This window comes from Stenella coeruleoalba (genome assembly GCF_951394435.1).
Source record: "Stenella coeruleoalba genome assembly, chromosome: 1".
NCBI classification, from domain to species: domain Eukaryota; kingdom Metazoa; phylum Chordata; class Mammalia; order Artiodactyla; family Delphinidae; genus Stenella; species Stenella coeruleoalba.
In genome coordinates, this window is record NC_137169.1 from 39,013,590 (window position 1) to 39,299,708 (window position 286,119).

General features: G+C 52.3%; 1 protein-coding gene and 1 pseudogene across 2 annotated transcripts; one reads left to right on the forward strand and one right to left on the reverse strand.

Moving 5' to 3' along the window:
* Nucleotides 1-24,367: 24,367 nt before the first annotated feature.
* TRABD2B (TraB domain containing 2B) lies at nt 24,368-240,211 on the reverse strand. Its single transcript, XM_079931414.1, has 7 exons — nt 239,696-240,211; nt 237,128-237,688; nt 64,102-64,248; nt 57,434-57,608; nt 36,543-36,633; nt 33,058-33,327; nt 24,368-24,675 (listed from the first exon to the last, which is right to left on the reverse strand). The coding sequence occupies exons 1-7, from the start codon at nt 239,795-239,797 to the stop codon at nt 24,456-24,458; spliced, it is 1,566 nt and encodes a 521-aa protein (XP_079787540.1). The 5' UTR covers nt 239,798-240,211; the 3' UTR covers nt 24,368-24,455.
* A 35,553-nt stretch (nt 240,212-275,764) lies between these two features.
* LOC307181979 (putative nucleoside diphosphate kinase) lies at nt 275,765-279,220 on the forward strand (annotated as a pseudogene). Its single transcript has 2 exons — nt 275,765-275,818; nt 278,768-279,220. The product of its transcript is annotated as a putative nucleoside diphosphate kinase (transcript).
* The last annotated feature ends 6,899 nt before the right edge of the window (nt 279,221-286,119 follow it).

Consider the following 286,119-nt stretch of genomic DNA (forward strand, 5'->3'; position numbering starts at 1 on the left):
GGTCACCCCAAGGGCCAGAGTCAGGGTAAGTTTTAGGAAGCAGAGTTGTGGTTATGTATTCAAGCAGCATTTCCCATCTGGATTCACTAGCGCTAAAGCTGCCATTTTTATCTTCACCGACATGATTCCTATGTCTTTCTCTCAGTTGGTTTAGAGTTGAAGAGACAGGTGTGCCTTATTGCCTTAGAGACATCCACGTGCGGATGTCAAACAGGTCTGAAGCTGGGCCAGAGAGATAAATATGGTCACCAACGAAGAGGCAGAATGGAGGAGAGAAGAGGCCTTTAGACTGAGTCTTGAGGAGCTACAGCACTTAAAGGTTGGGTAGAGAGGGGTGATCTTGCAAAGCAAACAAAGCAGGAAGAGTAGAAGGAAAGTCAGGTGACACTGATGCTTGTTGAGAAGGAAAGAGTGGCCAACAAGGGACATGTCTGTTAGACTAAGTGACGGGGAGGCTACTGGTGACCTTAGTAATCCATGTTTGGGAGGGTGATGGGGGCCACATAAGCCAGATTGCAGTGGAGGGCGGAGCTGGGAGGTGGAAACCACTCTGGAGAAGTTTGTGGGAGCTGTAGGCGTTGACAATTGTCATTCCTTTTGGTCGTCCAGTAACCACCTCACTGCCCTGTGGGGAGCTCCCTACCTATGAATCTTGCTGAGAAGCAGAGCCTGCCTCCCACTGGATATGAGGAAGGTGCCAGATACTTGTCTTCCCAGCTGGCCTTGAGCTGGGATGAGCAAAGGACAGGGCTTGCCAACCAGAAGCATCACTTGGAATCAGGAGTTAGTGAAGCACAAGAGGAAGGACACAGAGGAATGTTTTCTGAGAGCAGCGGTGGTCATGAAAGGAAGAGCTCCTTGGCTAGTGGACCAGCAGGGCTTGTTGGTGAGAGTGGTGTGAGTGGGGCTCACCGTGGCACCAAAAGAAAGGGTCATGGTGGTGATGGTGGTTATAGAAGCAGACCCAAGCTGGTCTCTCTATCCTCCTGGCAATTCTCTAAACAAACCAAATATCTACCTGCCTATCTATCATCTATCTATCTATCTATCTATCTATATCATCTAGCCATATTTCTATAACTTTTAAAGTCAACTTTAGGTATGGTAGTTTATGTACTAAAAATGAGCTTGAAGTACAGTTCAATGAGTTTTAAAAAATGTATATGCCAGTGTATCCACGACTCTAATCAAGATTTAGAACACTTGCATCACCCCCCAAAATTTCCTTGTGCCCCTCCGTGGTCTTGTTTCCCCCCCACCCCTGGTCCCAGAGACATTTCTATATCTATAGATTAGTTTTACCTGTTTTAGAATTGTACACAAATTCCATCAGTATTCTGTGTCTGGCTTTTTTTCTTCAGCTTAATGCTTTTTAATATTTGTGCATGTTGGCATATGTTTACCAGTAGTTCATTCCTTTTTGTCGCTGACTAGTATTCTACTCATTAACATACCACACTCACCTGTTCATGCACTCACCTGTTGGTGACTATTGAAGTTGTGTCCAGTTTTGACTGTTATCAATAAGGCTGCTGTGAACATTTGTGTACTAGTCTTTTTGTGGACATGTGTCTCAATACCCACTTAATCAGTTCCATTTTTGTTTAAACCAGCCAAGGGCTGGCTTCTGTCACTTGTAGCCAAGAAATCTGACTGCAACAGAAGGGCAGAAGAGAAATGAGTTGGCAGCTGGAAGGGGATATTGGGTCAAGGAGAGGATTTTATTTTTAAGGTACAAAAGACTTAAACATGCCTGAATGTTGATGCTCATGATCTGGTTGAGAAGGAACTATTGAGAGAAAAGAAACTGATCACATGAATTTCTGTGAAGGTGGGAGGAGAGAGGCTCTGAAGTCCAGTAGCAGGAATGGCTTGAATGCAGGTGGGGCAGAGCCTCAGGTGGAGCAAGGGGTATACCCAGAGGACGGGGTAGGTGGGTATGTAGGTATGGTATTCAGAAGTTCAGGGAGATTTCATCTGAGAGCTTCAACTTTTACCATGAACTAGGAGTCAAGTTAGGAGGCTGTGCTGAAAATCCTTGCCCTACCCCCAGGATCTAACCCAGCGCCCTGCATGTGGCAAGTTAAATATTTTTTGAATGGGTGAATGAGTTTAGAGGTCAGGAGAAATTGGAGCTTAACACTGGTCTGGCCCAACTTCCTTATTATATAGAGGAAAAACCTGAAGTACAGAGAAGGGAAGGGACTTGGCCAAGGTCACGCAAGCCAGTGGCAGACGTGGGACTTTTCCTCAGGTCTGTCTGATCTCAAGTCCAGTGTTCTTTCCACTAGTGCTTCTGTCACTTTGATTGAGTAGACAGAGGTCTGCTTTCAGTTCTTGTCTCTGGCACTGGCTTGCTGTATGACTTTGGGTTAGTCACTAAAATTCTGGAAAGCTTTATTTCCTCCATTTTATAGATGTGGGTGCTGAGTCTAAGAGAGGTTAAACCATAAGTATGAGACCACACAGCCGGGGACAGGTAGAGCAGGAACTCCACACATTCTTTCACTTAGTCAATATTAACTGGGTATTGGGATGGATTAAGCTATTGGACCCAATTCTTCATTCCCTTGTAATAGGATTATGCATCCATGCTTTTTGATGTGCACTTTAAAATTTTATCTATTTTATTTATTTTTATTTTGGTTAAATATACATAATGTAAAATTTACCATCTTAACCATTTTTAAGTGTCCAGTTCAGTGGCACTAAGTACATTCACATTGTTATGTAGCCATCGCCACTCCCCAGCTCCAGAGCTCTTTTCATCTTGCAAAATTGAAACTCTGTGGTCACTAAATAATGACTCCCCAACCCCTCTTCCCCAGCCCTTAGAAACCATCATTCTACTTTGTCTCTAAGAACTTGACTACACTAGGTAACTTATAATATAGAATCATATAACATTTGTCCTTTTGTGACTGATTTATTTCACTTACCATATTGTTCTCAAGGTTCTTCCATGATGTTCCACATGTCAGGATTTCCTTCCTTTTTAAGGCTGAGTAATATTCCATTGTATATATGTACCACATTTGTTTATCCGTTCATCCACTGATGAACACTTGGGATGCTACCACCTTTTGGCTATTGTGAATGATGTACAAATATCTGTTTGAGCTGCTGCTTTCAATTCTTTTGAGTCCTTACCCGGAAGTGGAACCGCTGGATCATATGGTAGTTACTGTATAGAAATACAACTGACTTTTGTATATTGATTTTGTATCCTACAACTTTACTGAATTTGTTTATTAGTTCTAACAGGTTTTTTTTTGGTTGAGTTTTTAGGGTTTTCCATATGTTGAGTGTTTTATCACAAAAGGGTGTTGCATTTTGTTAAATGTTTTTCTGCATCAATCAAAATGCTGTGGATTTTTTTCCCTTCATTCTGTTAATGTGGTATATTACATTGATTACTTTTCATATGTTAAGCCATCCTTGCATTCCAGGAATACATCCCAGTTGGTCAAGCCACATAATCCTTTCAATGTGCTGTTGAACTCTGTTTGCTAGTTTTTTGTTTGTTTGTTTTGTTTTTTCTTGAGGATTTTTGCATCAACATTCATCAGGGATATTGGTCAATATTTTTTTTTTTCAGTGTCTTTGTCTGGCTTTGGTATCAGAGTAAAGCTGGCCTCACAGAATGAGTTTCGAAGTATTCCCTCCTCTTCAATTTTTGGCAAGATGAGGGAGATTGGTGTTAATTCTTCTTTATGCCATGCACTTATGCAGTGAGGGGACTTCCTCCTTTCATTGACACTGGGCATGGTATGTGACTTGATTTGGCCGATGGAAAGTTGGTGAATGTGATGCAGGCAACAGACTTAAAGGAACTTGATTTCTGGTGATTGCCACTAGAAGAACAGCTGTAGAAAACCACTGTACCTTCATCCTGCCACACATGGACCAGACCTGAACCCAACCTGCAGCCTGGAGCTCACCCAGATGACCCTCAGCCTGAGCAGATCTACCCACCTAAATCCGGACTAAACTGCCAAGCTGGAGTTGACCTGCAGTCTCATTAGCAGGGGAATAAATGCCTGCTATTTTAAACCACTAAGTTTTGGACAGCTTGTTTATAGTATTATTGTTGCAATTACTAACCGATACAGGACCAGATCCTGTGCTAAGTGCAGACTTGGGTTCCAGAAATGAATCAGATACTGTCTCAATTTTCTGGAGCTCACAATTTAGTGGGGGTGAGGATGGCATAACTCACATAATTTTAAAATTAAATTCTAACATCTAAAATTCATATCTAAATCAAAGAGGCAAATACAAATTTTTTCAATACTTCTTTTACGGCCAGCCTTAGAATATACTTGGAAGATAAAGTCAACAAACTAGAAGAGAACTTGCTGAGTGTATACAGTATACAAATGGCAGAATCTAATTTGTGATCACAAGAGGCATCCAAGCTGGCAAGGTGCCTTCCTTGAAAGACACCATCTAACAGCACATTTAATGAGCCTAAAGACAAACAACTGGTTTAATGAATTAAGTTAACCTGAATTTTTACCCTTGAGTTGTATGAAAACGTAAGTATTAATGATTTGGCCATTTTTATTTTTTTATTTATTTAGTTTTGGTTGTGGTTTTGCTCAATGTATGATGACATTCATGAAAACATATTATTTTGCAAAATACTTGAAGCAATTTTCAACAAAACATGAGTCTTTGGTGAAGGTTGAATCCACTGGATGAATACATGGCTGTGTGAACCGGGGTCGACAGGCAGGGAGTGCCTGCATCCAGGCCACTGCATGTGCTCATTCACTGAGAACACCTCCCCTCCGTGGGTCTGCCTCCTAATGTTAATGGTGTCTTTCAAAGGTAGCCCAGAGGATGGATTTTATTAAAATATACAAGTAGTGATTTTACTATTTACCCCATAGAGTAAATTGTAATGAAATTAGAATTGATTCGGAAAGCACAGATGCTCTTTGGAAAACCCATAAGAAGATGTATGTCAATGTTTTCAATCTTAGGGTCAAGTTGTTGTATTTGTTATTCCCTTGATGGCTTGAGTGATGTGCTAGGGTAGAAGGCACCTGAGCCTGATTTTACACTGAAGGAAGGAGGCAAAGAAGAGGGAGAGGCTGAGGATGGAGGAGAGGGGGAGCCTGATGGATCAAGGCCCTGAAGAATACGATGGGAGAGTGTTCAAGAGGAGGCACCAGCTTGGAAATGGAAAATTGATCCCCCATTAGTTGAGACTGGGGCTGACGATGTGGAAGTCAGTTTGGCGTATCTAGGCTGGGTTGGAGCAGGGCGGAAGGTTGAAGAATTTCAAACCAAAGGCCTCAGAGAAGTAGGAGGCAAAGATCTCCCCTTGTGAGTGAAGGCCATGGGAGCAGGAAAAAAACAATAAAGGAAGTGGTAGCAGAATGAGACGATTGTCCAGGGACCAGGAGCTGACAGAAGTGCAGGTGGAGTGGTGGGTATCCTGATGAGGCTGCCTGAATTTCTAAGCTCCTGTCTGTTCAGCTGTGTATCTTTGTCTTTCAGGAATTCTTATTCTTCATGATAGAGCTTCTACAGTGCCTCCTCCAGGAAACCTTCCATGATTTCATTCCCATACACACACACTCTGCTTCCACAGGCTGGGTGGGCTCCCTCTGGGATGCTCTGGAAGCCCCGAGGGTTTCTTTCTGCTAGTAGCCTTCCCAAGGTTTGCGGGCCCCCTTAAGCTTTGTGTTCCCAGCCTGTGCAGGACACAGATGTAAGCCAGTCCTGGGCCCTTGATAGTCTGGATGAGGAGGCCAATGCACTATGCTCCCCCTTCCCTCAGTCAGACTCAGGCTGAATGGCTGATGTAGGGCAAGTCTGCTTTTCCTGCCCGCTGCCCCTCCCCCCGCCTCTCTTACCTCTCCCGGGGGGGCTCTGTCTACTTTCTCTTCTTTTTGTCTTTTTAAAGGTTTTTTTTTTTTGATGTGGACCGTTTGAAAGTCTTTATTGAATTTGTTACAATATTGCTTCTGTTTTACATTGTTTTTGTTTTCTGTTTGTTTGGGGGTTTTTTTGGTCATAAGGCATGTGGGATCTTAACTCTCTGACCAGGGATTGAACCCATACCCCTGCACTGGAAGATGAAGTCTTAACCGCTGGACCATCAGGGAAATCCCTGCTTTCTCTTCTTACTTTGACTCTCCCTTGGCCCTCATATGAGGCAAGTTCCAGCATTCCTGGAAGGAGCCCAAGTTTTTGTCTTCAGGAACTCAGTTTTCCCATCTGTAAAAGGAGGGTAATCACGCCTCCTCTTTGGGGTTGTGGGGAGATGAAAATGAGCCTCCAAATGGAGCACAGAGCCTGGTGCTGCGAATGGGGGCCCCACGCCCCTCAGCTGCCTCTCATTCCTCTACCCCCTGCTCTCTGGCGACATCATTAATTTGCACGACGTTTCCCTCTCTGGGCCTCAGTTTTTCCACCTGTAAATCACCACCCTCAACGTAGTTATTTATGCTTCACCAGAGTGTGAACCCCTCGAGGGCAGGGCCTGTGCTTGATTCACCACCCACAGCATCACCAGCACTCAGCACAGGGCTGAGCCTATACATGGGCTCAATCAGGGCTAGTTTCCATGGCTGTTATTATTGTTTCTGTCACTCTAACCTGGAACTAGGCCTTCAATTGTGCGTGAGGTGGTAGCCCATGATTAAGGAACCCTGCTGTTAACTGGAGGTCCACTCACGTGGGGCCAGAAAGAAAATTCTTCACTTCTGAGTCCAGTCATATCCTGAGGAACATGTATTATTTATCTGTGAGTCCTAGGGGTCTGGCCAAGCACTGACACTGAGCATACATCTGACAGCTGGCCAATGGGTCAGTCCCTGAATTAGGGCCTGGCGGCCAGGCCTCCAAATTGCCTGTAATTATACACATCTCTTTAAAAATGTAACCCTAGTTTTACCACAAACAGAGGTTTCAACATTGACACCATAAACATTTTTTGAGAGTGAGCTCTGAGCCGGACAGTGGAGGCGGAGCCGAGAACGTGCAGAGAAGGCGTGAGACGTGGGGGACTGACGTTCTAGGCCTCCCGGCGCTGCTGAGTGGAGACCTCAGGCACAGGAAGAAATCTGTCACATAAAGTCTGAGAGTGAATATGATATGAAGAAAACCAATATAGGATAAGGGACAGAGAGAGTCCTGGGGCAATATTTTGCATGGATGACCTTCTCTCCAAGGTGACATTCAGGCAGAGACATGAAAGGAGTGATAGGAAGTCAGCAAAGACCTGGAGAAAGAGACTTCTGGGCAGAACAAATCCTAACAATTGAAAGATGCTGGGATGTTCCAGGACTGATAAGGAGACCAATGAGGCTGGTATAGAGTAAGCAAGGAAAGGAGGGTCAGGAATGACATCAGAGAGGCACCCGGGTCAGGGAGGGCCCGGTAGGCTGCGGTCAAAATGGGGATTTCATTCTAAGTCTGGTGGGAAAGCACTGCAGATTCTGAGCAGGGGACTGCCACAACCTAACTCACATGTGGAGTGTAGAGTCAGGCTGGGAACAACAGGGAAGCCAGCTGTGAGGCTGGAGAGATGAGGGTGGCTCAGCTCAGGGGGGTGGGAGGGGCCTGTCTCTGTATATATTCTGATTCTGTACATAGTCTGGAGTGACAGGATGGCAAAGATATGGGAGATGAGGGGAAGAGCCATCACGATGGACTCCACAGTGTCTCCTCTGAGGGACCAGGTGAGTGGCGGTACCATTTACTGAGGAGGGATGCTGGGGGAGAGCAGATTTCGGGGGCAGAAATCACAGGTTTGCTTTTGAATATGGTGACTTGGAGATGCCTTCTGACATCCAAGTGTAGAGGTCCTGGGAGTAGCTTGATTGGTGTGTGGCTTTGGGACTCATCACAGAGTATTTAAAGCCTTGGGACTGGCCGAGGTCACCAAGGGAGCGAGTGTGGACAGAGGGGAGGCCCTGGACACAGGGAGCCATTGAAATATATCCAGCTACCTATAAATGGGGTTCCATAGTACTGCCTGACATGAGTTGTAAGAGGGCAAGCAGTGTACAGTGATGGGGTCACGGGAGAAGGAAGATACCCCCAGCAATCCCGGAGGGTGGTCTGAGAGATGGAGTTGGGCTGGGGGCCAAGAGTGTATAGAGCTGGGCAGGGCAGAGTTCTGGGCTCCAAAAAGCAGGGGCTGGGGCTGGGGCAGCCTCTGGCTTAGGGTAGTTGAAAAAGCACAGATTAGAGTCTTATGGGCCTTCATTCTCATTTTTGCAGCTACTTCCTAGCTCTGAGGCCCCAGGAAAGATCCCTCATCTTTCCAAACCACAGTGGTCTTGGCTATGCAACGGGGTGGGTAGCACCGACTTCTCAGGGCCATTGGCCATGTGGATGAGAGAATGGTACCCAGCACCCTGCCCGGGAACTCCATGAGAACGAGGGCCCTAAGGGAGTGAGTGTCAATGGACGGTTGATACAGGGCCCTTCCGTGTGGGACATGAGCTTGAGTGCCAGGTTTTTAAATCAAGGTCTCCCTTTAAGACAAAGAGAAGTCTTTTTCAAGGGTTTCATATAGAGAGTCCTTTGACTAAATGTTTTACCGCGCCTGCTAGATGATGGCTTGGTTCTCTCTGGACTCTAATGGTCTACCCAGTTCAGACTGTCCACACAACAAAATCCACAGACTTTTTTTTTTTTAACTTGGACTTTCATTTTGGGAGTGTTTGAACCATCCCTTGGAATGAAAATTATACACAGCTTCCTATGTCGTTAACACGATCATAATTGGATTTAATGGTTCTGAAGTACCACATGAGTGACTTTTGCGATGGGTCTTCCATGCTCCCTTACAAGTGACCTGGTAAGAATACTTATCAGGGCAGCCGAGGGCAGAACCCCGTGACGGTCTGCTTTGGATTCTTTTTTGCCTTGTCCTGCCTGATGCTTCTCGTGTGGCTGACTCCACTGGCATGGTATCCTAATGTAACCTCTGACTGATCTGGTTGGACCCAGTGGGCTACAAAAAGGAAACGAATTTAATATTTTTCCCCAACCACTCCCCTCAACTGGCTCAGCGTTCCCTCCTCCTCCCTGGATGACCTCTTGTGCAGACCCATCCAATAGCTTTCCTGTCACTATCAGGTATTAGAAGAGTCTCCTTTTCACGTATTAAACACTCACACCTGGTTGAAATCAATCCAAATTTCCCATCAAACTCACGGTGGAGGCTCCTTCCCTTGCTGGAGGCAGCAATGGTTCCTGCAAGGCTGGGCAGGGAGGCGAGATGAAAGGAAGAGAGACACCAGTGCCCTCTGTGTAGCAGCTGTCCAAATGCTGGCTCTTTCTCTGGTTGGAGACATACGTGTGCATTTCTTCAGAGCTGCCGAGCTCCTCCCTGATGTGGGCCAAGCCTCGCCTGCTGGCATCTTCCAGCTCCCCTGTGGCTCCTGCTCTGAGAGGTCACTCCTCATTGCCGCCACACCCCCATCCCCACCCCGAGGGGCCTCTGGCCTCAGTCCTACGCATAGGTGCGTCGGTTGGGGAGGGGTGGTACATGGGTGCTGGGCCAGTTTTCTATCCCTCAGCAAGCCCTGCAGGGGTGGTCTGGCTTCCTTCCTCTGAATTGGGACACATTGTCTTTAGCTTTGGGGCCTCAGCTATGACTCCGTGGACACCAGGAAAATTTCCAAGTAACATTGTATCATACTTTATAGTTTCTTGGTCGCAAATGCTCAAAGAGTGGTTAAGTGTGTGGGTTCTGGAGTCTGACGTTGGCTAGGTGACCACGGGCAAATCATCTAACTTCTTGGAAACTCATCTGTGAAGGAGGGACAATGGTCTTTAGTCTCCAGGATGTTGTGAAGATTGAATTTTCTTTGTCTGTCAGGTGGCACATAGCAAGCCCTCAATAAGTAGGAGCAAATATCTGTGCATTTCTGAGGAGTCCTCACTTCCTCCAACCCAGACTGGGTGTCCGTTCTTGGTTCTTGCTAATGCAGAGGTGGCTCCCTCCCGCCATCTGCCTGGCCTGCACGGCTCTCTTTGATAAAGACACTTAGCATATCTTGAGCATCCTTATCTCATTTACATCTCATAACAAGCCTGCAGGATACATATTACCATCGTTCCCATCTACAGATAACAATACCGAGGCTCAGAGAGGTGGAGTCCCTTGCACAGGGTCAAATAGCTTGTAAACAGCAGAGCTGGGATTTCATCCCAGGCCTATTCGATTCCAAAGCCTGCATGTGTTCTACCACTCATTTTACCTCCCTAACCTCCTTGCTCTTTATCCTCTTTGTTCCCTCTGCCAAGAGCTCTCCTTCGCTCTGTGCATATAACAGGGCATCCCTCTGAGGGAGGACACTTCCTGCCTGGAGTGCACCCTGGAAATGGATCCCTCGCTGCTCAGTAGAATGACACTTCCTGTGTTGCATGGTAACAGATCCCCACGGCAGCTGCTTAGAGGTAATGTTGACAACACCCATTTCCTGTCTACTACTATTGAAGTTATATAAAGTTGCATTTTCATGAAAAGCATCTAGTTGGCATTGACTCAGCGTCAACCTTGTGTCCAACACTGGATTAGTCACAAAGGGGAAGGGGTTTTCTGATATTAAGTCTAGAATCTATTTTGAGAGATTAGATATGTAGGAAAGCCGTCAGCCATGCCAAGATGTATGTGGTAGACCCCCGTGAAGGGGTGGAGGGTGTCAGTACCCCAGGAGCTCAAAGGCAGAGCAGTCTGGTGGCTGGGTGGGTGGGGAGGTGTCAGGTCTGGGAGAGGAAGTCAAAGAAGGCTGCCTGGCACCTCTGGGGCTGGTCTGAGCCTTGAAATCAGTAGGATTTGTATGGGTGAGGGGAAGGAGACGTGTTTGGTCTGTTTGTGGCAAGGAGCGAGCAGGGGCTCAGGCAGGCAGGAACCCAGCATGGGTGCTGGTACAATTCTTACAAAGGAGCCTCTCTAGCTTCTCTTTTTTTTTAATTAAAATTTTTTTTTTTGTTTTTAGCTTTTCTTTTGTAACCGTGAGCCTCTTTGCTCCCTGCTTGGGGGATTTTTATGACCCCATCCATCTGTTTGCAGTCAGCCTCAGGTTTGCTTTGAAATTCAAAAGCTGAAAGGGAAGTGTTGTGCTGGAGCCAGAGCAGTGGGCTGGGCAAGCTGTCTGTGAGGAGGGAGCCTCAAGGAGCATAACCACAGCAGGCGAAGCACCTCTCCTGCTTGGCCTGAGTCCCTGGGAAGCATGGGACCAGGAGTGCTTGGAGCGATGCTGGACGATTGTCTCCTGGAGACACTTCTGCCGCGGGTCTGAGCTGGCACCCTGTGTGCCCACCAGCAGGCGGCCCCCGAGAGTGCTAAAGCTAAGCATGGACATTCTGGGGTCTTCCGGCAGGGACTTCACGCCTGATCGGGATCGGCTGGACTGTGTTTGTTTCTCTATCCTGCTCTGGCAGACGGGCCGGGGCCCGTTGTGAGAGCTGGCTCAGCGCTCTGTGCCTCCTGAATTCCCTGGCCCAGCTGCACCCCCTGCATTCCTCAGGAGCCTCAGTATCCCAAAGATACAAGGTTTTTTCCATCTTCTCAAATAAAAGACTTTTAGTGACAGTCACTGATTAAATCCAAAATCCACAGCAGGGATTTCCACGGCGCGCTCCAGACCCCTTACTCCCCTCAGTTCCACGTCCCCTAAGACTACCTCCTGGCGCACATCCTTTGCTGGGCCCCAGGCGCCCCCTCTAGCACGCCTCTCTGTGCCCTCCTTCCTTGTCATTTACACAGCCAGCCACCGGGGGTTCAGACCCACCTCTTGGGGAAAAGTCCTCCTGAGGGGTTCCCTCTTACCGGTCCAGTCCCCCGCCCACACCCCCATGGCTCTCCTCGCCTCCCGCTCCAAACACCCCCGTGTCTGTTCTCCATGCCACAACCAACCATGTCTGCTGGGTGTGCCTTTGGACCTGTTTAAAGATGGGCTCTGCTGGAATGTGGTTTGAATCCTTCTAACGTGGAGCCGGGGCTTCTCACCAAGCCCTGAAGAGGTCCAATGCCCCTTTAAAAGCCAGTCAGGCGGCTGGACTGGGAGCTGCTAAAGGCAGCAGCGAGGTCGTGGACTTTAGCATTTGATGCAAACCAACTTTTTAGAGGGGGGTGGTTTCAAAGCCCAAGAGCTGAGTGGAGAGGTTGGAGGGTGGAGAAAGATCCTGACGTTCCAGGCTTTCAAAGCTAGAAGGCTCTCTAAAGCTCATCTGCTCTAATTCCTGCCTTCCTCAAATGGGGAAACGGAACCTCAGAAACAGGGTGCCATTGGCCTGGTGTTATTTATGAAGTCAGTGGCAAGACAGGCCTGGAACCCAATTTGGGCTTGAGTTAAACATAATCTCCCATTTACACCGCTTGGGCTTCCTGAGTGAAGGATTGTGAAAATTCAGGGCACCTGCTTCTTTCCTCTTCCAACAACCACGATAACCTTCATTGATGTTGACTTTACATATGAAGCGCTTCTGATCTGTTGTCTCAGTTAATCACCATCCCAAGCAATGAAGTAAGTTATCTTTATCCCCATTTCCCAGATGAGGCAAATAAGACTGAGGGTTAAGTCACATGCCCAAGGCAAGATAACCAGTTAGTAGCAGAAGAGTCTTCAGCCCAGACCTGTTGCTCTTTGCGATTTATCACACTACCTCCCTATTCTTCGAAAGGTGCTAATCTCTTGGCAAATCATGCAGAAAAGGCGAGTGTAGAAAATAGGATAAAAGGTCATTAGCTCCAGATGCTAGGGACTGGTCCAACATCATAGGATTTTTCACTTCTCAGATTTGAAAGACACACGTAGAACAGGGGTTCTCAACCAATGTCCCCTTTTATTACAAGTACTTTATAATGCTCCTTCTATACTGAAATGAAATATCTGGATAATATAACACACCTACACATATGATTTTTAAGTTTAATTTAATGCCCTAATTGTAAGGAAAAAGAGAAATAAAAGGAAAATAGTTGATAATAAAATATTACGTCATTTGTTCTGTTAATGTTGGGTGTAAGAACACTAGCAGACATGATGCAGTAGTCAAAAGCTCTCACCTGTCGACTGGAAAAAAATGCACAACCTAAAAGTTGAGAATTATGTTTTATTCAGCAAACTGAGGACTTAAGCCCAGAGACAGCCTCTCAGCTCTGAGGGGCTGTTCTGAAAAGGTAAGTGGGGAGCCAGGATATAATAGGAGTTTTTGCAACAAAAACCAGGTCGTCAGAACATCAAAAGATTACTGTTAATTAAGGAAAAACCAGACATCTCCAGTTAATGAATTTAGCACTTCTCTCTGTATGGGAAGATGCAAGAGTCTGGGCTCATTCCTTTGATATGGCTGGAGAGATTGGCTGGGTGAACTGGGAAGTAGGATTAATAGGGAAGGAGAGGGGAAAGGAGGAATGGAAGGAGGAGGCCCTTGTGCTTCCAGATCCACTGTAAGTCCTGAGGATGGCCCCTGCCCTCAGGGTAACCATCACCTGTTGTACTGGTCCTCCTCCCACCCACCTCCCCTAAGCTGTAGGCGCTCGGAGAGCAGGTGGACCAGCTCTCTCGTTGGGAGCTCAATGCACAGCATGGTGTAGACGTTCAATAATTCTTCATTGGGTGAATGAATATTTTTGAACAAATCTACACATGCCCAGTTCTGAGCATAGGGCCTGGCCCCCTGCGGATTCAAGTTTGTAGGGGGGAAGGTTTTGGAGGCTGAGGTGAACCAGACCCTGGCCCATTGCCCTATATCCAGGTGAGCCACAGTGTGCCGAGGCCAGAAGTGCACATGGGAGCCTGGAAACTGAGCGTCTGCTTCCGCCTTCAGTCTGCCAGCAGGACTTGGGCGAGTCTGCCCTCGGTGGTCCCCTTATCTGTTCCCAAGCCCAAAGGTCCTCTCCAGCTCCCAAATGGAAGCCTGGCTTCTCCAGGTCACCTGTTCAGAGCCGGGGGTCCCAGCCCGAGTAGCACTGCCCCCTGGTGGCAGCTTCCAGATGGCAGGAGAGCCTTCAGCAACCGGCACCATCCAGGTCCCATCCCTGCTGAGGTTGGCCTCGGAGGCTCCCGGTTCTGTGCCTTTGGGTCTGGCTCAGGTGGGCTGCTCCAGAGAGGGTGGGGAGGGAGAGCTCCACAGCCAGTCGTTGTTAGGGCACTCACAGAGGAAAGTCCCTGGGCCCACGAGACTTCATGTGTCATTGTGTCACTGGGACCTGGCATAGCCTGAGGGTAGGCGGGGCTCAGTAAATAACCTCCTCCTTCATCACCTTCATCATCCTCATTCACCACCACCACAAAGCACTCAGAGCACTTAGGTTCTACGAGCACAGACACTTTATCTGAAGTCCTCATGGGAACTCTGTGGGGCTGGGGTTTTCTTCTCCCAGTTTGCTGATGGGAACACTGAGACTCAGTGGGAGGAAGCGATCAGGCCCAGGCCATCAGGCTTTTACACCACATCGAGGCACTTTGCCTTAAAGCTTCCCATGGCTTCTGCTGCCCACAGAGCAAAGTCCCAGTGCCTTGCAGGTTGCAGCCCCTCACACCCGACCCCAGGCCTCACCGGAGCCCAGTCTCCTGCTGCAACCTTCCCTGCATCCTCCAGGTCCGAAGGCAGTTAGGTCTCCTCAGTTGGGCCCCTGAGGCCACCGATCCCTGTGACAGTGGGCACATCTCCCCCTCCAGGTCTGAGAGCTTAGGGTCAGGATCAGTCTCGGGGTGAAAATAAACTCCCGAGGGCCAGACTTGCCCCTCCATCGACCTCCCCCTTCCTGCCCTAACCCAGGGCACACGCACCCTTAAGTCTCCTCCACAGGACAGCCAGGGTGATTTGCAAAATCACAGATCCACCAAATACCATAATGCCAGGGGAACAGAGAACTTAGGTGACGTGCTCAGGGCCACACAGCTAACCTCAGTGGCTCCCATTGCCTTCCTGATAAAGAACAAACTTCTAAGTGTGTGCAGCGAAGTGGCCCAGGCCTGTCCCTGCTCACCACTTGGGCAGGCAATCGCCATTGGCTGTGCCTGGAACCCGCCCTCTGGGGCTGAAATGCTTGCTTCCCCCTGCGGGGGCTGCTTCCCAACCCTCCACCTGGCTGCTGGTCTCTGCTGTCTGCAGGGGCAGAGATAACCTCTAACGTGTGTCGGGCCTTGGTTTCCAATGCATTTTTACATCCACTATCTCATTACAACCTTATTGCAACCTGTGCCAGGGCTATTTTTATAATCCCCATTATAGTGACGAGGCAAATGAGGCTGAGAGAGGCACAGGACTACTCGGGGGCAAAGCCAGGGCCAGGCCCCAGGACCCCTGACAACCAGCCCGTGACTTGGGCTGAGCCTGGAGAACCTTTGTTGGAGGATAAAGGGTAAGGGACTGTTCTAGTGAATACGGGTTAGCCAAGTAGGCAATTCGTGTTTTCAAGTTTCCCTGGGAGGGGGAGACTGCTTTCTCCCGGGTGTGCCCCTAGAGGTCCGATCAGCAGCCTGTGCTGGGAACCCACTCTGGGGCCGTCTCACTCTGGCCGAGACCCTGCTGTGTCCTGACTCCAGGGGGTCCTGTCCCTCCCCCTGGGCCCTCTCTCATCTGTGTTTTTCTTTCTCTCCACCCAAGCCCCTTCTGACTACTCTTTCATTCTCCTCTTCATCTCTCCCCAGCACGGTCTGTCTCTCCCTTTTGATCCCTCACTCCTTCTGGATCCTCTCTCCATCTTTCTGTACTGTTTTCTTTCTTGTTCACCTGTCTCCTCCTGCATTCCTCGGTCCCGTCCCGATTACCATCCTGCTCGGTCCCCTTTCCATGCTGCCCGAGTCTCAGGGAAGAGGAGATAACCGGGGAGGGATCGTCTGGGAAGGCTGTGAGTCTCCAATCTTTGTCTGGGGACTTGTGTCTTCAGGTTGGAAATTTTCCTTTTTTGTGGCTGACCAGGGAGGAAGAAATGGAAAATACAAATGGAGAAAGCACAGGATCTGTTTTGCAAGCCCAGAACTGACATAAGACAGGGTTTTATGAATATTTTCTGAAAATAATTTCTTTTTATAATGCCGTGTAACAGGGGCTGGCCCACTTGCCTGGCCTCCTGGCTGCAGCGAGCTGCAGTTGGAGGCCCCCAGCTCTCTCGCCCCTCCCAGGCCTATCCATCCAGGAATCATGCAGGCCAGGGTGTTTCCTCCACTGCGGCAGCCCTGGAAGGTAATGATGAGGTGGAGGTGGGGGGCGTGGGGGCGGGGGAGGTCCTCGACAGCTCAGGGAGCCCTGGAGCTCCCCAAACTCTCAGCTCATGGGCGTCCAAGGCTGGCAGGTCTAAGCTTGTGATTTCTGTCCACTTGCAACCCAGACATGGCCGGGACATTCTGGCTCCAACACCCCTTGTTAAGATGGTCCTGGACACCAGCTCTGTGGCTGGAGTCCAAGCCCTCCTAGAGTCGGTGGATTCCCTGGGGCTCACACTCAGGTGGTCTCCTTGGCCTCCAGCTCCCTGTCGTTGACCTTGCCACTTCCGCTTCACCCCCTGTCAACTTGGCAGTGAAAATCAGCCCCTTCCATGCCCCCCCCATCCCCAGTCTTCACAAGCAACGGAGAATGTCCTGGGGGTCAGCAGAGAAGATGGAGTTAGGGTTCTCACTGCAGCCAGGAAATGACTATTATCTGCAGGTTCTCTCCCCACCCAGGAGGCGCAGTTCCCACCTCCCTTAGTTTCTCTATCTTCCCAGCTCCTCCCTTCCCTTCCTTCCTTCTCTTGATTCCTTCTTTCTCTTGCCCTCCCTTTCAGAAGGAAAATGACAAAATGACAAAATTCCTCCCCCTGGTCATACAGACGATCTTCCCTCCACCTCCTTTGACGTGGGAGAGGGTGGTGATTTTCCTTCCTACCTCAGGCGCCCAGGAGGCAGCCCTCCAAACGGGTTGCTCTTTCTCAAGGAATTTTAGTGACTACAATTGACTCCACTTCCTTTCATGCAAAGAAGGAGACAGGTCCGGAGAGGGACAGAGCTTGCCAGAGGCCTCAGAGCCGGCAGGGGTCACAGGCCACAGCAGGAATCTTCACACTATTGATGTCAACCCTAAAGCCCATCACGGTGGGGTGGGAAGCAGGAGACTTCTTCTCTGGAGCCTCTTCCAGAGCTGCTGGGTGGGATAGAGGTCTGGGCCGGCTCCGGGACATGGAAGAGGCTCATCGCATTGGGCCTCGGATGGGACCTAACCTTACCCACCTGGCCTGTGAAATGGGGATGCAGAGGCCTCCTTGCCCACCTCACAGGCTGCAGTCCACACATGACAGCGCAGCATGGTTGAGTACAGGTTAAGAGAATAGTCCTGGAGCTTAACCACTTGGGTTCCAATCCTGGCTCCAGCATTTCCAAGCTGTGTGATTGTGTACTAGTTACTTAACCTCTCTGTGTCTCAGTTACTTCATCTGTAAAATAGAGTTAAGGAAGAATAGTTGTGAGAATAAAATAATTTAAGACACAAATGTGTAGAATGTTGTCTGATGCATAATAGATGCTCAACAAACGCTAGCTTCCAGTTGCATCATCACCTTTACCTGGTGGGGATGGCGCCCATGTGCAGTCCACGTTACTCTTTTTTTATTTTATTTTATTATTTTTCTTTTTTAAAATTTATTTATTTAGTTTTGGCCGTGTTGCGTTTTTGTTTCTGTGCGAGGGCTTTCTCTAGTTGCGGCAAGTGGGGGCCTCTTTTCATCGCGGTGCGCAGGCCTCTCACTATCGCGGCCTCTCTTGTTGTGGAGCATAGGCTCCAGACGCGCAGGCTCAGTAGTTGTGGCTCACGGGCCTAGTTGCTCCGCGGCATGTGGGATCTGCCCAGACCAGGGCTTGAACCTGTGTCCCCTACATTAGCAGGCAGATTCTCAACCACTGTGGCACCAGTGAAGCCCCCGCATTACTCTTGTAGGAGCCAGCAAGGACTCATTAACCACGGCCAATGAATTGCTTCTGGTGAAGGGTCCAGGGTTTCAGAACTAGAGACCTCGCCCACTCCAAACCTCTCAGTAACCTGTCCCCCTTCCCCCACCAAGTCCCAGGGGCTATGTTTTCTTCCCCGGTGGACCCTGCAGCACGGACCCCTTGTGCAGATCCCAGCCAGCTAATACTTGAAGTGTGATGTCTGATAATGATATAAAACTCATCTATATTTTACCTGAAGTCTTCCCTCCCATTCTTCTTCCTTTCCCTCTTCATTGACTCTGCCTTTCTTCCACGAGCACCCACTAGATGTCAGATCCTGTGCTTTGACAATACAGAGATGACCAACCACGGTGCTGGCCCCTGGAAGCCAAGGCGAAGGACAGGCACACGAAGGTCATTTCCGTACAACCCAGGTACACGGCGGATGGGGTGCTGTGGTGACGGAGGGGAGGAGGGGCTAACTTGGCTTGAGGAGTCGGGGAAGCTTCGCGGAGCAGATACCACTGGAGCTGGGTCACGCAGGGTGTGTACGAGTGATGAGCCAGGGGTAGAGATGCAGAAAGACAAGGGGCGCTGGGGGAACAGTGTGTGCAAAGGCAGAAGATGGGGACAAGCAGGACGAGTTCAGGAAACACCGAGGCAACCAGCAACTCTGGAGTGTTGAAAACCGGGAGAAGAATGGGTAAGATGGGAATTTCGTGCTGGGGACATGGGCAGGGCCTGGTCTCAGAGCACCTGGTGTGACCTTGACCTTTGTCCTGGGAACAGTGAGGAGACATGGATGAGTTTTAAAAAGCCAGGGAGGTTCGTGGTCATTGCTGTGGTTTACAGAGCTCACTTCAGCTGCAGGGGAGAGAGTGGGCCGAAGGGACACAGCTGTAGGTGGCAGGGGAGGGTGAGGAGACCTGGAGCAGGGTGGAGAGAGGTGGAGGGATTAATGAAGCTGAATCAGTAGGTGTTGATGGGTGAGGATTGAGAGAGAGAGGGGGCCCCGAGGGTGAAGCTAGGTTCTAGGTTGGTTGCTCAGGTGAACGTGGCTGGAGAGGGCTCTCCAGACCCCACTTGGCATGGAGCCCCTTGAGTCGCTGGACCCCTGCCCAAACTACCCTCCCAGAACCTGCCTGTGTTTTTGCGCGGAAAACGGGCCCATGCCAGTTCCTCTGCGTCACCGCCTCAGGTCCTGGCCCTCCCAGTAAAGGCAATTTCCCACACGTTCCCCGGCAGTAGGAGGGGAGACATCGGCACGCAGAGACACCATCACGTTAAAGTCATCATGTCTTTTATTAATATATTACGCTACAAAAATATTTTTGGCAAAATAACATTAATAGCATCTTTCTTTGTCTTCTATTATATTCTTAAAGAACTCTTCATGAGAATTCACAGAGGTGCGGGGAAGAGGTGATTGAAAGGACAACAGCACGAATACCTTTCCAATACATTAAGATTTGAAGCTTGTGTCACACAGTGAGAGTCAGGCCAGGACGTCCTGCAGTCTCTTTGAGGCCCAGGAATGGGGCAGGGGCTCTGGCTTCCCCTGCTCTGGCCTAGGACATCATTTGGCCAAGAATCAGTGGGGGCCCAATGGGGGCCCAAGATGTCTGAGAGCCCCGCTGGAAACTTCTTTGACTTGGGTCTTGTTGAAAGCCCACTTTCCTCGCAATGGGACTTGGGAGGCAGGGGCCCTTTGAGGCGTGCTACTCTTTACCTCCCTTGCCTGCCACACGCTCCCTATCCCGTGGCGGCCCACGGGTCCTGGGAGGACAGCCGAGCACTGGGCCTGGGGAGGGGCGGCACCTCACCTTAGCGGAGCCTCAAGACTGTGGAGCCCCGGTGCTCCCCCAGACCCCTAGAACAGTCCAAGCAGGAAACAAAGTCTCTGCTTGACAGATGAAGAGATAGAGGCTCAGAGAGGGGCAGGGACTTGCCCCAGGTCACTCAGCAAAGTGAAGGAGTATCTCGAATATCTCTGGCAAGGAAGAGCCCACGTCTGGAGACAGAGTAGGAAGAGCTGAGGGTGTGCTGATGCCCCTGGGAAAGGGCCAGGCAGGGCTCAGTCAGTTCTCATATCCCCCTTTTCTCTCCCCCAGGGTTGGGGGTGGGAGGCAGGGAGGGAAGGAGCTCTGGGCTGGGAACAGGGGCTTAGGTTCCGGTCCAGCCCTCCCCCACTGCCTAGAAGTCCCCCTGCCCCAGGGCAGCAGGCGAGCCTGCCAATTCTCGTCAGGCCCGGCTGGGCTGTTGAAGAAAGCGGGTGGGGGGGCGGGGAGGTGAGGCTGGACTGATTTCTGGAACGTACTGGCTTAGACAGCCAGGCCGGGTGATTTTTTTGGCTGCTTAGATGAATTTTTGGAAACATAACAATGTTCAAAGAACCTGAGCATTCAAGAGCCGGGAGGGACCGTACCCCACTCCCTTGCCGAGACTTCAGCTCTCCTAGCGCATCTCCAGCCAGTGTGCTTACTGCCCCCGTTCATACGCTGCTCCTGACGGGAAACTCAACACTTCTAGGGGCACCTGCCGTCTTCCGACAGCTTTGCCTTTGCGAAGACTATTCCACTAGCAGAGTTAAGGTCTGCCTCTCTTCTTCTTTCTTTCCTTCATTCCTTTCTTCCTCCGTCCCTCTCTACACATCTCTTGAGTGCCATCTTTATGTCTGATGAGGACACAAAGATGAATTCACACGATCCTTGCCATAGAGGAGCTCACGGTATGATAGGAGAACAGAGGCATAGACGGTCTCAACGCAGAAGGCTTCCTGTAGGAGGTGCTATCTGAGTTGATCTTCAAAGTACGAGCAATTAAGGGTAATAGAAGGGCGTTTCCAGGCCTAGGAAGCAGCATGTGTGAAACATCCTGTCTATTCTGGAAATGACAAATATGCTTCAGTCTGGCCAGGCACAGGGTGGGAGAGATGAGAAGCGAGGCTGGCATGGTCAGCAGGGTCTGATTGTGGAGGGTGTAGAAAGCCAGGCTGAGGAACACGTCACCAGCCCCAGTTCTGTTCTCTGCCACACAGAGTACCAGCAAAACTGCAATTCCCAGGTAGAACCTCTCTTGTCCTTCGTGGCATTTTCCTATACTTTCCCTTTGGTGGAGGACCTTTCTTTGGGACCCCTTGTGATCATGGCCCCAGGATGGAGACTGGGCAGGTGGGACAAGGATCCTGAGTCCCTAGGCTAGCCCCAATCCAGCTGAGGCCAGGAATTGGGTGACAGAGCATTTACTGTGAGGAAAATCCGGTCATGGTTTTTCTGTGCAAAGGCAAACTTGCCAGTCAGCACAAGCTTCCATGCTTCACAGACTCTAGATCTTTGACTGTCAGAGCTGGGGGGCCCTTGGCCCTCTGCAGCTCCCTGCAGCTTGACTTATACACCTTTACTGTCCCTGCCTTCACCGGGCTGCTGGTGCTCAGAACAGCCCAGAGGGAGATTAGGAGACAGGGCCATTCTGAGCTGACCCAGAAAACCCCTTGGTCATTTCGTCAGCCATCCTGAGAGACGGGACCCAGGGCCACCACTCACATGCTGGCTCTCAGTCCCTGATCTTCTCTGCCTGCCTCAAGGTCAAATGTAAAAGTCTTAAGACATGGACACGATGCTCTCAGAGCAACAGGGGCATTTTATGAGGCGAGGCACACAGAATGTGCTGGAAAAAATGTCAGCAGTGGTGGATAGATCATCCAGAGCACATGAGTGGCTGTGGCTGGGATGACGGTTCCCGGGCCCAGGAAGAGAGAATTCAAGGGCCCCAGCCATGCAGATTTCTGTACATGTGCCTCGGGTCTTCTGCAACATACGTCAGCAAGTTCAGTTCATTTCAAACCCTGGCCAGCGGCTGGTCCTCAGGGACCAGTGAACTTAGGCTGCAGATGTCTGTCTAACTCACACCGGCTCTGGCTGTCCCATCAGCACATGTCTACCTGATCAATTGGCCCATCCACCGGCTGCCCACGTGGTTTTCTTTAAACACTCGAGTGCTTGGTGGAGGGAGAGTTTGAGGTCTCCCAACCTGCCCAGAGGAGGGATCTGGGGGCTCTGCCTGTGATCATGGACCTGGACAGAATGACCTTTAAAGTTCCTTCTAAGAACCTGGGATTGGGCTGCTTGTTGCATCTCGATGAGTTCCTCTAGGCCAAGGAAGGTGGCTGTATTTGGCCCCAACGCAGAGCCTGGCACTGTGTGTGTTTGATAATCACACACTACATTAATTTACCTCTTTGGCCCCGTGCCTGGTACAGATCTGGGCATGCGGTCAGATGCGTGGACTGTTTACCAAATGCTTCATCTTTAATTAACCTCAAGCTCCATCTCAATACGTCTCATGCCACCCTCTGCCCTGAACAGTGGGGAATCTGGCCTGTGTGTTTCTAATTCCTTTACACTTATCTCATCCAAATAGCACTCTGCACGATGTATTTGATGTCCAGCAGGCCTTCTGAGTCTGCTTTGTAAGTCAGCTAAGCCCCTTCCTGCTCGGAAATAGGAAGTCACATTTCTGCCAAGGATAAACGGACTCCAGCCTTGGCTGGGGTCAAGTTCAGTTTACAGTGTGGTACCCATGGGGCTGGCTGGACCCTCTGAAGCAGAGCTCAGGGCTCCTGCCAGATCTCAAGTTCAAACACATCCATCTGGGTCAGAGCTAAAAAGAATTCAGCTGCCTGCCAAGATGCCTGTGGGACTTCTGACCATCCAACGAGCTGCCCAGAATTCTACTGTCTCAGAAGGGAGACCGCTGCCAAGCTGGGCACAATGGCCCTGATTCTAATCAGACGCTACCAGGCCTGCCAGGGAAGCCCATGGCGCAATCACGCCGGGGAGCACTGAGCTGGGAGTCAGCAGACCTGCTCAGCTGTGCAGCCTTGGGGAAATGCCTCACCTCTCTGGGCCTTATTTTTACTCTCACTGTTATTATTTGTCAAACAAGGGGCCCTTTCTGCTCTTGGGTTCCAGGACTCTGTAACTGATGAGCTGCCAGCCCAGTGAGGGTTCAGGGCTGGGAGGCAACCAACCTGGGTCCTGTGTCTTCTCAGCCACCACCTTGAGGACAGAGGAGCTGGTCAGTTTCTCTGAGTCTCCCTGGCCTTCTTGCCCCCCTTTGGCTGCTCTGCCTTACCAGGCCCATCACAGCTATCCTTCAGCCTCTCTGATTTGGCAAGAAAGCCTCTCATCGGCTTCAAGATAAGACAAGTTGGGACATGGGACACGTGGGAGAGCCCGTTGCCAGAGCCCGTTGGCTAGAGGGACCAACATGATCACTGTAGCCAAGTGGTCTCTTGGGCTGGAGTAAGAAGCGTGAGCTGGCCCATTTGGGTGAGACCTGCCTCCCTTGGAGATTCCCTGTGCAAAGAGACCACAACAGACTATGGTCTAGGAGACAAGCATTGCTTTTGAATCACACTGATCTAGGGCCACGTCCGGGCTGGGTGACGTTGAACAAGTCTCTTTGTCTCTTATGGGGGTTCAGTTTCCTCACCTGTGGAACGGGGCCAATTGTATCTCACAGAACTGGCGTGAGGATCTGTGATAAAGTGAAAGTGCAAAATGCCTGCCACACTGCAGGCTCCGGACAAATGGCAGCTCTCATTACAAGTATCATTACCGTGGGACTCCTAGAGGCCCTGTCTCTGAAACTGCCCTTCAGTGCCCACTCCTGCCCTTCGGTTCAGCTCACCCCACTTGGCCGTGACTTCAACAGCCTCTCCTGTAAGCCAAGCTGGATTAACGATACCAGAACAGGTTGGTCTGGACTCATGGCCCGGATCTCCCACTTGCTTTGTGACCTGGGGCAACAACCTTACTCTCTTTGGCGAGTTTAACCATCTGTCACGTGGGGCTGTGGGACCACTTCCTTCAGCACCAACATCCCTTCCCCCACCCAAGAGCTTTGGCTGGAACACATACCAAGAGGTCTGGAGGGCCAGTTCACAGACACTCAGGGTGTTCAAAATAGCAGCATTCTCTTTCCTAAAGTACCTTCCCAGCCCTAGGATGCATCCAGGGGAAGGAAGGACCGATAGCGTTCACATCTCTGGCTCCCAAATCCAGCTTCACAAAAGCTAAGCCTGTCTGCCTGCCCCTCCCTCTGAGGTCCCTACAGTGGGAGAAGCCAAACCCGGACGCTGGAGGCTTCTGCTGACCCAGAAGCAAGCCCGTTCAAAGCCACGGTCCCCATGAGGTGGCAGACGCCCTGGCAACGTGGGTTCACCTCCTGGGTTGGCGATGGGGCTAGTTAAAGTGTTATTAACATTGGCCACATAAAAATAGTTTTATCAGTAGAATAAATACATTTTCCTTTTTTAATATGGACACATATTTTACAAAACAGCCCCATAGCACTATGGGAAATTAAGATCCTTCTACAAAAAAGAAGATGTAACTCGGGTACAATAAAGCTCTAGTGTTCTAACAGATCCCGTCTGGACTACCCATGAGGTGTCCGGCACCCCTGGAGGTGGTGGCAGGGGCCGTGGGTGTGGCCGCAGACCCTCCCATCGGTTTCTCTGGCTTCTTTCTCTGCACCCGGCAGGGAGGTGGGCGGCCGAGGTCAGGAGAGCCCGAGGGTGTGCAGCAGGAAGGGGGCTGTGATGCCGGCAGCGATGGCGGGGAGGAGGCCCAGGGCGGGCTGTGAGCGGCTGGGCGCTGAGCTGCTGGCCAGCCCCGGCTCTTCCTGCTGCTGGCGCGGGTCAGAGAGCTGGAAGGGGGGCTTGGCTGTTCCGGAGCTGTGCGTGGTCTGGAAGGGCAGTGGTGGTGGCGAGGCGGTGGTGCTGGAGGGAGAAAAATACGTGGAACGTGGAACAGCCTGTCAGCAGCCTTGTCCTGGGCTGTGGTCTTAGGGTTCAGATCCAACTTTTTATTGAATCTGGTTTTTTCCGCATAAAATGGAGAAGGAAACAAAGGGCTCAGACAGGGAAAGTGAGCAGCCCAGAGCCACACAGTCGACCTCAAGGGTGACCACTCAAGAGCACTGGGTCCCAGGCAGAGAGAAGTGAAGTGTTTCAGAGGAGATCCATCTGGGGTCACGCTGCAGCAGGCAGCCCTCTCACCTCTGTATGCAGGTGCCCCTGGCCTCCTGCTGCCCTCCCCTCCCCAGTCTGAAATAAACAGAAAACAAAACGAAACACACAAACAACCGCCCCGTCTCACCCTCATTATCACGGCTATAGTTTACTGAGAGCCCACTGGGAATCCGCACTTTATAAGTAGCATCTCTGGTCCTCAAAACAAACGTTCAATGCGCACTAGCCCCTTTCACCGGATGAGAAAATGGAAGCTCAGCGAGGCTCCCTGGGCCAGGTCACAGAGGGGGTGGGGTGGCGCCTCGGGGGGCAGGCGTCTCGGGGGGCAGGCGCCCTGGTGGCCTCGCTCTGCCTAATCACAGGGAGTGTCAGTGAAGGTGGTCCCTCATGAACTTATAAAAATAGAAGCCAATTTGGAGGTCATGGGTGAGGTTCTTGGCTCAAGGAAGCCTACGTGAAAGAGAGGGAAGTACCGAGACAGAGAAATAAAAAGAGATGAAGTGCAGAAGGAATTGGCGGGTCAAGGCCAGCACTTGGTGGCATCGGGAAGTCGAGGGGAGGGCGGGGGCCAGGACCAGGTTACTGGCTCAGGTCCTGGACAGAGAGATAGGAAATGATGAACAAAGAGAGGGGCAGAGGGCAGGACAGGGACTGGGGAAGAGAGCTGACAATGACGGAGGCATAACAAAGAGAGACCAAGGGGGAGAAGGCTCTGGGCTGAAGGAAAGGGCTGGGTCCCAGAAGCGATGGGCTCATGCCTGCCCTGTGCAGCCCCGGGGGGCAGGAGGCAGAGGGAGATGCAGGGGGAGGACCCGACAAAGCCCATCACCCCAGAGGGTCAAAGATGGGAGGGGAAGGCCAGGGGCAGGGGGCGCACAGAGGGGCCCCAACCCAGTGTGGAGCCTGGATGGCCTCCAGGAAGAGGTGACACTGCAGTCAGCTGTGAAGGCCGCGAGTCCAGCTTGCACATGGCTGAGGGCGCTCCCGGCGGCGTCTGCGCCCGGCACGTAGGACCCATTAACATCTAATCCTCACGACAACACTACGAGGCAGGTAAGACTATTATCCCATTTTACTTGTGAAGAAACCAAGGCACAAAGAGGGTAAGTAACTTGCTCCAGGACACACGGCAGGGACAGGATCTGAACCGGGCACCCAGGGGGTGCTCACCAGCAGTTGATGGCGGGGCAGGAAGCTTGCCTCTCCCTGAGCATCTGCAGAGTGGGCAGCCTCCTCCACGTGGGACACTGCCTGCTCTGCAGTGCTTACCCTCCCTCCCTGATGGGCTGTTCACTCCCCAGGTCAGCTGGGATCCCCCCGTCCCCGGTCCCACACTGGCCACGTTTCCACATGCTGGGCATGAGGCCCCGACAACTGGCCGTATCACCGCGGTGAGCTCTGTAATCATCACCACTGCAGCCCAGCCCCACCTCTGTCCCGGCTGGACCCTCTCACACAGCCTGGTTCAGCCTCGGGCGGTGGTGGGCAGGGCAGCCCGGGGGTCACAAGCACATCCCTGCCTGCATGGGGTCTGGGACACCTGCTCTGGCATCCGTGTCCGTGTGCCCTCAGAGAAGGAGGGGCTTGTCACTCCCTGCCCTGTCCCTCCCCCTCTCCTCTAGTCCTGGTCACGCTGTGGCCACAGGAACCCACACAACCTTGTGTGAGGTCCTTCTCACCCTGGACTCTACAGTTGTGGTGTGTGTGTTCCTCTGTCTATAGAAACTCCCAGAGAACTAATCAGGAGAGGAGGGAGCGAATGCTTGTCACACACCATGGGTGGCAGGAAGGTGTTCCTGAACAGAGATTGTGTGGGAAGCACCGGAAAGGAGGGGGCAGACCAGGCAGCTTCGAACGCCCCTTATGACTCCCCCAAATCCGGCCCGTTGTACCTCCCACCCCACGCTGGCCTTCAGAGCACCCGAGACCTCTCACATGGCCTGCTGCGGGCTGACCTCACCTTTCTGGCCTCTCCCAGCACACACCACCATCCCCAGTCACACCTAATGTCCTGCTGCCATTTTCTGACTCACCTTTGAAGGCCTGATTCAACAGTCTCCTCACCTGGAGGCCTCTTTGATTTGTCCTCCTGCCCCTAAGGCCACCTGGGAGAGTTGAGTCTCCCATGAAGCCTTGCGCATTTCTCACTGATCACACTGTGTCACTGACACCTACTTATGCGCACGAGGTTTGAATGGGTTTCATATGTAAGGTGCAGAACATTGCCAGGCGCACCGGAAGTGCTGTATGGTGTTGGCTATTTTTAGCACTATTATTATGTGTGTGTCCTTGTCTCTCTCACTAAAAGAGAGCACTTTATGGAGCACTTCCTGTGTGCCGGCAGACACGTGTCATCTTATCATTATTCCCATTTTCAAGATGGGGAAACTGAGCCTGAAGACGTGCACCAGGCTGTCTGCCTCCCCGGCCCCAGCTGGGCTGTGGTACCATCCCTAACTGCGCAGACGGAGAGCACGGGAGTGAAGCATGGTTCTTCCCGCCGAGACCTCGCACACCCGTGGGTGGAGGCTTGCCCGGGTCAGAGAGGAGGCCCGCAGTGGCCTCAGTCCCTGGAGGGTATTGTGCCCACGCCCAGCAGGATCACTACCACAGTCCCTTCCCTCTCCTTCTTTTCTAATGAAGGGTTCCTCCCAGCTGCTGCCCCCATCTTTCCAGCCCGAGCAGCTGGGAGGCCAGGAAGGCTGGCCTCAGGAGAGGAGGCTGAGCTGCCACTTGGGGTGCCCAGAGAGGGGCCCAGCAGCCCCCGCCGTCAGAAGCAGGACCAAGTAGGAATCATGAAAACCATGTCTCACAAGGCGCCCAAAGGCATTTGCTTTCACACTTTGAAAACCAAAGATGCAAACTCCCCCTTGGAGCCCGAGTGGGGGAATTATTGCTTGGAAGGAGTCCCAGGAAAACGGGGTGAGGTTAGTGGGGTGTGGACAGAAAGCCCCCCCAAATGCCCCCACCTCTTGGGCCCACTCTGCTCGCAAAGCCCAGTCCAGATCCCAGCCCCACCCCCCAGGCCCTCGCTGGGGAACAGCGTCTCATGGCAAAGCGGCCTCGAAGCCAAACCAAACACTGAGTGTTCCCAGGCTCCGCAGACGGCTGGCACCAGGGGCCGAGTGCGCTCGCAGCCAACAGGGCCCCTTGGTGGGAAGGGGCCCTCTGCCTGGGCGGAAGGCGGAAGCCCGATGTCCCCGTCTGTTGCGTGACTTTGGGCAGGTCCTGCCCTCTAGGCCTCAGTTTCCCCGTGTGTACAACGAAGGAACAGCATCAGACCCTCGGACTTGAAAATGTTTTCTAGCAGCAGAAGCCAGAAGTGAGATCTTAGGCAGAAGCCCAGGTATAAAGCCCAGGAAAGCAGGGCTGGTGCCTGAGACGTGTCAGCTGGCTGCCCCAAGGCTCATCTGTAGGGCTTCCTGGAGTAGGGCTCCAATCCTGGCACTAGGGGGTCTCTAGGAGCCATCAGGGCTGGGGCTGGGGAGTCCTGGAGCTGTGGCTTTCTTGCGATACAAAGGTGGTGGGCTCCTCAGCGGAGTCCGAGGAGACAAAGTGGAGATGGAGCTGGGGGCACGAGGGCCTGGCTGACGGGTGGCCCTGCTGGCCGGGGTGGAGCTCGCGATATGACCCAGCTGGAACTGTCTGGGCAGACGGGTCAGACGCAGGCAGAGATCTAAAGTGACCGGCTTGCCCACAGCTCCCTGTCCTGGTACCTAAGGCCCACACCAGCCTCCAGGCCTTTGGCCACATGGTCTTCTCTGCTGGGAATGCCTTCACTCTCCCCTCACTGGGTCACTTCGACTCTCGGGGCCCCCAGCCCTCCAGCCCCCGCTGGCCGGCTTCCTCGCCAGGCAGAGGCAGAGTGGCCGTGACTCCAGGGCTCTTTCGGCTGCACCGCAGCAGGGAGCCGTCCCTGTCCAGCCATGACCCACGACTCTTGCTGCTCTATCCCCACCAGCACTGGACACGGGCTGGGCACCCGGCATGTAGCCAACTCGCTTCTGTTTAATGATGTGCTCACCCAGGGGCTCATTTAAGCCTAATATGCACTGAAGGCCCAGGAGCCGCTTTCTGCTGGGAGATGGGGCGTGTGGCATCCTAGACCAGACTCAGAGTCAGCCACCAACACTGGGGACAGCTGTTACTGAGCGTCACCGGTGGTCTGAGGCCAGCTCACCGCCTTACAAGCACCATCTTTTTATTCTAAGCCTCCGAGTGAGTACGAGGAGGAGCCGGGGATTCTGCCTGAATGCCTCTGTGCTTTTATCCACTGAGTGACCCTGTTCCCCATTTCTCCTGGGGGCATCGTCCTCTAATCAGACGAGGTCCTGGCCTCATGCAGAGATGCTGAGCACCCTGTATGGTACCAGCAGAAAGCCTGGCTGTGCTGGGGGAAAGGTGAGCTGGAGAAACTCAGGGCAGGATGGTAGGTCAGCGGGAGGCGGGCAGAGCCCTCCCAGGGGCCCAGGGGGAGGGGAAACGGTTCTCTTCCCCTCTGCGGGGGCTCGGGCCATCTGCTCAACCTCTGGAGAAACCAAGGCCCAGGAGGACAATGACCCCCTGTGCACGTGCGTCCTGAGCCCCCGTCCCTGCATGGTGGCATCTACAGGGCTCTGCAGCCCCCACATATAGATGCCCACCTCTGCACCTGGCTTCCGGCCATGCCCGGAGCCCGGGAAACGCTCTCTTCCCTGCACCTGCCCCCTCATGACTGTCCTTCCCGATGGCCCAGTGCTCTGCTCCCTTGTTTATCCAACCCACTGGGGGACTGGGGGAACAACAGAGCTGGCAGGACCCCCAGAGGCCAGTCAAGGCCCTAGCTGTGCAAAAGTACAAACCAAGGATTGTCACAGATCCGACTGATGGGGGCAGTGCCCTGCACACAGTTAGCGTGGCAATGGTCTCCTCCCTGGCGTGCCCCCTGGCCACAGCCCGGCTGCCTGCTCCTGGCTCTCAGATGTGGGGGTTCCCTGAGACCATTCTGCCGCTGCTGCATAGCCATCTGTGGACACATGCTGGGCCCCTTTCACAGGTCCCCATAAATCATCCTGCCACGGGCTGCTGCTTCTCTAAACTTCCTTCGCTGTGTTTACATCTGGAGTAATGAGGGGCGAGGCAAGGCCAGCCTGCTCCAGGTGGCATTTAGGCCCTCTCCCCACTCGCTCCCCCTCTTCTCTCACTCATGCATGCAGTCGACAAACCCTCAGCGAGGCCTCCGGTGACCCAGAGAAGTCCACCCCAGCTCTGGTCCCCAGGGCCTCCCGGCCTAGAAGCACAAGCAAGCGACTGCCATCTGTGGACCTGTGCCAGGACAGGGGCACCCACGGGATACCCACGGTCGGCGGGGGGGAGGCTATGGGATGCAGGGGAGAGGGGCACAGGGAACACGCTGTGGGGAGGATGGGGAGAAGGGAGGAGACGCTTGCCAGGCGAGGGCAGCAGGGGCGTCTGCGTGGTGCTGGACGAATGTGACCCTCGCATCAGACAGCCCTGATTCTGTAGGTTCTGACTCCATACCTGACTTGCTACAAGGTCTTGGGCAAGTTACCTGACCTCGCTGAGCCTCAGTTTCCTCCTTGGTCAAGCGAAGCCTACTTCCTGGACTCTTGAAAGGGCTGGGGGATGTGAGGGATGTCAGTGGCTGGCACAGCAGGAGCTCAGCAAGTGTCCACTCACATCCACCCCCCGCAGAGAGAGAAGCAAGGACAAAGGTGGGGGTGGGCCACTGCAGGGCAGCACACAGCTTGGCCAGGACGGGGCCCAGGTATCCCGCAGGAGGAGGGCCAGCAGGTGAGGCGGGAAGGAGGCAAAGGCTCTGCATCCAGGCTGAGCAGCAGGAAGTTTACCTGGTGGGGCGGGGCGAGGGAAAGCACTGGGAATCTCAGGCTGGGGAGGGTAATGTGCTGGGACACGGCTAGGAGCCAGAGACCCGTTAGGGCCCCGCCGTAAGATCACAGGTGGAAGATGAGCTGGGAGAGGGGATGGAGAGCAGGGGATGCATCCGGTGGGATTGAGGGGGAAGCAAATGAGAAAACTCTGAACGGAATTAAAGCTCCAAGGAAAACAATATTGTCAGAAGGGCTACAAATGGGCCCCAGGTCTCCCTCCAGAGAGCTCGCCTCTGCTCCCTCTCGGAGAACCGGAAACTTGGGATTGCTAGGAGGATGGGTGGGCTGAGACTCAGGAGTGACGGAAGCTGTGCCCTGCACCTGGGCCCCTCTGGGACCTCAGGGCCGGCTTCCCTGCGACGCAGAGAAACTTTCAACAAATAGGCTGCCGGTTGGTGGAAATTTCCTTCTCCAGCCCAACCAGACAGAAGAAAGTTATCCAGCCACAGTTTACCTGTTGGGACTGAAAAGGGGTTCCCTCTTGCCAAAGAAAAGCTGTTTTCTTCTCCTGAAACCAGGTTCTGTGTTCCAGAGAGACGTGTTGCGAAAAGGAAACCGTGTGGAGTCATTTGCCGAAATTTACCTTTCAGACGCGGTTAGGGGTTGGGGGTCCGTGGCTGGAGCTGGCAGCCCAGCCTCCTGTCACCCTGTGCGCTGGGCCCACTGCTGGCCGGGTCTGGTTGCCCGGCGGGTTGATCGGGGCCCTGGGGGAACGGTCTGACTGCAGTTCTTTATGGGCTGCCAGTGCCTCCCTGGCAGCCTGCGAGCCTCCCCAGGGCTGAGAAGTGGCTCTTGGTAACTCTGTGCCCTCACTCCCGGTGGGAAAGAAGCAGCCCATGCAGGCCACACGAGCCAACTGTGTCGAGGCCAGTATAGCCACAGCAGCGCCTCCACCTCGGGCAGGCTGGGCCACTGGGGCCTCTGCAGAAGCACGTGTCCTGGGAACCCAAGTTAGGCGCTTTGAAGCCAACACAGGCCCGAAGGAGGAATGGACTCTTACTTCACTTGCTGGAAGTCTTTTTAAGACAGCGCACACCCTGCACTTTAAGACAGTGGGTTGGACTCTGTCAACTTTTTGTCTATGACTCAGAGACCTGGCTGAGGGAAGGTCATGAAGGGGGTTCCTGTACGACCCTGGACAAGCCCCGATCCCGGGCCTTGGTTCACCATCTATAAATGCAGAGCTGGGTCCGCGTTTCCCCAAGCTGCTCGGAAGACTCCAGTGCACGTTCAGCACGTGGCTTTCCCCAGCCCTTGTGCCACACATTCCAATACACGAGGTCTGTGGGGGGGCCTGGGGTATTATTTAACAAGTACCCAAGGTGATTCTTTCTGGGGATGCTGAGGAAATCCCAGATGATGATTTTTAGGGTCCACATGGAGACTCTGAGTCTCCAAAGGCCCAGTGCTGGATCACAATATCCAGGGCAGGGCTACTGCAGTGGGCAGGACTCTGTCCTTCCCTGACGGTCACTCCCTGGGTGCTCTGGTGATGCTGTTCACCAGATGTGGAGATTTCTGCCCAAAAGTGGAATCAAGGGAGACTGCTCTGTGCTGAGCCTGCAGGTGGAGGTTGGAAGACGGCATCTGGGTTACAGCAGGGGCTTTGGTGACACACAGGCCAAGGGAGTGGTGCAGGCAGACACACAGGCAGAGGACAGACAGGTAGCAGTACGGTAGGATGATTTCTGCACCTGCCCGTCTCCAGCAAGGTTTTATCGCAAACCCCCCAGCCCCTCCCAAGACAGAGCCCACGCCATCATCTGCCACGTCCCTCTTGCACGCAGGATACCTCTTGCAGCCTCCCTGCCAGCGGGTCGGCTGCTCAGGCCGTCCAGGCCCAGAGAGCTCACAGCTTTCTGGCCGGCCTGTTCCATTTCCTCCTGCCTTCACCTTCTGGCCCATGGGACAAACGGGGTCCGCTTCGCACCCATCACGCATCCAAGAAAGCTAAGGGCAAAGCAGACTTTTGTCTACTGCACCTGAAGGAAGCTTCTATTCCTTCACCTTCAAATGGAGAAAACTGAAAAGTCAGGTGTAAGCGTGCTCTACAAACCCGAAGCATGAACAGAAGGGCCCTCTGGGAATGGGGACAAGCCAGTTTCCGACCGAGTACCCAGCTCCACGCGTCCTTAGAGCCAGGCTCGCGGATAACAGAGCGTGTCCGGCCCTGGGTGGGTCTCAGGTAGGCTGACCAGAGAGAGGCCAGCTCCCGGTAGACCTGCCCCTCCCAGCTCACCTGTCCTCGATGCGGACCCAGAGGTCATTGAACTGCCGCGGCCGCTGGGGTTTGTTCTGTCTCTTGTGCCATTTCTTCTGTCGCCCGAACTCCTCCAGCTGGCTGAGGCTGTCGGGTAGCAGGAGGTGCGGGGACAGGGCTGGGTCCTCCTCCTCAGGCGGGGCAGTGGGGGCTGCCGAGGGGACCGCAGGGATGGCAGCAGCTGGGGTCGCCTGGGCGGGGCTCGCCGAGGTCCCCTCGGGTGGAGGTGCCGGGCTCCGGGCAACAGGGCTGGAAAGGGGCGACCGCATGTGAGGCACGCGTGTTGGGGCGTGTCATTCAGGTGCGACGGGGCACGCAATTCAGTGGGAAAGTTGTCACGGCAGGAGAAGATGCCAGGGTGCCCGGCTGAGGGTCACCCAGGAAAAGCATCTCCTGGTGCTGCGAGATAGAGCTTTGGTTCGTCCTTTCATTTATTGATTCAATAGATATTTATGCAGCATCTACCTGGCACCAGGAACTTTTTAGGTAATGGGTGTTAATAGCGATCAAAATAGACAAAGCCCTTGTCCTCTTAGCGCTTACATTCCGAAGCGGGAGACAGAGGGTAAGGTGGGCCGGATGTCAGATGGTGATAACTGCTGAGGAGAAAAATAAAGCAGGGCAGGAGGGAGAGCGTGGGCCGTGGGGGGAGGGGGCGTCGTTGGCAGGGAGGACAGTCTGGTCCCTGTTGGTGACGTGAGCCCAGACTAGCAGGAGTGAGGGGGTGAGCCCTGGGCAGGTTTCTGGGAGCATATCTGATCTTGGTCAGGGCCTCGTTCATTCAACAAGCTCTGGCTGAGGGACTTGAGGCGAGTTACCCAGCTTCCCTGTGTTGTTCCTCAGTCTCCCGCTCTGGAAAATGGGGACATTACAGCTGGTACTTCCTAGCGGCATCACGGTGATTTTGTGAGTTAACACAGGCAAAGCACTCAGAACGGTGGCTGGCAAAGAGCAGCTGAAACATTTCAGTAATTAACTGGTTTAAATATGATATATTAACATTATTGCTGTGCCATGCGTCCAAGCGTCCACTCGTGCATTCAACGCTGGCCTCCTGAGCAGCTTTCCAGGGGAGGCAGGACTGTGTTGAGCAGCGTAGAACTCAAGGTGGAGGCAGACGGACACGGGTTCACATCCTGGCTCTGCACCTTCCAGGCTATGTGACTAAGGGCAGGGACACAAGTGTCCAAGAAACAGCTGGCTATAAACGGAGTTAATACTACTCACTTCATAGGGTTGTCACGAGGATGAAAGAGACGAGGTCTTAACATAGTGCCTGGCACAGAACCGGCCTCTCTTTAATGTCACCCTCGAGCAAACAGAGCTGTCTGCAGCAGGCACTGACGTGCGATTAAGTGTGTGGCGTGGACTCCACATGCCGCACGGTGGTGCGCAGACACCCCTCAGCCTGGGAACACCCTCTGCTCCTCTCCCTTTTATTCCTCCCTCTCTGTGGTCCAAACGGAATTCCTTCTGGGGACATCTGACCCTGGGGGAAGTTGGTTCTGGTCCCGAGAATTGTAAAGGCAAACCGGCACCCAAGGGAGGCTGTCCCCCAACTCCGCTCCCGCGTGCACGATGGGGTGAGGGGCTTCTCTCTCCTTGAAGGACAGAAGGCCATCAGCTCAGCCTGTCCTCCTCCAGCCCCCACGGCAACCCCAGATTCCCAGGGTCCAGGAGATGCCGCAGCTGCTGGGGAGATAATTCAAAACAGGCAGACAAAAAGACGGATCCAGGAAGCACCTGTGGCTGCTGATGGCTTTTATTGTTGGGGCCTCCTCGGCATCCCGCCCCCCTCACCCCACCCACAGGACTTCAGCCTGCACTCAGAGACTCAGGCTGAGAGCGGGGCCCGCGGGGAGTGGGGGGATACCTGTTCTAATGCCTGGGCTCTGAGATGAATAGGAGCGGAGGCAGCCCCGCCCGCCTGCCCCCCCCCCCCCCCCTCCGCAAGCAACCCGCGCTGTCCGGACCCACACAATGAGCTTTGAGGTGGAGGTCCTTGGGGCTGTGAGGAGGAGCTTGAGGAAGGCCTTGTCCCCGAGGCTACCTTGGGTCCCTCATCCCTCCAACTGACGCCTACCCTTGGCCCAGTACAAACTGATCTGTGCTGGGCTCCAGTGGTCAGGAAGGGCGGTCTGGTCAGGCTGACTCAGGAGATGAGAAGAGGGAGGAGTCCGAGGTGAGAGCGTTTAAGTTCCTCCAGAAGTGTCATAGAGACGGGGGAGGGCATCAGCCTGGAGCTGGGAGACCAGAGGCTCAAGGCCCCAGGCCTCATCTTTGCAGAGTGAATAGTAAGGCTGCAATCATTCCTGAGCGCTCCCACCCCTGAGCCTCGCCCCCAGCCCCTGAGGCAGTACAGGTTGTGGTGAGGACCTTAGGAAGGCCCTAGAGCTAGACTGCCATTAACATGAGCTGTGTGTCCTTCTCCAAGTGGCTTCGCCTCCCTGGGCCTCAGGTTCCTCAATTTTAAGGTGGGGCTACTCATAGTTCCTGCCTCACGGGGTTGTTGTGAGGATTTAACGTGTTAAAAGTGCTTAGAGCCCAACACACAGTGAATGGTCAATAAACATTAGCTAGGATTATTCAAGCTTCTTTTGGACGCTGGATTTTATAACGTCATGGACAGGGGCCGAAATCCCACTCTGGCCATCCCTGTGAGGAAGGTTCCTGCACAGGCTGGTGCACACGTTGCATGGAAGCCCCGGGTTTCAGGATCCTGTTGCTGTCTTCTAGGGCTGCCCAGCACGTGCCAACACCTCTCCGTGCCCGGCCTGGTGCTGGCACTGTGGACCACGGGTGAACCCAGCTGGCCTCTGCCCGCCTGAGGGGGACAGAAAGCCCACACAGGAAGCGAGGATGGCCACTGTATGCAGTCTGTGGCTCTTTGGGCGGAGCGAGTGTGCCCTGGCAAGAAAGTCAGGTGAGGGAATTGCTACCAGGAGGCAGCAGTGAGGAGGCGTGGCCAGAGGAAGGTGAGGACCAGGTGTGGGCAGGGCTGGGACACAGGGAAGAGGCCTGGCCAGGGCTCGTCCTAAATATGGCCCCATCTCGATTCAGGGCCTGGGCATCCACCAGGTCCTCTAGGCAGCAACCCGGGAGTCCTACAGAGTCCTTGCACCCCACCGATCGCCAGTCTCTAAATCTTGAACATCTCTCAAAACTTAACGCTCCTCCCACTCCCACCTTCACTGCTTTCCCACCGCCCTGACCTCCTGCCACTACTGCACACCAAGCTCCTTCCCGGTCTCCCCACCTCCAGCCTAGCCCCCACTCTTGGGTGCCTGGCGAAGGCCAGTCGCTAGGAGGCCCCATCTCACCAGAGGCTCCTTCAAGACTCTGCCCCGCAGGCCTGAGCGGGAAGGCGGGGTGCAGCCTGCCATACAGCACGTGGTCAGCAGGGCCCGTGGACCAGCGTCAGTGGGCCAGCAAGTCCCACGCCCCCAGGTGTCCCAGCTGCTTACCTGTGGATGGTCTGTCCTGCGGGCGTGTGCTCCACCTCCAGCCCTGCCTGCCGAAGGACGTCGATGACTGTGTTGTTCCCCAGAAAGTGACCTGGAACACAAGAGACAAAGTGGGCTCAGCCACATGGCAGGTCAGCAGCAACTGGGGACAGCCTCAGGCCAACGACCTACACCAAAGTCAAGGGCAGGCCTCCCTGAAAGGCAGTATGGTGTAGCTGGAAGATGGGCTGGTGCCACCCTGCCTGGGTCCAAATCCTGGCTCTGCTGCTCATTGGTTGTACCACCCTGTGCCTCAGTTTCCCCATCTGTAAAGTGGGAATGCCTGTATTAGCAGTCTCTAGGGCTGTTGTGAGGACTCCGGAAACAGTGGCTGGCATGCAGCAAAGGCTCACACTGTTTATTTACTGTTGCATCACTGTGCCCCACACCATCAGACTGACCCCAGCCCTGGACTGTCCAGGCAGGGACAACCTCCAGTAGTCAGACAAGGTCCAGCTCTGAGGTCTATGGCTCATCCTTGTCAGTTCCACCAGCAACTTGAGGCGCCCTGCCTTAGCATGGGAATGGGGTTCTGTGTGGGCACGTCTATCTCCTCACCAGGCTCCATGGGGCAGAGACCGCATGGCTACTGCCCCACACGTGCTCAGTATGTGTTGGCTGGATCTAAGACTTCAAAGATTCATTTGCTCACCATCTATCCAACATTTATGGATCACACACTTGACCCAGGCCCTGGGGCGGGCCCTGAGGACACAATGAGGTGTAAGATTCTGGGGAAGGAGTAATAGAACCCTGTGTGGGGCGCAGACGGGGCTGGTCTCCATTTCACTCTCCACCCTTAACCATTCATTCAACAGACATTTATGATGCCTTTGCTCTGCGGCCAGCCCTGGGCTAGACACTGAGAATATAGAAATGAATCATTTGGTCCACAGCCCCAGATGAGACCAGGCACGCCCTCTGGCTGGATGCAGGCTCGAGGTCTGAGAACACGGTGGAGGCTCTCCCAGGCTCCGGTTAGGGGAGGCCAGTCGCTGTTGGGAGTCAGCCCTGGGCAAGCCCCTCCTCCTCGCTGGGCCTGTCTCCCCACTCGTTCAATGCAGGCAGAGTGGTGGTGGCCCCTGCGCCCTCCCAGCCCGTGTCCTTCCCCCGAAGCCCCACTTCCACAGGCAGTTCACTCCCCTCCTGCTCACCATTCATCCCAGAACCTGGGGGGAAATTCCTGCACTATTATTCTAATTGCCTGTGACGGGTGGTGACAGGTGGGAAGCTGGAAGGTCAGCATGTTGACAACCCCAGGGAGGTGGACGAGCTTTTGGGGAGTGGAGAGGCTCCGGCGCAGGGGAAGTGAGGCTGGGAGTGCACAGTGGCTGGAACAGGGGGGTGAACCCCACAGCCCACTGCCGCCCAGCCCTGCACAGCTCTGGGCTGGTTTCAAGACTCCCCAACAAGTCCCCCACCCAACAGTCTCTCTCTCGGTGGCCTGCCACAGTCCCTGAAATCCCACCTGTGGATCACTGCAAAAAAAAAAATCACAGGTCTGGGAATGGGAGACTTGGACTAGAACCCACCACACTCGCTCTGAGACCTTGGGCAAACCCACCAAGAGCCTGTATGCTCTTGGTGTCTCTGTGTACAGGGAGGGATTGGGCTGTACCATGGGCTCTCCTCGCTCTCACATTCATGGGGAAGGCATTCGTTTGACTCCAGAGACCCTTATGAAATTGTACTCTCCCTCCCTCCCTCCCTCCTCCTCTCCCTCCCTCCCTCCCTCCCTCCTCCTCTCCCTCCTTTTCTCTACCTATTTATTGCATTTATCTGACGAACACTGATTGAGTGCATATCCAGTGCTGGATGGTGATGAACAGGTAGGGGCTTGTTCTAGGCACTCACGGTCTTGAGAATCAAGGTCTTTTGATCCAGGGTAAGTACTATGCCGAGGGAAGCACACAAGGTGGTGAGCGTGCACAGGAGGCCGCTAATCTAACCTGGGGGCAGGGTGGACTCCCTGGAGGAGGCATCCCTAGCTGAGGGATGGGATCAGAGTTAACTAGGTGAGGATGAGAGTGGGGTGGCACAGGGTGGGGCGGGGGAACAGCATGTGCAGAGACTATGAGGTCAGTGAGGCTCACCTGGGGAGCCAGCTGCAGAAGACACACGGACAACGCCCTCGCAGCTCTGGCCCTGACCCAGTGCTGGCTGTAGAGGACAGAAGACCTAGGCTTCTGCCAAGGCTCTGAGTCTCCCGTACGTGATCCTGAGCAATCAGCTGCCCTGCTGCCAGCCTCAGTTTCCCTGTGTGTCAGATGGGCCTGGATCCCTGTGGCTGCCTCCCTGGGGAGGCTGTAAGGTCCCAACGAGGCAGGAGGAGTGAACGTCCTTTGGAAAAGCCCAGCATGCACACTTGAGTGAGGGGCTGAGCCATCCCTGGCTGTGGCCACGGAGTCGACCCCACTCTTGCCTGCCCCCCGAACTGATCAGGCTGGAACTGGGCGTGGTGGCCTCCAGCGCACAGGCTGCAGGAACTCCCTGCCCACAGCTCTTGGAATGCACTCCTGGCAGCAAAGCAATTCCTTCCCTGCCTCCATGGAGACCCATTTAAAGACAGGGGCCTCCAGGCCCAGCAGTGGTCCGTGCAGATTTCAAGAGCCGTAGGGAAAACAGGCCACCTCAGGCTATACCGGAGTAGCACGAATGTTTACTGATGGCCGTGCGGCCGTTCTAAAAGGAGCATTCCTGGAGCTGGCAGAGGGGGCATTCGGAGGAGCCCAAGCCTTACAGGATGCTGGCCGGACCCTGAGCACTGCCTGGCAACGTTTCAGCGTCTGGTCTGCACCCTGCCCGTTCACTCAACCTCAGTGGTTCCAGGCCCTTACTGTGTATTTTAAGACCCTAAACAGAAGACTTCAGATACTTGGAGAAATGAGAAGCAATCAGCAATGATTTTTCCAAATTCCTATCCCCTCCTTCTCTAAGCCACACTGGCCTTCACCTCTTTCCTTCCAGGGTGGGGAGGTGTCCGCCCCCTGCCAGGGGCAGCTCCTGCAGGAGGCCCCTCCCACGGGGTTCCTGCCCCAGGACTGTCCAGAGCAAGCCCTCACTCCCGAGACCAGGTTCCCATCGCGACCCCCTCTTTGCCCTCTTTGGGGCTTGTTTTTCTCAGGACCCCACGACACCGTTCTGTCCTGTTTGCTTCGTACTCCTCTCGGCTCCCTCTCTGTCCTCCTCGTAGGTTCCCCTTTTCCTTGCCCGATGAATGTGGGTGTCCCTGGAAACCCTTTCCACAGCCTTCTTTTCTTCTCACTCTTCTCACAATCCGTGGAATGTGAATCCCTCCATTCATACGGCTTCAGTTACCACTCTGGACCTGCTGCCCCAGCCCAGACCCATTTGTCCAGCAGCCTCCTGGGCATCTCCACCCAACATCCTCCAGAGCCTCCCCCTCCCCTCCTGGATGTGTCTCAGCTGAGTTCCACCATCCAAGTCAGATGGGCGCGTCTTCACTCCTCCTTCCCTCTCCTCATCCTCATCCATTCGGTCACCAGAATACCCTGGATTTTGCCTTCTAACCATGCTTGACCCTGGCCCAGGTCACCATCACCTTCTGCCTGAATCACTGCAGACAGGAGCCTCCTTGCTCTCTCCAGTTCACCCTCTTCACCATGGCTGGAATGAGCTCCCCACACCCTGGAGCTGCCTCTGTCAGAATGTGTCCCCAGCAAGCCACTTGAGGAGAGACCAACAGCTTTTCGAGGGCGGGGGCCACGCCTGATCCAGCTTTGTCCCCAGGGCTAAGATCAAGGCTGGCACAGGGTGGTAGCTTCATGAATGTTTGTTGAATGAATGAATGACAGAATCCGTTACTCCCTGTCCTTTCCATGATCTCGTCTTATCCCCAGGAGACCTGAGCTTGAGGATCCCTTCCCCTCACAGCTGTGGCCCAGCCCCTTGGTGATCCTCCTACAGGTCCCACCAATCCCAGGAGCTTGGCTGTCAGAGCAGCCCCGCAGTCAGGGCCCAGTGCATGTCGTCCCCAGGGGCTGGCAGACAGGGCTTGGGCTTGCCTCCAAGGTCACAAATCCCGAAAAAGGCACCACATCCATCCTGGAACCTGCAGGGAAGGTGTGGAAAGTTTCCAAAGGGGCCCCTCGCTGTCACAGCTTAGCCTACATGGCTCGCCCAGGCTCCCGGCGTCTCCTGGCCACTGTTCAGCAGCTCCTTCCAGCATTGACGGCTGCCCTCTGGCCAGCTGTCTTCAGGAAGGAACATCCCATTTCATCTGCTGAGGCCGTGTGGACCAGGAGAGGAGGGAAGAGAGGGAGGACAGTGGGGGCGGGGCACACAGAGCCACAGAGTGGGAGAGAGGGACACACGGAGAGAGGCAGAGAAAGAAGAGACGCTCAGAGACAGACAGGGAGGAGGAGAGAGCTCCAGAACACAGGGAGACAGAGAGAAGAAAGAAGAGAGGAGGTGACAGGGGCTGGGAGACAGGCTGCAACAGACAGAGACACAGAGGCAACAGTAAGGAGAGAAGGAAAAGGAGAGATGTCGGGACAGAGAGAAAGAGATACAAGGAGACAGAGATAGAGAGGGAAGGAGAGGAGGGAGAAAGAGAACCCAGAAACAAAAACAAAGGGCACGGGGGCTTCCCTGGTGGCGCAGTGGGTGAGAGTCTGCCTACCGATGCAGGGGACATGGATTCGTGCCCCGGTCTGGGAACATCCCACATGGCGCGGAGCAGCTGAGCCCGTGAGCCATGGCCGCTGAGCCTGTGCTCCGCGACGGGAGAGGCCACAACAGTGAGAGGCCCGCGTACCGCTAAAAAAACCCAAAAAACAAAAAACAAAGGGCACGGAGGAGAGATCCATACACCAAAGACACCAAGGAAGGCTTCCTGGAAGAGGGGCCCAGAAAGGGTGGATTCAAGCAGATAGATTGGAGGGGGCGGAGTTGGGAAACAGGCAAGGGGAGGAGCAAGGGCCTGGAGGAGGATTATAGGTTTGACAAATTGCAAGGCTGGTTTGGTGACTGTGTCCCCTGACCACGCAAGCCAGAGTGCCACTTAAGGGACATCATATACAGGCAGGGAAGGTGTCCTGATCTGAGTGGGCGGAGCCCCATGATGTTGTAGTGCAGAGACAAAGGCTCCCCTTCTTCCAGGCACAAGCAGGCCTGTGCTAGGGCACAGGCTCATCGGCTGGGCGTAGCCCCACAGCCCCCATTTACCCTCCGACATGACAGGTGGGGTAGGACAGAGCTACGAATCCCGTCCTGAGGTTAGGATAGAAAACCTGGCTCGACAGCCAAGCAGCTGTGTGACCTCAGGCAGTCTCCTTCCCCTCTCTGTCCCAGTTTCCCTACAAAGGTCTCATGGGTCCTCCCACCTCTGTGATTCCATCATGTGATGACCTGAAGGCAAACTCCTCCTCAGTGAGTCTCCTGGGCACAAGATGCTTTTCAAATATTATTTCATCTCATCTTCACAGAAGCATTTCCAGGTACTGCCAGTTGACAGATGAGGGAACTGGAGCTCAGTGAGAGGACGGGACTTGCTGAAGGTCACACAGCCGGTAAAAGGCAAAGCTTGGGCTTCCATCCAGAGATGTCCTAGTTGGCTGCGTGGCCGGTACATCTGCTCTGAAGTACTGGCAGCTGCGAGTGATCCTGAGCTCACGTTCTGGGGGCAGCGAATCGTCAGAAACGTGTGTCCCCTCCAGCTTTCACCAGATCAGAGAGGAAAGCGTGTGAGTATTCAGCTCAAAGAGCATGCCAGTTAACAGGGCAATTTCAAGACAGTACTGGGGGGCTTAGTGGAGGGGAGGAGGGGAGAACCAGATGTTCCCACAAAAGCTCCAAAGTAACACGGGCTCCCCTTGGCCAGCACACGTTTTCTCTCCAGTGAGTCCAATGGGTTTCCAGTTTTCTCTTCCTGGAAGAGGGAGTCCAAGCCCATATTTACGTTCCGTCTGAAATTAATGCAAGGGGAACTATCAAGTGTTACTCTAGCTGCCAGGTTCAGCCGCTGGGTATCAAGCAACAGCGGTGTTTGTTTACCCGAGGAAGTGTGACGGGAGAGCTAGACAGATGGACAGGTGGATGGAGAATTGGGGGTACCTCGGGGCTTCGAACTCCCAAGGAGGGTCCGTCTGGGAAACTGGCAGAGCCAAGCTTTCTTTCTCCTGCTCTGCCGGCGAGGCAGGGCTGGACTGGGGCTTTTTCAGTTCAGCAAGGACTGAGATGATGTCTCCCCTGTACCCAGTTTTGTGCCGGGAGCTGAGACACATGGTCCCCACCCTGGAGGACATCACAGGGTGGAGGCGAGACAGACATGCAAACAATTACAGGGCAGTGTGAGCTATGCAGTGAGGGAGGGATGCCGGGGCTACGGGGCTGAAGAGGAAGGGACAGGACACAGACTAGGGGTCAGCCTCCTCCTTGGGCCCTGCCCTTGTCCCACAGTGAGGACATAAGCCCTGGGGGTTTTGAGGAACCTATACCCCAGGCCTGAACCTATACCTTCAGGCCTATACAGGCCTGAAGCCGCAGAGCCTTCCCCACAAGCCTTCACTGGGACCTCCTACATGTCAGGCACGTGCCAAGCCCTGGGGACCCTGAGATAGGTTAGACGTGGGGCCTTTCCCTCCTGGGGTCTGACACCACGCCAGACTCAGGCAATGACTGTGCAGCGTGATTTGAGGCCAGCATGAGGCACTGTGGGGAGAGCCCTGCAGACGGAGCCTGTGATGGGTTCTGTGAACTGCAGGGGGCAGCGCCCAGTGCAGGGCTCGCTGCGGTCATGGTTACCACTCTTTATAACACCCAGAGGCTCCCTTCCCAGAATGTCAGCACCCAGCACCCCAGGAGAGCACCCTGTTGGCCAACCATGCAGGCAGGGACGGGGCCCAACGTCCTGAGCCTCACTGTGTCTTGGAGCTGAGACCAGCCGTGAGGGTCTCCCTGCAGGGTCCCAGCTGGGTCCTCAGAGGCCACCGAGCACTTCTGCCTCATCCCCCGGACAGCCCTGCTCTCCCCTGGGTGGGAGTCCTGTTCTTGGAGGACCGTGGGCTCTGAAATAATACTGACAGCGCAAGAGCTCACGTGCGCCAGGCCTGAGCTGCACGTGTGCTGCCCACTGACACCAGGCTCCTCTTAGAGGGACACTGAGGGCCGAGAGAAGCCAAGTACCTGGTCTGCCCAGGCTCCTTCCTACGAGGACAGGCGCTGAGGTCCTCACGCAGGCAGTCAGGCTCTGAAGCCCATGCCCTCCACCTAGGACACTCTCTCCTCCCCCTGCTTTCCCCACATGCCCAGCAAGAGTGCTGAGCCCTTAGCTGACATTCCAGGTGCCCTAGCTCACAGAGGTCCAGCCTGGTCCAGAGGGCAGGGCTGGCTCCAGTTAGGGACAAGCTAGCAGATGGGACGTTCCTCTGGCTGGCTGGATGCTCTGGGCTGAAACAGGAAGGGTGACGCTGGCCAAGGATCTCAGCCTGGAGCAGGCATGCCAGCTGCCAGATGTGTACATGGTGGGGCGGCCGGGCCCTTTGAAACACCGTCGGAAAACTCTGAAACACTTCTGGACGCTGTGGCCTCATGCCCCAAAGTGGGGAGAATGGCAGGCCATGGGCATTTGGCCGGGAGGAGAGAAAGTGGCTGGGCGTGTGCTATTTGCTGGGTCCCTCGTTTCTAAGGTTACCAGGGCCCTACATGGGCTGTGGTTGCTCTTCTGTGCTCAGCCATGAGCTCTGAGGAGTTTTTGTTCCTGAGGCCCCTGAGTGGAGAACCAGGGGGGGGAAGGAGGTGGCTGGGGTCTTGCCCTGAGGACTGTGGGGATGAGGAGAGGAATTGGAAGGCAGCTGGACATGCATCAGGGAAATTTCAACCAATCAATTCTCACCTCCTCCAGGAAGTCTTCTCTGACCTCCCCTCCCCTTCCTAGACTAGGAGATGACAGATGTGCTCAGCACGAGCAGAGCTGTGGTAGGGAAATCCTGTGGGACTGTGGGATCCCAGAGAAGAGGTCCCAGAAGGCCCAGTCAGGAGAGGGGAAGGTCATTCTCAGGAGAACAGAGGGCCCAAGTAGCAGCTGGATGGCTTTTTAGGGAGACGGGCATCAGAAAGAATGGCCTAGTCAGTGTTGACCATTGTTCCACTCCAGTTCTAAGATTCTCTCACTTCTCATCTCCACCTTGATTTACCCATCTGCCAAATGGAATAATAATACAATCCTGTCTCCCTCCAGGAGGCAATGAGGACGTGAAAGCCGTGTAAGCTGACGGATATGGGTGTTCTTCAAGCAGGATGGTGCCCACTCTCCAAGGAGCAGTCGCTGCTGTTATTCATTTTTAAATGTTACTGGTGTTCCATGTGTCGGGCTTCTATCTCGCCCTCCTCTCAAGTCCGGGTCTTCGCCATGAGTCGACTCCTGTGTCCCAGCCTCACAGGCCTGTTCCTGATTATGGGCCTGTGGCACTTCAGCTGGGGCTCAAGAGGGGCTGGCGCAGCCTGGAGGCTGGGGGTGCCGGATGTGCAGGTGCTCGGGTAACAGCTACAGCACCTCTGTCTCCGACGCTCACACAGCCTGGCTTTTAACTTGTCAAATCCTGCTTTCTGCTTGGACTTCTGCTTACTGCGGGTGGGTGGTGTGGGGGACGGGTGGCAGCAGTCCTATGTGGAGGAATTTCCAGGTCCTAGCGGGCTCTTAGCTCCATACTCCTCCCAAGGAACCCAAGAGAGACTGAAGCAAACTCTGCTAGAGGGTTAGAATTCTGTGATGATGGAAGGCTGGGATATCAGAACCACACAGTCTTAGAACAGCAGGCTGTTAGGGTCAGAGGACTTTGTAAGGTCAGAAGTTAGAATTATATTCAGGCTGTAGCACACTGGGGTTACGGAACATACCAGTGGCTCTCAGAGTTCAGAATGAATGGGCCCTGCAGGCTAACTGGTCTACCCTTGAGTCTGGCTCGTGTCTCCAGCCCAGCTCAGCCAGCTCCCGCATTATGCCTTCTGTTCCAGGTCTCAGGATGGCTGAACAAGTGAACACAACCTGAGGAAGCCCCAGTTCCCTAGAGCTAGGGACAAAACTGTAATTTTCTTCTAGTGCCTGGGGCTGAGAGCCCCTCTCCCTCCACCCCAGAGGCCTGGAGCCCAAGAGATACCATGTGACTGAATGGAGGGAACTTGTTTCTGGGTGATTTGGTCTAGTACGTCTTTATAGAACATCTCCTGGGTGTTGGCAGTTCTGCGGAGATATGGGCCTGCCCTGGAGTAGTTCACAGTCAGCGGGATGCTTATTGAGCAGTGGCTTCTAGGATGAAATCAGGAAAAGGCCTGGAGTGTAGGTGCATCTGCCTTTACACCCTAGATGTCCAGTGTTGCTGTAGAAAATCTTACAAGCTGGGATTTGGGACCGCTGCAGGTTCACAGGCCCTCAATCACCAATCAGTATGGTCTCTGCTCCCAGCAATCAGAGCAGATATGGGGCAGGAATGTGGCCTAATCCAGGTCCACAGCAGACACCACTAATCAATCAGACCTCTTCTCTGCTGAGCTTCGATCTGGTCTTGTCGTCCTTTATACCGCACTCCAGGTCACCATACCAATCAGTCACAGCTGGCTCATGATATGAAATTCATTTAACTTCCTGTCAATGTCAGTTCTTGTGGCCAATCTCTCTTACATTTACGTCAAATGTTCTCCTGTCTTCAAACCAAGAACCAGCCCCCAGGCCCCTCTTTCTCTGCACATGACTTCAACCTCTACAGAGTGGAGCTCTGATTAGAAGCCAACAGGTCACCTTTCCACCACCAACTTACCATCCTGCCAGCCTTCTCCCTTCTCCAAGTGCCCTTTTCTATCCAAGGCCATATCCTCTACCTGAGCTCTGGCCCCCAGCTTTCCTGCTTTCTTGGAAACTTGGGCGAGTCATTTTCCCCAATTTCTCTCCTGTATCATTGGCCTCACCCCTCCTATTGTATGCTTTTCAGCATGTTTTAGGCTTGCTCGATTCTCTCCTATCTGAAGAGAAGGCGGGTGGGTGGGAGAAACAATACAGTTATCAACTTTTAATTTTGCCAAGTAAGGGCTCTGAAAGCCCAGTTTGTCTCATTTCACCACTATTTTCTTTCTAAAGAGGAAGCTATTTAACTTCAAACACAGTAGAAGGAAGATCATTTCAGAATATAAGCCTGTAAATTTAATACACTTCATTAATAAAAAAATTCACCATCTTCTACTTATTTTTCTCCATTATTTGTAGGCCAGAGGAAATCCGAGGACACACTTAAGATCTGTGAGGACACGTAGGCTCAGCTTGTCAAACTGCATGGGCCTGGCAGTCTGGAATCAGCCCTCCCCTAACCCTGGGCCGGTGCACCCCTCCATGGCAGTGGCCTGGCTCCTTCCAGAACATCCAGGTTTGCACACTGGCCACAGTCACCTCCCAAGGAGGTGGGGCTTCCATCTGGGTCCCCAGCTGTCACCCAGGCCTGCTCAGAGTTGTCACACGTGTCCACACCCCAACTGCCCTGGAACCTGCTGAATAACTTCCAGAAGAGGTCAAACAGCTCCTGAATACAGAAACAGCCCAAACGCTAAGGAGAGTACTCTTCTGTGGGATGTACCAGCTAAAAAGACACTCTCCTGCAAAATCGTCAACCTTTCTGGAAGTATACAGCAAGGGCACCATGTACGGGGGGAAATGGCCAAGACCAGGACCCGAGGGGCCAGGATTCAAGTTGAAGGTCTGCCTGCAAGGCCTTGAGGAAGCCATTCATCTGCTCTGGGCCTTAGTTTTCATCTGCAAAATGAGTATAATAACCCCCTTCTCGTGGGCTTATTGTGAAGATCAGAGGTAATGTAATCTAAGAGCCTGGAATGGTGGCTGGCCCACAGGAGGGTCTCTGTGATAAGGATCCCTCCACCACAGTAGAGAGTGTAATGCTATTATCTAAAGTACGTCTAGCACAGTCTGATGAGGCAGGTGTATGATCCCCATTTTACAGATGAGAGACTGAGGTCCTTGGAGGTGAAATGGTTTTCCCAAACTCTCTTAATTAACAGTGATGGAACCCGGCTTTATGCCCAGGCATCCTGACTGCAAAGCTCTGACCCTTTGCATCAAATCTCCCTGTAGAGCAGAGCAGAGGAGGGGCCGGTCGGCCTGAAGCACTGGGAATCCCAGTCTGTGCTTGTGGACTCTCAGGAAGGGGTTCTGGAGCAGGGGTGGGCTGGGGAAAGATCTGGATGGGCACGGGGGGTGGCTAGGCAGGTGGAGGCTCTTCCTCTCCCTCACCCTAGTGAGCCTGAGGCTGGTCTCAGGCCGGTCTGTTGTAAAGTGGCAGAACCTCAGGCTATAGAATGACAGGATGGGCAAGGCCAGGCTGTGGGCGGCTGGGAGTCTTATAATCATATTTCTGTCCTAAGCTATTTCCTAGAGACATTCATGAAACTGGATCTGAGAGACTGTTGCACGAACAGACACCCTCTGGGGGATGGCGAGGTGTATTTCCAGGGGCACAGACCCTCCCTCCCTCCCTCCCACAGTGCCTTCTTTGAGGGCCGGACAGGGGATGGGCAACGAGTGAGGCTGACTCAGGTCCCCAGTGCTCGGGGGTCTGGGAAGGCCTGAGTTGGAAAAGGCACCCAGACGGGAACGTGTGCCATGGAGCCTGTGCGTCTGTAGGTCGCATGCTGCCGAAGAGTGCTGGGCCTGTCCCTGCACCTACGTCCTCAGCCTGCCTTTGGATGTGGGACTCAGGAGCTATGTGGCCATAAGGACACAGCGAGGCAGGCGTGGACTTCTGTCACCACGAGTTGTGTGTGGACGTGTCCCATGCTGACACACTGTTACAGGTCCTCTCAGCTGGCTCCCTGACCGCACGTGAGAACAGAGCCCCTGACCACGGCTCTGGGCCCCGGGGACCAGTCCCGGCTCTGTCCCCATCTCGCCATGAGCTTCACCCACGTCCTGGCGTCTGTGGAACTCAGTCTGCCCGTGGCTATGATGAGGTGGGCAGGCTCGAGCTTGGAGGCTGAGTCCAGCTCTGAAATGCTCAGGTCGAGCGTAGATGTGCAGCACCGAGCAGGCCATTTGCTCCAGGTGCTGCTGAGCCAGAAGTGGCATCTGCCGGCAGGATGTGCCCACAGCCCCGGGCCTGTTGCCATAGGACAGACGGTCTCTAAGAGCCAAGGTGGGGCTCCCATTGCCCTCACTTTACTGCTGGGCTGTTCTAAGCTCTCCAGGCCAGGAGACCAGGATTGGAGGATCCGGTCAACATTCATTCATCTGTTCCTTCCTTCACTCATTCATTCTTTCATACCTTCACTGAGCTCAAAACATATTACACATGACTGAAAAACACAGGCATGATGAAGTGAAGCCTGCCTTCCTGGAGCTCAGGACGCTGGCAGGAGACAGAGCCAGCACCCTGCACTGGCTCCACCATGGGGAGCAGCCTGGAAGTGGGGAGAGGACCAGGAGGCTGGAGCTGATGGAGGCTTTGGACCAGGACAGTGGCAGTGGGGATGGACAGAGTAGACAGCGGTGAGGTCTTTTTGGTGGTCTGTCAAAAAAACTGACCAGGCCCGTGCTCTCCGACTGCCAGTGATGGCGGGTCTGGGCCCCACGCTCCAGCGCCATCCATTTTCAGGGCTAGTTGATTCGGCAGAACCTCCAGAACGAACATGATCCTGCCAACATCTTGATTTCAGCCCAGTGAAATCCATTTCGGAGTTCTGAGCTCCAGGACGCCGTGTGGCTGACAGGGTCTTGGTGCTCCAGCCTGGTGTCAGACCTGAGCCTCTGAGGTGGGAGAGCCGAGTTCAGAACATTGGACCACCAGAGACCTCCCGGCCCCACGTAATATCAATCTGCGAGAGCTCTCCCAGAGATCTCTGTCTCAACGCTAAGACCCAGCTCCATCCAACGTCCAACTAACCACCAGTGCTGGACACCCCATGCCAAACAACTAGTAAGACAGGGACACAACCCCACCCATTAGCAGAGAGGCTGCCTAAAATCATAATAAGTTCACAGACACTCCAAAACACACCACCGGACGTGACCCTGCCCACCAGAAAGACAAGATCCAGCCCCACCCACCAGAACACAGGCACCAGTCTCCCCCCACCAGGAAGCCTACACAAGCCACTGAACCAACCTCACCCACTGGGGGCAGACACCAAAAACAACAGGAACTATGAACCTGCAGCCTGTGAAAAGGAGACCCCAAACACAGTAAGTTAAGCAAAATGAGAAGACAGAGAAATACGCAGCAGATGAAGGAGCAAGGTAAAAACCCACCAGACCAAACAAATGAGGAGGAAATAAGCAGTGTACCTGAAAAAGAATTCAGAATAATGATAGTAAAGATGATCCAAAATCTTGGAAATAGAACAGAGAAAACACAAGAAACATTTAACAAGGCCTTAGAAGAACTAAAGAGTAAACAAACAATTATGAACAACATAATAAATGAAATTAAAAATTCTCTAGAAGGAATCAATAGCAGAATAACTGAGGCAGAAGAACGGATAAGTGACCTGGAACATAAAATAGTGGAAGTAACTACTGCTGAGCAGAATAAAGAAAAAAGAATGAAAAGAATTGAGGACAGTCTCAGAGACCTCTGGGACAACATTAAACACACCAACATTGAATTATAGGGGTCCCAGAAGCAGAATAGAAAAAGAAAGGGTCTGAGAAAATATTTGAAGAGATTATAGTTGAAAACTTCCCTAACATGGGAAAGGAAATAGTCAATCAAGTCCAGGAAGTGCAGAGAGTCCCATACAGGATAAATCCAAGGAGAAACACGCCAAGACACATATTAATCAAACGATCAAAAATTAAATACAAAGAAAAAATATTGGAAGCAGCAAGGGAAAAGCAACCAATAACATACAAGGGAACCCCTGTGAGGATAACAGCTGATCTTTCAGCAGAAACTCTGCAAGCCAGAAGGGAGTGGCAGGACATATTTAAAGTGATGAAAGGGAAAAACCTACAACCAAGATTACTCTACTCAGCAAGGATCTCATTCAGATTTTTTTCTTTTTTTTTTTTTGGTGGTACATGGGCCTCTCACTGCCGCGGCCTCTCCCGCCACGGAGCACAGGCTCCGGACGCGCAGGTCCAGCAGCCATGGCCCATGGGCCCAGCTGCTCCGCGGCACACGGGACCTCCCCGGACCGGGGCACGAACCCACAACCCCTGCATCGGCAGGTGGACTCTCAATCACTGTGCCACCTGGGAAGCCCTCTCATTCAGATTTGACGAAGAAATTAAAACCTTTACAGACAGGCAAAAGATAAGAGAATTCAGCACCACCAAACCAGCTTTACAACAAATGCTAAAGGAACTTCTCTAGGGGGAAACACAAGAGAAGGAAAAGACCTACAAAAACAAACCCAAAACAATTAAGAAAATGGTAATAGGAACATACATATCAATAATTACCTTAAATGTAAATGGATTAAAGCTCTAACCAAAAGACATAGACTGGCTGAATGGATATAAAAACAAGACTCGTATATATGCTGTCTACAAGAGACCCACTTCAGACCTAGGGACACATACAGCCTGAAAGCGAGGGGTTGGAAAAAGATATTCCATGCAAATGGAAATCAAAAGAAAGCTGGAGTAGCAATTCTCATATCAGACAAAATAGACTTTAACATAAAGACTATTACAAGAGACAAAGAAGGACACTACATAATGATCAAGGGATCAATCCAAGAAGAAGATATAACAATTGTAAATAATTATGCACCCAACACAGGAGCACCTCAATACGTAAGGCAAACGTTAACAGTCATAAAAGGGGAAATTGACAGTAGCACAATAATAGTAGGGGAATTTAACACCCCACTTTCACCAATGGACAGATAATGCAAAATGAAAATAAATAAGGAAACACAAGCTTTAAATGACACATTAAACAAGATGGACTTAATTGATATTTATAGGACATTCCATCCAAAAACAACAGAATACACTTTCTTCTCAAGTGCTCATGGAACATTCTCCAGGATAGATCATACTTTGGGTCACAAATCAAGCCTTGGTAAATTTAAGAAAATTGAAATCATATAAGGTATCTTTTCCAACCACAATGCTATGAGACTAGATATCAATTACAGGAAAAAAAAACTGTAAAAAATACAAACACAAGGAGGCTAAATAATATGCTACTAAACAACCAAGAGATCATTGAAGAAATCAAAGAGGAAACCAAAACATACCTAGAAACAAATGACAATGAAAACACGATGACCCAACACCTATGGGATGCAGCAAAAGCAGTTCCAAGAGGGAAGTTTATAGCAATATAATCCCACCTTAAGAAACAAGAAAAATCTCAAAAAAACAACCTAACCTTATACCTAAAGCAATTAGAGAAAAAAAAAAACAAAAAAACCCCACAAAGTTAGAAGAAGGAAAGACATCATAAAGATCAAATCAGAAATAAATGAAAAAGAAATGAAGGAAACAATAGCAAAGATAAATAAAACTAAAAGCTGGTTCTCTGAGAAGACAAAAAAAATCATAAACCATTAGCCAGACTCAGCAGGAAAAAAAGGGAGAAGACTCAAAACAACAGAAATAGAAATGAAAAAGGAGAAGTAACAACTGACACTGCAGAAATACAAAGGATCATGAGAGATTACTACAAGCAACTCTATTCCATAAAATGGACAACCTGGAAGTAATGGACCAATTCTTAGAAAAGCACAACCTTCCGAGATTGAACCAGAAAGAAATAGAAAATATAAACAGACCAATCACAAGCACTGAAATTGAAACTGTGATTAAAAATCTTCCAATAGGGGCTTCCCTGGTGGCGCAGTGGTTGAGAGTCTGCCTGCCGATGCAGGGGACACGGGTTCATGTCCCGGTCCGGGAAGATCCCACATGTCGTGGAGTGGCTAGGCCTGTGAGCCATGGCTGCTGAGCCTGTGCGTCTGGAGCCTGTGCTCCACAACGGGAGAGGCCCGCGTACCGCAAAAAAAAATAAAAAATCTTCCAACAAACAAAAGCCCAGGACTAGATAGCTTCATAGGCAAATTCTATCAAACATTTAGAGAAGAGCTAACACCTATCCTTCTTCTAAAATATAGCAGAGAGAGGAACACTCCCGAACTCATTCCACGAGGCCACCATCGCTCTGATACTAAAACCAGATGAAGATGTCACAAAAAAAGAAAATTACAGGCTAATATCACTGATGAACATAGATGCAAAAATTCTCAAAAAACTGCTAGCAAACAGAATCCAACAGCACATTAAAAGGATCATACACCATGATCAAGTGGGGTTTATCCCAGGAATGCAAGGATTCTTCAATATATGCAAATCAATCAATGTGATAAACCATATTAACAAATTGAAGGAGAAAAACCATATGAGCATCTCAATAGATGCAGAAAAAGCTTTTGACAATTTCAACACCCATTTATGATAAAAACTGTCCATAAAGTAGGCATAGAGGGAACCTACCTCAACATAATAAAGGCCATATATGACAAACCCACAGGCAACATCATTCTCAATGGTGAAAACTGAAACCATTTCCTTTAAGATCAGGAACAAGACAAGGTTGCCCACTCTCACCATGATTATTCAACATAGTTTTGGAAGTTTTAGCCACAGCAATTAGAGAAGAAAAAGAAAAAAAGGAATCCAAATCAGAAAAGAAGAAGTAAAGCTGTCACTGTTTGCAGATGACATGATACTATACATAGAGAATCCTGAAGGTGCTACCAGAAAACTACTAGAGCTAATCAGTGCATTTGGTAATGTAGAAGGATACAAAATTAATGCACAGAAATCTCTTGCATTCCTATAGACCAATGATGAAAAATCTGAAAGAGAAATTAAGGAAACACTCCCATTTACCTAGGGAGTGTTTAAAAGAATAAAATACCTAGGAATCAACCTACCTAAAGAGAAAAAAGACCTGTATATGGAAAACTATAAGACACTGATGAAAGAAATTAAAGATGATACAAACAGATGGAGAGATATAGCATGTTCTTGGATTGGAAGAATCAACATTGGTAAAATGAGTCTACTACCCAAAGCAATCTACAGATTCAGTGCAATCCCTATCAAACGACCACTGGCATTTTTCACAGAACTAGAACAAACAATTTCACAATTTGTATGGAAACACAAAAGACCCCGAATAGCCAAAGCAATCTTGAGAAAGAAAAAAGGAGCTGGAGGAATCAGGTTCCTGGACTTCAGACTGTATTACAAAGCTGCAGTAATGAAGGCAATATGGTACTGGCAAAAAACAGAAATATGGATCAATGGAACAGGATAGAAAGCCCAGAGATAAACCCACGCACATATGGTCACCTTATTTTTGATAACGGAGGCAAGAATATACAAAGGAGAAAAGACAGCCTCTTCAATAAGTGGTGCTGGGAAAATTGGACGGCTACATGTAAAAGAATGAAATTAGAACACGCCCTAACACCATACACAAAAATAAACTCAAGATGGTTAAAGACCTAAATGTAAGGCCAGACACTATCAAACTCTTAGAGGGAAACATAGGCAGAACACTCTATGATATAAATCACAGCAAGATCCTTTTTGACCCACCTCCTAGAGAAATGGAAATAAAAACAAAAATAAACAAGTGGGACTTAATGAAACTTAAAAGCTTTTGCACAGTAAAGGAAACCATAAACAAGATGAAAAGACAACCCTCAGAATGGGAGAAAATATTTGCAAACAAAGCAACTGACAAAGGATTAATCTCCAAAATTTACAAGCAGCTCATGCAGCTCAATAACAAGAAAACAAACAACCCAATCCAAAAATGGGCAGAAGACCTAAATAGACATTTCTCTAAAGAAGATATACAGATGGCCAACAAACACATGAAAGAATGCTCAACATCATTAATCATTAGAGAAATGCAAATCAAAACTACAATGAGATATCATCTCACACCAGTCAGAATGGCCATCATCAAAAAATCTAGAAACAGTAAATGCTGGAGAGGGTGTGGAGAAAAGGGAACACTCTTGCACTGCTGGTGGGAATGTGAATTGGTACAGCCACTATGGAGAACAGTAAGGAGGTTCCTTAAAAATCTACAAAGAGAACTACCATATGACCCAGCAATCCCACTACTGGGTATATACCCTGAGAAAACCATAATTCAAAAAGAGTCATGTACCAAAATATTCATTGCAGCTCTATTTACAATAGCCAGGAGATGGAAACAACCTAAGTGTCCATCATCGGATGAATGGATAAAGAAGATGTGGCACATATATACAATGGAATATTACTCAGCCATAAAAAGAAACGAAATTGAGCTATTTTTAATGAGGTGGATGGACCTAGAGTCTGTCATACAGAGTGAAGTAAGTCAGAAAGAGAAAGACAAATACCATATGCTGACACATATATATGGAATTTAAGAAAAAAAAATGTCATGAAGTACCTGGGGGTAAGACAGGAATAAAGACACAGACCTACTAGATAATGAACTTGAGGATATGGGGAGGGGGAAGGGTAAGCTGTGACAAAGTGACAGAGTGGCATGGACATATATACACTACCAAACGTAAAATAGATAGCTAGTGGGAAGCAGCCGCATAGCACAGGGAGATCAGTTCGGTGCTTTGTGACCACCTAGAGGGGTGGGATAGGGAGGGTGGGAGACGCAAGAGGGAGGGGATATGGGGATATATGTATACATATAGCTGATTCACTTTGTTATACAGCAGAAAGTAACACAACATTGTAAAGTAATTATACTCCAATAAAGACGTAAAAAAAAAACCCAGAAAAAAACAAAACAAAACTGACCAGGAATCAGCTGGATTTCAGAGATGGGGAAGAAAGTGGAGGTGGTAGGGAGCCTGCGTGCTGGCCTGGTGCCTGAGTGGACATTTGTGCTGCAGTGCACTTGGGGTTTCAGTGTCAGTGGTTGCCTGGGCCACTGTGATTTTCGTCTCTTCCTGTGCGTGTTTCCACACCCACAGGAAGAAGCAGGTATTAGCTACCCGCAGCCCCTGAGTGACTGGTCCTGAGCCCTGCAGCAGGTGGGGCAGGTAGAGCATGCAGAATGCTGGATCCCTTACCGGCCTCTCTCAGTGACCGGGCTCTCTAGGGGCTCACATTAGGGGAGGAGCCTGAGGGCCAGTTGAGTTCCCAGTGGTGCCCCTTTTGTGGTCAGCTGTGGGCCAGTTTAGCACAGGATACACTGCCCAGATGCCCACAGGAGGGAGGGCTGGGGAGCCTGCTGGGATGGTGAGTGAGGGAGAGTGTGTGTTGGGGAGCACTTGCTTCCCTGCATGGTCCCCAGATCTGTTCTGACTCAAGCCAGGTCCCCAGCAGGTGTCCTGCTGTCGAAGTCCTGCTTCTACTGGCTCCTTCAGGCAGCCCCTCCCACCGCCACAGGAACCCCACTCTTCTCAGAAATCTGTTTGAAGAGCTCCTAGAATCACAGATGGCCCAAGTGAGTCCTGGGTCTTTCTGCTCAGATGAGTGAACTGAGGCTGCCAGAGGGGAGGGAAGAGGCCACATCAGGCCGTGGCACAGCTGCAGCGTGAGCCCAGACGTCTCCGTCCAGCTGCAGGTGTGGCCTTATAGAGGCTGTCCCAGAGGTCCCGCGTTTCTGAGGCCCTCCCATACGCCTCTGCCGTGCTGAGGGCCGAAGGGGAGGGAAGACAGGTGCAGACACACACAAACCCTTGAAGTATTTGGGGTTGAACAGTGGGGGGTGGGTGAGGCAGACCTCCAGCAGTGGACACGCCCTGTTATGAATCAGGATGTCCACACAGGCCCTTCTGTGTTAGACAGGCTGCTCGGCTTGATCCAACTCCGCCTGACGCAGGCAGGCAGCGTGTGGGTAGCGGGGCAGGGAAGGGAGGGGAGAGAGAGGACAGCGCCAGGGAGCACAACGCCCACGAGCACGACGCCCACCAGCCACCTCAAGGGGAATTCGTTCAGCCCAAATTGCAAGCAGTGTGAGCAAGAAATACGTTTGTCCTTGTAGCACTGGAGCAAGAGCTGATAAATAAAGGAGGCAAATGCAGTATCTTTGTCCCAAGGTGGACAGCACTGTCATCAGGAGAGACAGTCATGGAGAAAGGAAGACAGAGTGAGGGAGAAGCAGCAGGAGAGGAACAGGGAGAGAGACGCTGAGCAAGTCCTGTACCTGTACCTGCGTGTCTGGACTTCCCAGAGCCCCAGAAGGAGCATCAAGGTCATGGTCCATATGGTGGTGATAAAATTGGTATTAATTGTCACCGTCATAACGATGCCAATCGTTGTGGCTGCCATTTTGAGTTCCAGCTAGGTGGTACTAATCTTTGCAACTATTCTACAAGGTAGGTCTTTTCAATTCATCACATAATTACTGTTATCACTGCCCATTCATAGAAGAGGGACTTGAGCCCTTGAGAAGGTCCCCTCCGAAGCCAGGCAGTCTGGAGGGGGTTGGGCTGGGATTTAGAGCCAGGGCTGTGGGATGCCAGAGCCGCCTTCTCCCCACGGGGCCACGTGGCCCTCACTGACTTGGCCTTGGCTCTGAGGGGTGGGCCCAAGCCTGGGCTGGACACTGGGAGCTGGCTTCAGTTCTGGGCTCTCAGCATGGCCTCCTGGGGCATGAAGGAGCCACAGAAGTTATCCTGGTTTTGGCAGTGGTCCCTGCCCTTGTCCATGGGGACTGTCACAAAAGAAGCCTTGACCGGAAGCAGGGGACCTGTGTTGGATTCCAGCTCTGCTGAACACTGTGTGGCTTTCCCTGCTCATTCAGGGCCTCAACTTTTCCCTTTACGAAGTAGAGGTCAGAAGAGGGTCCAGCAGCCCTCCCAGCCCTTAAGGATCTGGCAAACAATCCCTTCCCCACTCCGGTCCAAACCTGCTCCGAAGGCAAAGAAGCAGATCTTGTCTTCGTTCTCCTGCAGAAGAGTCATGACCCTCTTCCCCATCCGCTCATTCCTCTTGTAGATGAGCTCCTGGCGGAAGTAGCTGTCGATCTCCTGGGCCGTGACCTGCTCGTGCGGCGGAAGAGTGGTGTTGATAAAGTTGGGTAGCTGTAAAGGCAAGACAGAGACTGCTGCCTTCAGTTCTTCCTGGAGCAGAGTGGCTTTCAATAAACACACACAGCCCAGCGTGGGGCTGGGTAACTTACCTTTATTCAGGTAATTGATGCTTTTCATCAGTTCCCAGATGCTTTGAGATGACTGTTGTTATCCCAGTTTCACAAATAAAGAAAGAAGAGCGAAAGATCCAGAGATAGGTGGAGAGCCACACAGCTAAGTAAATGGCAGAGCCAGGCTGGAGCCCTTGGACGCCACCCTCACACACGTATCACTCCCGCGTCTCTGCCTTGTTGAACCTCAGCTTCCGGACACAGAGGTCCTGGGAGGCTCTCACTGTAGCACTGACCCTGTCACTGGCACGTACAGGGAATCTGGTTCAGCAAGCAGGTGTGGAGGGTCTGCCTGGTGTAGCGAAAAGGCTGACCTGGGCTTCAGGCCCTGTTCTGATGCTGTGTGACTTTGGCCAAATTACTTAACTTTTCTGAGCCCAGGTTTCCTCATTTATAAGTTGGGGCTGATGGTATTGAGGGGGATTGCATGAGATGATGGGTGTTGTCGTGGACACCTTTCAGCCCACCCCACCCTACAGAGGTCAGAGGAGCGGTCATAACCTTTGATTCTCCCAGTGTATCAGCCCTGGTTGGCCACTTTCTGTTGCCACCACTATCTCTGCATCCCCAGCTCCACCGCTGCTCAGGACGTAACCCAAACCCTCCCTCCCTTCTTGAAAATTTCAACTCCAGGACCAAGGCTTCCTTGCATAACAATGGTTTGTTCAACAACCTGGCTTGGAGCTATCCATATTTCCCAGCTCTCGGCCCCATGTCCACACTCAGCCGCATGGCCTGGGGCCAGCATTTCTGACATGTCTTTGAACGAGGCAGAGAGCTCCCTGAGTACAGGGACAGCACCTCTGTCATTCCTGGGCCCCTGCTGCCTGGCACAAAGTAGGTGCCCAGCACAGGTTTCTGGAGCCTTGAACATAAAGATGTGCCGTCCCTCCTCACCACATCGCCTCTTCCTGTTCTTCTGTTCCCGACACGTTGCCTCTCTAACCTGCTCCAGTGCTGTGGCCTTCAGCATGTGGGTGGGGTGGGAGAGGAAGCCATGGACCACGGAGGACCCTGAGGCCATGAGTAAGAATACCTGCTCTTTCCCCACAATCCACCGGTGTGATTCTAACCTCCAAGCCCTTGCTCACAAGGGGTGCCGCCTTCATCACTCTGTCTTCACCAACCCAGGCCCAAAGCACAGGACACAAGGCCTAGCTGACTTCTGAACTGGCCAGATGGCGAGTCCAGCACGAGGAGACTAATTTCCTGCAGGTTTTAACCCAGCCACATGGATTCTAGAGCCACTGACGAGTTGTCAGCCCTCCTTCTGAGGAGAATGGAGGCATCAATGGAGGCTGAACCCAGAGGGACTCTTGGGAGGCTGGGACATCTGCCTCTGCTATCTGTTGGCCAAGGACCAGGGCATTCCCTGAGTGAGAGGGGCTTCTCTGCCAGAAATGCCTGATACGCTGTTCTGGGAGGAGCAAGACATTGATATGACTGGTATGCCCTAAACTTGAGCAGTGCACAACCTAGATAGCTGTATGCAGCAGCTCTGCCAGTGCCCAATCAGGGCCAGCACAGAGTTGGTGCTTGGGGACTGTTTGGCAAATGGATATATAGAGGAAGGAATAGAGTTCTTACTCCCTCCCCTAACCATGGAGGGGATGCTTGGCAGCCCTGATAAAACAGGCCACACGTGGACTTGACGCCACCATAGGAAACACTGCAGGCTTCTGAGTGGGGGAGGAGCACAAGAGAGGCTGTGACTCAGAAGGGTTATATCTGGAAACCTGGCCCTCGCAGGCTTCTCTCCGTTCCTTGGGTGTGGAAGGAACGTGGGACGATGCTGCACTGACAGATAAACATTTGTTCAATGAGTGGACGCACGGATGAATGGGTGGCCCGCAGGCAGCAGCTCTGGAGGTTGTGAATGTGAGTCCTGAACAGCTGGGTCAGCTCGGGTTGGAATCCTCCTTTTGCCACTTACCAGCTGGGTGGCCTCTAACTCGCAGGTTACTTGGCCCCTCTGAGACTCAGTTTCCCAATTGGTCATATAGGGGCTATATATATTGTTATAGGAATTAAACAAGGTCAGTTTTGGAAAGCGCTTAGCACAGCGCGTGGCACAAAGGAAGTCTTGATGAAACGTCAGCTTTGTACAACGAGCCTGGAGGATGGGGCTGGCTGCGTCATCTTTCCCCTCTGACGGCAGGGGCTACAGAGAAGGGTGGCCTTGGACAGGGGATAGAGATGGAGATGACAGAGAGGCGGCCTTCAGAACCATCAGAGAGCCTGAAGGCAGCATTCTGCTTCCCTTCCCCTCTTCCGAGGGTCCAGGCAGAGGCCTTCTCCCTGGGATGTGTCCAGCCCGCCCTCCTCAGTCCCCTGACCATGAGTGTGCATTTGTGGGTGATGAATCTCCATTCAATATGTAGGGAGCTTGAAAAAAAAAACAAGAACTAGAAAGTTCCATGTCAAAGCCACAAAGAAGCTGGGCTAGCCACTGGGTTCCGTGGGCTGCCCTGCAGCTGGCTGACATTCTCTGCATGTTTCATGCTGATGGGTCCTGGCTCCATGCCAAGGACGAGGCCTGGCTGGATGGAAGCAAATTAATGATGTGATTAGACTTGTTGGGAGTCTTAAATCTCTTGCAACAAGTTCAAGTGCAGGATGTACGATAACATTTTAAAGAGGATACGTTAAGTCCCCAGGACCCTAAAGTGATAGGTCCAAGATGGAGTGATGAGAAGATGGGCCAGGCAGAGCTGGAGTGGGGCCGTGAGGCTCCCCTGACCCCCGACTAGGACTGGGTCAGGTCTAGTGGTCAAGGGCTCAGGTCTGCTGATGTCACAACCTCAATGTCCTCACCCCTTCTCTTTATCCTGTCCATCCAACAGACACCTTCTGAGAACTTCCATGGGTCCAGCCCTGTGTCCAGCTAGGAGGCCCACAGATAACCCAGGGTCTGCTGCCCTGGACGAGGCTCACACCAGTGGGGATCAGGACGCTGGGGCACACATGTTTTAGAGGGCAGTGAGGGATGTGGGAGCCTGGAGGAGGCTGCTAATAGGGTGACAACGTGTCTCGGCTTGTTGAAGACAATCCAGGTTCATGGCTATGGTAGATTGCTGCATGGCTATTCATTATTCTGACTCAATTACATTTGACCTTTTACTCTCAGTAGTGTCTGAGTGTGGACAATAAATATATGCATTTCTATTCTCCACCTAACACAGGCTGGGGGCTCAGAGGAGTCTTCCCAGGGGAGGGGCCTTTGGATCACCCTGCTGATCTGGGGGCACCGACAGTGCTAGTGACCGGAGAGCTGCAGGAGGCCAGGGCCTCAGCCATTTCTGAAGGTGTGATGGAGGGGGGGTGAGGTGAAGCCGACCAAGGGTGGGGTGTGCCTGGCCCCTGTCCGCCAGTATGATCATCCTGCGCCCTGCATCTGTCCAGCCCCGGCCTCCAGAGGCCGCTCCAGCAGCCTCGGCACTGCAGCCAGAGGCATCTTTCTGACCACGTCCCTGTCTGGCTTAAATACCCCAGGGTTTCGGCCCCGCAGTGAACATTCTCACCCCCATATGGTCTGCCGTCTGCTTTGCAGATCATTCCTCAGGACCTCCCACTTTCCTGTGCCCCTGCCACGCAGCTCGCTCTGCCTGCCAGCCCCTGGCTTTGTCCATACCTGGCCAGACTCTACTCTCAAGCCTGGTCCAATACCACCTTCACCTGAAGCCCTCCCCGGCTGCAGGCGGTGACTGCCCCCTCCAGCCCCTGTGATATCAAGACCTCCAGCCGCAGACCCCTTCTCTGTTAGCACGCGGGCACTGGATTTAGCCTTGCTGCCCTGACACTAGGCTTGTCTGTGTCTGGGGGTGGGGCTGCCTAGTCCCTCCCTCGAGGGCTAGACTCTGCCTGTGCACCCCTGGGCTGCTATTCTAACCTGGGTGGGCCAATCTACCCGTGCCCTCTGCTCTACTTCAAGTACAGGCACTGCCGGGAGACCCCCGACGTAGATCACCTGTCAGAGACACGCCAGTGGTTCTGGACACCGCGCAAAGAAAATCTGAACTTGTCATCCCCCGGGGTCACCCCCTTCTTCCCTCTCTCAGTTTAGTGTCCTACTCTCTGTGGCCAGGGCCCTGTCCGGCACACCACTCTCCCCAGCCTGGCCATTTCATGGCCAAGCCATCCTGAGTGGTGACCGGGTACCCCTCAGGCACACAGCTCCCTGGCTGCTCAGGGCTCACCAGCCTCTGCCCAGCGGAGGATGCAGTGCTAGGCTCTGTCACAGGGTGGGTGGATGGCTGGTGAAACGCCTGTGAGCCTCGTGCTGCCAGGGTTCTCCTCCCTCTCTCCTCTACCAGAGAGAGTCAGGGCACCCAGAATCCCAGCCTTCTGTGCAGGGCCTCCGCACCCTTCCTCTCCCTCACTCTCTGCTCTGCGCCGAGCACAGCACACGCCTGCATTTGCCCGTGCAGCACTGCTCACTGATACTCGCTCTGTGCCACGCCCTGCACTGGGCAGCACGACGAGAGTGGACAGCACACCCTTGCCCTCGAGGAGCTTGGGGTCTAGCGGTGTCCCTGGCTATGCCTCCAGCCCAAACTCTCAGCCCTCCTCCTGCTGTCTCTTGCCTCCGCTCGTCTGCGTGGTTTCCTCTGCTGGAATGTTCTTCTGCCTCCTGTCTGTGGCCAATTCAGGTTCTTCTCTGACCTCTCTTATTTCAGGAATCTTTCCTTCTCTCTCCAGCCCTTCCCCACCCCTACCCCAAGCCCACCTAAATTCCTGCTCCTGTCACAGGCTCCAAGGGCATCCTCTACTTCCCCTCGTAGCAAGGACCATGCTTCGGTGCAGTTGCTTGTTGAATCTCTCCTTTCTTCCTATGAGACCCTCAGCCCCATGAGGGCAGCTCTCTCTGGCGCCCCGCCATATCCCTTTCCATAGCACTGTACCTGGCATTTATACACTATTTCCTTCATTCATCCAATATCTACTGAGTCGTGCTCTGTGCCAGGCACTGCTCTAGCCAAGTATCAGTGAATAAAACAGACTCAAAACCCTGCCCTCAGGGAGTTTATGCTGTAATGGGAAAGGACAGACAATAAATAATGACTGATCAATGAATCAAGATATATAAATGTGTGAGAAGATGATAAAGGCCATGAGGAAAAGTGGAGCTTCATAAAGGGGACAGGTTGGGGGGGAGGGGCGTCAGGTTGCAATTCTAGACCCGATCGGGGCCCGCCTCACTGAGACGATGATACTTGCATTATGTCTTGAAGGCAGAGACGGGGTAAGCCACGGTAATACCTGGGGAAAGGCCTTCCTGGCAGAGGGAACAGCCAGTGCAAAGGCGAAGTGTGTGGGTGGGCTCATGGGTCAGCAGGGAGGCCTGCGCAGCTGGAGTGGCACGTGGCGGGCAACGGGGGAGGCAGAGGACATGGGGTGGAGACTGGGGAAAGACCACGGGACCAGGCAGGCCATCACAGAGACCCTGGCTTTATCCTGAGAAAAATCGGGAGCCTTTCAGTGTCCTGAGCGGGGAGGTGGCGTGTTCTGACTAATTCAGCTGCCTCTTGAATCAATGAATAATCAAGCATCAGAAACAGAAAGCACAGGGGGCCTAGAGGTGCCCGGGAGAACATCTAGCCCCACCAAGGGTGTCAGGGCGGTTTCGCAGGTGAGATGACACCGGACCACGGCCCGAGTGGGAGGAAACTGGGAGGGAGGAACCTGAACAAAGGCAGAGCTGTGGGAAAGGGCAAGGTGCATGGGGGAAGCGCTACAAGTGGCAGAGGTCAGCAAAATGAGGTCTTTGTGGCAGGGGACCTGGGCTGTGATGAGGTCCATGGAGGGTAGGACATGGAGAGGGGGCCGTGACTACCTACGAAGTACCTTGGAATTTATCCCGAGGGCAACGGGAGGCCTGGTGGAGCCATGCTCAGCTCCTGGGCTCCCACTCACTGTCTGCCCAGCCTGGGCTAATCTTTCCTCTAGGACTAGAATCGAGGCAGAGAGCCCTGGACTGGACTCAAGCCCAAGCTCTGAGCACCTGTGAGCTTTCCCTTTCCTGGGCTTTAATCTCCCCAGATGCTGGACTAGACCTCAACGAGGCCTCCCTGTTCTTACAGGCAAAGCTTCCAGGGTCTAGGCCCCAGAGTCGCACACACCAGGCTCAAGCACTGCTCTTGACAACTTGATAACAACTAATAAGTGGTGTGGCCTTGGGCAAGTCTCTTCCCCTCCTTGAGCCTCAGTTTCCCCCATCTATAAAACGGGGGTGCCCAAGCTCCTGCTTACCGTGGCTGGAGAGAAGACTGCCTGCGCCTGGCACACAGTAGGTGTCTAATAAATGCCTTCCTATGGGCCTGGCCTTGGGAGCTGGTGTCCTGGAGCCTGCCCGGGCTGGGGGAGGGGAGCCTCACCTGGGATGTGTCGTGGTTGAAGATGACGGCGTTGAGGTCCCCACAGTTGTAGTGCTTGATGAGGTCCTCGGTGGTGTAGGGTGCCTGCAAGCTCCCGGCCCGCACACTCTCGTGCTGCAGCAGGGTCTGGTTCAGGGCAAACAGCACCTGCGCAGAGGGAGGAGAGGCGTCAGGACTGTGCTCAGGGACCCTGGCTGAGGCCCCTGACCCCTCCAGGACCGGCCCTCCTCCTGCTGGACTTTGGCGCAACAGGCCTGAAACGGGGTGTGTGAAAAGATGGGAGGGGCCTGACACCAGCTGGTACCACCCGAATGTTCCATGTCTCCCAGCCTTCACTCACTGGGCTCTCACCACGTGCAGCCTGCTCTCATCTCCAGCCCTTTGCCCTCACAGGTCCCCAGTACTGCTCTGGGCATCAGTGTCTTATCTAATAATGTGGCAAAGAGAACCTAGCTGTGTCCAGGTTTTGGAATGATGGGCGAGTTTTTCTTTTGACTCCTTTCTTCTCCAGTGCCTAGATGAGTTCTAGAAGGAGCACAGACTCATTTTGGAATGAAGAGCGCCCCCAAACAAAGCAAAACAAACAAATGAACAAAAAACCAGAAAGCCCATTAGATGTCAAGGCTCAACCCAAATGCCACGTCCTCCAGAAGCCATCCTCACACCAGGCAAAGGCCTTAGGAGCTGAGCCCCCAAGTCAGATCCGTGCTGCCAGTCAGCACGCGTTTCCTCCAGCCCCTCTGTGCTCTGGGCCACCGTGCCAGGCCCTGGGGACACAGCTGTGCCCAGCCAGACCTGCCAGGCATCAGGATCACTTGGAGTGCTACACAAAAATCGCAGAGATTCCAGAACTGGAGTCTCTGAGGTGGAGCCCAGGATGTGTATTTTTAACAGGCTCCCTGGGAACTCTTTAGCGGTCCAATTGCTTCTGGCATTTGAGGACCGTGCCTATCACGGAGCGTGCCCTGCCCAAGGCACAAGGCCCTGAGAGATGATCTAAAGTGTCCCATTTTAGATGGGGAAACTGAAGCCCAGGAGGGGAGGGGAAGTGGCCAATTCTGCACGGCTGGGACTAGAGCCAGCTTCACACAGCTGTGCATCCCAGACTCCTTTGGCCAACAAAAGGGAGGAGCTTGGCCAGTCAGTCGGTTGTTTAGCACAGATAGAGGGAAAAATGGTTGCAATTCTTGTGCAAAACGCCAGGAGGTGGTCTCGGGCCACCTGTCCTCGTTGTTTTCCCAGCTCCAGCCTCCCTGGCAGTCCTCAGGCCCTGTTCATCCTGTCTGCACACTGTCTTGGACAACACACCCCCAGCCTTAGTCCGCCTGCACCAGTTCAGGCCCAAGCCTCTCTCATTGGGTCCACTGCAACCCATGCTCCTCTCTGCAGACTCCCCGCCCCTTCCCACCTATCCCATATTCTTCTGCCACAGCTATCCTTTAAAAACACAAAGCTGATGGACTTTCTTTTTTTTGCTCAAAACTTTCATGGATGCCTCCTGCCCAGGGGATAAAAGTCTAGCTCTTCACTGGAGCCTGCAAGGCAGCGGCCTGGCCGCTGCTGTGGTCAGTGACCTCGTTTCCAGCCCCTGTGTCTCCAAATGCTAAACTACTCAGCAGTCTTCTGTCTCTGTGCTTTGTACATGCTGTTCCCTGTGCACGAGAAACCTCCCGCCTCCGCTTTCCACTTGCAAATCGAGACTTGGCCTTCCAGGGTCCGCTCAGATGTCTCCTCCATGAAGCTTCTCTGACCACCTGGGGGCTGGGTGAGGCCCCTCCCCAGAGCTCCCACTGTCTCCCTGTGTGGCAGAGTGATATAGTAATGGCCCCAGACCTTAACCCCTCCCTATATACATACCCTTGGCCATGGAACTCTGTAGCTCCTTCACATTCTGACTCTGGACTTGCTGCATTACAAATGGAGGCCAGCATTACAATCCTCCAGAGCCAAATGGGGGCAGCGTTACACACGTGCTGCTGTCTTTTACGCAACCACATTGCCTTGAGAGTAGCCCAGGCTGGCCTGCTGGAGGGAGGGCGAGAGGCGTGCACGGCAGAGCCCAGTTGCTTCCGTTCTCCCACCAAGGCTGTCCCAGTCCGGCAGACAGCCAGCCGGCTCCCAGACAAGCAAGTGAGCCCATCTGAGCCCACTGAGCCTGCCTGCCTGCCTGCAGCTGGGCCCAGACATGTGACGAAATGCTTCACAGCACAGCTGTGGTGAGAGATGAGCTACCCACCCTGCTTCCCTCCAGCAGGGCGTGAACAATAGATTGTAACTGCAGTTTAGCTACCTGTCTCCGCCCTTAGGCGATGAGCCGCTTGAAGACAGGAATTGCATCCTATTTATTTTTGCATTGGCAGAACTCAGCACTGTGCCTGGTAGAGGGTGTCACCCATCCTTCCTTTAGCGCTTTGACACCTGCTGTGGTCAATTCATAGTTCGACGTTGCTCAGTAAGCCCTTCAGACTAGCCCCTAGAACTCTGGCATTCTGTCTGCACTTGGGGCACGCTGCCACCACGTGGCAGAAGTTTCCTCCAAGTGGCATTAGCCACGTGGTTCCAGAGCACATAATCTGAACAAAAAAGCTCAGGCAATAGGTACACAAAGTCTGGCTTAAAATACTGTCTTGGGCGACGGGGCCAAGCTTGTGCTTGTGAGATCGCCTGCACCCATCCCCTTCTACTTTTGTTTCTGGTCGGGCAGGAGAGCTGGATTGCACTGAGCTCTGGCAGCCCAGCCTGCTTCCCATAATGAGCTGGCTGGAGATGAGGTCAGACCCCACCACCCCGACTCTGGGCCTTCTCCAGGCTTCCAGGTTCTAGCCACCACCCCTGAAATCCAATCTGCAGCCACCTGGTACAGGGTGTCGATGGCAGCAGGGTGGCTGGGGATGGATCGCAGCAGGCAGCGGCCTTGTTGCCGTGGACATTGCTAAGGCAAAAGGCACTTCCTCCTGCATAGCAGATGCCTGGGATGAAAGCGTCCAGGCGCGCTGGAGCGCGCTCCTGCTCTGGGGGCTGGGACACACAGACTTCCTGTGTCCACACCCTGTGCTGCACACACCTGCCCTGCTGCTTCTCAGCGCTGGCTCCACCTGGCCTGTGCTGAGGTCATCGGCTCGGGCGCCCAGAAGCCCCGGCTGGGGGGTGGGGAATGGCCCCCCGGACCCTCTTAGACACATGGAGTCACTTCTGCAGTCATGTGGCCCTCGTGGAGCTGGGAGGTGTTCTAGTGAATAAAGCACGTCTCAGCCTGCAGGGCGCTCAGAACAGTCCTGGCATGTAGTGAGTGTGGAATAGATGCTTGGAAGAAAAGAGTTAGACCTAAACCTTCTCTGTGGAGCTAGAAGGGCCCAGCAGTTTTTCAAACCTTTTGTAGCCATGGAGTCCTTTTCTGTTGTTATTTTTTCCAGAGGAAACTTACTTGGAAATCAAACTGTGCAGCAGATAGAAACGGGAATTGCCCTCATTGAGGTAAAGGAGGCAGGCCGTCTACCTGAAGTCCCCCGGCTCAATGCCACCCCCGCGACAGGCTCCCAGCGCTTCTCTGTGGGACCCCACAGGTGCCCTGGAGCCTCGTTTGAGAACCACTCATCTCTTCATATGCCCTCTTCACATGGAAGGGGAGAAAAGACAGGGGTCCGGAACAGGCAGGATGAAGCTTGCCCCAAGGCCACACGGCGAGCTGCGGGCAGAGCGGGCTCCCTGTTCCCGGACCCCCAGCCTAGGACCTTTGGCTGTGCTCTGGACCATGTCTGGGGCTGGATTTCCCGAGGTCCACTGGCACAGTCCACGTTCATCCCCCACACCTTGCCATTTTCTTTCAGGAGCCTTGTGAAATAGCCAGAAAACAGCTAGGGAGAATTTATTATTAACATGCTTAGAGGTAGAACACTGAGATCAGATTCTTCAAGAAGCACCTCTAGTGTGGCACAGCCGGGGTGTGGTGGAGCCTGGACTGAAACCCAGCCCGTCCCTCCAGACTCCCCTCAACCCCCATCACAGACCCCGGAGCTTCCCTTGGTTGTGGCACTTATCCCACTGAGATGTCCATTTCAGGTAATTCCCTGTTCCCTGCCTGTCTAGACTGAGAGATTGGTGAGGGCGGGTAGCCTGCCTCTCTGGTCACTGCTGAATAGCAGACATTCAAGAACTGTGAGAGGGAAGGATGCTGACCCTGAATCCCATGACCTTCCCCCTCCACGTCCTGCCTCGTATCCATCCTCTGCAATTTGTGAAGCAGTCCTCATCCATTGATTATTAGGGTCACTATGTTTATTGAGCACTTACTATGCATCAGAAACTCTCTAAGCCCATATTAATTTATCTAACCTTTACAGCAACTCTAAGGTAGGGCTAGTATTAGCTCCATTTCATAGATTGGGGTGGTGGGAGGGGGCAGTCGCAGCAAAGAGATATTAAGTAAACCACTGAAGGTGACAAGGCTGGAGAGGGGTGGATGTGCATTCAAACCTGGGCCATCCAGCCCTGGAACCTATCCTCTTAGTTCACCACTGCCCTCCTTGGGAGAGAGCCAGCAGGGAGGTGTCCCTATTCACAGATGGGAAAACAAAGAAGCAGAGGGGAAGGGGACCCAAGGCCACATGGTTTGTAAAGGACAGAGCTGGGCTATGAAATTACTTTTGTCCAGCTCCAACCAGGTTCCCGTGACCAGGACCTCAAAGTAATATGTGCTTCTTCATGTGCATTCTTGGTGCTTCCAACAGACATAGGGAAGTGACACTCATTCATTCATTCAACAAACATTTACTTTCTGTTGATTCTCTGCCGGCATCTGGGGTTGTTGGATTAATTGGACTTGGTTTCCATCCACACGGAGCACCTTTTAGAGGCAGATATGCCAACGGGCCTTTATAGTAGAGGATGGTTGGCAAGTGGGGCCTTCAAAGCCCAGTGCACAGGCGCGAATAAGTGCCTTGCTCTGATTCCTGTTTCCCTGACATTCACCCTGAATCCTCAAGCCTGGCCCTGCTCAGACTCCCAGGCTTCAATGCCTTCTGCTCCTGGCCACTTCAGAATAACAAACCCTCCTCGCCCGTAGCCTCGGTGGCCCACTCTAGGATAATGTTTATGATAAGGCTTTGACATGAAATAACAAACACGGGGTGAAGGCGAGAGCTACCTCACTTCCCCTGGACGGCCGTGTGTGGAGGCCCGGCCACCAAGAGCCCCTGAGCATCCTGGTGACAGCCCCCCTCACCGGTACTCGCAGGCCCGCAGCGTCTGCTGAGTGTAGGCCTGGAATTTAAACACGTCTTCAAACACGGGCCTTGGATGGAGGGAGGCAGGCGCCAGGAGGGTGGGTACAGGTTTATTGTTCCAGATCCGTCTAGTAAACAGTCCTGGATGGGCTGGAAGGGTGAACACCGAGGCCTGTGTTCACTTGTCGGCCCAGCAGCGTCATCGTGAGGAGAAGGCCGGACACGCTTAGTCAGGAAGGATGTTTGAGACAGGCCTGGCTCTCAGGCTGGGACTGTCACTTCTCACCCACCCCGAACTATAGGGAAGTCACAGCAAAGGCCCCAACCCACTCGGCGGTGCTTACCGAGCACCTGGCATGGGCCACGCACTGTTCTAGGTCAGGGGATTTAGTCAGGGACAAAGCAGACCCAGATCCCGCTCTCACTGAGCTTATCTGCTGGGGAGGAAACAGAGAATTAATGAAATAATTAGTAAAATGTTAATATTTAGTATGTGAAAGACACAACAGGAGTTCCACTGAACTGGAAGTTCAGACTGCCCTCTGTCACTTTGGGGTCCTCATGTCTCTAAACCAACAGGCAAAGCTGGGAGTTACTGGGCTGGTTGGGGGCCTGGTCCTGACGACCAAGGGGGAATTGGAGGTGAGGGAGAGCGTGTCTGCGGCGTACGATATCCCTTAGGGCCTCTCAGTATTACCAGGCCCTGTGGGTAACTAATGTCAGTGGGAAACTACAACGACCCAGTGTAGGCAGCCTAATGGCCCAGACCCTTCAGGAATGAAGGTTTGGGTCATCCCACCAGGTAAAGAACCACAACTAGCTGAGGAGCTTGCAGAAGGCAAAGGGAATAGGTAGTGATGGGGGTAATAGAAGAAGGTAGTTATAAATACCAGCTCCGACCACGTGACCAGTTACAGAAACAAGGACTCTCCTTGTCTGGAGTATTTCTTCCTTAATTTGTTAAGAATGTGTGTGTGTTTGTGTATAAAATCTTTGTTTTCTCCTGTCTCTTCTTTTCCTTTTCTTCTCTCCTATCAGGTAACATAAGACATACTGACTTTATATCATAGTGCTTAAGTATTGTTAACTCAAGTACTCTTAAGTATTGCATTTAAGTTATGGTACCTCAAGGAGAAAAGTAAATAAATACTGCCCAAAGACTTTGCATCCTCTTTTGGGGAAGGCACTAGTGCGTTTTGGTTGCAGGCAGACTTGTAATTGTTAGGCATAAGTGTGACCTTGTTATTATCTACTTGGAGATTAAGTGTGATTTAAGGAGATACAGTATGAATGCCAACTTGACAAGGGGTGGACTTGTGATGGTTAATTTTGCCGACCTGACTAGGCCATGGTACCCAGATACTTGGTCAAACATTCTAGATGTTCTTGTGAAGATAGTTTTTAGATAAGATTCACATTTAAATCAGAAGACTTTGAGTCAAGCAGATTATGCTGTATAATAATTGGATGAGGTGGGTCTTATCCAATAAGGTGAAGCCCTTAATAGATAAGACCAACCTCCCTGATGAAGGGAATCTGCCAGCAGAGTGACTTTGGACTTGAACAGCAGCGTCAGCACTTCTTCCCTGGATTGCCAGCCTGCCAGCTCACCCTGTAGATTTTGGACTTGCCAGCCTCCACAATGCATGAGCCAATTCCTCAAAATAAATCAATCTGTACATATATATGTATACGTCTGTCTATCTATCTATCTACACAAGCTATTGGTTCTGTTTCTCTGGAGAACCCTAACAAATACAGTATGTTACAAAGAAAAAAAGAAGCAGAAAAGGAGGGCGGAGGTGATGAGACAAGGGGCAACAGCAGGTGCAAAGGCCCTGCGCATACGCAAAGAGGAGCAGAGGTCAGGGCGGCTGGAGCCGAGTAAATAAGGAGAGTGATAGGAGATGAGGTCAGAGCTCATTGGCATGCCAGGTTCCATGGGCCACAGTAGGGATGTTGAGAAACCATCCCACACCTTTCAGAGAACGGATTGTTATTCCCACATGACATATGAAGAACCTGAGGTCTTGAGGATGGTGAAAGTACTTGCACAAGGTCTCACATTGAAGAACTGGAGCTGGAATTCAAACTCAGGTCCAGCTGACAGGTGCTGGGTTCTTCCTGCTGCCCCTGGGCCTGGCCCACCAAGCTGCCTCCACCCAGCCACTGGTAGGAAGAACGGACAAACAGACAAGTAGGGGCCAGTGTGTGAAGCCCAAATTCTGAGTGGTCAGCTGGGAAGGAGGAGGGGTGCTAGGGCCTCAGTCATGGGGCCTGCCTGGAGCTGACATATGAGGAGAGGAAAGAGGCCGCCTAGCCAAGGAACCCCACCTGGAACATGGCCTCCTGCGCTGTTTCTTCTCTTTGCCCTGCCTCATCGTTTGGCTCCAGGCTCGTGCCGAACTCATCCTCCCAGCCTCAGGACCACCTCCCTTGCTCCCCCTTCTGCCTGGAACCCTCTTCCACCCACCAGCTCCCACTCCCCTTTCTGCAGAGGTTCCCCTCTCAGGAGGACTTCCCTGGACCATGGGCCGGGCAGGTCCCCCAGAGCACTGTCACTTCCTGGACCGTTGCGCTCACCCTGCTTCATTGCTATCTAATGCTCGTTCTTCCTGCTTGATGGTGAACCCTCCAAGGGCAGGCAAATTGCCTTTCTTGGTCGTGGCTGTTTCTCCAGCAGAGGGCACAGTGCCTGATACTTACACAGTAGATGCTTGAGAAATACTTGTAGAATGAGGGAATGGATGGATGGGTGAAAAGCTGGACCACTTATCCCAGGACCCCATCCTGAGCAGCTCCGTGCTGGGACCCAATACCTCCAGGGCACAGAGGTGGCAGCTGAGCCCCCTGGACCCTGGGCCACATGTCTGTCATTCCCGAGGTGGGCTGGGGTGAACGGCAGCTCTGCTTCACAGGAAGGTTTCTCCAGCCTGGGGGAGATTTCCTCAAAGGTTAGAGCCTGCCAGGCTCTGGCTGAGGTTTATTTATTCATCCATTCTCCTTGTTCCATTGACAGCACCAAAGCAGTGCTGACGACTTCCCCGCTTCCTTCTCAGTATGTTGAGTCCCCCCGTCCCCGGCCCAGAATCCTGTCTCCGGACACTGCACCACTGAGTAGCAGGCCACCAAATAAACACAAGGTTTCCTGGAGCCGGGGACTGCCTCTGTGCTGGCAGGTAGGACCAGAGCTCCCATCTCCAACTGAATCTCCACCACAAAGCCCTGGGCAAGCCATTTTCCTTCCCTGGGCCTTGGTTTACCCACCTGCGAAAAGGACCAACTCACACATTCATTGAATAAATACTTATTGACCACGTCTGTACCAGATACTCTTCTACACCCTGAAGGGACAGCAGTAAACACAGCAAATAAAGATCCTTGTCCTAATGGAGCTTTCATTCCAGTAGGAGGAAGCTGACAATAAACAAAAATAACCGGTAAAATATGTTAGAAAGTGATGGCTGTTAAGGAGAAAATAAGGCAAGGGACATAGGAAGTGTCTGTGTGTGTGTTGGGGGTTGACATTTTATATAAGATGCCCGGGAAAGGCACAATGAGAAGTGACATTCGAGAAGAGATCTGAAGGAGATGCGGGAGGTGGTCATGTGAATATCTGAGAGAAGGAAGGATGTTCTGGGCAGAAGGAACAGCAAGTGCAAAGGCCCTGAGGCAGAAGCGAGCCTGATGGGTGTGAGGAGCAGGAAAGAGGCCAGTGTGGTTGGGGAGGAGTGAGCTAAGGGGAACTAGTCGATGAGATCTGTCTCAGGCAGAGACCCAGCAGCAAACAGCTGGTGCACTGCCAGTGCAGTGAGCTCCAATGAGGTAAGTTCAACTGAAAGGGTGATTGAAGCACACTGAATGATGGGAATATTCACAGAGGTGTGGACAGGGCACGGTGGAGCGTGGCAGTGGGAAGCTTTCCTGCCCCTAAGCCTTAAAGGGAAAGGGTGGGGGGGTCAGGGACCTGAACCCAGCCAGAGCCACGGCCGTCAGAGGGGACCACAGCTACCGCTCCACGGCCTGGACCATGGTGGCCAGCAGGGAGGAGGGCGTGGGTGGGGGGCAAGAAATATCCCAGCTTCCTTGCCCTCCTGCCTGTTCATCCCCTGCAGCTTTCCACTGAAATCAGGATAAGGGAGGCAAGGTGACGTTGTATCACTGCAGGGCTCAGAGCTGGAGGAACAGAGGGTCGGTCTGGAAAGGCAAGGGGGATTTCCAGGACGCAGTCAGAAAGGTAGGGCGGGGCTGGTGGGGAGCACGTCCCGTGGGGCCTGTGGGCCTCAAAGGCCTCTGGCTTCCCCCAGGGGGGATGGAAAGTCCCAGAGAGGCTGAGCAGAGGTGGCTGCAGTAGCTATGCTGACATGGAATCCGGGGAGAGAGGCGTGAAGCAAGGAGATGAGACTGAAGATGAGAAGGCAGCTGTCTTCCTCCTAAAGGGGAATCTCTGAGCGCGCTCCTCCTCCCCTCCCCTTACCCTGTCCCCAACCCCAGCCACAACCCAAGAACTTGGACTTGGCTTCTAGCGCAGATGCTGCCTGCTCCGTGGACGCCTACCAGTTGGACGTCGGCGATGCGGCCACATCCTCCAGCTGCCGTGCAGTGTGGGCTGGCTGGCCTTCCGTGCTTTCCTGGGCGGGCAGCGCAGGCTGACTCACCCTAGCTTTCTTTCCTTCTTTTCTCTGGATGCCTAGTTTCTCCACCCAAAGACCACCCTTAAAGATCCCAGCATTCCTCTTCTGTCCTTCAAGTCATGCCAGGAAAGGCTCATAAATCCGGAGCCACCCACAGGAGGAGATTAGCATTCTGCTGGGTAGGGAGGCTAACAGCCGGGCTGAGGCAGGGGCTGGGCTGGGGGTGGGGACAGGCCCAGAGGCTTGGGGTCTCCAGAAAGGGACTTTGTATGGGGTCTGCCCTGTTGGACGGCAAAAGGGTCCCTTGCTCTTCAGTTTTAGGCACAGGTAAGACCCAGGGAGGCTGGAGACCTAGATTCTGGTGCCGCGGGCTCTGACTCCAGACCAGTTGTGGGCCCACGTTCCGGTCACAGGTTCCCCCTCTGAGACACGAGGATGCGGGAGTACTTCTCAGCTCTGCTTGTCATGTTCTATGAGCCCAACATTTTGGGACGGTGACACTCCACCATGTCATAATTTAAACTGTCTACGGTTCTAGGCACTTGGCACATGGAAGCTCACTTATTCTTTTCTTTTTTTTTTTTGGCGGTACGCGGGCCTCTCACTGCTGTGGCCTCTCCCGTTGCGGAGCACAGGCTCCGGACGCGCAGGCTCAGCGGCCATGGCTCACGGGCCCAGCCGCCCCGCGGCACGTGGGATCTTCCCGGACTGGGGCACGAACCCGCGTCCCCTGCATCAGCAGGCAGATTCTCAACCACTGTGCCACCAGGGAAGCCCTCTCATTTATTCTTTATAACAGCCCTGTGAGGCCAACATTACTGACCCCATTTTACAGACAGGGAAACCAAGGCTCAGAGAAGTAGGTAACATCACATGCTCCCCCACTGTTAGGGCTACGTGGCCCCAGCCTTAGGGTGCCAAGCCCTCCCTGACCCTGGGGTCAGCTATCTGTCATGAATTTTTCTTTTGCTCCCCAATAATCACTTCTGATCTCCTAAGTTGAATATACACCGTGAATAGAGGAAAAAACCAAAATGTATCAGAAAGTCCCACAGAATCATCTAGGCTGGCCTATTTCCAGTTATAAAGCTTTGAGGAACTTCAAGGTGGTGGATGAGTGGAAGAGAGAAACAGGTAATTATAAAACCCAGGGGTAAGTTAATGATAAAAGGGAAAACCAGGGGTCTTTGGGGTCGCAGAGGGGGTTTGTGATGCAGCCTGGGAGTTGGTGAAGGAATCAGGCTTTAAGCTGGACTGTGCAGGATGAGTGGGGTTGAGAGAAAAGCGTGTTCAAGGCAGAAGGGCTCGGAAGTGCATGATGTGTTTAAGGGCGTGTCAGGAGTTAGGCCCAGAGGGGACCTGGTGGCGAAGGGCCTTCGGTCTCAGGGGGAGGGCTCCATGCTCCACCCAGCCCTTCTCTGCTGGATGTTCTGACAGTGGGCCGGTCACCTGTGGAGGCGGAAATAGCTGGGGAACCACAGATGAGCAGACTGAGACTCTCAGAGGGACAACGGTCTACTCGGCAGGCAATCAGTTGGCGGTGCCCATGGTTACCATTATCATCATCATTATTGTGAAGCGGCTGCATGCATTGGTTGGCAGGATGTAGTTTTTATTTTTCCTGCTGTCTCAGACCTGCCTGCTGACACAGCTGCCTAGACTTCAAAAGGCAAGTCTCCATTTTCATTTGCAAAATCAGTATGAAATTCCTAGAGGGCTTGTCTAATTCCTTCTGGTCTGACCACACAGCAATTACCAATTTGCAAGGAGTTGGGGGGGAGCCTCCCAAGCCCTAGCAGGGAGGGGACCTCTGTTCTGCCTGGGGCCTGGGCAGCAGCTAGGGACAACGGATTTGGGGTGGGCAGTTCCAGGTGGCCTGGGGTGGGAGGTCGGGGGCGCCGGCTCCGTGAGCACTCCGTGCCGATGAGTGAAATTGTTTCTCCGCTAAGTCACAGGCTACGAGTGCCTCGGAGGCCAACCACATAGAGCAGCAGAAGGGGCAGGGCTCTGACCCTGACTCAACTCTGGGTCCTGCTACATGCAGGCTGTGTGAGGTTCCCATTCTGGCGATGTGCTGCCTCGGGAACATGGGCTCCTCTCCAGGCCTCCGTTCACCCATCTGTCAAGTGGGGAGAATTGTACTTGTCCGCCCCGCCTAGGGAGCTAGCACTCTAAAAACCTTGGAAAACGTTCCTGTCCTTCCTCAGGGAATTTTAAGAAGCTTCTGTTCCCTAAGCGGCAGTGGGGCAGCTCTGAAGGGGGCAGGAGCCAGTGTATGTGGATTATTCCCATTCACCCCTCAGTGATGAATACGGATTTGTGCCAGGCCCAGTGCTGGGTGCTGGGGCCATGCAGCCACATCAGCACCACTTCTAAACTCAAGGAGCTCAAGGTCAAGGGTAGGGTGGAGCGCGGCAGGAGGCACCCAAGGAAGGCTTGCAACCAGATGCTAACATCACTTGTGAAGCTGGGCACAGGGACGGACACAGGGCGGTGGGAGCCCAGCGGAAGCGGGGCTCAGCCAGCCAGGGGAGGGCCGCACACGGGACTTCTGGAGGAGGTGCTCTGCAGTGATACCTTGTGGGAGCACACGTCTACCACTCAGAAGAGAAAGAAGAGGAATTCCAGGCAGTGTCAAAGCCCACGTAAAGGCTGGGTGGAGCTGGCCAGTTCGGGGAAGTGCCGAGGACCCCCTGGTCCAAGCGCAGCGTGTGTGGCTGGTGAAGGGCGTGAGCTGGGATGGCAGCAGGGAGCTGGGGTGAGATCCGGAGCTCAAGCTTTATCAGGACTATGGGAAGCCATGGAAGTTACACAGAAGGGAGCGACCAGTCAGACTTTCGATTTCGAAGCTGCCCTCTGGCTCCTTCACTGAGAAAGCATCAGAGGAGCACAGGTTACAGGCAGGAGACAGTCTTAGCCCTCTTGGGGCTGGGGGAGGTGAGGGGGCCCCACCTGGGCCTGGGGGGCTTTGGGGATGCATGGAGGAAGTGAAAGCGGGCTAGAATTCCAACTCCTTTCTGGCTTGGTTGTTCTGGAAGCCTACAACTCAGGACTCTGAGTCTCTCCCCTTGCCCACCACTGGCCCATCTCCCCTGCCCTGAATTTTGGGGCTGGGTCCTCACTCTCTCTTCTTCCACTCCAGGAAGCCTCGAGCCCCACTTGGGGGAGCAGCTGGACAGAGGAGGAGCCAGCCCTGAATGGCAGGAGGAAAAGCCTGGGACTGGCACGGGACCTGCAGCCTGCAGGGCCCAGGGAATGGACACTCTTGCTAGAGTACATCAAAGGCAAAGCTGCATAGAACTTGGCCTCACGGACAGAACTACAATACAGTCCCCACCACTCCGGCTTCTTGCCTGTTTAGTCACAGGAGGTAATTCTTGGCAGCAGGACGGGAGCGTTGGAGACTCTGGCTCTGCCAAGGGAATGTCGGTTGAGGGAGGGTCTTTAGATCCTGCATGGGATCTCATTGTCTAGAGAGGATGCTGTGGCCCAGAGAGGGCAGGAAGGTGCCCAAGGCCACACAGCAAGCAGGGGGATGCAGACTAAGACAGGAATGAGGCTTTACTTGAGCACTTTGGGTCTCTTATGCCCCCTTATCCCTTCCTTCCCCCCGCCACAGAAAAGGAAAATGTTTTTAGACCGGAGGCAAAAGAATGTGAAGTTGAAATCTGAGCCTTGGGTCTTGGGTAAAGAATACAGAGAAGTCAGACATATTCTGGATGAGCAGAGATCTGCTTACCCTGCAGACGGGAAACACTCGGGGCCGTCCAAGGCCTCCTTCTGCGCAGGTCTGACCTGGGAGGGCAGGCCGAGTGTGAGCCGAAGGGAACAGAGAACGCCTGCCAACACTGCTAGGTAAAGGGCCGATCTACCACGGGCAGAGGAGGAGTGCTCTGCCTCATAGCTCCCTGCCTGCAACCTTCTCTTGGGGCCTCAGGTCCATGCTGGCATATTCCACTGCCTGGCCTGGACCTGCCACCAGGGCCCTGACCGACCAGGGGCAGGGGTTCTTGCTGGCCCCCACTTGTCCTCACCCACACCCTTCCTGCCCCGCCTAGAAGCTCACCTCCTCTAAGAAGACCTCCCTTCAGCTCCAGTCTATGTCTTCTCCTTCTGCGTGCTTCTGCAGTTGAGAAGGGCAGCAATAGGCCAGAGTTTCTTTCTGCCTTGTGGTGTCTGGGGCTCTAAGAGACTGTGGGCTGTGTAAGAATGTGTGTGTGCACGTGTGTGCGAAAGGGAGAGATCAGATGGAGACAGAGATTGATAGATGATCGACAGATTCAGGACAGGTGTATGGACCGCCCTGCGCACTGTGCACGTCAGTAAGCGTCCTAACCTGACTTACGTTCACACGTGTAACAAAAGTCCCCTCTATGCCAGGCACTGTGCAGGACTCCCAGGAAGACTCAAATACATGTGATTTAGTTCTACTCCTTCCTGACACCAAGGCGCCCTGTCAATCATTCTCCACGGTTCAGTCTTGATGCTGGTCCACCAAGGTCCTCTGGGATCTGGCCCTTGCCATTTTGGGGGCTGCACCCTCACCCCCCTGCACTCTCTTCCTGTTGCTTTTATTTCCGCTTGCTGTTGGAGGGCACTGCAGAGGACGATCTCGGACCTTGAGGCTCAGGATCCGGGCCGTACCCGGTACGTTGAGCATCCCTGACCTGATGCGTGCCCACTGGTTCTGGGCCTAACGGGGAAAGGGGATGCTGTGTGTGGGCGTGATCTTTGATAACCATAAATGAGGTCACAGCTCTCCCAGGCTCAAATCCTCCTTGGCTCTGCTCTGCTCTAGGCATAACCTCTGACTCCTTCAACAAGCCTCCCAGCTCTGCATGGTGGTCCTGCCTGCCTCCTCGGACTCACCTGGCTTCCTGCCCTCCCCGCTCTGTGTTTTCCATATGCTGCCTTGACAGGTTTTATTTGAATGTGTTCTTTTGTTCCCCCTTCAGGGCCTTTGCACAGGCTGGTCCCTCTGCCGGGTGTGCTATTCCTGTCGTCCCTCTCTTTTTTGCCCCATTAACTCCTACTTATCTTTCAGAGAGTGGTTCAAGCGTCACGTCCTGAAAATGTCTTCCCTGATGCCCAGATCAGTCCAGGGGCCCCCATTCAAGTCTCTGCTGCGCCCTGTACTCTTTCTTCAGCATACGCATAACAGTCTGCTTCATATATTGACATATATAATCATTTGCTTAATGTCTGCTTCTCCTAATAATAATTTTAACTACCACTGATTAGCCACTTGTTCAATACCAGACACTGTACAAAGCTCTTTACAAATATGATTTCATTTACGTCCCCAACAACCCTCGGAAGTAGTTACCATTTTTATCACATTTTACAGATGAGGCAAAGGAGGCACAGAGTTGCTAAGTGACTTGCCTGAGGTCACACAGCCAGTAAGCGGTGGATGAATCAAGACAGTCTGGCCATTTTAGCCACGTGCCAGTCTCCCGCCTGCTGCTGTGGAGACATGATGAGGGTGAGGACCATGTCTTCTCTGATCATCCTCACATCCTCAGCACCTAATCTGGGACCTGGACTCGCAGCCACCCACGAAAGGGAAGGAAGGAAGGAGAGGCTGGGGTGCCAGCTGTTGGAAAGCCAGCCAGGAGCAGCCTCCAGAGGCCACGTCTTCCCTGCCTCCTGGCTCCTGAATCAGGGAGAGCTAGTGTTCAAAACCAGTAAGTGCGTTTTTGCAAAAGAGATGGGGCAGGCAGAGAATGGAGACGTGGAGCCAGAGCTGGGCAAAAGCCCAAATGTGGACCAGAGCCTTGGGGTTTGGAGGGGCCTCAGAAATCGTGCAGCCCCGGGCTTCTCAGCTGCGGGGTTTCTTTTCAAAGTCCACTCCCTCCAGGGAGTGTCTCCCTGGGGATGTGCCGCAGGTCCAGGCAGAGGGCTTGTCGGTGTAGTGGCAGCGGCTCATCTCCCGCCCACAGGCCAGGCCATCGCAGGGCGCCGACATGGACCGTGGAAAGGGCTCTCTTCTACAGTCCTAACGTCTGTCTCCTGGAGGCTTTCCCTTCCGCTGGAGGAGCTGAACTGCTTCTGAGACTGGCATCTGTTCTGGAGATGAGGGCTCAGTCCCTTCAGGGGACACAAAGGGGGCCCCTCGCCGTCCCCCCTTTGGCCGCACCCAGGCCCTAGCAGCCCGCGGCCCAGGAGCAGGCCTGGGAGGTCAGTAAGCCTGGGAAGCTTCCCCCCAGCTCCCCGGCCCCCCTTTGAAGGGGATCAGGTTCCCCCACAAACATAATTGAACAAAAATATGAGAGAAAAGGTCTTTGTTCTCCCATTTACAGCGTCAGAAAATATGTAACAAATTAGCTGTTTATGAGGTAAGAGAACGGGGCTGTGCGCTGTGGCCAGGAGGCATGGCTGCCACACAAGGGGCCCTTTCAGCACACTGAGTGCAGGCGGCAGCCCAGCTGGGAAGGACAGCTCACCGGGCCTGGCACCGGCAGGGCAGACGGAGGCCCCACCTGACCCCTGGCTTGGACGGGTGAAGCTTGGTGAGTGGGCACAGGGTGCCAACCAGTCAACAAAGAATGTGGCCCTGGGAAGGGCCGGGCAGCCGGGAACCCTGGGGAGGCCTGGCTTCCCAACCCACCTCTGACCGGCTCCCCCGAGTGACCCCGCTGACTCCCTCCCCAGCTGGGGACCTGCGTCTCCACCCTGAACAGGAGGGCCTGTCCGATGCTCTCGGGGCACACGTCCACCTGCAGAAAAGCCTGGCTGATGGCTTCCCTGCCCGTTCCTCTGAACCTTAGCGGTGGGGAGGTGGCTCTTGGCAATGTGCAGGAACTAAAAAATCAAAATATCTTTGATTTTTCTTCCGGGGTTGGATCAAAAATTCCATCTGAAGCACCAAACAGAGGATGTCGTTGAGGCCAAGGAGAACCAGTGAAGGGGTGGTTGGTGGAGCTGGAAGCAGCCTCCTCAGCGGGGAGAGGGGAGAGGGGAGAGCGCTTCTCTCTTCAACCTTGCCTTGGCCGTTATTTGCTTCACCAGCGTGTGGAGAACAGCAAGGGGTGGGCTGAGAGCATCTGGAAAGAGCTTCTCCGGGCTCTCCTGCTTGGTGATTCTTGGAGTTGCGATTTCACACGCCTTACTTGTCCTACTGTGGTCTGATGCCCTATGACCTTGGCTTTGGCATCTCCATCTCACGATTCGGTATTTCTGATTCTGTAGTTACCATGTGTTCCTGGGGCCTGTGTTTCCCCCATGTCCTTCACGCTGCTGCAGGGCTAGGCACATGGCGGGCCAGTAAACACCCTGCAGGAGTGCGGGGCTGGCGTCTCCCCTGCTGCAACCCGTGTCTGGGACCCTCAGTCACACTGTCTGTGCTCACGCTGGCCTGTACTTTCCTCTCCAGCCTCACAGGGGTGGGAGGCTCATGACGGCCCCAAGCCTCTAAGAGCACATGCCAGTGAGATCATGGGTCCATGCCAGTCTGGTGTAAGGAATCCCCGCGAAAAGTGGGGTGCTAATCTCCGGCATGAATATCCTGCGTGTTTTGTCTGCAGGCACAAACACATCGCCTTCCTGGATCTGATTTTATTTATTTTGATTGGATCTTAACAGTTCTTCACAAGGCTGAAACCGAAGCTGCCTGAAGTCCCTGGGAGACTTGCTAAAACTTCAACTGCACCCAGTTTAGCAGAGCAACTTGAAAGTCAATCAGCGGTGAGGGACAATCTGCCTCATTATTTCCAGCCCTGGAATCCGGCAGCAGATGGAATTCTGGGTCTGGTGTGGACGCGGCCCAGGGCGAGGAACACGGCAGGGTCTGTCGCCTCCGGCTATGTCTGTGCAGGGTCTGGGGCTGGCTGGGCTGACCTTCTCTCTGAGTGTGGGTGGTGCCAGGAAGGATTTCCCACTTGGGGAAACAAGGGCCATAAGCCTCCCAGACTCCAGGTTCAAGGCTGCTCCTCCGGACCTGAGTGGATCAGTCCTGTAGATACAGGATTCTGAGTACCCATGTGGGCTGAGCCCTTGCTTGGGTTCTGAGGAAGGATGGATGGAACTGGACTAGTTGCTGTCCTCCAGGAAGCAGCTGGGAGACACTGGGGCAGATTCTTATAGAAGGGAGCCAAGGGGCCTGGGAGCACCCAGGAGGGAACACCTGGGGCTGACGCCTTCTCCATCAGGCCTCACTTTCTCTGTGAGGTCCACGCCACTCCCGACTTAAAGAGGTCACCGCCCCCCCCCCAACACGCTACCATTTTCTCCACTCGCCACCTTTGAACACATGACGTTAGTCACTCACTTATCACATCTCCTCCCACTAGAAGGTAAGATGCTCCATGAGGGCTGGGCTATTTGTTTTGGTCACTAATAGCTCTCCAGCCCCAGTACAGAAAATGTGCTCAGTAAATGTCTGGCACATGAATGAATGAATGAACCTGGTGGCATTTTAATACCAGTGACCGTTCCTGAGGACTCCTGTGCAAGTCCAGTGCCCCAAATCTCTATCCCTTCAGCAGCAGGGTGCTGGTGCCGAGGAGAAGGGAAGATGGGGCTTATATACCACCGCATCCAGCTGTTCACTTGACGGACAAAGCTCAGAGAGGGGTGGGGGCCTGTCCAAGGTCATACGGCACAGGAGCACACGTTTGGACAGACCTTAGGATGTGCCGGTGGTTCCTTCTGCTTCCTTGCCGGCCCGTGAGGGCCTGGCCCACTCCAAGCTCACCAGGGCACCGGGAGAGAGCCCGTGCAGGGAAGGAGGCTCTTGGCAAGGCCGGCAGCGTGGGCCCCACCTCGCTTCCTGACCATCCTCCCCTGTCGGTCTCACTTCCTGCCCTCCCTCCCTCGCAGCGTGGGAATAACAGCAAGTCAACTGACGCCGTGTATCACACACTGAGAACTTTGTACACGCGTGTATAAAATCTCAATGAATCCTCTCCCCAGTTCCGTAACAATGACTATTTCAGCTTGAAAAATAACAAAACTAGGCTCAGGGAGGTTGAACAACTTGCCAAGGTCACACAGGGAGCGGGGGAAGTTTTGACCCAGGGCTGTTGGGAGTCGTCGTGGGTGACCCGGGGGAGCCCGATCCTGCACAGGACTCGGCTTTGGGAGCAGGAACCACGCATGGCTCCAGCTCTCGGGACGGGAAGGAGCCCGCCTGTCTCCCAGGCCTGGAGGTCCTGGCGGTGCTGCTGCCCGGCCAGCAAGGGGCTGGGGGGGCCGTGGCAGTGTGCCATGCCTCTGCACAAGAGTGAGGGCTCCTGAGCAGCTGCAACCCACCCCAGACCACCGCAACTTCTAGAAAGTGCTTTTCACACTGAACTGGACCCTGCCCGCCCATCTCAGTGCAGCTTACCAGCCCCCAGAACCAGTCTATGCTCTGTGACCTTGGAAAGGCTGCAGAGGTTTGGGGTGGTAACCACCCCCTGTGTGGTCAGCCTCCTCCAGATGGATGCCTGGCCTTGAGAGCTTGTCCCCTCCGGGCCAGCACGGACTGCAGACCCCCCGACCCCGGGCACCCTCTCTGTACACCCTCCAGGCTGTCAGCATCCCACCCAAAAGCAGATGCAGACATCTGAGGAAGAAAATATTCTACAGGGGTGGGAACAATGAGGCGCTGCTGATTAACTCTCAGCCAGCCAGAAAACGTAATTAACCTCACTGCCAACCCCAGCGCTGGGCAACATGCTCTCTCTCTCTCTCTCAGACTTTCACACGGAGACGCACGCGCACACACACACACACGCACGCTCCCACTCACGTCCATACTCCAAAGCACACCACAAGATCCTGTGTAAAGTCTCCCATAGACACACACCTAGATGGACACAGGTCCCCAGGCACACAGAAACAGAGTCTCACACACACACACACACACACACACACACACACACACACAGTCTCACACACACACACAGACACACAGTCACACACACACAGACACACAGTCACACACACTTATACACACACACATGGTCACACTCATACACACAGTCTCACACACATGGTCACAAACACACACAGTCACACACACACCCCTCGGGGAAGATGCTGCCTGACCCTAGGCCTGACCCTAGGCCTACTATGCATTGTTGTGGCTTCTCCTCCTCCCACACACCTGTGGGCTTGCCCTGGGGAGAAATCTCTCTCTCTCTCTGCTCTGGGCATCTCTGATCTCCCAAACGAGGTCGCTGCTTAGGTGTTCAGGTTGTGGCGTGAAGGGCAGATCCCAAGTCAGCTCTCTTGGGCTCAAATAGCCCCCTTCCGGTACACGCCCCACCGAGCTTCCTCATCACAGGCAGGATGTCGGGACAGGATGCACAGACAGACTCCTACTCACTCAGTGATCTTGGGCTGGCCCCGCCAAGGCGTTTCCTCATCTGTTTCCTCATCTCCCCTCCCAGACCAGCAGTGCCCCTGCTCCCTCTGTACCAGCAAACACACGCTTTCGTTCTCAAGAACCAAGCACGTGCACCGGAGACCCATCCTCCCTGAAGCCCTAGGCCTTAGTGAGCCGCCCGTCACAAGGGGAATGCAAGCAGAGGACATCTTTCTTGCAGGGTTGCTGTGAAAGTTAGAGATAACGTACAGACTACACTTTGCGTTTAATTCTTTTAATTCCCTTGATGATCTTATGAGATGGGTGCTATTATTATCAGCGTTTTAAGGTGAGGAACCTGAGGCACACAGACCTTAAAAAGCAGACACGCTTGTGACCATTATCGCAGCATTACCCGTCCCCGAGATGCCTTTACGGTTTTGTTCTGGCACCGAGGGTCAGGAAACCAGTAAGAACACGCTAGTGGGCACTGTTTACCCCTGACCCAGGTGGTCTTGCAGGAGAAGCCTGTGGCCCCTTCAAGCACATCAGGCAGAGCGCGCCACCCTGGGCTACACCCTTAGGTCCTGGAGTTGGTCCCCTGGGGCCCTGGCTTCCCCGGTGTGGGTCCCAGCCTCATTTCCCTATGCTGCCGTTAGGGCCATGTGAGGGACCAGGGTGGGTCTGGTTGTGGACGAGCAACGCCGGTGAGGTCTGTGCTGTGCTGTCAGCTTATCAGCAGAGACGGTCCTGGGGCACAGGGTCTGGGGACACCTGTGACATCAGATCCTGGGGCTGGGACACTTGGCCCTCCCTGAGTATCTCCAGGGTGTCTTCTGCCCTGAAGCCCCTCATCCTATGGGCGGAGTCCTCCATCCTGAGGGAACAGTGACTGAGGGGACACAACGCTGGGGAGGTTTTCAGGAGTGAAGTGAGAGCCGGGGCTGGCCTGGCTGAGCCATCACTGTATGGGTCTCATGCTGTTCTTGCATCTCCTGGGGTACAGGGTTCTCCCTGGGGCCTGCTCTCTGCCAGCTTGCTGCAGGCGGGCAAGCAGAAGTCCTGGACGCGTAGCTGCATGGGAGAAGCAGGCGGTGGAAAGCTGGCCAAGTTGGTGCAGCGTCAGCACATTCTTGGACCAAGGCACTGAAACTCTCATCTTCTGACTTCACTTCCAAGCGGGAATGGAGGCCTAGCTGCCCCAGAAGGGTCATGCCCAGTCACCGCTTGGGGCTGGAGGCTTTGCGGGGTAGGCAGAGGCCTTGGTGGCCCCTTCTGATCTCCCTGACCCGGAGCACCCAGCTTGCATTCCTCTTGTGACGGGGGGCTCACTAAGGCCTAGGGCTTCAGGGAGGATGGGTCTCCGGTGGACGTGCTTGGTTCTTGAGAACGGAAGTGTGTGTTTGCTGGTACAGAGGGAGCAGGGGCACTGCTGGTCTGGGAGGAGAGAGGGAGGCCTTGCTGCAGCCTGAGAACAGGGTTGTGGGAGAGCCCTTTAGCCCGGCTGGAGCAGCATCAAAGCTGCAGAGCCCTGTGAAGATCTTCCTTCTGTCCAGCCCTCTGGGTTTTCACAGGGTGGGATGGACGTCCAGAACCGAAGCCGCTGAGTTCCTGTTCAGAACTCCTTCTGCTGGGAAGCCACGTAAAGGGTGAGATCAGAGGGGCACCAAGATTCGCCACCCCACCCCCCCACCGCCCCAAGGAGGGCTGCCCAGAGCTGACTGAAATATAACGTTGATCCCTCTTGGGAGGATGGCTGGTGTCAATTCACGTGGGCAGCTCCCTAGGCTGCCCCCTTGGGTGGGCAAGTCCTGTCCTGAGGGCCTGGTCCCTGCCCCGGGCCCTGGGAGGGATGTTGGCAACTCTCTCGTCCTTCTTGCACCTGGCTTTCCTCACCTGTGAAGTGGAGGCTGTTAAACTGCCTCACCGTGAGGGTCAGCGGCACACAGGGAATCAGCCGGCGTGGGACCCGACGTGCACGACCGGGTGTGGGTCAAGGACCGAGAGCAAGGGGGCCGCCCCACAGGGTTTGCTGTAACTGGGAGAGAAGGGGCTCCAGGCCCGGTCATTCTTGGTCCTCTTGCCTCAGTCTTCCTGTCCACCTGCCCAGGCAGGAGGCCTCCTTAGGCAACACAGATCTGTTAGGTCCAAATCCCGCCAGTGCCGCAGAGGCAGGGCTGGTGGGGGATCCTCCAGCCGTGAGGGTTATCAGCTCCTGCTCAACGTTCCGCAAATTCAGTCCTGGATTCTGGTGAGCACCTACTGACCACCCACTTTGTGGGGTGTGTGTTCTCCAGCCCATGATCTTGTTGGTCATCCCTGGATCCTATGGGTGGACAGGGTTGCCTCCCCATTTCACAGATAATGAAACTGAGGACCAAAGAAGTGCAGTGATGCGCCCAGGCATACAGCTCACCAATAGGTGGGGGAAGTGGCACTTAAACTCACGTCCAGAGCCCAGGCCCTATTCACTCCCTCCTCCAAATTGCTGGAAGCAAGGACAAAGGTGAAGGGCTGTGTAGCAGAGAGGTCCCTGAAACTAAGAGGGACAGCGCAGGTGCAAGGGACAGGATGAATTCCTGCAGGCGACATTCGAGGCTCCTGGACCTTTAGTAGTTTCTTCCCTTCCACTCTGATCCATCATCCCCAGGCCCTGGAGCTGCCTGTGGAGTGGCTAATCATGGGCAGTTACCACACCGGCACATCGTAAACAGTCTGTAAAAGGCCTGGGAGCTCAGCTCACACCACACAGAGCCACAGAGCACCCACCCCCCCGCCCCGCCACCACACACACACACACACACACACACACACACACACACATACGGCTGCCCATGGGAGGAGGCCAGCCCGGCCAGCACCGGCCCTGGACTTGCTGTGTCCTCACCTCGGAATAAGGCCCCGTGAGGAAGATGGATGGCCGGCCCAATTTTTCCTCTGGGGGTCTCGGGCTCAGAGAAAGGGGGTAACTTTTACAAGGTTACAGAGTGGGCTATGGGCGGAGTAGGACTAGATGTCTTCGTTTCAAAACAAATGAGAAGGAATAAAGACTGACCCCACTGGTCATTTCCAAAGCACTTCCAAATCTGGGTTCTCATGAATTCCCAAAATAGCTGTCTTGGAAATGCAGAAAGTGAGGCTCAGAGAAGGAAAGCCATAGTCCATCCCCAGCCCAGTCACTGGAGTGACCTTCCCACGGGACAGGTCTGACCACACTGCCTCGCTCCAAAGCCCAGCGTGGCTCCCCACTGCCCCCTTACCCACACACCTGACACTTCCTGCTTTAGATTCACCTCCCACTCACCCGCATTATGGTTCTGAAGAGTCAACTAACTGCTCATGAGTCCCCAAGACACCATTCTCTTTCACACCTCCACACTTTTGCTTAAGCTATGCCCTTTGCCTGGAAAATCCTCCTGCCACTCCTCCGGCTGGCTGGCCCATATGGATTGAGCATCTCATCTATTCTTTACGAGTTTCCACTGAAGAATTCTTGGATCTCTGGGACTGGACGCTGAGATCTGCAAGGCCAGGAACACCCAGCCTGGTACAAAGCAGGTGTATAGAAGGGCTCTCATTTCTGGGAGCTCTGTCTATCCTCCCAGGAAGCGCCCAGCCCCTCAGCCCCTACGAGAGGACTCCCCATGGGCTCAGGGAACCCTCTGGGGGCACTAAGTGGGAAGAAGCTGCTGAGTTCCCAGCATGTAGCTCCACCCCTTCAAGGGAAGCCCTCGGTCTGAGGCTGCAGTGGTGGGCGGGGCCTTGGGCTGGGAGACAGGAGGCTAGTTCATGTTCTGCCTCCACCACTGACTTCCTGTGTGGCACTGGGCCTTGGTTTTCTCGTCTGTTCCATGGGGAGAGGTCTGAGGCTCCCAGAGAACAGAGATTAGGTCTGTGTGCCCCTCAGCGTACGCTTGGCGCCCGGTGGGTGGCAGAGTTCAGCAAAGACCTGGTAACCCACCAGCTGGGATTCTCAGTGGGGTCGGGGGGGGGGGGGTGGTGTCGGGCTCTTGCTGGGGGTTGGGTGGAAGGTCGCATGTACTTAGAGTGTTAAGCAGTCCACCTGGCTTCAAGCGGCCTCCGGTGGGCTTCATCCATCACGCACAGGACACGGCAGAAGGGCAGCTGGAGCTGAGCCCAGCTGACTTAACTGTGGTTGACGGAAAAGTACTTGTCTTTCTAGATGAAAAGACATTCTTAATTTTACAATTGCTTTTGGTTGTGGTTGAACTCATGATATATAATTTAATATAAAATGTATTTAGCTCACGATATAGAATGTAGTTTACAAATGTCATTTATTTCAAAATATATATTTAGCTTGAGTAAATAAAAGAGGGTCTGAGATGGTCATGTTGCGTTAGAAGGAGGCATGGTGTTCAAACTGCAAAGAGTTGAGCGACACTGTCCTGGATGAAGGGATGCTTCTAGGAGGACCTTCCAGTAGAAGGTGCTCAGGAAGCCACGAGGAAGCGTTTGGGCAGGGTCGCTGAGTTATGTCTCTGGCGTGACCTCATACGCTGGGAGTCCCTGGGCAAAGCTGGGAAAACCTTGGGGCCTCATCATCTCACTCACGGGTCCAAGCTCCACGCAAGACCTGGCAGGATGGGTGTGTGACTACAGGGTGGGGAGGGAGAGGGTGGGGCTGCCCAGGCTTCTCGTCCCCCTTTATCCTCCCAGGAGGCTCCCCAAAGTCAGCCTCGTGATGGGAGAGGCAGCCAGCGGATTCTTCAACCTACTACCTCGGGACTCGGAAACCATGAAGGGATCAGGGAAACCTGCTTGGTTTCTCCAATCGGCAGGCATATTTGGAGCCTCTGTCCGTGCTCCACAGCCAGACCTCTGGGTTCAGATGCCCACGTCACCTCCTCTGTCTATGTGGCCCTTGGCAAGTCCCTTGGCCTCTGTGCTCTGCATGCATGGCCCTTAAGTTGCCTGAACAAGAAGCAGAGGGGGTGGAGGTGGCTGACGGCATTCCCAGGGGGTCCGGAGCCTGAAAGAAGCATTTCCCTCTCCTCAGATTCCTGAGGCACCTGACTTGTCCTGTGGTGGGGAGGTCAAGGCCTCTCGCAGCCCAGAGGAGACAAAGGGCAGATGGAGAAGGGGCCTGTTAGGGAAAAATCATCCCAACAGCCACTTATCATAGTTCAGAATGGGAGCTGAGGCCCCAGCAGGGGGATAGCCATCAGCACTTTGGCCCGCAGACTGGTCCCCTCCTTTTATAATAGGAGGAATTTATTTATTTTAAAATTAGTTAATTAATTTATTTTTGGCCGCGTTGGGTCTTCGTTGCTGCATGCGGGCTTTCTCTAGTTGCGGCGAGCGGGGGCTACTCTTTGTTGCGGTGCACGGGCTTCTCACTGCGGTGGCTTCTCTTGTTGCGGAGCACGGGCTCTAGGCGCGAGGGCTTCAGTGGTTGTGGTTCGCGGGTTCAGTAGTTGTGGCTCATGGGCTCTAGAGCAGAGGCTCGGTAGTTGTGGAGCACAGGCTTAGTTGCTCTGCGGCATGTGAGATCTTCCCAGACCAGAGCTTGAACCCGTGTCCCCTGCATTGGCAGGCAGATTCTTAACCACTGCGCCACCAGGGAAGTCCAATAGGAGGGATTTAAATAAGTGATTTACTCAAGCTGGGGTCATCACTACCTCGGACAGTCACTCCAAAGGTGCCACTTCAAGGCTTCAGCAAGACAGGTGGCGTGCTGGGGCTTAAGGAGGTGGAGTCCCAGCAGGGTCAGTCGGGCTGTGACCCAGCACAGGGCCTCTCTGGGTCACCTTGAGCCAGTCGTTCTCTCTCCAGGCCCCGGCTTCCTCAGCTGTAATGACCCTTATGCTCAGACATCAGGACTGACGTGGCCTTGACTTTCCAAATTCTTATAAGAAGCTAATTTTAAATATCCCGGGGCGGGGCAAGACACGAGGAATGTGCTGGCTTCTCAGAGCTCGAGGCTGTCCATAGAGCCCTATTTGGCCTCGAGGAGAAGCGTCCGGTTCCAGGCGGAGCTCGAGGCATCACTCACGCCCTCCCTGGGAGAGAGGCCCCGCTTGGGCAGGCTGGGAGGGGAGTGGGAGGAACTCAGGGGCTGCGGCTCCAGGGACTGGGGTCTGCAGCTCAGATCCTGCCCCAACTCGTAGGGGGATGTTGGTGTATCGCTCCTCTGTGCCTCAGAGCCCTTAGCTGTCACACGGGGCTCACGATCCCAATCTACCTGCAGGAACAGATGCCCTGGTCTGGGGGTCAGCCTGGTCACCAACCCCCACTGGATCCCCAAGTCCACCTTCCAACTCTTCAACCCACCCCTCCTCTCGGCCTCTGCTCCCCCGTTCAGGCCACCTCTTGGGTCCTCCCTCCCTCATCCCTATCTGCTTCACTTCATTCTCCATCAGTTCTAAGATCCTAATCAGAACACAAACACTGATGGTACAGTCCATGAATATTCTATGAATGAAACCCTATATGACACTTAAGACACTCCTAAAACACACTGACAACAAAAAGTCATTTGCTGTACCCCATCTTTCTTAGGACAAAGTCAAGTTGTCACCCAGCGTCAGGGACCCCGGCCTCTCCCTTCTCGTGTCTCGCCGCTGCTCACCCCACGGTTATGATCTGCTGCTCTTTTGAAACCTCAGGCCCTCTCTGGCCTCTGGCCTGTGAACTTGCTTTTCTCTTCTATGCCTTCTGCTTAACTTATGACCATCCTTAGAAATCCCAGCTGAGCATCAGGCCTGAGGCCTTTCCCTGCCTGGTCAGAAGTCCTCCTGTGCGCTCAGGAGGACTGGTCTTTCCGGGGTCTCACTGGCTCACCCCGGGCCAGCCCTCTCCCTGGACCGGACCTCCTGAAGGCAGCCGTGTGCCTCCCTCATTCACCCCGACCTTGTTCCCAGCCCCAGGGATGGGCCTGGACCAGAGCATGCCCTCAATGCATCTTAGAGGAACAAATGAAAAGCTAGATCTCTTCAATGACATCAAATACGACACTCTTGGTGGACAGCAGGGACCAGGGAGCTCAGGCGTTCACACACACCAGGCATTTGCTTTACTACTGATAAATGAAGCGGCTGAACACACCCTCTTGGATGAGAAAACCCTCCAGGCTGGCAATCAGAAGGTGCTGGGTTCGAATCCCAGATCTGCCTCAAAGCCAAATCGCCTCCTTCCTCCAGGGCCTCAGTTTCCCCGCCTAACAAAAAGGACATGACCCCGCTTTGCACTTTCTTGAGGATCAGACAAGATAATGGTGGTGAAAGGGGCTTTGACAAGTACAAAGCTCTAGCTAGACGTATAGGGTGATGGACCTTAGTCAGGCACAAAGACAGGGTTCTCTAAGGCCTGTTATCTCGTCTTTATTTTCTTTCAAGGAAATCAGACCAGCCCGCCTGCATTATTGTTGGCACTGTGCACCAGGGGAGAGGGAAGCAGAGAGGGAGAAGGAATCTTTAAGAGAGACTCTCTGGGGGACACTAATATTTTTAATAGCGTGTGGGTTCTGAAGCAAATCTCTGTTCTCCGTATTATATATCTCGGCCGAGCCTGAAGAATGTTTCCAGAGTCTTTAATGAAACTGAAGCAGTAACCCAGCAGAGAGAGAGAAAGGAAGAAAGAGGAGATTTATTTGCAGAGATGTTTGCTCAGAGAGAGGAGAAAGCAGCCGGAGGCAGGGGCCCCACCTCAGCCACATGCCCCCACCGTCCAGTGCCCCTATCCTGTCCCTGGCCGCCGCCAGATCACCTGTCCTCACCTTTGAAGAGCATAGGCGGCGGCCGCGAGCATGGTCTCCTCTCTCCAGGGCTGGGGGTGGGGGGGCGCCTTGCTTTCCCCTCTAATCTCTGGAGAGGAGGGTGAGCAGTGGGGGTATTGGCTTCTACTGCACGTAAGAGAGCCGGCTGCTGCAGAGCCTCGGTGGGAGAGCGGAATTATTAATAGGTCCTACCGAGGCCTCGGGAAAAATGCAGGACTGTGTGGAGTTTAAAAGGTCAGCGTGAATAACAAAAACAGACTTTCTGGGGAGTCAGAATGGATTTAAAATACACTCAGAGGAGCCTGGGGCTCCTCTGCCACAGCGGGCGCAGCCTGACCGGCTTTGTGTGTTTGCAGGCGTGTGTGCACACCTCTGGGTTCTTGGAGACGTTTGTCAGCTCCCAGGGCGCTGGCTGGAGGTTTCTCGCTCACAGGGTGTGTGCTCTGGGCAACTTCTGAGTGCCAAGAATGGCCGCTCGGCGGCTGGGGTGGTCGCTCACCTCTCTATAAAGTGAGGAGAGTGGATTAGCTGGGCCTGAGAACATTCCGCACATGGATAGTCAAAGCTGTGGAGGACGGTAAGGACCTGGTCCCGGCACTGCATGGACCAGGGTTCAAATCCTCAGCTGTCACCTAACTGGTTAGGGGACCTGGGCAAGTTGGTTCCTTCCCTTTGGCCTCTGTGTGTCCTTCCCACCCACAGGGCTGCGGTGGGGATGAAGTGAGCAGAATGTGGGATGTGCCTGGCAGTCTGAGGTGCTCAAGACATGTGGTTCTGTGGTTCTTTCTCCTTGTGCCAGGCCTCTTCTTTCAATCTGTCATCACCTGTCCTCTCTCTGCATTTTAGAAGCTTCATTCATTCAATTACCAATATTTATTGAACACCTAGTATGCTCCAGGTGCTGTTTGAGGCCCTGGGATATGGTCAAAACCTCCTGTCCTCTGGAGCTCACGTTTTAGGATCACTGGTGTCCGCCTGTCCTGGGTTGAAGGAGTCAGACTCTTACAGAAGGGGCTGGAGGTGGGAGCAGAGACTGGGAACCCCAGGACTTGGGTCCAGTCAGACTTACCATACCGTGATCCCAGGTCAGCAGGGAAGAGGACACATCACAGGTGAGAGGAGGATGCTAGGTTTTAAGGTAAAGTCTCAGGTCCTACCTGGCTGAGCAAGTCAAAAGGTACAGCCTAGGAGAGAGGCTGAAATTATGGAGATGGAGCAGTGGCATTTGGTTGAGTTCAGATAACCAAGACCCCAGCCAAAGGTCTGGCCAGTCAATGAGCACTGGCAGAAGAGGCTGTCAGGTGACAGAAGATGCTGGGATGGGTGATTCCCTCTTGGCAGTCATAGCAACCCAGGATCTCAGCTCCTCCTGAGAGGAGCTCAGTCTAGATCAATCATACCTTTCTGAGGACTCCTATGACCCTCATTATAAACATTGCCTTTTGGCACCAGGTAGACCTTCAGGATATGGCCTTCTGTGTTCTCCTACACCCAACTCTCCCCTCATGCTCATGGATCCTTCGTCCAGGCAAACATGCAAGGAGTTGGACATCAGTGAGCCATGTGGTGGAGTAAGGACTCCTCAAAATTCTCCATTCCACAAAAGCAACAAAAATACTGGAAAAAAAAAAATGAACAGAATCAGTGTTTACAGAACTCTGGAAATTAGCCAAAGGCTTGCAGCAATCCAAGGAGCATTTATTCAAGAAAAACAGCTTAATTTTGGTAAGAATAGCAAATTTTCTGGCCTTTTAACTTTCCCTGTTCCCATCCCCTACACTCCCTTGGTGGTAACCTTGAAAATCAACACCTGCAATCACAATGAAAATTAGCAGCTTGACAGCCACTGGAGGGTACAAAACGGTATCAAGGGAGCTCCTTTACAAACCTCCTATCTAGAGAACTGCCACTCTATGACCTGCCTGGCAATTCCTTTGCAAGGCCCCACTCTCAAGGCTGTCTGTGTTTGACCTAACTTGGAGCACCCCTAGGGACACTTTCCCCCAGGGATGTTTGTTAAAAACAATCAGAGGCAATTGTTTAACATCAAAGCACCCTGAGACAATGATAACTGTTGGGACAAACAAGAGCTTATTGGCTGACCATTAAAGCTAACTTGAGCAAAGACTTCAGTTGACTACACATGACAAAAAATATTTATATTTTATATTATATAATTGTCTCAGAAAAGCCACCAGGGAAACAGTAATAACAACAGACAGGAAAAACATACCCTGAGGAGGGGGGAGAATCTGATTTCCAGAGTTGTCACCTTATATTATTTTAAATGCACAGTTTTCAACAAAAAATGATAAGGCACACATGGAAACAAGAAAGTATGGCCCATAAACAGGGAAAAAAGCGATCAATAGAAAGTAACCCTGAGGAAGTGCAGTAGTTGTACTTACTAGACAAAGACTTTAAATTAGCTGTTTTAAATATGTCTAAAGAATTAAAGAAATCATGTCTAAAGAACTAAAGGAAAGTATGGGAATGATGTCTCACCAAATATAAACTATCAATAAAGAGAAATTATTTTTAAAAAAGAAACAAATAGACATTCGCACACTGTATAGTTGAAAAGCACAATAAATGAAATGAAAAGTTCACTAGAGGGACTCAACAGTAAATTTGAGCAGGCAGAAAAAAGAATCTGCAACCCTGAAGATACGTCAATTGAGATTATTCAGCCTGAGGAACAGAAAGAAAAAAGAATTTAAAGTGAACAGAGGCATGTGGAACACCATCAAGGTACCAACATAGACTTAATGGGAGAGTCCCCGAAGGAGAGGGGACAGAGAAAGGGGCAGCGAGAATATCGAAGAAATGATAGTTGACAACTTCCCAAATTTAATGAAAAACATTAATCTATACATCTAAGAAGCTCAGTGAACTCCAAGTAGTATAAATTCAAAAAGATTCACACTAGACATATCATAACCAAATTGTTTAAAGCCAAAGACAGAGAATCTTGAAAGCAGCAAGAGAGAAATGACTCATTATATATCTGAATAAAATTAATAGCTGACTTCTCATCAGAAATCACAAAGTTGGATGATGTATTCAAAGTCCTAAAAGGCAACAGATGTCAATGAAGAATTCTATATCCAGCAAAACTATCCTTCAAGAATAAAGGAGAAGTTAAGACATTTATAATAAGATAAACAAAAACGAAGAGAATTTGTTGCCAGCAGACCTGCCCTACAAGAAATACTAAAGGGAGTCCTTCAGCCTGAAATGAAAGGACACTAGACAGTAACTTTAATCCACGTGAAGGAACAGAGGAATGGTAGGTAACTTTATAGGTAAATATAAAAGGTAGCATACATTATTTTTTGTAACTTTTTCCTTACTGTCTGATTTAAAAGGCAACTGCATAAAACAATGATTATAAATCTGTGTAGATGAGCTTTATAATGCCTAAGGATAAAATGTGTAAGATAGTAACAGCACAAAGGAGAGGGAAAGAAGCTATATAGAACAAAGTTTCTAATACTACCGTAATTTAAGTTGATATTAATCCGAACTAGGTTGTTATAAATTAAGATGTTAATTATAATACCCAGGGAAAATACGAAGAAAATAACTCAACATGCAAGTAGTCTTAGACCTGGGTTGTATGATCAGGCCGCCTAAGATGGCTGTTCTCTTGCTCTCTGTACAGCCCCTGCTCAGCCAGTCTCTGCTTCACCTGCACCCTTACTCACATGACTGACCTTCCCTGTTAATCACAGAGCCTAATCAGTAAATGCCTATATACTTGCCCTGGCCCCAGCTAGTGACTGTTCTAATTATTAGATCAGGAATATCTCCACTATGATAGTTTATCAAAGGGGCGATGAGGGATATGCCCCTCTGCTGGTTTCCCTGGTAACCAATGAGCCACTGTGATGTCAATTCCCTCTGTAACTGGTAACCTCCCTCTCCTCCCCCAACCTCCCTCCCCTGCCAGGGAAGACTGCTGCTGTGTCCTGCTTGCTGTCTGCTGCACAGGGTGGGCTGTCACTCCAGAACCTTGCTTCAGTCATGTAAGATCCCCCTTCTATTAAACCACTGATGTCTCTGTCATGCCTCCTGGCTCTTTCTTCCGTCTTGAGGCTGGGTGAGTACAGGGTTTGCAGGCCTGTGGGGTACAGTCCAAAATGGGCTCACACCACAGGGCTGTCATTTCATTGCTGGATGACCTTGGGTAAGTTACTTCCCATTTTAGAGTCTTAGTTTCCTCAACGGCTGTAGTTAATCCACAGGTTTATCCATTTCCCCAAGGCTGTGGGGATGTGCTGTGCATATTGAAGGGAAGACGTTGATCCCTTCCAGTGGATTGTGGGGGACACGCTGTAGCCAGGTTGTGACCTTGTTCCTCAGCCTTCTTAGTTGTATGACTTTGGACAAGTTATTCAGAGCCTCAGTTTCTTCTTGTGTACAGCGGGGACACAACAGTCTATATGGAATTAAATGGGGCCACGCACAGTGTCCTTATTCGGCAGAGTGCCTGACATACAGTATTACAGGTATCCAATAAATGTTGGCGATTATTCTGAACTGTGAACAACCTAAGGGCAGGGATGCTCCTTAATCAGCTCTGGGTCCCCGAAGCCTGGCATAGAGCAACTGCCTGGTAGATGGAGTGTTCAATTCAATGGAACTGTAATTTGCTGTCCCTTCTGTCATCCAGACAGAAGCCCTGTGACAGTTCACACCATAGGGAAGAGGCCTGGGGCTCACAAGGCCAGGGTTGGAATTAGGAGAGAAAAGTCACTGGTGGGATCCATCTCTGTCCCCTGCTGGGCTCTGGGAGTCCAGGGCCAGGCTCAGCAGGACCTTAGCAGGAAATGTGATAACCTCTGCACCAAGAGGGGGCGGATTTGCGTTTTTCCCACATTAAGACATCTTGCTAAGAATGGGCTCCAGGCCCTGAAAGATATTTGGGATTCAAGGGTGGCCAGGCCCATTTAAAATTTCTTAAAGGGACCACATCCTCCCTCCTCACAGTCATCCTTCCTGACAGTCTCCACTTGCCACCCCCCCTTCTCTGGCCATGTCACTCGGTCTTCCTCCCCGGGTCTCCAAGAGACTCCTCATGACTGAGTCCAAGCCAAGAGCCTTGGACCCACCTCCAGTCCTACTGTATCACCTGTACTGTCAGGTCTCTGCAAGTCCTGGAGAGGGGCTAATCGGGCTTCTGGGGAACTCTCCCTCCATGGGTCGAGAGTCCCCCTGGAAGCTCTAAGAGTGATGAATTGAAAAGCATCCCAGAGGGCAACAGTGCTCAAGTCTCACAAGGTGGGCAAGGGAGCAGGGAAGCAGGAATCACATTGCTCATGATGAGCCCCTTCCAGGCCCTTCCCATGGTGTCCGCACTTACTACTCAGCGGCCCTACCAGGCTCATCATCCCTTGAGTAATCTGAAGCCCAGAGAGGTTCAATACCGAGCTCAAGGCGCAGAGGGAGGGAGTGGATCCGGGACTGGCACCCACGCAGTCTAAGGGAGAAGGTCACACTCTCAGCCAGAACCCATGTAGCAGCTCAAGGTAGGATATTGGCTCCGAGCAGGCCAGAGAGGGCACCGGGGCCCTTGCCTTTGCTTAACTTAGGGCTAATTCACAACTTGGGATTGAGTTTCAGGAAAACAATCAGCTTCAAAGAAAGCAGCAGCAGGAGAAGCAGAATGAGAGAGGAGGGGACGGTGCAATTTGTTTGCAACTGTCCTTGTCCTCCCTTCCCACCCTACCAGGGACACTGGTTTTCCTTTCTAGAAGGCATTCACCCAGGGACCTGGAGACGTCTTAGCAAGAAAGCATGTAAACTGTCCTGCTTGGGTGATGGGACTTGTGTGGGGAAGGCTGAGGCCTCTGAGGGCATCATCCAGTATCTCTGAAGGGGGGTCAGCAGTCTGCACGCCTAAGGAGTGAGCCACAGATCGTTTCTGGGTTCCTGTTGGCGCTCTGGGGCTCCCAGTGCCTGCAGCTTACTGGGTGTCCTCGGGCACTTCAGTTACCTCTGTTTGCTGCTCAGTAACACGAGGGTGTTAAAAAATTCTTTCTCGGGTCACTTACAGCTCATAGGGTTAGATATTCACCCCCAAGTCATCCCCTGGAGAAGATTAAATCCCTTGGTAGCACTTTTAAAGAGACACAGTGTAACACACAAACCAGCAGCACCGGAAGGGACTTGACTATCTGCTGGTGCGACCCCACAACCGACAGATGGGAACAGAGGCCCCGAGGGACAAAGGACTGAAGGAGGGCCATGCAACAGGCTCAGCACGTTGGGACCATGACTGAGTGTGGGGGGAAAGAGACGGAGGAATGAGGGACTCAGTCAGAGAGTCAAGACTGACCCCCAAGTGCTTCCAAAAGGGGAGCAGGCAGGAGAGCAAACCGGGGGCTCCAGCGGGTAGGGCACGCGGCCTGCTGCCCGGGGCAGGTCTCTGGAGGCCCCTGATACCCTCGGAGAGCTTCATGGGGTGGGGGCACTGGCCAGGCATGGAGGCCACCTGTCAGTCCTGCTTCTCTCTCTATCTTGAGGGGGCCACCCTGGGCTTCAGGCCCTCGGAACGGGCTGGGCTCACAGGCTGGTACGAGATCACGGATGTGAAATGCTCTGGTGACAGGACACGCCACACAACGTAGTAGGTGTTACCGAGAGCCCTCAACCCCACCAGAGTCTATTTTGAAAGAAAAGCCCACTGCATAAAGTGCAGGGCTCTGACAGGCACAGCAGGGACCAAGTGCAGGGGTGGCAGGGGACACGGGGGACCTCCCTACTTGGACCATCCTCCACTTCATGTGCCAGGAGCCTGGCTTCTCCTTTAATCCTATCCCCCTACATACACTCTCTCTCTCTCTCTCTCTCTCTCTCTCTCTCTCTCTCTCTCACACACACACACACACACACACACACTTGCATTCACACACCAGAGCACTGACATACACACATGCACACACTCATGCACTCACTCACACACACATGTGCACACACACTCACTCATCTAACCAGTTTCCTAGTCGGTCTAAGCTGGCCTCTCTTTTTTTTTTTTTTTTTGCGGTGCACGGGCCTCTCACTGTTGTGGCCTCTCCCATTGCGGACGCAGGCTCAGCGGCCACGGCTCACGGGCCCAGCCGCTCCGCGGCATGTGGGATCCTCCCGGACCGGGGCATGAACCCGTGTCCCCTGCATCGGCAGGCGGACTCACAGCCACCGCGCCACCTGGGAAGCCCTAGGCTGGGCTCTTAGATGTCTCTGGGTGCCAAAGCTGCTCCTGTCTGCTGCCAGACTTCCTCACTGGGTCCCTGCAACCCATGCTGCCTCCAACCTGCAGCCGGAGGGAACTTCGTGGAATGCAAATCACACCTCTGAGGGGAAGGGGAGAGAAAGAGAGAGCTAAGGACATTCAAACCCGACAGCTCGACAGCTCGGGAACAGGCCCAGCTCCTGCGTGAAGCGCTGGGTGACTCGGGGAGGCCGGCAGTTCCCCCCCACTCCACGACTCCGACTGCCCGGAACTCGACTACTTACTGAGCACAGGTGAAGGGCCGTGTGCTTAGCATCTGTAGCACTACTGAACCTCTCCTGGACTCTGCACAGCTGTGGAGCAGAGACCCTGTCTACCTGGTGGAATAAGGCGAGGATGAAGAGCCGACAGGTGGGCAGTGTGGAGTGTGGTGTCTGGCCCTCCATCCGTGGCCAAGCTTGTTTCTGTCACTGCCATCACCCTTGCTGTAAATCTCGGCCGGTGTGGGCTTTCCCACTGTGGACTGTGAGTTCCAGGCAGGGGGGTTACCTCCTCAGATTCAGTTCTGGGCCCTTGGGTTGCAGCTTGAGCCTGGCCAGAGATCAAGTTTACTGAATGAAGGAGCCTCTGTCAGCTCCTCAGAGCTCAAAGGGGCAGAAAGTGACCAGAGGGCTGGGTTGGCAAGTCCATTTCACAGATGAGCAAAGTGAGGCTCAGAGATATTTCAGGATGGGTGTGTGCTTCCCCTAGCAGTTTATCCTTATAGAGAGGGGTTGCTTTATCCTTTTACATATGGGTGCTCTCATGCTGGGAATGAGGAGGTTAGGTGGGCCTATTCTAGGGCCGTCCTGTCATTCACCGTGGGCATCCACTGTGCCCTGAGCCCTTTCACGGACATTGTCTCAATTAGTCCTCAGCATATCCTCTCCATTTTCAGAAGCACAGACTCAGAGGCTCTGAGCATTTCAGTAATGTGTTCAAGGTCACATCAGCCAGGCTGGAAGTGGTAAGAGCCATGATTCAAATCCAGATCCCCCGAGCCCAACCTTCTTTGCTCATACAGACCTTATTGCCCAGCTCCTTGGCCCTCCTGAAAACAGGACAGGGTCTAAAGCCGGCCCCAGACCTGGTCCCCAGCATTCCCCAGAGCGCTCATGTTTGAAACAGAGTTTGGCAGACCTACTGGGATTAATTAATTACAGGCCTATCTCCAGGGTGGCCCTGTCGGCTATCGCAGCTGTTGCATACCTGTTGATTGCATAATCCATAAATACATTTGACATCTTTAATTGGAATCAGGCCCCCCAGGCCCTGCCCGCAGTTGAGTTACGAGCTCCAAACTCCCTGTTGGCAGCCTTGAGCTTCTGCCTGAATCAGGGCCCAGGGAGGAGGAATCAGCTTGGGGTTTGATGACATTTCTCCGGGATTAGGAAGCAGAGAAAAAAATCATGGCTCTAGTGTAAGGAAGGGGACCTTCCTCCAGCTCTGGGGCTGAGGATCACCTCCAACCCCATCTCCCCACATCCAGGAAGCCCTCCTGGACCTCCTGCACCCTGGGCTGCTGGACCCACGTGATAGGAGAACAACCACATGGGGTTAGACATGTGGGCTTTTGGGACTCTTGCGCTGGAATCCCACAGCGGTCTGCATTGCCCATCGCATCTCCCAAGGCAGGCCCAGCCCCATGCCTGCCCCACATACAGAGGCTGCAGCCACAGAGTAAGACGCCCTGTTTGCCCGGACACCGCAGGGGTGCCCAGGCCAGTCTGAACCCTGACCTGTCACCTGCCTGGTTTGTAACTTTGCACAAGTGACACAACCCCTCACAGCTTTGTGCACTCCTTCATTCCCTCCCTCACTCAGTGTCACTGGCTGCCTATCACCTGCCAGGCTGTCTGAGGGGTGTGACATAGGGGTGGAGGGGAGCTGGACTTGCTAGGCAGAGCCCTGTCTGGAGGAGTCCACAGCCCAGAGGGCAGAGTGTGGAGAGAGGGACCGGGTGATGCAAGGCTGAGGCGACCACCTCAACTTGGGGAGGGCTGGGCAGAGGCAGGGACTCGAGCTGAGCTGGCCTTCCCGGACAGATCCTGCAGGACCTGCCCCACCGTCTCCTCTGCCTTGCTATCTCGATAACAAAGCAGCTGTTGTGAAAATTTAAACAAAAAACTTGTAGAAAGTGCCTGGTACAGTACAGCTGTGTTGACATGGGGCGCCAAGATTTTTCCCATGTCTTGTGGAAAATGACAATACGGGGCACACTGGGATAAAAGGTGGGAGCTCTGGTCACCCCAGACCTTGCAGCGGCACCCAGAGGGCTCACCTGTTGGGAAGTTCTGCCTCTGGGCATGAGGTCACACACCCCCAGTCTGCCTCCAAGAGTTGACCGCCCTCCCCAGAGCATTGCTCAACCTCCTGCCTTGCTTTCTCACTCTGCTTGGTCCCCCATGGGGGCTGGGACCTCCCAGAGGGGACTGGTCCTACAGACACCATCTCTTCCTCTCTCTCGGCACCAGCCACCGCAGAAAGCTTCCAGGTGACGTGGTGTGGAAGCCCAAACTCCAGGAAAGAGAAGGTGTGTTCCATGACGGGACATGGGCAGCCAGGGCTGGATTTAGCTCCTGCCATGGCTGTGTGCTGGCTGTTCGAACCCGGGCAAGTAGTTTACTTCTCTGAGCTTCATTTTCTCCTCTCCAACCCTTACTAAATGGTTAGCCAGGTGATTCATTCATAGGAAGGTGTCTGCTCCATTCAGAAACTGTTTTAGAGCCCGGGGATATGGCAGTGAACAAAACACTCTCCAACAGCTGAAATTATGTTCTAGTGGAAGAGGCAGGAATTAACAAACAAGTAAATATCTTGGACGGTGGGCGGTGGTAAGCACGGAGAGAGCACAAGGCAGGGGAAGCGGGGCTCGGAGGGCGCGTGGGGGCTACTTGAGTGAGTGTGGTCATGCAAGTCTTCCCTGAGAAGGGGACGTTCAGCAGAGGTCTGAAGGGGGTGCGAGAGCAGCCGTGGGGAATATCTGAAGAACATTCTAGACCGAGGGAGTCTCCAATATGAGGACAGAGCACCACTGGCCCGTCTGAGGTACAGCAAGGAGGCCCGTGTGGCTGAAGTGCAGTGAAAGAGGTGGGGAGGAGGGGCGTTAGGTGCGCTAAGCACGGAAACGTGGGGTGATTCTAGGTAGGACCTCAGGCCATCCTGAGGACCTTGGCCCTTCCTCAGAGCAAGGGGGAGGCCCTGGAGGGCCTTAAGTCAGGGGCGGGGAGACTTGACTTGTATTTTAGAAGCTGGCTGACTGCTGTGTGCAGAACAAAACGCAAGGAGACAAGGGCAGAAGCAGGGAGCCCGGCAGGGGGGCTACCTCACAATGGGGCTGGGGCTGGCGTGGGTTCAGCCCCAGGGAGGTCGAGGGGAGAAAACCAGCGGTGGGTGCTCTGGGCCCACCCACCATGGAGGTAGAGCCAATGGAATGTGTTGACCAGCTGGACATGAGACGTGAGGGGAAAGGGGGAGTTGAGGATGACGCCAGTTGTTTGGGCCAGAGCACCCGCTGGAAGGAAGGGAGGCTCCATTTCCTGAGACGGAGAAGATGGGAGCAGGTGGGTGTGTGGGTTTGGTGTTGTGGCTAATTTGGGGGCGCCTGCCAACAGCCAGATGGAGGCATCAGGACACAGCTGAACACAGGCTCTGGGGTGGAGGAGGGACGTCTAGGACGGAGATAGACATTGGGGAGATGACTTCAGAATCGAGTAGATGGAGAAGAGGTTTGAGGATGAGCCCCACCCAGGGCCCTCGATGTGCAGAGGTCAGACCGTGAGAAGAAGCCAGGCCGCTGGGAAGGAGAGCCAGTCTGGCAGGAGGCGGAGACAGGGGCAGCCTGAAATTCAAGTAGAAACTGCTTCAGAAAGAAGAAATTATCAACAGAGTCAAGGCTGCCGACAATTAGACACCCTCACAGGGGAAGACGGACGAGGCGTGTGTGGACCTGAGAAGCAGAGGGACCCAAACTCCAGGTCATTCACCTCCCTCCCAGGACCCACACTCAGAATGGGTCTTTCTGGAAATGGAACGGCAGGGTTGTCGAATCTCTCTAGATGGGCTCCCGGCCCCAGGCCCATAACCGTGGAAGAAAGGCCCAATAGAGGTCGACGCGAGCCCTGACTCCTGGAATGCCTTGGAACCCCACAAGGAAAAGCGGGAGCTTGGAAGCCGGTAATTTTAGCCAAGTGCACAGTGTTTGCTTAGAGTTTGGGGGCAGCAACCGGTTAATTACGCAAGTAAATCATGTCACATCCCTGCAGCCGCCGTGCAATAACACCGTGCTGACCACACTTTTAAGGGTGATGGAAGCCTCTGAGTGCGAGCTAAGAGGTCTTATAGGCCGCCCTTGAATGGGCCTCTTTCTCACAGAGCTCACAGGAGTCGTGTGAGTCCATGCCCAGCAGTGGTGCCGGAAGGGGGCTCTTGGGGGCCACCTTCTTAGACAAGGTCCATATGACTTGGGGCCAGCCTAGGGCTGGCTGGTAGCCCAGCCGGGAGGTGGAGAAGTCCATCTTGTGTGTCCTCTGCTCATGTCATTGTGATGTGTTCCTCCCACTGCCCAGACACCACTCAACCCTCCAACTCAAATCCGTTATCAGGTCAACAAACATTGAGGCGGCCTGGCCCTGTGCCAAGTGCCTAGAAGCCAGGAGCCCAGCGAGGTATGTCCTCACCTCCAAGCCAACGCAAGAGATGGGCAGCAGCTCTGCTCTGAGGGGACAGCAGAATGAAGTCAGCGGAGGCAAAAGCATAATACCACGTGAGCACCCAGGAGGGGGCGCTGGATTCTGGGACATCTGTTCCTACAAGGCCCACAGAAATAAGATTCCAACAGACAGGATTCCGGGATAAAGGACTTGCAGGCGGGAAAGCAGCACGAGCAAAGGCCCAGGGACAAGCTTAGACCCCTTGACTCAGACACTCAGAATCAAAGGCTCTCAGGTTGCTCCATGAGTCACAGACTGACGGGACCCTAGAATGCAGGAATTTCAGCTCCTTGAGGAAGACAGAGGCACACCTGGTCGGATCTCTACCCCCAGGGCAGCAGATCCTTTCACCAGTCACCAACAGGTGACACCTCCCAAGATGGGTAGACACATGGGTCAGGGTTCCATCCTGCACAGGCATCCGCTCAGCATCTTTGTCCCCATCCATCAATCTCCAGACACTGACCAGGTGCGTGCTCACGAACAGATGTATCCCACGGTGTTCCAACATCTCTGCCCTGACCCTTCCTCCCAAACGCGAAGCTCCCCTTCCCACCAGGGCTGCTGCAGGTCAGGGAAAGGGCTGAGTCCATTAGTGTGCTAGTAACTGGTAATGGTCTAGGACCTCGGTTAGAAGCTAGGTCTCTGGTCTAACAATACCTTGATATATTTGACCTCCTCTTCCTTAATATTAGGATAATAGTGGGCAATTATTTTGCTCTAAGTAAGTGTTTGGCACTGGGTTAAGAGCTTTACAGGCATGATTTCTGCTAAACAATCTGTGAGAGGGGCACTATTATTCTCTTCTTTCATATTGAGAGACTGAGGCACAGAGAGGTAAAGTAATTTGCCCATGGTCACCCAGCTAGTAAATGGTGGAATTGGGATATGGACCATGGGCGTCTGACTCCAAAGCTTGCTATTAATGGTAATAATATTAATAATAATATCCTTTCCCAGGGGTACAGTGGGTGTTTGAAATCTGTCTTTAGGGGGTTTGGATATAAAGTATATAAACATATAAGTATATGGCCCGAGGCAGTGTGACTGCTGAGAAACTGTTATTTTTTTTCTAGTGAGAAATATATTTTTATAATCTGAGTAATTTCCTTTTAATGTGTTTATTCCCCATTAAACTGTGGGCCTCTTTGGGGAAATAAACACACTGTCGTCAACTTGAAATCCCCAGAGCAATGCCCAGCGCACAGTAGGTGCCTAGTAGACGCTTTTGCCAAATGAACTGAGCTTCCTCCCAGACTCACACAGTGGGTTTCCTTTCTCTGGCACTGACCTGCATGGCCGGCATGTCACGGGGTGGAGGGAGCACATCTGTCCTTCTGCATTTGCACCGGGGGTCTGGGTGCCTGGCCAGGCATAGGAACCTCCCATGTCTGGCTTTATGGTGATACCTTAACAGCTGCTGTGCAAAGACTCCTAAGCCTCTCAATGCAGGAGTGAAAAAAAAAAGACCCAATATATAGCTAAGATGTGGTTAATACATTCAGCATGCCTCCCCCTCCAGTTAATTAGAAAACTTTAGTACAGGAAAGTTGAAGTGGCTTTTTTTCCAAGGGAAAGGTACCGACTTCTGAGAAGCGGGAAAGATGGATGCCAAGAGCCGCTCCATCATCATTTCGATCCTGTGCTCCCCTGGGTTTGCTGACGCTCACCCAACCACCCGTCCAGTCCAGCTCATCTGTGAAATGGGCTCCGCTCGCACCTGGACCGTGAGATGGAGCAACCTGGTAGAAATGATGTATGCCCACCCGGGAATCAGAAAGCCTGCGTTCTGATCCTATTTCTGCAATTTGTTGCATGGCCACAGCAGGGGCTGCAACCGTTCTGGGCTTGGTTTCCTAACCTGTTGAAGGGACTGAGAGCTGCCCCTACCTTTGAGGTGCCTGGGAGGTTGAGTAAGATGGTGAGTGAGGTGCATGAAATACGGACGCTGGGTCTCAGGGATGCCAGCACATCTGGTCACTTCAGGGAACGAAAGAAAAAACTCCCTGCAGGGGCTCATTAGGTCCTATAGACTAAGCATCGGGGAAACTCACTGGGTTTTTCACAGTTCAGACCACTGTTGAGCTGGTACAATGACAATGGGTGATCAGAGAGGGCTGTAACACCCACCTAGACTGGGAATGAGTCCCATCCTGTAAGACATTCTGGCTTAACATAATGCAGGCTAGGTTAGGTTAAAGCACACACACTCACTCAAAAATGAGGGCTGGGTGCCCTCTGATCGTCAGTTCAATAGCTACCTCCCGGGCAGTGATCCTCGGGAGATAGGAGCATCCACATCAAAGGATGGAGACGGGCAGATTTATGGGTGTGCAGGGGCTTCTCCCAGGTGTTTCTGCTCCAAACCCCTCCCCACCGGAGCATCTGGAGAGGAGGCGTTGGCCTTGGGACGGGAGACAGAAAAGGGCTTTTCCTAGAGCCAGCCCCTTCTCTGGAGTGTCGCAGGGGACCCTGGAGGTGGTCCTGCACTCAGCGAAGCTGGGCCCACTACCAAGGGGACATCACCTCAACTGACAAAGCCTGAAATGGGTCCTTCCTGGCCAGGCAAAATGCTTCCCCTTCATGCTGCTCTCTGCAAACGCCTCCCCCATGAAGCCTTCCCTGGTTCCCACAGAAAGGATCAGTCAACTCCGTGTCCTCAAAACATACAACTCCTTTCATAGAGCTCCTCTTGGAGGGAGGCCCGTATTTAATTTATCCTAGTGTCTGCAACGCCCAGCGCAGTGCCTGACATGGGGCAGTTACGTGTGAAGTAAGTGTGGGGCTGCAGGGAATGCACTCGTTCTTGACGTTATTATGGAGACTGAACTAAATAGTGCCGTCTCGCTGGAAAGATGGGGAAACTAAGGCCCAGAGGGGGGAAATCACTGCCTAAGGTGGCTGCCGGGAGTTAGCAACTGATGCAGGACAGAGCTCAGGACTCCCTCATGCTTGCTGCAGCGCTGGGTAGTTCCTGCACTGATCTGGGTTTCAGAAGAGACTTCTCCCTCCTTGCCCCGCCTTAATCCGCTCAACTAGGCTGCGCACAGCCCTGCCAGGAGGGGGAAATGTCCACATTACAAAAATCATACGAAAGAAATTATGGACGGAAAAATCATTACCTTATAAATCGGCTGAGCTGTTCAGAACGTGTAGGAAACAGGGCATATAAAATTCATATGGTACATTGGGGCTTTGACAGAGCCTCATTACAGCCCTCAGACGCCAGTGAAATACGTCCTCACCCAGAGAGGGCTAATTTTCCTTTATTAATGACACAGGACGGGCCTGATGCCATAAATTTCAGCTACCTGAGGGCCCTGGAGCTCGGGACAAACTCTTGTGAGCGATGTATCCCTCAAGGCTGTGCTTCCCACCACACCCCTTGCCTCTGCTGCACCCACAGGAAGCAAGATGGGGAAGACGGCCTCCCGCCGCCCTAGGTCCCTAGCCCAAGGGCCACAGAAATACAATGGAGAGAGACAGAGGTGTGGGGCTATCTTTTCTCCGATGAGGGCCCGACTCGAAGTGTTAAATAAATCAGCCCCTTAATGGGAGATGGAGTGCTGAGAAGGGAATCCACATATTACCCCCAATTTTAGGTGTGATTCCTATTAATGGGACGCTATCTGCACTCCTCACGGCCAGGCTGTGACCAGGGTCAGGACTCAGGCTGTTTCAAGTGGGGCAGAACAGCGCTCTGGTCACAGGCCCACAGGGGATCCAAGAATATAGAGTCCTAGACGTAAGATCAGAGAACTGTCAGCCAAGCCTGGTCTCTGGAAGCAGACTTGGCCCCTAGCCCGTGGTTTTGCCTTTGTTACAGCTGTGGTCAGCACCCAGGCTTACACAACTGAGAAATCTTCTAGGTCAAATTCTCTCCTTGCTCATGATACAAATGAGGAAACGGAGGGCCCACCAATATTCCCTGAATGCACAGCGGCCTGCAGGGCCAGGGAGGGTGAGCCCAGGCCACCTGACCCGTCACCCCCAGCATGGTTTCCCGGCGGCCCACACTCCCTCTGCGGCAGAGAATGATGGTAAACGCACAGTCACAGCCTGACCCACAGTCCTGGCTCCTGGCTTTTCTTGACCCTGTGCCCCGGGGACAAAAGGAAAGGGAGAGTTTGTCTGTCTTCCCAGATAATCAATCACACGTCCCCAAACGTCTCCCCTATGGCCACAGCTTCCTGAAACGCCCCAGCTGCCTTTGCCCCTTTGGGTCCACAATGAGCAACCTTCACACCTGTATGTGGTGGTCACAGGTTGCCTAGTCTGAGCTCTAGAGCAGTTTTAGACCTGGGTTACAGGTGGGAAATTTGAGGAGCAGAGCGACTGGGTGGATGTTATGGGCTGACTTGTGTCCCCCCAACTTCGTGCTGAAGCTCTGATCCCAGTACCTCAGAATGTGCCTGTATTCGGAGACAGGGCTTTAAAGGAGTAGTTAAGTTACAATGAGGTCTTTCGGGTGAGCCCTAATTCAATCTGACTGGTGTCCTAGTAAGAAGAGGAGATCAGGACACACAGAGAGGCAGCACACATGCACGCACGCAGCACGCATGCGTGCACAGAGGGACGGCCATGTACAGAGACAGCAGCAGGGCAGCCGCCCGCCAGCCCAAGGAGAGAGGCCTCGGAGGAGGCCAGCCCGGCCAGCACTCAGTGATCTCGGAAAATCACGGAAAAGAGACGTCTGTCGTGGCAGCCCGCAGTCTGTGATATCTGCTAGGGCAGCCCAAGCTGACTAAGAGTGGTTTACCCAAGATTTACCAAGATGAGACCTGAACCCAAGTCTTCTGACTCACGGTTCTGATTCTTCCCTACTGACAAGGAGGCACCTCCTGACGCCCCAAGTAGCTGCAACGCGAGTTCTGAGATGACAGACGTTGCCTCTTTGCTTTGGTGTCTCCAACACCTGGCAGCAGGCCCGACGGGCAGCGGGGGCTTTGTGGGTCTTTGCTGCTTTGTTGAACCATGTGTGAGCCTGTGAGCCTGGTTTGCTGGGTGAGGGGATGGATGAGGCTGCCCTGGGAGCTGGGGGGAGGGAGGAAGGACAGGGCACGCATGGCCCCTGAAGGCAAACTTGCCCCCGCCGTTGCTTTTGCCTTTGCTACAGTTGTGGTCCGCACCCGGGCTTACACAACCACCCTCTCGCTCAGTGTCCGCCCCCGCAGCAGAAAGCAGAATCCCTCGATGGGACATTTGGCACAATGTGGGGTTTCACAGGCCTGTCCCTTCCAGAAAGTGCTGCAGACCCGGCCGACGCTGGCCCACAGACTCACAGGAGAATTGCAAAACCAAGGCGTTCGCTTCAGATCAAATTCCCGGCCTTGGGTCTCTGAGCTACTTGTTTATACAGAAGAAAATCTAGTTCCCACCCTCAGCGGGGAGGCAGCTGGACACACACAATTGTGTCATTGGGCCATGGCAAAGGAGGCGCGGCTTCTCAGGGGATCTTCTGCCATTGCAAGTCCTCAGAGGACGCTGCAGGCTTCTCCCCAGGGCTGGCCCAGGCCCCTGGGCTGGGGCAAAGGACAAAGGCCCGGACACAGAGTCAGTGGACACAAGTGACAGTGATGAAGGACTCTCTCGCAGTCTAAGCTGTCTCACGACGGAGCAGGCTCCCCCGGCAGTGCTGAGTTTGCTGGCAAGGTGGCAGGAAAGCAGCTGCTGGAAGTTGAAGAAAGGACCAAACATCACATGGCAGGTTGGCCGAATGATCCCAAAGGGAGAGAGAGCCCTGCCTTGAGAGAGTACGAGGCCAAGAATCTAGATTCATCCGATCAGTGAACATTCATCCAGTACCCAAGCCCTGCGCTGTGACAAATGAGACTCTGCCCTAAGGAGCTGGCGGGAGAGAGGGAAATGGACGACTACAGTCCAGAATCATGTGTGCGGTGGCAGACGTCCAGGACATTTCCATGGTAGACACTACCCACGGCTCATCACATCCCCTGACCCTTAAGCTCTCCTGGCCAACTTCCAACATAGAGCCCCTGTGTTTCTTTGCCTGAAGCCTTCTCTGACCACCAGATCCCCCTCCCTCTGAGCCGGCCAGTGCTGGGGGAATGAATGGTGCCCTCTGGGCCGGACAGGATGGACAAGAACCAGGTAGCGATACCTCAGCTCCCCTGCATCGTGGGTGAATAATTGTGAGACGTGTGTCCTACGCCATTCCCAGGGTGTCCCAGCCTATTAGGCTCCCTCTGACAAGCTCACTTCCCCACCCCCTGGTCCAATCTCAAAAAAATGACTTGTACTCAAATCCTTCACTCACAGTCTGCTCAGAGTTTAGAGTCATAGATCTGGGGTGGTGGGGGGCAGGCAGGGAGGGGAAGACAGAGAGAGAGAAAAGATGCTTTTTGACGTTATGCTCAGCAAGAAATGTAGGTCTTCTTTTGAGTGACACTTAAGCTGGAGAAATATCAAACAGTTTTCTAGAGTCAGAGGCTTCTGGTCAAGTCCTTCTCTGTTACTTGCCAGGTGAGTGACCTTAGGTGATGACACGCAACCATAATGGGAGTGACACTTCCAACTCCACAGGGACACGGAGAGAATTAAACGAGAGGAGCATGTGTGTGTGTATCCCACAGACGCTGGCTGAGTACTAGATGTGAGCAAATTACTCCGCAAACACTGCCTTCCCGACTCCTCTCGTTGACCCTTCGAGGCAGGGGCTGTTATTATCACCATTTTACTGATGAGGCAGCTGAGGCTCAGAGAGATCAAGTGACTATCCCAAGATAACTCAGCTAATATGTACTGGAGGTGGGATGGGAAGCCGGGCCAGGCGGCTCCGGAATCTGTGCTCTTAATCAGTGTGATTAACACAGTAGGTCCTTGAAATGACAAAGGAGCGACCAGAGCCGGCCCAAGCCAAAGCACGGGAAGCTGTCAAGACCCATTTCAGAGCCCTCTGCTAAGGGCTAAGCTAGGAAAGCTAAACAGAAAGGCGGAAACGGTCCAAAAAAATAACCCTGAATCCAAACACCCACAAGCCACGATGGTGGTCCCTGGCATGGCTGGGCTCCCCAGAAACCTCGGGGGCTCTGGAACTACAGCTGGACCCAGACTGTGGCCCGAGTCAAACGGGAGGCGGGGGACAGGGCAGAGCTGCTTGAGGAGGCCTGAGGGGCTCTCTGCCCCAGCGAGCCCCACTCCTTGGAACTGGAAGGCCGCCTTTGTGCTGCTGGAGACGAGGGATTCCAGGCCAGTGCGGTCTAACTGCCTATGAACAGAGTTGAGTTGCGGTCTCCCCCCACCTCCCAACCCACCATGGGATTCATTTTCACGATGCCCTCGGAGTGGTGTGAGCTGGAAATGGGGCCCCTGGGGGCCCACAGCACTAGGAGTCAGCACTGTCCCTGTAGCTCACCAGGGCCACCACTGCCGGACAAGTCTGGCCAGACTCTCCGGGAACTTAAGCTGTCGGCAGGCCCAACAAACTCTCCAAGCACACTGTGACTGCCCTTAGCTTCCCCTGAAGCAATCCCTTTCTGCTTATCGAGCGCCAGCTATGTTCTGGACAGTTATTATAAATTACTTCACTTAATCTCACAGGAGGAGGTACTATTGTTATCTCCACTCTGTTGCTGAGGAGATGGGATGGGAAGTGATGGTGTTAAAGTTAAGTAATTTGTCCAACGTCACTTTCCCAAGTGTCTTGGACTCAAAGGCTCTTAACCAGCACAACACCTGCCCCAAAGCTGAGTGGCTCAAAGTGCATTGGTCACCTTCAAAATGGGGATGAGGGGACTGATACCTCTCTGAGGGCCTGGCTGGCTTGTCACGCTCTCTTTGATGTTTAAGCGTTTTACTTCCATGGCTTCGCAAAGGCAGCCAGTACCGGGTGGGGCAGGTAAGGGGAGGGGCTGGGTGGGAAAGCCCCCCGCACACCCTGGAAACACACCAAACAGAGAAAAGCCTTTTCTAATGAATAGAGGCTAAGCAGAGCGGCCCCTGTGCAAATACCTTGAACGGGGGCTTGCTTGGGGCTGGGGCCGAGGGCCGCTCACCGGGGGTGGTCGAGCCGGGGACGTCAAGCTCCGGGGGATGAGCAAACAGATTCCCGCAGAGTCCACATTCCTCGGCCTGCAGCCTAGGGCCCAGACCCACCAACGCGCCCTGGCATTGTCTGGCAGTGGCCCGGTTTGGGCAAGGGGCAGAATCCATATTTGCTGGTACATATTGGGTCCCACCTTCGGCAGCATCTGTGTTTGGATAGCCCTGCCTCCCACTGCCCAGCATCTCCTTCTTCACATACTCTGGGCCCAGCAGGTCCCTACAGGAGGGTGGAGGGTGGGCTTTAGACTTGGAGCCTGTGGGTTGGGAAAACTCTGGTGGGATTTCCTACAGTGTCTGACCTCTAAGTTGTGCAAGGAAGAGTCTAAAAGGATCTTGGGGAGCCTGGCTCAGGGCCTGCTTGCAGACCATGTTATTTAATATGAGATATTCTTCTTCTCTCCTTCCAGACCTTACCATCTGTCCATCCATCTATTGGTCCATCCATCCATCCATCCACCCTTCCAATATTTATTAAGTTCTAAATAGCTCTGAAAGTCTGTTTCTTCTCAATTGTCACAGGCCCTGCCCAAGTCCAAGCCCTTCCTGCTTGGGTAACTGTAACCACCTCCTACCTAGACTCCCTGCTTCCTGCTTCCCTCCCTGCAATTTTTCTCCAGGTGCACCCAGAGGGGACTTCTGAACCACCAGGACGATCACGTCTCTCCCTGCCTAAACCCTGCAAAGGCTCCCACGCCTGCAGGACAAGCCCAGCCTCTCAGATGGCTTGCAGAGATCTTCATGCTTTCATTACTGCTACCTTCTCTCTCTGGCCTCATTCTGGTCTCCTCTCCACAATAATATGATGTAACGGTTATGCGTGAGACTTTGGAATCAGAAGGACATGGCTTTCAACCCTGCCACCTAGCCATGTCCTTTTGGGCAAGTCGCTTAAATTTCTGAGCCCCTGTAAAATGGGGATGGATTCTTGGTATTTCAAATTCTTAGCACAATGCATACCACCTACAGAGCTGGCTACCAGCCAGAGAACAGGGAAGGGGCTGCATGACAGTGTTTGAGCAGCTCTCTCTGTGAAAGGAGACTTTCACAGCCCGGTTCTCTTCCTTCCTCTGATCTCTCCACTCCAGAGATTCTGGTTCACTTTTGATCAGGGAAGGAAATTATCAGGGATGATGTGTCTGAACTAAGATTTCCTTCCTTTGAGGTTGTATAGTCAATATGCAACAAGAGCAGAAATGTTTTATCCAGCCAGTGAAACGGAATCATTTTGCTAACTGTCTAGAATAAGCCACAGTCCTCTATGAATTGATGGCGAGGGTCTCAGCTCTGAGTGTCAGGCACCACAAGCAAGCGCTTCAACACATATTAACAACATGGACGAGGGCAGTTTAGGTTCTGCTATAGGGAAGCCACGGAACAACTTGCATTTTGCCCCGAGGGCAAGTGAAGCTCCAGGTGGAAAGTAGTTCTCAAAGGTCACAGCCAGCAGGTAACAGAGGCAAGGTTCGCAGTCAGGCTCTGAGCTGGTTTTCATGGTGTTTGATGGTCAGGCTCTGAGCTGGTTTTCATGGTGTTTGGTGTTTGTTTGAGTTGAGTATATTTTATTAAGAAAGGCAGTTTGTATAGGCGGTGAGAGGTGGAGGAGAGATAGCATGGCTTTGGGGTCACATTATCAGAGTCTGACCCTCAGATCTTCCACCTAATAGCTGTGTGACGTTGGGCAAGTTGCTTGCCCCCTCTGAGCCTATTTCCTCATTTGTGAAACGAGGATAATAAGCCCCTTCTTGGAATGACGGGCAGATTAAATGTAAAAAGGGTTAACGGAGCACCTTGCACAGGCCTGGCTCTTCAGAGGTCCTTAGCCTGTGGTTCACGTGGGTTTTCGAGTCAGACTGTCTGGGTTTTGTTTAAACTTTTTTTTTTTTTTTTTTGCGGTACGCGGGCCTCTCACTGCTGTGGCCTCTCCCGTTGCGGAGCACAGGCTCCGGACGCGCAGGCTCAGCGGCCATGGCTCACGGGCCCAGCCGCTCCGCGGCATGTGGGATCTTCCCGGACCGGGGCACGAACCCGTGTCCCCTGCATCGGCAGGCGGACTCTCAACCACTGCGCCACCAGGGAAGCCCAACATCTTTATTTAAAATGAAATATTTCAAACCAAAAGAAAAGTACAGAGTACCTAACAAATACCTATGTATTTACCACTGAAATTTCACACGCATTGATCTTCTACCATCTTTGCTTCGCATATGTTTTAAAATAAATAAAATATCAGAAGTCCCCTTGCCCTCTCCTTGATCCCATTCACCTCTCTTCCCCCCGCCAGAGGTAAACACTTCTGAGGTTGGGGGTGTATCCCTTTTGTCTGCATTTTTATTCTCTTATTACATGCATATGTGTGCATAAACAATGTAGAATGTTGTTCTGTTTTTAGATTTGCATAAGTGGTAGGAGACTGCACATATTGTGCTCTGATTTGCCTTTTTAACCCGATATTATGTAAGTGAGATTTACCCGTGTTGACACAGTAGGTCATTCATTCTAACCGCCACGTACTGCTCCGTCACAGGGATAGAGTATGCTTTATTTATTCACTTGACGGACAGCTCCCCAGACTCCTGCCCAGGCTGTTTTCACTAAACTATCATGAGGAGGAGAGATGGGAGAAGAGAAGCCACTGTCCCTGGAGAATGGACAAGCCACTTTCTGAGCGTGTGGCTTGACACAAATAAACAAGGTTCCCTTAGAGGCTGACCAGTGTCGTGAGGGTTACCAAGGCAGCACCGTTTCTCCTTCCACTGTAAACACAGGCTGTGGCATCGTCTGCTGGGGGGACAGAGAAGAACGGACAGGACCCCTGCCCCCTTCTGCTCATGCCCCCTCCACACACTGAGGAATGCTCCTTGCCCCTGCGCTGAGGTCTTTCCCATGCTCCCCATGGACCCCAGGGCCACCCTCTGCTGCCCTGCCGCAGGCTCCGTGCTTGGCACACAGTAGGTACACAGTAAATGTTAGTGACGGGTGCAGAAGAGAGGGAAGTAAAAATGAATGAATGTGTGAATGATGAAGGGACTAAGGGGCTGAGTGCCCTTAGTTCTCATATCTGATTTGGGGCTTAGACAGCTGTCTTCATTGACCTTGGGAAGGCAGGTTAGAGCCGGCTGAGATTCCATCCTCGGTTCTAGGCCCGGCTCTGCCACTGATGGCCAGCACTGCCCCACACAGCACGGCACCCAGCTGTGATGTCCAGGGCTCTGAGCCGTGTCCCTGCTCCCGCACACCCACCACCATGCCCGGGCTGCACTGTCCTGTCTGCACTCTCTGTTTTCAAGAGCACGGTCTGGGATGAATTCCTTGCTCACCACCGACGGTAAACGAGATTTATTACCCCACAAACTCTTTGTACGCTCCTCCTTCCCAGAGACTTTGATGGATTTCATCTTGATAAATGATGAGGCCTGGGCCCTGCGGGCGGGGACAGAGGTGGGCGGGGAGCTGTGAGCCTGGAAAGGAGAAGGAAAAGTCAAAAGTCCTGGAGGCTCTCGCTGTTGATGTGCAGGAGGGGCTGTCACTCAGAGCTCCTCCAAGGCTGGGAGACGGTGCCTGAATAGAGTGTTGGACAATTCTGGCAAAGTTCCAGCAACTTGTGGGGCGACGACCACAGTGTCTTCCTTGTTGGCATCCTTTGTGTTGGACTTGAACGTCATAAAGGCACCTTCTGCATCTAAGTCTTGGTGCAAGGCAAGGATTTTCCTCAAGTGGGCTCTCCTTCTATCAGGCCTGGGCCTTATGCTGAGCTCGAGGCCAGACCACAGTTGTAGCTTCAGCCCCGCCCTACTGTGTGTACCCGCCTGGCACCCTCCTACCTGTCCTTCCAGGCACAGGGCTACAGATCCCTCCTCAGTACCTACCCTGGGCATCCCTCCAGGTCCCTCCTGACCACTCTGCCTGGGGCCTGACCGTTCACCTGTCTGTCTCCTCAGGTGATCTCCTGGGGCATCAGGGCTGATCCACGTCAGCATCCCGGGGTCCGGCACAGGCTGTGCAAAGAGAAGGCCTCCAAGAATGCATAAAGGAGGTGAGGGCACGAGAGAACTCTCCCTGGGATCCTGTCCCCACCTCTAGAGGGTCGGCTCCCTGGCCGTGGGGAACATCCTTTCCTTCTCTCAGTATCATGTTTGCCCCGTAGGTGATGTTCAGTCAAAGGTAACTGCTGCTATCGGTGTCTGTGCGTTAGGCACTGCCCCAAGCACTTTAGTTCTCATTTAACACTCTAATAGCTGGAAAATCAAGATTTCTCCTCCCCAGCGACGGTCGGTGAGGGTGAGCCTGAGCAGGGGGAAGCGACTTCTGAAGTTCACACAGCTCGGAAGTGCAGAGTCAGGTTCAAACGTGACAACCCCGGCCCTGAAGGCCCTGGGCTCTTCACTCTGCTTCATCCTGCACTGGTGGGCAGTGAGTGCCGAGCCCTTCCAGAAGCCTGCCAGGAAAGAAGGGCTTGCCTTTGCCTTCCTGGACGGGCTGAGCCTGCAGATACCCTGGAGGAGGGCCTCAGGCTGGTGGCCTGGGGGGGACTGGAGGGGTGACGGGGCACAGCGGGGAGCTCCTGACTGGGCATGGGGACCGCGGTGGCCCTGCCTGCTCCCCAAACCAAATGCAGCCACAAATACCCCACCCCCGGCCCTCCGTCCACATACATATGCTGTCCCCCTCACCGCCAACACACACCGCTCCTCGAGACTGTCGGGAGGTGGTCTTTACAACCAAGCAAAGCTTGGTGACGAGCCGTGGGGCTCCTGCTGGGAGTTCAGCATTTTCTCAGACACGAGGCTGCCCAGCCCATCATTCCAGCAGACCAGGCTTTTCGGGCCTGACCCTGTTGCTTCCCACCCTTCCTTTCTTTCTCCTCCTCCTGCCCTCTCTTCCCCATCTGGCCTGCCCCTCCCACCTCCGGATGCCCCCCCACTGCCAGCCCTGTGGTTCTGGTGGTTACCTAGAGCCGGCCACACCTGGCGGGGACATGGATGTGGTGACCAGGGGCCCATCCAGCCCAGCTGGCCCATGCGAGCTCTAGTCAGGCCCCAGGCCCTGCGTCCAGAATCAGCCCGCAGTCCGGTCTGCCCCCTACCCTCCATTTATAATACCTCCCCCCAACAACTGTGTCTGAGAATAGGCTCCCGGGCCCCCGGGCATTACCTGCCTTGGTTTTGACTTGTAAACCTCTGGCCATGGAATTCAGAAGTCTTCCTGCAGCGGCCCCTTTCTGGCCTGGCCCTGGGGTCACGGAGGCTTCTGCGTGCACCAGCAGGCACACGGGCAGCGCCCAGGCAGGGCTAGAAGAGCGGTCCACGTAGGTGGAGAAGCAGGGATCAGTTCCCCACCATGCCCACCTGCCCGAGTGGGACAAGGTTTCTCCCAGCTGCCCCCCCGGGAGGTGAAGTCCTCAGCACTTTCCAGTCCTGGCAGCCCTGTCTCAGGGCTGATCGCATCCTACGTGGTATGATAAAGATCATTTCTCATGCCGGGCAACTCTTCGTGGTTAACCAAACTCTCAGGGGCCCCTGAGCTCACTCAGTCCCACACATCCCTGGGGCGCCTGTTGACAGGTGGAAACGCAGCTCAGGGAGGCATGGCCCAGCTGGGGAGGTACTGGGATGAAGATGTGAACCCACCTGGTCAGACGGCATCCCCGTGAGCGCCTGTACGTCCCGGCTCAGGTGCCGGGGCCGTGATGCTGCACGAGGCCCTGGTCCTTGCTGCCCTGCGGCTCCCACTCTCCTGGAGAGCTAAATGCTAGGGGATCTGAGCCGACGCAAACTGCTGCCTCCACTCCTTCGTTCTTGCCGTTTCCCTCTCCTTGAACCCTCCTGCCTCTTCCCAAAGGCTCAGCCTAAGTCTCCTTTCTCCAAGAATTCTTTTCCACAGCGACCCGAGGCCCCGCCAGGCCCGCACAGCTGCACAGCCTCATCCAGCTGCGTGCAGCCAGCCTGTGACCCACGCTGAGCTGAACCTCCTGGAGCAGCCCCGTCTCCTCCTGTCTCTTAACCAGCGCCTCCCGGCATCTGGCACAGGGCTGGGCACCTGGAAGAATGCCCGATACACTAGTCAGGCACTTGAGTCTGTGAGGGAAATGGTTCCAGCCGCTGCATCCTTGTGACGAATGACTTGGAGGACTCATGAGTTCCGGACTCCTGAGTGACAGCAGGCGCCCTCCCTCCTTCTCTCCCCTGGGTCCCGGCATCTTTTTAGTAAACCGAGCGTCTCGTAGGGGATGCTAGCCTTGGTGAGTAGCTCTTTCAACCCTCCCGTGCTACAGCTGGTCTGACCTAGGTGACCCCAATAATCCCTTCCAGGTTTAAATTCTTCGATTATCTTCAGCCGCGCTTCTCAACCTGCCTCCAGCCCCCAGGAGACGTTCAGCAACGTCTGGGGGCATCCTTGGTTGTCATAATGGGGGAGGGAGCGCTACCGGCATCAGGTGGGCAGAGGCCAGGGATGCCGTACAACATCCTACAGCGCACAGGACAGCGCTCACGACAAACGATGATTCAGCCTAAAACACCAGCAGTGCTGAAGCTGAGAAGCCCTGGTCTACACTAAGGGAAATTACATGATTTTCTCAAGCTTTTCTCCCTCTTGTATCTGTGGCTTTTTCCCAGAGTGCTTTGAAGCACTCTCTGTTTATTTCTTAGGAACAGATGGTGCCTCCCTGGATTGTTTTTCTTCCGAGGAGCCTCATTCAAAATCCACACGGCAGCATCTCCTGGTGACGTGGTGAGGCGATCCAGACAGAGACACAGCGGTGGGGAGAGGCCCTGCTGCCCGAGGACCACTTGCCAGCTGAGAGGGGGCAGGACTGGAGGCACTGACGGGGGCGCCTCACGAAGGCAGTGAGGAGCCGGACCTGTGCTGCAATCTTGGCTTTCCCACGCGCAGCTGTGTGTCCTTTAGCAAGTCCTCGACCTCTTGCAGCCTCAGTTTCCTCATCTGCAGGTTGGGGATGATAACATCTGCCGCCCGGGGTGACTCTAAAGGTCAAGTGAGATGCCTGCGTGTGTGCACGGCAGGGGTGGCGGGGTGCCTGACTTAGCACCTGGCCCTGAGCAGCTGTTCGTGTGAGTCACTGACCTCCAGCACCTCCATCTCCTGTCCTCACCCCACTCAACACTCCCACCCTACCCCTGCCTGGGTTTTCACATTTCCCACTGAGTAAAGAATTTGCAAAAAGGTAGGAACCAAGGCATCACCTTCGCCTCTTCCCTCCCTTCCTGGTCTCCAGCCAGCTCACCAGCAGGTTCTGAGGGTTTATTTTTTTCAGGAGTGCTGTGTGGGGTTGGTCTCTCCTCTGCTGTCCTGTTGCCACTGTCCTGTCCAGGCCCGTGTCACTCTGCCCCTGGCTGGGAGCCCTAGACTCTCCCTCCCAATTAACTCACAGGCCTTCCTCCCCACTCCCACCGTCAGGCTACGCTCTGAAGGCCCATTCGCCTTTCCCGAGAAGAGCTCCCACCTCGCTCAACAGCCTCTGCTCGCCAGCCCCTCAGTGCCTGCAGGAGAAAGTCCAAGGGCTCTGCTCGGATGGGAGACTCTGCCCTTCTCCTTCAGGTCTCATCCGCCCAGCCTGAGACGCATGTGAACACCGCCCTCCTGCGTGTGCCGGCAACTCCCCTAAACACCTTTCACGTCTCCCGGCACTGTAAGCATGCAGCTCCCCTGCCCGGAGTGCCCGCCCCACTGCCCACGGTCAGGCTTCCGCTCACCCTGCAGCATCTGCTCCAGGCTCAAGGATGCTGTCAGCCCACAGCCCCCCTCAGGCCCACCAGGAGACACTATCGTCGCAACGACCATTCTGTGTCCTGAAGGGTCTAGACGGTGAGTTTTCCAGGGCACGGGCTGTGCCTTGGGTGTGTCCAGGAACCATGGAGAACATGGCACAGAGCAGGCTGGACAAATGCCTGTAAGTGGCCTGAGTGAGGATGTGAGCCATGAGTCACACGCTCCACCGTGTAGCAAACCACCTTCCATCCATTCTCTCTGACCCTCACGAGAGTCCTGTGCTGGGTGTTCGTTACAGAAACGACACCAAGGGGAAGAGCCAGGAACTGTTCCCAGAGATCAGAAGTGATGCTTCTGTTTTGTATCAAACATAGCTCTCCAACAAAGCCACCCAGGAGGCCAAGGCGGCACTAAGACCTGGCATCGTCTGGCCAATAGCAGTAGCCAGCAGGAGCCCGCTTCCTGAGCCAGGCACCCTGCGTCACCTCATGGGCCCACGTGATGGCCCTAGCAGGTAGGTAGCACTGTCTCCACTTTGCAAATAAAGAAGCTGAGGCTCAGAGAGGGACAGAGATGTGCCTGGGGTGACACAGCACATGGAGCTGAAGGGTCAAGGGGAACCGCCCTTTCCACTTGGTACCTTGCCCCCAGAGTGGCAAGTCTGCCAACTCTGGGCAGAGGATGTCACAGACTTGTCCCAGGTGGCCTTTACCAGAGCAGGGCGTGTCGCTGTAGAGGCATCTGGCCATGCCGTCTGCCCAGAGGGCCCGCCTTTCTCCTCCCTCTCCACGAGCTGGGCAGATAAGGGAGGTGCAGGCACCTCAGAAGCTTCCAGGCCTCCCCTTTCCTGTCTAACAGCCACTCCTGAACCCCACCCCCATGCCCCATGCATATTGCCTGGGGCCAGACTCCTGGCCTTGGCCTCGATGTTCTCAGATCACGGTGTGGGGGGCGGGTTGGGGGAAGCAGGCTGTGTCTGCAGGAAGGCCTGACTGCTGAGGGAGAGGAGGTTGTAGGGCGTCCTGGGCACAAGGCCTAGCAATCCACTCCCTTCCCCGGAAGCGGCTCTCCTGAGAAACACTCCTCTGTGGGGTCCCAGCCTGCCCTCAGCGGCACACTCTGTCCCAGGCATCCTCTCCAAGAGGTCATCCCCTTGGCCTGCAGTGGGGACCAGGAAGCCAGGAGGGGGAAAAAGGAGGCCCGGCATCCTCCTCGCTGGTGGGCTTCCCACCACTGCCAGGCCTCCTTTGCTCACTACCTCTCCTTCTGTGAAGTAACCTGAGGGCCTCTCTCTCCGAAGTTTAGGTTTATAGGGACTGAAGTCCACTCGATCACTGGCGCTCACGGCCTGCCGATGGACTCTTTATTTACTAACGCTCACAACAAAGTTTCACCGAAGGTTTAATGATTAAATGGAATTTCGTTGGACGTTTGATGGTTCACCTTTATGGGAAAGAATAAAACTTTATGGCGTGGGCAGTGTCCCAGAGTTCAGGAAACATGGCTGGAACTTTAGAAGAGAAGTCAGTTCCAGCTCTGGTCCCCACCCCCGCTCTGAGCCTTATTTTCTCACTAGTAAAGGAACGAGTTTGCACCAGTTGGTTTCTAACGGCCCTCCAGCATCCTGGGCCCCTGTCACTTCCTTCGCACGGTGGTGATAATTCTGGCCAGACCACTGCTCTGAGATAAACACGCAAACTAGTGAGAGAGGCAGACGCTCCTGGGAGGGAGAAGGACATTACTCTGCACACAGCGGATTAGGAAGCCGTCAGGCCTGGGGCTCAAATCTCGACTTTCCACTTACTGACGGCTACCTATGCAGGTCTCTTCACTCCTTCAGTCTCCTCGTCTGTAACGGCAGATGCTAAGGACGGTGTAAGGACTAAGAGTCAAATGAGGTCTGGACATAAAAGGCCTGGCACAGTGCACGAGTTATTACCACTATGATGATTGTTAATCCTCATCACAGGTCAGGGAACTCATTCACGTTGGCCCTGCACTGGGGCCCTGCGCGCAAGCAGGAAGGTGAGCCCTGCCCGCGTGCTTGGGAGCTTCTAGTCCGGCAGGAGATCAGCCTTGACACAGGAACCATCAGGGAACTGGCAGGACTGTGCAGACCCAGTTCTAACTTCAGCATCTGAAGTGCTTTGTCCCTCTGAAGTCAGGCTGAGGGAGGCAGACACAGGCCAGTAAGCTCAGCTCAGGGCTGGCTGAGACTGTCGAGAGCAAAGAGAACAAATTTCTGTGTGAGTCCCAAAAGGGAGCTTTAATTCCTAGGAGATCAGAGAAGGCTCAAGAGACATAACTTGCCTCTGGGAGTCTTGACTGTGTCCCTATACCTTACTTCCTTCTGGGGTACTTTGAGGCAAAGGGGGGCCCATCCTGCCTGCTTCCCGGAGATGAGGGCTCCTGGTCTGGGATAGGGATGCTGGTTCAGTTTCCATGAGACTTCTGAACCAGTGAGCGGCCCAGACGGGACAGCCAATCCCACTATCACCAGCACAGACCTCCCAAACCCTTCCTAGTCCAGGAGAGTCCTGGAAAATTCCCAAGGCATGTGCTGGGATGAGGGTGAAGGATAAGCCAGAGGAGGCCCCTTGGCTGTATTCCTCCTGTGCTTTAGAACTTGGCTGTGCCTGTGATGCGATTCAGTGGACCCCTCTCCACCCCACCCTTCCCATCCAAGCCTGTTATTCCCTGACTTTCTAACAAGCGCCCAAATGAAGGCAGGCTGAAAGGCCCCAGGGGCCTCGACGTCCAGAAATGGGCTATTAGTGGATTTCAAAGGCCCAGATCTGCCTGCAGGGCTGCAGCCAGCTAGACCCTCACTCTCAGGCCCTGTCGTAGCCAATCGGCCCCTCACTAGCCGGTAAGAGGTTTCCCTACACTCGGCTCTACAGTCAGACTTCGGAGCCACCTGCCTGCCTCCTGCTCAAGGAAGGAAAGTGTGTAACGACAACTGCGTTCACAGAGCTGCCCTGGATCGTGAGCCCAGATGCTCTGAAATCATTCTTGGCTGTAACGTGTGCAGTGGCACATCCGCTTACAAATGAGAAGACGTAGTCTTTAGCCGAGAGGGAAGGAGAAAATGCCAGTCCTTTTCTGGCTCATACCAACATCCTTTTCTACAAAATGGAAAAAAAAATGGTGTGGCATCAGGGTGTCAAACTAGCAGTCACTGGTGGGAGTGAGGGAGCAGCAAGATAAAGGTGCAGCAAAATGAAGGCTGTGTCTGGCCTTTCCTGGCTGGGCAACCAGGGTCAAGTTCATCAGCTTGTCTGAGCTCAGAAGGGGCTGTTGGGAGGATTAAATAAGGTAATGTTTGTAAAGCACTTAGCATGACAGACACTGGCTTCCTTCCATTTTTCTGTAAGGAAGAGGTAAGGATGGAGGGAGTGAAGAAAGAAAACGGTAATCTCTTCCAAGGACAGGCGAACGTGCCCAGTGGATATCAGAAGTGTAAAATTGTGCTCTTGCCGGCTCCAGAATAACTTTCCTGTAACATTTTGGGTTTTAATGGATTCCAGAAACCTGAAAATGTCTCTACAGTCAGAACAGGATGTTTAACTTTTGTGCTTCATGAAAAAAAACAAAAAAACCCCCAATGCACTCTCTAATCCCCTCATTCACTGGAAATATGTGGGAAACAACAAGAAATTGGGCTTAAAAAAAAAAGCCAACATGAAATGTTCTGTTTTTAAATACGAGCAAACAAGAGCGTTGCAAAGCGTGGCTGGAATCAATAATAAAACTTTTGGAGATGAACCATTGAAAGCTGATGCTTTATTAGGGGCAAAAGGCTTGGGAGGCTCCAATTCTGGAGGCCTTAAATGGAGTCTGACTTCCTTCAGTACCTCAAAGGCAGAGAGAGGAAATGCTTTTATCAGAAGGGGACTGGAGGTGAACTGGCTCACCAAGAAAACACCATCTCCTTGCTCCTTTCTCTTAAATTCCTTCCTAATGGGAAATGGGGAAAAGGAAACTAGTTCTCAGAAAACATCAATGTGGAGAAACTCAGCTGTCCCCAGGCACTGTTGGCATTTGGTACCTAGAGGGACAGTATCACTGTTTAGTTTAAAATAATGTGAATTCCTGAACTAGATGCTTTATGAAGCCAAGATGTGTTGACCTTGCCCGTCACTGTTCCAGAGTCTAACAGCACTGGACACGGGGGTGGTGCTAAGGAAATGCTTTTGAATGAAGGACAGAGGGAAGAGGGACTCACTGAGATCATGGGTGGGACACTGCTTTGTAAACTCGAAAGCATGACCCAAATTGGGGGACCTCGCTCTGCTCAGCTGCAGTCGGCCTGGAAACAGATGGGGATTTAGAACTGCGGGGCTTCACCTTCCCCAGCTTGGCAGAAGTTCTCGGTCACTTTTGGAAAAAGCCAAATGCCCATTCTCATTTGCTGGTAACCAGGTGATCCGTCCTCATCCTTCCCAGTCTCTGGGGTCTTGCTCTGGACTCTGCCCGTGAGCATCACACAGTGGTCAGGGAAAGGTTCCATGCCTCTGGGAAGATTCCTGATTGGTCCCCCTTCCTCTTCCTTCCTTCTCTATTACCCCCAAATGAGCTAGGTTCATCCTCTACCTGTGCCTCCCCCAAAAGAACTCCACATCGTGGAACTGTCTCTTGAAACATCCATTTCTCCCACCTCGAGGACAAGAGCTGTTTTATCTCCATTGCCCAGAATTTAGCTGCTTCTCAATTAACGTTTACTACATAAATAGGCAGATATTGCTATGATCAGCAGGAGAAAGAAAAGGAAAACTCTCAAGATCTGTCAAACATAAAACACATCAAGGGGACTTCCCTGGTGGGGCAGTGGTTAAGAATCCGCCTGCCAATGCAGGGGACACGGGTTCGAGCCCTGGTCCGGGAAGATCCCACATGCCGCAGAGCAACTAAACCCATGGGCCACAACTACTGAGCCCGCGTGCTGCACCCACTGAAACCCGCGCGCCTAGAGCCCATGCTCCACAACAAGAGAAGCCACCGCAATGAACAGCCCTTGCACTGCAACGAAGAGTAGCCCCGACTGGGCACAGCTAGAGAAAGCCCGCGCACAGCAGTGAAGACCCAACGCGGCCACAAGTAAATAAATAAATAAATAAATTTATAAAAAAAGCCCCAAAACATCAAAATGTTTTCTGATTTTGAGCCACAGACCCACCATGCTCTGGAGAGTGAACCTGTCATAACCACCAGGACAGTCAGCCAAGACAGGCGTGTTCACCGTGTCTCCAAGAGAAAGTGACGCTGCCCTGGTGTCACCCTGGTCTCCATCCTGGATGCCCACAGCCTCCTAGGCTCAGAGATCCAGCCGGGGCCGTTTTGCCAAGTCTTGGGGCTGTAGAGTTGAACCATTCTTGGCCACGGCCGCTTCCTCTTTGTCAAGGGAGAAGGCAGGGAGAGAGCAGGAAAAGAAGGCTTGAAGAACATATTTCGGAGGCTCAAAGCCCATCAGATATCTCTCCAATCACACTGCCTTTGAGCACAGGGGAGCTGAATCAGAAACACATGGCACGCATTCCCTCCCAGTCACATATGGTTTGAGAAATCAAGGCAAACCAAAGAGTACTTGGAGGCCACGGAGGCAACCAGAGCTGGGCCCCAGTCAGTGGCTGTTCTAGGGAAGGAGGGCAGGGTGTGGACCTGACCCATCAGACCAACGAGAAACGGGGCCCCAGCATATGAGTCAGGGTCCAATCTGGAGACAGACACTGCATGGACTGAATGTTTAGGACCCTCCCCCAGATTCCTATGTTAAAATCTAATTCCCAGTGTGATGGTGTTTGGAGGTGGGGCCTTTGGAGTTGATTAGGTCATTAGGCAGAGGCTTCAGGAATAGGACTGGTACCCAGAGAGCTCCCTCACCCCTTCCACCAAGTGAGGACACACTGAGATGACAGCAGTCTCTGAACCAGGGAGCAGGTCCTCACCAGACACTGAATCTGCCGGGGCCTTGATCTTGGACTTCCAACTTCCAGAATTGTGAGAAATGCATTTCTCTTGGTTAAAAGCCCCCCCGTCTACGGTAGTCTGTTGTAGCAGCCCGAACTGACTAAGACAGAACCACACGGAAATTTGAGCAGGTGTAACCGGCACACGGATGAAAAGTCTATACTAGTATCTACAGAAGAATTTACACTTTTAAAGCACTTTCGTAAATAGCTGAGAGACCACCACAACCTCAGGTCGTCCTCTCAGTTTCCTACTTCTGCCCTCTCCAGCCTCAGTCAGGATGAACCCTCTGGTGAGTCCCCAGCTCTGTCCGTCCCTCACTGTGCCCTTCGTCACCACGCGTTAGAATCACTTGTGCACACGTCCCCTCCCGTCTTCCAGCACACACGTAAGGAAAGAAACGAACACTGCTCACATCCCGTGCCCCAGGCCCCGTGCTTATGTTAGAGACACAGACGTAGGTGAATCACTCTGGAAACAGGCAGGTGAGGAGGTAAAGTACCAGCCCATACGATATACACCCAGTGCGATCCAGGTGCAGCAGGCAGCGCAATCAGGACATGGTCAGCGGATCCACTAAGGGTGTTGGAGAGGACGGACCAGCTTGCGCTGAATCCTGAAGGGTGAGGAGGGGTTTTCTAGGCAGATCAGACAAGGAAGGGCGTTTAGGCAGAGAGAACAGCGTGAAGTTCGCAGAGTGTCAGGACAGCAGGGGGATGTTCCTTGGTGTTAGAGCGCACGGCACACGATAAGCGTAATCATGGTAGTAATGATAGCTACACTCGGATATTCTGCATATTGTTTTCTACATGCCAGACAGGAGTCTACGTGCCTTACATGTGTTAACTCTTTTAATCCTCATAAACAAGTCTATGAGGTAGGCACTATTATTTCCGTTTTACAGTTGAGGAAACTGAGGCACAGTTGCTCACCCAAGGGCTCACCAGTGGTAAGGGGCCAAAGTTACCAGGGCTGAAGCTAGAGAGGTGGGCAGGAGCAGGGGGATGGGGTGGGGGTGAAACTTGAAGGACCCAGGAAGTCCCTGCACACCTGCTGATCAGAGGGACCCCCCCCCCCCCCCACTGCAACCCCCACTCGCTCTCCCTGCTCTAACCAGGACCAAACCTGGATCAGGTTTGAAATCCGATCAGAGGCAAGATGGCTTGGGGTCAGCACGGAAATACATTCACTTCCAAGAAAATTACACTGTTGTTTAACAGGAAAGGAAAGAACCGCCATCCCGCCCACTGCCCCTCGCCGTGCCCCAGCTAACACACGCAGAAACTGACGTGGCTCACAGAATGACTCGCGTCCAGGATGAACTCGCGGGCCCCCAGGTGAGGTCCTCTCACCCTAGGCGGGCTGCTTCCCGCAAGCCTCACACAAGCTGCTCCGACAGTGGGAGGGGGGGTGGGCAGGGCAGGTGGGAAGACACGTCACTGGGGGCGGGTGCTGCACCCTTGCTGCTGCTTCACAGACGGGGAAAGTGAGGCCTGGAGAAGGCGGTGGCCCCCATGGGCCCGAGCGGGGTCACAGTAGAGCCTGCCCCAGGGGCCTGCTCCTCGGACCTGCATTCCAGGCTCTTTCTTTACCTCGTTCATCCATTCCCTCCTGGCCCCTGGAAGTCAGCTCTCGGTACCAGCAATCCTGGATGCTGGTACAAACAAAGGCGAAATGACCTCTGCAGGGGTCAGGGCTTCTCTGAGGCGGGGGTGGGGGGGCGGGGGGGCGGGCACCCAGGGGGCCGACAGGTGCCGGTGCCTCGTGCACTGCTGTGCCCTCAGGGATGCTTGGGAGGTGAATCGACCATGTCCGCCTCTGGGGGAACCGGTGTCTCCTCAAGACCCGCTGGACCGTGGGTTCTGGGAGGCAAGGCATCTCCACGTTCTGGGCATGTTATACCTGTGACGCACGGGCGCTGCGGCCACCACAGGGAGGAGAGAGCGGCACACAGGGGTCACAGCAGTGCCGTTCCCATCCTCTCGGGGGGACGCTGTCTCCACTGGCTCCTGTCTATTTTGCCACGTACTAGCTGGCTCCAGTCCAGCTAGGCCTGCGTCTGCTCTCCTGGGATGACTCAGGCTCCTGTAGCTTCGGACGACCGCGCTGCTGACCTCATAGACCCCACCGGCTGCCAGCCTCCCTGTCACCCTAGGGAGATTTGGAAAGAATAAGGAATGGAGGGACGAATGGATGGATAAGGAGATCAATGGCAGGTCCAAGGCCCCACCAGGAGCGGGGAAGTCAGCCAAGGGTCCCGGCTCCTGGCCCAGGCACATGCTTCTCCCCGTGTGCGCTCCGGGGGCAGCTGAGCAGAGGGGGGGGGGTGGTCAGTGTGGCTGGGGTGAGAGAACGGAAGGGGGGCTGAAGGAGGGGCTAGGCTACGGGACAAGCCAGGGGAGAGTCGCAGAAGGACTGAGGTGTCTGCTAAGGATATTCTTGGAAAGCATTCGGCCTGGTGTTAGTATCGGCCTCAGCGGCCAGGCTGCCGAGGTTCACATACCAGCTGGTGGTTAGCAAGTTACTTGACCTCTCTCGGTGTTTCCATTTCATTTGTAAATTGCGGATAATATTGCTGCCTACCTTATGGGGTTTTTATGAGGTTAAATATGCTGATATATTTTAAAGTACCAAGACAGAGCCTGGCACCTGCGCCCTACGGGCACTCGCTCTCATGATTAGCAAGGAGCATCAGTGCCGAGTCTCTGAGAGGGTGAGTGTGAAGCTCTCAGTCCACACCTGTGGTCCCCACGTGCTGAGCAGGCCCCCACTCCCCACCCCCAGCCTTGAGGACTGCTCTCAGAAGGCCACACTGGCTCTGGGACCGTCCCCAGTGTGCCTCTCCAGGGCTGGGATGGGCTGCACAGATGCCAGGTCGCCCACTCTGTCTGCTCTCCGACGTCACGGGTAACCACAGGCATTTGCATTCTTACCTCCACTGGTTTCCCAATGAGTCCATGAGGTGGGCAGGACATAGTGCCATTTACACAAGAAGAAAGTGAGGCTCTGGAAGGTCAGACAACTTGCTCAAGGGCAGCCGCGCTATAAAAGCTCAGCGAAGAGTGGAAGAGTTTTAGCGCAGCTTTGAAGGGCCCAGGAAGACGGCACAGAAGTCGCATGTGAACCGATTCTTAGAAGTTACTTTCCTGACCTCCAAGTAAGATGAAGCTTGGGGAGAATCTGGCTCCCTCAGGGAACAGAAATCCTTGAGAAGCCTGAGGACTGGAGGAAGGAAGGTCAAGGGAGGTGTGTGAAGGGTCGGGGGGCCTCAGGGCTTCTATGCCTGCCAGACCACGACGCTACTCATGTCTGAGCCCAGGACCTGGGACGGGGAAGAGGGTGGCGTGTGGCTTGTCCAAACTCCACGAAGGAAGCTTTCCCAAATGTCTGCGACGCTGATGCCAGACACAGTCTTCATGTGCCGCTCTTCCATTTCTGGCTCACTGTCTAAAGAGCTCCAAACACACACCCTTTACAACCCAAAGCAGCAGGGGAAGCAGCGGGCACGTGGCCAGGGGGAGAGGGGACCCTGCTGTAGGAGCAAGCGCACAGGGCCGGGACCGTGAGGGAAGCGGTATGTCATTGTGATTCAAAACACAGCATCGTCTTCCAGATGTGTCTACACCACCAGATTTTCCTGTCTAGACCATGAGACTGCTTTCCCACTCCCAGTGGAAAACTGTGAGAAGATCTGAACACATTTTAAACAGTGCAAGGCCTCCATGGCCCAGTGGCTCCTGAGAGCGCCACACCAAACCCTACTGTGTGCCAGGCCCTGGGACTCGAACGTTCCCTGGCACACGATTTCACTAGGTCAGACCCTGCAGGGACGGATGCAAAGGGCAGAACCTTGGCACTGTGCTTGGGAGCCATTCTGCCGCTAAGGCTTGTCTCTGCGTCTTTCCCTTTTTAAGATAAAAGCCTGAGTTTCTACAGAAGCACATGGGCTATGAGAGGATGCTATGCTGGGGCAAGTGTGATGGGAGAACGTGCTGTCACATGTCTCAGAACAGGCTATGGACAGGCTGTGACCTTGTCTTCGAGAAAGAAGACTGCCTGCCTAGCAGAGGTCACGACAGAGTTCACAACTTGTGAAACTGGAAACTTGCCAAGACAGAGCCCTTGTCTAGTGTGGGGCAGGGGGTGCAGGGAGGGGGGCAAGTTCCCAACGGGCAAAATGGATAATGAGTGAGCAATTCAGCAACTCACTGGGCAAAAGAGGTCAGAGGAAGAGGACCTGTGAACTGGCCTTTACAAGACAAAGGAATTTACCAGCAGATAATGAGGTGGACCGGGGACTAGGCCATTTGCCAATCAGTGTGCACTTGAACGAGAACCCTCACAGGCTTAATGCTCGGCTGGATTGAGACAAAACCACAAATTCTCTCAGCTGGAGTTTTGACTTCTTGATGCTTGAGATGGGTACCCAGGTAGCCTGGCAGAGTACAGAGGGCCAGGACAGTCAGGCGGCCGGGCACCAAGCCCAGCTGCTGTTCAAGGAGCTGCTGGGCCTGATGCAGAACCTCAGTTTTCCCAACCATAAAATGGGAGTACAAGTTCTGTCCCTTACACCTCATAACCCCTATAGGGTAAACACAGCGCTGCAGAAAAAATAAAAGGATAGATGTAAACCCTATAATAGGAGATCTTTGCAACACTTAACACTTGCTATCCACAGCAAGTGTTAGTTGGAGTAATTGAAAACCAGAGCTGCAAAGAAAGCTAGAGAAAAGAGTTCAATCCTACTCACTTTCCCTTTCAGAGCTGAGAAGGCTGAGGTCCAGAAAGGAAAGCGGTTATTCTTGTCCTCACTCACCGACCCCGGGAGCTCCTCACACAGCTGTTCACAGTGACTTTCTGCACTAAGGGGAGGTCAGTGCTGAGGGCTCAGGGCTCAGATGGAGAGGTTTGGAATGTCTCTAGGGTGGGCTGAGCCTTAGGTGTTAAAAGGAGATCAGCTCCTCCCAGATAGGAAACAGTCTCCGCTCCAAGTTGTTAAAAGCCTGTTAGCACTCCACCGAGATCTCTTTCTGAGTTCAGGAACTCCTGACATCTTCCTACTATGATGAGGGCAGTGAGCGCTCTTCACCACTCCCTCTCTCTCGCTCTCTCTCTGTCACACACACACACACACACACACACACACTCACACACACACTCACACACACAGACAGGGCCCTGAATACACTGCCCATGAAGCCTAACGCTTACAGCTTAGACGCCACCAAGCTTTCTCTTCAGCTAAGGAGCACAGTGTGACTGATTCTGTCCCTCGGGAGGTCACCATACCTCCTCAAGGTCCCAAGCCCCCTGAATGTTCTGATCCCGACCTGCGGCTGAGATGTGCACCCAGTCACAGACTAGCAGCGACTCTGGCCACAGTCTCGGCCTCTACATGCCTTCACATCTAGTCATGTTTGTGTTTCCCACCGAACCTTCTACCATGTTCTGTATCTCATAACACTCTCTCTCTCTATATATATATATATATAACATGTTGAAAGGAAAGGTCACAAATCGAATCCAAGCCAGATGGACATGCTCTCCCACAAGACACATGGAGCGTCCAAAGGAAGCGGCGCTCTCTCCAGCCCGACAGGGCTGCAGGAACTGAGCTCATCCATTCACTGACCCTGTAGTAAGAGTCATGAAGAGAAGAGTCTGCATTAGACACGCCCCATTTTGACACTTCATAGCTGTGTAACCCTGAACAAGCCAGCCGCCCTCTCTAAGCCTCAAGCAGGGAGAACAGCCCTGAGATCTTAGGGCTGCTGGAAAAACGCAAATAAAATGACCCTTAACTCAGAACCATGTGATGTCATGACTGCCATGAGCACGAGCCCACAAAGCACAGATCCAGAGAGAGGGAGCCCAGCCCAGGTGACCTCAGAACCGTAACTATTCCTGCCTCCTGGCCCAGGGCACAGACTCTCATGTGGCCAGGGGGTCCTATCTCTGGAGCATTCAGTCATTAAGTCAGAGGGTCAAGAACTCTCGTGTGGGAGATGCGCTATGCGTGGAGGCCTTGTGTGGGGTGGGGCTAGAGGGTACAAAGCACCTGGACCCCCAGGAGTCAGACCACTCAGTAGGAGGCACAGGGACATGAAGCTGTCATCCTGCCTCCTAGAAAGACCCCCGACCCAGCACTGGCCTACGACGTCCAGCAAGGCTGGGAGGGTCGTGGGGGTCAGCGATTGCTGCGTCCCTTCAGAGAAGGCTGATGGGGGGCGCTCGGGCCTTTTTCTGCTTACTCATTACATACGCACACACGAAACATCAGCTATGTGCCAGGCGCTGGGCTACACGCTCGGCCATCCTTCACCCATTCGTTCACCTGTCATTCCTTCAATACCAAGTGTCTGTTGAGTCCCAACTGTGTGCCAGGTACCAGGCCAGGCACTGGGGATCTGGTAGTGGATAAATCGTGCACACCCTCTGTGCACACTAAGATCACAGCCGGTAAACATACATGGTGATGAATGTACAACACGGTGACTATAGTTAATATTGTATATTTGAAAGTCGCTAAGAAAGTAGATATTAAAAGTTCTCATCACTAGGAAACAAAAGGTGTAACTATGGTGGTAATGGGTATGTATTAGATTTACTGTGATGGTCATTTCCCAAAATATACAAGTAACAAATCATTATGTTGTACACCTGAAACTAACGACTAAATGTTGCATGTCAGTTATGTTGCAATAAAAATTTTTAAGTTAACTTGGGAAAAAAAACCTTATCTGGTGAAGTATGTCAATTACTTCACAATAAAAATGCGAAAATATTGAAAAGATTACAGTCGGGAGGAAGGGAGACCAATACACGCTACAAATTGTGATAAGTATTGAAAAAGGAGACCTTATTAAAAAATACACATATATATATAAATATATACCCATTGGAAAGGGATAGGAAAGCAGTACATCAAAATGGTAATAATTATTTCAGAATGATTTTATAGAATCTGTACCCTTCTATTTCCATAATAAATTCATATCTTGTAATTAGATTTAAAGAGAGATGGCCAATCCAAACACTATAACTTCTTAGGGAGCCCAACAAGGGCCAGGCATGGGAGTGGGAGACCAGCCCCACAGTCCAGAAGGTTGATGGGGTGGGGCTGATATTGTAGATGGAGAGCCACGGGGAAGCACCCCTCAGCTCCAGGCTGGACTCCCCTCTCGCACTTTTAACCTCCCATTTCAGGTACTGGTGTCTGTTCCATGTCCAACTGTCTCACATCTTTCCCTCCCCTCAGCCTCTAGAGAAAGGGAGGCTCCTTCAAGATGTGAATAAAGAAATGAATAGATTAACCCACCCATCAATCCCTCAAGAGATTCCATTTGGGTGAAAGTTGTTGTTTTTATTTTTAAATCGGGAAATAATACAGGCATACCTCGTTTTACTGCACTTCACCTTACTATGTTTCGCAGATATTGCATTTTTTTACACACTGAAGGTTTGTGGCAACCTGGCGTGGAGCAAATCTACCGGCACCATTTCCCCAACACCCTTGCTCATTAGGTGTCTGTGTGTCACATTTTGGTAATTCTTGCAAATATATTTGTTATGGTGATCTGTGATCAGTGACCTTTGATGTTACTCTCGTGTTTTGCGGCACCACCAGCTGTACCCATATAGGACGGCGAACTTAATCCATACATGTCGTGTGTATTTTGACTGCTGCACTGACTGGTTGTTCCCCCATCCATCTCCTTCTCCTCGGGCCTCCTTATTCCCTGAGACGCCATAACACTGAAATTAGGCCAACTGATACTCCAACAATGTTCAAGTGACAAATAGTCACATGTCTCTCACTTTAAATCCAAAGCTAGAAATTATTAAGCTTAACCAGGAAGGTATGTCAAAAGCCAAGACAGGTCGAAAGCAAGGTGTCTTGTGCCAAACAGTCAGCCAAGTTGTGAGTGCAAAGGAAAAGTTCTTGAAGGAAATTAAAAGTGCTGCTCCAGTGAACACACAAATGATAAGAGAGCAAAACTGCCTTACTGCTGATGTGGAGAAAGTTTTCGTAGTCTGGATTGAAGATCAAATCTCCTACCACATTCCCTTAAGCCAAAGCCTGATCCAGAGCAAGGCCCTAACTCTTCAATTCTGTGAAGGCTGAGAGAGGTAAGGAAGCTGCAGAAGAAAAGTCTGAAGCTAGCAGAGATTGGTTTATGAGGTTTAAGGAAGGAAGCTGTCTCCATAACATAGAAGTGCAAGGGGAAGCAGCAAGTGTAGAGGTAGAAGCTGCAGCAAGTTATCCAGAAGACTCAGCTGAGATAACTAATGAAAGTGGCTACACTAAACAACAGATTCTCAATGCAGATGAAACAGCCTTCTATTGGAAGAAGCTGCCATCTAGGACTTTCATAGCTAGAGAGGAGAAGTCAATGCCTGGCTCCAAAGCTTCAAAGGACAGGCTGACTCTCTTGTTAGGGGCTAATGCAGCTGGTGATTTTAAGCTGAGGCCAATGCTCATTTACCATTCTGAAAATCCTAGGGTCCTCAAGAATTGAAAATTAAATCTCCTCTGCCTGTGCTCTGTAAATGGAACAACAAAGCCTGGATGACAGCACATCTGTTTACAACATGGTTTGCTGAATATATTAAGCCCACTGTTGAGACCTACTGCTCAGAAAAAAAAAAGATTCTTTTCAAAATATTACTACTCATTGACAATGCACCTGGTCATCCGAGAGCTCTGATGGAGATGTACAATGAGATTAACGTTGTTTTCACGTCTGCTAACACGACATCCATTCTGCAGCCGTGGATCAAGGAGTCATTTCGACTTTCAAGTCTTATTTTTTTAAGAAATGTATTTCATATGGCTGTAGCTGCCACAGATAGTGATTCCTCTGATGGATCTGAGCAAAGTAAATTCGAAACCTTCTGGAAAGGATTCATTCTTCTAGATGCCATTAAGAACATTCATGATTCACGGGAAGGGGTCAAAATGCCAACATTAACAGGAGTTTGGAAGAAGTTGATTCTAATCCTCTCAGATGACTTTGAGGGGTTCAAGACTTCAGTGGAGGAGGGAACTGCAGATGTGGTATAAATAGCAAGAGAACTAGAATTGGAAGTGGAGCCTGAAGATGTGACTGAATTGCTGCAATCTCGTGATGAAACTTTAACAGATGAGGAGTTGCTTCTTAGGGATGAGCAGAGAAAGTGGCTTCTGGAGATGGAATCTACTCCTGGTGAAGATGTGGTGAAGATTATTGAAATATCAACAAAGGATTATTTAGAACGTTACATAAACTTAGTCAACAGAGCAGTGGCAGCTTCCAAGAGGATTGACTCCAATTTTGAAAGAAGTTCTACTGTGGGTGAAATGCTGTCAAACACATTGCAAGCTGCAGAGAAAGAGTTCACAAAAAGGAAGACTCAATCGATGCAGCAAACTTCATAACTGTTTTATTTTAAGAAACTGCCACTGCCAGTCCAACGTTCAGCAACCGTGACCCTGATCAGTCAGCAGCATCAACACGGAGGCGAGACCCTCCACCAGCAAAAGGATTACGACTTGCTGAAGGCTCAGATGATGGTTAGCATTTTTAGCAAAAAAGTCTTTTTAAATTAAGGTATGTACATTGTTTCTTTTCAGACAGAATGCTATTGCACACATAATACAGTGTAGCGTAAACTTGACTTTTAAAGGCACTGGGCAACCAAAAAATTCGTGTGACTCGCTGTATTGCAATAGTTGCTTTATTGTGAGGGGCGTTCCGGAATCAAACCTGAAATATCTCCAAGGTACGCTTGTACTCACACAGACATTGTGAGGGAATCGGTGCTGGGTTGCGTCACTCAGCTGTGGTGTATTGTTACACAGCCTAGGACACTGATGCAAGGTCAGAATTGGGGCCAGGGAGGGACGGAGCAGGGGCGGTGCACAGGGAAGAGGGGTTACGGGGAAATAGCCTGTGCATAGGTCCTCTGCTCTCCATGCCCTCCACGTGGGGCACCTGGCCCCCTCCAGCACTGTCTGGAACTGTATGGGACCCATTCTGCCCCATTCTGGGACCCAGTGAGGAGGCCTTTTTGCCTCTCACAATAAGCTGTGAGCTTCAACCTGAACTTTCCCAGCATCAAGATGCTATTTGGCCCCCGTCTTCCATCATTTCCTTTTGTTTCTCAGCTGTTTAAAGCGGCACCGCTTATTGGGAGCTCCCTCGGAGCAGTGCGGGGGTGTGATGCAGGGAGAGAGGCAGAGGCAGAGCGTGGATGCCCGTGAATTTCAGTCTCTGGAGGGGAGATTGGATCATGGCCTGAAGGTCCTGGGGAGCCACGGAAGAGTCAGTGTTTTAGCAGCTAGAAACCACAGCCGCCGCATGTGGCGCTTCAGCTAAGGAGGCCTTTGGTTGGCCTCAGCTCTGCATGGCGTGGTCATGTGCGGCCATCAGCTTGGGCTGGGCTGGTGGCGGTGGGAAGAGAGAACGTGTGAGCTCGGGTCAGGCCCAGGTAGGTTTATTTGGGAGCCCCAGGGGATGCATCTGTGGCCTCTCTGTGTTCCCACGTGTCACTTGGTCCATTTGTGTCTTAATATATACGTGCGCACGTTTCCATGTGCGCCCACGACGGGGAGGATGTTGAGAGAGACTCCTTTCCGCTCGTGTTCGTAGTGGGCTTAGTGAGCACCAAGAGCTCTGCTGAGAGCTTCCGTTTGTTTTCTCATCTTTATCCTCACAGTGACACCATGAGATCGGTACTGTTGTAATCCCACTTGACAGCTGAGGAAACAGAGGCACAAACAGGTTAAAAAAACTAACCTCAGGGGCTTCCCTGGTGGCGCAGTGGTTGACAGTCCGCCTGCCGATGCAGGGGACACGGGTTCATGCCCCGGTCCGGGAAGATCCCACATGCCGCGGAGCGGCTGGGCCCGTGAGCCATGGCCGCTGAGCCTGCGCGTCCGGAGCCTGTGCTCCGCAACAGGAGAGGCCACGGCAGTGAGAGGCCCGCGTACCGCAAAAAACAAAACAAAACAAAACAAAAAAAACCTCAGGTCAAAACAAACCTTTTGCTTCCAGCAAAAGGTAGATCCAGGAGCAGACTGAGGCTTTCTGATTCGGAAGCCATGTGCGTGCGTGTCCCCACGAGTGTGGGTGTGTGACCATGAGCCATGGGTCCGGAGGGGCACACGTGCCAGGTTTATCTGAACGTCAGTGCCGGGCTGCGCTTGCTTCACCGAGTGTCCGTGAGCACCCATGGGTCCGTGTGTATTTAACCGTGTGCGTCTCGGTGGGGCGATGCTCCCTCGCGTGAACTGGCTCGTTTCTGTGCGCCTCTGGCCGTCGGGATGCGCCCATGCGTCTGCACACATCTGGTTCTGACGCGGTGTCTGGGGAGAGTGGCAGCAGTACTAATCCCGCCGTGTGTGCCTGCGAAGCCAGGAGAAATCTGACAGACGCAGGCAGGCAGCGCACTGCTGGGGGCCTGGCTGGGTTTATTTTCAGCAACCGAGGAGGCCCTGCGGCATTCAATTAATTCCACTCCCTGTGTAAACACCAGCAAACACAGGGTTCCAAAGGCAGAAGCATGTCCCGCCTTGCACCCCCTGCGGCTGCCACTGCTCGGGGACGTCGTTGTGGGGACCGCACGTGTGTGCCTGAGTGCCTGCCAAGAGGATCTCAGCGCTTCTGCCGTCGCATCTCCTGGGGTTCTGCTCCCCGAGTCTGCCTCCTCACCCCGTCTTTGCGCCCTGGCTCGAGACCCCTGAAAAATCTGGGGGGGCTGGTCTCTGTTGCCAGCTGCTTCTGGTGGTCTACCCTCCTCAGAGGAACCCAGAAGAAGGAACCAAGCTTTTAATATGCACATTCGTCTGGTGTATGGTTCAGACGGAACAGTCTGTTGACCCTGATGTGCACGTGGGGAGCCTGCACGCGTGAGAGTCACTTTGTGTGTAACGCAGAGCACCTACGCCAGGAGAAGCAGACAGGGGCCCGCCACAGCCCCCAGGCCCCGGGCCCCAGCGCTGGCTTCACCAGGGCGAGCTCTGTGAACGCTGAAATACTGTGCAGGGCGGGAGAGCAGGGTTGCACAGATCTCTAAAACTTGAGGAAACCAGTCAGTGGGTAGCAGTGGGGAAATTTTTCTTTTGACGAGTGAGGAAGGTGGGAGTGAATAAAAAGGCAGCTGGGGAGCCAAAGCCGAGGTGGATATCAGGAAGGAGACGGGTGAGGGGTCCCTTGTGGGGGTCAGGGACCCAGGGGTGGAGAGGAGAGTCTCAGGGAAGAAGCTCTCCTTCTCAGACCGCCCGGCAGGTCCTGCCCCACCAGGAGCCAACAGTACAGCCTTGGGCACGTCGCTTAGTAACCTGGCCTCTTTCCCCAAGTGTGCGTGCGCCTGACAAATGTATAGAGGGTGGCTCTAACCCTAGCGGCGCTCACTTCCTGAGACAGAGCCGGTGCTCTCTGTGCTTGTCTCCCTCACCCTTCACAGCATCCCTATGAGCTCTCTGCTTCCATCCCCCACGTTGCAGATGGGGACATGGAGGTTCAGGGATGTCAACTCTCTTATCCAAGGCAACGGATTTAATCCCAAGCCAGGCTTCTCCTAGAGCCCCTGCTCTCACACTGCTTTAGTTCTCTAGTTCAAAATACGAGTACTTTAGACTTGTTCATGTTCGTGTTCAGTCACCTTGGGAACTTTAATTCCACTGATACTGAGACCTGTTGGCAATAAGATAGAGACATAGCTAGCAGGTAGGAAGTAGCAAAGGAAGGCTGAGAGAGGACAGAGACGAGAGAAATCATGGTCTAAGAGGGAGGTGTCTTGGGGCTGCTCCTCTGAGATCCTGGAGGGACCAGGAGCCTGAAGCCCTTGGCTGTATAACAAAATTAGGACATCTGGTTGGTCAGCCAGACCCAGAATAAATAAAATGCCCCGGGGCATATGTGTATCTGCACCGAAGCAAAACACTTTAACAATCATTTTGTTCCAACTACAGGGAGGCCGAATGCTCAAACGTCTCTGACAGAGGGATGCAAATGAAAACCCACTGTTCAGCCTCCCCAGTGTCTCACTTAGATGTGCAAATGCCGTCGGCTTTCTCTTTATTTAGCAAGTTGCTTTTATTGCTCATTTTAATGAAAGTAAAAAATATGCATGAAGCATGAGGGGTGTCCATGCCCACCCCAACTGTCCCAGAAGCTCTGAAGTTCCTGAACCATTAATTCTCTCTCCGTGGGGATTTCAGGGAGCTGATCCTGGGGGCTTGGAGGGGATGACTGTGCGTGTCTCGCAGGACCGATGGGAGCATGAAATGTGACGAGCTCCATGGAAATAAATTCTAGAAACCGAGGACCAATGTTTGTGACAGTTATATAATGGGAAAGCCGCAGAGCCTCCAGCCTCAGGCGCTGGTCGTAGGGCCACCCATAAATTGTCTGGTCCTCCAGCCTTCCCAGAGTGGGTGGTACTTTCCTACCCTCTTTGAAAACAGAAGCGGCCATTGCTTTGGCCAATGAAATGCGAATGGAAGTGGTGTGTGTCACTTGTGGATGGCAGCTTGAAAACCAAGTGAAATCTGCCTGTTCTCATTCTCTCTCCACATTCCACACAGCGGCTGCTCTGAGGCCCCCAGCTGACGTGTGACAGTCATGTAGTACGGTGAGAAAGAAGCCTTTGTGGTGTGAAGCCACTCGGAGCTTCAGGGTTGCTCGTTGTAGCAGCAAAACCTAACTATCTCGACTCTGACCTCCTGCAGCCCACACACCTGCTGGTGGTCCCCAAGCATGGTGTGAAAGGCATCTTGTTCACCCTAGTCCCTCTGATGATGTCCACTCTCAGCCCTACTGTCCATTATCCACACAGCAGCCAGGGTCACCCTTACTCTCCAGGCCACTCAAAAGCCCCAAAGAGGATAAGGTTCAAGGACTTCATGGAAGTAGCTCCAGCTCGCCTCTCCAGCCTCAGCTCCTGCCGCCTCCTGCTTCATACTCCAAGCCTCATTCAGCCCACAGTTATTTCCGTGATTCAAACGTGCCACGCTTTCTCTCCCCTCCACAACTTTGCATATGCTGTTCCCTACACCTAAAGCACTCCTTCCTGTCCTCACTTAACCAATTCCTACACATCCTTTGGGCCTCAGCTTAGCTCCCGCCTCCTCCAGGAAGCCCTCCCTGACTTCCAGGCCAGGCTAGGTGCCTCCTTGGTGCCTCCACTCTTACAGTTTGGATCACTGTGTACTGTCTACTTACTTTCAGTTCCCTCATTTCGGGCTGTGGACTCGCTGAAGGCAAGGGTTGTGTCTGTTTTGTTCCCCACGGTATCCCCAGCACCTGTCACAGTGTTGGCCACTTGGTAACTATCAAGCGATATTAAACGAATGGACGATCAGTCCCCCACCATGTGCAGGTCCTCTGACTGGGGGAGCGGGCAGCCATATAACGATGCAGGGGAAGCGTCCACGTGCACCCTGGCCCTCCCTCCCCGTCCCCCACCAGCTTGAAGGGGAAGGCAAGGAGTCCATGTGATAAACAGAGGCCTTCCAAGGGGCTCAGCGGCTGAGACACTTGGAGGGCAGCAGCCTGGGGAGTAATGGCTTTCAGGAGCAGTTTAGAAATGAGTCCCCAAAACAGCAAAACAAAGCATAACCTCTCCAGACGCCCTCTGTCCTGAGTGCTCAGCTCAGAGAGCGCTCAAAGCGGCTTAATGAATTATTACGTCCACATTTCTTGCTGATAAATGACAGTCTCATGCTCCATTACCAATTGCTGGTTGTAATATTTAATCAAAGTCTAGTTTCATGCATCAGTTGGTTTTGGAAATAATATTTATGGGTCTGGAATGCCTTCAACCTTCACGCATATGGCCAAAAAGAATCATTGTGTTGTAGCTACTGGTCAAGAATATAAGAAGTGAGATAAAGAAACTTCCAAAGATCACTGTTGCCTGCCCAGTGCCAACTGCTCTACTGGATGTCGGAGATGCCTAGATGGAGGCAAACTACTAGTTCCTTCGCACTCAGATCCAAGCCTTTGCCCTTAGGTGCTTCCATCATCTCCCAAACCCAATTCTTCATCTAATCTATCGGTTCAAGCCCCCCTCCTCCAGAGAGCCCTCCATGACCAGCCAATCCCCCAGAGAGCTCCCATCCTCTCAGCTCTGCTTGCTCTCTGCCAGCCACACAGGCAGGTGCACTGTTCTACACCCTGGATGAAGTTTACCCGGGAAGTCTTGGCCATCCCACTGGACTGCAGGCTCCCTCGGGGCAGGCAGGTTTGCTTCCGGTACCTCTCCACCTCTCCTCACGCTGGACACCTACTGGTGTTAGTGAAAGTCCACTTGATTGGACAGATTGAATTTATAGCCTCTGGACCTTGCACGCAAAGGAAGTTATCTGATTCTATTATAAATCACTGTCTGAAGTTTGCTCTTTTCCTTGTGCTCCCTATTTCAGTGAATGTGCCAAGCCAGACACCTGGAAGTCATCTGTGAGTCCTCCTTCTGTTGCTTTTAATCATTCATTCATTCATCCATTCACTCATTCCTCCATTCCTTCAATGATTACAGGAGAAAAAATGTACTATATGCTTACTCGCTGTCAGGCCATGTGCTAGGGGCTGGGGGCCAACTATGGTGAATTAGCCAGAACTGGTCTAGTGGGGATATCACCTTCTAAAGAGCTATCCAAGTTATTTTTCTCCTCTACATCCCGAAGGCCACTGCCGTGGTCTAGTTCTCTTCATCCCTAATGGGCTTCTAACTGGTCCCCTGCCTCTTGTCTCCAGCCTTCTCCATCTCCACACCATTATCGTCATACCTGGTCAAAGTTTCGAGAACATGGAGGTGGAAGTAGGGTAGGGTGAAGAAAGCACGGAGTGAGGGCTCAGGAGGGCTGGCTTCTAGCTCCCTATGTGAACTTGGATAAGCCTTTCCCTCTCTAAGCTTCAGTTTCTTCCAATGTAAAGTGGACTAATAACCTGTACCTTAGTGTGGACCTACCTTGGAGGCAGGTCTGGAATCACAGGAACTCTTTACTGAATGGGTCAAGTACATTACATGTATTAACTCACTCCTCCCAACAATCACGGGTGAGCAGCAGTTCCTATTACTACTATTTCCATCTTGCAACACAGAAACTGAGGCTCAGAAAGGTTAAGTGGCTTACCCCAGGTCACACAGCCGTAAGTGCTACAACTGAGATTCCATACACAGGACTGAGCCAGAGCCCCCAGCTCTTAACCCTGAACATTTTACTAGCTCTCTCTGCCCGTGAGCCTGTGAGGGTGTACTTACTATGGCTAAAGGCTTTACCCGCAGCTTTGAGTGGAGTGGGGTTTGGGAGTCATGACTCAGTTTCCCCTAAATAGAGAACTAGAGATACCCTGTCTTGGGAGGTAATCATACCTAAATCTATGACTTGTCAAAATATTTTCAGATTCTTCACCATTAAGTGAAAGGTGGGAAAGCCCCAGGGGGTGATTACGTGATAAAGCCAATGAAACAGCCTTAACCTGAGCAAAGCATGTGAATCTTGCCAAGGTCGCAAAGTGCCGAATGTTATCACCGCAGATGGACGCCGGAGAGCGGTCCAGAAAGGGTCAGTCTGGAGGGGGAGGGGGCCAGCTTCCTGTCTCCCAGAACTGCCTTTAGGCTCCTCCCCCCAAGCCAGCCCAGGGTGCTCCCCGCCGCCCCACCCTGGCAGCTTCCTCTCTCATTAGGATTTCTCTGACAAGCCCAAGGATTTACAACGTGAAATGTTTCCATTTCCCTGACATGATGTCTCCGCTTCAAAGCGCCCGCGCCTGCCCTCCGGAGCCCGGGATGGAGGTGATTTTGAGAGGGAGACAAATGAATCAAGGGGCTGACACCCATCCCTTTCTTTTCTCCCCATAATACATCTGTTTATTATTGAACAGGGGCTTGCATCGTCCGTGATGAATCGTCTTCTCCTCCGTAGCCGTGTCCCCAGACGGCTAGGCAGGCTGAAGTGTCTTCCAGGAGCATCTGCTTTTGATCTCTGGTCCTTTTAAATCTCAGGTTAAAATCTTTAGCCTGACGGGTCTGAAAGGCAGCTTCTAGCAGCAAAGGAGCTTTAAAACCCTCAGAGAGGATCATCTGGGTTCTCTCCAGAGACAGCCCCACAGGATTCCCTCAGATAGGCTGAAAATAGAGTGAGGGGCCTTTCTGCTAGCAGGGAAGCCCTGGCTTTGGGCTTGAAGGCGCAGCTCTTGTCTGCAGGCGCTGCGCCCCCTGGGGCGCCGGCGGGAGAGCGGGGCTCAGGCTGCTCTCCCACCTGGGCTGGGTGCTGCCTCATGGAGGGAGGCTGAGCCTGGTCCCCCGGACGCCTCTGAAACGCCACTTCTTTAGGGAAGTTGCACTCGACTGCCTCCAACTGGCCACCTGCCCACCATATCATGCCCTCTCTGCTGGGCACCAGCTAGACTGCCATTCCAGTCTCCCCTGCAGGTAGGCGGGGCCACGTGGCTGGCACTGGCCAATGGAACGTGGGCCACTTGCAGGCCTGGCCCTAAAACCTTCCCCTGTGTCATCCCATCCTCCCTTCCCACAAATGCTGCCTGGGTGTCCCCACCCAGAGTAGAGCCTCTGTCCACCTGGGTCCCCTGACTTTTCCCTCGGATCACTGCGAATACCTACACTGGGGCTGTGAAGCCACTGAAATGTGGGGTTTGTGGTCACAGTGGTTAGTGTCAGCCCAGGTTTGGTCCCTATGGTAACACCGTGCAGCCCCCTGTGCTTCCTGGCTGTGCTAAGCACTCCTGATACCATTTCATTCTCTGGAGGAGTTTGTGTCATGTCTGTCTCTTCCACTAACCCGTGTCTTCTCCCAGGTGGAGACCACGTCTCTCCTTCACCACTGAAGATGCAGGCCTAACACAGCGCCTGGCACACAGCGAGAACCCAGGAGGCCACGTAGGATGACGACTGATTGGGTGATGGTAATCCTTCCAAGACCCACGATACTCTTTGGTGTCGGAGTCGGGGTATCGGTGGGAGCTGCCTGGAATGTGAAGCCAGGGGCCCTGGTTTGAACCCCAGCCCTCACCCGCAGGAGCTGAGTATCCTTGGTCATTTCGTGTCACTTCCCTAAGCCTCAGTTTTCCTTATCTGTTAACTGGGAACAGACAATATCCTCACCTCCCAAGCTTTTGGGGAGAATGAGGGATGGGGAATGTGTGACTCAAGTCACATCAGCACGGGTACCTGAATCTTAGAACGCCAGGGGTAGATGGGACCTTGAAGGTGACCTGGTCTACTGTTAGTTCTCTCATAACAAACAGTGCAGAAGGTAAGGCAGGTATTATCAGGAGGCAGTCAAAATAAGACCCAAAGAGGCTGAGCTACTAGGTCAAAGGTCCACAGCTGATGAGAATCGGTGACCAAGGATTCAGTGGGAGGATTGCTATCAAGGTCTCCAGAGTCCTGGACCAGGGCAATTCAGCATCAACACACCTTCCCTGAGCCCTGAGGCATGTGCCCTGCCTCTGACCAGCTGGGCAACCTCGGGCATGACCTTTACACTCTCTGGGCCTAAGCTTCCCTGTGTTAGAAATAGGGGAGACGATAATTTCATCTTAAAGTCATCACGTAGATTAGATGGCTTAAAATTTGTGAATGTGCCTAGCACAGTGTCTGACCTGGAGGAAGCCCTCCGTAAATTCAGTTATTCGCTCGCTTTGCTCTCTGAGTTTTTTTATGACCTGGACGGCATCATCTGAGCTGCTCGACGTCTCTGTCTGAGTCTCCTTTCCCTCATCAGTACAAGACACACTGCGCACCTCACCACCCTGCTGTGACTGTCAGAGCAAACATGATGTCACTCTGTTTATGAACTGCACGCTATCCTACATGCGTTAGCTGTTAGGAACAACAATAACTATGAGTAGTAGTGATAATAATATTAGCAGCTGGGGGTAGAATGGCAGAAGTAATTGTACCGGAGTTGGGTTACAGCATCAGTGGTCGGGGTGGTACCAGCAGCAGTGGTTGTGACAAATAGAACAGCAGTGAGGGTAATAAACAAGGGCTGGAGCAATGAAAGTCCTGGAAGGAAGTGTCAGTAGCAGTGGGGGTGGGGGTGTGCTGTGGCTGGTGCAGGTGATGGAGGTGGCAGTTCCAGTAGGAGTGGCTGCGGTGACAGGCTGCTGGCAGAGGTGGTCACAGTGCTCAAGCCACACTGGCTTCCTTTCTGTCACCAGGCCGCTGGCAGCCTGCTCTCCTGGGAGATGCCTGGGGCCCTGGGGCCCATCCTGAGGGTCATTGCTCTACAGTGCGACCGGGTGGTAAGAGAGCATTTCTTCAGGCTCCCACTGCTGGGGAGCCCAGGTGCCCACGGGTGACTGAGCGCCAACAGGTGGGCCCACGGGTCCAAGGGTCTGTTGCTCCAGGTCTCTGGTCTGCCAAACGCCTCCTCAAATGTTCAGCCACAGGGACCTCCTCTAGGAAGCTTTGAGAATCCCCCAAGCAAATTTACATGTTCTCTTCTCCACGCACAGATTCATTTAATAATTATTCACTGGGGCCCCACCATGGGCCCTGGAGAAGAACAAGGTGGGTGTAGGTAGCTTTAAACCGACCACAGTCTAGTGAAGAATCTCGGTGTACTTAGGTCCGGGAAGTGGGCTGCTGCATTAGGGATGCTTACAAGGCTGTCCTCGGTATTCTTAGAGTCTGGTGCACAGCAGACACTCGGTGGCTGCATTTCTTTCATCCAACAGATATTTTTGGAGCAGCTACTGTGAAGAGGCGTAGGGTTTAGTGGTTAAGAGTCATCACTGGATCCCAATCCTGGCTCTGTATGACCTTGGGCAAGTCTCTTAATCTCTGCCTCAGTTTCTTCAACTGCAAAATGCAGATAATAAGCGCACCTGGTCCACAGGATTGTTGTGAGGACTAAGTGAGTTATTTTTACGAGTAAAGTATTCAGAAGAGTGCTTAGTGCTCATGGTGATGCTGTAAGAGTATTAGCTGGAAAAAGGTGGCAGCGACCATGCTGGGGCACTGGTCACAGAGCAATGAGCAAACCCAAGTCCCAGCTCTCATGGAGCTTACAGTTTAGTGGTGGAACAGGTGATAAACACACATATGTATATGTTAGGTGGTAAAAGGTGCTACGAGCAATAAAGCAGGGTGTAGAGATGGAAAGTAATGGGGGCCGCTATGTAGGTAGGGAGGGCTTCTCTGAGGGTGTGACATTTGAGCAGAGGCTTAGGTAGGGTATAAGACATATGACTAGCTGGGGAGAAAGGGCTCAGGGCAGAGGCCATGACAAGTGCAAAGGTCCTAAGGTAGGAATATACTTTGTGTGTTCAAGGAAGAGCAGGGACCAGTGTGGCTGGAGTGAGGAGGGTTGGAGATAAGGTCATTGGGGTAGCTGGGGCCACATTAGGCAGAAGCTTTCAGGCCACACTAAGGATTTGGACTTTTTACTTGGAGTAAAATTGGGAGCCAGCAGAGAATCTGGAACAAAGAAGTGTGAATGTATCAGACTTAATTTTTCAAAGGATTGCTCCAGCTGCTGTGTGAAGCGTAGACTCTGGGGTGGGAGACGGGCAACAGGAGGGGACCAGTTAGGATGCTACTTATTACGTGGAACCGGGCTTGGTGGTTCGGCTGTGGGTCTAGGACAGAGAGGCGGTGGGAAGCAGTGGGATCCCAGACATATTTAGAACATGGAGACAACAGAATCTGCCAGCTGATCGGATGTAGGCTGTGAAAGAAAGGGAGCATTCAAGGATGACTCTAAGCCTGAACACCTGGCAGAAGGGAGCTGCCCCCTGCTAAGCTGAGAAGCCTGGATGAGAATCAGGCCCGGAATGTAGTGACAGGGAGAACACACTGCTTGGTTTTAAAGCTGTTGGGTCTGAGATGTGTGTTTGCCATCCAAGTGGAGATTTAGTCAGATAGTTGGACATCTGAGTCCGGCGAGTACAGATGAAGGGAGAATTCAGGCTGAAGATATAAAGGTAGACCTTCTCTGTACCGACATGAGAACAGGGACACGCAGATATAGAAGAGAAGAGGGCTGAGGATTGGGTCCTGGGACCCAGCAAAATTCAGAGATCAGGGAGAGGAGGCAGAAGCAGCAAAGGCAATGAGAAGGTGAGGAAGGAGGAGAACTAAGAGAGGGTGATTTTCTGGAAAGTAAGAGAAGGAAGTGTTTCAGGAAGGAGGGTGTGCTGATAGGTTGAGTAAGATAAAGGCTGAAAAATGACCACCGGATCTATCGGTGTGAATGCATGGCCAGGAGGTGATAACAGCTGGAAGAGATATCACATAATCTGGAGGAAATAGAAGCTGTGACGGGAACGCGGCTGTCTCGGTGGCTCCTGGAAGGCCAGTGCACTGAAACAGCAGGTACGAGCCGCATCTCCAGCTTTAGGGCCCTGGGAAGTGCTGTCTGACAGGCAAAGCTTTTAAAAGTTTATGAGGCCACCCGGAGGAATAGGAAGGGGAGAAGAGGTAAGCTGCTGAGGATTGATTTACGCTCACTGCGGAACCACATAAAAGGTGCCGGGGGTTCTGGGCACCTTGCACGAGCCACTGCGAGGTCAGCGGTGGAGGATCCTACGGAGCCCATGCGGAATGGCGTCTGGCCGGACAGCTCCTCAGCTGGTGGACGTGTCTCATCTCCCCGGGGTTACCAAGAGGAGGGGATAAAGTTATTGACTTTATTATTTTCTGCTTCACGATTTGATTCGGTTGATTGTATATACAAGTTTCAAATACCTAAGAAAACTTGTACTCCTCGTCCCAGCTCCTGGCTTTACACAGGACAAGTGCTTCTACACGGGCCGGCCAGAGGGAGTGGCCAGCGACAGGTATTTTCTGAGCACCTGACAGGTGTCTAAGACTACCGGGGCTGGTGAGGACTCAGAGGAGCAGGACAACAAGGGTCTCTGTCATGTCTCCAGCAGAGAAGGCAGGACTCCCGGGTCTAGAGTTTGAATTCCAGCTCCACCACTTCCTCAGTGTGAGCCACTGTGTGTGACACGTTCCTTCTTTGGGCCTCAGTGTTCCCATCTGGAAAATGGGAACAATGATAATTCCTGCCTCAAGGAATGGAGGGCTGACAAACAATGATGATAACAGTGACACTGCCTGTCCATATCTGCTGCAAGTGTGACAGCCTTGTGCAAACTTTACAGGCCATTGGCCCAGATGTGTATTACTGAGCAAAATGACTCTGGGGACAGAGACGTCAGTTCCAGATCCAGCCCTACTGTCTGCTAGCTGTGTGTTCTTGGGTTGGTCACATCTTATCCCTGAGTCTGAATTTTAGCATCTGTAATGTGGGCTCTTGGGGCTGCTGGAAAGATTGAGAACCAAGTGGGAAGTGCTTCTTCCTGAGCCATGAAGCGCCGCATGCGTGTTAGCGGCTATTACTATTGTAGCGGAGCATCTGACATAATTGACAAGAGCGGCTAATGGGGCTGCTCCCTCTGTCAGGGGACAGATGCTGGGACACTGAGGCACTACCAACACAGCACAGTGCCTGTGGGATGTAGGTACCTCCTCGTTTAGGAATTAGGCTCTGGGGCAGGGATGGGGGGGTACCTGGCACTAGGAATATTTGAAGTTCTGTGTCATGCTGGCTTTGCACGAGACACGTGACCAATCCTGCCCCTGCAGACAAGAAGCACTATGGGCACACAGAAGGAGCTTATGTGGGAAGGGAAGGGAAGATGTAGAGAATTAGAAAAAGAAGTGTGTCTTTCTAGTTGGTCAACAGATATTTCTTGGTACCTGCTAGGAGGAGACAATGTGAATGGCATAGATGGAGGTCTAGAGTCTGCCTTACTTTGGGTTCCCCCAAAACAGACCCTGAGAGAAGGACTCAAGGAGTTAATTTGGGACACGAAACCAGGCATGCTGGCAGAAAAGTGAAGAATTGAGGTAGCGGGAGGGAAGAGCCAATAGAGGGTCCATTATGAAGCACTTTAGTCCCACTGGGTACTCAGGGAGCCCGTGGAGAACGTGAACCCCCAAGTTATCTTACTCTTGGGGCCAGGGGGCGGGAGTACTCACTGGCCAATCCCCCTCAGTCACTGTGTGAGGGCATTCCTGGGGGGCCTCTTCCCCTGGCACCCCCAGCCTGCAGCAGCATGGAGCAAAGCAGACTCTAGTGGCAGAAAAAGCTCGCAAACAAAGAAACGCAGGTGGAACAGTTGGACATCAGGTCAGAATGTACAACGGGTGAAGACAGGGCTTCTCCACGGTCTTCAAGGCACGTACAGCTTACACAAGTTACAGAATACAGTGACACAAAGCCACCATGGAAGACTGCTGGCCAGTGAGCACGGAATCAACCATACGTCAGGAACCCAGCCCAGTTTCAGGGTAAGGGCAGACTCAGATACCGTGTATTTATTATTTGTGGTTTCTCTCTTAAATCTATCACTTTTAAAACATTGTATTGACATAGAACATACATAAGAAATATGCAGAAATCATAAGTTACAGCTGGATGATGACATTAAACCAGTACCAAGATCAAGAAACAAAACATTAGTCCCCCAAAAGCAAGTTTCCCCAAGCATAACCACTATCCTAACTTCTAAAGCCATTGATTAATTTTTCCTGTTTTTAAATTTTATATGAATGTCACTGTAGAGCGTGTATTCTTTTGTCCTAAGCTTCTTTAAAAAAACCCCAAAAACCTCAATACTCTGTTTGTGATTTATTCATATTATTGCATGTAACCATGGTTCATTTGCTCTCATCCCTGTATCATATCCATTGTGAGAATCTACTCTACTACTGATGGGCATTTGGGTTTAGCTATTAAGAACAGAGGTGTTAACAACATTCCTGTATGATCTTTCGGTGAATATATGTAAGTTTTTCGTTCTGAGGAGTGGACACCCCAGGCTGAAGGGGACACTTAGCTCGCCTTTGGTAGATCCTGCCAGTTCTTCAAAGTGGTTGTGTCAATTTGAACCCAGCAGCGGTATGTGAGAGTTCCGGTTGTGAAGGAGGACATCGCCAGTGGGAGAAATAAGACAGGAATAAGGTATGTGGGTGTGGAAGTGAGCACAGCATGTCACTCATTCAGCAAAGAACCGGGGGCACTGCCTTGACCGCACCCTTTGACGTGTGCCAAGGGCACAGCCGTGGTTCACATGAGACTCTTAAGCTCAGGGTGATGACCAGACATGACCGCAAAGAAGCAGAACACCAGGTAGGAAGACCTCAGGGCAAAGGGCTGGGTCCATGGACTATAGGAATGAGGCTCCTGACCTCCTGCCTGATCTTCCGGCAGCCTGGTCTAGTTCAGGTTCTTCCTGTCTTAGGAGGCATCTAAAAATACACCTTAAAGAGGCGGGCAGACACTCAGAGAGCCCTCAGACAAAATCAGCTCCTGTAGCCCCTGCCCCATGCCAAGGCTGGCGATCTGACACTCTCCAGGGAATTCTCAAGAGAGGGAGACTTGAGTTTCAACGGATAATCCTCATCACAGCTTGAGCCCTGCACCTGGACACAGAGGATGAGCCCGGGAGAGCGGATGGCCTCGTGCGGTCCACTCACCCCACCCCAGCCTGGAGGCCCAGCCCAACACCTGCTTCTTGCTGGAGTTACCATAAAGCCCCACCTGTACCCCGCCACTCCACGCAAGCGCTGCAGGGAGCTGTCGGTTGCTCTGTCGAGCTGAGGGAAGCACACGCACTTGCAAGTTCAACAACCTTGCTGCCTGACAGCGGATGCCCTGGGACTGCCTGGCCCTGGACCCCACCGGCCCCTCGGCCACAGTTAGAGAAAGGCTCCTTGAGGAGAGGAGCTGGTAGGGCTGCCTCCATGTCTCGCTCCCCCGAGGCCCAGGTGTTTTGCTCGGCAGCAAAGCAGACCTGTCCTGGAACCGACCTTCTCCAGACTTTGTCACCCCAGCCATCACCCTGGCTTGCCTGCAGGGCTCAAGCTGGCAGGAGGCGGAGTTCTCTCCTCATTTATTTTCACAATTCCCCTCTGGGAGGCTGGAGGCAAAGTCTCTTGCAGTGACGGTGTCAGAAAGCCCTCGGGTGACCCTCTCTGCTGATGGGGACCCAGAGGGCAGAGACTTCCACAGGTCCCACGGCTGGGGAGAGGACAAGGATGGAGCTGGAGGAGAACCCGTGCTCCCCCCCACCACTTTCCAGCCCTGGCCCCTCGTACTGTGTTTGCCTTTCTCCAGGGTCTGCCCATATTCCCCATTGCTGGGCCTTGCCACACCAGTGGAGGGAGAGAAGCTACCTGGTGCCTCAGCCCCAGGCGGCAGGACTCATTCCAGAGACGGCGTTTGGGGCACAGCGCCCGGCACTAGGCTGCACGTCGTGATCTCCAGCCCCCAAACCGCAGGCCGTCCCTGCATCTGTCAAGTGCGATCTCTCCCGGGCTGCTGCTGGCCCCTCCAAATAAGCTATCTTTATGAAATGAAACGACTGCCCTTCATATATTAAAATTACACCTCCCCAGGAAGGACCTCGTGTCAGGGCTGCGCACAAAGGGACATTCACAGGCTGGCAGAGGGAAGTCGGTGGAGGCTTGGCCCGGGGCCCAGAGGGAAGAGAGGACGGGGTGTCGGGGCTCTGGGGTTACAGACAGGAGGGCGGGTTAAGGGGAGGCAGGGCTGGGGACTCAAGGCTAACAAAGAAACTCTGGGTTCAGCCAGGCGGCGCAGCTCACTCTGGGCCAACGGGCAGGCCAGGGCTCCCTCTGAGCGTGACCCTGGGCACGGCCCTTTCCAGACTGGTCCCTAATGCCACGGTCTACATTGCCTACACTGCCCACAGGAATGCAAGCAGGGACCCTGGCAGAGCGATGGGGTGGATGGAAGCAAGTCCTCAGATGCCAGGACTTGCTTCCCAAAGATGCTGTAGCGGGAGTGGGCACAGAGGCCAGCCTGTGGGTCCACAGAAATCAGGCGGACTTGTCTGCATTCTGCCCACGGGCTGAGCTTGCCCTCTCTGAGGAGCCTCCACCTCTCAGCCTGGGAATGCAGCTCTAGGTTCAGACTGATCTGGGTTTCGGTCCTGCTACTGCCTCTTCTCGGGCAAGAAATTCAACCTTCCTTGGTATCAGTTTCCTCATCTGGAAAATAGGGATCATGGCAACTAACTGAAAAGATTCGTTGTGAAGGTTAAAGAGCGTGCAGTGAGAGTACTGCACGCAGTAGATCCTCAATACTGGTTTTCTTTCCTTACACACCCCCATGGGTCAGGATTTTTAAATAAGCTGAGATATTTAATTCTGCTCCCAGAGCTCCCAGCCTAGAGCTAGTTAGCAAGATTGAAAAGAAAATTTAATACACACACACACACAGCATTAAAAACACAGAGAAGGAAGGCACTAAATAAAGTTTCTGAGATATCAGAAGAGGTATCATACAGTAATTCAACAAATATTTACTGAGTCCCTACTGAGCTCTATTCCAGGTACTGGGATATTCAATGTACAACAGACCCAAATCCCTGTTCTCCTGGATCTTACAGTCTGTTGTGTGTCAGGGGGTGAGACGGTAAACAAAAGACAAAAGTAAATCATATAACATGTTAGAAGGAGAAAGTCCTACAGAAAAAGGGAAAAGTGGAGGAGGAACAGCAAGGTTACAGCACTGGGGCTACAGTTTTCCATAGTGTGGTCACTGAGATGATGACATTTGAATAAAGGCAGGTAGGAGATGAGGGAGTTGGCGGCGCCACTTTCTGAAGGCAGTGCTTTTGAGCAAAGGCCCCAAGGCAAGACTGAGTCCACGTATTCAAGAAAGAGCAAGGAAGCCAGTGAGGCCGGGTAAAGCCTGCAGCCGCAAGAGGAGACCATCAGAGAGGAAAAGAGCGCTGGGGGCAGCTGAGCATTCGGGGCCTTGTGGACCACAGTGCAGCTTCTTACAACCCCATAGAGGGACGCAGAATGGCCTTTGATGGATAAGGAGTTCACGGGCCAGGAAGCAGGGAAGCTCAGAAGTGTGCCCAGAGAATAGACTTTTCCACAGGTGGAAGTCCCTGGAGGGAGGCTGGCGAGATGGAAGGTTTTTGATATAAGTTTTCATAAATGTCAATTTGCATCTGAGGAAGAAATAGCGCTTTGTCTTTTAGATGAGGTGGCCCACCGCCTCTCAGATGCTACATTCGCTACTTTGCTTCCTAAGTATACCCCTGCCCTCACCTCCTTCACAGGCTTGTTGGTAAGGATTAAAGTAACACTTGCAAACCACAGTATCCTATACAAACAAAAGTGTGAGATGTTGACCTGATATAAGAAAAAAATAACTGAAATTTGCCTTTCTCCTAAAAGGGTTTTCCTTCAGTATCTATACTGCCCCAATTCACTGAACAGTCACAGCAATACCCAGTCGAGTGGGCACATAGTACACGCTCAGACATTTTTGTTGAATAAGCAAATAAGTAAAAGAAGGAAGAGAAGAATCCATGTGTAAAATCATGCAGTCTCCTAGCCTGGGCAGGTCCACTGGTGAGGGCTGTGGACGAGGTCATCCGTCAACTGGGGCCTAGGATAGTGCTGAAGCCCTGAGCCCTGACATGGCTGGAAAAGCAGGCACAGCTGTCCCCCACCCCTGAGCCCAGGCTGCTCTGGCTCACCCCCTGATAAAAGCCACCGCCCTCCCACTTAGCAGGTGCCATTAGAGTGCTCATGATATGTGATTAGACCTGGTCTGAGACTCCCATTTCTCTGCCCTCAGGATGGCAGAGATTTGCCCTGGAGGTAGGGAAGGAAAAACACTCAGAGAGAGGAAAGACACAAGGAACTGGGGCCCAGCCCAGGGTCTGAGCGCAGCCAGCGAGGCATGGGGCAGTGCAGGCAGCAGTGAGGTTGGTGCCCTGCATGTTCAGGAGGACATTTCTGAAGCCGGGAAGAACCTTGCTGGTAATACAGCCCTCACTCCCTTATTGGCAGCTTTGGAATCCAAGAAGCTCTGAATCGCCACAGGTCTTTGGCAACTGGGCCTGAACCCACATGAGGCTACGTGAACCCACATGAGGCTACAGAGTCTTGACCTATCCCATTTTTCACGAATGTTCATGTTTTGCTGCACAGCTATTAACGTGTTTGATCATGGGTGCTGATGCAGGCCCCAACGGGGTGTTAACTGATAGATGGATATGCACCTTCTTTTGCCCTCTAAAATCCAAAAACTATGGACTTTTGAAACAAATGTGGGTTTTGGATACGGGGTTGGGAATCTACTTGGTTGCTTTAGTTCTTGAATTGCTTGTCCATTCACTCACTCACTTACTTATTCACTCATTCATTCAGCAGGTCTTCACCATGCACGTCTACCCCTTTGCTGCTGAAGACAGAGGTCCTGACCCTCCACTCACTCAAGCACACGCTGAACCAGCTGCGGGTGAGCCCCTGAGATGGGCCCCAAGGGACTCAACTTGCTCTTCTCTCTGTTGTTGGACTTGCCCCACTGAGCTACGGTCCTGTTTCCATCTGACCTGCACTCTAGGCCAGAGTTCCTACGCTCACAGGGCTGAATCTTCTTCTGCTTTGCCAACCAGAGTGCGGCACGCACTTGGATCTCAGCAAATGAAGTGACCTCCCACAGAAACGGAGAAGGCTCAGGCCCTGCTCTGTAAGGCTCACGCACGCCTGGAGAAGCAGGTCACCCAGAGCGGAACCTGGAGGAATCACAGACCAGCGGGGCAGGGAGTACTGCCGAGGTCACTTGGACACTGCCGAGGCCCACTCCATTACACACGAGGCCAGTGACAAAATGCTCTGCTATCTGGTAAAGGGAAATCCACCTTCCTGGCATTCTCTCCATGAACCTCAGGAGCAGTGACAGATGCAACTTGTTCCAATAGGTGGGGGGAAGGAGAGAAACCGAGGAAGGCTTTCTAGAGGAGGTACTATTAGGGCATTTTGAAGACAGAAAGGATTTTTTTTTTTTTTTTGCGGTACGCGGGCCTCTCACTGTTGCGGCCCCTCCCGTTGCGGAGCACAGGCTCCGGACGCGCAGGCTCAGCGGCCATGGCTCACGGGCCCAGCCGCTCCGCGGCATGTGGGATCTTCCCGGACCGGGGCACGAACCCGTGTCCCCTGCATCGGCAGGCGGACTCTCAACCACTGTGCCACCAGGGAAGCCCCGACAGAAAGGATTTTGACAAGTCTGATGTGTTTGTGTGATGGTGGTCCTGTGTGTGTGTACGTGTGTGTCTACGTGCTGGGTAGATAGAGTATTCTAAGGGAAGCACTTGGGGATAATCATCAGTCCTGGTCGTGGAGGACGAGGGTGATGCAGCGCCCAGACCCCACTCCAGGGAAGGCCTTTTTGCCCAGCTGCCGGCATTGCCGTTGGACAATGCTGTCTGTGACAGCTGCAGCATTCAACTGGCAGCCCCTTCAGGGCTTGCCTCAGCCAAAGAGGCACCTCATTCGAGGTCCTGCTGTTCTAGGAGCACCACGTTCAGTGATGGGTCGAGGCACGTGGATGAAGACCCAGGCTGCTATTTCAGATCCAGGCTTCCCCATGGGAAGGCATTCAGACCTGCATCTCCTCTGCCCAAGTTGCTTCCTCCCCATCCCCTTTCCTAGACAAAGGTTGATCCCAAGGGCCTCCTTAATAAACACTAGGCACACGAAACTGTCTCAGAGTCTGCTTCCTGGCGACCTCAACCTGTGACACTGGGGGACTCAAAAGAGGGTGTATGAGGGCACTGTCGGAACCTAAGCCTGGAGAGTCAGGCAAAAGGGACCCAGACAGCCCATAATGCCCCCATCTCCAAGCAAGCTTAGGGTTCTTAGCAGAGGGCCAGCCTGCTCTCTCGGGAATTAAGGGGCTAGTCTCACCCTGTGAATTGGCGGCACTAGCTAAGCACGTACTCTTTGCCAGGCACTGCACACCTGTTAGTTAATGGGATCTTCACAATGGCTCTACTAGTAAGTATTGTAACTCCTGATTCTTTTTGTCTTTTATTATTTTTTTGGCCGCGTCTCATGGCATGTGGGATCTTAGTTCCCCGACCGGGGATCGAACCCACGTCCCCTGCAGTGGGAGCTCAGTCTTAACCACTGGACCGCCAAGAAGTCCCAATAACTCCTTATTCTTAATAGATGAAGAACCTGAACCCTGGAGAAGTTCAGTAACTAGGCAAATCATTGCAGCTAGAAAGCGGCAGGGCCTGGACTTGAATGCAAGTCTGATTCCAAAGCCTGTGTATTTCCCCAAAGGTGGTCTCCACACCTTGCAGAGCAAAATCACTGTGGTCTCTAAGGTCCAAACCTGTTCTAAGTCTGTGTTCACTCTCTAGGGATTGAAAACCTAGTTTTCTTCTCCTGGTTCTAGGAGTGCAGACTATGGCCAGGGTCAAGGCTGAGACTGGCTGGTCAGGGTTCAGTGCCTGACCTCGGGCTGAGCCCAGGTGTGTGTGGGAGTTCAGGTTCAGTCTGAGACCACAGGACAACGTTTTTGCCTCTGTAAAATTAACAAACTGTGACTCTACTGGAGCTTCCTGCTCTCTCATCCCAAACACCATCTTTTAAGAGTTAAAGAAAGCAGAAAGGGGTGGGAGTGGGCACTGAAGAGTAAGGAGACAGATTTGAAGGGACTCTATTCAACCTTTTATCCATCATCAAAACCCTCCGTCATTAGGATAGCTGTGCCCGTCTGTCCCATAACATTTACAGACAATCATAAAAGGGAGGGTAATGACTGCAATTACAACTGAAGGACTGGTTTAATGAATATTAAACAGCTTTGAACATCAAAGTATTGACTGAAGTGGAAACCTAATATCTCTCCTCCCAGCCCCTTCCGCCCTGAGACAGGGCAAGGCAGATGGCCTGGCCTTCCACGGGGCTGTCAGGAACAATTTGCGAGAGTCACCAAGTGGCACTTTGAACAAGCCTTTCTACCTAGAGGCCAGCCCAAGAAATAAAGGGATCTGCCATTATCTTCTCCGCAGCACTCCAACAGCAGGGGAAGAGAGGGCCCATCTCACAGAGGAAACCTGGAGCCCGGGAAGCAGATGGGGTGCCCCCTCCCAGGGGAGGCCGCTCAGGTGGGACCAGCGGGGCTCAGCAGCAGGGAGAGGGGGCTGCGAGCCTGGCTGGCCTCCTCTCAGCTCCACCTGCCTGCCCAGGCTCCTTCCTGGTTCTGCCTGCCCAGAAGTCCTCTGCCTCCGGGCAGGGCTGCCACAGAACCACATCCATCCTCCTGCTTTCACTCATTCATTCGGGCAACTAGGGAGCTGAACTAGACAGACAGGCCCGGTGCTCAAGGAGCTCATAGTCTAATGGTGGACACAAACAGGTAATTCTGATGTAGACAGTAGCAGTAGGGGCAGATTCATGGGGAAGAAGCATGGTTGGGCCAGGAAAGGAGCACAGTTAAGGCAGGTCTGGGTCCTCAAAGCACCCAAGGTTAGGGCTTCCCTGGTGGCGCAGTGGTTGAGAGTCCACCTGCCGATGCAGGGGACGCGGGTTCGTGCCCCGGTCTGGGAAGATCCCACATGCCGCAGAGCGGCTGGGCCCGTGAGCCATGGCTGCTGAGCCTGCGCTCTGCAACGGGAGAGGTCACAACAGTGAGAGGCCCACGTACCGCAAAAAAAAAAAAAAAAAAGCACCTAAGGTTGAGTTAAGGAGACGGACATGTCAGCAGTCTGTGAGACAAGTGCAATGTGCAAATCCAGGAGAGGGGCAGTTGGGGCTCTTTAACCAATCAGGGAAGGCTTCTTGGAGGAGGTGACCCTGAAGGTGAGCATGGAAGATGATCTGTGGGGCAAGGAGGCATAGGGCACCCCAGGAACAGGCAGCTACTGTCCCATGCTAGGCCTCCTGCTCCTGATCACTTCCACCCACTCCCAATCCCCCAGCACACCTCACACTCGGCCAGCTCCCCACAGCTGCCCTGGTGTTTGTTGTCCATGAACTGCCGTGAACTTCGACCAAGACTCCCACAAGCTGCATTTTCTGGTGTTGGCCCTGACCGGCCTCTACCAAGAGGTTCTCGGCAGGGGTGGTGTGATGGACAGGTGTTGTACTTGCTGCTTTCTTACAGGCCCTGGCGATCCCCTAGCCTTGCCATCACTGAGGAAGCATCTGATCCTTCTCCAGAGGCCGGGTTCCTGGGTATATGCCACTCTTGTAAACCAGGGATACAGGACACAGAATAAGACTTCATAAAAGGTTGTGGAATGAAGGAGCAGCCTCTGTATTCCAGTGCACGGAGGTCCAGGGAAGAGCTGACACCCTCCCTCCCCCGAGAAGGAGCCCGGAGTCCTTCACAGATGACTCGAGGCTCCTCGCTCAAGTCTGACCCCAGTGACCCTGCAGGCTCTTTGCTGTGGACCCCTGGCTACTCTACACTAGGGCCAGTGCTGGACAATCCAGCTTCCTCTGACGATGGAAATTCTTTAATACATAGGCACCACTAGCCACACCTGGTTGTTGAGCACTTGAAATGTAGCTGGTGCGACTTAAAGACTGAATTTTAATGTTGTCTAGTTTTAATGAACTTAAATTTCCATAGCCACATGCTGCAAGTGGTTACCATACTGGATAGCATCATTGTAGCCACAGATTCATCCTGGTCTCTCAACGTGGCAGATTTGTTTCTGTGTCTCTGGGCCTTGGTATATATCAATCCCTCTGTCTAAAATGTCAGTTCCCTCCTCTCTGTTTGGTTTCACAATGCAGCTCAAGATGGCCTTCTTGCAGAAGCCTTCCCAGGCTGAGTGAGGGGCCCCTTCAATTTCCCGCAGCCCCTGGGCTTCCTCTGGTCACAGCACCTGCAGCACCCACTTCCTCCGTGGGCAGGGTTGTCTACTTATTTGTCCGTCTCAGCTTCTAGCCTTGTGACGTCTGCGGAAGGCTGCCCTCTGAGAGTGTGCATCAAATTACCTGGGGGATTCCGCACCCCTACATCTGGGGCTTCTGCACACCCCTGTGCCCTGCCCTTCCACAGAGATCTGGATGGGCTCTCCTCCTCCCCAGTTGAGCCCCACGGCCTTGATGACTAGCTGGGAAGTGCTGGGCAAGAAAAAGGGCTGGGAATCATTTCTCAGGGTAGAAATGAAAAGTGAGGGGACTGCTTGGTGGGGAGGAACTGAGTCTGTGCACGTTTGTCCCCAGGCCCAGCACAGAAGCAGGCACAGTGATGGAGTGAGGATTTGGTGAAGAGGGAGGGGGGGAGGGACCGGGAGCTGCCTGGGGTAGAGTCCGTACATGAGAGCCCAAGAAAATAATTAGAAGCCGAAGCTCCACCTCCAGGAGGTTTCTGGGGCTTCCTGATCTGCGCAGTTGAGCCTGGTGCAGCGTGGGGCTCTGAAACTCGTCTGAAGGCAGGTGGAGGGAGTTCCCTCCCCAAATCCCCCATGGTAGTACATGCCTCCCATTACCATAAATGAGAATGGCTGCTAAATCCTGCATTAGGCTAAAAACTTAACACCCAGTAAATATTTATTGGTCACATGTACCCCAATTAACCCCGGCTGCACCAGAGGCTGCAGCGGCCAGGCTACAGGGTGGGCCCGCCTCCTCAGGTTGCTCTCCTTCACCCACACTCACTGTGCACACCCTCTGGGCCAGGCCTGCTGTGATGAACCCGTGAATCAGAGCTCCCTCAAGGAGCTCACTCTGGGGAAGGAGAGAGATGGGCTCAATCCCCCCTAAACCTAATTTAAGCATAAAACAGCACAAGACACGCAGAACAAGTTGCAACAGAGCACTGAAGGGAGGTGGATGTTTGCAGTGGGGAAATGAGGGAAGGCTTCCTGGAGGAGGAAGTATCTGAGTCTGACCTTGAAGGATGGGGAGGATGGATGTGGTAATGGGTCAGGGTGAGAGAAGCCATTAAAAGAGATGGGAACAAGGTGACCCAAGGCTGGGATGGGGGAAGCACAGGGTGTGGGGGAGGGGAGGGGGCAGGAGGAAATGAGGGTGCAGTGGTTGGCAGGGTCCATGTCTGGGGACATGAGGCAGAGGAGTTTAGACTTCAGTCTGTAGGTGAAGACACCTCTATGTCGAGTCCTTTCCCATTCCGGGAAAACTCTTATGGAGCAAATCCCCACCCCCTGCAGGAAGCCTTGTTACTGTGGTCACAGCAGTGGAGCAGGAAACAGCTGCTGCACAAAAAGTCCCCCAACCAAGTGCCTAGGATGTGTCATCACCTCTCTCCTCCAGGACAGCTTGGCACAGAGGGAGAAGGGTCCCAGAAGCCATGTCCACGCACACCCCAGTGGACGATTCTCTCCCAACATGCATCCTTGCTCTTCCCTCCGACAGAATGCTCCCCCCCCATCACTCCTGCCTCGTGCCAGAAGTCCCACTGTTAGTGCCAATCTTCCACTTGAGTAAGCATTGCTCTCCATATATTATACACTGTGCTTTCAAAATTTAATTTCCTCCCTCCCCTCTTCCAGCAGAGCTGACTCTTAACTCTGCAAATCACATAAATTAAATTTAGTAAGCCTCCTTTCAGATTAATCGGATTTAACTCAACATAATTTAATTCAACAGAAATCAGTCAACATGCTGAAGCCAGAGCCTTGGGCTTGGAGGGCACAAGGGGGACCAGGGGCTGAGCCTGTCCTCAAGCAGCTCACAGTCAACGGGGAGGGGAGGGGACAGGGCTCAAATAACCGTGGATCTAGAGAGAAATCGTGAGTGCCAGGCAGAGATGCATGGAGCAAGGGAGCTCGAAAGATCAAATTAGGTGAGACGAGGTGTGTAGGAGTGCCCAGCTCACGCCTGGAGAGGGTGAGGTTCTCAGTAAATCCTTGCTAAGTTTAAACTCCACTCCTTGTTTTCTCAAAGGGTCCAAGTCTTGGGGGAACACGATGGTGGGAGGAGCAATGAGAACCAACTTCCCAGAGGAGCAGGCCTGGCCAGGGCCTTGGTAGCTGGGGACAGGGGAGGGGGCGCTAGCTAGAAGTCTGAAACACGAAGATGTCTGCGCATCCCCCTAGCTCAGTCTGCCTCTTTGAGCCTGTTTCTGGTCGGAGTTCTCTGGGGAGCAGTGCCACTACCCCTACCTCCCTGTCCCAGGCAGCAGAAATGAATCAGCACCCTGCATCTACGCGGTTCCCCCGCCTCTGTGGCTCTCTCTGCCATGGGTGCGTGAGAGCATCAGACAGCCATGTTTGGGAGGCGTACCTCCCATTGCTCCAACACTGAGCCAGTTTCAGGGGTTAAGAGAGGGGTGCAAGGAAGGGCTTTATTTCTGGGGAAGGCCTACCTACTGGCCATCCAGTCCTACCTGGAATCCTGCCAGTTCCCACCCCCTGCACCTGCCACTCTTAGATCCAGGCACTCCCAGTTACTCCCGGGCTTAGAGGTCTTCATGGCACTACGGCCATCTCTCAATTTTCTGTGGCCAGAAAAGAGTTAACGATGACAGTTCAGAGAGTGGTCCACACTTGCCCGAGGTCACACCAGGGACTGTAGCAGAGCTGGGATCAGAAGCCAGGGGTCCTGACTCCCAGCTGTGAATGCTTCCTACCCCCAAGGCCCCGCCTGTGACACTAAGATCCCATGGAAGGAACATCTGGGTGGTGCTCGCCATGTCCCAGGCACTGAGTTCAGTGCTTTGCATCAAAGAAACTCATAACTCAGTTCATTCTGAAAACGACCCTATGAGGTAGATACTATCATTTCCCCCATCTCACAGAGGAGGAAGCTTACGCTCAGCAAGGTGAAGGAACTTGCTAAAAGTCAACAGCGAGTACGTGGTAGAGCTGGATTCGGCACAGGCCACCTAACACCAAGCTCCACGCCCTTGGCCATGGTGCGTTAATACCTATCTGATCACGGTCTCGAGCTGCCCTTCTTCCCCAGCTCTCAACTCTGCTCTCCCCTGACGGGCTTTGAGTGTGACAGGGCTCCATCAAACCTCCCTGTGGGGACAGGACCGATTCCCCAAGTCTGGACCTGCTCTGCTGCAACCCCGCTTGGTAGCAGCCTGGCTGCAGGGAAAGCGGGATTTCTCCACAGCTGCCCTTGCAGTTCAAAGGAACAGGGGCCCAGAACCTTGGCTAAGACGGCCTGTATTATGACAGGTCCTGGAAACTCAAAAGCAAAAGACAGCTTAATAATGCAGCAAAGAAAACACGTCTCTTGACCTGGCTCTCGAGGGCAGCCAGGAGCTTGCAGCAGGCCGGGAGGCGGCTGCCAGTGCCAATCCCTTGCGCTGTCGGTCCCCCTCTGGCAACAGGCACGACTGCCCTGGGAACACAACACACAGTGCCTGCTTCGTTTCAGCCCCTGGAACAGGCTTGCAAGTCTCCAGCCTGCACAGGACAGGTAGCCCACTCGAGCACCGGCCAGTGCTGGTGTGGGGAGAAGGTGGCCGGAGTCTGGCTCCAATAACACGCATGTTCCAGGCACAAAAGTGTGGCTCTTCAGGCAGGGGCGCCGTAACCTCCGGCAGCTGATGCTGCAGGGCCCAGGCTGCCTTGGCAAATACGCGTTCATGCTTAGGGGAAACACTTTCTTTCATGAGGGGGGATTTGTTCATGAGTCGGGCTGGGCCACTAACACAGCTTTTTACAAGGGAATCTATGGTCACCGGATTCTGATTTCTAAGCTGTCCTCAGCCACTGAATAAAGGGGACATGTAACCAAGAACAAGTGGCCCCACTCCTCTTAGAGAAAATTCTCTGGTAGAAACATGTAGGTAATTTCAAAAATTATCTGTTGAGCACCATTCTACTTGTTGCCATGTGCCCACCAACCACACTTCAGCTTCCCACTTAGTGAAGGATGAGGAAACTGAGGCCCAGACATGAATCAGGGCTGGAAGTTGCCCTGTAAGTATGGAGGGAAGGGATTTGAACCTGGTTCATCTGACTTTCGGGCCGTTACACCGTGTCAGGGCGGGAGCAGCTGGTGCCCCGGTGCATTCGTGTTTGTTCTCACTCCTTATCCACCTGAAGGAGGCGGATCCCAGGCCCCCAGAGACCATGAGAAAAGCAGAGGAAGGAGTCCTTATCACAGAAAGCAAGTTAGTAGGAAAAAACGCACGTTTTGTTTGAACACGTTTGCCTTCTGTGTAATAACTGATTGAAAGAAATGAGCTTAAAGAGTCCTTCCAGCAATAAAGTTAAGTGATTGCAGGATTCACTGGAGACACATGCCTTAGAACACACCCGGCAGGTCAGGTCGGGGTGAAAGGTAGCTGGGTGTGTGCGGGAAAAGGAAAGGGACTGGTGAGAGTTTTTGCCTCTTCTCTCACTCCAAATTTTCTGGATTTATTTTCCTTTCTCATTGAAAAGTCACTTTGATAAGTGTTCTCTCCTGGGTGACTGTGGAAGCTTGGGAATGACCTAAATGTGTTCTGTGGCCACTAAAACGATATCATGGATATATTTTGACTGGAGTAGAAAGATGTTCATGATATACGATGAACTGGATAAAAGAGGTTTCTGAACAGTATGTCTAGTAATGATCCCATTTTTATAAATAAGTATTCATCTACATGCACATACACAGAGACGTAGATGGGCATGGGGAGAAGTCTGGAAGGATACTCATCAAATGTTAATAACAGCAGTTAACCCACCAGATGGTAGAATTTTATAATTTTTTGTTTATGCCTTTTATGAACACTACATACTCTGTAATAATATGTACATACTAGGATGATTTTTTTTTTTAGAGCAGAAAAAGAAAAAAAAAAACCTTTGGAATCAGATCACTGATTGGGTGGACTTATGCAAGATACAAAGTTCTCTGGGCCTCAGCTTCCTCATCTGTAAGTGGGGCTCATACCCCCTACTCCCACAGTCGGTTGCTTCCATCTTGAGGATGGTCTAAGGGGTGCTCAGAGTGTCCTGGCTCCTGTTCTTGGGCTCTAGGCCCTCCCTGTGTTCCATTTCTAGTTTCTTCCCACCTCTTCCACCCTGGTTCATCCTGTCTGCAGCCTTCTCTCCTCTGAGCCTCTCTGGCCTTCCCTCCAACTGCTGTCAACTGCCCCTTCTGAGACAGGCTTGGGCAGAGCAGTCCCTGCATCCTGGAACACTGCCCCTTGCTGCCCTTCGCTGTGCCTACTCTGAAAGGAGGTCATCCCTCGGCTGGCTCCATCCTGAACTGCAGCTTCCGGATGTGAGGAGCAGACTCACTTTACAGTAAGTCCCCTACCTACAAACCTTCAAGTTTCGAACTTTCAAAGATGTGAATGTGCATCTGGTTCCAGCAAGGAACCAGAACCTGTGACATCAGCGTCAGGCATGAGTGAAAGTGCAGCTCGCCCTCCGTGTCCTATCGCTGACGATCCTTCAGCTCTACCGTCTCCCACCTCCTCTCCCTCCTCCAGTCAGTAACTCTCCTTGCCTGTTCACTCGATGCCAGCCCCGGTATGCGAGTAGTATGCTGCACTACTGTCTTTTCAAGGTACTGTACTGTAAGATTAAAAAGGTTTTCTTTATCTTTTATGTATTATTTGTGTGAAGAGTCTTATAAACCTATTATAGTACAGTACTACATAGCCGATTGTGTTGGGTACCTAGGCTAACTTTGTTGGACTTACGAACAAATTGGACTTACGAACGTGCTCTCGGAACAGAACTCGTTCATATGTAGGGAACTTACTGTGCAAGGCCGGGGCACAGCTGAGGCCAGCAGAGAGGGGCTGGATGTGAGGAAGGTCTTCCTAACCCCTCTGCTTCCTCTCCTGCTGCCTCCCACGCCCCATCTTCCAGTCTGGCCTCCTGAGGGGACGGGGACTGTGCGTTTGTCACCACTCTGCCTTTGCTCCAGCCATTCCTTCTGCTGGGTATGCTGAGTAATAGCTGACATCTATTAGATGGGAATGGGTATTTGTTCTAATCCTCACTTTCATATGTGAGGTGGGTACTCTTACCAGCCCCATTTTACAGATGAGGAAACTGAGGTTGACAAGTTAAAGGGTCAGGACATACCTCCGATTCATCCTCTTAAGATTGATTCCCCAAAAGCGTGACCTCCTCAGAAGGCCTCTCCTGTCTCCCCAGCCTGGGACTGGACTCCTACTCTCAGTGCCCCCAGCTCTGTCCGGGACTGTCTGGTCAGTATTTGCAGAACCCATAGGAGCTATTAAGAACAACGTTGTTCCAGAATGGCCATGGGAAGCAGAGGGTATCCTGTCACTCAGAGAGTGAAAGGATGAGTTAGGAACCCTCAGTCACCGCCTTGCACGGAGTGCACACGGGTGGACGTACCTTCCCCGCCCGAGCCCAGGAGCCTCCTTCCTGAAGCCCAGACCCCGGGAGCAGGAAAGTCGTGTGGCACACCGAGAACGCCCAGGCCTGCGGGCTGCACGACCTGGGCAGAGTCATTCCCCTCTCTGAGCCTGTGACCTCATCCATCCAACGGAGATAAAAATACCCACCTCCTATGGCATAGACTGCTCCTTCCCCCCTAATACCTACTCTCTCATTTTTTTCAATAGTAATACAGCTCCTAATTTTTAGCTGGGCACGTGGCCGCCCATTTCCCAGGATCCCTTGCAGTGAGGTGTGGCTGAGGTTCCTAGCTGAGGCTGATGGGACGTGACAGCACTGACGGGTCTAATTCCATGCGCTGCCCTTCTCCTCGCCCAGAGGATCTGGAACTCTGGCGGCAGGAGTGTTGAGCCTCCGCGATTCAAGGCGGTGCCTCGTGCTGGCGGAGCATCAGAGGCGGCCGGGCCGTCTGCAGCTTCCTGGAGTGGAGCGCCCACCAGCTAGGGCTCTGCACAAGAGAAGACGCAGCTGTCTAACAAAATGCCACTACCCTAAGGTTGTCTCCATATGGCTTCTAACATGGAGCCTTATAAGCTCATCGTGACAACTTAATGAGATAATGTACATCAAGGGACACCTTAGTGAGGTGTAATCCGTGGGCAGCATTCTGATGGTTAAGATGAATCTTCTCCATTGGAGTGACCCCAGGTGACCCCCTCTGGACAGGCCTGGGAGGGACGCCCACCGACATAAGTCTCCTCAGAAATTAATGTACCCGTTACCATTTACATCTCCGGGCCATTTTAGGATAGAAAGATACAGACACTGGCGGACAAGTGTTGTTTATTCCTAGGTGGAAAAAAGGACAAAGAATCCTCTGGAGTCACACGGGACAACGCACCATCACGTCTCTATGGGCAAACATGCATCTGACAAACTCCAGCCACACGTGGGCAAAGCCCTGGTCTTGGGTCCAACATGGACCCTGCCCCAGGAAGAGATCAGGATTTCCTGTGAGTGCCGTATGTCCCCTAGAAGGCCACACGCTCCCAGAGGGCAGACCCACACCTACTATATCCCTTGTCTCTCCTCCAGGACTGGCTGCCCAATGTGCAGCGTCCAGTGCAAAATGAATATGTAGGGCCCCTCATTCATAAACTATGAAGAATTTCAAAGCAGTGACAGCAGAGCATTTAAACAAGCAGGGGGCGGTGGGAGGGTCTCAGGCCTGTGGAGCTGGCCTGCCCCACTCAGTGCCCAAGTCCCTGTCCTGCACAGAGTAGGCAGTTAGCAAGCAAATTGTCCATGGAAATGAATGGAACTTGTGTGGCTTGTGCAAACCCAGAGCGCTCTGGCCTCCTCGTCAAGGCAGTTGGGCTGGAGGTGGTTTGAATTCTCTTTTTCCCCAGTCTCGATTCTTTACATCTCTTGGAGGAGGGGGCTGAGGGTACAGTTCACACAGAAAACACACTTCCCTGGATGAGCGAGTGGGCAGGAGGGAGCAACCAGCATTTCTGAGCCTCTCTCCTTCTTGTTTCTTGCCACAAGATATAAACTAATCTACTTAGTTAGAAAAACATGGTTTATTGCAATCTAAGTAATTTGTATTTCTTTTTCTACCACAAGATGTAAACTAATCTAGTTAGCTAGAGTAAGTTGGTTTAACTGAATTCAGAGTAATTACACTGCAAAGTAAAGCGATGTGTGTGTTTTTTTTGGTTTGCCGGGCTTTTCTTTTCTTTTTTTTTTTCATTCCCCTTTCCAGTATTCAAAGGTTGAGACGTATATGCACTTATGATTAAATAAAACCCAGCCGTCTTTTGGTTTGCCCGGGCCTTGGCCTCTCTGGAGGGTCTCAGCCCCCATCACCACCACCTGGGATTTCCCGAAAACGTGCTGGAGGTGGCATGGAAAATCTAGTATGTGTTCTGGTGGAAAAACAATTTGTAACAACATTTCCTGGAGCAGTCGAGTTCCAACTCATTGGGAAGGTATTTACCATACGCTGGGAGGGCTGACGGGGCAGCTCAAGGCTGGGGAGAAGGGACACTGGGCTTTGTCCTGGTCACTTCAGGTGGCAGTAGGGGATCCCAGGCAGCCCCTCTGGGTGCTGGGCCCTGAACTCCCTCTTCCCAGGCCTGCCACGTCCTGGGCCTGGCCAGGGCGCACTTCAGGCTCGCTGACCGTTACCCCCACCATGGGGCAGGGAGAGGATGGAGGCTCACAGCTGGGAAATGACCCGTTGGAGGCCACAAAGCCAAAAGCACAGGCTGACCAGGCAGCACTGCTAATCCCAGAACCCCCAACCCTCCTAACAAGCCAGGCGACCCATGCCCACCAGGGCACCCGCTGTGGGAGGCTGCTGACCAACGCCCTGAGGGGCTGGGCAGCTTGGCCGTAAGAAGTTCTTCCTTGCTTCCATTCTGCCTCCCCACCAGGCCCAGCTCCGGCTTCGGTGACCCGATCTTTCCCCTCTGCTGCAGGACAGCCCTGCAGGTATCTGGGGAAAGCAACTTAGTCTTCCCCAAGCATCTTTCCTCTGTGCTGACTCTAGGCTCTTCCGGGTCCCTGTGGCTCCCCCGTTTCACTCCCACTGCCTCCTCTAGACACGGACCCCCTCTCTCCTCAGTACCCACAAGCGCTGGAGAGGGCACAGCCTTTGCTCCAAACTGCCCTGTGGGCTGGAAACAGGATTTGGCTGGGATAAGTCAAAAACGTTTCCAGTGGTTATCCCATGGGAAGAGGAACGCTTGGGAGTGACCCAAGTGACACTGTTAACGGTAGGAGAGACGCCCGATAAGATCCCTTTGGTTCTAGCAGATCCAGCTGGTGGCTTACCCGGCGTTACCATGCCCGTCATCCTCAGACCAGGTGTGCCCCTTCCCCACCTGACTTTAACAGATGAAATTCAAAGGGGCTGCTTTTTGTCCCTTGAGGCCCCAGCACAGACCCAGGTAGGAACACACAGGGTGGCCAGCACCCCACGGATGTGAACCCTTATCAAAGCAAGTGGTGCAGCACAGAGTTCCCACTTCCCTCTCCCCTTCCTCTCCTCCATCACGCTGCCCCATCACCTGGCTTCAGGAGCAGAGCACATATGTCCTTTCTGGTTGAAAACATCTGGAGAAGAGCAGTACACAAGTAAAGGAACACAGGGAGAGGAGGGGAAAGAACCTACTGTGTGCCTGCACAGGCCAATGTTCTCTCTTAATCATCCCATCATCTTTGCTGCCGTTTTAGAGACAAGGAAACTGAGGCACGGTCCATCAATTTGCCCAAGTTCGGCAAGTGTGTGAATGGCAGGGCCAGGCTGGAACCCAGCCTGCCTGTCTCTATATCCTGTGTCACCTCCACAGCCCCACGTGGCCTCCTGCCTCTGGAAAGTGAGAGAACTCCTGACTGTCTCCAGGCTTCTAGATTCTTTGGATATTTCCAGTGTTTCCAACACACCCTACAGCAGGGCTTGGATAACCGGAAATGGGGGAAGTCACCCACCTTTGGGAAAACTTCCAGCACCTGGCAGGTGAGGTTGTGAGCCCCGACCCCGGCCCGTGTGCCTGAAGGCTGGCCAGCAATCACAAATGCCTTCCTTCACAGTCACCTTGGCAAAATGACTCCTGGCCCAGGCCTCCGAAGACCAGAACTAGCCTCAAGAATGCAGGCGTGAGGCCGACACCAGAGGATCGGGGAGGGGAGGGATCTGATCCAAGACCTCTCACAATCACAAAGGTTTTTCTTAGGGCATTTCCTGCCCTCAGCTGCTTCTCTCGGGCTCTTGTCCTGGTGACCTGGACAGACTCCGCTGAGCTGGCGGCGGGAGGGGAGCTGGCTTCCTCGGGGACGGCGAGGGCGCTGGGCGCAGTGTGATGGACGGTTGGAATTAATGAAGGAAGGGGCCCGGAGCCAGCTTGTTTGCCCAGGGGCAATTTTAGCAGCAGTGTGCAATTGGATAATTGAAATCAGGGGTGAGCGCTGGTATGCACGGTGCCGGCTTCCAATACAAATATCGACAACCCCTCCGGCACCTACCCGGCCTCTCTCCTTCCACTGCCAAACCTGCCAGGGTGTCTGGCCTGAACGCCTCCATGGAGAGAAAGAGCTCCTGTGTTGGTGCTGATGAGGAGGCCGACTCAGTGGAACCTGAAAGTGGCCTTGGAGGGAGGATGGAGATGAAGTTACCCCTCCAGCAAGGGCCGTGGGGGAGCCGAGCCTGCCGGGAACCTACAGGCACTGGCTGGGCCTGAGCCTACCAAGCCCTCGGCTGGATGCTGGGGGGTCCGTGGTGAGCCAGGCAGATGTGGCCCGCTGTGCCCCGTGCTGAGGGCATAGACCTGATTCGACATGGTCCTTGCCCCCACCCCCACGAGCTCAGTCATGGGGAGAACAGACTTGCAAACAATGCCCCCAATACAGTGAGATAAACCACGAGGCAGATTTGGCCAGAACAGGGGTGCCTGGGGCAGACAGGGCCTGTGCGGCCGTGTACTCGAGTCATCAGAACACCACCCGGTGCAGAGCAGCTGCTCAGTAAGCACGTCTTGGGACCGAACGGAGTGAGACATGGGAAAGTGTCCCAGGCAGAGGAACATCACACACAAAAGTTGGGAGGTGCCAGAAGCCAGGTGACCTGTGCCGGAGACTAGGAGCGACTCCCTAGAGCCGGGCCTCAGGAGGTCAGGGAAGTGGGTGAAGGCTACAGACTCTTCTTAAAGGCCCCAGAAAGTTGAAAATGCCCCTCCCAAGTTCAGACAGTCCCGTAGGGATGGACTTGGAGCCAGAGGCACAGGGCTTACTTTTAATCAACGTGTATCATACTCCAGTCCAGGCCCTGCCCTGGGTCACTTGCACACATGCACATACAAGCCGCCTCTCCCTGTCCCATTCCATGACCCACTGAGAGAATCGTTACAGACCCATTTTACAGGTGAGTCAAGTAAGGCTCCAAGAGGAAAAATAAGGTCCCTGGGCTTACACAGCTTGGAAGAAGCTAAGCGGGGATTCAGGCCAGGTGATTAGGACACCTGCACTCTCACTCCCGGAGCGGAGCTGAAACTGAGACAGCGCGGAAGGAACCAGGGCCAGGACTCTGTCTCTCAGGGCTCTCCTAGCCGGGACCAGAGTTCCCTGGCTCCGCTGGCTTGGGAGGGGGCAGACTTGGCAGTCACAGTCTCCTGGGACCAGGGCATGAGGTGGCTGCTGTGCCCCGTGATGGGCCCTGGGAGCTGAACACTCTGGGGGCGGGGGGTGGCTGCAGTGCCCCCACCCCTCCCCTGCCCTCACGGCGGTGACCCCGAGCTGCTGCACAGCCACGGCTGACAGGTCTCTGGGAGACACCTGTTTTTCATTGCAAGCCCCTGTGGCTCTTTGGCAATGACCGTGTTTGTTTTGGTGGGGGGCAGGGTGGGAGGGGAGAGCCGTTTCTGCAGGTCTGCAAGGCCCCGGGGTTGCTGGGGAGGCCACAGCCGGCCCTGAGGAAAATGAGCATGGGGAAGGCATCCCCGGTGCAGCACAAACCCTGGCCTCGCTCCCGCCCTCCCTAGCAGAGGGGCTGCGGACCTGGGGGGAGCGGAAGGGAGACAAGACCGCGGAGGCCAGGCCCTTAAAGCAGCCTCCCCTGTCTCCCCTCACAGCCGTCCACTCAACCGGCCATTCAACACTGGAACATCCACTGAGCCTTCACAAGGAGCCCACTACTGTTTGGAGCCCTGAGTCACAGGTCCCTGGCCTCAAGGGGCGCACGGTCTGTCCGGTGGGGGGACAGCTAAGCAAACAGACCGGCTGTGTGATGAGTGCTGTGAAAAGGGAAGCAGCTCAGGGCGCTGGGAGAGGCATGCAGGGCGGAGGGGCTCAGGGGCAGCGTCAGTCAAGGAGGGCTTTCAGGAGGAGGGGGCACTGTAGAGAGCCTGGAAAGTCAAAGTTCAGGGGAAAATGACATCTCATATGGGGTGAGGAGCACCGGCTGAGGGAATGGAAGTGAAAGAAAACTTTGCACAAACGGCAAGAAATTCCTCATGGCTGGAGAAGAGCCAGGACTCAGGGCCAGAAGGAGAAAGGGGGCAGGTTGGGGGGCTTTTTATCCCCACCTTTAATGCCCTTCCATCTGTCCCCATCTCTTCCCCTAGTCAAACGCACTTCCCTATTTTCTTCTCTTTTCTCCTATCCATTCTCTCTCTTCAGTCCTCTCCTCTGCCCCATCCCAGCAGTGACAATCAGTCCCATCTTGAAAGCTCCTCCTGTGTCGCAGGCACTGGCTGAAGCACTTTACAGGGTTTAATGTTTGCACTAAAACTGTTTTACAGATGACGACACCAGCTCTAAGAGGCTAAGTCATTTGACCAAGATTACCCCACAGCTTCTGCAGAGCAGAGTCGGGGTCGCATCCAGAAGCCACAGCTCAGGTGTCACAGACTAAGTCTAGCCCACAGGGGACCAACCCCCAAACTCCCCTGGAAGACTGTAGGACAAGAGGGTGAGAAGAGAGAGTTCCACAGGCCCTGGGCCTGATCCCACGATGAGCACACCGGCCACACAGGAGACGATCCAGGGCCCAGAGCGCCCCAGGTGCAGCCCATTCACTGGAAAGGAGCAAGGGCCCTGAAACAGTGCCCAGCCAGGGCGGGGCAGCCTGGGTGTGGCAGGAGGTTGGAGCCTAAGCTTTCATCTAGGATCTCCAAGTAGGGGCTGGGGGAGGTCAGGGAGGGCTTCCGGGAGGCAGCGGCACTGGTGCTGGACTCCACAGACCTCAGACGGTGAGCCCGAGATGCTAAGTGTGCATGTCCAAGATGCTCCTCTGAGTCTATCTTTCCTGCCACAATGAGAATCCATTCCCTCATGGGTGAGAAACCAGTGTTACTGCCTCCCTCCTGGCCTTTCCCAGGCAAATTCTCCTGAATTCCTGTTACGATCTGTGACACGTGTGTTGGCATGTACGTGTGTGTGCTGTGGGGAAGAACTTTAGGGTCAGGATGAGTAGATTTGGTTTGGTTTTGTGTGTGTGTGTGTGTGTGTGTGTGTGTGTATGTGTGTGTGTGTGTGTGTGTGTGTGTGTGTGTGTGTGTGTGTGTGTGTGTGTGTGTGTGGAAAGTAGCTCTTTCTCACTACGAAGGCTGTTAACATGCATTGTCCTGCTTTGTTCTCATGATAGTTATTATTATTCCCATTCTGCAGTTAGAAGAACTGAGTCAGAATAAAGTAATCTAGTAGTCAGAGGTGCTGCTTGGACTCATAAAAACCTCCTACTTAACTCAGCTTTCAAGTCCCAGTCAGCATGTCACCTTCTCTCTAGAGCCTTCTGTGGACTTCAGACCCCGGCTCTACCAGCCTGCATGGAAAGCACAGGTTTGGGGGTCTCTCCCAATGGCTGGGCTGTGAATACTTTCTTTATCTGGATCTGCAGCACCTTTCAGGCAAACTAACACACAGAAAGGGCTTGACAATCATGTAGCAAGTGGATGCATCATAAGACATTAGCCACGATATTGTGAGAACCCATGGTGATTCAGAGTGGGCATATAAATACTGCCATCAGTCCTGCAAGTTAGACGCTCTTACATTTACAGAGAAGGAAATGGGCTCAGAGGAACCCATCCAAGGTAGTAGTTGAGCAGAATTTGAATCCGGGTTTGTCTGATTCCAAGCTTAGCGGCCTTGACTGCTATCCTCCCAGATGAAGACACTGCTGTTGACTTTACTAACACCCCCTTCCTCTCTCCTTCTTCCTTTCCAGTTAGAGGAGGCCACGTGGAAGTATGCACCCCAGATAATCATCTGGAAGATGGGCCATGACCGAGAGGGGCCAAAGAGAGAGAAGATCAAGCTCTTCACACCCAATCAGACTCACCACCTCCTGCATCTCCACAGCCTGGCGAAAACTGGTGACCTCGGCCACAGAGTCGGGGCCAAAGGTGAGCAGATCCAGGAGCTCGAGTTCCTTGTGCCCAGGCTGCCCAGGACAGAGGGGTTTGGGCCGCTCAAGATCTAAGTGGCTCCTCGTCAGGAGCCAAGGGACAGTCCTTCCTCCTCTCTCACCTGCACATCTCCTGCTCACCAATCGGGGGCCACCTAGATGTCCTCTGCTGCGGGGGGGGGGGGTGTCTCCTCGGAGCCCCGCTCTCCCTGCACCAGTCACTCCCTCCAGGCTGCCCGCTGTCTAAAACAATCATTTTGTGTTTGGTTCCAGTTTTTATATCAATTTGATTATCAGTCTCCCTGTGAGCACAGACTTACTGCTCCATGTTTGCTCGTTAAATGAATGAATGGGTCAGTGAGTGAATAAGTGGGTCCGTGAATAAGTGGGTGAATAAATGAACTAGTGAAAAATGAAGTAAATATGATAAATGAGAGATGGAAGGGTGACTGAAGGAGTACGTGGCTGGCTGGGTAGCGAGTGAACGGCACGCACTCTGCCGTCCCCATGGCAATTTCTCCGAGGAGACCAGAACATCTCTCTGCCATAGACGATCTACGGCGAGCCACACGGCAAAGTCCTTCCTGAGGCCGCCTGAGGCTGTAGTCCTGTCTCGGGGAAGCAGCAGGAGGCAGAGAGGAGCTTCCTAAAGACCCTTCCAGGGAAGTGGGGGAAGCAGGTCAGCTGCTAGCCAGGCTCTGCTCTTACCTGCCAGGTGACCTCGGGGAAATCAGTGCCTCTCTCTGGGCTTCACATTCCCCACCTGTAAGATGAGAGGACTGGACTGGACAGTTCCTAAGAGCCTTTGCACAGGGCAAAAATTCTAGGGAGGATGCCATTCACACCTCCGTGTTGGCCCCTGTGCCCAAGCTGGGTCACTTCTTCAATCAGCTCTTGTAATCAGTCCTTCCAACACGGTACACCTAGTGCACAGCACGTGTTACCACGTGTAACTGACTCTCAAGAACTGGGGGAGCACAGAAGTGGGATATCAAGGAGGGCTTCCTGGAGGAGGTGGTGCCAGTGCTGGGCCAAGAAGGCTGGGAGAATTTAAATGGGTGGAGAGGTGCTAAGAAGGCTCCTGGGTGTGGTGAAGAGCACAAGCAATGTCTGGAGGAAGAATGCTTCTTTAGGTAATGGGAGATGGAAAGGGAGCTAAGAATAGACAGGCCTCAGCCTCCTGAACAGCCCTTTCACAGAAAGCTCAAATACCTTTGAGACCCTGGTCTGCTACTTTCTAGTTATGTGTGAGACTCTGGTATTTTTACAGTAAAATGGGAATAATCATGGTTCCTGTATTTATAGGGTTTTCCTGAGGACTAGGTGAGGTCATGCATATACCCAGTACCTGGCATAGTAAGAGCTCAGCCTTCCTTGGAGGCAGGCAAGGCAGTGTTACTGTCTTTCTTGTACAGTGAAGGCAGTGAGGTTCAGAGGGGAAGCAATGTCCCCAGCGCCACACAGCAAACCGACCCTAGGTCTCTAGATTTCCTGCCCCCAGACCTAATCCCCAGAAAAATCTAAGGTCAAAGGTGCCAGAGGTTTAAGACACTAGCCTCCCCTGTCCTCAGAAATGATGCATGACCTAGACCTTGTAACTCTGCATCCGAGCATTTTCCTCCACAAAGAGAGCTGCCCATCCAAGGTGGTCCCTGGGGAAGCGGGGTGATTTCCCTAGAAGGCTGCCACCCGCCCTGCTCTGGAGGCTGCTGCCTCTTTGGAAGGCACTCTGGAAGCAGAAGAGCATCCTCAGGATGGCTCTGAAGAGGGTAACTTTGGTCTTGTGAGTGTGGTATCTGGAAGTAGCCGAGACTCTTGCAGTCGAAACTTGGAGAGAAAAAGAATTCAGCCCTGCGTAGAGGTCCCGGCAGCACCTGTCCCTATCCTGGGCTGTCACTCCCTGGAGAACAAGACCCTGTCTTCTGCAGTGCTGAGCACACGGCTGTGTGAAACAGAAGGAAAAAATGAACAAATGACACTGGGGGAGGCCTGGGGGGCCTCGTAGACACCACTAGGTCTACCTCTCTTATACGGATGGCCCAGCAAGGGGCAGGGGCTTTGCCAAGGTCACAGAGTCAGTGCTGTATCCAGAACCGCAGGCTACCCTCTCGGACTCCAAGCGTGGTGCTCCTCCACTGCACAACCCACGCTGACCACGGGGACCCTCCTTTTATTACAGGAGCCCAGCAAGGCCACTGAGGTTTGCATCCCCAGCACACTGCACCGCACTTGGCTGGCCACATACTTGCTGAGTGCTTGTCAAACTGGACTTCAGCATTTCATCTGTGCTTGGAGCTTGTGAAACCTCTCCCTTGTGGTGTCTCTCCCCGTCCGGACTCCCCAGGTATGACAGGTAAGGCGGGACTGATGCCTGTGCCAGGCTGACCTATGAACTTCTAGAAGTGGAGGCATTTCCGGGCTGCAGATGACGACCTCTAAAGATGCAAAAACACAAGTTCCCTCTGCCTCCAGGGCTGGCGGTCCAGGAAGACAAACCCACGGTAGGACTGGCGGGATGAGCAGAAGCTTGCTAAGCCCTTCCTGGACTCCTCTCAGCACGTGCCGGAATGACACACACAGCATTCATCACAAGAGAGAAAACAGAGTCACTGTCTCCCTCTTGGTGTCCCAGACTGAGTCTCTGTGATGGGGGCTTTCTCCCCACCCACCCATATGGTGCTGTGTCTGCTCCATTTGTCTGCACTGGGTCTTTAGTTGTGGTATGTGGGATCTTCATTGTGGCATGCGGGATCCTTTAGTTGCGGCACGTGGGGTCTAGTTCCCTGATCAGGGATCGAACCTGGGACCCCTGCATTGGGAGCGCGGAGTCTTAACCGCTGGACCACCATGGATGTCCCTCACTCCATTTTAAAACTGACTGGATGTTATATGTTGGATGTGTCCACTTGATGTTAAAAGTGATTGGATGATGTATGTTGGATGTTGCAAAGAGGCTTCTGACAACCTGACAGTACGGGGCTCAGTGAAGCCAACTGTCTATGAACCGCTCTTTGGTTCCCTGACCTTCATTTGCAAAGCCCTACTATGTACAAGGGAGTGTGCTGGAAATGCTGATGCAATGCCAGGAGATGCTGGCTGTCCCCTCTGTAACCCCAGCATCTAGTAAAGGATATCATATCTATAGACATAGTAGCTGCTCAAGAAATGACTGTAAAAGAAGATAAAGGACTTGTCATTTACTGAGTACCTAATATATGCTAGATTCTATACAAACAATATCTCTAATACACACCTCAATTAGAAAAGTAGGGCCTGGGATCCCCAGTTGACAGTGAGGAAATGTGTTCAGAGAGGTAAGGTAAGCTGCCCAAAGCCACACAGCTAATAGAGCTGGGTTCAGACCCAGGGCAAAGCCACGCCCTATCTGCTATCTGTGCTGCTGCAGTCTCCAGCTCTCTGTTTAGCCAGCGAGGTGATTAGCATCTACACTCTCTCTTCTGGCTCCCTGGCTACAGGGCTGGGACTGGTGTGTGTGCCCAGCCTAGTTCCAGGTACAGAGCAGCTGCTTGCTATCCGTCTGGAGGATGACAGCATCAAGAGGCCTTGGGCGGGACTCCACCAGAGGCCAAGACGGGGATTGAGTGGGTGGCCAGGGTCAGGGTCTGGTCTGGGGCCAGGTGGGAATTGCTCAGTCCATGGCCGGGGCCAGGGCTTAATCCCAGGGTTAGGGCTGAAGCCTGTGATCAAGACTTGGAATGAACAAGATGGATCACAAAACGGAACCTAAGCCTTGGCTTTATTAGCACCAGAAAGAACCCAGCTGCGTGGAAGAAACCCAGCCAGAAATGTGCCAGGGGTGGAGCGCAACAGGCCTGGGCTGTACGGCTTCGCACAGTGCTGGTCGGGAAGCTCGGGCGAATCGCTGGTCCCTGACCCTCAGTCCCCTAATTATAAAGTGGGGATAATTGCATGCATCTTTGATTGCTCCCTGCTCTTCACCTCCCAGATCCACACAAACATGACGTTTCGTGCATTCTACCTCCTAGATGTTCCTCAAATCCATCCTCTTCTGTCCATCCACATGGTACTTCTTTGGCTTAAGTCACTATGGTCTCCCCCCTGGAAGTCTAGAATCACCTCCTGAGGTCTCCCCACATCCACTCTGACCTCCCTTCAGTCTCTTCTCTGCAGTCCACTGACGGTCACTTTCTCAAAAGGACCCATCTGCTCATGTGACCCCCTTGCTTCAAGCCTTTCAGGGGCTCCCTAGTGCCCTTTGGCTAAAGGTGGAGATCCTGAAAGGGGCTAGAAAGCTCAAGGTCCAGCCTCTGCCTTCCTCTGCAGCCTCAAACAGGACCTCCCTCCCTTGCACAGTGCACAACCTGTGCACACCACCAGCTTCCCTCTGGGTCTCCAATGTTCCAAACACTTTCCCACCTCATGGGCTTCACACACATGGCTCCTTGGCCTGAAACCTTCTCCTCCACCATGGTCCCCACCCATCCTTCAGGTCTCAGCTTGAACCTTGAAGTCCCCTCCTCAGAGGAGCCCCCTCCAATCCTGACCCTGGGCCAGGTCCTATCTCAGCTGTCCCACACACCCTGTCCTACTTCTCCTCTATGGGACTCACCACCTGGAAATTAAACAATGATGGATTTGGGTAACTATATATTCAATGTGTGTCTTCACCACTGGATTCTCAGGAGGGAAAGGATTAGAGGTGACTTGTTGTACCTAACCTAGTGCCTGGTGCAAAGTCGGACTTCAATGCAGCGTGTTTACAGGATGAATCAATGAATCCCAGCCATCTGACTATTCCACAAGGCTGTCAGAGGATGGTGTGACAGGATGGCTGAGAAAGGAGTTTTTCATTGTCACTGATTCTTCAGATGTGAAGTGGTGTGACGGTTAATTTTATGTGTTAAATTTTGGCTGGATACTCAGATATTTGGTCAAACATTATTTTTATATATTTCTGTGAAGGTACTTTTTAGATGAGATTAACATTTAAATCGCGGACTTTGAATAAAGCAGATTACCCTCGATAAGGCTGGGGGTGGGGGGGCTGCTCATCCAATCAGCTGAAGGCCTTAACAGAAAAACCCTAACCTCCCTGGAAGAAGGATTTCTGCCACAGACTGCCTCTGGACTCAAACTGCAGCTCTTCCCTGCAGGCTGCAGACCCACATGCAGATTCTGGATGTGCACCTCCAATTCCGTCAAAAAAAATCTCTCTCTCTTTCTGCCTACAGACATACATCTGTATATGTGTTTCTCCAGAGAAACGGAACCAATAGGGTTCCGTTTCTCTGGAGAACCCTGACTAATGCAAGCGGTGCCTGGGATTTATGGTCTAGAATGTTCCTGAATTTTACTCAGTCCTCAGACACCCACGCAGAGGGGCAGCTGCACAGACTGTGGCCCGAGGACCTGCGGTGAAGTCATCACTGTGCTACCGAATGCATGGGGGGCCTCGCCTGCACCAGAGCTCCGTCTAGGTTCTCACAGGTGAAAGGGGTCCCAACGACACTGGCCCTGCTTACTTGCTCCCCAGTGACCAGGATCCAGTATCAAAGCAGGAGACGACAGAGCGGTGCTTTGTGAGCTAGGAGCTTCTTCACCCCAGCTGACACCCCATGTTCAGAACATGGACTCCCGCCCCGGAACGTGGTCTGCAGCTTTCTCAGAGAACAGGAGGAGCCGTGCTAATGATACAAGATGATCCCATCAACCGGGACAGATGCCCCCGGCCCTTCCATCCTCTGGCCGGTTCCCACCTTCTCCTCCTTGACTCCCAGCTGGGGTGGGTGCTAGTGCAACCCCGGACAAATGGTGCCTTCGAAGCAGTCATTTTACCTGCACTTTTCCAGCAACAGGAGGGGAAGCAACCAAGCACAGAACACGTAAATTCAAAACCTCCTCCCGCTGTTCTGCTTTCAATGAAAGAAGTTTCTTCTGAGTCGTGGCAGCGGACTGCTGCTCGCCTGCCTGGCGGTGGGAAGGGTGCGGGGAGCGATCCCCACCCGTTGTTATTCACGGTCCTTTAGTGAGTAAGAACCTTCAGTGGTGAAAAGGGCAAGCCTCTGCCTGAGACCAGAGGCAGGACTCGGGCTCAACTTGGGGCCAGGGTCAAGTGTCAGGTTGTGACCCCAGACGCCTTTGATTCCTGAGAAGTCATCCAGCCCAGAAAGTAACTGAAACATTGCCTTCATATTTCCAGCAAACTGACCTAGCCTTTTTTGAAACCCAGTCCAGAAATGTCAGCCTCTCTACATCATAAAATAGAACAGAAACCTCTCTTGATTCCACTTTTTATTGGTCCCACCTCCAGTTGCTTCTTTTTTTTTTTTTCATGTGCCTAGTTGTATAACTAGTTAGTAGTAGTATTTTTTTTTTAAACATCTTTATTGGAGTATAATTGCTTTACAATGGTATGTTAGTTTCAGCTTCACAACAAAATGAATCAGTTATATATACACATATGTTCCCATATCTCTTCCCGCTTGCGTCTCCCTCCCTCCCACCCTCCCTATCCCACCCCTCCAGGCGGTCACAAAGCACCGAGCTGATCTCCCTGTGCTATGCGGCTGCTTCCCACTAGCTATCTACCTTACGTTTAGTAGTGTATATATGTGGCACATATATACAATGGAATATTACTCAGCCATAAAAAGAGATGAAATTGAGCTATTTGAAATGAGGTGGATAGACCTAGAGTCTGTCATACAGAGTGAAGTAAGTCAGAAAGAGAGAGACAAATACTGTATGCTAACACATATATATGGAATTTAAGAAAAAAAAAATGTCATGAAGAACCTAGGGGTGAAACAGGAATAAAGACACAGACTTACTAGAGAATGGACTTGAGGCTATGGGGAGGGGGAAGGGTAAACGGTGACAAAGCGATAAAGAGGCATGGACATATATACACTCCAGTTGCTTCTAACTTTCCCTCCAAACATGGCTGTCCCATCCTCTGGTCTCCTCACACATTCCATGAGAACAGTACTGAAACAGACTTCAAAGACATATCAGCACTTCACAGAGGGATTTTTCCTCTTTAAACTAAGAAGTATTGAAAAAGCATCAGGGGATTAAATTGAAAAAGGAATGAGAAAGTACAGGGGTTTGAAAGAAGAATTTTAGTATTTTATATTGGGAATAATGCTGGTTAATATTTCACTTCATGAGATTCAAGCATCGATCTCCGAGTGAATGGGGAAAATACCTGCACTGTAACAGCAGTAGCAGCAACTAACGTTCACTGAGAGCTAATAGCTTCCTACGTTCTATCTTATGTGAGTGCTTTCACTGAATCCTCACTGAACACAGCCCAGAGACATAGCTACCACCATTGTCCACAGTGCAGACGAGGCTGGAGCCTCATGGCCTGGTTTGGTTTAGATTAGATCTCAGAGGGCACAGGAAGTCTCAGAGCCCCACAGTTTGTTCTATGGAGTCAAGTCTTTTCTGGGGGTGCAGGAGGTGGCCTTGATGTTTCTTCGAGCATTTACTACATGCCAAGCACATGCTGAACTGCTGGCATTGTTTTGTCGAATTCTCAGGTCAAGTTATGAGGCAAGTATTACCCTAGGCGCAGACTGAAGAGGAAGGCTCACCGCACCATATCCCAGAGGAAAAGACACCCAGGCCCCGAGGACAATGGGGAAGTAGCATCTGAGGCCACCCAGCCGCCCGGCGCCGAGAGTGCCCGCGCTCTCCTTCTCTGCGACCCTGCCCTGGCCAAGGCACGGCGCGTTGGCTGCAGGAACCAGGAAGAGGTGTGCCCACCTCTGGAGAAGAGCAAAGGCTCCCAGGGGCTCTGGCTCCCGGTGCCGAGTGCTTGTGCCTGGACCCTGCTTGATCTGCCAGGGTGTTCCCACTTGGCAGGACTGCTGGTCCCTGCAGCCCGAGGCCAGCCTGTCCTTCTGTGACCTCCCCGCCCCCGGCACACCACACACACCGCCTCGGATCCTGCCACTGCGCAAGAAGCTGCCGGCTGCCCTCGGAAAGGGGTGGCAGGTCCCTTTCAGGTTTGCCATTGCTACCCCATGACCTTGTGTACAGGGGTACTGGGGAGTGCGGGAGGGTGAAGGGTGGGTCACAGCTTCCAAACATTCTTATAGAGGAAGCAGGCCAAGGTGGCTTCCCCGGGACGTGCAGCACCACCACCTGCTGGTGCAGACCTCTCAGCCCCACCCCCACCCCGCTACCCGCTGCGCTTCAGAGAGCCCATCCTAACAGCCTTTTCTAAGCGCTGATGGTGTGCTCAGCTGAGAGACACAGAAGCAGTATGAATACGAGTTCCTAGGTTCAGGCCGTGGATGGAAACCAAGATGCAACCACAAGCAAGTCCACGCAGCCCATATATACGCAAGGTACAATGGCAGGCAAGTGCTGGACTGTGCGACGCAGGCTGAGCTCGCAGAAAAGAAAGATGGAGGTGGGGGGGAAAGCCCCCTGGAAGGGCGCTGGAGGGCCCCGAAGGACAAAGGTTGAGAACAGCAAGAAGGTGAGAGGGCATTCCTGGAAGGGGACCAGCACAGGCTCTGGTGGGGGCAGAGGCACAGCTGGCCTTGTCAGAGGCCTGGCGCCCGTGAACAGTGGTCCCGAGGGCTGGGTGGGCTCAGACCACCAGAGGTGTCAAGGGCAGCCTTCCTCTCGGGGTGACTCAGTCCCGCAGCCCTGTTTCCCTGACGATATGGGTAAATACGAGGCCTGAAAATCCATTCGCAAACATCCACTCTTCCGGTGCCTTCTACCTTCCAAGTCAACAAGCCCAAAGCCAAGGCAGGAAGCGTGAGCAAGGCTGTGCCCGGCTGGCATGAGAACAGCCTCCCGGGAGGAAGCCGACCCCTCCTCTTGAGCCCCTCCCTTCCGAGAGCCCATGCCCTTTTCAGGCCCAGCAGGCGGCAGGGGAGGAGCAGGCTGAAGACCCAGCAGGCACTTAGGATGCTGCTTCCTTGTCGGGAGGGCCCTACCCATTAGGGGAAATGTGGGGTCGTCCACGTTGGGAGGGGCCTAGAAGAAAAGGCCGCCAAAGGGAGAAGCCCCCTGAAAGAGAGCTGCGGAGTATGGGGCAGAGCACTGACCAGGCATCGCCGGGGGCAGGCAAGGCCGGTGCCTTCTCTGAGCCTCTGGTTCTTCTTCTATAAAGGAGGAGACATTCTCCTTGCCCTGATCTCTGCCCGGAAGCTGAATGGAACGAAAAGGAATTGCAAGAGTGATCTTGGTTTGAGAAGTGCGTCCTCTCCTCTCCCCGGCAGGCATCAGTTTTCGTGGATTGGTGGACCCTTGGCGACGGTCCAGCGCTTGGTACTCCAAGGGCCAGAAGCATCAGCATCTCCTGGGAGCTTGTCAGAAAGGCTGCCTCTTGGGCCCTACCTCAGACCTTCTGAATTAGAATCTGCATTTTACCAAGATTCCCAGGGATTCATGGGCACAGTAAAGTTTGAGAACTGTGGAAATAGTTCATGGAGCCAGCCCCTTCAGGTTACCAGTGAAAAAATTGACACTCGGTGGGAACAAGTCGCTTGCAGGAGGTCACATGGTTCCTAAGCGTAGACATGGGCCCCAGCAGCAGTGTGATGCAAAGGAAGGCTTATGGGACCTGAAATCAGGGCAGCCTGGGTTCAAATCCTGCCTCTGCCGTAATATGACCTGGGTGAAAGCTAGCAAATTTCTCTGAGCTTTAGTCTTTCCAGCTGTAAAATGGGTATAACAACAGCTACCTTTAATGAACGGTGAGGGTTAAAATGAGATGCTGTATCAGGTGTGTTACGCCTGGCATTCACAGTTTTGCCTTTCCTACCCTCCACTACCTCCAAGTCCCATACCCCGTGACTACCAGGCCCACGCGTCTGGGAAAAGACTGCTTTTTCTACCCCCAACAACACAGACATGGTTGCTGAACTGAGTAGAGGAGAAAGGACAGGTGGGGGCGTGGGCAGCAAGGCTCTTAAAGTTTAGATCCCCTCATCCTTTAAATTCTGAAAAGTTCCCAATCAAATCATCTAGCAAAAAGCCAATCTGAAGACAGGTGCCCATTGCTTAGTAAGAGCTTCCAGCACGCAGCACTGGCTCAGTCAGTTTAATGAATGTGGCTGAGCGGTCCCTCAGGCCCTCACTCTGCTCAGGAATTCTCACTTCCCCCATTCTCATCTGCCTGGGTTCTCCGCTCACCCAAACATCATCGACCCCAGGAAGTTCATGCTGATCCCCCTGTGACACCGTCTCCCCAGGAAAACCCTAACTGCTTTAACCTAAGTTATGAGGCCCTGGCTGCCTCTCAGCCTCACTCTCTGACCCTCTGGCTAGAAGACCAGATGACTGGCAGGTACCTGAGCACAGGCGCCTCTTGCCTCAGGGTCTTTGCACATGCTGTTCCCCCTGACCGGGAATGCTCTTTCCGCAAAACCTCCTCTTCACTGAATTCCCACTCAACCTTTATGTCTCAGCCTATATGTTAGTTTAGACACAAATTTTCCCCTGTTGGGCCAGAACTAGGGTGAGGCAAATGAGGCACCTAGAGCACAAAAATTTACAGAGGCCCTGGCTCTTAGGTGCTGACTTTGCACATGCATGACCCTGACACAATGAATCTCCTTACATTGGGCGTCCCAGGTCCCCTCGCCTCTCTCTAGTCCCCTCACTGTTTCCTGAATCTCTGGCTATTTCCGTGCCCCTGCTCTGTGCTATATCCTCATCGTACCCTTTCCTGAACTGAAACACCAGTGTCACGGCACCTGTGACCACCCCTTGCCTCCTGGTCCATAAAGCTGCCCTCCTCTCGCTGGATGCACTCCTGGGGGCCGGCCCTCACCTTTGCATGCCCGGGACCAGCACAGGGCCTGCCTCAAGGGGGTGCTCATGAGTGGGCTGGACAGGGTTACGCCACTGGAATGATGCTCTAGTGCTGGCACTCCGGGCGCTGTGAACAGCTGGGGCTGGACTCGGCCTGGGCGACACCAACTATACCTCACCTATCTCCTCACCTCCGGTCTCTCCTTGTCCAGCTCTTCTCCAGCCAGAGGGGCCCATTGGAAATACACATCTGTCTGTAGCTCTCTGTTGCTTAAAATTTTGCAACAAATTTCCACGTCTTTTTAAAAAAAATTTTATTGGACTATAGTTGATTGACAATGTTGTGTTAGTTTCAGGTACACAGCAAAGTGAATCCGTTATACATATACATATATCCACTCTTTTTTAGATTCTTTCCCCATATAGCCCATTACAGAGTATTGAGTGGAGTTCCCTGTGCTATACAGTAGGTCCTTATTAGTTATCTATTTTATATATAACAGCATGTATATGTCAATCCCAATCTCTCAATTTATCCCTCTCCCCCATCCCCTGGTGACCATACGTTTGTTTTCTACATCTGTGACTATTTCTGTTTTGTAGGTAAGTTCATTTGTACCCCTTTTTTAGATTCCACATATAAGTGACATCATACGCTATTTGTCTTTCTCTGTCTGACTTACTTCACTCAGTATGACAATCTCTAGGTCCATCCGTGTTGCTGCACATGGCCTTATTTCGTTCTTTTCTATGGCTGAGCGATATTCCACTGTATACCTGTGGAACAGAACTCAAGCATGGCGTGCCAGGCCCTCCGTGAGGCCTGCCTCTCTGCACTCACCTCTGCCAGTTCCTGCCGGACTGCCTTCCCCACTGGCTTGCCGACTCCAAACTGCTGGCCCCTTCTGTTCCTCCCCTCCACACACACACATGCACACACACCTGTGGCATTTCACACACCTGTGCCCTTGTCTACTTTAATCCTTCTGGTTGGAATGCCCTCCTCCCCAGGCCTCCTATTCAGACCCCGAGTGGGTACCTTCTCTTCCAGGGAGCCTTCCCTGGCACTCCTCTTTTGCCTCTGGGCTTTGGCATACGCTATTCCCTCTACTTGTATACTCTTTCTGCTGCTTTTCATCTAATTGCTTCTTGTCCTTCAGCTCCCTCGAGCCAAAAGTCCATCTCACTGCACTGACTCCCCTATGAAAGTGGCTGGTTATTGTGCAGACCTCACTCCCTACTCCCCCCACCTGCACCCCTCTCACATACTCACCGCCTCTATCAGACTGCAGTGTTGAGTGGGACCCATCCTCCTCTGTCTCTGATTCCCCAGCACCCAGCCAGGTGGGCACTCAAGCGTGGAGTGTAGGTTGGGTGAGCCCCAGGCCCTCCCAGGTCCCGGAAATCACACCACGACCTTCCCCTCCTCCCTGCCAGAAGGTGGATCCTAAGCCACGGTCAGCCGAGGTTGAGGGTCCCACTTCCTGAATGCCTTTTGGCGTCTGACGGAAGACGCCAAAGAAGAGAAAGAACAGGAGGCCGGTGATTTATGAGGGAAATGTCGGCTCTGACAAAGCCTGAGCCCCTGAGATCAGCACAGGCAGGAGCAAAGTCTGCGGCCCCTTCCTGGCGGGGTGGGCTTTCTCTGGGTACCTGCACCTGATCCCTCCAGATCAGCGCTTAGCTCCCCGCTGCCTCCAGCACGGCTCCGGCCCCAAATCCTGAGATGGAACAGGGCCCTGGCTGTTTGCAAGCGCGCGAGGGAAGGGAGCCTTGGTCTCAGAGGCGGTTAACCAGCTCTGCTTTGCCCCACCCTCCTGCTCCCAACTCTGCCCGCAGAGGAGCCTCCCAGCTAGCGGAGTGACAGGAGATACACACAAATCTTTGCTTGAAAGTTGGCGGCATACGGATGGAGGCTAATGTCCCTTTGTCCCCTGGTCCCCCCTCCCAGTATCTCTTATCCTGAGAAAAAACATCTTGAGGCTTCAAGTCACCCAAGTCCTTCTCCCGCCTGACAGCCCTTGCCTCCAGGGCTCGAGGTGATTAGAATGTGATCTGGGGCCAAGTCCCTCACTTTACAGATGGGAGCACTGAGGCCCAGAGAGGGAAAGGAACCAACCCAGGGTCCCACAGCAAGTTTTGAGCACAGTTGGGACCAGATGCCACGTCTGATGACTCAGGTGCTCCTCCAGACCGCACCCCATGGGTATTCTCAGCACACCTGTCCGGGTGGAGAAAACAGGTGGGGTGCGGCCCCTGGTGGGGGGAAGAGAAGGGTCTGGCCTTCAGAAGGGCTGAGCTGGAGGCCCTCTGAAGTTCTCCCTGCTCTAGAACACTCTAGGACTCCACAAAAGAGGGCAAGGCAATTTGTTTTTTCAAATAAGGAATCAAAACCTACACAAGGTAAGTGGCTTGTTCTGCACATAACTATTCATTCATTCATGCATTCATTCATTTATTCACTCATCCATTGTTCTGAGCCCTCCCATGTGCCAGGCACTGTTTTAAGTGCTGGGGATAAAAAGAGAAAAGTCTCATCCCTCAAGAAGCCCGCCTTCTGGTGATTGACACAGGACAGGTAAGAGTAACAGGTGATACATGCTGGGATGTCAACGCAGCCAATCGAGGGCGGCCCCCACATCTTCATCATCCCTCCCATCAACAAGTGGGTCCGCGTCCCCGCTCCTTGAATCTTGGTGGGTCTGGGGCTGTTCTGACTAAGACACAGGGGGGAAGTGCTGCTGTCCCCTGTGCCGCTCTACCCAGAATGTCACTCTCTGTCTTACGTCCTTCAACTATGAGCTCAGGCATTCTCCGGAGAACCTTCTCTGACCCCCTTGAGGCCTGCTTAGGTGCCCTTCCTCTGGCCCAGCCTCTTGGCATGTCTCACACCGTCTGCCCATCTCTGCTGATAGCGCTCCTTGAGGGCCGGGACAGAGTTTCCATCGTCTTTGGAACCCCAGGGCCCGGTCCAGTGAGTGGCTGCTGGACCTCACTTCTTGCAGGTAGCAGATCGTGGGCAGCCCTGTCCAACAGAACTTTCTGCAATGATGGAGATGCTCTGTACCTGTGCCGCCCACTACAGTGACCACTCCCTTGAAATCAGCTGGTACAACAGAGAAACTAAATGTTTAAATTCAGTTGAGTTTAAATAAAATTTAAACAGTCACAGATGGCTAATGACTGCTGTACGGATGGCACAGATAGAGGGTGGAAGGAAGAAGTTGGGGGAGGACTGACGTTACGAAGCATTTATTATGTGCCAGGCTTTTGACTCTCTTTAACACGTTAATCTTCATTGTTATCATGTGAGATGGGGAATAATATTATTCCCATTTTACAGACAAGAAAATTGAGTCTCAGAGAGAGGGAGGGACTCACTGTGATCCCTCAGCAGGTCTTCCGATTCCCAAATCTCTGGTTCTTCCCACCACCCTCCAGGCTGACCCCACACCTCTCCAGGGCCTGGCCCTTAAGGTGCTTTACGGGAAGACCCCTCCCACTCTGCTGCCCCTCCCACAGTCCCTGCAGCGCCCATGCCTCAGGCAGCACCGCGGCAGCCCGCTAACTTGCAGATGTCTGAGGACACAGCCTGAGCGCGGTGGGGCAGGCGGGCCTCGGGCCTGCCAGCATTCTGCTCCTTGGATTTCCACTCTCGGGAGCAGCTTTGGGGAGTTCTCTCGGTGCTGTTTTAATTTATTGTTTCTGCTCTAATGATTGCTCCATGTCTGATTATAAATGCCTTCTGGCTGGGGGCCCAGATTCAGAAAATTCCCATGATCTGCTTCCACAAACGGGACTCAAGTCTCTGTTTCGTCATCGGCCACATTTCCAAGGTGGCTGGGGGTAGGGGAAGATCAGGGCCAGACACAGGGCTCAGAGTGGAGCTGCAAGAGGAGGCATCTGGTGGCCTGGAATTCAAATAAGAGTCCCAACGAGGCAACGCCTGTGTCCTGAAGAACCTTCGAGGTGACGCTCAGATAAGCCCGCTGCCCTTCTCTCGGAATAGAAGGCAGAGTCTGAGTCAAAAGCAGCAGAGGACACAGCTCATAGTGAGAGGGGCCACTACCAACACCCTTCTCCATCACCAGCTGGCAAATCCCCACCTATCCCTCAGGAGGCAGCTCTGGTGTCACCTCCTGCAAGAGGCCTCCTCAGACACCCCATCCCCCAGCGGTTAGTTACTCTCTGCCCCTAAGCACAGCACACAATCATCATCATCACACCTGCTATTTATTGAGGCTCTTCTCTTTGCCTGCGGCTGTGCTGAGTACAGTATGTACCTTATCTCATCTAATCCTTATTCCATCCTTGTGGGGCAGGTGCTAGCTTTATCCACATTTTACAGAAGAGGGAACAAAAGCTCAGAGAAGTTAAGTGACTTGCCTAAGGTCAAACAGCTGTCAAATAATGGAGTTGGACTTGAAGTCAGAAGATTCCAGCTCAAAACTTTAAACTCACGGTGTGTCCTTTCAGACCTGTCATCACCACACTGCACTGAGCTGTTCATTTCTCTTTGCTGGAATAGAGCTTCTGGGGGCGGGGGACAGGTCCAACCCCACACAAGGTGGGGCTCAGGAATTGACCGCTGAGTGAACTTCACGTGAAGAGAGCCCTGCGGTACAAAGTAGGTAATAAAATCAGAGTAGGTATCTATGGCTGGCGGCATATTTAAGTAGACTCCAAAAGCAGCGGACCTGCTTAATGAGACGCAGAACATGACTGCAGAGACAAATGCTACATCTCAAGGGGGACTGAAGGACCCGAGTGTTCTGGGTTAGTTCTCATTTCAAATGTCATATCCCACGAGCTGCTTATGTCACTGGAATGGCCTAGAAATCCCAACATCTAGGGATCTAAACTGTATCTCCTAAACGATTTCTCACGTCCAGAAGAGGCATCCCAAAGGGCCCAGCACATCTTGTAATTTTTCGGTTTGGGACATAAAGCCACGGAAGGAAAGACATCGACATTAGAGGCGGGCAGACCCACGCTCAAATTCCACTCTGCCACTTATTAGCTATGCAACCTTGACAAAGTACTTCCCTTCTCTGAGCCTCAAACGCAAAAATGGGGCTAAGAGCTGCTGCCTTGCAGGGCTGTTAGGAGCAGTAACAGGAGAACATATGGGAAAGCACCCAGCAGGGCCTCGGGAATTACAAGGTCTCTCGCTGTCTCTCAGAGGAGGTCAGAAAAGAGTCATTCTCAGCAACAGACTCAGCTGAACTCAGAGGTGCGATGCTCTTGTGGACCAAGGGGCACAGAGAGAAGATTGGCTTACCTGGGGCTGAGATCATGAATTGGATGCTTCATCATTTATAGATGCACGAAGAGTGTGGGTCAAACGATAGTCTACCCTAACACCAGCCCTAATCAGGGCGGAGGGGGAGAGAGAGAGACGGGCAAAATCTTGCCTCCTTCCTAGCTAAGAGCTCATATGTGCTGGAGTGGAAAGGAGAACAGAGGACACGGCAGGTGTGAGGGTGAAGGACAGGCAGACAATGACGGACCCAGATGCTGACGAGGAGCTCTACCAGGTCTGGAGAAGTCAGGGGAGGCTCATGGAAGAGCTGAGTCTTAAAGAATAGGTGGAACTTGTATGAAAGGGTGTCTCCAGTGACAGAGGGACAGCACATAGACAAAAGAGAAGGCATGAAAAAAGATAAGAAAATTTTAAAGTTAGATTGCCATTACATTTTAGACTTGGAAGGAAGTTTAAAAAATCCACTGCACTACCCTTGTTGTCAAAGGTATTCTGCTCCTCTCATTTATGAGCTGTGTGATCTTGCCAAGTTAATCATGCAATGCCTCAGTTTTCTCATCTGTAGAATGGGGGTAATAACGGTACTCAACACATTGGAATGTTGTAAGGAATACGTACGTGAAAACCATTTACAATATATTGATCAATAAACAAGGACCATCATCATCATCACCACCATCCTCATTACCACCAAGATGAGGAAACTGAGGCCCAGAAAGGGAAGGGATTTGTCCAGGGTGACTCAGAGGGTTAGAGGCAGGTCCCAACACTTTTATTTTTCTAACAAGGGCAGGAATTTTAAAAACAAGCTTCCTGTAGCAAGTGGAAGCCCAGAGGTCCCCGACAAGGGAGGAGGGGTCATGGAGACTGGTCCAATGTTTATGCCAAGGTTCCTTCTCTCAAGGTCGATCTCTCTGCCTCCTGCCCTGCTGGTGCCAACTGTCCTTCAGCCGTGCTCTCACTGTCTTCAGTTGATGGCCGAGGGCAACATCCCAAACGCAGATGCCAGGGAGAGGAAGCATGTGCCCCAGACTCGGTGAAGGGCTGCTGGTGGGGGCACACATCTGTCGTGACTTCCTCATTCCAACAGGAAACAGGAAAACCCCCAGCTCCCACCCCAATCACACAGCGGTCACCAAGAGTATCATCATTCTCTGGTTCTACCACTCATTATATGTTTTGCCAGCCGCAAATGGGGCCAAAATTACATATCGTCGCCACCAAACCTCGGGCGCGGGTCTGCAGAGCACGGCTGGAGGGCAGTTAGGTGAGGCCAACGGGAACTCAGGCCTGGAAGAGGCCAGAAGCCAACAGAAAGGGACATGTGGTCCACTCCCAGGATCCTCCTCTCCTTGGGGTGTTGTGCGTGTGACGGGGTTCTGGCTACAGGTGTGGAGGGAGCAGGGCAGGTGAGGGAGAGAGCAGAGGGGACACCAAGAGGGAGAACTCAGGGTTACAGAGTCACAAAACCTCTGGGCCACCCTAGTCCCAGCTCTACCCCTCCCTGGAACATGGCCTTCCGCAAACTTTTCCCCCTTCCCCTTGTTTCCCTGAAAACCATGGTCCCTTCTGTCCTGAGTCCTGGGTAAACATACATGGCAGGCGGGTGTGGGATGGGGGTGGCGTGCATGAAGACGCAGGGTTCAGGCTGTCTTCTTTCCGGCACCACTGCTTTCCGGGACTGGGGAAAGGGAATGGCGGGGTCTCCCACCTTCCTTTCAGTGGAACCCTGTGTCCCTATCTGTAAGACAATGGAGTTGGGCCGGATCCAACTCAAGTCAAGCACGAAGCACACAGCGCTCGGGACGTGCTGGGTGGAGGCGACGCACACAGCTGCAGAGAGCACTTGTAGTGGACAAACAGTGCCCTGTGAGGGTGCCGAGGATGAGAGTCACTCCTTCTGGAAGCAGAGATCTGAGAAGGCTTCTCGGAAGAAGTAGGATAAGAGCTTGATATTGATGGAGTCAGAATCCCACACAGAGAGAAGAGTAACAGTGTGCGCCTTTGTGCCTGTGTGTGCACATGTGGGAGAAAGAAAGAGAGAGAGAGAGGGAGAGAGACAGGCAGATGGACATGGGGTGTTGGGGGAAAACCACTTAGGGAACTATTGGGAGGCAGGAAAGAGCTTCCCAGCCCCGGTGCCCAGGGTACCAGCATTAAGGAAGAGAACCAGGACGAAGACCCCTGAGATCATACTGTGAGAGCCTTGAACGCCTAATGCCCCCCAAGATTCTCTGATTACTGTTAATTAATCATTTCCACTTTGAATGCGGTTTGGCTTGGGAAGATGGGATAGAAAGAGCAGGCAGAGACGTTTTATAAGTTTTGTGAGCCCAATAAAAGCCAGTATGACAACGAAGAGCAGACACTCCAGCAGCGGCTTAGAGCGCAGTGGACAAGGGTGCAAAGATGGGTATTGTGATCTAACTTAGGGAAGATCTATTTAAACATTTCATCATCATGGAATGGTAGGAGAAGATTCTAAATGACGATGATGATGATAATAATAATAAAAGTTAGCAATAAGCAACAACGATGAGAGCAGCCGGTTGTGTAGGTTTGCTAGCTGCCAGGCGCTGAGCTGTGTTCTGTCCGGATTCTCTCTTTTAATCTGCTCAACAACCCACTGAAACAGGTAATACTGTTAAGCCCTTTTGTGGATAAAAATCAGGGTGGCTTTGAGAGGTGAAGTAACTCACATAGTGAGAAACCAGGCTGGGAGTCTAACTCTGATATTAATCAGGAGACTATTTCAGTGTCTTTGTTTCAGATGGAAAAATTGAAGCCCCCAGCGGGTGAGTGACTTACTCAAGGTCACACAGAGTCTGTCTCCTCCTTTCCAAGTCATTCATCTAAACTTCTATTCAGAGCAGCTTCTGTATCAAGCTCTGCCTAGCTCAGGCCTTCAGGATCCCTCTTCTGGACTCTTCCACAGCCTCCTCCCTGGCCTCCCTGCCTCCAGCCTCTCCTTTCTGCTCCATCCTCTACACTACACCCAGAGTGGTCCTTCTAAGACCCAAGCAAAGTTTAAAAATCTGGCAGGGCTTCGATGTCTCAGGAAAAACTCTGGCATTGAAGGCCCATCACAATCTGGTCCTCATTTTCCAGCCTGTTCTCCCACCTATCCCTGATGCCCCCTTTATCCCAGCAACATGTGGCTTCCCCCGGCCCCGAGCACCATGCACTCCCCCAGGTGACTGTGCTAGTGCTCTCTGCTCCTTTGTTTACAACGTCCTGAGGCCTCTTCACTGTTCTGTCAACTCTGACTCTTCAAGGAGCAGCCTTGGAGAAGCTCCCCTGGCTCCCAGGGGGAACGAGTGGTGCTTGCCAGCCCCTGGCGCCCTACAGGACTCTAGTGCAGCAGGATCCCAGTTGCCTTGTCGCACACGTAGCCTGATGGGATATGTTGGGGGTTACTGTGGACAGGTACTATTATCTCATTAACATCTCATTACTGTTCTCATTATTATTTTCCTTACTATTATTATCTCACTTCTCATTCATAAGAAAATGGAGTCCCAGAGAGATGGAGGTGTCTGCCCAGCTTTGCACACCTGGAAAGAACTGAGCTGGGGCTGACTGTGTCTATCTGAAGCACAGGCCACGTGCCAACCACTGTGTCACCGCGGTCTCCCAGGGTGACAGTCACTGCACGTTTCCTCTAGTGAACTGGAGAGCAGTAGTGGCAACCCTGGAAGCCTCCTGCGCCCTGCTCCTGTGCCCTGTCCCCTTATGCCACAGGCTGGCTCCCTGGGCTGCTGCCCAGTGGTGAGCCGAGTCACACTGCCCCAGTCACATGTCCCCGACACAGACAGCAACAAGACCTGAGCCAGCTCTTCCGTGCGCAGTTAAGGGACGGAGGTGGCGCTCAGGAATAAAAATACATGGGCTTCGTCAGAGAGAAATAAAGTGAGCAGCGTGGGAGGGGAGCTTGGGGGGCATGGAGGTCCAGGAATTCGGAGGAGAAAAATGCCCATAATGGCATATTTTCCAGCAGTGAAAAACATTAAGACCCACTTTAAAAATGTAGTTCTCACCACAGCTATTCCTGGACTCCAGCCCAGGAGAGCAGTTGGGCGCATGAATGACACTCTCTGCCCACACTTCCCTGCTCCGGCTGCCTGTCTCGGCCCCAACATTTTGATCTGGGGGCACCTCCTCGGTGCAGCCTCCCTGGGCCCACCCCTCCCTGCTTACCATGGCCTCTCGCAGCAGCGAGTGCCAGGGAAGGGCAAAACCTCTGAGACCCTCCTTGCCCATCACTCACCCTAGCTCTGGGGCTGGGGAGAGGGGAGAGGGGAGGGGACCTGGTACGGTCCCAGAATCCCGGTGGCAGAGCCAGGATGCATGCCGAGGTCTTCAGGTGAGAAGCCTTCACGGCTTCCATCAGCCGTCCACCCCCTCCTAACACACATACACACCTGCACGCATGCACACCCATGCACACAGAGAAACGTGTACCTGCAAGCACACACACACATTCATGTACACACCTGCAGACACCTGCGATCACACACAAACACCCAGGTACACACCCAGGCAGCTTGGTGCAGGAGAAGATAAACCACCTTGAGAGCCAGGAAACCTCAGTTCCAATTTAATCTGACCATGAGCTAGATGCGTGAACCTGGGCAGGTCATTTCACTCTGGTCCCCCAATTTATAAACTAGGCCAGTGATCCTTGCCTACCTCTCAGGGCTGTCGGGAGGCCGAAAGAAGGCATGAGAGAGGGCTGATGAACAGGCCTGGCATCATCTCCTGCGAGGCCGGTGGCGTGGCAGCTCTGAAGCCCAGCTACCTGGATTTGAGTCCCTTCTCTGCCACGCACCATTTGTGTGACCCTGGGTGAGTTGTCTCACCTCTCTGTTTTCCTCATCCACAAAAGAGAGAGAATCCTAGAATTCACCCACTGGGTTTTAGTGTGAGGATTAAATGAATTCACAATTAGGAAGTTTTTAGAACGGCGCCTGGAATATTACAAGTGTTCAACGTTAGTCAATAGTATACCACTGTCAAAGTAATACTTATTAACTCTGTATGGCCTGGTGCAAAACAGGAGCTCAGGAAATGTTGGTCCAATGAATGAAGGAACACTATGTGGGGAGCAGGTGATGCAACCAGACTTAGCCCCACCTGTGCTGGAGAACTGGTCTGAAATGACTTCTTCTGGCCCCTTTTGTCCTCAGACTCCCCGATTCACTGGGGATGCCAAGAGCTCCTGCTATGCCACTCACGTGTCACGCTCTCCACCTCCGGCTGAGCAAAGCCCCCTGCTCTCCTGGAGAATAAGCAGGGCATTTCCTGGGCTCGGCAGCCCAGAGCACTTAAGCACTTAAGACAGAGCAGGGCCAGGGCTGGGGTGAAGGGGCCGGAGCAGGGGAGGCAGTGTCTCCACAGCTGGGGTGTTTATACATTTTCAGGGTCCTGCTCCAGCAACCATCAAGCACTACTCCTGGAAACTCTCGTCTCCCAGGCCAAGCAGGGCTCAGGCGCTAACGTCGTTCCTCTCCGTGAGTTGCATGGGTTGGACTGCAGCCTCGCAGCTATGGCGACACTCTCCAGGAGGACATCCCTTGCCACCCACCTAGTGCGCTCCAGAGCAGAAGAGCCAGCAGAAATCCACCGGATCCCAGGCTTGGGTGGAAATAACTCTGACAACGATAATAATAATGATAATAATTCCCAACGCTTATTGCATCTTTACGAGGTGCCGGGCAGGCACTACTACAAGATCTCTATGCAAATTAACTTATTTAATACTTATAACAGCCTGGGAGGTAGTTACTACTGTTACAACCATTTTACAGATGAAGAGATGGAAGCAGAGGAGGTTGAGGAACTTGCCCAAGACGGGAAGGCTAGTAGGGGCACAGGTGGGATTTAAACTAGGCGGGCTAATTGAGAGCTCACGCTTCTTACTTTCTATGCCCAAGCGTTCACTGACTTGTCGTTTCTAAGTATTTTAGACATTTTATTGGGTTTTTGTTTTCTGTTTTGAAATCCTGAAGGCAAAAGCAATTAACCTAAAAGCAAGAAGAGCACAAGCTTTGGAGCCAGGGAGCAGTGGCTTCAAATATCCAATCATTTGGTCGTTCCAAGCCTTTGGGAAAGTTTCTTCCTCTCTTTGAGTCTTGGTTTCCAAGTCAAAAACATGAGGATAACTCTGGCTACCCCAGAATGGGGTTCGTAAGGTTCAATGCAGACATGCACACAAAATCTCTACACTAGGACCCTGGTACACAACCGGTGATTAATACATGTTAGTTTTCTTCCCCCACTTCTGGCAAGAAATTTCAAATGTGCGTGAAAGATACCTAGGTTCCTTCACAGGTAAACTGTAAAATGTAATTAATATCAAGTTATAAGGTGTTTATTGAGCACCTGCCTTCTGCTATTACAAGTCAATCTGATGAACTCTCAGTTTTCCTGGAGAAAGGAGGTGGGAAGTGGAAAACGCAAAACTAATCTCAAAACAAAAAGCAAATACAAGTTCATTTCTATCGGTTCTGGGCCTTATTGCAGAACCTTAGTTCTGAAGGGTTGTGGAAACTAGAGTCTGATTCTCTACTACAGATGGTGAAACTGAGGACCAGAGAAGGACAGGATCGATTATCAAGCTATTGGCAGGGCCCCCGGCTAGCACTTAGGTCTCCTGAATCCAGACCCATGTGTTACCACCCATGAGGCTTGCACAGCTGTGTCCTGAGTCTCAGGAGAGACATAACACAACGCAGCTTTCACCGTCTCTTTCTTTCCCAGCTCTACGTGTGATGCATCAGGGAAAAAAAAGTCACAGAATACCATAGAAGGGAACATCAGCTCCAATTTGTGAGATATGTCATCAAACGGAATTTACTGAAAATTAACCACGCTCATTTACCACGCACCTACTGCCTGCCAGGCCGCATGCTTGTCGCTTTACACACATTACCTCTTCTAATCAATCCTGACAGGTCACATGAAAGTCACTCACTCAACTCATAATTTCTGCAGCCTAACATATGCTATGCACTGTCGTGAGCTGTCACCGGGGGCAGGTGTTTCTCACCTAGGAAGCTACCTAGGGTGTAAGAGGTGGCATCACAAGACCCAGGAACGCATGTGCCGGGAATGAAGGGGCCACAGGACTTGGAATGGCTGTGTGTGACTGTGAGGGGTGTGAGGCAAAGGCAGATAAGGAAGATGCAGCTGGATGTAGAGGGGAGGGAGCAGCCCTGGCACTGAGCTGTGGATGGTGGGCCTCGAGAAGTATCTGCGGAATGAATGAATAAATGCATGAATTAAGAGCCAGTGGAGGAAGAAGTAAAGCCAAGAAAAAAAGAATAACCAAGAAGTCCTCCGGGAAACAGAAGCCAAGTCAGAGGCAGATGCTCTGTCCTAGCACAAACGCTGTGCTCTGCTGACTGGGGCCGCCTGGCAAGGGCGCAGACTCAGCTTCACGGGGCAGATCCCCAAGGCGCTGCCGCTGGAGACCTGGAGGCCGTCAGGGCTCTGCGCTCCCTGGCAGCATGGCCTCCCCTGAAGGCTGCCGAGAGCGGCGCACGGCCGTGGCCCCCCACAGTCAGAGATGGCACAAGTGGACTGACAGAACGCCGAGGAGGAGGTGTGCAGCTCTGTCCCAGGAGGGCTCCTCAGGAGGGAGCGTCTCAGGGGGCCTTGGAGGTTGAGAAGACAGAAAAGAGGGGGCTGGAATTCCTGGAAGAGGGAAGAGCCCCCAGAGCCACCGAGGTGGGCCCAAGTCTGACTCGGGCAGCAAATACAAAGTAGCTCAGTGTTCTGGCTCTTAGGAAGGGCTGGGGGAGTCGGGGGTGGAGGAAGCTGATGCGGGAGGGCCCTGTGGGCTATGGGATGGATTCAGACCTCACAGCACAGGCCAGGGGGAGCCTTTGAAAGGAGGGGTTCTGTGTGTGCGTTTCCATTTTAGATCCTGGGGCAGCATGTGCAGGGGTGGAAGGCGGGAAGTCAGGGAGGGCAACCAGGAGGCTGCTGCCCTGCTCCAGGGAGATGATGAACTCCAGAGCAAGATCTTGGATTGAACAGGGATGTAGTCTGAGAGAAAAAGGGTTTGGGAAAAAACCTGAGAAAGGCAGGATTTACCAGGTCCAACGATATCTGCATGCCATTCGCCTCCTCTAGAGACCTTAAAGCTTTACTCACCTGGTCTTGGGGCTTTATTTTTTTCATTATTAAGACACAGTTTACATACAGTAAAATGCACCCTTTTACGTGTATAGTGTGTGTGTTTTGTCAGACCCATACAGTCACGTAACCACCCAAATTGAGACAGAAAACAGTTCCAACACTCCAAAGAATTCTCCTGCATCCTTTGTAGTAACCCACCCCACGCCTACCCCCGACAGCTGCTGCTGTGTTCTGTCCCTCTGGTTTTTCCCTTTCCAGAATGTCACAGAAATGCATCACACAGTCTGCAGCCTTTTGAGTCTGACTTCTCTCACTCAGCATAACGCATTTGAGCTCATCTGTGTTGTCTGCCTCAGGAGTTCTCTTCTTTTCATTACTGAGCAGTATTCCATCTTGTGGACATACCATAGCTTGTGTATCAATTCCTCAGTTTAGGGACATTTGGGTTGTTTCCACCTTGGGGTTATTTCAGATAAAGCCACTATAAACATTTGTGGACAGTTTCTGTGTGAAGAGAGATTTTGATTTCATTTGGATAAATACTTAGCAGTGGGATTTTCGGGTGTGGCAAGTGTTTAACTTTATAAGAAACTGCAAAACTGTTTCACAGAGTGGTTGTACCACTTTGCTTTCCCAGCAGCAACATATGAGAGCTGCAGTCGCTCCATAAACTCGCCAACCCGCCAACACTTGGTATTGTCAGTTTTAATCGTAGCCATTCTAATCAGCATGCATTAGTACCTCACTGCAGTTTTAATTAGCATTTTCCTAATGACTAAAGCTGTTAAGCATTTTTTTTAACGTGCTTATTTGCCATCCATGTATCTCAAGTATCCAAATATTTTGCTCATTATTAAATTATATTTGTTTTCTTATTACTGAGCTTTGAAAGTTCTTTACGTATTCTGGATACAAGTCCTTTTTCAGATATGTGATTTGACTAGTTCCTGATCTTAGGGAAAAGTGTTCAATTTTCACCATCATGTTTGATGTTAGTTGTAGGTTTTCTGTAGATGTCCTTTATTAGATCAAGAAAGCTCCCTTCTAATCCCAGTTTACTGAGAGTTTTTATCATGAACAGTGTTGGAGTTTGATAAAGGCTTTTTCTCAGACTATTGAGATGATCATACCAGGGTTTCTGGTTTAGTCTGCTGATGTGGTAAATTACGCTGATTAACTTTTGAACATTAAACCAGCCTTGTAATCCCAGGATGACCTCTCACTTAGTCATGACGTATTATCCTTTTTATATAGGCTGGATCTGACTGGCTGATATTTTTGTTGAGAATTTTTGCATCTGTCCACATTCATGACACAAGAAGGTCTGCTCTATAGTTTTCTTGTAACGTCTTTGTAGGGTGTTGGTATCAGCATAATAATGGCTTCATAAGGTTAGGAAATGAGTTGGGAAATGTTCCCTCCTCCATCCTCTCAAAGCTTTATATTTTCCCTTTCATTCCTCTTTGTCTTCTCTTCCATCTGAGTTATCAGTTTTGCTAATTTGATTCACTTCAGAGGTCACATTGTGCTATAGACAACAGCCCAAGGGGGTGCAAAAAAAAAAAAAAAGACTAGGTTTCTTCCCTAAGGAGGTAAAGAGAAACAATCATAAAAGGTACCATTTACTGAGCGCCTGCTCTTTTCCGTGCATTTTACTAATATTAGCACAAGATGTTGCTGCAATCCTGTTATGCCAGTTTGAAGGATTTTAAGGATGAGAAGGTAGAGGCTTGGGAGAGTTAAGGAGCCTGCCTGAAGTCACACACACTCAAGGGGCACAGCTGTGGTTGGAACCCAGGTTCAAAGTTTATGTTCTCCTCACCTTACTTTGCCATCTCTCCTAATATTTATGAGTACCTACTAAGCGCCAGCTACTTTAAATGCTTTAAGCCTAGTATTCTGCTCATTGCTGATCAATGCAACTCTATGAGGCATGTGTTCCTTTCCCCACGTTAACAGTGAGGAATTAAGAGTCAGAAAGGCCAGCAGCCTGGTCGGAGGTCAGTCAATGCTGTTAGACACCAAAGACCCGCGAGTGACAGGGGACAGGAGGTAATTGGCATAACAACATAGTTAACACACAGAGGTGTAACTTGCATACAGAGCAACTGCGGAGAGGACCAGGATAGAGGCATGAATGGAGGGGGAGAAAGCAGGGAGGGATTAATCCTGACTTGAGCACTCTTGGAAAATGCACAGGAAAGCAAGGAAACAGTGAAACCAGGAGAGAGGGCTGGAGGAGCCAGGGAGTAGATTGAGTTAAAAATCTCAGTAAACAGCAAGGGTGGACATGGCCCACGGAGCAAACGAAAGCCAAGACAAGCAGGGCACGTAGCTGGATTTTCCAGTGTCACGATGCTGACACTGAGCAGGGCTGACAGGCACTGAAACAGCAATAGCTCACATCTGCGAAGCACTTTCCTTTCCAACACGTTATCTCCCCAGTCCTCACAAGCACCCTCTGGGTTGTTTGTTACCCGAATTTCATAGGTGAGGAAACCGAGGCTCGACCAGGTGAACAGCTTGTTGGTGATTATGCCCAGTTGACCAGAAGTCCCGGGACCAGACCTGATTCCTGGTCCAGGATTCTGCCCGGGGCAGGAAGGCAGGGACCGGGCAGACCAGAAGGTATGGATGTGAAGTCAGATAGGCACCTGAAAGGCTCTGGGACTTTAGTGACATAGGCTTTAAAAACTGAGGCAACCAAAATTCTGGAATTTGAGGGCCATGGGCCTTGGAATCTTGAGGTCAAAAGTTTTGAAATCCTGATAACACAGGCTCTACAGTCTTGGGTCAAAGACTATGAACACTGGGGGAGGGCTCTGGGGTAGTGGTGACAAGGACTCAGGACTTGGGGCAAAGGTTATCCTAAAAGCCTTCCCTGGGTGACGGCCTACCAGGCACGTCCCTCAGGGGGAGCAGATAGACCAGCTAAAGGCCGGTAAGCAAAATGGCATTGTGAAAGGTAAAAGGAGTTGAGTCCAACATTAAGCTTCCAGAGCTGTTGCCCCAGGCAACCTGCAGTCCCTGGAGTACCAGGTGGTGAATTCACTTCTCTCAGGACATCACCCTTTCACCTCCTGATGTCCCTGACCCTAAGGGCAAGGGGACAGGAGTCAGGTGTAGAGGACAGCCTTCAGATTTAAAACCCAAATATGTAGCCATCCCTGACTCTCTCTCTTTACTCCTTGGATTTGAAAAAGGGAACCATACTTGGATTTTCAGGAGCGTGACAGAGAGGAAGCCCAGCTCAAAGACCTCACCCCAAATTCTTAGCACTTGGTCTTTTGGGAAGAAGAATGCAAAATTCCTACTCCTCCAAAAGGTTCCAAGAGCGCCCCAAAGTGACAGAATAAGACGGCCTCTCTCCCTTCCCTCTTTTCTGGCGCCTTAATCTCTGTATTCCTCCCTCGAAATTTCATGATGTTCTCCTTCTTCTTGGTTACTTGTGCCCCCCGTTTCTCTGCCTCTAAATCACTCCCTCTTGTTGGCCCCATCCCACCTCCGGCCAAGTCCCCTCCCCGCTCTCTCTCACCCTGAGTCTCCCTCCTTCTGGCCATTAAGTGTCCAGCTCCCATGACTTGACTAAGCAGTTGATGTGCATTTTTTCATTACATCCTCATGACAAATCTATGAGGCTACTAGACTACCATTAACCTTACTTTATAAGTGAGAAAACTGAGGCTTAGGGAGGTTAGGTGACTAATATAAGGATACGTGAGTTATAAATGTCAGAGCTGAGCTCAAATAATAACTGTACTACGACTACTACTACTGCCAGTAAAAACAGCTAATAAATAATAGCAACAACAGTAATAGTTGATAATACTAATACTAATATATTATAATAGAATAATGCCAGGCATTGGTCTAAGTGCTTTTTATGTATTAAACCATTTACTCCTTAAAACAGCCCTTGAGGGCAGTACTATCATCAGTCCCATTTTACAGATGAGGAAACTGAGGCAGAGAGCCTACAGTCCCACAGTCCGTTTGACTCTGAAGACTGGTCACCTAACTTCTCTGCCCAACCCTGCTGCCTCTCCCCAGCAGTCTCCCCATGACTATATCTTTCTAAGCCACGGTTCTTCAGATCTGTGTCCCCAAGGTCCCAGAAATGTACTAGAGGCAACAGTAAAATATTCTGAGAAAAAGCCCCTGCGAATCAAGACACAACATTTTGGATTTCATTCATTCATTCAAAAAAAACATATACTTGGGGACTTCCCTGGCGGTCCAGTGGTTAAGACTTCCCCTTCCAATGCAGGGGGTTTGGGTTTGATCCCTGGTCAGGGAGCTAAGATCCCACATGCCTCAGGGCCAAAAAACCAAAACATAAAAATAGAAGCAACATTGTACCAAATTCAATAAAGACTTTCAAAATGGTCCACATCAAAAACATCTTTAAAATATATATATATATATATATATATATATATATATATATATATTTACCAAAGCTCCTGGAATGGGCCAGGCATGGGGCTTACATCATAGTGGGAGCGACAGAAGTACAAGCAAACACATAAACACTGCGATTCCAGGAAGGGACAGATGAGACAAGGGAAGGGACAGGAAGGTAAGCGGTTAAGGAGTGTGGGTGGGGGAGACCATTTAAACCCAGTGGCCTCCTCACATGTCAAGGACCAGCCACGTCAACACCAGCGGAGAGAGCTGCGGGCAGATGAGCTGCAAGTGCAAAGGCCCTGAGACAGAAATGAGTTTGGGGAGCTGAAGAAACAGCAAACACGGAGTGAGGACAGAGAGGGGAAAGCAAGGGAGGAGCATCTGGTGAAGCTGGAGAGGCAGACGGGGAGCAGATCAGGTAGGGGCCAGGTCTGGTTCTATTGTGTGTGTGATGAGAAGCTTCACCAGGTCACAAGAGGAGCGAGAGAAGAAGGCTGCAGACAGGCAGGAAGGCGACTGAGGTCAGCTGCAGAGGCTGCCTTGGTCACCCTCAGCCTCTGCTGACCCACCCAGAGTGGCAGAAAGACACCCCCCACAATCTAGCCACCAACACTTGGATGTGGGAACTTGGCAAGTTGTCTACCCGCTTAGAGGCTCCGTTTCCCCATCTGTGAAATGGCAGTGGCGAGAGGGGTGCTGGGGCTCACCTGAGACCTAAACCTCGGGCCTCAGTCCAGCGGGGAGGAGGGCATCACTTCTGTGGGCACAGTTCCTGGCACAGAGCATGCCCTCAACACACACCAATGGCCAAGGGCTCCAAACAGAAGATCTGAGGGATCACAGGGGCATGGCAGCCCCAGAAGACGTGCGGGGCCTGCTAGGCTGGTCTGGACTGATCAGCCAGGGCCCCAGGCGTCTCCTTCCCTTCCTTCCTAGCAGCCAAGTCAAGCGGGCAGCGGCAGGCCCACTGGACCAAGGGCAGACAGGCGGGCGGGCACGGGGAGAAAGGAGGGCATTGTCTGCCGAAACCCAACCGAGGGGCCAGGGTCACAATGCGGGGGATTCTTTAGGGAGAAACAGACATGGCTTTCTTTCCACCGACTGCTGCTAAAACAGCCCACTGGATTTGATTCTCTTCCATTTCGCCCCAAACAAATGATAAATAAATAAACCTCGGTGAGCTCAGCTCGCCAGAGCCAGGACCCTGGGCCCAGAGCAGACTGGCCGCCATCCTCCCAGGGCGAGCATCTCCCATGCCAGGTGGGCCCGCCTGCGTTCTCACTGCCAGGTGCGTGGACGAGTCTGCAGGGGGCAGGCTCTGGGGAGCGGCCTGAGGAAGTCCCTCCACATGTGAGGCGGAGCTGGTGGGCTGTGCTGTCCTCAAACCCGAGGGGACCAGTGGTGGAGAGGGTGGGGAAGCACATCACGGGAGGAGGTGGGGCCTGGCTGCAGGAAAGCAGATGGACAGTCGCCGGTGGGACCAGGTCAGAAAAGGTCCCAGCATCTCCTGACCCTTTGCTCTGGAGTGATTTCACCGGCACGTCTGCACCATCCTCCCAGACGCTCAGCTAGGTGACAGAGCAGCAGGGCTCCATTCCCCTCACTTGATAAACCAGGCAGCTGAGTCCCAGAAGTGACGTGTCTTGCTGAAGGTCATAAGGCAAGGTCATCACAGGATGCCAGAGGCCTCCCCAGCATCCTTGTTTTCCAGGTGGTCAAACTGCGGCATGGAGCAGTCACCCTACTCAGACACTCAGCACGACAGGAGCCTTCTTTTGACCCCAGGATTTCTCCCCTGTACTCGCCGCCCCTCGGAGAAGTCAGCTACAGCCTCATCGGAAGGTGCCGGACACTGTGCCACATGCCACCATGAGGTCCCCCCCAGTCTGAGGCCCCACCATGTCTGTGTTCCTATCTGGCCCTGGTTCTATGCTCCTATCAGGTGCCCGCCCTGCTTTCCTTCCTACTTGTCTAAACGCTTCCCGTCACTGAAGCCCCAGGTTTACCTCTGCCTCCAGGAAGCCTCCCAGCTCACTCCCGCCTCCCCAAACCTAGCACTCCTTATAGTCTCTGCTGCCCGTCCTGACAGCTGGGCTCCACTTAGACCCCGGGCAAAGACATGAGGCGGCCCTTAGGTGGGGTGCAGAGGGCAGCCACACCTACACTCGCCTCACACCAGAGTACATCGGTCAGCTCCAGGCCTCTGGTCCCGCCCACTCATTGGCTGCTGTTCCCTGTATCTAAGACACTTTCCCCTCTACTCCTTAAGTCAAACTCCTCCTCCTCTAGGACTCCTTCCGGGCACCCAAGGCCCTCGGGCACACTCTGTCTCCGCACCCACCACCCACCCTGGGACTCATGTGCATGTCTGTCTCTCCCACTACCCGGTGAGCCCCTCCAGGACGGGATGCGCAGTGCGGAGGGCGGAGCCATCCCCAGGGATCCTGCAGTCAGCGCCTGTCTGTGCTCACTCAGGATTTGCTGAGACCCTGATGAGTGAGAGAATGACCCTACTCATATATTTATATAACTGCTCTCCCACATGACTTGTCTCCTGCCTGGGGGACACCGTGACCTCCCCAAGGGCAGGTCCAGTCTTTGTCTTCTGGGCCTTTTCTGCTGTTAACTCCGAGGGGGACAGCCTGGGTGTCCTCTCATTCCGCAGTGACAGCAAAGGGACTCTGTCGGGTCCTCACTCCCTTCCCCAGGTTCCTGCTCCATCCACAGGCCACTCAGCAATCCCCTGCTATCACGCAGGGCTGGGGCAATGTTTGCTTTGCTCTAGTTTTCTTAGTCCCTGACCGTGCGTAATTGAAAAACGCCACAGAGGACAGCCCTAAGAGCCCAGGAAAAACTGGGACAAAAGGAGGCGGGCACGCAGGACTTCTCCCAGTGCAGATGAAGCACAGAGGGGCCTGGACCAGTTCCAAGGAAGAACCAGCGGCTCTTTGAGAGAAATCAGGACAGCTGAAAATTGAATACATACGTATGTGCAAAAGCCTAATTCCTCTCTTGGAGTTTTGGAGAGACACTTTCATAGCTTTTCATGACATCATGTCAAATGTTTCCAGGCATCCGAGACCGAGTTTGGCCTAATACTGTGTATTCAAGTCACACGGTCCTTTGCTCTTATAATCACAGGACACAGGACACTCCTTCGCACTCTAGAAGGCTCACTCTTGCCTCTTTTCAGACAAAAGCAAACCTCTTCTAGTTCTAGAGGCCTCCAGGGCTGTGGGATGGCCAGATATCTAACGCAGCTCTGCCCTTACAAGAAAATCAGTCTCATTGACATACAAGAAACACACAATCAGGCAACCTGTAACCTACCGGCTTGAGCTAGTTACTTCACCTCTGTGAGTTGCCTGATATTATTAAAGAAAACGAAGCTGATGAATCAGTACATGAGTCAGTATCCCAAGGTTGCTCTGTGGATTAATGAAAGAAAATGCTGTTTGTGAAAGAGCCAAGCCTTATGCTTGGCTTCAGAAGACACTTAGAAAACTGAATTTCTTCTTCCCTTACTTAGTCTGGGGTCGGTGGCTGAGTAGAGCTGTAACCCTGACTTCATTGCTCTTTCCAGTAAATGGCTCAGCCTCCCTTTCGGTGTTCAAATGACTGCAGAGGCTTGGACAATCTGAGTTCCATTGGAAGGAGCTCTGAGCAGTGATCGGTTTCTCCTCTTTCAACAGTCCTCATTTTACAGATGGCTACAATCTATTCAAACAGGTATTTTCCGGGACCTACCAGTTATAGGAGACATTCAGGTCACAGCTACAAAAGATTGCAGAAACCAAGTTAGAAGGAAAGTCGGGTGAGGGTCGCAGCCTAGGTACGGGTGGACAGAAAGTGATGGGCAGCTTGGAGAGCATGGTGTGGTTCCGGCAGCTGGTGTCATGGGGGGTGTCCCCTCCATCACACTTCCTCTCCTCCCACCTCCCACCCAGGCTGCAGCCTTGAAGGCCACGGCCGAACAACCAGGTATCTGTCCCGGCCCCAACTCCCTTCTCATGGGAATTCTCCTCAACCAGCTGACACCAGTTCAGTGGCCCTGTGTGCGATCCAGGGCACCACCGGGGGAACAGGTCTGCAAAGCTCACGTCTGGTGGGGAGACCCTCCACAAAGCAGGTAATTGCTATCTCATCTGAGAGGTGCGTGCAGAGGAGGGGGAGGGGCTGCAGGGATGCAGAGGAGGGAGGAAGTGAACCGGCGCTCGGGGCAGGGAGCTGCCGAGAGTTTTCCAGAGGAGAGAATACCTGAGCCGGCACTTGACGAAGGGCATGTGTCTGCACTGCGGCGCTTGCATGTGTGTGCACACTAGCACGTGTGTGTGTGTGTGTGTGTGTGTGTGTTGGCGACAAGGATTGCAGCAGCGGGGCCGGCCTGGGCTGAGCTGCAGACGCCCTCCAGGCTGGGCACAGGGGGAAGCTGTGCTCTCCTGTTTGCCTCTGATGGTACTTCTGGCCACTACGAACGCATCCTCTGAGGTGCTGCGCCTCCTCTCCCTCCTCTTGGCCCCGACGATGGCTGTTGTCCCAACTTCTGTCACTGGTCTCCTCTCTTTCTCCCTGTGCTTCACCTCTTCCCCGTCCGTGGCTTCAGCTCTGCCCTGAGGCCTCCTGAATTCTCCTCTCTAGCCCAGGCCCCACTCCCTAGGGCCCCTGCCTGATGGCCTGCCCACTGGGGCCCTTCGCACTCACCTTGAGTCCTATGACATGGAAATGGAACTCACTTCTGCCCTCAGCTGGCCTCCCCTCCAAAACGGGGACCGGCCCCATACGCACGTCTTCTGTGTCTCATCAGACACTAGGCCCCAGGTCTTGTTGCTTCGCAGTGTTTCTCCCATCTCTCCTTCCCTCACTGCTCCTGCTGTGTCCACCCAGGCCTCTGTACTGTCCAGGCTATTCCCCGCAAGGGTCCAGTTAAGCAATCTCCGCCCCCCGTCTCATGCTCCTTCTGCCACCCCTCCTGAGCCTCTCCTTATGACCCAATTGTCTACAATGTGGTCATCCAGAGACTCAAGCCGCGTCGGATCACTGACAGTGCTCACAAAGTGTCCAGGGCTTTTTATCAGCAGCTCGGTTCCAAGGCTCCCCTGCCCCGGCCCTGGCTCCTGAGTCTCCTCCCAGGCTTCTCCCCTCCACGCACAGCCTCCACTACGTTCCAGGCCCACACGTGTGCTCAGATTCCTGCATCTCATCAGGAGCAACCCCACCCGCATCTTCACTCTGTTCTCCCCCTCTGCCCAGAATGTCTCAGCTCTGGCCACCCAAGTCCTGACCATCCTCCCAGGCTCCATCTCAACTCAAGGCCTTCATCAAGCCCCTCTACACCTCCCTCCTATTCGGGATGTGGGTGACTCTGCTCCTGTGGTCCTCAGACCAAGCCCCGCCAGGCTGGAGTCTGCTGATCAGCGATGCCAGTAGCAGGGGCTTGTGGCCTGGCTGTGAGAGACCTGACTTCGGTTATGGCTGCCAGGAGCTCTGGGCAACTTGTATCGACTAGGCTTTTGCCTCAGTTTCCCTACTAGGCGCTCAGATAAACCCCTGAACCCTAGTAGGCTCTGGACTGCCCTACCTGATCTTGCCTGTTTCCTAAACTCCCACCCATTCAGTAGGAGTGTGTGTGTGTGTGTGTGTGTGTGTGTGCGCGCGTGTGCGTGTGTGTGTGTGTGTTGGGAGGGCAGGTGTTTGTTCCTTAGAACCAGAACCAGGAGGAAGCTGCTGGCCATCCGATTCCACCTATGACCTCCTGCCTCTACTTCTGTAGAAACCCACCCACCAGATAAGACCTGAGGGCTACAGAGAGGCACAGATTCAGAAACCCACTCTAACTGACCACAGCCCTCTGAACGACCTACTTCCAACTGCAGCTGCCCCTCTCCTCCCACCCTTCACCCCTCTAGAAACTGAGCTGTCCTATAGGTCCTGACAACTCCCCCCTCTCCAAAATAATAATAACATGAAAAAGAGCTAATATTTAATTAGTACTTACTCTGTGCCAGGCCTGGTTCTGAACAGTTTACATAGATTGATTCACTCAGGCCTCACAGCAACCCTTTGAAGTAGGTACTATTCTTCCTCCACTTGATAGACGAGGAGATGAAGAGGTGACGTTAGTACGGGAGCCTAAGCACGCCAGCTTCAGAGCGTGGGCTCTTTATCTCTGTTTCTCCCCATATCCCATCCCACCCAGCAGGGCCACCGAACACACTAGTGCAGTCTGAGCCCTGCCCAAACGTTCCCAGCCAGGATGAGCCATGCATCCAGCAAGGGCCCCACGCATGCAGAGGAAGGGCTGTCCGCATCTATGCCACACAAAGGCACCATGCAGGTGGGCCTGCTCCCAGGCCGTGAAACGAGGTAAGCCTGGTTGCTGCTCTACCTCTGAGTTAGAAATGAATTTCTGTAATTCCAGTATCCATTCATTCACTCAATAAATACTGATTATATGCCTGCCACTGCTTAGGGCTAGCTGTGTCCGTCTCAGGGCAGTGAGCACAGACTGACTGAAACATTCGTATGCGTTTACCTGACGGACCCTCTCCAAACAGGGATTAACAGGCTCCTGAGAGAAGGGGCCACCTCGCAGACAGGAGCCTGGCAATACGCATTCACTGGCCGTTCAGGGCATTTTTGTTAAGGACACGGACAGACAGCAGGTGACATTTGGATGAGGCTTGGATTGTCTCTACTGCCTCTGCCCCCAGGTGACAGGTGATAAACAGAGAGCCCAGAAGGCTGGGGGCTAGAACCCATCCCTCCTGACTCCCCACTTCTGGAGCTGCCCTTTGGGGAAAAGGAAAGTCATCGCCCCACCCAAGCACTTCAGAGAAAAGGAGCAGGTCGGTCCTTTAAACAAGGGCATGAAGAGCCGTGAGAGCAGCTTCAGTTAATCCCAAATGTGGGAAGAATTCTGAAGGTCAGAGGAATGGAAAAGGTAGGTCAAGAAAAAGAGTTGGCATTTAGCAGTGGAGATAAACTGAGTTGATAAAACGGCCTTTGAACACACGGGTTATTTATTTATTTGCTTCCAGTTCTTATGCGGTTGTTAATTCCAGCTAAACTTCCCCAGTGCCCTGCTCACATGTGTGGTACATTATGTACCCAGCTGGCAGCAAAACAGACACCTCCCCTAGCAGCTGTGCTCTGAGGTTTCAAACACACTTACATGTTTGTGTCACAACAACAACACAGAAAGGAATACCCCGGAGTTTACTGCACTCGCTCTCTGGCAGGACTGCTAGTTAACAATGTCTTGTCTGCAGTTAGGAGTTCAACAGACTGGAAGCAAACTGGGGCCAGGCCCAAAGCTGGGCTAATTGAGGTACCGTGTGAAGTGAAAGGGACGAGGCAGAGTCAGGGAGAGACACGGCCGGGGTAACCGTGAGGCTGCCATCTGAGGTCCCCTTTGCAAGATGAAGGTAATTTGTTCTGGAGGTTTTTTTCACATTCCCTCCGCTTGAACAAACCCTGCTGAAAAGAACTCCTGCTCTGATTGTCCATGGAAAGGTTCCCTGGAATGTTGGACTAAGTCTCTGGAATGTATAGATTTAACGAGCCAATTTGGAAATTAACAGAGATGGAAAGGGAGCGTTCTGGCTACATTGCACACAGAATTACTACCTGAGTAAGCGCAGGGGGGCCAAAGATACCTTGGAGCTTCCAGTGAGCGGGCTTAGCACTTTCCAGACCTGCATCTTGGCTACTCTTCAAGTTTAGGGTTGGAAGATCACCCTTCACCAGGCACAGATCACCCACAGTGTTGTTGAGAGAAGGACACAAACTTCATTAGCAACTCTGAAACGCTGGAAACATGGTTTCCAAACTTTTTACTGAGCAAAGACCCTCCCTTCCCACCCATAGCCTGTTGACCATCATGTTTTGCAGTATTTCCCCTGTTGAACAAACGGCATCCCTGTCCCGAATGATTTCGTCAAAATGCTGGCCCAGTCTTCCGACCGGGAAACAGAGTTTGAGCCAAGGATACTGATGTACTTGGGGGTTAAAGACTTGACATTTGAGTTATCTTTGCAGTTTTGCTTCCAATAAATATTCCTTCACTTGTTTGTTTGTTTAATATTGAACAGCCTTCGGATTTCAACCAGCACCTTCTACACAGCTGGGGAACTCGGGGCCAGCCTGGGCTTGGTCACTTTATCCCGTTTCACGTTGCAGATGAGGCGATGGGAGTGCTGGGAAGGAAGACAACACAACCACCAGGTACAGAACAGGCGGGGCACCTCAGAAGCCCTGCCCGGGCCGGGACGGGGGGTGCTGACCCCGACCACAGGCAGACACCATCTCTCTTCATCCCAGGGCTCTACCTAACTCTTCAGAGCTTTTCCCTCCATGCAGGGCGCCGAGCCATCTGACTCAGTCTTCAAAGAACAAGTCTTTTTGTGTGGAGTTGTATTCAGGACTATAAGCACCTCACATGATTCTTCCTCTATAGCCTTTGATTTTTCTTCCAGGACTTGATCAAGTGGGTTCAACTCAAGCATCAAGGCCAGGTTGTGGTTTCAACCCAAAGTCCCTGGGGGGGTCGGGGGGGTGGGTGCCCCTGACAGATGGGGGTTGGGCATGATGAAAGGGGTTCCAATGAGGGCACAAGTCTGACTTTTCTGGGAACTTGGGGGCTATGCCTCCGCATTCCAAGGTGACGGGGGGGCTTCCCTGGCGGCACAGTGGTTAAGGATCCGCCTGCCAATGCAGGGGACACGGGTTCGATCCCTGGCCCGGGAAGATCCCACATGCCGTGGAGCAACTAAGCCTGGGAGCCACAACCCCTGAGCCCGCGTGCTGCAACTACTGAAGCCCGCAGCCTAGAGCTCATGCTCCAGAACAAGAGAAGCCACCACAATGAGAAGCCCTCACACCGCAACAAAGAGCAGCCCCTGCTCGCCACAACTAGAGAAAGCCCGTGAGCAGCAACGAAGACGCAAACACAGCCAAAAAAAAGAAAAAAAAAGTGATGGATGGGATATCTGGCAGGGTCCACGACCAGGTTACAGAGCCAGACTTGCAATTAAGCATCCCCCATCCTTGCAAAAGACCTCCTCTGAGACCAGAAAGTCTAGTGAATGCCTGTGGAGGATGTTGGGGCAGAGGGAGGGAGAGCCTCGGTGAGAGCTGACATCTGTCTGTGCTCTCCCTCCCGCGTCCTGAGCATGGCTGCCCAGCTGACCCTGGTCCTGCCCCTTCCCCAACCCAGATCCAACTCCTAACCCTGTCTGTGGTTAGGAATTCAACCAACTGGAAGCAAACTGGGGTCAGGCCCAAAGCTGGGCTAATTGAGATACCATGTGAAGTGAAAGGGACAAGGCAGGGACTTGAAAGGGACAAGAAAGGGACTTCTGGGGGAGTCTGTTTCAGCAGGGCTTCTGACAAGGTACCTGATACCTAAATGTGACCTCACACCCTCTTCCTACTTCAGTCCATGGGAAAATGGGATCCCACCTTCCTTCTTGCCATGATGTGATCTGGGGTTGGCTTGGGTCAGCCTGAGTCCCTCGCACTTCTAACTGCTCAGGGCTTGAGGTCATTGAGAGCTGGGGTTCTCAAAAATGGCTTTTGGAAACAAGTGGCCCCCGAGTCACGAGGAACAGAGCAGGGAAGGAAGAATTCCCCTCTCTCAGCTCTTCCCATCCTGCCAGGAAGACAATTTTGCAGGTAGACACTCCTCTCTGTTTATAAAGGGGGGAAGAACCCAAACAAATAAAGCCCGAGCTGCACTTTGCATCGCAGCCACGCGGAGCTTTACGTGTCGCTTGAACAACTGTTTGGCGCTGTTTACAAAGAGGCCTATTAAATCCTTTTGAATGCCAGCACAGGGTCCTAGGCTCTGAGTCCCATGTAGTGACTTGGCCGTAAATAGTGGGGAGGTGGCAGGGCTGCACATGTGACATCTGGCAGCACCACCCAGGCCACGGGAACCCAGGCGGCTGCTCCCCAACGCAGACACGAGCAGCCCAGAGCCCTGCACATGCCTTCTGGAAGTCAGTGGCCTACACTTGTCGGTATTTATGGCCTTACAGCTGGGCTCTTGTCTTGCCCGGCTGTCATCTGACACCAAAGGCAATGTCGCCCATTTCTAGCTGTTTAAGATGAAGGTCTCACCTTGGGAGCCACGGAGGGACACATAGGTACTCAGCTGTCAGTGTGAAGGACAGAAGGAGGCGCTTCCCAGACTGCCTGATAAACTCGTGGCAGAAGCCTCAGTAATTCAGACACACCTGCTACGAGGGTGGCCTTCTTAGTCAGCTCGGGCTGCCAAAGCAAATACCATAGACTAGGGAGTACAAACAACAGAAATATGTTTCCTCACAGTTCTGGAGGCTGGAAGTCCAGTAGGTCCAGTATGGCTGAGTTCCAGGGAGGCCTCTCTACCTGGCTTGCAGACGGCCACCTTCTGGCTGTGTCCTCATGTGGTAGAGAGAGAGAGAGAGAGCAAGCTCTCTGGTGTTTCTTCTTAAAAGGACACTAATCCCATGACAAGGGCTCCATCTTCATGACCTCATCCAAACCTAATTGCCCCCCAAATGCCCCATCTCCAAATACCATCACATTGGGGGTTTAGGATTCAACATACAAATTTTGGGAGGATACAAACATCTAGTTCACAACAGTCACTCAGGTGAATTGCAGGATGCCATGATGTGTATACTTATATTTTGATAACACAGCCCTGTCCAGTCTTAAACACAGATTTTAAAAATCAACCATGTCGACCTTTCAAATGTATACAGTTCAGTATACATCGATTATACTTTAATAAGTTGAAAAAAATTTTTAATTTAAAAAGCAGGTCCATCACTTGACAATGTTTAAATCCCCTCAACTGTGTCCTTAGATGTGTAGTTACCTGGCCTTCATTAGAACAGTTCCAGCACTAGGAACTCACAGCCCCCAAGGCAGGCGTCCCAAGACTGAACCTCTCTATTAGCAAATTCTTCCTTTACTGAGCTGAAACGAGCCCCCTAGAAGCTTTTATCCATTAAGCAGGGCCATAAAGAACACACTGGATCCCTGTGTCAAAAGAAAGCCCTTCAGAAACTGAATTAACCGTCCCACCCCACCCCATGGTTCATGTGGATAAACACACACACACACAAACACACACACACACACACACACAGAGTAATACTTCCTGCATCTATACGTCCCATATCTAGTAACTTCCTGTGTCCAGAACACATGTTCAAACAACAAAATTGGTCCCACACCACATTCGAGCACTTGACTCCTAGAAGAATGCCTCAGCGTCTTCATCTTCATCTGAAATTAGTTTAGCTTTGGACGCACTTTTAACAAATCTGGTTCTCTGGCTTCCTAGTCCATGAAAGATTAAAAGCAACCAAAAAGTTGCAAAGGATGTTGGCTCCAGAAAGCAAGTCAAAACCTTCAGCCTGACTCTAATGGAAGAGACAGAGAAAGACTCCCAGAAAGGAGAAAATGACAGCAACCGAGGGTCATCCAGCACACGTCATCTAGGCCACCACGGATGACCCTGAGTCTCTAAGCAAAAGGTGGACCAATGAAGAGACTGCTCTTGTGTGTGACAAACATACTTTTAAAAGCTTCCCATCCAAAGCGGGTATGTCGGCTAACATCATGACCTAAGGGTTATGATTTTATTATCTAGATAATCATCTGTCTAAACTTAATTATCTAGATAATTCATTTTTGGTGGAAGAGCCCACAAAACTGATGTTGCCTAAATGAGGTGTCACTGTGTGTTATCTCACAGTGCAGCAATGTGGTTTTCAAGGACAAACAGTACCGATGATTATAATGCAGAGTGCGGTGATGGGACCGTGCTGGGAACCACCCTGGTTGACTGATTCCCATGGTAACTGGAACTAGGCAAGAACGTACTGCCTAGTAGAGCCGCTTACACTACCTGCTTTAACAGAGATAAGAACTGTTGAAATTAGCATATTAATATTTGATTCAAAACAAATAACATTCTTGCCTTGTGATAACTGCATGCTCATGACCCGTATGCATATTTCCTCATGAATATTTATTTTAAATTTTAATTAGCTCAGTAAATCAAGCCCAAGAAGGTAAACCACAGGCTGCTCCTATGACAATAACTGTGGTTTTACTTCCTCCACCACCCCAGTCCCCAAGCCCCCAAACCAGCTGCCAGAAGGCCAGGACTTTGGGCGTGAGTGGCCACAAAGGGACAATAATTCTTAGTTGTCTGGGCAGCTGAAGGAAGTACAGCTAATGCCAAAATGGTTAATCCGAAGTCATTCATCTCGGGGTCAGGAACACAGGATCAAACCCAGGTGTGCACATGCACGCACGCACACACACACACACACACACACACACACTCCAAGACAACAACACCCCTTGGAATCACCTCAAGTACTCAGCACGTATGAGCCACGGTTAGGGGTCATATGCTGCTCTGCGGGTATTAAACAAGACTGTCTCTGGGGGATGGGGTGCTGGGCACATCAGAGCCTCTTTACCCTGTCTTATTCCTATTTTCTCAGCACACATTACCTTCCAGCCTACTATTAGGTTTACTTATGATATTTATCATTTGCCCCCGCCTGTCCGCTCTAGAATGTAACGTGCACAAGGGTCCTGCACGTTGTTCTGTTTCTGAGCTGCGGTCTCAGCACCCAGGACACTCCCCCACATAGAGCAGGGGCTCAGTAAGAATTTGTCGAACGGATGAGAAACTATGGGTGACCCTGCGGCCTAAAGAAAGAGGTCAGCCCTCACAAGCGCTTGGCACACGTGCCACCTGCAGTTTCTCCTGGGAGCATCCTTAAGCGCTGTGTCCCAGTAAGTCCAACGGAGCCTCAGAATCATTCTCAACCCAAGACTTCAGGAGGCCACTACAATTAGCTCCTCTTTAACGCAAGAAACAGGCTCTGGGACCGTTCCTGGCCCAGTGAGGCTATTCTCACTGAAGACTGGGGGCTCTGTCTGCTTGTTTGTTTTTCTTTCCCTAGTGGATGCATGGGTGAGGGTTGATGTCTCCTGACCGGGGCCACGTGCAAATAAAGTTCCTGGGGTGAGTGTGCTCACACAAGCAGGATGCAGCCCTGCATTGGGGGCTTATCTTCATCTCAGCCAGCCTCGGGCACGTTTTGAAAAGCCGCTGCTCTCTGAGAGTTCACCTCGGCCTCTCTCCCATGTGCCATCCCACAGGATCCTCCCATCTTGCAGGAAAGGAGGGAGGCCACCTTTCAGAGCCTCAGTCAAGTAGCGACTTGCTTAAGGCCACACAGCCAGTAAGGTACAGACTTGGGTTTGAACCCAGGCCTCTCAGTGGCCATTTTACAGATGAGGAAACAGACAGGGAGAGGGCCAGGCTTTGCCGAAAGTCACACTTTAGAGATTCAACCACTGAACTATGCGTTCCTCTAAGCAAGGGACTGCCTCTTAGTCTTCAAAGCCTCCTTGCCACCCAGCCTCGGGCTGGCCCAGAGCAGATGAGTGAATGAAAGTGCAGACACAAAGCCTGAAAAGATTGGATAGCCCGGTCTAAAGGAGAAAGTCAAATATAATTGATATTCCCAAACCTAGTAACCCCTGTAGAACCAGCCACGGGTATCAGAGAGAGGACAAGGGACACTGTCCTGGTCCCAGGTGAAGCCAGCAGAGATGACATTCATCCCCGCTGGGTCCCGTTCCAGCCCTACCTCCTGGTCGGCCTTTTCAAGAAGGTACGGGAAGGGTCCCTCCTCAGGCTCTGAGCAGCCCTGCCCCAGATTCAAGTACTTACCTATTTCAAGGGCTCAACAAACACAGGTGAAAAAATAAATGGGTAAATAAGTGAGTTATCAGAGACTTCTGTGGTCTAAGTCTTCATTACCAAACCCCTGGACAATTTTGTTACACGTTTACTCATTCACCAAATATTTATTAAGCACCTACTGTATAAGAGGCACAGTGCTGGGCTCTGGGATACAGGGGGCAGCAAATAGTAGCAGCTTTCCAGCAGGTCCTTTGGCCTTTGTCTCCTCCTCTCTCCGTTTTAACCATTCTGCACTTATGTTCCAGTTTACCTTCTATAGCTGGTTTGGATCTCATCCCTCTAAGCTCAACAACTTTCAATGTCTCCCACTGCCTACTGGAAATGATCAAATTCCTTACACTGAAATTCAAGACCTGAGATTTAGCTGGAACCTCTACTCCCAGGCTCATCTCTGCCCCTCACTCCCTCTTTCCCTCCATTACATGTTATGGGCCAGCTCCTGCCTGGGATGCCCTTCTCATCTCTACCTGTCAGCTACCGCTGTGTTACAAACCACCCCAGGACTCTTGGCTGAAAGCAACGATCCCTTCTTTTCCCTGTGGGTCAGCTAGGGGTGGGCTGATCTGGGCTGAGGGAAAGCTGTGTGTCCATCCGGGCTCGGCTCTTCACTGTCGGCCGGGTTCAGGTCTCCTACGTTCATTGCGGGATCCAGGTCGAGAGGCCAGCAGCCACATGGGGAATCTCTTCTCATGGTGGTGGCAGGCACACGAGAGCATGAGCCCGACTAAGCAAGCACCTTAAGGTTCTGCTGGCTTCGAGTTTGCTAACGTCTCATTGGCCAAAGCACGTCACGTGACAGAGCCCAAAGTCAAGGAGGCAGGACGCATACTCTGCCCAACACGCCAAAGCAAGGCACGTGGCCAAAGCCTGCATCACGGGAGGCTGGCAGAAAGGGGAGGCTGGGAGTGAATATTTCTGAACACTAATCTAACATACCATCTCTGCCTTAATGAAATTGGGCAGTACGGTAAAAGGAATCAGGCTTTGAAAATGGGAGGCCTGAGTTTGTATCGTGGCTACACATCCTACTTTCTGAAGCCCTCCAACACAGGATGTTCCCAGAAGACTTCACTAATTCAATGCACACACCCTGAGATACCACTGTGTGTAAGCGTACCACCTGGACCCTAAGCCAGACCGGTGAATAAAGAGGCCCCCCCCGCTCTCCTGGTGGCATGAATGAAGCTCTCGGCCCTCTGAGTGTGGCTCCTTCACCCACAGAGTGGAAAGAAACAACCTTGAGATACATGAGGAAACTATGGGAAGCTGGCCGGCCTTGAATGCAGTTACAAGTGGGGAAAGGCCTGCATCAAACACCACCTCTTCCGTGATGCCCAGGCTAGTCTTGTTGGAAGCGATCTCCCATCAGCCCGAATCCTTAAAACAATTAAGTACCATGTGGTTAAAGGCTCACCCAATCTATGAGAATTTGTTGAGGTCCACCCTGTGCCGGGTAGGCCTGCCTAGCCCAAACCCCCGGCCCTCACCACAGACACTACCTCCTGATGGGAAGACAGGTACCTTCTTCCTGCCTCCCAATAACAGCAGGCCCACCACAATCGGTGTTCCATCCCTTCCACTGACCAGGACTCCAGAACGTCCTCAATCACTTTTCTCACTCTTTCCTGGAAACAGCCTCCAAGACTGAGATTTCCACCAAAGCCTTCCCATTCACCCAGAAAGAAAAATGCAGTTAATCAAAGCAATCTGGACTTCTCTTTCCATTCCCACCACTCCTCCACTCCCACCCCACAGCGAAACCTCCCTAAGTGATTAAATGTTATAATAAGGATTTGGCATAGTTACCTTGTCAAAGATTGTGCTTTTGTGGTATCTCATGGAACACAACCAGATTAAAGAGCCAGCAGTGAGATGGACTCTCAGCAGAGACCCACGAGGAAAGAAAACAACAAAACCTCGAGATAAAAAAGTCCCTCCTGCTCTCAGTCAATAAGCTCTAATCACACACAGACGGGGCCAAGCACGAAACTAACAGTTCCTTTCTGGCAAAAATAACGCTAATTAAGTAGTTAGAAAAATTATTGTTATTATTAGCAGTATCATTATTATTATAAAAAATTAAATACTGGCTAGAAATTCAAAAGTCTTTCTTCAGGATATGGTTCCTTCCACTTTTCTTAGACAGTGGTTCCCCGTGGCTCATAGGAGACAATGGACTCCTTCATCCTCAAATCAGAGGCCCTCCAGGCAGTGGTATCAACCTACTTTCCAATCACTCACCCCTCCAACAGATAGTTTTTAGTTTTTAGCACCTATTCTGACACCATGCTGGTAGATGGGCCATAAATTTACCTCTCCAGCCCTTTCTACCTCCAATTCCCTAACAGAAACCCTGGCCACGTGCCCATTCCCCTCAATGCCCTTCCAATGGATAACTCTGTTTCCATCTCCTCCAGGGAGCCCTCCCTGATACCTCCATGCATCCCTGGAGACTCTCCTGTACATGGATGGTGGTATACCTTTCACCAAATATGCTACCTACACTCGGTCCCTTTACCGCGTTTACGTCTTAAATTTCCACTGAGGCAGGGACCACAGCACCACACAGTAATTGGTGTTGAATCAGTACTTGTTGACTGACTTTACTGTGGACATAATTCAACACAAACCAACGTATGCTTACTTAGTGGCAGCTGGGATGGAAAAAAACAACCTCCCATGGGCTGGGCACGGGGAGAGGCAGGAAGGCGTCCTGCTCAGTGCCTGGCACATGCCCAGCAGGGTGTGGCAGGCAGCCAGCCCCCTCAGTAACCGGTCCACTCTTCACATCCGGATCGCCTTCCAGGGACATCTGCCCTTGGCACTCAGCCCTCAATAGTGTGGACTGCCAAGGAGAAAGGTGGCAACTGAATCAGCAAACAGAACACCGTCCCGATCCCTCCAGGTATGTGGTGCAACCCAAAGGGGCTACTGACAGCGCTGCTGACAAGTGGGATTCTGAGGGAGCTACTCTAATGCACCTGAGTGTCTGCACGTTTACCTTCTTTTTTTTTTTTTTTTTTTGCGGTACGCGGGCCTCTCACTGTTGTGGCCTCTCCCGTTGCGGAGCACAGGCTCCGGACGCGCAGGCCCAGCGGCCATGGCTCACGGGCCCAGCCGCTCCGCGGCCTGTGGGATCTTCCCGGACCGGGGCACGAACCCGCGTCCCCTGCATCGGCAGGCGGACTCTCAACCACTGCGCCGCCAGGGAAGCCCCACTTTTACCTTCTTAACGTGATTCTCCTCAGCCTCCCCTAACTTCAGTTAATGGTACCACCAGAGACCAAGGAGTGCGAGCATGCACGTTTCTTGATCTCTCCACAAGCAACTCAGCAGATGCCTTGTCAGCTCCACCTCCAAAACGGAGGCAAACCTACCTCCGTCTGCTCCCCCCAGGTCCGAGCCACCGTCATTCACGCCGGTGTCCCAGCTTCCTCCACTCTCAGCTCCAGGAGAGCCCATTCCGCACACCACACCCAAAGCCATCGTTTATACATGAAAGCAAATCCGGTATCCCCTGCTTCGAACCAACGGCTTCCACGGTTGGAATAAAACCCAAATGCCTTCTTGGGATGTGTAGGTCTCTCGAGATCTCACCCCACCTCCTTTTTGTCCATCTCCTGACACCGTCCAGCACACACAGGGCTCTGATCACGACATCCTTTCTGCTCCTTAAACAGGCCTCGGTGTTTGGCATCTGCTGCTCCTGCTGCCCGGAATTTGCTTCCCAGGTGCTCATGGCTGGTCCCTCCTCACCCCTCTAGACTCACCTCAAAAGGCACCTTTGCCTGAAAACCCAAGGAAACAAGCAGCGGTCCCTCTCCCTCCTTTACCCCCTAGCACCCAGGTCCCTCTCCGGCCCATTGTCTTTTTTTCTTTATACAACTTATCATGCTCTAAAACGATTTAGTTATTATTAAACCCTCACTTGGATGAAAGTTCCATGTAGGAAAAGAATCTTTTCTGTCTCATTCACAGCTGTATTTTCAGCATCTGTAACAGTGCCCAGCACAGAGCAAGCATTCCAAACACATTGGTTGAAGGGAAACAACTCCCCACGCCTTAGGTATGGGCCGCTCGTGGTGACTTCTTGCCGAAGTGGACAGTATGGAAAGATGGGGGAAAAGGAGTCACTTTTAGTGGAGAAACCTGACACAGTGCCTCAGCCAGGTGATCAAGGTTAATACCAACAGCGGTAAATCAGGCTGGCAGTATGTGTCCTTGATACGACGTGATGAAAATGGCCCTTAATCTCTGGTCTTCCTCCCCCAAAAGCTTAACCCCAGTCTAATCATAAGAAAAACATCAAAACAAATCCCAATGGAGGGACAAATATCTGATCAGTACTCAATGTCAAGGTCACCAAAAACAAGGAAAGTCTGAGAAACTGTCACAGCCAAGAGTCATGGAAGGAGAGATGACAGGTAAATGTAATATGGGATGCTGGAACAGAGAGAGGACATGAGGGGAAAACTAAGGAAATCCGAGTGAAGTACAGACTTTAGTTAATAGTAACATATCAACATTGGTGCATTCATCGTGAGAAATGCACCATGCTAATGTGAGATGTCAGCAACAGGGGAAGAGAACTGTCTGTACTATCTTCTCGATAATTCTGTACATCAGAAACTAGCTACAATTTAAAAATTTATTGAAAAACCACATTTGTTAGGTGAATGAATGTACAGCAGTAAATGCTGGAAAGATACTTTCATGTCTTTTTGTAAGAATTCACTGAGCACAGGCTCCAGTACGATGCCAGGAAAGAGACAAATTCCTGGAGTCTGTTAAGCACTGGGGCTGCTCTGTTTATAGCACTAGTTTGCTAACAACACACTCAGAGAAACTGTAAAGGCAGACTTCATCCCTCTCCTAACTGGACTTCCAGTGGTTCTAGACAAGGAGAGTTTAGGTCAATGACAAAAATAGCAAATGCTGCCCTCTTCGAAGATGAATGACATTTTTCCAGTGCTCTCGAGTCCATCCAGCCACAAGCACTGCTGAGGGTCTACTGTGTACCTAAGCCTAAGTTCAGCTTAGTAGCCAGCTCCTGCCCCAGATGGAGGGTCGAGTCCCACCCACAGTGAAGCTGGTCGCTCCTCTCATAAGAGGTCAAACAGTGCAATACAGACTACAAATGGCACAGATGTTCAAAGACAACAGATCGTGGGAACTAGGGCAATCAAGGAAGCCTTCCTGCAGGAAAGGCCAGGCTGGATCTGGAAGAGGAAACAGGATTTAGAAAGACAGAGAGAAAGAGAGAGGCGGGCAGGGGTCGCAGCATCAGCAGAGCCGGGGCATCCAGAACTAGCTACAGGGGGCAGTAGGAGTAGAGTTGCCGGGTCCCTAGGGGAGCCATGTAAGAGGAAATTGGTTCGCTGAGCTGGGGCTGGACCAGAAAAGGCCTGGAGATCCTCCCAGACTTTTCAGACCAGGAATCAGCACCTCCTCCACGAAGCCTTCCCCAAGCACCCTGCCCACAAGTGAGCCCTCCCTCCTCAGCACCCCTCCCCCAGCACTCTTACTTGTCTCACACCAGCTTCATTCTTCCTTGTCATGTGCTGTTTCCATTCCTGTCCCAACTCTCCTACCCATCTCCTGGGGGCAAGATCCTTTCCTGCCTCCTCTCTGCCTGCTCTACAGGGCCCTGCACATAGTAACGGCTCAAAGAAACATCTGGTAAATGAATAAAAAGAAGAGTGAATTAATGAGTAGATCACAACCTAAGAAGCCAGGACTTTACCCCTCACACGACAGGGAGGCCTGCCAGATTTGCAGAAAAATACATGATCAAAATGACATTTCCTCCACCATCTCACCCTCCCCTTCTCTGCTTTCTTTGCCTTTAGTACTTAGCCCATCCTGACTTGTTTCTTATCTGTCACCTCTCAGCCACTCAACAAACTTTAGCTGAGTGCCTACTACACGCCAGGCATGTTCTAGGTGCCAAGGATACAGAGGACACAGACAGAATACTCTCACGGAGCTGACATTCTAGTGAGAGAGTAAATAAAGGGCAATAAACAAAATAAGTAAATAAAATATACAGAATGCCAACTGAGGACAGGTGTATGGAGGAGAAGGGCAGGCAAGGAGGACAGGAAGTTCAAGGGAGTGATGTGCAATCCTAAGTAGGGTGTCAGGGAGACCACCTTTGAGCAAAGACCTGAAGGAGGTAGGAAAGAGGATTTTTCTTCTTTCGTGTCCACTGACACATGCCTAGTACCTGGAGTAGTGCCTGGCCTGCAGTGGGCGCAGAAGAATGAGTGTGATGGGAAGGTTAATCCATTTTCCTCATTAAACTTTTTATTTTGAGATAATTATAGATTTACATGCAATTGGGAGAAAGAATACCCTTCACCCAACTTCCCCCAACAGTGACATCTCACATAACGGGAATTCAATATCAAAACCAGGAACATGACATTGACACAATCCACTCATGTGATTCAGACTTCACCAGTTTTACATGTATTAACTAGTGTATGTGTACGTGGTATACTTAGTTGTATGCAATTTTAAGTAACCATCCCTTTCTAACAATTAGGAGGCCACTTGAAGAGTCCAGAGTTGAAGGAAAGTGGGACGGAGCAGGCTGGGCATTTCCACACATGGGAGCTGCATTTAATCCTCACAGCCATGTAAGAGGGTAGGTGTTCTTATCCTCATTTTACAGACGTGAAGACTGACAACTGCAAGGCTCGGAGAAGGAACTTGTTGGAAGCCACACAGTTGACAGGTGGAGAAGCCAGAATTCTCCAACCCATGACTGTCTGGTTCCTTCCCTGGGGCACTTTCCTAAACACAAGAACGGCCTGAATTAAAACATAAAATAAAATTAAAAAAAACAGAGGAAGCAGGGACCCAGAGGAAGGCCTGGCTCCAGGAAGGGAGAGGAAATAAGGGAGGAGTTGATGAGGATGTCGCTGGGATTCTGAGTGAGGGAGAACAGAACTACCATTCATGAGAAAGGACGGAGAGCTAGAGGGTCCTCAGGGAGGAGAGAAGAGGTGTCCTGGCTCAGCCGGACCTGATGTGTAATCTTGGGCAAGTTGATTTACGTCTCTGGGCTTTGTGTTCCTCAACGAGACAAGGATGAGAATGGCCACCCAACCCGTTTGCTCTAAGTGGGACACACGGAAGGCTGCCTAGATGAAAAGGTAGCCCTCCGCAAAGCCAAAGTGCTAGACCAGCCGCCCAAGCCTGGAAGAAGGCGACGCAACCCAACAGGCCAGACTGCCTGCGGTCTCCCAACTACAGTGACTGGCTGGCTTTCCAAAAGATGAAAATGCAGAATTTAGGTCAGCATGCTGAGAGAATCTCACTTTGTTTACAAGAGATGGAGAGCGTGTGTTCCTATTAAACGCCTTTGAATCCCAGCGATGATGAGAGACCCGGGGCTGTTTACCACTTGGGATATTTACTTTTCTCATATACAAATCAGCTTCGGTGCCGTCAGAGCTGCCGCCACCTCACACTGCAGCCCTCTGACGTCTCTGCACTTCCCCGGTGCCCACACATGGTTTGAATTTATCGGTTTTAGCAGTTTTCATTTATATTGTGTGAGAATCACTGAATGACCAGCAAACAGAAGCTCTGATCCGTGTCCTGGAAAAAACACAGAAGTGTGAGGAAGGGGGTTGGAGGGAGGGCTGGGAAGATGTCTCCAATCCCAGGAGAAGCCCTTAGGGCCCCTGTGGGAATGAAGGATCAGTGGGAAACCACAGCCCCATCTGGGGTGAGAAGGGGCTCAGCGGGCACAGTCACCAACGCCGAACACCTAGGTGCCACAGTGGGACACACGGAAGGCTGCCTAGATGTCTGACCCCCTGGAACCAAACATCTGGAAATCTGGGAACAAATCGGGGGTAGTTGGGGACTTTCTGTTTTCCACCTGTCAAGGGAGTGATGTGCAATCTTAAGTAGGGTGTCAGGGAGACCAGCTTTGAGAAAAGACCTGAAGGAGGTGGAAAAGAGGATGCTACTCCCAGCATCCCTGAGTGTGAACTTGGAGCCAGGCCCTAGGCAAACTCAAGTCATTAGATGAGGTTCCTGCCCTCAAAGAACTTCAGTCTATGGAGGAGACAGACATGTAACCACATAAAAGACAATAAAATAAAAAATGCTCTTTTCCAATGAGGTCGGAGCCAGCTGAGACAGTGGCTTTGAGGCAGCAGGGTGCCGTTTATGGTTTACCAAGCACTCACACCTGTCGAGAGGGGTCAGCCAGTGAGGGACCTGCCCAGGCTCATTCTGCCGGACTCCTGATCCGGTGCTCTCATGATCTACGGACCATTTACGAACTGCAGATCCTCCCATCCCCCACCTCCACTTGGTGGGCATTCCGGAACCGCCTGCCTCACACCACTTCCACTTCTAACAGGTGGAATCCCCCAAATGGACCACACGAAATGCAAGGCCATGTTATCCCACAGTAGCTGTTTTACAAATGGCGATCCGGGTCTCAGGCTCCTCACAAAAGGCTGATCTTTAACTACAGCTGGTCTCATTGAGCCGCCAGACTACTTTTACGAACCAGTTTCTAAGAGAAAACACACCCGCCTTCCTGTTCCAGAAGCTGAGCGTCCTTCTCCTCTGGCCCAGCAGTGGGAACATCCTGGATCTGATGAGGGAAAAGACCTTCACACGGCAGCTCCTTCCTCAAGCCAAGGGGCTTGAAAACTTCCAAGCAAGTTTGGGTGCGACAGATGCTCCAGCTTGACGAATGAGTGAATTACAGAACACAGGAGTGGGGAACAATGCCCCCCAGTGCACCCAGGATCAAGCCCATGCTTCTGTTTTGTTTGTTTTTGCGGTGCGCGGGCCTCTCACTGTTGTGGCCTCTCCCGTTGCGGAGCACAGGCTCCAGATGTGCAGGCTCAGCGGCCATGGCTCACGGGCCCAGCCGCTCCGCGGCATGTGGGATCTTCCCGGACCGGGGCACGAACCCGTGTCCCCTGCATCGGCAGGCAGACTCTCAACCACTGCGCCACCAGGGAAGCCCCAAGCCCACGCTTCTTAACATGGCTTACAAGCCCTCCACTGTGTGGCCCGTGAGCCTCTCTGGCCAGTTCCCTGGTCTCCTATTCCTCCAGCAAGCACTCTCCACGACCATGAGTAAGTACGGTCTCTCGGTCTGAATCAATACCACCATCAGCCCCCGCTCCCATACCTGGCGCTCCTCCTGAACCCCGGGAACACCCGTGTGTCCTTCGATACCGAGCTCAGGTGGCATTGTACTGCCAAGTTTAGTATGAGTAGAGGTATGCGTACTCAGGACAGCCAGGTACTCATAAGGAGGGGAGGTCTGTCTGTTGTATACAATGAGCATCTCACCAGCAAAGAAAACTACCTGGACAGCAAGGATACAGTCTCATCCATCTTGGTAGCATCTGTAGGGCTTCCAGAGGACCCCAGGGCCTGCAGAGCCCCAGCCACCATGGGGCGGGGGCTGAGGGTCAGTGCTCAACCACGACAGGCAGGCAGGAACTGCTACCCAACCCAGCAGGGACTCCTAGGGCTTGGGGATGGGAGTGGCCCTCTGTCACACTTCCTTACTCCTGCACCCACCCTAGAGAGTTACACGAAGAAGCGTCCCAGCCATCCAGACTGGTGCAGTTACAGATTCACAGCTTCCACTTCTATTGGGTCCTCAGCCTGCCCTGCCCTTCCTTTACCTGCCAAGGTCAGCTTCTGCTCTCAACCTGTACCTCTCTCCTCACACCCCCTCCTCACCTTAGGTCCTGGCCAATAGGCCACCTCACTCTCTCCTTCCCAAAGTGTCAGCCTTTCTCAGTGGGGAACATCAGAAGTCTACCAACTCCCTGGCTCTCCCAGTCTTTCATACTTCCAGTCCCAGAACACAAGCTAGTACCCTACCTTTCTCCCCCCACCCCCCATTGTCAGATTTCAGTCCCTTTTCATAGATGCAGGGAGGGTGAGAGCACAGGCTCTGCAGCCAGACCTCCCGAGTTTGAATTCTAGATCTTCCCCTCAATGGCTCTGTGACCTCAGGTAAATGAAATAACCTATCTGTGCCTCAGTTTCCTCACCTGTAAAATGGGGTTGAATAATAGTATGTACCTGAGAGACTGTGGTGAGGATTCAGTGGGGCAGTGCATATAAAAGACTCAGACCCATTCTTGGCACTCTGCTGTGAAGCACCTCTCTCTCGGGTCTATTCAAACCCTCCCTTCCTCAACAGCCCCAGATTCATGACCTGGAACTAAGCCTGGCACAATGGAGTTCCCAGTAGTGCTCAGTGAACAACTGAAGGAAGGAATGGATGGGTGAACAGTTTCATAATAACTAATTCAATTCACTAAGTATGTGCAGGGTATTTCTCTGGGAGAAAGGGAAGAGGAAAAAACCTCACATACTGAGTACCACAAACAGCACGGCACACTTAAGGGCTAATCAAATCCTTGCCAGGCTTTATCCCCACTTCTCCCCATCACTCTGAGTTACTGCTATTAACATCCCACCTACTTGTATGCAATAGAGGAAAAGGACCCTCAGAGAGGGAATCGCCCCAGGTCATGCATGGGTCTAACCCATGGCAGAGCTGGGCCTGAAGCAGGGGGCCTCCAGCCTAAACTCTTTTTCCCTCTTTTCGATGTGTCCGCACTCCAGGGAGCAGCGGGAGATTGTAGGGAAGCTGCACTAGAACGAGTATGGCCAGACGGTCAGAAAAAAATAACCACGCTCCGGGGGGCTGGGCGGCACGGTTCCCATCAGGCCGACCCCCAAACCTGCTCTGGGTGATGCTTGGTGTGTGAGAGACGAAAGGATCAAGAACCATTTTCTCTATGGGATGGGCTTCACCTCGAGACACAGTGTGAAAATGGGCCAATAACAATAATTAAAATGACCACGACTCAAACCACCGCAATTAACATTCATTACCTCTGAGTGTGTGCCAGGCAGTGAGCTATGTGGTTGACACGCATTACCTCATTCACTCCTCACAACACACCAGGAGGTGAATGCTGTTATGAGCCCCAGGTTTTCAGATGTGGAAACAGACCCTCAGTCATCCAGCCCGAGTGGTGGAGCTGGCATTCCACTTCCAGTTCAGTCTTTTTCTTAAAGTATCAAAAAGATCTAAGTAGAAATCCTGGCTCCGTCATTTTGCACAAAGCACTTAGCCTCAATTTCCTAAAATGGGGGAAATAATACTTACCTTTCGGGATTATTTTAGGAATTTACTGTGATAAACGTGAGGCCTAGCACATAATAGGCACTAAATAACAAAGGCTGTCTTGGGAGCTGGAGAGGAAAAGGAGAGGGTACAGTCAATGGAGCGAGGGGTAGAAAGACTTTTCTTTGCGAACCTTCTGCATTTCCCCATCCCAGCACTTCTGCCTAACAGTCTCCTTCCTCTCGGCAAGGCCTTTTCCACTCCCATCTCCACGGGCCCTAGTACTGTTCAACCTGCAAGGTCTCCATCAAGAATCCTGCATTCCTTTCTCACAACCCTCTCCACAAAACTATACTGATGGAAGCAGAATAATATAAAACTCACCTGCAAGACCACCAGCAGGCCTTGGCATGGGGGTTATGTAGTGCTGGGTCAACTAAACATTCCAGTCAAGGTCAAGCACAGCGACAGTGCATTATGGTCACTGAGGTGCCAAAGTGACTCAGTTCACCCATCCATGGCCCATCCATAGCTCTTCAAGCTGCATCTCAGCCCCAGTAGAGGGTCTGGAGCTCAAAAATATCCCATAATCCAGCAGACTCTACAGCCAAAGGGAGGGGGGCCACCGGGGGTCCAAACAGGGGAGGTTGGTGGGGGGGGTAGACAGGAAACTGGTCCAGCTCCCCTCTAGGTGTCCTCCTGGGGGGGCCAGGAGGAAGAGCTATCCAGCGGTACCGCATGTGAAAGACTGTGGAAACTGCAAACCGCGATGCAAATGGTTGAAATTATCATTGCCAATTAGGCTTTTGTCTCTCCTCAAACTCAAAGCAGAGCAGTTCAAGGAAGGGAAACCGTGTGAACTAGGGCTAAAAGATGAGCCAGAGAGATATCTGAAAGGCGTTCTCTGCCCAATCTTCCTTTCTAAAAAGGGGTTTCAAATGGGGCCTGAGGCTTAAATTACAAACCACCATAAGTCCCCAGGAGATAAAACTGGTCAGGACACTACAGAACCTTCAGAGGGAGGAAGCAGGTAAGCCCTTTAAACAGAAGAGGAAGTGGAAAAGGCCTGGCCTTTTATCTTTGCACTTTGGCTTCCCCGGGTAGGGCTGGCCAGGGGACGCGGGGCGCTGACGCCGCCTGTTTGGTCGCCAGGGCTGGCCAAGGGTCAGGAGGGGCCGCGTGCAGCACTTCTAGGAAATGTGCACTTTCGCTCTCGGCATCCCGTCCATTGAGGCGGCTCGAGCAACGCCGACTGCGCCGAGCGGCGCTCCGAGCTGGGCTGGGGCGAAGGTGGGCAGGCCTGGGAAGTGTGCATCTTCTGTGCCCCCACAGGACACCGCGTTACCTGCCACGGCCACACCCCCCCTCCCCCCCACCGCCCGCCCCACAGTGTAGAGGCACTTCTGTTCCTTCCCCTCCCCACCCTGGAAGGGAGCACAGGGAAGAGCATCATGGTTCTTGGTCACTTTCGTATCTCCAGCACAAATGCCCGCACCTGGCACACAGTGGGAGCTAAAAAGCATTTCTTGAAAAATTATACGATGATGCTAATTTAAAGACGCAATAATAACTATGTGTGTCTGGCACTTTTAATCAGTTAATCCTCACAGCAAGCAGATGAAATTTATAGACAGGAAACTAAGGTGCAGGAAGGTTACCCCAACTAGCCTCAGGTGACCTGCACTCCCAATGAGTGCAATGATTCTGGGCCCTGAAGGAGCACCGGCCCGTCCTGGGCCAGTGCCCCGAGTCCTAAGGGACTTCTGAGCTGAGTCTTGTGCTATGCTATGTGAATATAGACTAATTCTTGGTTCTGAAGGTTAAATCAGACCAGGATGTCCCTCTGAATGAGGGAGGGAAGGAGGAAGCTTTATGCAGAGAAATAGGTTCACAAGGTAAGAGAAGTAAAACTGAGTGCTTTCCCCTGCTCTTCCTGACCCACTGGGGAGAAAAGGGAGAACCCCAAGAATAAAAGATGATATAAAAGGGTCTCAGCACCCAGGGCCGGGGAATAGATGCACTGCCGACGGGGGAGGTGGATGGTGGTCAGGGACCAATCTGAAAGCCTATAGGTTCCCCCAGGGAAACTACCTTTGCCTAGTCAGGGAGGAACACAGGCTAGCAGCAGGTGCCACTGAAGAGAGACTGCACAGGACCTAGGCCATTACCCAGAAATGGCCCCAGGGCCCTGACGTGTGTGGGCCAAATCTGACGACCTTCTGGCTCTTTTCAAGGTAGCCAAGCATTCAGAGTGACCCCGGTACAACTCACCCACTGTTAGGGACTGAATGTTTGTGCCACTCTATCCATATGTTGAAGCCCCAAACTCCATTATGATAGTATTTGGAGTTGGAAACTTGACAAGGGAATTAGGTTTATAAGAGGTCATAAAGGTGGGGTCTCATGATAGGATTAGTGCCCATCACCAGAGCTGGCTCTCTCTCAATCTCTCACTAATATAATGTGATGTCAATTAAACCTCAACAAAAAAATCAGAAAAGAAAAGGAAAAAACCCACAATGCTCAAAACCAGTCACATCACTGCACCTAAACTCAAACTGCTGAGTTACGTATGATCAGGTGGTATCAGCCCAGAGGGTTCAGTCCAATCTGGTGACCATGGATGAAAGTCTGGATCAGACTTTCAAGGATCATTTGCTTGAAGAGTCCAGGCTTTTCAAATGACTGCCCTCAGGAACCTTTATAGCCAGACAATAAAAACCGGGAAGGGCTCTCAGGTAGAGGGAACAGCACAGGCAAATGCTTGGAGGCCTGACCATGGATTGTGTGACAGAGAGAGGAAGGGAGAGAGAAGTAGAACAGGTCAGCAGCACTGCAGCCCCAAGCAAAGTAGCAGGTAATGGATAAAATTAAACATTTTTCAATGAAAATTAAGTGGGGGATGGAGTGAACCTGGAGAAGCTCACATGAACTCTGGGTAGAGAAGAGGAGAACAAAAGAAGGCTTTGTCTGCAAGGAACAGACGAGGAAGAGAAAACAACAAAGTGTTCCAGGAAGGAGAGGGAGAAATCCAACAGTGACCTGTGGATGTTACAAAGTCCTCACCAAAGGGACCAGCGACAGCACTGAACTGTCTCCGTGTCTCAGGTGGGCAGGCTGAGGCTTTCTGTGGATACAGAGGCCGAGACGCAGCCCCCTGTTAGCATCCAGAGCTGACAACGCCTCAACCACAGGATACACCACAGGGCCCCAACTTCAGAACTGGAACACATCCAGTCTCATTTTGTAATCAATTGTGAGCATATTTTGAGCTAGGTTTTGAAGCCAGGTTGATTAGGAAAGAAAAGACTGTCTCAGTAATAATTATAACAGAATGTAAAATATGTAAGTGCCGAAAGAATATTATAAAATGCCCTAAAAAATTCCATGGAGGGAAAGCATAGATGTGGCTGGGACTTGCACAAAGTCTTCCCAAGCCGATGAGATTTAGGAGCATTCTGGGAAGACTTCCTGGAGGAGGTACAGCATTGAGCTGAACCTTGGATATCTCATAGGAATCAGGAGTAGAAGAGGGAAGGAGGAAATTCCTGCAGAGGGAGAGGGCCCAGCACAAGCAACAGCATTTCCAGGCTTGGGGCAACGTTTTGTGTTCCAGCGGATATTCTGCGCAGATTGAAAAGCCTGCGGATGCTGGAGGAGCTGCTCAGCCAGACGGCTTGGCAGCCCCTGAGCAGAACTGAAGGCTGGGCCACCGGCTGCCTGTGGATTAAGTGGGCGGACAGAGAGCCAGTGATGGGAGATAAAAGGGAGTGAAGTGGATAATATTTAGAAGCAAACTCGAGGGGGAGAGAACGCGGCAGCCCGGCTGGCAGGCAGCAGGCTTGTCCCATTCTTCAGTTTCCTCCCTCGGAAAGCTGTATTACCAGGCGACCTCTTCCTGGCTTTGAGAGATGTCCAAATGGGAACTATTAACAAAGGCACGGGCACGCTCCCATTTTTATCTCCGTCTCAAAGGGCTTTGCCGCTCAGGCTTTTCTCTTTGGCCTGGGATCGGCTGGTGGGTGAGCTGCTGCGGGACGCAGATCACTGTGTTTGTGGATGGGACTTCTTGGAATTCTTGAGAACTGGTCCCTTCCAACTCTAAGATTTTAGAAGTCTGTGTGTATGAGCTGAAAAAATGTCTTCAAAGCTAAGGGGCTAGGATTTCACGATGTGAAGATTCTTCGAGTCCAAAAATGCCTCTGAGCCTGATGTTCTAAGATTTCCCCATTCTTAGATTCCCTGAGCCTCCAAGTCCCGGCTCAGGATTCGGAGATTCTGTAAATCAGGAAGACGTCATGCTGTGTGACCTTCTGATTCTGAGACTAGAATATTTCATGACATCTTGGTCACCTCCGGCTTTACGGCCTCACTCTCCTTTGATGGAGGTACCTAAGCCATCCTGTGCGTCTGCTCCTGAGTTTGTTCCCCCACCCCCACCCCATGTTGGGATAATATATTAAATGCTAAAGTCTGAGTTAACCAAGTCAGGGGGAGAAAAAAAAAAAAAGGACAGAGCCTGCTGTGCTGGCAGGAGCTCTTTGCAAACAGCTCTCCGGGCACACGGAGAGTCTGAGAGTACACACGCCTAGGGGTCAGTGCTAGGGGTCCCCCAAGTGACTTCCACACCGTGTGACAGACATTTGCTGAACAGCTCCTAACCACAGGGCTCGGTGCGGGAGCCACGGTGGGTGTGGCAGGCTTCCAGAAGCGCAGCGTGAAGGCGGGGCCAGAAGCAGCTTGCTCCCAGGCCAGGATCTGGAGTTACACGTGCAGACTAGGCCAGCCTGTGCTTGGAGCCAATACTGACCCAGGGGCTCTCGCTCTGTGGCTGTCTTCTGGGGAGAAGAGGGCTCAGCATGGTCGGACATCCTTACGGGTGCCCAACGGTCTTAGGGGAGGTGTCTGGCCCCTTCACTCTGGGGAAGGCACATAGATCTGATGGGAAGCCAGAAGGAGGGACGAGTACTGAGGACTTGAGGGACCAAAGGTCGGTGCTGCTGTAGCTGCCATGGAGGCTCAGGTGGGGTGTAGGACCCAGCAATAGCCATCCTTGGAGGATGGGAAGTGAGAGTGGGTTCTGTAAGATGGAGATGTACAACAGCAAGAGAAAGTAAGAACAGGCTCTCCGCGTGACATGTGGAGACAGGACACAGGGGAGACTAATGCACAGGCGCTCCCTGCCTCAGTTTCCACGGCTGTAAGAAAGGACTAATGATGCTCACTCTCCCTGACTTGGCAGTGAACTCTCCAGGGGAAAACTCTAGGCTGTTTCCCAGTCTCTGCTCCCAGCATTGTCCTGGGTGACACTAAGGCACTCTGGCTGAAAGAGTGAGGGAGCCAGTGAGGGAGAGGGGTCCTGATGACAGGCAGGCTCCAAGGCTGGGCAGCTATCCACCAGACTGTGCCATGATGGGCTGGGGCTCTGTCTGCCCTGCAGGCTGGCAACAAGAGGCAGCAGGTCACCCACCGGAACCAGCAGGCTTCCGGATGAGTAGGTATCGGCAGCAGCCCACCACAGACAAGCCTGCCAGCCCCTCCCAACGGTGGAGAACTCAGGCTCGAGATCTCAGGGTGGCCCGGGGCCTCCAAGACCGAAGATGAAAACCGCAGAAGTCAGAACTGGGTCAGGCCTGGAAATCGTGGGACAGAGGGGCAACCTAGGCCCAGAGAGGGACAGGACAAGCCCAGAGTCACAGCCAACGTAGGGATGGGGTAGGGCTAGAGCCTACTTTGTATCCAGCTACCCACTTCATGATTTCCACATTTTGTGTCCTTGTAGGATGGTGTGGACCCATTAACGTTCAGGGAGGAGGCTCTTCACTGTGGCTTGTGTCATCTTTCCTCATTCATTCATTCATTCATTCATTCAATAGTGCTGGATGAAGGAAGGAAGGAAGGGAAGCAGGGATCGTCATATCATGGCTTCTGACCATTCATTCATTCATTCTCTCTCTAAATACTAACTGAGCACCCAATAATATGCGGCATAGATATAGGACCTCTGACTATAACCAAGGACACCATTTATTCAACTGTGCTGCCTAGCCTGTGTTAGGGGCGCCGTCTTCACAACGGTCCCTTGGAAAGCTGGGCATGCCTTTGGGAACTCCTAGTTTAGAATAAGATTCAATTTCTAAGCCAGGGAGAAAATCAGTTCCAGCACTTTTCAATGATCTCTTTCTATACATTTTTAATATTTTATTTTATTTTTTAGAAAGATATGGTGATCTCCCTCCACTCCAATACACACACACGTCACCAGATAATGCCATCTGACTCTTAAAAACAGAATTACGTCAGCTCTCGGAATCTTGAAAAACATGCACTCCGGCATCAGACACTTGAGTTTGAATCCTGAGCCCGCCTCACCTGGCTGTATAATCACAACCAAATGACTTAACCTTTTTAAGCCTTAGTTTATTGTCTGTAAAAGAGATATGACACTCTGCCTTGTCGTATCTCTGTGAGGATTAGAGATGATGTACTTACGAGGTCTAATGTGGCACCCTGTACAGAGATACAGCTCAATAAACGATGACTTTGGGGTTTCTAACTCCCTAGAGAGGGGGCTGTAGAATTTTACAAACATTTCGGACGCCCTTGGCAGCCACGCCCAAATGTTCAGGCTCTACGCACATTGGACGGATGGCATCGGCATGTTAGCTAAATCCCAGCCAAGTACAGAATGGCAGTGTCCCGTTTTCTTATTTTGCCTCAGAGAACCACATAACTTAGAGGTCTCCTCATCTAGTGCCTCCACGGTACTGAGTGGGGGGGACTGAGGCCCCCTAGAGGGAGAAGGAGGTCTCCGAATCAGCCCAGTGTGTTCGTGGCAGCTGGTACCAGTCCCCAGAGGCAGCCCGCAGAGCAGACTGAAATCTGCAGGTCCCGAGATTGTCACAAGATCTGGACTCAAAGCTCAGGCATCCCCAGGCCCCCGAGGGCAGGGGCTGCCACCACGCCCTATTACTCCAGCTTTACTTTGTTCAGCAAAGCATGGGCAGTGGACAGGGCTGCTGGCAGAAGGTGCCAACAGGGCAGAGCTGACGCTTCCCAAGCAGCCTTCTCCTTTCCTTGTCCTGAAGCCGCCCGGACTCTTTCCCAAGCACAAGCCTTATACCTAGGTAGTCATTTTACCCTCTAGACAACCTCCCACAGGTAGCAGCTTCTCACGTCCTCACAAAACCAGCTCAGCTGTGAAAGGCTGGTCACTACTGCCCAATTCGATTGCTAGTTAAGAATACCAGAGTTACATACAAGTCATCGGTTTTAGAGCCAGAGCTGGGGCTGAAACCTAGAAGTTAGTCTCCCATCTCTCAGCCCACTATGCTGAGCTGTCTGTAACACATCACGGAAATCTTCAGAAGACCTGCCTTTACCATCCCTGCTCCAGCCACACAGCCAAAGGAAATAATTTCTCTAGAAGTATAAATTCTCCAAGAAGTAAAAATTTTAAGCCTTTAAGCTCTAAAGGAAAGAAGAAAACAGAAGAAAGGACTGAAGGAAGAATTGCAGGACACGAACTACCTACATGGAGGAAGTCTAGAGAATGCGCATGGGGCAGCAGGAGGAGTGCATCCTTCCTTGTCAGGCAGACCGGCTCTGTTCCATACTAGCCACGTGACCTTGGGCAAGTCATCCAGCCTTTCTGAGTGCCCACCTTAGAAAGTTCCAGGGTTGTGAGACTCCAACAAGATGAAAAAGCGTGCGGAGCCTCCTGCAAGGTGCCTGGCACATGGCGTTGATTATAATCGTCCCACGGAAGGTCAGGGCTGGAGTGGCTTCAATGATGACCTAATCCTGATGTCTCATTTCACAGGTGGGAAAAACAAGGTCCAGAGAGGTGACGTGACTTGCTCAAGGACACAGAGCAAACTCATGGTGATGTTGGGTCTAGTACCCTCAGTTTATATTAAAATCAGAGACCACGGCCAAGACGCTGGATCTTTCAAGCTGTGCGATAATGGAAGAAACTTTTTCAGTCATTCCTCTAGCCCAGGTAGCTTTCTTTCTCCATTTAGCAAGGCAAAATGTGGTATTTCTGACCAGAAGAAAATATAAAATTTTGAGAAATACTAAAGTTAAAACTAAAATCGGGCTTCCCTGGTGGCACAGCGGTTACAGAGTCTGCCTGCCGGTGCAGGGTACGCGGGTTCGAGCCCTGGTCCGGGAGGATCCCACATGCCACGGAGCAACTAGCCCCGTGCGCCACAACTACTGAGCCTGCGCTCTAGAGCCCGCGAGCTGCAACTACTGAGCCCGTGTGCCACAACTACTGAAGCCTGCGCGCCTAGAGCCCACGCTCTGCAACAAGAGAAGCCACCGCAATGAGAAGCCCGTGCTCTGCAACGAAGAGTAGCCCCCGCTCGCCGCAACTAGAGGAAGCCCGCGCACAGCAACAAAGACCCAACGCAGCCAAAAATAAATAAATAAAATAAATAAATTTATTAAAAAAAAACACACACACACTAAAATTCCAGTCTTAACAAACAGGCGCTCTCTTTTAAGGCTTTTTTTCCGTCCTTCCTCTCTCATTGCTCCCCCCTCCCCAAATATTTTGCAATAACAGTAATGCTGGGAGGAAAGAAAAAATAAAAATCTGATGCACTTAACAGATATTTCAGTACAATAATGCATCACAGATGTTCATATCAAACTGTGCATGCGTGCATACAATTCTACTGAGAAGGCTGTTGCATTTCTGACTTTGGGGTTGGGGATCCCTAACAACCCCAACTGCCCAGGCTCTGGAATCCCTCCCTTCACAGTTAGCCCACGGCTGCCCACGGGGATGGAGGAGAGATTTCATCACCTCGCTCCAAAATGATAACAGGACAAATTGGCGGGGTCAGGCACTCTGGCAGGTGGTGAAGGGTGTGCAGATTAGGGAACCCAGAGGAGTCCTGTTTTCTTTTGTTCAGGACTTGCTTCCTACAGCCCTCTCGAGGAGCTGGACCCAAGAACAATTTTAAGAGCGGGCCCGGGCTGGTGATGGGTGGGTGCGTTTTTGAAACCAGAGGTTTGAGTCTGTTTGATCTTCAAATGTGGGCTTTGGAGACTGTCAGCGGGCTCCTCGCTGGCCGATGAATGGCTCTCAGGAACTTTTCCTAAAACATAACCTCACGCACTTTCCTGCAAATGTTTTCAACCTACCAAAGCCGTCCTTTGGTTGAACAGCAGTGTTTCCAGACCTCGAAGAAAGATAGTTTTGTTGTTTTAAGAGAGACAGATTAAAGCCAGGGGCTGTTTAACCAGAGGGTCTGTGTGCTCCCTTCGCCTCTGGTCGGATTCCTCTGTGGTTGGTACAAAGAGGGTGTTGAGAGTGACGGTGGATCCCCCCACCTCCCCAGCCTAAAAAAGATATCAAGGCCAGACGTGAGGGCTCTGAACAGAGAGGCCTCCTACAAACCTGCCTCCAAAATGAGATGGGCGGCGAGCGCTGGGGAGCCCAACGCAGATAATATCAGCTCCCGAGGCTGGCAAGGGAAAAGTCACTTCAGAGGGAGAAAGCCGGTACGTTCAGAGGAATCAGCACTGGGCCAGAGAATGCACAGGATTTTTCCCCGCAGAGAAGGAGTCAGGCGTAGTCAGAACCCTGCGGGGCGTGACTAACTGCCCCAATATTCCTGCCACCGGGGCCCTCTGGGTAAGGGCTCCACAATTATGGGAGAGCCAGCAGGAGAAGCGACAAACCCGCCTTTCATTTGGCCGGCAAATCAATCTGGCTTCTTACCTCCCCGGGGACAATATTGCATTTCCCCTGGAAAAACAAAAGCCAGAGATCTCCGAAGGGGGATCAGTTTCTGCCCCTGTTTCCCTGGTGAAGAGCTTGCAACATCTCAGGGGCAGCCAAGCAGGTCTGGTTCCAGTGGTAGAGTTTCCAGTCTGGCCAATGTACGGGGCTGTCTCCTTACGGGAGGAGTATGTCTTGGGGACCACACCACGCTTGGGGCATGCGCCCGGCCTCCCTGCAGGCGCCACCAGCCCTGACTCGGGGACTGACAGCCCGTTCTCAAGGCGCAGATGTGAACCCATTGTTCCCTGGCCCTCAGAGTTGAGTTTGGGGCCAGTGAGTTGTGAGTGACCTCTGACCACGGAGACGGGGCTTTTCATGACATTTTGCTGGATCAGGTCTCTGGCAGCCAGAGACTTTAAACCTCCTAAGCTCCGCCCTTCTCCCTGCCCCTACACCTGAGGTTCAGAAATCAGAACTGTCAACCTTGAAGTGAACACATTTCTCTGAAATTATTAACCCCAGAACTATCCTTGCTGACTTTCTCCCAGCCTAGGGGAGGCAGTCCGAGGGTCACCTGGAGCTTTGCAGAGGCCCCGGGAAATCTGGCAGCGCTTAACAGCAAGCCAGGGTCACTAGAGACCAGGCCCGTCGCGCTTCTCCTGCCCCCCGCCCCCAACCCCACCCCAAGGAGCCCGTCTCCCTCTATTCGTCCTCCGTACATACACACAGCCGCCTGGATGCACCCATACAACAGCCTCAAGACAGCCTCCTGCTCTCGAGACCCCAGGGTCTCAGGGAAAGTCAGGCCCAAACTGGAAACTCCTTCTTTTTGTTTTTCATCACTGTGATGCTCCGAGGGAAATGCTTTCTGCTCGGGGGAGCACAGCACGTGGGGAGTGCGTATCCCCAACAGGTAGCACCACTGAGATAGAAGAAAACACACAAACTCTTACCCCCAATTCCAGCACATGCCAGTTTGCCCTCATACCACCACAAAGGCAGCTCAAGAGCTGCCCCACAGCCCCAAAGACCCTCTCCCTTTCGGGGAAGGGCAGGGTTCTGCCTGCCGAGGGAACACCATCAGAGAAGAGGACCAAGGCGCACGGGGGCTGCCGGGCTCTGGGGCGGGCGCTGCGCGCTTACCTGGGAGAAGTTGAGCCCATTGAGCGGATGACACTGCTCCTCCACGCGCTCCACGGCCCCGGTGCTCTTCTTCATCTTCTCGGCCCGCTGGGCCAGGTAGAGGTCAAGCACAGGCACGCCCCGGGAGCGCACGTCGGTCTCCGTGAGCGAGTTCACCATGAGCATCACCCACACCGGCCTCTTGCGCTCCCAGTTGCCCGCGATGGCGTTGAATAGATAGTCGGCGTAGAGCCCCTTGCCCCGCTGCGCGGGCGTCATCCACGACGGCATCATCAGCTTCACGTAGTCCAGGTGGCGCTTCAGGCGCCAGTAGAGCTCACGGGGCAGCACGTCCTGCAGGTTCTCCCCGTGCGGCAGCAGCTGGCAGCTGGCCAGCGCCGAGATGGTGTAGGGGTCTGTCAAGTCCAGCTCAAAGTAGACGCGGGCGCTGGCCTGGAAGGCCGCCTTGGAGTTGTCCGGGATGAAGTCCCAGACGCGGGTGTAGGGGACGTGGATGGTGCCAAACAGGTAGGCCGGCGGGTCGCGCCGAATAGTCCACAGGAAGGAGTTCAGGTCCCTCTGCTGCAGGGGGACAGGTAAAGGAAGGCAGTGAGGCTGAAGGCAGCAGAATTAAGCCAAGGTTAGAACAGAGGGGGCAGGTGGAGCTGGGGATGGAAGGCAGAGGGCTACATGGGGCCACGGGAAGAAGCAAGGGCTTTGGAAGCTGAAAGACCCATATCTTAGCTGTATGATCTTAAGCACACTGTTTCACTTCCCACAGACTCAGTTTCCCCATCTGTAAAATGGGAGCTGAAAGCAGCCACCCCAGGGATTGTTGGGAGAATGAAAAGACACAATCTACGTAAATAAGCCCGAAGAACAGTGCCAGGCACAGAGGGAGGAGGCAGTGAAGGAAGCTCTCATTATGACTGGCTCTCACTGTGAGTGCCAAGGACCGCCACACCACCTGAGAATATTCGTGCTTGGCCAAGCCAAACCTTCACCGGTGGTGTTTCATGGGGAGGGTGGCAAGAGGGGGACCAAGAGTCCTGCTCTGGCAAGAAAGGAGGAAGTCATATAACTTTTAAATCCAACCATTAGAAGATACATGCCAAGAGCACTTTGAAAGCAGAACACCTATTAAAAACAGCACACCTATTTAAACAGCTACTTCCCATTCAGCAGGGCGGATACAATTTTCTTTTTGGAGGGCAGGTCTGGGGTGTCAGCTACTCTCCTCCACCAGCTGAAACCACAGATGAGAAAGTGCTTCAAAACCTGCAGGCTAAATAAAGTCTCAAGGCCCTGATTTGGGAGGGAAAGATTTCACAGAATTAGTCCCAAGAAATGTACATGCTTTCTGGGCTCCTCCCCTCCAAAGGTGTACCTGGTCTCCAAGTCCAATTCTCTGCCATCACCTAAGCTCTGAAGAGGGATGTGTGTGTCTGTGTAGAGGTGAAGGAGGGGCAGGAGGACATGGCTCATTTCTCCAGATCCAGTTTAGGTCCAGGGGTGAAGGGGCATGAGAAAGGGACTATCGTTTCTCTCAGGCATTTTCAATCCAGAATACCCCCTGGACTGTCCACTGCCATCCACCGTCTGCAAGCTTTCGGTCAACTCATAAAATTCTTCTGCCTGATTCTAGCACAAATGAGAAGTATCTGTCAGGGAGGGCAAAGGGAACAGTACCTTACTTTACTGACAACCCAAAATTGTAAATCCCAGCATACTGGAGAGAGACGAGCTCTGAGCACCCTGCCTGTCGCGGAGCTCCCTGTTTCTGAGCAAGTCACGACACTGGAGGTGCACCTTGCCCAAGGTCAACTAAGAGCGCAGCCAGTGAGGACCCTACACAAACTTTTCCTGGTCCCTGGCCTCCAATTCAGAGTTATTTTCCATGCGTTAATTTACACTTTGAGGGAGAGAGACTGAGGGCAATCAAGGGATTCCTGAGTTTGGAAGAAAAATGAGGAGAACTAGTAATTACTCAACCCCCCAAGGAAACATTAGGCCAGCATGTCCTGGCACTTCCCTTCCTCTCCTCTGGAATCTTCCTCCTTTTTGTGAAATCGGGGCACTTGGGAGAGTGGGTGCTGGGGCCTGGGCTGGAGAGGGAGAAAGTTTGCCTTAGGTCAAGGGTGGGGACCAGGGGGGAGAGGGAAGCCTGCAAGGGGTCTGAGCGTGTAAGAATGAGAGGAAGGGGCAGAGAAGAGAAGGGCAAGGAATGGTAGAAACAGTCAGAAATGAGAAGAGAGGAACCAGAGGGTAAGGACAGGCTAAAAGTAAGAAAGAGGGGAGTCAAAAAGGGCACAGAGAGGAAAGGTCCAAGCAGGACCGAAAGTCGAGGAGAAGCCCGAGAGCGTCAGCGTTTGGAGAAGGAGCTGGAGAAGGAGCGCCCCAACTCGCCTCCCCGGACGGAGCTGGAGCCCCGGCGGCAGAAGGCAGGGAAGGGCGCCCGAGGCTGCGCCCGGCGGGCGGAGGTGGAGCGGGTGGGCCGAGGTGGGTGCGGAAGGTAGGACCCCCCAAACCATCGTCCCCGCAGGGCTGGAGTGGCCGGCCGGGAGAGTGGCCGGGCGGGCGCTCGCTCACCGATCCGGGCGGCCGGCACTGTCCTGCGTCCGGGGGCTGCGGGCGGGCGCGGGCGGTGGCGAGGAGGGCGGCGAGCAACGGCCCCGCCAGGGCGGCGTGCATCCTGCCGGGGCCCGCGGGGCGCGGGGGACCCTTCTGGGCGGCGCCCCTCAGCTGGGCGGGCAGCCCCCGGCTGGGCACGGAGGTTCCTCTGGAGCGCGGGGCTCCAGACACGGGATGCCGGGAGCCCTCTGGGGCGTGGCTGGATGTCCCTGCCGGACCTGGGGGGGTCCCTCTGGGGCGGGGCTCCGTCTGTTGCAAGAGGGGGATCCTCTGGGGCGGGGCCCTTTGGCCGGGACGCGCAGCCGGGTTGGCCGAGCCCCAGGGTTGTGAGAGCGCGCGGGGTTGCCGAGGCGCGCGGAGGTCCCGGAGCTGCGTCGCGGTCCAGGGGCGCGCGGTGTTCTCGGGGTAGTACCGGGACGGCGGTCGCGCGGGGTCGCGGGGTTATGCTGGGGACCCGGGGCGCGCAACGGTCCCAGGGGTGCGCGGCGCTCCAGGGGGCGCGCGGGGGGACAAGTGCGGCGGCGGGCGCGGCGGGGTCGGGGGTCGGGTCTGGGGCGCCCGGTGGCCCCCGAGCGGGGCTCAGAGGGGCGGCGGGCGGCCGCGCGGCCGTTGCCCGGGCTCCGCCATGCTGCTCCGCGGCCGGGAGGGAGGGAGAGAGGAGGGCGGGAGAGCGGCGCGGAGCCGGGCCGAGCGGGGGGCTGGGGCCGCCGGGGCGGGGGGAGGGGAGGACCCGGCGCGGGGGGCGGGGGGCCGGGGCCGCGCCGGGCCGGGCCGCAGGGAGTCGGGGAGAGCTCCGCGCCCGGGCGCGGCGAGGCGGGGTCTGATGGGCATGGCAGGCGCTCGCTCGCTCCTCTCCTGCTCCCTAGCTCGCTCCCTCACACGCGGGCGGAGGGAGGCGAAGCCCGCAGCAGCCACTTCCCAACTTTCCAAACTTCCCAGCGCAACTTTTTCCTCTCCTCCCCTGCCCGCGCCTCCTCCTCCCCCTTCCCCTTCCCCTTCCCCTCTCCAGCTCCCCGCGGGCCGCAGCTTCAGCGCGCGGCCGCCAGAGGGCGACCGGGCCGAGGCCCGAAGGGCCAACTTTAATCCGACTGCGCGTTGGATGCGGACTGGCCCGGCAGCGACAAATGTGGGGAGATGGACCAGACAGGTCCTGGAGGAGTGAACAGCGAGAGAGGAGAAAGGCAGGCGTGGACAAGCGCTCCCAGACTGGCTGGAAGGCAGCACTCAAAAGAAACCCAGGGAAGCTGGTATTTACAAATTTTTATCAAGTCCCTGTTCCCAACGCCGGCATGCGGTTTAGTAGGTGTTCTGCAGACACTAGATGCATTGAAACAAAACAACAAAATAATCTTCCTCAGAATTCCTTGAGACTTACCATTTAAATAATCTATTTCTTTGGACCACACAGGATCCTGGTGAGGGGTCCTGGAAGGGCAAGGATTCATATCCCGGTTCCTTAGACCATAAGAATTGAAAGAGCCCTTAAAACCAGCTTCCTTCTGTTCTGGAGAGGCAAATGAAACTTACAGAAGACCAAGAGGCAAGATCCAAGCTTCTGGACCGTTTCCAGCCAATGGGGAAACTGAGTCATGGGCACCACTGCTTACCTGTGTTGCGAAGAGTTCACTGACTCTTCCTATACTGATGATAGAGACTGAAGGATGAACGAGGTAGGATTGTTAGAGCCCAGAGCCCACAGAGGCAGGTAGACGGGGACAGACATGCAAAGAGGTGATTCAAATATAGACGATGAGTGCCAGGAGAGACGGAAGCACAGAGAAATGGGAACAGAGAGGGAAGTCTCCTCACACAGCCCTGGGGCCCAGGGAAGACTCCCAGGGGTGACCCTGAAGGATAAGTCAGGGCAGCTGAGGAAAGGAGCAGCTGCCCGGGCGGAGAGGTGAGAGGGTGCGGGTGCCTGCAGGGTTCTGCTAGCAGGTAGGCATGGCTGGAGCAGAAACCCAGCAGCAGGAGCTGAAGTTGTGTCTTCTGGACTGGCTGGAGTGTTTGTACTTTATAGGTACTAGGTGATGGGGAATCGTTGCAAGATTTGAAGTAGAGGGTGGCTGGAGCCTTTTAGGAGCCCTGGATTGGAGGGGGCAAGCTGGAAGCAGAGACCAGTGGGGAGATGGGCGGTCAGTGGAGAGGTCCCGGACTCCCAGGTCTCCCAACCCTCCCATTCAAGTCTTCAGGCAGCAGATGGAGCAACTGGAGAATGGCCACTGGAGAAGCTGGGCAAGGATGACCAGCTGGGCTGCAGGGGCTGAAAGGCTTCCAGAGCCTGCAACCTGGGTCTTTGAGGGGAACACGGAAGGAAAGGAGAGGATACCAGAGACTTTCAGGCTGACCCTGAGATTGCCATTTCTGCAGGTCAGAAATAATGACTGTGCGCAGTTTCATCTGGTTCCACCTGCTGGGTGTCCGCGCCACCTCGACTCTTTGCTATGCACACTTCTGGTGACAGATGCAGATCAGGCCAGTGGGCCCAGATGGTGCAAGAGGACAGTGCGGCTCCGTGCTTCCAACACACAGCGCTCTGAGGACTGCAGCTGTGACCAAAGAGAAGTCCTTTAAAGAGCCTCCACTCCTCAAGGCTCCAAAACTCCCTACAGAGCCACCACTCCCCATGAGGACGAGGTGAAAAGCTTGGGAGGTGGGAGGAGAATTTAACTCCACTGAGAGGGAGTGTAATGGTCTTCATGGGGAACTAGAACATAAGGGAGACAGCGGGTAAGAAAGGACCTGATCAAATTAAAAACGAATCCATATAATTAAAGTGATGGTGCACGTGACTATGTGTATGATTTTTAAAATGTTCCAGGCCTTTGTTCCTGAAGTTATCAATGTTTCATCGACTAACTTTCACAAGTGCCAGCTATGACTTCCTCCTCCACGGTCCTTTCCTATGGCTGTGTGACCAGTGTCCAAACAGTTAACCTCTCTGTGCCTCTCTTGCTTCATCCAGCTTCCTGTCTTCACTACTTTTCTGAGTCAATGTGTGCAATAATCCTTTAGAATCTCCACCGGTATGGTTACTGATATTGTTAATGAGATGCAAGAACAAACAGGTTTTTCCACTCGTGGGTACATAATACCCAAGAGAACTGAAAGCATCCGTCCACACAAAAACTTGTACACAGATGTTGATAGAAGCACTATTCAGAATAGCTAAAGGGGAGAGCCAACCCAAATGTCCAGCAACTGATGAATGGATATATAAAATGTGGTATATTCATACGATGGAATACTATTTGGCCATAAAAAATAATGAAGTGCTGATACATGCCACAATATGGCTCAGTCTTGAAAAGATTATGCTAAATAAAAGAAGCCAGTTACAAAAGGACATATATAATATGATTCCATTTATAGGAAATGTCAAGAATAGGCAAACGTATAGAGGCAGACAGGCGGTCAGTGGTTGCTTAGGGCCAGGAGGCATAGAGAGATTGGGGACCGTGGCTAAAGGCGATTGCATTTTTTTGGGTAATAATGAAAATAGTCTAAAATTGATTGTGGTGATGGTTGCACAACTCTGTGACTATACGAAAAAAACATTAAATTGTATAGTTTAAATGGATGAATTGTATGGTATGTGAATTATATTTCCATAAAGTTGTTACCCCAAAAAAAGAACAAACATGTTTGAGGCCCCTGGAGAGGGTGCTCCCCAAGAACAAGGGTTTCCGTGTTTTCAAAGAATTTTTTCTCCCACCTAGTATTATATCGAGAGCAGCCCCTGACGAGCAGTCTTAAAGTCCTAGAGATTCCCCGTGCTGCTGCTAACAGCTTCTGAGCGGCTTCTGGTAGTTCAGCTGTCCTGGCTGGACCTCAGTTGCCCTGTCTTCAGATGAACAGCTCAGGGAGCAGATACCCTTAAGGTCTTCTGCCCTCAACACTACAGTCCAGAGTTCCATGGCCTCCACCTGCCCAGGGGCCTGTAGGCAGGATGGGAAGGGGCACAGGGCTCAGGAGGCAGGCGGTGGACTCAGATGCCTGTCTTCTCTCCCGGATCACATCCGGCCCACTTTCCTTTTACTGCATTTTAATTAAGTTGTTCAATCAGACGGGTACCAGGAATCTGTAGGCCGTAACAGCCGGGACAGGAACAGAAGCCTTGTTGCGGAACTAAACCAACAAAGTCTGCCTCTTGGGCAGATCCAGGAGCCCTGGTTCTGCCGAAGGGCATCTCTCAGGCAGGGAGATGAGGGGCTCCCCAAAGGAGAAGCTTTGTTCTGGGCCTGAAGGCTGCCTTCTCGACCGGCCATAGCCTGGGCTGTGGGCCACACTGGTATTTTCCAGTGGACCTGGCCTGGCCTGACTCCCAGCTTCCACTCCTGTCCCAGATGTGCCGACCTCCCACCCGCGCCCAGGCTCTGTCTCCCACCGCCGCTCCCCCGGTCTTAGTGGGTTAGAAGTTAATCCTTGATGGTTGAAGGTCATGATGTCCTTGGGGGGTGGGAAAGAAGGGAAGAGGATTCTAGGACCATGCAGAAGTTAGTAGTGCTTAACACAGTCTAGAGTGATGGAGAGAACCAGAAAAAAAGGCATCTGCTGAGATGATTCCTAAAAGGACATTCCCTTACAAGAGTGGGGAAACACACACGCCATCATAGAAGTACAACAGAGGATTAGGCTTGCCATACAAGATGGTATTTGTTAAAAACAGAAAGTTCTACTAGATCCAGCCCAATGGGAGAGGAGGACACAGAGGAATCAGCCCAGGAGTCTGTCCTCAGGGAGCTTGCCACCCAGAGACTGAGACAGAGGTACCCACAAACAGGGTGCTTTGGGAAACAGATGGGGGGTGGGGGAGAGCAGCAACCTTAGGAGAGAAGAAAGTGGGGCTTAGGAGAGAGAAGGTCAGCAAAGGTCTTTGCCAAGAAGGTGACGTTTGAGTTGGTCTCTAGGGATGAGCAGGACTTGGACAGGGAGTGTGAGGAAAGGAAGGTCGCTTCAGACAGTGGGAACAGTGTGTGCAAAGGCAGGGAGTTGTGTTTGGCCTACTGGGAGCTCTGTAAACAATGATGGGGGAGCTAGAACATGAGAGCGATTGGGGAAGATCAGAAATAAGACTGCACCGAGAAGGGCCATGCATGACCCTTAGAAAGCCCTTCATCTTGCCCTTCAGAGGATATAATCGTCTTAGCTTGCTCTCCATAAATGGTGCCAATGGAGGGTGGCTGGCATATCAGTTTCCAGATGAGGCGTGTTCACAGCCTGATGTGTGCAGCCATCAGTGATAGAACAGTGACATGCATTGACTCTGCCAACTCACAAATACTTATGGGGCCCCATGTGTATTGTAGTGTCTAGGCCTGAAGGAATACAGTCCTGACCTCTGCCTACTTGCAGTTATTGAACCATATTCAGGTGACTAGTTAAAATGCATTTCAGTGCCAGGTGAGTCATGCAGTATCATAAAAGTCCTGGAGAAGCCAGTGAGAGCTGGACAAGGGCATTAATCCGGGAGGAGTGGGATTTGAATTTGGCTGTGCGGGAAAGTAGGATTTAAATAGGTGGAAAGAGACTTGCTTGCAATCCAGTGAAGGGGAATGATGAAAGCCAAGGGGTAGAGGTGGGTCAGGACCTAGGAAATTCTGACTGAAGAAGAGGGGTGATATTAAGAATGGGCTGGAGTGAGGCGAGGTGGCACGGGCCAGGTGTTGGCAAGTGAAGGAGGAATGGGAACTGGGGATTATCTTAGACCAATTCGGTGCCAGACCCTTCAGCTAAAGGATCTCAGCAACACTGTGGGACATATATTTTTACCCCCATTTTATTTATTTGTTTGTTTGGTTGGTTGTGCCCAGTCTTAGTTGCAGCAGGCGGACCCCTTAGTTGCGGCTCGCAGGCTCCTTAGTTGCGGCATGCACGTGGGATCTAGTTCCCTGACCAGGGATCAAACCCGGGCCCCCTACATTGGGAGCCCGGAGTCTTCTCCACTGCGCCACCAGGGAAGTCCCTCTACCCCCATTTTAAAAATGAGGCAACTGAGTCTCAGAGGGGACACACGGCACACTCAAACTACACAGCTGATACTTAGAAGGCCTGGGTTGTCTAGTTCTTCCTACTAAACCACTTGGTTCCTTTAAGACACCAGTGGGAAGGTGGCGCAGGTTGTATGGGCCAGACTGGGTGCGTCCTGGGAACACACACGCGCAACCACTGGGGGACACGTTCACACCACACATGGCGCATCCTGGGCTGTCTCTCCCAGTCTAATTAGGACAGTGGGACGTCTGTCATTTAGGGAACTTTTGCCTTTCACTTTAGCGCAAGCTGTGTGAGGCTCTGTTCCTCCATTTAGGCGTTAGTAGAAGTACAGAAAGGGAAAAAAGAAATGTGATGCTTGAAACAAAATACCCCATCGAGCTGACCACTAAATAGCATTTAGACCCCAAGTATACACACAGCTGCTTTATGTAATGAAGGCTGTGGACCATGTTCCCGGATATAAAATAACAAACCACATATAACGTTTTTCATGACTGTGTAATTAGCACGGATCTGTGAGTGTGTGAGCCGAGCAGGCCGAGGGACGGGGGGCTCGGACCTCTAGCTCAGCGAGCTGGAGGGAAGAGCATGTGCTGTTGGGCCAGGAAGATGGGAGTTTGAATCCTTGCTCCCCACTTGGTAGCCCTAAGATCTTGGGCAACTTATTAAAACTCTGAACTTTCAATCTCATATCTGTCAATAGGAGTAAAAGTATATGCCTTATAGCCAATGGCTTGGCCCTTCCCGCCCCCACAGGAGCATTTGGCAAGACATCTTTGGTTATCACGATTGGGAATGTGCTACTGGCGTAACACCTAAGGGCCCAGTGGGCAGAGGCCGGGATGCTGTTATGACGCACAGAACGGTTCCTACAACAAAGGATGGTCGTACCTAAAATACCAGTCGTACTGAGATTGAGAAATCCTGTCCTACAGAGTTGCTGTTTCGAGGCTATAACCATTACTAACTTTTATTGAGCATTTACTGTGTGCTCAGCACTGTTCTATCACTTTATTTAAATGTGCTGCCTCTTACCTGTTCACAGTAAATCGATGAGGGAGGTACTATCGTTAACCTCACTTTACAGATCAGGAAACTGAGGCCCCAAACTTGCCCAAAGTCCCCCAGCCAGTCAGTGGTGGAGCCAGGTCTGAACCCAGAGGGTGTCACAAGCTGAACAGAACTCATGTGACTGCTTCAGTGCCTGGCATGTGGCAGTGATGGTAAAGTGGGTGAGAGGACTCGCTCATTTGTTAATGTGGCACATATGTTTTGAGAGTCGAATTGATGCTAAAGAATTGGTGAACAAATAGGCAGGGATCTGTCCACACAGGCCTTACTTTCTAGTTCATGAAGAAAAATAATAAAGAGGTAACCCAGACCGGTGGTAGAGAGGGTCTGGTGGATGCTAAAGGGTCTGCCAGGAGAGGATCTGGGGGAAGAGCATTCCCAGCAGAGGGGCTAGCCTCGGCAAAGCCTGGAGGGAGGGACCACCTTGGTGTGTTCAGGAAACAAGAGAAAATTCCAGCAAAGTCTGCCTCTTAGGGCACAGGGGGGAAATTCTAAGAGATTGCATTGGGGAGATGGGAGGGGCCAGGTGAAGTAAGGGTTTGAAGGTCAAAGTGAGGAATGGACTTCCAGCTTTACTGAGAAGCCATAGGAGGGTTTTAAAGAAAAGTAACACAATTTGATTTACATTTTTAAAAGCTGGTGCAGACTTTGGTGTGGAGGTTGGCGAGCTGGAAAGTGAGGATTTCGAGGAGCCCAGTAAGGGCACTAGGGCAGTAATCGGGGTGAGGATGGCGGTGACTCCATCCGGGGTGCTTGTAGTGAAACTGGAGGAAAGTGAGCAGATTTGGGCGGAGGACAGAGAGGGAGGAGAGGAGGTGGACATGGCCAGTTCAGGCAACTCTTTCTCGGGTTACTGTGGGAAAGAAATAGAGTGGTGTGAGAACACGGGTCAGTGGAGAGACTTAATATTACGGTCATACAGTGTCTGTATGCCAATGTGAAGGATCCGGCAGAGAGAAAGGAGTTTATGATCCCAGAGCGAGAGGAGCTCTGTGGAGACGCCCTTGAGAAGTACTAGAGAAAGCAAGAGGCTTGCGATCTAGAGACGATGCGGGGGGTCATCCTTGTTAGGACAGTTCAATCTGTTATTACAGGAGCTCGGGCAGCAAGTATGTGAATGTTGTAAATAGTTGAGAAAGCTGTTCTGAAATACTTATTTCCACTTTCTCAGAGAGAAACACCAGCGCCCTGACCTGGGCCACTGGTCAGCCCCAGCCCTGACCACCAGTCCAGACGGAGCTCTGGCCCATAGACTGGATATCTATTCCACACAACCATCTCCCTTTGTTCATAAGGGAGACCTTGGGAATGACCATGGATGACTCAATGTAACCCATCTTAACAGCTGAAAAGGCAACCTGAAGCAAAGTTCTGCAGCACCAGGACAGATCAAAAGATGAGGGCTGCCTTCAAGACAGTATCCAGAAGGGGAGTCCCCAGGACCTGTGAGAGGAGACGGTTGTTAACAGTAGAACCATTTGTGGGGAGTGTCTTAATGGGAGGAGAGCCAAGAGGCCGTCAGAATGTGTCAAAATTTGGGCTTCATCAGAATGAGAGGCCCAGACTGATATAGGATGGAGAAATACTGAGACTGTCAACAAGAACTCAGCAGAGTGAAGTGTAAGTGGGTTAAGTGGGGTTATCGGTGGTTCAACTAAATCCGGGAATGCTGGGTGCTTTTGCAGGTTTTGCCTTTTATATGGGTCCTTGTAGGACCAATGTCATTTGTGCAATTAGATTTATACATTTATATGGTAATTAAGAGTTTAGAACCTTAAGATATATGCTGTATAAGAAAAAGCTTCACAACTCTTAGCCGAATCCCTCAGACCTCAGTTTCCTCATTTGTGAGGTAAGAGCAGTAGTAATGCTCAACTCACAAGACGGTGGATGTGAAAGCACTTTGTGTGCTGCAAAGGGCGTGAATATTACTTTTATGATCATTATTAATGACATTGATAAAAAGAAGCCTCAAACATATCTCCTCTCCCTCGATAAGCATTTTCACGCTCTTCTAAGAAGTTATGAAAGAGCACAAGTCATCTGCAACACGGATGCCTTATGCAAGAGGTCATGAGCGTCCAGGGCGTGGTGGCACCCAGGGCCACTGCACCGAGCATTTGGGCAGGTCGTGCCTTGCACAAGGGCACTCTCCTGAGGAGGTAAGTGGGCAGCGAAATCCAGGGGCAAGGGGCTGCATCTCTGTTTGATTCCACAAGGCACGGTACAGGCTGGGAGTGGCTCTGATGACACCCACCTGAACACTTCCTAAACTATTTCGGCTTGCTTGGCCTCAACGTACCAAATTCAGTGATGGGCAATCAGCTGACTTTCTGCCTTCAGCTACTGACATTTTCATGTTGACTTTCCAATCTGTATCTCCAGATACAGAGGGTCCCTCCTCTACTTGAGTGCCCTGTTTTTCTCTCAAGCTCATCACATCCAAATTCAAACCTCCATTCTTCTCAATTCAGAATTTGGGCTGGAATCTCTACTTCTCACATTTTATGTTTGAAAGCCTTTCCATTAATCTTATTTGGATATTGCTTGTGACATTTCGTGACAAGAAGCTGACTGCCTTCTGAAATAGCCAACTCTACCTTTAAGCATCTCTTAACATTTAGAAACTTCTATGTATTGAGCCTGCACCTGCCTACCTGCATCTTTTACTCACTAGTTGCTGGTACCCACACTTGGGATCACACAGAACGTCTTCTCCATTTTCTTAATAACAGCGATTTATAGATTGACAGGGACTAAGTTACCTGTGTCTTATTTTCTCTCTTCCATTCCTTCTAGAAAAGCTTTTGCTTCTTTCCACTCTCCTGATCTTCATTTATAAAATTCCTGTGTCTAATGGAAGCAGCCTAAGTGTCCATCCTCGGATGAATGGATAAAGAAGATGTGGTACATATATACAATGGAATATTACTCAGTCATAAAAAAGAATGAAACAATGCCAAGTTCTTAAGAGGGTCAATTACAAGGAATATCACATATACAGGGAAAGGGTAGGTTTAGACAGAAGCTTCATGAGGATGGAGACCAATGGAAGTGTTTTTCATTTAACATTGTGCATTGCTCATATTCATAATAGCTGGTCCTACTAGCTGCTGTGACTAACTGATGACATTGGAGCACTTTCTCCGTGCCAGGCATTTAGCCACGTGTAGAGTTAGGAGAGTTCCAGTTGTTCTACCTCCTCATGAACACTTGGTCTTGTCCATTTTTGTAATTATAGTCATGCTAGTGGGTATGAAGTGGTATCTCACTGTGGTTTCAATTTGCATCTCTTTAATGACTAATGATGTTAAGCATCTTTTCCTGTGCTTATTTGACATTCTTATACCTTCTTTAGTGAATCATTTGTTGAAATGTTTTGCTCATTTATACCAGGCTGTTTGGCTTTTTACTGAGATGTGTTAGTTCTTTAAATATTCTGCTTTCCAGTCTTTTGTGAAACGGTTTTGCAAATATTTTCTCTCAGTACATGGCTTGTATTTTCGTTTTCTTAATAGTATCTTTTGAAGAGCAAATTTTGAAGAAATCCAAGTTATCAATTTTTTTGTTTTATACTTTGTGCTTTTAGTGTCTTATTTAAGAAATCTTGGCCTAACCCATGGTCATTAAGATTTTCTCTCCTTTGTTTTCTTCTAGAAGTTTTATAGTTTTAGGTTTTACACTTAGGTCAGTGATCCATACTTAGTTGAATTTTTTTGAAGTGTGAGGTGAGGATCAAGGGCTTCTTTTTCTTCTTTTTTTTTCCTTCTTTTTAGAAATGGATATCCACTGTTCCAGCACCACTTGTTGAAAACATCATCCTTTCTATATTGAATTGCCTTGGCACCTTTATCAAAAATCATTGTTTATTTATGCATGGGCCTATATTTGGACTCTGTTCTGTTCTGTTGATATAGATATCTATATTTATAGGAATGCCATACTGTCTTTATTACTATAGATTTATAATTAGTCATGAAACTGGGCAGTGTCAGTCTTTGTTCTTCATATTCATGTTTGTTTGGCTACCTTAAGTCATTTGTGTTTTCATACAAACTTCAGAATCAGGTTGTCAATGTTTGCACAAAAGCTCGCTGAGATTTGGACTGAGATTGCAATGATTCTCTAGATTCACACCTTAATAATACTGTCTTATGATCCACAAGCATGGCTAATCTCTCTTTAGTGTTTCTTTAACTTCACCTCAGCAAGCTTTTGAGGTTTTCAGTGTATACAACCTGCATATCTTTTGTAAACTTTTCCCCTAAGTACTTCATAATTTTTGATTCTCTTATAAATAGCCTTTAAAATTTTTCAGTTTATGACTGCACTTTCCAAGTGTATAAAATACAATTCTATTTTGTATATTGTTCCTATTTCCCATAACATTGCATTTTCTATATCAATTGAAATGATCGTATGGATCTGTGATGATATCCCCTCTCAATGGCGAAACTCATCTGGGAATCACAGGGCAAGGGAGTATCGTTGATGCAATGCAGGGAAGCCAGCCTCTCAGAGCAAGAGTAGAGTAGAGAAAGGTGGGAAAAGGATCTGGAAGGGCAAACCAGCACAACACATGTGCGTGTGTGAGGGGATGTGCCTCTGAGTTCTCTATTCTATACCAATGGCGTATCTGTTCATCTGTTCTTATGCCAGTACTGTGAAGCATTAATACCATGATTTTGTATCATGTCAGTACCTGGAAAGGTGAGTTCTTCTCTCTTCATTTTTCTTTTTTCAATATTTAAAGCTTCTAGGTTAAATGTATTTGTATTCCTCCATGTACATTTTAGAGTAAGTAGATTGAGTTCTCAGAAAATCAACTGGAATTTTGATTGGCCTTGTATTAAATGTTTATATTGATTTCAGAGAAGAGATATGTTTTTAATATTAAGTCAGCCTGTCTAAGAGCAGTAATGTGTCTCTGCTTGTACAGATAATCTTCTATGTCCTATGTTAGTGTTATACTCTTTTACGTAGTGGTCCATTGTATTCTTGGTTAAATTAATTCCTGGTACTTCCTGTGTTGCTGCTACAACGAATGGTGCAAATATTTAGTGAGTGCCTTCTATGTGCAGGCCCTGTTTTGGATGCTACGGATACAGTAGTGAACATGACCTTGTCCCTGGTCTCATGGAGATGACACTACAAAAACAGACATCACACGTGTAAACAGACAAATATATGGCCACACATTGTGAAGAGCTGAAGCAAAGGCCCAGCTTTCCACCCTGGCCCTCTGCCTTCCCAGTGTCATTTCTCAGTGCTCTGTGTCACTGCTCTTACAAAGATCCCAGCTAGATGTCAGGAAAGCAGGATTTCCAGCTCCAGATCTGATTCTATCTAGCCAGTTTGTTCATCTTTAGAATGAAGAGTTGCACTACACAACCTTTTAGGACTCTTCCAGCTCTATACATCTTCTTTTGTTTCTTCCTCCTCTCCCTCTCTTGTTCTTTCTCTCTCTTTCTTTCTCTTTTTCCCTCCCCACGCCCCATCTTTCCTTCTTTCTTTCCTTCTTTCTTTCCTTCTTTCTTCCATGATTGAGTATGAAGGGAAGAATAGTATTACCTTGGGAAGAGAAGCTGCTTAATTTTCTTAAAACTGTCTAGTTTTAAGTTCCGTTGAAATGCTCAGACCAAATGCCCACAGTAGAACATGCAGGCGTGGCTCTTAGGATTAGAGTCCATGCTAGAGATGGACACTTGAGAGATACACTGAAAGTCGTTATGCGAGTAAGGCCGCTTAGAGAGTGTATAAAATAGGAAAAGAGGAGGATTAAGACTAGAAACCAAGGACTGAGGCATTGAAAGTAAAATTAGAGAGAGGAAAGGTCTTTCAGAGGAAAATTGCCATAGCTTTACTTTTATAAGACAAAGGTTTTTAATCTCCTATGAAGACACTTTGGAAGGAAGTTTGATCATTCATAATCAATCTTTTAGAATCCTTTTTACATCATCCTCACTCTGGAATAAAACTGGTCAAACCGATGGCCTTCTATGATTCGAAAGTATAGCACTTACTTCTAATGATTTTGTTAACAAGATGTTGGAGCAAGCCACCTCATTGCTCATTGCCTCAGTTTCCTCATCTAAAAAATGGGCATGACAAGGCCTGTTTGATGAGGCTGTGGTGAATGTGAAATTTGAGTCCAGGAAAGGAGGAAATGTCTATAGAATTAGGAAATATTAGTGTAACCATTCTCTGTGATAACACCAAGGGTTAAATTTGCTTTCTGTCTTTGACCTTTTTTTCCCCATCCAGTGGTTAACGTTTTTGTAAACTAGTGTTCGTTCTATTCTCACATATCTTTTCCTTCTGTCTCAGCTCTTCTGGGCTCCCCACACCCAGCAGTTGGGAGATCAGAAAGACACCATCTGCTGCTTAATAAACAGACATGTATTCGTTTATAAGCTGATTGGATCAGGGTGTCTTGAAGTCCGTGTTCTAAACGTTCATACATTCCATCACTTATCTAAGGTCACACCCAGAGGCTCTGTGGCTGGGATGAATCACAGCTGAGCTGACCATCCTTCCTGGAATCCATGGGCTGCAACGGACGTGAGTTTAGCCAAAGTGGACACCTGCCACCTACTCGGAACAGAAATGACCCCTGGGCATCACATCTTAGCCGAGTCCTCTTAGACCCCCGATCAGCAAGCGCTGAGGATCGTGGGTGGAGCTTCTACTGAGCATCTTCTGCATGCTCAGTACTGGGGTGCGGGCTGTGGGGATGTGGAATTAGCGTAAATCAAGAGACCTGGAGCTCCTCAGAAGGAAGGAGGATAGCCGGGGATGGCGACAGGTTTGGGACAGAAATTGAAGGCATTTCTTGGGCAGCTTGTAATTTATCTAGACCAGATTGGGATCTAGCAACCCATAATTTCCCCCAAATGAATTAATACGCTGCCTAGAGATCCAGAAACCTCTTTAGTGTCTCTGAGCTTATTGACTTCCGTTGGCTCCCCTCTTGCCCTTAAGTGTGTTTACTTCTCTGGGAGTCTCCGGCTCTCGTGTTCAGAGGGCTTGGCGAGGGCCTTGGCCTGTCCTCCTCCAAGTGGAGATGAAAAGCTGCAGACTTCTCTGGGCTCCACAGCCATCTTCCTTGCATTCTTTATCCCCCAGCTGAATATCCCAGAGACGTTAATAGATGAAGGGGAGATCGTTTGCTTTTTTTTAAAGAAGAGATGTTGGAGAAACAGAATGAAGTGCAAAGCCCAAAGGACTCAGTCGTCCCACCACCCAAAAGTTTACAAGAGCAAAAAATCCTATTGTGAGAAAGGCACCCACAGGCCCATCGGTTTGCATGGTACTGCCATTTTTCAGAAAGGTGCTCAGACCCCCAAATTTAAAAGCACTTACCCAAAGTCTTATAAAAGTCCCTGGCAGAACTGAGAGTAAAATTCACGTGTCTTTCCCCCAGTCTGAGCTTCCACTGCGTACTGCAGGGAGGACTTAGGACAGCCGAAGAAGGAGGCTGTCACAAGAGTGGCCCAGTGTGGGCGGTCCAGGACAGAGCCCGGAGCCCGCGGTCACTGTGCCAGGGCCTGCATGTCACTCACGGGTCGCTCAGGCCGGTCCTGCCTTGCTTTCTGTCTTAGTCTCTTCTCCTAGGAGGTTGGGCTTTTCAGATGTTCTCCCCTCGACACAGCAGGGCTGATCTGGTGGCAGGGGCAGAGGCACCCAGGGCTGTGTCTGTTGGGATGTCTCACCTCTCCGGGCCCACTCTGAGCTGCACACCCACCACCAAAACAGGGTCTGAAAGCCAGCGGGCGGTGAGTGGATATTGGTACTAGAGATGGAATGTGGACTCACAGTCCGACAGATTGAAATTCAGGACCCAAATCTACCAATGCTTAGTTGTACCAGCTGACACAGGCCATTTTCTGAGCCTCAGTTTCTGAATTTGATTTTGCCACCAACCCAGGCGAAGAATGCATATTAGAAAAATAAGTATCAGAGAGGTGGAACGGCGGCCCCAGTATAACACTAATCATATGAGGGGGTAGGTCCTGGCCGAGTTAGCCCACATCCATGCCAGGCACTATGTAGTAGTCCTCACTCCAGCTCTGGGAGGGAGGTACCATGCTTATCCCATTTTATGGATGAGGAAACTTCTATGTTCCTCACGTGTTCCCTGAGGCAGGTGAAGAAATTCTTCCCACTTTGTAAGGGAGGAGCTGAGGCGCGGAGAGGATGATACAGTGCGCCCAGGTCACCCAGTAAGGGGTTGCTGGAGGAGCTGAGTCTGAGTCCAGGTCTCCAGGCTCCCAGCTCAAGGGTCTCTCACCACCCACACTTGCTGGGTCCCACCAAGCCCCAGGGAGGGCATCCCGCCCTGGCATGCGCCCTCCTTGGCCAGCTTTGCCCCTCTTGCCTGGGAAGCACTGCCCTCATCCCCTGCCAGACAGACTTTTTGCCCAACTTGTGGGCAGGACCCAAGCCTGGCAGCCTTTTGTGGTCATCCCAGTCGAGCTGCTCTTTCCTGCGCTGAGTGTAGCACACAGCACGACTTCATCATCCAAATATGTCCTGCCAGACAGCTTCAGCTGCTGGCCGGCAGGGCACTTGGCGGCCCAAGAGAGCTTGGCACTAATTGGACCCAGCGGACGTAAATCAGGCCTCTCGTTGAGAGGAAGTCCAGCCGTTCCCTGGCAGGCAAGGGGTGAGAGGTCAGAAGGCTGGTAGGATGAGAACCTCTCCCTAAAAGGGGTTGAGTCCATGAGGGCCCAGTGACCTTAGCAAGTGTCCTGAACCCTCTGGTGTCTCCATCCATCTGAAGTTAAGAGGTTGTACCCAACAATCTCTGATAGTTCATGCCGAAGTGTAGAGCGGTCCTGTTGCTTGTGTGTGTGTGTGTGTGTGTGTGTGTGTGTGTGTGTGTGACGTCTTTCCTTTCTGCTTGGAGCACCGTCAGGGATAAATCTCATTATATCCTGTGGAGCGGAGGGCTGAGTGCTTTCACCTGACTCGGGGGAGGTAAGAGAAATTCCTTCCCATGAACGCAAGATGTCCCAAGGGCTTTCTATGTCCGGAACCTTTGTGGCAGAAGGCTTGGATACACCTAGAAACAGAGCAAGGCCCTCTAGGAAGGGAGGGCTTCCCAGCTAAGCTGGGTGGCTCACCGACAGGAGGGTGGGAGGTTGCTGTCAGGATCTGTCTTAAGAGCAGACTTGAGCTGGAAGCAATCTGTGGTCAGCTGTGCCGAGATGAAGCTGGAAAATGGTGGGTCAGGTTTGAAGACAAATTATAACAACTCTACAACCTGTGATTTTGCCAAGCACACATGCGCTTAACCAGCCATGCAGTCACTAGTGCATCTACTCACACGCCCAGTGTTTAGGAAGCGCCCACCATGTGCTGGGTGCTGTGCTGGGCACTGGGAATGTCGACGAATCGGGCTCCACTGCTGCCTTCTTCAAAGTCACAGTCTACAGGGAAGGACACGCATCGGAAAAATTGATGACAAGATAGTGTGATGAGTCCTTTACCGAAGATATGTCCACACTCCTCTGAACGCAGAGGAGGGCGTTAGGGACTCTGACTTCGCAGGGGTGGGGGTGGTGGAGGGGGCAGACAGGCTGCCCAAGAGAGGGTGGCATCAGCAGCAGCTTGGAGAGTAAGTTCAAAGACCTGGAGGGGAGAGTTAGAGGAGGGGAGAGAGCATGAGCAAAGCTGAACAGAAATACCAAAGGGATGCTGTGATCAGAGACCAGCAGAATTCCATGTAGCTTGAGGGAGGATGGGTGCTCAATGGAGGGTAGGGGTGGAATAGAGGCCAGAATTAAGGCTGAGCCTTGGTCAACTCAAACCATGCCCCAGCTGGGGAGGGGAGGACCTTAGTTTGCTCCAGTATGTGTTTTATTTTTTTAAACAGCTGTTCCTAACTCTGCCTGTGCATCAGAAACACCTAGAGAGATTTTATACAATACAAATGGTCCACACCCTTGAGATCCAGACTTAGCTGGCCTGCTAGTTCTAAGGTAGCTAGCTGAGCAGCCTAGCGTTTCTTAAAAGTGTAAGATGCTGCTAAGCGCAATGGAGGAAAAGAAAGCAGAAAAGGGGGTCAGAGAATGCTGAGGGAGGAAGGTGGCACAACCTTAAATAGTGTTTTAAAGAGAAGACCTGAAGGAGGAAGCCATGGGAAAATCTGGAGAAAGACCCCTCCGGGTGGAGCAAACAGCAGGTGCAAAGGCCGTGAGGCAGGGCTGACTTGTCTTAAAGGAAGAACAACGAAGTCAGTGTTGCTGGAATGTAGATGAGGTCAGAGAGATGATGGGGGCAGGTGGGTTGTGTTGGGCGTATACCCTGGCCTTTTTGAAATATTGATTTAGTCCATCTTATCCATCATCTGGTGAGGAAACTGGTCTGGAGAAGTGACACTTTACTAGATACGTCTTTTCTGCATCCCTCTTTCACACAAGACTCTGAACTAGGCTGTGTGTCTGGGTGGTGTAGAGGAGCATATTGCTGAGTAGAATACAGGCTCTGTTTCCCCAAAGATCCCAGTCCGGGAGGAGAGGCCCAGGCCCATGCAACCCTTTCCAGCAGAAGGCAGATTTCAATCCATGCTGCTATCCTGATTTCAACTGTAGCAGAAACATCGTCGCAGTTCAGGGTGGTCTTAGAGAGAGGGGGCACGTGCAGGGTGGGTAGTGCTGCACCAGGCACAGCAGGAAGCTCTTGCCCGACGAAACAGGACAAGTGCGTGGCCGAGATGGAGCCGGAATGGATGTCCGTGCTTTGGGGGAGGCAGCTTGAGAGCGTGGAGTCGGTAAGTCCCAGGTTTCAAGTCTGCTCAGCCTTGAAATTTGAGACCAACTGGCTGCACATGGCTTTACGTCTTTGTGTCTCCCTGGTCTCAATTTTCCCATCTTTTCCATGGAGTGAATCCCGTCTCTGAAGATTGGCTGTGAAAATCGGTGAAGTAATGCGTGTGCACGTGTCTACCAGCTCAGGGCCTGGTGGGGAGCGAGTCTCGGGAAGTATCACATGGTCCCTGTTAATGGTGAGAGCCTCTTCTCTTTGGCTGCACTGGGCTGCTTCCATCAACTGCAGGGGCGGGGGAAGAAAGCCAGGTGGCGAGGGCAGGAGAGCACAGTTTGGTTGTTTTCCTCTCCACATCCAACACCTCCTTCTGGCTTTATGGAAGCCATTATGGGCAAGGCGCCACCCGGCAGTACCCGTGGCGATTCCCATTGCCCATCCCATTGACCGTTGTGCTCCACATGTCAACCGCCCCAGAGCTGCCATCCTTATCATGATTGCCTTATTTCGTGGGGTGGGGGCATGGGGAGGGGACAGCAACATCAGGGAAGGAACCAGGGCTTCTCTGGGTGTGTTTTCCTCCCTACCATACTGACCTTCACAGCCAGGCCATACAGACCTCGGAGGAACCTAGCACACCAAGGTGAGCTGTGAGCTGTGGAGCAGGTGGCGGAGCTGGGGACACCCCCCCCCCCCACCACCACAGCATCCATCCTAAGTCACATTGGTCATTTGGTCCTGTCCCCGCTGCCCTGCTGGGACTCCCAGCTTGGCCCTGCCTCAGCTCTACCCTCTGGCCTAGGCCCCCTTCTAATTTGATTTAGGTTTCTGGGGAGAGGGGCTGGACTAGGGAGGGGTAGGCTCACACCTACAGGTTAACCCTCTCTCTGCCAAGAAAGGAACATTTCTGAGGCAATTTGTTTAGATGCAAGTTCTTTGTTCTCTTGATTATTCATTCTTTCAATAAGCCTCTCTCGGCACCGTTCCGCGATGCTGTATCCTCAGTACTGAGGATAAAGAGGCAAGGCAGACCGAGTCCCTGCCCTGGGTATGCTTACCACTTCTCGGGAGGCAGAAAGGGAGACCTGTAATCACTGGGTACGCTGAAGGACGTGAGAAAGATACTTGCGGGATCCAGGGAGCAAGAGATTGATTCTAGCCCGTCTCTGTCCGGTGGTCATTCACTCATTCATTCATTCACTGAGCCTGGGCCCTGGTGGGGTCCTCAGAACTGGTGTGGGGCTGGGGATGGGCAGGCCCAAATTTAACTTTGAAACAGGCCATTAAAGAGACAGTGTCAGGGAAGTGAGGGGGGTGGGAGCAACCTCTCCAGGAGGGGAGGGTTAGAGTGGGGGGCAGGGGGCAGGTCCCTGGACGAGGGGGAATTGACTTCGGCTTTGCAGAAGGGAAAGCGTTTGGCTTCTTGGAGATACAAAGATGGGCTCCTGGAGACCCACATTTACCACCTGCTGGGTATCCTGGGATAGTTCTTATTTAAACTACCTGGATCCTATTTGAAACATCAATTTGGGGCTGTTTTTTTGTTTTTGCAGTATGCGGGCCTCTCACTGTTGTGGCCTCGTCCGTTGCGGAGCACAGGGTCCAGATGCGCAGGCTCAGTGGCCATGGCTCATGGGTCCAGCTGCTCCGCGGCATGTGGGATCTTTCCGGACCGGGGCACGAACCCGTGTCCCCTGCATGGACAGGCAGACTCTCAACCACTGCGCCACCAGGGAAGCCTGGGGCTGGTTTTTATCCACATATTTATGTAGTAGTAGTTTCATTAAAGGCTATATGTGCTCACAGACCTTTTATGATGTAATTGCTTTGATCAAACTTTTCAGAGGAATAAATTAATCAAATAAGAATAGGCCATTCTCTATATCACATGTCTTGATTTCTGGTCCAGAAATATCAACTCTGTGCTTATATCCACCAGCTGGGGTCTAGTTTGACCTCTTAACCCAACCACAAGGTGTCCTCAGGAAAGGTTCTGCCCTCAGTCAGCTCCCCTGAAGTGGAAGGGGTAGTAGGGAGAAGGAGATGAAGGGATGAGGGCTCCCAGGTCCTCTCATCGGGGGCAAGGTGGGGGAGCATTAGCACTCCCAGCTTGAAATGACCCTGAGCCCCAAGAAAGGAAGTTCAAGGATAGAGAAGGTGTGGTTCTCTTACTGGTTAAGCACAAGGAATTTTGAATCAGCTCTGTCTCTGGGCTAGTCAATTACCTAATGTACCTGTGCCTGGTGCCTTCCGCGGGCTTACTGAGGGCATCGTATGGGATCATGTAAAGCGCTATCAACTTGTATCTGGCGCTTAGTAAGGTGGCTGATTTAGTAGTCGTAGCGATAGCACTGGGAGCCTGCAATGGATATGACTTTTGGGACCAGAACCTTCACAGTCCTTGAGATCCTGTTACCACCAGGACTGTTACCCAGCCCTCCCTCACCACCTCTAATTCACACACATCTGAGCAGGTACCACCAGAGGCCAGAGGTGGAAATGCTCAAAAATCATAAAACAAAAGAATGAAGATGATGACAGCCCTAAGGTTGTCACTGTGGGAATCGGGGACCCCCCAGGCCCCCAAAGCCAGCAGTTTCTCTTTGGATACAAACTTCAGAAGAGCCCGGGGCTCTGTGCCTTTCCGAGGCCCTTTATTCTCCTCTGCATTCTGCTGGGTCTATCCATTACCCCTGAATGGAAATGGAAGCTTAATTTTTCTCTCTTGAAGCCATTAACACTCTGGGCTCTTGACAGGAAACACAGCTCCGCTTTAATTAGCCACAGCAAGCTCCCTGATGAGCTTCTGTCACAGCCCGAGGACTTCAAAGATAAAGGCTTCTCCATCTCTCTAATCACAGCTATTAATGAGCCAATTAAGGCTTTCTCTGGGGCCAAGGCAAGCAGCTCGCTTAGCACCTTGGGCACACAGCTCTGCCCTGCTGCCAGGAAGCATGAAAATGCCTGGGACTGGGAGCTCTGGCTCTGTAGCGTATCCGCTGTGGGTCCTCGGACGGAACAAATGTCCTCTATGAGTCACTTTCCACAACAGGGGAGAATAACACTATTTCTTCCAAGGAGCAATTCTTATAACAGGAATAAGTACAGGTCAGTGATTCTCAAATTTTAGCATGCTCCAGCATCACCAGGAGGCCTTATTAAACCTCTTGACTGGGCTCCATTCTGGGCTCCTGACTCAGCTGGTCTGGAAGGGGTGGCATGCAAGAATTTGCATTTCTGACTTATTCCCAAGTGATACTGATACTGCTGGTTCAGGGACACATTTGGAGAAGCGCTGCTCTAGACAAGTGTGAGGTATTACGTGAAGATTTTGATTGCACTCCCATCTATAAATGTCCCCCGACCTCTTTCCTTCACCTGTGCCTCACCTGACAGTTTCCAGGGGCCTCCCACTTGGCTGTCAACGCGTGGACACACCAGTGTTTATGGCGGTGAGGTAGCCAGCCAGAGAGTACTCCAGGTGCTATCAGTCCTGGGCAGAATTTGGCAGGACCACTTCTTTGCCTAATCTCGGCACTAAGATTCCAGGTCCCGATGTCGATCAGAAGCCAGTGAAGTCTCCAGCATCTCCTTCGGGAGGGGAAATGCGTCAGGACTTCCTGATTCCAGAGAAGGCAGAGAGCATGGAGTCTTCAAAGTCTTCTTGACAGATGCACTGCCCGGTGGACACCGGCAAGGTGGAAAGGAACAGGAAGGAGGGCAGCTCAGCATGGGAAACACAAGCAAAGTGGTGTGGCAGGATCACGCATGTGATTTTAGGGGACTAGTTAGATCTTCTACTGATGGCCTGACTGAAGTCTAACTGAAGTCCCTCGGGCTGCATTTTGCCTGTTTCCTTAGGCAACAGAGACAGCCTCGTACTCATTTCAACTGCTGCCTTCTGCTTGCAGTGGCCGAGAGTGTGACTAGTATCACCCTGTGCTTCCGGCTTTAAAGACAAACTTTCATTGTCAAAGATGTTACCAGTTCAGGTACTTAGGGTGCTGGGTTTCAGCCGGGGCTGTGGCCTCCGTGTCCAGACCCTCGTGATGCTCACTCCCACCAGCTATGCCGTTCTTCATCCCCCACCCCACCCCCAGGTCTAATTCAGCCTTCGCCGCCCACCTTGAGTTCTTCAGAGAGCTCGCCCCTGAGCACGCCTGCTTTGGCGGTATTTGCTTTGTAGACAGCACGTCCCAAAGTGTGTGCCCACGGGCCTCAGGGGATGTTAGCAGCTATAATGTGACTGAGGTGTCCCTTGGGGAGTGCTGGACCGGGTGAAGTAAGTCAGGTATCTTCTCTGTAGGACCTCTCAGAGCCTTGACTATACTAGTGGAGGTGGGTTGGAAGACTCAAGAGGGATGCTTAACAAGCAACATTTGCAAACTCCTTTCACCACACAGTGTATACTTTTCCCACAGAAGAGTTAACTGAGCTTCAGAGTCCAGTGGACTTGGTTTCCCCATCCTGGGACTCACACCTCTTTATCTGTAAAATGGAGAGTTGTCCTTAGCTTGGAGGGCTGTTGGAATGTTTAAGTGAGGTGACATAGGAAAGATGCACAGCCCAGGGTGAGGTATACAGTAGGGGCTCAATAAATGTGAATTTTCTCCTCTCCTTTTTGCTTTTCTGGCAGAAACTTACCATTTGAGTCAAATATGAGCTGCACCAAATAGGTTGTGTGGCAAGTACTCGGCCTGTGAGGGTGAAACCGCACTCGAATGCACAGGGTCGGAGGAGTGAGAGCTCAGAAGGGACCGGGCCATCCAAGCAAGCTTCCTGGAGGAAGCTGTCTTTGCTGGGCCAGACTCTTAAGCTAGTTCTCCAGCAAAGGCCTGGGGCAGGGGAGGCAGGAGGGGGAACCTTTAGAACTGCATCTCTCGGCAAGCAAGCTCCAGTGGGAATCCTTTTCTTTATTTTTCTTTTCCACCCTGGAGGTCCGTTTCCCCACCAAATCCAGCCGACACAGCACTTGCCTTCTCCTCCCACAGCCTGAACTTGGCCAGCATCTCAAGTTCCAGAGGTGTGAGCCTCGGAGTGGGGCCCTCCTGGCTTGTGGAAATTCACTGGGCCCGCTGAAGCCTGTTATACCGATGCCGTCAGGAAGCTCAGGGCAAGCAGGCCACCAGGACCCGGGGTGCTGGCCCGGAGCCTACCTACGCCGACCTTGGCCACAGGGGTGGGTGGGAGGGGTTCGCTCAAAGCTGAGGAGGAAGCAGTACTGGAGATTTTCTCCCCCAGACTCTGCATCGCCCCCTGAGGCCTGACCTCCACCAACCAACCATTTCAGGAGACGCCACTTTGAACCAGGCATATTTCCTCCTGAAGTCATTTAATCCTCCTAAAGTATCATTACAGTTTCCATTTTACTGATGAGAAAACAAAGACGCAGAGTCAGCTTGAAACTAGGTCCATTTGGTTCAAAGTCCAAGCCTTTTCTACTAGTCCTATGGAGCCATTATTTCCCTTTGTGCCTTTCCTAGTTTGTCTGGCATGTCACCACCTCCAGAAAGCCTTCTTGGTCGTCACCCGAGGCCATGCTTATGTTCCCTTCTGAGTGTCTACAGTTGGAACCACAAGGCACACCTCCTGTCAGTCCATCTTTCCGGGCAGGGAAGGACGGGGTGGGTGTCCTATACTGTACCCCTGGAGCCTGGCACGGCCCACATCATAATCTCTGCTGAGAGAAGGGGTGAAGAAGTATCATTTTCAAGCGTATGCAGACCTATCAGGTGCTTTGCATCCCCGTCCAGTTCTGAGGTGCTCAGCGTCTTTGAACCCTGCCACAATCCTCCACCCTTCCTTACACCCGACGGGCTGGCCTCACAGATACCCCCTGACTCGGCTTTCCAAGGCATCGTCTGCTTCACCTCCCGTGACTCAGCCGGCTTCCTGGACTTCAGCAGGACCCCCAGGTGTTCATGAGCAGACTCCTGTGGCTGGACACCTTCAGGAGGGCTCTGTAAGATCTCAGCTCCAGTTCTCTTCCTCCAAACCAGCCGTGGTCCAGCACGTCTGCGTCTGACCCGGAGCTCACCCTCCACCCGCCAACACCCGCTTCAATGATTAGCGGAGGTGCCAGGGAAATTACGAAAACCATGTGACAGGTAAATGGCTGTTCCTGCAACTTTCTTAGGTTTCAAAGGGAGGACGGTTTGCTCCAGCATGTGGGCTGGGAATTCAGGCTTTGCAAGCGCTTTCCAGAAGGCTTGGGCAAGGCAAACCTTGCAGGATTCTGCTTTCCCTTCAGTGGAATCCAACTGGGCCTCTCGGCCCCTGGGACTGAGACCAACCATGAACCAGGCTCCATCCAAACACTGTGGCTTTGTTCCCCCGCATGAAGAGCAGACATGCAAATGGGTTGTGAGGAGGAAGGGAGCAAAGTAAACAGAGGGTGCCAGAGCTGGAGAACACCTTGGGTCACTAAGTGCAATCTTTTCACTTTCAGGACAGGGAAACTGAGACCCAGAGCAAGGCGTTGGCCTAGTGTCCAACAGCTTCTCGGAGACTGAGCCGTGACTGCAGGGAACACATCGGTGTCTCTCTAAAATCTTGGGAAAGCTAGAGTGATAAATGAACGTCTGGGAGGCATTGTGTCCAGAATCTTCTCTCTGCACTGGCTGGTATAAATGTCACAGGCACATGGGTCGTGCTTGTCCCATCTGTGGATAATGCTGGGCACGGGCTGCTGAGGTGTATAAGGACAGTGAAGGCTGGTCGGGATGTATAGCCAGACGCTTGTCTTCCAGGCTCTGGCCACCTGGTTCTGTCCTCCAGGAATCTGGATGCCCATAGAACTCACAGGCAGACTACATCCTGCAACAGAGCTCAACTTGGGCACAAGTTGCCTTTGGCCTGGGGAGACGAGAGTCTGAAGTTGCCAAACACCACACTGTTTCTATAGGGTCCCAAGAAATACCTGTGAAAGCAACTTCCACACGTCAGTACTGGAGCGCCTACGGGTGGTCCTTATGCAAACATATATTGAGCAACTCTTATGTGCTAGCACCTTCAGTAGCTCCCTATTGCCTACAAGAAGTGGAGCCTAATCCCTTCCCACAATGCTCAAGACCCTTATGGACTTATCTGTCCTTTTCGTCACGTGTCATCTTTGAAAATTCAGCACATACCGTTCACAGCCATCATTCGGAAAGCACCATCCCCTTTTTTCCCTCTGAATCTTTTTAAAATACTGCCTGGGGTGCTCTTTTCTCTTTCTTTATCTGGAGGACTCCTTATCCTTCTCTCTAATCCAACAACCCGACAAAGAAAGTGACACTTCTCCATCAGGCCTTCCCTTTCCCAATCCCCAGGCAGTTGTACCTTCAAAATATATCTCAAACCTGACTCTTTTCACTATCTGCACTGCCAACTCCCAGCTCCAAGCTGCCAGCAGCCCTTGCCTGGTCTACTCCGGTAGGCTCCTAACTGGTCTCCCTGCTTCCAATCTTTTACCACCACAGGCTCTTCCCTCTGCAGCATCCAGGGTGATCTTTCATACATCATAGATCAAATCATTTCTGTGCTTAAGACCCTCAATGGCTGCCCGTTGCAATCCGTACCATGGTTGACGTCATCTCCCCTGCCTGTCTCTCCACTGCCATGTCATCCATTCTCCACCTTTCCCAGCCACAGTGTTCCAGCCACGTGTTCCAGCCACAGTGACCACCTTCTTGTTCCTTGAACAGCCAAGGTTATTCAGGAACCTTTGCCTTCCTATGTCCCTGGAAGTCTCCCCCACCCCAGCTCCTCTCTCACGGTGAGCTCTTTTCATAATTTGGGTCTTAGCTCAAATATCACTTCTGAGCGGGGTCTTCCCTGACCATTCTATCCAAAGTAGCCTCCCTTATATCTCCCGTTTATTGTCTTTGCAGCAATCATCCCTATATTAAGTGACTTTATGTATTTCTGTGTTTGTTTTCTGTGTCTCCTGCTGCAGTAGAGGCTCAATGATACCAGAGCTGTTCTTGTCTTTAGTGATATATCCGCAGCATATAAAACAGTCCAGGTGCTGAGTGGGTGATTAATAATAAACATCTGTGAAGGACTGCCTTAAGCAGAGCCCTGGCAGACAGAGTCTTACGGAAGAAGGAGACGTTTGTGGGCTTTCTATAGGAAGGGAAACCTGGATGAACCATAAAAAGACGGCAGGATTTATGTAGGCAGAGAGATTCAGAGATGGTGTCCCAGGAAGTGGGTCCCGCCAGGAGCATAAGCTGAACGGTCGGAAGGAGAGAAGAGGGCAGGGGAGAGTACGGCTGGGGCAGGGAGGCTGAGTGCTGAGCAGAGGAGGTAAGATCAGCTCTGTGCCCAGGCAAGAGGCTTGGGGCGGGGGAGTGGGGCAGACTCTGGAGCTCTTGAAGGCCAGACAGGAGAGCCCTTTTCCCTTGCTCACCTTTGCACTGTTTCCCTGCAGCCTTGCTTTGCGCGCACACGGTATTATTTCTAATTGAAAAGGTAGACAGGAGCCACAGGACCTTAGGGCGTCACATAATATCCTCATCAGTGAATGGAAATGAAACTCACGCCTGCTGGGACTGAGCAATGTCTGTGCCAATAGGGGGCCTCAGAGAGGCTGGGGCAGAACTATCTGGATGGGCGGGAATAGCAAATTATAGAGACTTTGCCGGCAAATGGGCTCAAATGGGATCCAGCCACAGAGTTTTAAAACCACAGATGTTCAGCACACACTGCCCTATAGGCTCACAGAGGCTCTCAGCCTCCCCTCCAACGTCCTTCAGCCTCCCGTTCCAAAGGACCTCAGTGACTCCTTGAATGCCTCCAGGGATGGAGAGCTCCCCACTCACATGCTGGAAAGGCTCTGACTCTCGGAAAGCTTTCCTCATATTGCGGTGGCTCTAGTCTCCCTGGAACACCTTGACTGGACTTCAGTCTGCCCCCCGGACGGTACAGTGGACACACAACGGCAGCCGTCACACCTCCAGGGCCTTCTCACCAGACCTCATACTCTGGGCCCTTCTACCCCTTCTCCGTGTAGTTCCAGTTCCCTCCACAATTAAAGCACCTCCTCTGGGCTTGCCCCGGTTTGTCACCACTCTGCTTCCAATGCTTTGAGGAAAGTCTCCACAGGAGGGTGCCCTGGGTGTCCATCTCACACCCTTTGAACTCCTCCTTCAAGACCGTATGGCATTGCTGGTGGGAATGTAAAATGGTGCAGCTGCTGTGGAAAACAGTATGGTGGTTCCTCAAAAAATTAAATGTACGATTAACTGTAGGATCCAGCAATTCCACTTGTCAGAATAGACCCAGAGAATTGAAAGCAGGGACTTGAACACTTGTATACCAATGCTCACTGCAGCACTCTTCACAATAGCCAAAAGGTAGAAGCAACCCAAATGTCCATCAGCAGATGAATGGATAAAGAAAATGTGATCCATCCGTACGTATTATTCAGCCTCAGAAAGGAACAAAATCCTGACACATGCTACAACATAATGAACCTTGAAAACAGAATGCTAAGTGAAGTAAGTCAGATGCAAAAAGACAAATACCGTGTGATTCCACTTATATGAGGCACCTAGACTAGGCAAATTCATAGAGACAGAAAGTAGAAGAGAGTCTGCTAGGAGCTGGGGGGAGGGAAGAAAGGGAGAGTCATGGGTACAGACTTGTAATGGTTACAAAATTTCTGTTTGGGATGATGAAAAAGTTCTAAAGATGGGTATTTGTGATGGTTGCACGACACTGTGAAGGCGCCTAATGCCGTTGAATTGTACGCTTAAAAAGAGTTAATATGGCAAATTTCATGTTATGTATACTTTACCACATTTTAAAAGGCCACATACATCTACCCTCCATTCTCTGCCAAAGAGCAGTCAAGCACCAGGCATTTGCAAAGTACCTACTAAGTGCAGGGACTCTCTGACGCGCTGTGGGCCATTGGCAGTAGAGAGCATCCTTGCTCATGACGACACTAACAGCCAAGCGCTAGCTTAAGCAGGTACCATGAATTACTTTATTTAATACACATTGCCTTCTCAGGTAACTATTGTACAGATTTGACAACTAGAACTGAGACTCAGAGAGGCTGAGTAGTTTGCTCAGGGTTGCACAGGGACGGGCTCAGGATTCCAATGTGAATGTCTGATTCCAGAGGCTACGTTCTTAGTCATGCTACTTCTTGAAAGAGACTTGGGAAATGCTTAAGAGCGAGAAGATACACACACACACACACACACACACCCCCTCTGAGATGGTCTGCTGGGTGAAAGGTGTGCAAAGACCCCTCTTGGAAGGGAGCAGCCTTAAACTCCATGAGTGGCAGCTGGTCTCACCCTCTACCCTCCATCAGCATCTGTTGAATGAGTGCCCATCAGTGTGTCCTGAGAAAATCCCGAAGGAGGTGGCATCTCACGTGGGCCCTGCCGTGTGGGCAGAAGGGAGGGAGGAGGACCTCAGCGTCCACTTTGTCTGGGAGCCTCCGCTGACCTCGGGGCTGGGCTTCTGGGAGCCCGTGCTCCCCTGCCCTCCTCCACCCCCCTACCCTCGAGCTTCCAGTGATAGTCCACTGTTTACTGCTGGACCAGATGGGCTCTCCCGGTGGGCGGGGCCCCATCTAACCCTGTCTGTGCCCGGTGTCCGGCCAGGAGCTGGCCTGGGGCCGGTGATCTGGGGTTTCTCACTGGAGAGAAGAACAAGAGGAGAGTGCTGGAGAAACCCGACAGAAGACTTCAACCTTGAACCTTGTTCAATTCTCCTTATTTCCCTGTAATTAGAACAAATTCCCTGTTAGCTCAGTTTCCATTCCCGAAGGTGGAAGGAATTCAGGAAACTTCTTCCAAGATGCCGAGCCCCGTTCTCAGTCTGACTGTCTAGACATATGACCCTGAGGCTGCCCCCACCGTGATCTCGCAGAGCTGGCGGGGGCTGCGGTGGCAGCTGGCACACATTACCTCTGGGGCTGGCAAGGCCTCCATCCTGGGCCCAGGAGTCCTTACCCTGAGAACAGCAGCGCTGGCTGAACAGCGGAGGCCCACACCTGGCTGACGGTTGCCAGTGCAGGTGAGGGCCGGGCTGCTGCTGCATCGCACAACATTGGGGGCACACTTCACAACGAAGGCAAAGCGAATGGGCTTCCCTGGAGATGCACAGCACGGTCCCCAGTGTGAACCTGCTGCCCTCAGAGCTTGCCTGCCCCGACCCCTCTGCCCTGGGGCCCGATCCCCTGCTGCCAGCACTGCAGATTACTTGGACTTAACTTCTCTCGCCGAGCAACATGGAGTAGAGTAAGGAGTACAGGACAGACCTGGGTTCAAACTGAAAGTAGTCACATTTTAGTAGCTTTGAGGCCCTGGAAAAGTTATTTCATCTACTGGCATCTTAGCCTTCTCATTTGTAAGTTGGGGATAGTAAAACCTACCTTCAGGGCTCTTAGGAGGATTAAATGAGATCATAATTATAAAGTGCTTAGAACAGTGGCTGGCACGTGGTTCATTTTATGTAAGTGTTTTTTAAATGAATACAAATTTATCTCAGTATGCCACATTTTAAAAGGCCACATCCAGTCTTGGAACTTGGAAGATGGTTTTAAAAACAAAAAGACTGTGGGGTAAATGAACACCTGAATCGTGTATCCGAGTCCTCAGCTCACCACAAACATATGGTGTGACTTTGGTAAGGGCTCTGCCCTCTCTGAGCCTCACTTTTCTGTTTGTACAAGGGGGGCGCATGACACATTATCCTGATGGTCTCTTTGGGCTTGAACATGCTAGGACCCAAAAGCTTGCGACACGGGAGCCCGCCATCCATCCTCAACTGGCTCTAGTCTTGGCTTACCTTATCCTCCGGTCCCTGGTGGATCCAGGCTTTCTGAACTGCCAAACTCGACCCCTTGGAAATGCCAGGTCCAGGGGTTGTCAGCATGGATTAGTTCTGGGAAACACTACAGCCAGCAGAGTGTCCCCAGTGAGGGCGCTTATCCTGCCTGGCCACGGAGGGGGTGAGCTGAACATTCCGAACAGCCCAGTGGCCTCAGGGGAGCATTAGAGAAAAGGACAGCGGGAAGCTGGTGTTGGAGATCTCTTAATCCTGGGGAATTTAGAGTCACCACAAAGTGGACTCCTAAATGAGTAGGGATTTGCTTCTTCTCCCAGCCTCGACAGACTGCTTCTGCGCAGGGAGAGGTTTTAAATAGCAAAGGTGACTTGGCTTGATGTGGCCAAGCTCACAGTTGGACACATTCCTCCTCTGGTTCCCAGGGTTCAGAAATAGTCTGGTGGGGGCACGGAAGTGCCCTGGGAGAAAGGAGATGTGGTCTTCTCAGGTGTCGCTGAGAGAGGACATAGGCTGCGTCAAATAAACGTGGAGGGGGCGTCCTGAACTACCATGGGGCATTTTAGGTTTAGTGGGCCTCGGAGCTGTCTTATGCGGTCCTCCTAGGTGGAGACACTGAGTCCCATGAAAAAAAAAAGATCTGCTCAAGGTGCCCCTTGAGCAAAAGAGCGCATGGCAGAGCCAAGGGTCAGACCCGGGTCTCCGGACCCTAAAGTTGGCTGACTCCTACTCCTTAGATATACAGCTTCTGCACCAGCTACAACCAGCACAAATCAGTGCAATGTTTTATTCAGTGCATGTTTACCAAGACTTTGCCGCATGCAGGTCCTGGGCAAGGCACAGGGATGGGTGGGGCTGGGGTGGGACAGAGATGAGCCAGGCTCCACCCTTGTCCTCCAGCTGCTAAAGCAGGGACTTTAGCAGCCTGAGAATAGATGCTTTAGGAGGGAGGAGCTGAGCGAGGGCAGCACATCTGGCTGGAAGGAGGAAGGGGCTGGGAGCTGGAAAGCTGCTCCTTTTCACTGGTCTCCTCTCCCCTGTCAGTCCGAGGGAGGGATGGATGAAGGCTCCCTCCTTAGCTGGGGCGTTCCCTCTGGTCAGTCCGCTAAGGCAGCCTCTCCTCTCCCAAAGTCCAGCACGACTGCCCTGGAGTCTCCCTTCCAGTGGCCCTCTGGTTTGCCCCAGCCTGGCTCTAGCTTGCCTGAGGTGAATCATCTCTCACCTGGCGTGTTCCAGCCCACAGTTGTCGCATGCTTCCTGCTCTTTGCTGCTCCAGTGGGCTCCCTGCAGCAAAACAATCTTTAGGAACTGAGCTTTGTGGGAACCCGATGCTGCCTCCAATTCTCTCCAGGGCTGTCCTGGGACAAGTGCAGCCAGACAGGTTCTGGCAGCCCCAGAGGTCAGAGTCAGGACCAGTGGGAGAAGCACAAGGGCAGATTCAGCTCCGAGGGAGGCAGCATGGTCTGTTAGCCAGAGACTCTGGTGTTCCAAGGGAGGGCTCTGGCGGGAGGGCTCTGGCGGCAGGGAGGGGAAGGGGAAGGAGAGGGAAATCTCCCACCTTGGGAGGTATATGAGCAAGGGCTTGAGACCTTGTCACTTGCTCCGATGTTGTAGAGGGTGTTTAAGCGTCAGATATAGGCACCACATTCCAGACCAGGACCTAGGATTGTAAGCAGTCCAGCGCGCTGGAGTTCCATGTCTGCATCCTTTCTTGGGCCGGGCACAGTTTGAGAGCATTTGTGGTTGCAGATAAGCATGTGGGTCAGATTCATCTCAGCCTCCTTAGCCTTCAGCATGGAGCCTGGCGCTTGCTAGGGTCAGACGCGTTTGCTGAGTGAACGAATGATTTGTGAGTGCCGAGATCCCAGAATTACACCCGGACTGGGCCCCGTCTCTCCAGCTGAGGGATGGTTGGGGACTTGGGTGTGGAGCAAAGGCTCCCCTCTGGCTGTCAGTGTCTGAGAGCTCCCCCACTTCAAAGGACTTGTAGATAAGGAGGGCTTTCTGGGCTAAGTGAGATCCGGCCCTCCCCTAGCCTCCCCTCCCCCCAACCCCACACCAAATGTGCACATGAAAATCTAGCTTTCTTATCTGCCTAGGCTCAGATTTGGCACCCTGGGGCTTGAAAGGCTGACAGAGCAACTGATGGTGCATCCAGATGTCCTTAAAGACCTCCAGCTGTGGACCATGGGGCATTGTTCCTTCTGAGGTGCCAACCCTAACTTGCACCTGCATGAAGGTGTGAGGACCTGCTTGGCTAGGAATGGTAGAGGCTGCACTAGGAAGGCAGAGGAGCCCAGTGAGAGTGCCGGACCTGGCTGGAAGGATCCCAGGAGAGGAAAGAATGCTAGAGGACAAAGAAATCGGAGGATGAAAGCCTCCAATTTGAAGGTAGAAGTCCCTGCATTAGACAGAGGCCTTAACCTCACATTTGAAGAGTGGATGACTGGAGGATGAAAACCTCCAATTTGAAGGTAGAAGTCCCTGCATTAGACAGAGGCCTTAACCTCACATTTGAAGAGTGGATGACTGGATGGCTGAAGGATGGCTGGCTGAAGTGGATGGCGGTCCATTCAAAGATTTATTGAATGCTTCCTTCGACTACACGTGACGAATCAGACCCAGCCTCTGTCCCCAAGGAGCTCACAATACACAGACGATGACACCACGGTTGTAATTCAACTTGGAGACGGACCTTGAAAAATGGAGGGGGGGTGTGGTTACATGCTGAAGACAAGATTGAGCAGAATTCTCAATGAAGTTCCGGGTCACTCCCCTGGGATCTGAGATGTCATGAACCACTTTGAGATGAAATTCAAAATGAGCAAATATCTCAGTTGAAGTTTATGCCTTCTTAAAGTGGATTTCAGTATGGTTAAGATATGGTGGCCATAAAAGTTCATGAAAAGCTTATGGAAAAAAATTAAAAATTGAGAAAGCTGTATCTCTTCATGCAGGTTGTGTGTGAATTGACAACTCGATGGGAGGACTATTCTCTCTACAGTCTTTTATTTAATACAATCCAGAAGGTTATCACACACACACTTTTCAGATAAGAACGCGTGGGTTCAGGGAGGTTAAGGAACTCATTCAAGGCCGCACAACCAAAGTGGCAGAGCTGGGATGTGGTACCATGGCTCTGACTTGAATGCCAGCTGACCTTTCTCATATCACTGGATCTTCAGTTTTCCCTCAGCAGAAGGACCCACGGTACGACTCCTGCAACTCCAGAGCCTACAGAAACAAGATCGAAAGGCTTAGTTCTGCACAAAGTCCTGGAAGCAGGAGAACAGGGTCAGCTTGATGGAGAAGTGGTTACTGTTCAGTGTGACTGAGGAGAGCCTTTGCTCAAGGCAGAAGACGGAGATGGGTGAGGGAGGGAGAGCAGGCCCCTTTCCAGGGGGCTTTGAACCCCAGACCTGGAGCTGTCCCTATGTAGAGTTGATGCCCAGTAGCTGTTGGTTGGAGACCTTTACAAACCAACACAATGCCAAAGAAGCTTGGTAGGGTAGGGGGAAAAGAAGGTTTGAGTGACTTGAATTCAGTTTCTGCTGCTCCTTTGAACAGAATTCATGGCAAGGACTTCAGCTATTAGTAACGTGTATTAACTACTTACTTTGTGCCAGGAACAGTTCTAAGAAAATTACATAAATTAACTCATTTATCCTCACAGTGCTCCTGTGAGGTGGATACAGCTATGAACCCATTTTACACATGAGCAAGTAGAGGCAGTGCTTGTGCACCTTGAGCAAGTGACCCATTCTCCAGGTCCCAGATTTTACACTTAGAGCATAGAGAACTGAGCTAAATGAGATAACTCGTGTGAACATAGCCCCGCCCCCACAATTGGTATGCAAGAAACATTTGTTGAATTGTAGTCTGACGTTACTAATGAAGTGACAAGGCCAGTGTTTTCTGACTCCAAAATCTTTGGTTCCTTTACCACTCCATCCTCCATCCCAAGGGTCCAGCACGTAGTAGGTGAGCATTCAATGTCTCAGAAGTGGTTGACGAAATTTTTGTGAATTCCAGGGCCTGTCTTGGACCAGCTGCTTCCTTGTACTCCACCCATAGAAGACATGGGGTGTGTTTTCTTGAGGTGGGAAGTCCCACCCACAGACACTGCTTCCCTGACTCACGGGCCTGGTCTCAAAGGGGAGCATGTGTGGGCAGCCTCAGGGGAGAGGTGGCGGGGATCCCCTGGCGAGGTTATGCTTCCCTTTCTGCTGTGTCAGCCCTTGGGCAGGGTGGATCCCCACTCTCTGGGTGGTATGTGCAAGACTGCGTAGGCCTGTCTGAGAGCCAAGGGTGGATGGGGAGCACGTGTGCCTCCCACTGCTGGGTGTACGTGTTTGTCTTAGTGTGAAATGATCAATCTTCGTGCCCGTTGCCTTCAAGAAGTGGATTATCTGGTCCTTCGGAAACAAAATCACTCAATTAAGGAAATGAGAGCTCAGCAATGTCAGGCTGGAAGTTCTGACTATGGGTGTCAGACGGTGGGTGTCCTGCCTGTGCTCTTTGCAGGGAGATCTCGCTGCCTGCCTAGGATCGCTACGGAACTGGTGACAGGGCCCTGAGGACGACAACACCTGCTCTTGCACGGGCCCTGGAGGGAGGAAAGTGGGAGATGAAGCTAAGGAGAAAGGTAAGACTGTGGGGCAGAGAGAGGCTAGAGAGAAAGGTGCAGTGGGCCGGGGAGCAAGCCCGCAGGGTTCCCAGCTTCTGTCTGTCTCGTGGCTACGGCGCAGTGGGAGGCGTGTGACCTCTGATGTCACGTACACCTGGGGCTTGTTGCAAGACCTGGGGATTTGCCCGGAGTCCAGTCTGTGCAGAGCTGACCAGGGAGGGTCCTCACGGCACTTGGAGCAGGGAGGTGGGTGGAGTTATTTTTTGAGTCTGCCTGCAGGCTGAGATCACAGGACCTGGAGTCAGTCCTCCCCCGAGCCTGCAGAAGGATGCATTCTAGCCCACCTTGGCTTTCTCAGGAAAGCCCAGCTCACGATGACCTGTCAGACCTGCCAGACCCTCTCCCCAGCCCTCCTTGGAACCTTCCAGCTGGAGTCTGTTTGCACAGCTGGGATGGGGTTAAACGGCTGCCCTCTGGGTCCTGAGGCCCTGGCCAAATACCCTTAGGCCACTTGGAAGTAGCCCAGAAGGATGAAAAGGGGCCTGCAGACCCGTGAATGGGGCTCGGAGTCCTGGGCTGCTCAGCTCCAGCTGCTTGATCTCTATCGGGTCCTGGGGCCTCTATGAGACTTCATTTCCTTATCTGTAAAACGGAGAGAATAAAACACACAGCAGTCTCTTGGGAGAACTAAGCCTGATCGTACACATGAGTAACCAGCCTAATGTCTGACACATAGTGGGGGGGGCTAAAAATGTTAGTTCCCTTCCGTTTCTTCTCTATCCCTTTTCTCCTGTTTTCTCACTCTGCAGAGTCATTCATTATTATTCTGATATGCATTCACTGAATACCATTGGTAGCAGGCACTGTAGATGCCATGGTGAGTGAGGCAGGCCTTAGCTCTTGAACAACGTACAGCCTTGAGGCAGAGACAGACAGACAAGGGCAATGCCACACAGCAAGTAGGAACAGACCGCCTTCTCAGAAGAGGTGCTGCTGGGCTGATCCTAAAGTCTCAGACATTCCTGAGTGGTCAGATGCCTTCCTGCTGCCCTTCATCCTTTAAGCACTGCCTCCTCCATGAAGCCACCCAGGTTTTCACCTGGCCTCCCACAAGGTGTCGTACTAAATACTTTACCGTCCAATGCTTGGAACAATGCCGTGAGATGGGTAATATTATTGCCTCAGTTTACAGATAAATCGCTGGGACTTAGAGAAGTCAGGTACAGTGGCAAGATGTCATCTGAATTCAGCCCTGAGTCCAGGGTCCAAGCTCTTTCCACAAAGCTAACTTGCCTCTTCCTCAGGCCTTCCTTCTACCCTGGGCTCCATCAGGGCCTCTCAGAGGAGTTATCACTGGCTTTTAATGATCTGTTGACTGAGCTGTTGTCCCCACCATCTAGAAACCCTTCAGGAGCTGGACCATATCTGATCCCGTCTGTGACGAGGGGCCCAGCGTCCAGCTGGCACAGAGCAGGCATCAATGCACATTGGTTGAGATGGAACCAGGTCAGAAGCACATCACGACTGTCTCCCCAGTTCCATCGGACAGCGTCCGTGATTGGAACGGTCACTCTCCACTCTGGATTCCACCCTGGCAGCATGACCTCACACCGTTGGCCCGGGTCCCTTCCCCGCTCCCTTCTTCCTGGTCCCAGGTGCTCTGGGGCTGGCAGGATGCAACAGGATAGGATGTGTGGTGGCCATACACGTCCAGCCAAGCAGGCCGACCCAGGAGTCAAGGACGAGAGTTCCTGACTCACACCAAGGTGAGGATGAAGGCCAGGGGTGAAGACACGCCTGATAAGAAGTCACACCTCATCAAGCCAGTAAGCCTCAGCAAGGTCTTGCTAAGGAGCTTCGGGAGTTGAGGGTAGGACAAAGGGCTCCGAGAATCAGCCCCCAAAGCAGGAAGGAGATCCGGCCAGCTCCGCAGACCTGGGTCCCTCTGGTGTTGGCGTCCGTCCGAGTGGCTGCTTCTCTTCCCCATCACAGGCCAGCTATGCTCAGCCCATTTGCTTGGGTCCCAGCAGACCCCGAGGCCATGGGAGCCTGGGAAGGAGCTCACCCGGGGGAGTGACTGACAGGTTGTCAGGCGCCCGACTTTTGGATGGGAACTCGGGCAGATCAGACAGCAGCTGACATCCCAGGGGGAACTGGCCCTGCTGATGGATGCTCTGAGTCTCTGCCGTCTGCTTCTGCTCTGTCTCCCTTGCCCACCCCCCAACTCCCATCCCGCCTTCTTGTGCTCTCCTTGGTCACTGGCCAATGGTGCTGGGGGTGGCAGAGCCAGCAGGTCCATCAAGCAGGGGATGCAGGGAGGCTGGAGCCATCAGTTCATGAATCAGCTCAGCTCTGGTGCTCCTGTCAGTGGGAGACAAAACAGCAGCATCTGGAGTATGTGCCCCAGGGGCCCAGTATACGCAGGGGAGAAGGAGGCCTCTGAGACCAGACGGACCTGGCCTCAAACCCTGATGCCACCACTCACCAGCTCTGTGACCTCGGGAAGCCACTTGACTTCTCCAAGCCTCAGGGTCCTCCTCCGTAAAATAGGGATAGTAGAACCTGTCTTGCCTAACTCACAGGTTGTTGAGAGGATCAGATGAGAGAGAGGGTTTCCAAATTGCTACCAATGGACATTCCCATTATCGCTAAGCACACAGTGGGCCAGTGGCAGAATCCAGCTCGCACCCACTTCTCCGCCTCCCTGACTTTTGTTCCTACTCTGTACTAGCATCGGTTTCAGCTTGGTTTGGAGGCAGAAGAATAGACTTGATGACCTTGAGAGTTGAGCCCCTCTGGGTCTGCTTGATTCAGTTCCAGGGGCACATGAGAATTGGGCCATTGTTGTGTTTGTTTAACTGATTAAATGACTGATCAGTGAACGTGGCTCATGAAATTGTACCTTCCAGTGAATTCCTAAGCTGATGGCTAGAGACTCGCGAAGGCTGTGTGATGGGGAGGAGGCCTGTAGGAGCTCCAGCCCCTGAGAGACGTGCAAACTCTTTGGGGAGGTGGGACACCCATGCAAGAGCTATTAGCTAAAAATACAGGGCAGAGCATCCAAGATACCACGTCTGGTCTGTTAATAGTAGCATCCCCAGTGCCTAACGTACATAAGCAGCAGTCAGTAAATCCCTGTCAAACGCAGGAATAAAGAACGACCGGCACAATCTTTGTATGTTACCCAAAGCCACGTGGCGCTTCCACGCTCCTGGGAGATGTGGTGGAAACCTGCTCTGAACCTCAGACTGCTCAGCTGTTCCACGGTTGTTTGTCACGCTTCTCTGTCCCTGCTCGTGAGAGGGCAACCTCTTCCATGTCGTGTCAAACCACTAGACTCACACGCTGTTTTGCACTTCCCCTTTTTCTACAAAAATGTAATCGCCCTGGGAATTGTGCCATCACTTTACTGATGAGGGTGTCACAGAGGAGGGACCACTGGTTTTGCCAACTTTTACAAGTTGCCCCATTGAACTCCCTGACCTTGGCTCCCTCCCCAGCCTTCAGAGAAATGTAGTTCAGGGGGTGTCTCCATCCCCTTCCTCCCCCAACCCACAGCTTTTCCTGCAGGTAGGAGGGCTGCCAGTCTGCTTGCCCCAGTGCCAGAAATTCCAAAGAATACAATATTCTCTTTTCTTTCCTTCCACATGAATCTCCCAGGCCCTGTGAGTCCCCAGAGGACCATGAGGCAGGTTTGGACTCAGGGCAGAGAAGCCCCTTCTAAAGGGGCTGAGAGCTATCTAGACTGCCGAGCTCCCTGCCAGGGGAGGTGAACCAGCACAGTGCAGCTGCAGAAGCTCCTCTGGGGTGCAGATGTAAATCCTCAGGTATTTATTCAACTTGGGGGCTGGATATTACAGCAGGACACTTGTTGATTCCTCTAATCGGAGGGGCACCTCTAGCACTAATAAGCATCGGCACTGCTCCAGCTTTTATGACATTCATCATAGGTAAGGATATGAAGCTGGGAAGAAGGGGACCCAGGTTTATGGCCCCAGCTCTTTTACTGACTCTCAGTGTGGGCCTGCTCAAATCTCCCTCCATCAGTGGGCCTCAGTTTCCCCATTTGCATGAGGCAAATTCTCTAATGGGGACTGGGTGCTTCCCTGGGGCCCTGCAGCTCTGAGACACTGTGATTTCCTGGTATCTCAAGAATAGAAGGTGATGTGTTTTTTCGGCAACAGGAACGAGTGTCAAGTTTGTGGGGAATTGAGAGTGACTGCATCTTCTTATCGCTCTGGCTCTGGGCCCAGCTGGGGCTCTGTCTGGCTGCCACAGAGGAGGAAGGGGCGCCTTAGACCCTCCTCTGGTCTGTGGAGAAAGTGAAGCTGGACCTTGGTGTTCTGCATGCAGTGGGCCCAGCCAGGCTTCTGGCCTCCTCAGCCTGTGCAGAGACAGAGCACGGTGGCCTCTGCCCCGGGAAGGGGGATGGGGAGCATCTCTCTGCATCTCTGTGCTGCTGGGGTCAGCTCTGCTCTTGGCATGGGGCTGGGATCATGGAGGCCACTCCTGTCTGTCTTCCTCTTGCAATGCAGGCTCCATGGGAGGATGTGGGAAAGCATGGTTCTTTCTGGCTCTCATTGAGATTGGTCCAAATATTCCAAAACTTTTCCTATCTAAGTTCTCAAAGACCTTCTTAATTATTAGTAACATTTGAAAGAAAATCAACTCCCACATGCCAGGTTCTGTTCTGGGCACTGAGGTATAGCAGCAAGTAAGAAAGAAATGGCCTTCGGCTCCGGCCCCAGAGTGTACCCACCCCCCGCCTCTGCCAGCGTCTGGGACCCCAGCCAATTGCCATCAAGCCAGAGCGCAGGCAGCTTGGTCAGGTGAGGCGAGATCATCAAGTGCTTCAGGCAGAAGGGATTCTGCCTTGTGGCCAGAAGTTCCTTCAGGCCTCCGAGGAACATCTAAAGCAGCGCAACATTGACCTGAAAGACCACCCTCTCTTCCCGGAGCTGGAGAAATGCATGAACTCAGGGCCGGTTGTGGCCACGGTCTGGAGGGGCTGAATGTGGTAAAGATAGGGCGAGTGATGCTTGGGGAGACCGATCCAGCGGAATCTAAGTCAAGCACAGTACGAAGGGACTGCTGTGTTCAAGTTGGAAGGAACATCATGGATAGCAGTGATTCAGTAAAAAAGTGCTGAAAAAGAAATCGACCTGCGGTTTTAAGCCCGAAGAATTGGTGACTACAAGTCTTGTGCTATTGGCTGGATCTGTGAATAACAGGGGAGCGACGCAGCAGTCTCCTTCAGCCCCGCTTGATGTGTCCCTGGGCACGGCTCTGCATTCCGTGGACTTGGAAACAGTAGGATTAATCTTTCCTTCCTAAAATACTTGCCAGGAAAGACTTTGGAAACTGGGGAAAAGAAAAGAAAGATTGATAGAAGGAAAGAAAGGAAGAGAAATGGAGGGAAGGAAGAAAGAGAAAAGGAAGGAAGGAAGGAAGGGAAAGAGACAAGGGTTATGATATGAGGCAGTCCGTTCTCTGACAGGAGCTCACAAAGGGCTATGGGATCATGGTGGGACTGAGGGGGCTGGTACCAAGATGTGGTAGGTCCAGACAAAAATTCTGAAGTCTAAGCAGGAATTTGCTAGACTAAGGGAATGTAAGGAGGAAACTGGCCTCTTCCAGGGAGAAGGAGCAATGCCTGCAAAAGCCTATCATGGGGAGAGAGCAAGTTTCATTCTGGGCCTTGCAGTGGCTGTTTCTTACATGTGAATGACTGGTGAAGGGCAAGGAGTAGGAGTTGGGAAGGGGAGTACAGGGCATGCGAAGGAACTGAGGCTGGCAAGAGAGGGCCAGGATCAGGCAGGGTCAGAGCCGTGAAAGTGGAGGAGGCTGAACATCATCCTGGAGGCTGTGGGAGCCAGGGAGGCCTTTTAGCTGGAGTGACGTGGTTGCATACGTAATTAGAGAAGGTGTCAGTAACGCTGTGTGGAAGATGGACAGGAGGGAGAGGAACCTGGAGATGAGTTGGGAGACTGGTTCTGTGAACCAGATGTGGGATGATGATGGATGGGCTTCAGTAATAGAAATAGGACTGGAGATAATTTGTGAGACTGAAGAGGTGGAATCAACAGAACCTTGGTTCCCATGAACTCCCATGAATTCTGAATCGTTTCGTTTTCCAAATCCACTGTATCCTTTAAGCGATTCAAGTATCACATCCACTAACACAGTAATAATAAAGGAACTAATATGGAATTGTATGGGCTTTATTTGTGCAGCTTTGGAAATGGGTCTTATCTACTCACCACCCATCGTGACATAATAGGAAATCAGAACTCTGGATCATCAGGAACTGAATAACTTCATCTCACTTAGTCAATGTAATCATAGCCTAAAGCAGAGAAACCTGATGTTTTAGTTACCTGAGTTGCAGCTGGTCACCAAGATCTGGTCTCTCTCGTCTCTGGCATCACCCTGCACATAGCTGTCCACATTACAGTCAGAAAGATCTTTCTAAAATGAAAGTCGGATCTTGCCTTCAAATCCTGTGGGAGTGCCAGAGTTCCTCTCTCCCCTCTCAGCACCCTCTCCCTCAGTGGGCCTCATCCACCTCCAAGAATACCACCTATATGCTATTTATTCTCAAATACATCTCACGGTCAGAATGCTATCCTGATCTTCAGACTCCAAATCCTACATGACATCAGCCTCCCATCTACCAACCCCCGCCTCTTCTAATGCTTCCCAGCGCTGTAAATGCTTCCACCAGCCATGTGGGAATCATCCCTGGTCACCATCTTCCCTTTCTCTTACCTTCACGCTCAAGTCATTCTGATTTACCTGCTTCATTCCAACTCTGCTGCCGAGGCCCCCGGCCCCCGAATCTAGACCCCTGTGTTCTCTTGCTGGGATCCCTTCAGGAACCTTCTATCTGGAATCCCTGTTTCTGTCTTGCTTCTCTCTAAGCCATTCATCATACAGCAGCCAAAGAGACCTTTTAAAACATAAAATGGAATATGTCATCCTCCACTACTGCTCTGCTTAAAATCAAGTAGCACTTCCCACTTCTCTTAAAATACCATCCCAAGATGACAGGGCACAGCATAATCTGGTCCCTGCCTACCTGTGTTGGATTTGTAGCAAGTCAAGTTACCTATGCTGGAACTACATTTCCCAGAATCCCCTTCACTGCCTATCCCAGGTGTGCAAGGGGGCACAGAGAGGGTTTGTGGGAGATTTGGAAGGAGGAAGCTGAACAGCAGTCATATTCTTTTACACTCGAAGTGCAGGATTCTGGGCAGTGACTGGTGCAGCCGCTAATACGGCACGGGGCAGGGCTAGCCTGCAGTTGCTCCATCTCCTGCCACACCGTCCTTCGGCTTCTTCTTCTCGGGCCCAGGGGGGTGCTCAGCTCCACGATGAAGGGCCCCGCTTCTCCTGCAGGCCACCGGCATAACCCAAGGAGGAGTTTTGGAGGCCCTGAGACCTTCAGGATTCCATCTTCACTTCTTTCCTCTTCGACTCTCTGCCCTGGTGACTTCAGGCCCCAGCATCAGACACAAAGACAACAGGCTCAGATAGGCAGTTACGCCACCTGTTACAGCTACAGAAGGTCAGCTCCCTGTAATGAATCCCTTGTTCTTACTCCTACCAGTTCTGTTTCTGGGACTGGACCGTGCCGTGACCAATGCCCTGCGTCTCCAGGATCATCCTGGGCAACGCCCCCTCATGCTCACTGCGGCCAGCCTGCCTGGCCTTCAGTTTGTGTTTTGTTTTCTTGAACATGTGACGCGCCTCCCACTCTGAGCCTTTCTGTGTGCTCTCTTCTTCCTTTGTGTGTATAACGCTCTGCTTCACACTCTCTGCCTGGCCGGCTCCTGTGCTTCCTGCGAATCTCAGGCCTGTTACGTTTTCTCATGGCACTAAGTACTTCTTTGTTTAATAGCCCTTAATGGTTTGTGGGTTTTCTGTGTGTGCATGTATACATGGTGTGACCATTTCTATTACGTCCGTCTCCCCAGCAGACCATGACCTTCATGTAGGCAGGGCCACATCTGATAACTTCACCTCCTGTAGCCTGGCCTAGCCCTAGTGGAGTGGGCGCTCCCTAGTAGTTCTTTCGTGATGATTTGTCTAACAACTGAATGAAACAAAGAATGAGCAGACAAAGGGAAAAAAGAAAGAAAGGGAGAAGGAAAAAAAGGATGAAAGAGAGAGAGGGGAAGGAAAGAAGGAAGGAAGAGAGAGAGAGACAGAGGAAGGAAGGGAGGGAGGGAGGGAGGGAAAGAAAGAGAAGGGAATAAAAAGAGGTCTTATTTGTTGTGCAATTTTCAGCTAAGTTACCACTTCTCCAGGAGGTTGGGTTAGAGGCCCCTCTGGGTTCCCTGCTATCACATCCCTTCCCACACTGGATCCTGAGTGTCTCCTGCTTTCTCCTCTCCCCCACCAGACTGTAAGGTCTCTGAGGTGGGGGCTGGGTGGGAGGAGCACAGTGAACCTGTGGCAAAGGTGCTGGATTCATGGGAAGCCCGAGGTTCTCAGCCTGGCGCTCCTTCCAGGTCTTTTACCATAAACTCCCTGCTCACCCCCTGGGCTCAGCTCTTCCTCTCCCCAAAGTCTTCACTGTTACCTGAACAGTCATGCTCCCCTGGCCTCCAAGCCTTTGCATACGCAGTTCCTTGCTTGGGCTGGCCTCCCCTCCTCTATCCGACAACGTCTAGATGCTCTTCCCGCCAGCCTTCCAGAGCAGGCTCCACCCGGCCAGCCAGAGGACCGGCTGCCAGGGGCAGTGAAGGCTCACTCAGGCTGCGGGGCTGGCTGATTTTTTCCAAGGGTTTTCTTCCTCCCAAATGCTTCCCCAGTGATTGAAAGTTTTGCCTGAAATAACGAAGGTCACTGAACCAAAAAACCCACCAAAACTGAAGGGAGGGCTCAAGTCAATCCTGGATATTGTCTCCTGGGTTCTGGGGACCATAACTCCCTTCACTGCCAACACTCTCAGCTCTGCCCCTGCTGGGGTGTCCTACAACACACCCTGCCCTCCACCCCCTCCCAACTCAGTGCCTTTCCCCCTGCGCAGGCTGTGGAGTTAACTTGGGATCAGTAGTATGGCTGCCTGTGGTCCAGAGTTCCAGTCCTTATGCTTCATTCATTCATTCATTCATTCATTCATTCATTTATTCACTCACATGTATTCCTTTTGGGCCGGGCACTAGGGGTACAAGATTAAGAGTCTCTGATTAGGCGAGAGGCATGTAAACAGTCACAGCCTCGTATGACAGATGGGATCACAGGGGGCCAAAGAAGAGAGGACATGGGGGACAAGGGAGCCTTTTCCGAGGAAGTGACATCTCAGTGGATACCTGAAGGATTATAGGATTTGGCTAAGCAGAGGGGCAGGTGCTCCAGGCAGAGAGAACAGCAAGTCAGGCCCTCAAGCAGAAGTGAGGGCTGAGCGGCTGACTGGAACGACATCACAAAGGGACTTAGAGGGTCACAATGACAAACTTGAACTTTTCCCAGGGGGCAGTGGAGAGCCACTTATAGGTCTTTGTCTATCCAACTGTGAAATGGAACGAACCACCTTGCATGTGATTCTGCTGAGGAGGGAGGCCTTCTAGTGCCTCCTCTGCTCTTATCTACCTCACTGTGGGGCCTGGGCCTTTCCTTCCCTGCCCGTACCCCAACCTGCCCCACGCCCAGGCCTCTTCAACTAGAAAATGAGGCACTGGGACTAAAAGCTCTGCCAGCTCTGAGATGCTCCTATTCTAGGATAATCTCTTTAATTAGTTAACTAATCAATTAAATAAGATTTTTCTGAGCACAAATGTGATGGCAGGCATTTTAGAAGGAGATGGGGATCCCCGGTGCTCTCCTGCAGGAGCTCATGGTGTGCTGGGGAGGAAGATACCAGAGCCGTACCCATAGCTCGAAGCAGAATAAGTTCAGAGCTGTGGGGGCCAAGTGGAGTGAGCAATTCATTCTCCCTCAGGGATCTGGGGGCAGCTTCAGAGAGGAGGTGGCAGGTGATCTGGGCCTTGAAGGCTGCCCTGGGGTATGAAGATAGGGCCTGCTTTGTTCTGGGAGAATGAGTCACCTGGGGGGCTGAAGGCAGGAAATGAGGCCTGGAGACAGGTAGCCACCCGGCCCCTGGAGGCCCTGAGTGCTGGGCTCAGCTGTGCTCCACCTTCTGCAGGCCCAGGGGAGCCCAGAGGAGCGGGGTGAGCTCATCCGCTCTGTCTAGAGCTGACTTTGCTTCAGTGACTGGAGTCAAGATCGTGTTGTGCAAACGGGAAAGGAAGGGTCATTTTAGAGCCCCAGCTATCGGCCAGGCTGGGAGCCAGGTGCCCGAAATACGGGATCTTCCCTGTTTTAACCCTGCTGAGAACTCTCTAAGGCAGAAAGGCTAATTTAGCTTCCACGGGAGGAAACTGAGGCTCAGAGCGGAAGCACTCTGTGTGAGGTCACACAGTGCGAAGGTGGTGGAGCCACTGTCCCTGAGCACCTGACCCCAGAGCTCTGCCCTACCCCCGCCCCCCAGCCACCCCTGACTGCTCGGTACCAGCCCTGGGATCCGACCATGACTTCTACCAGTGCCAGTGCCTGTGTCCAAGGCTCTGTCCGAGATGTTTCCGGCTGACCTCCGGGGACGGTGGGGTGTGGAAGGGAGTGAGTGTTGGAGGGCATGGGGAGGAAGTGTCCCCCATCTGTCCTGTCACTGCACACCCTCCAAGAATGGGCACCAGGCTCCCCACTGCCCTGGGTGGGAATAAACTCTTGAACTCTCCACAGAGATAACAAGTGCTATCTCCTCCCGGGCCTGAGTGTCGGCAGATGGGGCCTCTCGGGCCAACCTCCGGCTGCTTCCACCCACAGCTGCGAGGAAAAGCTGTCTGAAGATGGTGGGGGGGGGCCTCTCGGGCCAACCTCCGGCTGCTTCCACCCACAGCTGCGAGGAAAAGCTGTCTGAAGATGGTGGGGGGCCCTTCAGGTTCTGCTCTCCCCTGGAGATGCCCCATCGCTTGCTTTCTTAGGGTCCATTCAGCACAGCCCCTGTCCTGGAGAGCCTAGAATGAGTGAGCAAGACCCAAGGGAGCTGTGGGGTCACATCCCAGCTCGGCCACTTCCCTGAAATGGGGTTGTGAGCAGACTGCTTCTCTGTGCCACAGCTTCTTCATCTGTAAAATGGGGATGAGAACCCCTCCCAGGGGCCAAGTGAAACTGATGCCTGAAACAGCGCGCTCTTCGCAAACAGACAGTTACTACAAAGCAGAGACAAAGTGAGCCGCACAGCCTGGTCCGAATGCCCAGCGCCACCCTCTCCAGCTGTGAAATTTGGGAACTCTGGGAAAGTTTTCTTCAACTCAGTGGCTCGGTTTCCTCTTCCAGAAAATGAGAGTTGTGAGTATGACACTGGTTAACTCAGACGAAGCACCCAGGACCGTGCCTGGCCCAGTGGCAGGTGATATGTAAGTATCAGTTATTTATTTTTGGTGTTCCTCTCTACTTCACCCTCTGATCACTGGTCCTCCTGGGCCCTCCCTGCTCTGGAAAGCGCCAATGTCTCTCACTCTCCTTTTCTCCCCCTGGGCAAACCTCTCTCACACCCACACTCTCTCTCCCACTTCAGGGGGAGGGAGGCTGGCAATCCCTTTCCAGCATGTGTGGAAGGACTGAGGCTGATGGGGACACAGGCTTTGTGGCCCAGCTTGGAGTGCGTAGCCTACATCACTCCGTCTCCTACAGTGCCTGCCTAGTGCTGGAGAACAGACCATCCTTCTCCTGACCCTACAGACAAAATGCCACTGTAGTGATTCATGGACTCAGGATCCCAGAAAGCCGGGACTGAAAGGGGCCAGAAGGGGTAGCCCACCTGTTCCACATCCCTGCCCCTTGCCCGCGCTCTCCTAATAGAAGGCACCAGACCTCCAATATAATCTCAGGGTAGCAAGCCTGATCCAGTGTCCCCTGCTGCTGGAACTAATGCCCAAGGAACCCTAGGTCTGGGTCTCTCAGGACTGGGGGTGAGCCTGTGTCCCTTCGCAGTCACAGCTGGGCAGACCGGCTCTGAGCCTTTGCTATTTGAGGGCTGTTTTGATAACCTCTTACCATTCCTCCCCTCTTGCTAAGCCCCACCTGATCACCCCACACCCTGGGCCTCCTCTTATCTCCG

Coding starts and splice junctions, on each gene's coding strand:
- TRABD2B (XM_079931414.1), bottom strand. CDS start 239,797: ATGCACGCCGCCCTGGCGGGGCCGTTGCTCGCCGCCCTCCTCGCCACC. Junction 237,689..239,695: donor AGTGCCGGCCGCCCGGATCG/GTGAGCGAGCGC, acceptor GTCCCCCTGCAG/CAGAGGGACCTGAACTCCTT. Junction 64,249..237,127: donor ATGGGCTCAACTTCTCCCAG/GTAAGCGCGCAG, acceptor CCCTCTGCGCAG/GTGCTGTTTGCCCTGAACCA.